The following is a 204,944-nucleotide window of genomic DNA, read 5'->3' as shown; positions in this document are numbered from 1 at the left end:
GAAATTTGGGCAGCACAACACAGAAGGGAGGGTCGGTGCCGCAGGGCTTAATGGCGCTGGGCAAACAACGGCCGGGGTTTCCACCTCTCCACGTCCTTCCTCTGCCCCGCTGCGCCTGGCCAGACCTGGGCCGAAACGGCCGATTTCCTGCATCCCGAAGGCTCGGTGCTGGCTCTGCCGAGATAAGGGGCTTTAGGAAGCTTCGCTGTGCCGAGCACTGGCGCTGGGGATGTATGTGTTGCTTTTTTTCTGAAAGTGTTTCCAGTAAATACTGATTTTTCCAGCAGTAACTGCCGTGCAAGCAAAATGGCTTCAGCGGCGATATCAGCCAGCATTCCCGGTTCCCACTGCTAGCTTCTCCCCCTGGGGAGGTGTCCCCTCCTGGGAAAAGACCCGACTCTATAAAATAAAAGGGAGGAAAGAAAGAGAAACGAGAGAGAATGGGAAAGAAAACCACAAGCCCTCTGAAAATTTCCCATCAGCTGAAATCAAACTGGGTTGAAATTCTCCAGCAGCTTTTTCAGATGGGAGCGGCTCCAGCCCCTGCTGCCTCATTTCCCACCAGACCCATCCCCGGTCGCTGCCCAGCACGTCCCTGGGGAGGGGGGAGCCCTGAGCGGGGCGGGGGGCAGAGCCCCGTCCCCATCCCTCGCTCTCCCCACAGAGGACACGGTCTTCCTCCGAGACGAGGACGAGCGCTGCGAGTACGTGCTGTCGCAGCAGGGGCTCATCTACCAGGGCGCCCGGGACTACATCACCTCCACCCCCTGGAACTTCGGCCAGGTGAGCGGGGCACGGCCCCCCGGGACCCCTGGGACCCCCAGGACCCCCGGCCCATGCAGGCCTGGCGCTGCGGGGCGCAGGGGCTGGTGCCGCATCTGTGCCCCCGAACGTGCGCCTCAAACGCAGCCAGCAGCTCGGGGGGGCCCGGCCCCGCCACGCAGCCGTGGGACAAACCCGCCGCGAGCCCCCTTCCAAGAGGGGAACGCGCTCACTTCGCAGGGCGAGGGGAGCGTTCCCGCACGGCTCCGGGGGGCCCTGGGGCCACACGTTCCTAATCGGGGTGGCCACGCTGCGCCGGGAGTTGGCGCCTGATAACACGCTCGCCGGCAGCGTGCCGGCCGCGCCGATAAGGCGGCACCCGCGCCCCGAGCTGCTCCCGAGCCACGCCGGGCCCCAGGGAGCCCCGGCCACCCGTCCCAAGCTCTGGGCTGTCCCGGAGCGGCCGCGGGGCTGGCGGGAGCGGGGGGTGCCCGTGGCCCCCGCAGGATCCGCGCCTCAGTTCGGGGAAGGGCTGTGAGTCACCCGGCGATGGGAAATAGGTGGTTTTCCCCGGAGGTCAGGTCCTCGCCTGACCCCAGAGCAGCAGCAGCTGTAGGAAGCAGGATCTGGCCCCGCCGCGAGCGCGGGAGCTCGGCCTCGGGCTTCACAGGCTGAGCCTGCACCGGCCGCAGCGCCGGCCCCTCGCCACGGCGGCACAAACTGGGGAAGGTCACTCAGCGGGGGCTGGCTCGGGGAGGGGACCCCAGGGACGCGGGACCCCCGTGTGCCCGGCAGCTCCGCTGGCAGGGCGTCGTGGTGAGCCGGGGAGGGCGGACGGGGCGGGAGAGCCCCGTGCGCCGGGGGGACCTCACACGCCTTCCCTCCCCCCTCCGTGCCAGTTCGAGGATGACATCTTGTCCATCTGCCTCAAGCTGCTGGACACAAACCCCAAATTCCTGAGGGACCAGAACCAGGATTGCTCCCGCCGCAACGACCCCGTGTACATCGGCAGGGTGGTGAGCGCCATGGTGAGTTCTGCGGGGCTCCGGCCGCCAGCGCACCCGGCAGGGTGTCCCCGGGGGGCAAACACCGGTGCTGTCCCCCCAGCAACTGCAGCGGTGACAGAGAGGTGGCCTTTGCCATTCGCCCCCAGTTACACCAGTTTCCTTCCCCAGGGTGTTTCGCATCCCCTTTACAACCTTTCTTGCTACCGCCCTTATGTCACGTAGATACATGAGATGGTTTTAAGAGCAGAGATGTACAGCGGCGGGCACACCCCCCCCGGGAGCAGCCTTGGCTCCTCGCCGGCTGCTGCAGGCGACAGTCATACCAAACCCCCGGGCGGGAGGACGTGTTTCTAAGACCCACCCCCAATTAGCGCATCCCAATTAGAGCCTCCCCACCCACCCTGTCTCCCACCCGGGCATCCCCCGCACGCCGGGATGCGCCGCGGCCGCCTGCGGCCCGGCAGGCTCTCGCACGGCTGCGGGGTGGCGGCACGCGTGAGCTGGGGGACGGGGCTTGCCCCCCCCAGCCTGCTCCTGCCCCTCCGTGCCCCGTCGCCCTCCCTCACCGCCCCTCTGGTCGTGCCACAGGTCAATTGTAACGACGAGGACCGGGGGGTGCTGGCGGGACGGTGGGACAACCATTACGAAGACGGGATGAGCCCGATGGCCTGGATCGGGAGCGTGGATATTCTCAAGAGGTGGAAGAAATTTGCGTGCCAGCCAGTCAAGTACGGCCAGTGCTGGGTCTTCGCCGCCGTGGCGTGTACCGGTGAGAGCACACGTCTCCCGTCTCCCCTTCCCACAGGACGGGGTCACCCGTGTCCCCCACCACCTCCTCCCCTGGCCCCCGGCCCTCCACCCGCTCCCCCTGAAGGGAACCGGTGGGGCTGATTACAATCAGCACACAGTGATTGCTTAGCAATTAAGCTCTCTGTTACTCTAATTTGTCAGGAAGCGGAGGGAAAAGATTATAGCAAAGGGCTCTGGCTTTTCAATTAGTGCTGCTGCCCCGGCCAGGCAGAGAGGGGAGCTGGATGCATGGCCCAGGAGAAGGAAAGTGGCTTTAGGGTCAAGTTTGCAACGGTCATGAGTCCACCGAGATCAAAATAATTTCGCTGCCACCGAGGCAGTCGAGCTGGGGTGAAAGAGAAGAAAAAAATTCCGGGCTCGTTTCCGTTGTGGGGTGCACACGCACCCTTGCACGCTCGCGCAGTTCTGCCCTGAGAAACACGCTGCGCTTGCGGGGCTGCACGAGCGCACGCGTGCATTGATATATCACAGATATACGAGATACTTTTTAGAGGAGAGAAGTATCAGAAAACTAAAGCGGATTTTCCGTGACTCTCAGAAGTTTATAGCCTTCCTTTGAAGCGTTATAACTACCTCCCTGCTCCCCGGGGAGCTCCACTCGCAGTAAAAGGCAGCTGTGAGATTAAATAAGAGGTTGCAGCGCACTGCTGCCCGTGCACTCCCCCAAAGCGCTTGCAGCCACTTTTGTGCCTTTTCTACTGCACTATCAAAACCTGACAGACTGTCAGCGCCACGTGCCCCCGTCGCGCCTGCGAGTCCCACCACAGCTGCAGGAACCGGCTCGTCCGGGGAGTCAGTCCCCAGGCCCCTCTTTGGGGGGAAGGGAAGGGCAGGAGCCGTGCACACCCGGGCTCCGTGGTGCGGGAGCCGTGCACACCCGGGGCCGTGCACACCCGGGGCCGTGCACACCCGGGGCCGTGCACACCCGGGCTCCGTGGTGCGGGAGCCGTGCACACCCGGGGCCGTGCACACCCGGGGCCGTGCACACCCGGGCTCCGTGGTGCGGGAGCCGTGCAAGCCCGGGGCCGTGCGCACCCGGGGCTCCCCAGGGCAGGCGCGGTGCAAACCCAGGACCCGCAGCGTCCCCGCCTCACCCTGCCTTGCCTCCCCGCAGTCATGCGGTGCCTGGGGATCCCCAGCCGGGTGGTGACCAACTACAACTCGGCCCATGACACCAACGGCAACCTGGTCATCGACCGCTACCTCAGCGAGACGGGGGAGGAGGACCGGCGCTCCAGGGACATGATCTGGTGAGCGGCACGGTGGGACCCCAGCCTGCCCACCCCTGGGGCCGGTTTGCCCCTTCCCCAGCTCCTCCCCGGGGGCCTGGCGGCTGCGGGGGAGGCTGAGCCCCTACATCCCGGCTTCCCTCGTAGGAACTTCCACTGCTGGGTGGAGTCCTGGATGGCCCGTCCAGACCTGGCACCTGGCTATGATGGGTGGCAGGCGCTGGACCCGACGCCCCAGGAGAAGAGCGAAGGTATGGCGCGCGCCACGCAGGCGCTCCGTCCCGCCCGCGCTCCCGGCACGGCAGGGACTCCCCTCGCTGCGACTGCGTCTTGCCCCCGCGGTGGCCAAACCCTGGGCGGTGACAGCGGCTCCGCTCCCCGCAGGGGTTTTCTGCTGCGGGCCGGCCCCCGTCCGAGCCATCAAGGAGGGTGACCTGCAGCTGAAGTACGACATCCCCTTCGTCTTCGCGGAGGTGAACGCCGACGTGGTGTACTGGGTGGTGCAGCGAGACGGGTCGCAGAAGAAGAGCACCCACTCCTCGGTCGTGGGGAAGAACATCAGCACCAAGAGTGTGGGCAGGGACAGCAGGGAGGACATCACCCACACCTACAAGTACCCGGAGGGTACGGGGCGGCAGCGGGGGCAGAGACGCCCCGGGGGGGTCGGCTGTTGGGGAACAGAGTGGGGGAACGATTCATTCACGCAGCAACTGCACCAGGAGGGCTCCGGGGACCAGGGCAAAGCAGCCCGGACCGTGCCCTCCCCACGCCCCCCTGGGAACCACGTTTTTTTTCCATGCACCGCAGGGTCGGAAAAGGAGAGAGAAGTGTTTGCGAAGGCAGAGCACGAGAAGAGCTCTCTGAGGGAGGAGGACGAGGGGCTGCACCTCAAGATCAAGCTGTCGGAGGGCGCGAACAACGGCTGCGACTTCGACGTCTTCGCCGTCGTCAACAACAACACAGACGCAGAGCGAGTCTGCCGGCTCATGCTGTGCGCTCGGACTGCCAGCTACAACGGTACCGTCGGGCCCCAGTGCGGCATGAAGGACCTGCTGAACGTCACCCTCGGCCCCCGGGCAGGTAAGAGGCCTGCTGGCCGCGAGGAGAGGATGCTGTGCTCAGGTCAGCCATTTCCCATGTTCAGCCGCATCTCGGGGGTCTGCGTTGAGGCCGTGGTGCCGGGGCAGGGGCCGGGGATGGGTCCCCCCAGCGGAGCACTGAGAGGTTTCCAGCGAGGAGACCCTGGCCAGAGCCGGCGCCGGGGCGTTTACGCATCCCGCGCCGCATCACCCCCTTCGCCAGCGCCCACCGCAGCGGGCAGAGCCCCAGGCTGGCGGGGGCTCGTGCGAGCTGCAGCTCCGTCATAAGGCTGCTCGGTAAGCGCTGCCTCCTTCAGAGCTTTGTCCTTATTTATCTGCCACTGTGGATTTTTAATCTTTGAAGAAAGGGTAAGGAACGTTGCTCAGGCAGGGGGCTGGAGACGCGTTTAGAGCGGGACGAAAGTTACTGCCGTGGCATCCGCCGTGCCGAGGGAGCGAGCTGCGCGCATCACAGGGCTCGTCCCAGCGCGCTGCGCGCGTCCGCATCCCCCTCTTGCTCGTCCGTGCGCCTCTGCTCCGCCGGCCGGCACCGGGCGAGGCTGGGCTCTCCGGCAGCATTTTCCCACAGGCAGGGAGAGCGCGACTGACCCCGGGTCAGCTCCGAAAGCGCGGTCCCAGGCTGGGGGCGGGGGGCAGACGGTGCTGGGGTTTGTTGGCCAGGCTGGTCACAGCAGCGCTGAAGCTCTCGGCATCTCCTTGGGTGGGCGTGATGCCTCACAGCATTTCGCCACAGAGCTGTCGTGGCGTGGGCCCGGTGAACCTTCGTTGGCCTTTGTGGCAAATTAGCGTTACCGCCTGGTAATTAAACAAGAGTTTCGGTTTACATCAGTTTTCCACAGACCCTTCAGGCCTTGGAAACATAATACATCTGCTGTCTTGGAACAGCCTGGTTTTTAATCTGCGTCGAGATCTGCTCTCCTTATGGGCCCGTAACAAATGCAGCACTCCGCTCTTTGTTGAGCTGCGTTAAGGGAATAACGAACGTGCGCGCTCCCGCCGGCGCGAAGGGAAGCGGGACCCTGCCTTTGCTCGTGCTAGCAACCCCTCCCTGCGGAGCCGGCACCGGCGGGGTGTCAGCCGGCTGGCCTTTAGGGTCTTTAACGTTCCCGACCACAAGTTAATCCAACATTAACATCCAAGTTCTCTGAGACTTTAATTACGAGCTCCTGAAGCGTCTCCCTGGGAATATAGACCCGGGGACCCCCCACGTTGCAGCCTTTAGGGAGCCCCTCCCCGTCCCTGTGCCCGCAGCCTCAGCCGGCGCGCCAGCACTTCGCGCCGTGCCGCCGGAGCGCCGGGCTTCCCTTCCAGCGCTCATGGCCTCTCCGGGGCTGCTCCACCGCTGGCCCCCTGCAGCCTCCTTCCCCCCGGCACAGGCAGCCCTGGCCCCGCAGGGCTTTGGGATGAAGCGCTCAGGGCCAAGCGATGCCAGGGAGCCGGGCTGCCTCCGGCTGCGAGGGGCTGGCGAAGCCCCGCCGGGCCCCGGTGCAGGCGCGTCGCGGGGTCCTGCCCCGGCACATGGCTGTTCCCCTCCCCACGCCCTGAACGTCGCTTCTGGTGCCTGGCGTCAGGTCCCTCCCCGCCACCCCGAGCGGGGCGCTCGCGGCACCGGCACCCAGCAGCCCGGCAGCACCCGAGGACCTGGCTGGGCACGCGGTGACCGGCCGCGGGTGTCTGCGGCTCGGTTGGGAAGCGCCGGTGATCTGGGGGGCAACGACAGGTAAACGTAACCTGTTTTCCTGGGGAAGCGATCAGGCTCGCGGCTGCTCCAGCCAGCAGCTCGTGGCGCTTGCCCGCCCTGCGCTGCCCCTTCGTGCAGGGGTGTCCCCAGTGCTGGGGGGACCCCAGCTCCCCCACAACTCTCCTGTCCTTGCAAGGTGCCCGGAGAAGCACCTGGGGAGCCCAGACCAGATGAGCGCCAGCATGGGGCCATGGGTGCTGGGTTGGGGAGGGGGCGAGCCCTGACCCCGCTCGACTTCCCCTTCCAGAGAAGAGCGTGCCCCTGCGCGTCCTGTACAAGAAGTACGGGGAGAGCCTGACCCAGGACAACCTCATCAAGGTGGTGGCTCTCCTGACCGAGTACCAGACCGGTGACGTTGTGGTGGCCGTCAGGGACGTCTACATCCAGAATCCAGAGATCAAGATCAGGGTAAGGGCTCAGCGCCCTGTCCTGGGTGGGGCTGGGGGGGGACATCTCCCCGTTCTCAGGGGGCTGCTGCAGTCACGCTGGGGGGTCGGTCCCAGTGACCCGAGCCCTGGCGCAACCCCACCGCGGCAGCAGGTCCTGCATCGCTGAGGGGGCATCTGCATCGCCGGGGCGCTGCGTCCCCGGCGCCCTGCCTCAGCTCCGCCAGGCTCGTGGCCAGGAGAGCACCCCGGCCCCCAGGCGGGGAGGTGCTGGGGTCCAACCCCTGCTGCTTGCAGATTTTAGGGGAGCCGATGCAGAAGCGGAAGCTGGTGGCAGAGATCAGCCTGGTGAACCCCCTTGCAGCCCCGCTGCACAACTGCGTGTTCGTGGTGGAGGGTGCCGGCCTCACCGAGGGGCAGCGGATCAAGGAGCTGTAAGAGCTTTTCCCCTTCACCCGTCCGGGCCGTTGGGAACAGGGCAGGGAGGGGGTTTTGTGCCCGGAGTCCCCCAGGGAGCCTGGCCCTGCTGTGGGCACAGCGGGAGCTGGGGCTGCGCGGGTCCCCGTGGGTGTGGGGACTCAGCTCTGCCCCACGCCTCGCTGTGGAGGGGGGGTCCCTGCTTCCTGGGGTCCCTGTGGGCAGGGGGAGGGTGACAGGGCGCCAGGAGGGAAAGGGGCCGCCCCACTGACCCCCTGCCCTCCTCAGCGAGGAGCCCGTGGAGCCGCAGGCGGAGGCCAAGTTCAGGTTGGATTTCGTGCCGCGCCAGGCGGGGCTGCGCAAGCTCATGGTGGACTTCGAGAGCGACAAGCTGACGGGGGTGAAGGGCTACCGCAACGTCATCATCGCACCCCAGCCCAAGTGAGGGGCTGCCGCAGCCCCCCCGCTGCGGAGACCCTCCTCCCCTCCCGCTCGGGGACTCGCCAGCCCCACACTTGCTTTAGCCCAAGACGGTCCCAGCAGCACGAGGGAGGGCGACTGCCAAAGCCCAGCCCGACCCCCGCGCGGCGGCTGTGGTGCCGCACTCGTGCCCGGGAGCGCTCGATGCTGCGGGGAGGGAGGCGGCAGGAGGAGGGACGGGAGAGAGGGGCCAGGGGTCTCGGGGGGGCTCCCTGCGGCAGCCACTCGCTTCACCGCCTCTCCCTGGCCCCGCGAGGTGGAACCGTCCCCGTCCTGCTGTCCCCTGGCCTGCGCGTGGCAGGGACCCCCGCACCCGGCCCCCTCCTCTTTCTGCAGCGCTGACAGCCCCGGGCCCAAAGCCGATTTCCTAAACCAAACACCAGAACATCCTTCTCCAGCACTGACTGCGCCTCAGCCGTGCTCACGCGTGCCGTTACAATTCGCTGAACGCAAGGCGTAGAGAAAAGATTTTCTACTGTGAGCACAAAGCTGTTTATACGCTATATACATATATAACATCTATTTATATAAATATATACTGCACACAACCCCTACTGCATAGGTAAAGCAGGGTATTCGCTTTAATAACCGTTCCTGGCGCTGCACACACTGTGCGGTGAGGGATGGGACATTGCCTTGACATGAATTAACTCTGCAAGCACTGAATAAAAATTCTATTTTTCACTTTTAAAAAGCCAGACCTGGCTCTTCTTGAGCATCCTCTCCAAACAGAGGCACCCAGCAGCTCCTCGCCCAGTGCTGGGCTGGGGGGGGCGACTTCACCCCCAGCCCAGCACTGAAGCTGGGGGTTTAGTGCTGCGGCCAGTGCGCTGCTGTGCTAAAGCCACGCTGCCCCGCTCCGCTTCAGCCACCTCCCTGCGCCCCGAGCTGCGGAGCCGGCACAGCCTGGCATTCTCGGGGTGCTTCCAGGAGGGGCGGTGACCCCTGTGGCTCTCCCCCTCCCACAGCACAGCCCGGACCCGCAGACAAGGCTTCCCACATCCACAGGGCAGCCCCAGGCAGAGGGGACGCACCCTACCCAGGTGCTGCCCGCCCGAACTGGGGGACAGCCTGTAACGCAAGGGGACCCCGCTCTGAGCTCACACCCAGCCGGTCCCGGTCCCACCAACACTGCCGGCGGCTGCCGGGGTCTCCCGTCGCGGCTGCGATGGGGTGCGGCTGGGACAGCCCGTCCTCCAGCTTCCCTTTCTGCGTATCTTCGAGACGAGACGAGATCTCGGCGTGCAGCGCTCCAGACGCAGCCGCGCGCGCCTGGCAGGGCGTCCAGGGCCAGCCGTCCCCGCGCCCCGGCTCCGCTCACCCCAGGGGAGGCCCGGGGCCGGCTGTGGGCGAGGGGGTCCAGCTTCGTGCATGGCAGCAGGTTATTTGGCTTCCAAAATCTTTCAAGACAACCCTCCAGGACGGCCGCACGATCCTTCTCCCCTTACCTTGTGGAGGTTTAACCACCACCTCCCTCTGTCCTGCTTTTCCCGAGCGCAACCAGAGAAGGCAGCGGGGCGGCTGGGACCACCGCGGGGACGCCGGAGGGGAGGAAGGGTCCGGCCCCCCAGAGGGCTGAGGAGCTGTCTCGAGCGGCTCTCGCAAGGGACAGAAACCGAGCGCCCACCACCCCACACAGGGCAGGAGCTCCAGCAGAGACGGGGATGCGGAGTGCCTCCTCCTGCAGCCGGGAGGGCGAGCGGGGGGACCACGCCAGCCCCCAGCTCCGGCAGAATCAGCCCCCCGAGACACGAGTCCCAAGCGCACAGAGCCCCAGAGCAGCAGCGGTGCCCGAAGGAGTTAACAGCGTGAACCCAGCGCTGCCTCCCCTTGTCAGGAACATTCCTCAGAGCCAGCGATGATGCACGGCCTTACTTTAAAGAGCATTTGTTACACGCAGCTCTGCTGAGCCAGGCTTCAAGCTGCTCAATGCCTGGTTTAAAAATAACCGGCAGCTCCTCTGGTTCGAAGCTGGGTCCTGATAAAATAAACATTAGCACAGCTATTTCTGAAGGTCACTCTCATCCATCTGAGGCTCAGCAGAGCAAGGCTGCTTTGATGAGAATCGAGCTCAGAAGAGACTCCAGACGCTGTGTTTGGCTCTGGGGTTTGGCTCTCTTTGGGGCTGGTTTCTCCCCCATTATCCAGCAACCACCACCCCCTGCCAGACTGTTTGCAGAGCCTAACGAATTACTTAAGGCACCTCGGCCAAGCCCACGGGTGTTTGCCCCACACACCTTTGCAGGCGTCCTTTAAGGACCGTGAGAAACGCCCCAGAGCTGCCGTGGGACCTCTCCTGGGGCTGAACAGGCACCGCCAGCTGCCATAGCTCGGGGTCAGCGTCCCTGCGCCCATCCCTGCATCCCCGGACGCTGCACTGTGCTACAGCCATGAGACTGGGGCACTCTTGCCATGCAAGCAATAAATTATAAATCAAATATTTACAGCATCCATGGCATGGGAGAATTGTTAATTGAGCATCAACCCCAGTGCCAGAGCAATGCGAGACCGTTTATGGTGGAGAAGTTATTAATACATCTCAGCTCGCCAGAGATGTTGACTTGCCGAGAAGTGACCGTAAACTCATTTTAGACTTGAGGACCTTTAACTTCCCTTCATTGATGGATGGAGACTAGAACAAGCTACCATAAATCAGAGCGCGCACAAGTACAATTCCGAAGGATTTTCAAATCCCACCACCTCTCCAAAGCTCTCCTTCCTCCTCCGCCAACACGAGCCTGTTTTTACACTCGCTGAACCAACGGGACGCCTGAGGCACCAGCAAACAGCGAGAGAAAAACACGTAATAAACCCCAGATGGCCAGAGCTCCCGCGGGAAGCCGCCCCCCTTTTCCGAGACCACGGGAGGCGCAGGAGACACCACAGGGAAACGCTTCTTTCGGCGCGGCCATCAAGGAGTTACAACTCCAAGAGCCTCTCTGTGCCCGCCTGAGCCCGTTACAGCGGCCGTCCCGGGAGGGAAGGGCCCACAAGTCCAGCGCCGCGGCCTCGGTCCCTGCTCCCCTCCGCCGCGCGGGGCAGGTGCCCATCCTGCCCGGGCTGGACGCACACGGGCACACTGGTAAGGAGACTGGTGAGAGCCAGCCAGGCGCTTTTGGCCAGCTGCTCGCCTCCTCCCGGAGAGGAGAGACACGATGACCCTCGCTCCGCCGACGATTTATTGTTAGCTCTCACACCGATCCGTTTTGGCAGCAGCACGAAGCTCAACCACAGCGAGCCAGCCGGGCCGCAACCCCGCGTCGGGTCCCTGCACGAAGGAGAACCCGGAGAGCGACGGGTCGTGTCTTTGCAACCGCTGCGAGGGCTCAGCGGGGCGGAACGCCTGCGGGGTGCGTGGCGGGCGCTCCCGCGCTCGGGGCGCGCCGCCGGAGCCCGCGCTGGTGCCGGGAGCCTGCCCGCCCGCTCCCCCGCCGGCTCCGGGGTGGGCGAGAAGCAGCCCCAGCAGCCTGCTGCCGGCGCGGGCGCCACGTCGGGGCGGCAGCGCTTCAGCACCGGGCTCCCCCGCACAGCCCGCGAGAGCCGCAGCGGCGCGGCCAAAGGGGAGCCGAGAGGAGATGCTGGGTTACTCCCATGGCTGCTGGCGGCGCGGCCGATCAACACAGACGACCTGTCTGAAGCTGCTCGATCTCCCAAGACAAACGCTAAGCTTCCCTTGCCCCAGAGCACCGGAAGAACTGCGAAAACATCACTGGAGCCGTTTTAGGTGAAGGAAAATGGCTCATGGTTAACTCTGTGCCAGAAAATACAGGCGGCAGGTGCAGGGAGAACACAACTGCACGCCCCGTATCAACGCACACTTTAGCTTCCTATTCCCTGGACCGCACACAAAGTATCTCCCAAGCCGTATCTGACGACTGCAGCAGAGTCGGTGATTGTCATCTGCTGTGGCAGTTCGCGTGGCAAACGTCCCGTCATCTCACTGGAACGGCTGCTGCGTTGATGCCCGCGGCAGAAGCCGGGCGGTTTAACCACGGGGACGCCAGGCACGGGGCTCAGGGCACCTTCCCAGGGCTGCCGCTCTCCTCCCGCGTGACGCGCGTCCCCCCCGGCGCTGCCGAGCACGGCGCGGCCGAGCGCGCTGACCCGCTCCGCACGGGCCCCGGGCGCTTCCGCACCGAGAGCCTCCTGCGTTCTCCGCGGCATTTAAAATCTGTCGCTAAACGGTGCCGTGTGAAGCCCTACCGAAAACACCAACACACAGGCAGCTTTCTGCCTGCTGTCGCCTTCCAGCAGGCTCTTGGCGCAATCCCTGCGCGCGGAGGAAGAGGGGAAGGGAGGAGGAGGAGGGAAAGGCTGCAGCAGCTCTCCAGAAGAGATGAAGGCATTTGCCTTGTAATTCACACCCATTTCCTTCCAATCCCCTTTCCACAAGTCCTTGCTTTTCACAACACAATCCCTCAGAAAAGCTCGTTTCTTGGACCTCCCAGAGAACCCCGAGCTGGACGCCAGCCTCCCCCGCGCCGCCGGGACCCTCTGGCAGCGAGCGCAAGGCCGCGAAAGCCAAGCCCGCGGGTACGCAAACCCTCAGACTTTTGGCTCTTCCTTTCCGGACCAGGCGCCGCCCCCCCGAGCCAGCCGCCCCCTCCACCCCAGGCCCCCGGCGCCCACCGGCGGCCCCCGCGCTGTGAAACCAGCCCTGGCATTTCCCCTCTCACGAAGCTTTTAATCCGAGAGTCTTTACTTGCCGTACTTTAACGGGAACGTTTTTATCCTTCTGCTTTACAAACCACCGGTTCAAACCTCACTTCCATTGCACGTGGCTACGGAGACAAGAATTTACTTTCCAAGATGGTACAAAAAGAATACTTTAGTGCCAATGCACAATCCTCTCTCCTCGTACTGCGGTAATACTGACCCTCCAAGGCTTCCAGAGCTTCCCAGTCCTTCCGGCTCGTTTTCCTCACTTGTTTATCCAAAAATCTCCAAAATACGACTAGCCCTAGGAAACCTGGCGGACCCCAACCTTACAAACCACCGTGAAGTTCAAACGGGGAGAAGGAGCCGACGCCTGCGGCACTTCCCTGAAAGCAAGTGAAATCACTGGCAGACGCGGGCCCGGTCTCGCTCCGCTAAGACGTCTGCAGCGACGTTTCGTGCAGGTGTTTTACAAGGTCTTTTTTTTTTTTTCCCCCAGGTGGCATGAGGTGCATTTTACACCTTTTCTAACTAATCCTAAAGATAAACATACATGAAGTTTAGAACGGACTATGGAACGTATCAACCCTCGGCCCAAGTAGATAACTGGCCCGAGCCCACGGCAATCCCGCCGTGGGGCGCGACGTCGGGCACCGCGTGGCACAACCGCTCACCGCCTCCCCAGAAAGCCACCGCTGCGCCGAGGCTATGCCAGCCTTGCTTTCTCAGCACCTTATGACCTGTGATCTTACAGTCGTACGCATTAGTCGACTAGGATCGCGTTCTCACCTTCCACGGATGCGCAAGCCAGCGTTAGTTCGCTGTACCGCGACGCCCGGTGAGTACGCGGAGCGAAGGGAACACCCCAGTGCACTGAAGTAGGTAACTGCACTGAAAGCTGCGTAACAGTCAAGTATTTTTGGAGGCATTTGTTTCCGTTCTTTAAGGGCAGGGGGGGGCGGGGAGGAAATCTCAAAGGGCAAGAAAGGACATCCAGCATCTAGCCACATTTTACGCCTTTGAAAGCCTCACCCTAGTTCCTCGAAACGCAACACAAAGGCGGCTTTTCACTGGCAGGAGTCAATCAGGCTCCCTCCGGCTCACAGAAAGCTGTGTATCCAACTTCCGCAAGCCCTTCAAGGCAGGAGTACTAAATATGTGCTCTCTGGACGATTTGTGAATTGGTATAAAAATGTAAGCAGCTTTACAGACACTCTCCAAGGCACATGAAACAATTGCTAAGTTCGCCCAAAGAGACCGTTAATCGTAGTTAATCAGAGTGGAGAACCCGTAAGTCCCCCCGCGAGCCCCTGGGAGAACTGACACCCAGTAAGAGGTGAAGACCCCCCTCCTCTAAAGCAGAAAGGTGTCGGTCACGCAGTATCACAGATCCTGCTGCAACAGCGGCTCTTGATGCTTGTACAGAAAAGCCAGTTTCCTGGCTTCCAGCTTTGGCTTTTGTTTCTTTGCCTTTTTTTTTTTTTTAAGAGTAATTATTTACATGTCCTCCATATAACCTGAATTAAGACGTTAGTCTTCTGTATCTTGTGCCCCTCAAAGCAGAGGTTAGTGCAGGGCAGCATATTTTGGTTTTGTTCGTTGCAGTAATGACCTGAGAAAGTTGCATATAAGCTGTCAGAAAGTGTGACTGTAACTTGATAAACTCAAACGATACTCTACACCTACAAACTCTGATGTAAGCCCCATTCAGCACTCACTGCCTCCGATTTTAGAGGGGAAAAAAACCCAAAAGAAAACCCACAGCGTGCCACAGCAACACCTGCATTGCGAAAAAAAAAAGTAAAACCACTACTATTCAACGACACCCTCTTTATTCAAAAATAGATATCTATGAGACATTTCAGAATATACTGCTGTCACAAATGGCAGCCTATATGTCTAAATTAATTCCTAAATCAATTCATATACAGGTTTAAGCTTTTGTTAAAAAATGACACACCTTGGGGAAATCTGTTTAATCTTGAGAGGATGTCACCCAGTTCACCAGATGCCCTTTGCCCAAAAAGTAAAACAAATAAAATTAAAAACCACAAGACTTCATTTAAATTAAGCAAAATAAAACACACACATATATTTGGAAAAAAAATAATCAAAACATTTCAATTAAAAAACAAACATACAACTCTCTCACAGAAGATCTGCCCAAAACAACAGCGTGAGATGTCAACACATTTGTCTACATATGTTTTTTATGACAGATTTTTTTGTCCTATAATGAATACACATTCAATCAATGGTCAAAATAATTATTGGTTAAAACAGCTTCAGGGTAACTCCATGAGCTGAGACAGGATAGAAACGAGTCTTTTGGTTTGGGTTTTCAAGGTTTGGTGAGGGTTTTTTGTTTTTCATTTTTGGCAAAAGCAGAGAGAATGTACAGTGCTTTATCTAAATAACGTTTGGACCATAAAAGGCTGTACAATCAAACCAATTAATGGAAAGAATAGTTCTGCCACTGGAAAATCTCCTGTAAACTAAAGAGGAAAACACATTTCTTGGGTGGGCAGCAAGGGTGCAAGGAGTTTGTTTTTTTTTTTTAAAAAAAAAAAAAAGGACAAAAGGAAGCGTCAGTAAGAAAAGGACATGAGTTTCTTAAAAACTTAATGACCAAAAAATGCTGCATTATTGACTTAACTGCATGCTGAATAGGCTACTGAATACCCTGTAAAATAAATTAATGAGAATGCAGAACAAGCTTTGCATTTATGTAGGTTTCCTCTCATGTCTTTGACAACAGCAGCTTAAGACTACAGGGAGGCACAAACACAGCACGTCACTTCAACTGATTTCAGCTTCTGTGTTACAAAACCTGTATTACCAGATCAAGTGTTTCCAGAAACTTAAAATGTTTTATAGTGAGAGGTGCTAAATTTAAACAGAATTGTTATCCAAATTGGAATGGTTTTCAGTGATCAGAGTCCAGCTTGTTAGACCTAACACACAAACTGAAATGTAACTACATCTGTGGCAGCTAAAACATTAGCTAGCAACATCATGGAATTAAGAGTATTTTAAATTTGCCCCCACCCCTCTTTTTTTTTTTTAATTTTCCCAATTATAAAAATCAACTCACAATAATCTGTGACACAAAATTAAGTTCATGCTTCTAATATCTACATGCATGGACATGGTACATGTGCATATATATGGGTCTATTTTCTATATAAATAAATATTTATACCACATTTAACTGCTGTTAATCAAATAACTTCACTAAAGTTACGGAGAGAATTTATAGAATAGTATTTCCAATGTAACCATCCTCAGATTAGATCAGACAGTGCCTGTCACTGGGATATCACCAGTTGCAATACACCATTCCAACCTCTCAGTTCATGAAAGCAAAGCTTCTGTGACCATCTCATTTTGTATAATGAAGAGGAAAAATGTGGTATAAACCTAAGGTAGCTAGAACAAAATTTACTTCCACTCTCGTTTAGGTAATACCCAGTTCTGCATTGCTCAGCAGAGTGTAAATTTTGAAACTCTCTCTAATTCACAAAGAAAAGCTGCTTATTTTTATTGCCTGTGGCGAGTTTCAAGTTATGTACATGCCAAATAGGAACTATCTTCATGTCAGTCCCACAACAGAGTGAGGAACTGTAGATTTAAGAAAAATGCTTCTCTGTACCATTGCTCAGTAGATGCCACCTTCTTACGCTGACATGGTACAGGACCTGCACACACATCCCTACGAAGCCCACTAGCCACTCTACTGCTCTCAGAGATGAGGTTCAGAAACCCAACTAAAACAGACAAGACTTATTCAGAAACAATATGATACTTTTACAGAGAAAAATGTTAGATGGTCAACGTTTCTTTGAAAACTTCCCAGGTTATGTATGTACATGATTCTCAAGACTTTTGTGGGGGTAACAAGTGCTAAGAGCAAACAGCAACTAAGGAGTATGGAAAAATATGAGAAAAGTTTGCCTATGTGGACTATCCCCACTCCCTTTAGAGCTCACAAAAATGCGCTCTTTTTCCTCCCCTCAGCGTGAGCCAGTGTACACAGGGAGAGGGTGAGCATGAGCAGCCAAGAGGTTGAAAGCAGGGTCTGCAAGTTCCTTCCTACTGTAGATCTTGGAAGACTGGATTTCCAGTCAACACCAGAGTCTTCTTACTTCTGCTGGTAATAATGGAAACTGGGGGACACCATTTGTTCTAGTCTGTTGAAAACAGGTCACCAGCAGACGGCAGAGGTGCCAGACCTCCTGTGACATTGGGCAGCAGTGACAGATCTGGAAGGCTCTGGATGTGGGATTTCAGCTCCTTGCGGACCTGGGTTACCCGAGCAAGCTTCTGTTTATATTCCTGAGGGAAAGAGACAAGAGAATGAAGATTAAGCCCAGATTAATTAACAGTGCTTTTAGTTAAGCCAGGAGTATTTTCCAGGCGAGGATTCTGGGAGAAGGTGGCAAGGCACTGGTTCTCTGAGCAACTGCTGGCATGACTGCAGAACCTGTCGTCTGCACTCAAACTCATGGCCTGGTATCAACAGAAAGTCCACAAGCTTTGGCATCCCAAAACCACTAATCCTGCCCTGTATTACTTTTAACAGAAGCTATGCAAAGTGCCCCCAAACCTGCACCTGCGGGGGCCTGGTAGAGTATTTGAAAAGTGTCATTACATAGTTGCTCTATTCTTGTATTCTTCCCCAGGTCACCGACTTCCACCCACTGCTGGAGGAGGAACACTGACAGAAGCAGCAGGCTGGGGTATGCCAGAGGTATCAGTACTACTATGCTGCTAAAATGCTCATTTTTTTCAAGCTTGATCAATTTTGAAATTTACATAATCCAATTTTCCCTTCCAAGTCATTAAATCAAAAGCAAGTTTTGGTTGTGAAAAGGTCTGTGAGTTGTCAGACAACTCATGATAGCAGCCACAGCAGCTGTAGCACTAGACTGGCATGTCAGCAAACAACACAGAAATATGCGTGTGATCACTAAATGTAAACCAGAAAAAGACACATCCACACTGGATGGAACCAAGCAAAACACAGACGCTAAAATTTTCAGAATTTTATTACAAAGGGAGAAAACAAGTCAAGTTAAAAATCCCTGAAGAGGAAACTTGCAAGTAATTCTTCCAGAAATAAGGTCTGGATTGAGTATTAAAAGTTCTGTAAGAAATATCTACCCATCTTCAGAAATCTCCACAATCTAAGAAACACCAGATAATAGTGACTAGTATTTCATAATGAAAAGACAGAGGAAAAGTTTGGACCATGAAAATGAAAGAACCATACCTTGTTAAATTATGTTTAGAGGCCATTTAAGAGCAGACCAACATATATCCAAGTTATCTAATAGAGATGCTCAATTAAAGATTGATGTTGCATTTTATGATTCTAAAGATTTGTGTGATAGTCACAGAAGACAGCTCTTTAAGCAATAAAAAAAACCCACTACAGTATCACATAATTTCTTTCAGAATGCACCAGTCTTTACCCAACTACGCATGGCATGTCTTTCATGGCATCTCCAGAATGCAGGAAACAATGAGCTTAAGAAAAACAGTACACAGAATAAGCTTCCATGCAGTCAGTTGTAATATTAACTTACTTTTCACTTCTTAATTACTTGGCAAAGAGAACAGTTTACCAGACAACAGAAGTTTATCTTTGAAGATCAAATAAAACCAGGCACATATTTAATCAAAACATATTTCTGAAGAGTTTACAACTTTAATCCAATCTTTCTAACCTTCTCAATGATGGAAATTCTCTTCACCTTCTCTAAATATCAAAGCAGAACAGTTCCTGTGGGTTTACAAGCAATGAGTTTACACTCTCTGGGTTTCATTACTTTGAATTAGAATAATGAGAGCAGCAGTCAATTGCAACAGCTCAGAACATCCCTACGCCTGGAATGGCTATATATATATATATATTTTTTCCATAAATCTCCTGCCAGCACCAAATAAGAATGTCCTTTAACAGCCTATTTCAAATGTAAATCCTTTTATGAGGCTCAGTGACTGAACATACCATCATAACCAAACACCTCTGCTAATGTACATCGGATATATACTGAAATAATCAAGTTCAAACAAAGCTCTACCAGCTTCATAAACTAAAGTGTACTGCTCTCAAGCCTAGAGGAGAACAACAACAAAAACAACCTCATGAGAAGGTGCACCCATTAATTTAGGATTGTGAGGATTTGTTTTGTTTTAATGGAAGACAAAGAATCAGGATCAAAATAAGAAGGCACCCCACATCCCTAGTTATATCGTTTTGGGAAATACTTAAATAGGGAAACTAGTCAAGAAAGTCACGTTATGAAGACAGAGAACAAAACCAGGAAAACACCTCAGATTTTTAAGCATGAATACAGAACAAAAGCAGATAAAGAGGAAAGCCATGGAAGTACTGCATTCCAACACAGGATATTTCTCCAACAGAACGTTGAAGCCAACACTGGAGAAAGAAAGAGATGGTAAACAGCATGCTCTGCTCAAAGCTGGTACGTCATGAATAATATGAGACAGGGAGACAGCAAAACACCAGCTCCTGCACATATGGGATATAGACAGCAAAAATATTTACTGTATTATTATATTCCAAATGCTCACAGATAGAAGGTGGAAGAGGCTGGCTTCAGGGACTGCTTTTTGCTGCCCCCAGAAGACTGTCTTAAAAAAAAAAAAAAAAAATCCCACACCATAATTGAGGACAGGGAGGGATGGATATCAAGCCAGGAAAGAAAGGGCAGCGCTTTCTGAAGAATGCCAAACTCTGTCAAGAGTGAGTATCGGCAGATTTTTTTTTTTTCTGTAATAATTCTTACTACAGATAAGCCAAGAAAATACCTCAAATACTGCTTGAATTTCCAAGATCCATGCACAAGAATTCTGTAAAAACAGGTACAACACCAGGTCTACCTCCACAGGAAGACTAACATCCTGCCGCATTCAGAGCGGGACTGACAAGGGGGCCAGGATACGCTACTTCTAGTGGACAATTAGGACTACGACAACGTGGTTTTTTAGCTGAAGATGATTTATATGACTATTACAATTGTATTACATCCAAACAATATTCCTTTCCTCACAGAACTATTTAGGGGAATGAGAATCTTTCCACTGCCTTGCTTGATAGTCCAGCTCTGAGAAAACATGCTGACAAATGAAAAACCACTAAGATGTATGCAAACCATAGAGATGCTACGGCAAATGTACAGGGCAATCATACAGACTGAGGAGTGCTTCCTCTACACATGAATAGCAGCAACCTGTTGCCAGATTTACAATTAACTTCAAATGTTTAGGAAAATACTGCTCTTAACACATCCCCATTTTAAAGGATACTCTACGCTGAGAGCTACATGGCATACTGAGTTATCAGAAATACCTTCTCAGTTTGAACAGAGACTTTTGTACAAATATGATGACAAAGAAAAAAAAAAATCATGTCACCTTGACAAACACATCCATTCAATTCTAAATAATTCTACCTTACTAGTAGGTTAATATAGGCATTAGTTGTCCACACAAAAGTTTTTATTAAAGCAGTTAGGCCTAAATCCTATCAGAGAGAGAGAGAGAAAGAGAGAGAAATGCTCACACAGAAAAGGCAGCAACAGCCCCCAAACCATTAAAAACTGGTTCAGGAAAACATCACTACATTCAGGAATGTAAATGATGTTCCCTTAGAACAGGAGTCATCCAGGAACCAAGATTCCTAGAAGAGATGAATACTTGCTGGACAGATTTGATACACAACACAGACTACGTTACAGAACTGTCTCCTGCACGCTTAACACTTTCCATCTGCTCTGGTACTGAAACATGCCGATTCGTGGCAGAGCCATAAAGGACTTGAGAGACTAGATGCCGAAGCTGGGTCAGGGACTGACTGCACTGAGGCACCTGGCAGGCACGCCACACCGAGAACAGCAAGGCAATGATCTACAGATGGGGTAGCAAAGACAGAGCTTGCAGGCAGCCCGTCACTTCTGGGCAGCTGCTCCTAGAAGCAAGGAATTTCTGAAGTCCTGCTACAACATGGAAGAAGCACCTACAAGGGAGACATAATACTTCGTATAAAGTACAAGGCACGTTTATTTGTATTTGCCATTTGTACTATTCAGGAATGCACCCCAGCTCCACTCAGGAATAGGCATGAGCAGAGACACGTAACCCCCTTCCAGGCTCAGGGGCTTTTCTTTTTCCACGAACCAAGCTGTGACCATATTCTGCAATGTAGAACTCTGGAAGCAGATTTTATGGGAAACTGTGTTTTTCGTGTAGCCCATGACATGCTTTGAAACTGCATCTTGCAGATTTATGCATGAGTCCCTCCATTCTATAAAACTGAAAAGAAAAAAAAGAAAAAAGGAAAAAGTGCACTTAAAAGAAACCGCTGCTTTCTGAGGTCTTAGTTTGTACTCCATGTGTCTAGCTAATTGCCTCGCTGCATAGTAGGCTTTCATTAAGATTAATAGTACTTGCATGCTATTTGCTTTTTTTAGACAAAATAATGAGATCTTTGCTGTAAGCAGGAGTTTCAGGATGATACAGAAAAAAACTGGTGCTGTGCCACATGAATGCTTTTGCTAATCAACGTTCCCTTTCAGTATGCGGTATACGACATCCACAGTGGTGAAGTAAATTAGATATTTAGTCCTTGAAACAAATACCAAATCAGAATTAAACACCACTGAACAAATCTGACAGAAGTGTTTCATTCAAAAGAAGCCTTACTTGAACATTATAAAACCGACTGTAATCGACATGACAGGAAATTCATTCTGAGGACTGCTGCATGGCTTGGTTCACTTTGTTGAATTACACAGCACAGACTTCACTGGATTTTAGCTTTGAATTTGCACTGGACACTTCCATTCCTGTGCTGGGTCAAACAGCAACATGCTGTAGGTCATCACAGCAATTGCATCTACTGAAAAACATCTAGTTAAGCATTAATGAGAATTTAGAAAGTGAACAAGAAGAGCAGCCAGTCAGTCTCAGTTTTGATATGCTGTACCTTGAGCCGGATGTATGAAAGCAAAAGGTCACAGAAGTCAGGGAAAAAACACACCAGAGGCTTGACAGAAATGTGAAAAGAGTACGTAGTGACGTGAGAGGTTTGACAGTAGTATGTTTATATGGTCATGTAAAATCTCTACTTAAAAACATTACATATACAACTAAGAGACTAAATATATATACACTAATAGAGCAGGTTGATTAGGTCTTCCTTAGCATTTGCTGCTTGCCACTTAACCTATGTAAAGTACTTTTAAAACATACCAGAGTGTCACAACGACAGCGTATTTATAAAAAATGACCAGTATGAAGGGTTTTGGGAGAAAATTACCAGAAATTAAAAGCTTTCTAAAGCAAGGAGAGTCAAGTTCCTGCTGAGTATGCGAAGAGCACATGTAAGCCCTTGTCTTGCATCCTGACAGAACATTTAGACACAGCACATCAAAATTACAGCAGTAAGGGTTCTTTTTTTTTGTCGGTTTGGGGGTTCCCCCCCTCCCCAGCTTGTTCTTTATTATCTAAGAAAGCATGGATTATTATTAATCAGTATTTCCAGTATATATACAACTAGAGGACAACCCAACAATCATTTTTTTTAACATAGATAATTTGTTAGATAACTTTTAAAAATGCCTACTGTTTGATTTCAGTTTCATGCTCAAGAACGACTCCATACAGAAGATGCCCAGTTTGCATGCTACGTATCTGGTCATTCCACCTCCTGCCAGGAGGAGGAATTCAAAGCAGTTCAAAATTCCCTTTTGCCAATGTAAAGCCTACCAAGTGCGCCAGCACTTTTCTCCTGCCTTCAAACCCACCTCCTTCCACATTCTCTCAAGTGTCACGTTTGAATGAGCCCAGTTTTAACACCGTATTCTATCCTGTATTTCATACTGTGTAAGCATAAATCAGTCTTCCCCACGTGACGGTGTAAAGCATCGGTCAGTGTGCCAAGCAGAATTACTAACAGTTCAATTGGCAGAGGTGGGGAATAGCTTTCTCCACATCACTTATAACCTGGTAGAAAGCAAATTTTAAAGAGTCTGTCTGCAAAACAGGCATGAATCTGCATCGTAAAGAAACCTACAGTCCTAGAAATAAAAGTAGTCTTGGTTAAAAGAAGGCAGCTGATGAACATACACATACACACACAAAAAACTCAAGAGAGAAAAGAACCAGAAAGAAAACATGAATTATCCATGAAGTTGCTTATTTCCATGCAAATTCAACTGAACGTAAGTGAGAGATTAGACACATTTAAGGCCTGATCCAGAACCCAAAGTCCCCTGAAACAATTTGTCTGGACACTTGCTGGACTAGGACACACACGCCACCTTGAAAAAGGCCTGCATCTGCTCTGAGCAGTTGGGCAGCTGCCCAAGCCTGGCAGCAAGGCTGCCGTGCCAGGCTAGCCAGCACAAGCCCAGCACTCCCCTGAAACGGCCTTTTGGCAAAGCGGCCACAAACCTGCAGAGTGTGGAAATGCCTGCAGCTGCACAGCACATCGTCTGTGTCCTGGAATCCTGGCTGCAGGAGTGAGTGTTTTAGTGCCAAGGGGACAGAACATTCTCCAGCACCTGGCAGAACGCAAAGCAGCAGCACAGTCAGCACGGCAAATGCCCTGAGGGGTTCTTAACAGCCACACAGTCAGTTTGCCCCTGCGAGAAGTCAGATAACAGAGGGAAACGTCTTCCATTTCACAAGTTTGGTGCAGCAGAACCCACCTCAAAAGTAAAGGGGAAACAAATGCTAGTGGTGAAGCCAGTTTTCCTTATTTTGCAGCAGCACTAAACCAACAAACCTGAGGTTTTTTATACAACACATCTGAAATACGCAGTCCAGAAAGCAGAGCTTGAAGGATATATTTCCTTACAGAGCTACAGTTCATTTTCATACCTTAAATTTGTTCAGTCTTGCTCTTTTAAATTTGACAAGGCTTCTTTCTTTTGCGGCATCATTCATTACGCTTCACCAGAGATGGTATTTCTGCTCTTGGAACAATTACATGCTCTGAAACCATAACTTGCCTCCCCGCTCTCCTCTTTGCTGAGGACAGCTTTAAGTTGTCCAATAGAAGAGTGGGCAACAGAGACCTTAGCAGAGCGCTTCCCCAGCTCTGGGCATGCCTCCTCCCCATCTACTGGCCTTTGCAACCTTTAAAAGCTCTCTCAGAATTGGCCCAGGCTGCCAGTGTACAACAGCCATGAAAACTGGCTTCATTTGCAACATATCCTTCCCGTGATAAACATTGGGAGGGCGCAAATCATGGTCACGACAAAAATTCAACATTTAGGGCACACGCAAACAGGTACTTATTAACCTCTCTTCAAGCATCCTAATGCTTTTCATTGCTAAGCAAGTGTAGTTACATACTGGTTCACTTCAGTAAAATGCATAAAAACATTATATATTAATACTGGATTTTTTTTTGTTTTTACTTTTTATATGCTTTCATTTGCAGTACTACTGTAATTATGAATGCCTACAAGTACCTACAAAGTGAAGAAATTATATCTTTTCATTGTACAAAGAAACGCAGCTGTTGCCTCGAGCCATACACCATACAAGAAAACCAGATTCACCGCAGTGTTAGTTTATTATATCGCTATGACACAGCCTTCGTTCTTGTCCCACACCCAAAGGCACGACTGGCTCACAGCTGGAAATACTGATGTACCGTTAGTCACTTCTTGCCACGTTAATCAGCAGTTCAATTTCATAGACCTGAGCATGACGCTCTTTGCCCGGGTGCTGCTGTTCAGGATCTTCTTGCCCTGCCCAGGGCGGAGAGCAGGAGACCTCCCTGCGCTGCCTGGTGCCCACAGCTATCTCCTGCTACTCGCATGCATGTAAAATATGAACATTTTTGTTTCCTGGCTGAAAAACTAAAACCCCATCTCTGGTTCCCTGCCTAAATCACTGAAATGAATATACCACAACCCAAGAATTCTTGTCTGTGAGGAAAGCAGCAGCCACAAAGGCACACCAACAGTGACATGCAACAAAACCTAAGCAGTGGAAGCAACACAGCAATAAATTGCATATTAACCCGCTGAACTAAATCGTATTTCAAGAAAATGTGTAGTGCCGGGCAGTCCAGAAAACCTCAAGTTGAGATTGTACTTCATTCTTCAGAGATGCATTATCAAAGAGTGTTTGCAAATTTATACGGCCACAGCTTTCACACCTTATTAAAGGTGCCTTGAAGCCATGAATATTAAAAACCACCAACATCTAAAAAACCCTACAGCTCTCAGCAGGATTCTCAGTCACAATTTTTCAGGTGCAGTCAACAATCAGAAAATTTCCCCTAAACTCAAATAGAGTATGTTCTTTATATTTATACACATATGCACACATACACACACACATATTTGTATGTATACACACATACCCCCACATACACACTGTACTGTATATACATACTGCATATACTATAGTATGTTCCTCACACCACCTTTTACAAATGCAGGAACAGAAGATACTTGGAGGGCATGGGGATGAACTCAGTATCACTGCAACTCAAAGCAAAAATTCTGAATGCACATTCTCATCTATTTATTTTTGCCTCTTCTCCCCATTAGATTAAAATAACCATTCCTTCACTTACTCCAAATCTTCTATTGTCAGTAGTTATTTCAGACACCCATAAAGCTTCCACATGATTTGCCATTTTCTGCCGCTACTTTCACATCTAGTGCTTCTAGTCCCATCTATTTAGTTGATTCCATTTTACAGTCACCTGGCACACCAACATGGAAATGTTCTCCCGGATATCTCCTCTCTACATTTCAGTTTTACACAAACCGATTCCTTGGATTTTTTCTACTTGCCTGCCACGCATTCAGGAAGAGTACACTGACTTCAAAAGACAATCCTTCCCCTTGAACGGGGGAGACTCAGGTGCTGAAGGACAAAACCCCTCCCCAGCCAATTGTACTCTGCAATTTTAACAGGGGCAGCAATGGCCAAAAAAAAAAAAAAAAAAAAAAAAAAAAAATCACACAAATCAGAGGACTTCCACTGGAAGTTAAATACTCATGTGAGATACGAGGACACCTTATGTCATTCTTATAGAAACACTAGTTCTTGTTTCTATGCCTGTCTGAAAATGGATTTTATTTCCTGACACCTACTCTTATGAAAGTCTAGGCTGACCTCTGATCCAGTCCAGGCCATGGAAGATTATACAGCAGCTGCAGTATCAAGCTCACAACTTCTGACTGAGATGAAGCACCATTTTAAAAAGAAATTCAGTGTTCAGGTGTTGAACAACAGAATCCACCATATCTTTCAGTAAGTTAACCTAAGGAATATCTACTCTTAAAAATGTATGCCTTGTTATACACCAGCTTTGGTCCAGCTGATTTTGCTCTGCGGCTGATTGCCAGAATCAAAGGAATTCTACCTTTTTCTCCTAAGCACTTTTAGACTACAATCAAATTATCAAAATGTCTCTCCCCCAATAAAGTAATCCTAATTATTACACTTTCCATTTTTTCAATTGCTACCCTAAAAGCAGAGTTTGTCCGTATGTTATGATCTTCAGGCTCTGTGCCAGCTTTCTCCCTGCAAATTACCAGTGCTTCTTAGCACTACGCTGCTTCAATCCTTACTCATGCCAGTCTGTATCAATGTCGAAGTGTAATTCATTGTCCAAGACCACCTTTCTCAGCATATTGTCCCTTAATTAAACAGCTTTTCTGCAATTGATAAGAGCCCTGTGTCACAGGGTTTTAACATTGCAAAGTATTTTGAGCATTAGCCCACTAGACATAAATACACTGAGATCACGTATATGTTTTGAGAATTTGCTGTTTCATGAGGGATAATATTAATAGGATTAGTAAGCAACTGTAGCTCTTTAGACTGCAAAAGCTGTTTCTCAAACGATGTACTTTCATTGCTATCATAGTGACAGACTTTGCTTTGTGAGTAAATAAAATACAAGAAATATCCAGAGTGATTTCCAAATTAAACATTTCCATATCTTAAAATAAAGCCCTGAGTCATATTACCACCTGAAACCCCTTTCCCCAACCGCAGCCTTGGCTCGATTAGGATAGTGAAGCAAATAATCCACCTTCTATCTAAAAATGCCATCTCACCTGAGAGTCAGGAACCTTACTTCACAAGAGGAGGGGAAAAAAACACAAAAAACATCGAAAAACCAACCTTACAGTCAACAGTACCAAAGATTCTGGAAAAGATACCTTAAGAGAGCAAAGCATACAACACAAAGATATGTAAAATTAAATTGGTTTGTTATTTTCTTGTTTCAGTCTTTGCTTGAGTAAATGTTTTGGTTTTTAATACATTCTTAATCGCTACAAGAATTTCAGATCCTTCTACTAAAATGCTTATTAGCACTACAAAGTAAAATCTGGGCTTATCAATAACATTACTGTGACAACATCAAAGACTCAAACAAAACTGATGAGCAGATATGGCCTGCCATATCTGTAACCAACATCTTCCGCTATTTATTAACCCTCTACAACTCAAGAACAATGGAATGCTTTAATCGGGCAATATCCCGCAGCTAAGATTTGAGATTTGATATGAATATGATTTGTGCCTTCATGTTGAGTAAGTATTAAAGAGTGGCATTTCCTGCAACTCATTTTAGAGTTCTACAGCAGTTAAGGCCCCCTTGTTTTGGCAGAATGACAAAGAGGCTAGCCTAAACAGATAGTTAATCAGATCATTCTTTAGTTTCCAATGTATTAAAGAATGTGTTTACACTTAACAGCAGGCAAGCAGCCTGTCCTGTTTGCCATCGACAGGATTACTCCTATCAACAAAGTAGCTCAGCCAGTGAACCACTTAATATTCAGGATTACATTTCTGCCTCTGCCAGAGTTACAACTTTCAAGTAACATTCCTTACCAAAAGGATATTTTCCAAAAGAAAAAAAACAACATAATTGTTACAACATTTCAGATAGTGTATTAGAAACTTTAATTTAATGTTGTCGTTGTGAATGTCTTAATTTCAGTCTCAAACTGACTCAAATTTATGGATTGTTCTGGGCTTTTTAAAGTATTGCTGTGCAGCATTTTGATACCTATTTCTTGCCTTTTTTAAAAAAGTAAACAGCCATATGTATCTTTTCTATATTTTTATGTATACATACACATATATACGTTTCTACTAGACAGGTGTCCTTCTTTCAGCAAGGGAAAAAAAAAACCAAACCCTGCCCCAAGATTTCCACTAGTATTTAGCAAATAAATTAGGTGCTAAACAGGATTTGGTTTTATGGCATCTCTCATATCCATGTCTGAAAGCACCTTTTAATGACTCAGTCGTAAGACAGATGTTATGCTTGAAGAAATTCAAGCTAAACAAGCTTACAGAATTATTAACTATCCACTCTAATTCCAAATGCAGTATCAGCACTTATCTGGCTGATCTGGAAAAAATGTGCCTCTGGAAAAGCAACATGTTCAGAGTCACAAGACATTGAGAAACTCTAGTATAAACACACATGACAAAGAAAACATTCAAAATGAAATTTACCTCGGAACAATGCTGCCTAGCTGTCAGAGGATTAGCTTTGTCATGGCAGTAAACAGAGCCCGCAACTGCTACAGCACAGTCTCCTTCCAGAAGATTTTGTCCTCTACAGCAACTCACGTCCCACCCAGCCACAGCTGTTCATAATAACCAACAGCCGACAGTGTAGAGGAAGCCCTTAATGTGCCGCCAAGGGGCAGTTTCACAGATGGCAGTGACATACAACCACAGTCATTAATTGAACTTCCACACTAGTCCCAAGATGTGGTGCTGAAAGAACTTCCACTGAGAAAGAACATTTCAGATAAATGGCTGACTGCTGCAGCCCCTGCACTTGCTCTAGGACGTGCAGCGGGTGCTCAGGTCCAGTCAGTGTAGTCTCATTTTACAGTGTCCTGCCTTCCTTGTTCAAGGGAGCTATGGCAGCAAACGCAAGTCATCATCTTTCCGTATCAGCCCAATTTATACTGCAGCACAGAAGCTGTAGGTACGAGTGGCTGTAAAAGGATGGATACCGGAAGATCTTGTTTAAACTGCATCTCCTTATCAAGTAGGGGCTGGGAAGGCAGGTGAGGAGCATCCAACCATAAGGAAGAGAGTAACAAAAACACAACCGATAAAAAAACCCCAGCTAATGGCAAAGGGAGGTTGACTGTTTGGAAATGGGGATTTCATTAAAAAACAGAGTAAGTCTGAAGAAACTTTGTTAGGTGAGCCTATTTTTCTTTAAAAAGCATTGAGTTCTGGGCTTTTCACACCCACATGTATTAAAACATACTAGACTGAACATCAGAACAGATTTCCTGACTTTTTACACTGCTGTCTTACCCCTGTTTTACTCCAAATGTAAAGATAACACCTAGAATCATCTCCCTTGAGAAAAACACACAGATTAGGAGTCAAGTGGGAGCGTTTGGTGAGACAATCAGTTTGCCGGCACTGGTGTAATCAGTACTCACTTCTAGCTTCTTCTCCTTCTCTGTCAATACATCCTTCTGATTCTGGGTGTACTCGATGAGCATGCGTGCCAGCTGGCGCCGGTCCTCCAGCTCTGCTGCCAGCCGGCCATTGTACTCTGCTAGTAACAGGCATGCTTCGTCCACGGTCTTCGAAAGACGTTCAGCTGCCTCTTTGTCTACATGCAAAAGTGTTGGGTAATTTAGAGGACAAAGTTTAAAACCTATCTTTGACAGAAGGGCTACAATTCATCAGCCACATGCACAATAACATCTCATTCATAAACAGACTTCTGGCTTGACAGGAAAGTAAGAGTTCTTATCACAGGGGATGTAAAGGAAATAGGCAGGACTAACAACCCAAGAATGGTGTTTTTTGGACACTGACATGATTGACTGCATTTTATCCCTTCAGAGATGTCAATGACTGGGGGGAAATAAATCTATGAAGTTAGCCTCTATAAACAGGTTAATTAAACTAAAACTTTAGGCTATGCTTTCAGAATTCAGTTAAGCAAATCAGGTGGTTTTCACATTTCAACATGGTGCGCACTTCTAAATTCCTCTTTTCTCTGAGTAACTCCTAATGTATCAATACAAGCAAGCATATGAATTGCACGTTAGTCTTCACAGTTCGACACTGTAAGAGTATATTAGAAAAGACTGAGTAAGCATCAGTTCATAATGGGTTCTAAATTAAAATTACTTAACAAGAATCAAATCAGTTCAACCTTTAAATGCTTCTGTTAAGATTACTTTTCAAATACAATTGCAAAAGTCTGTTTAAACAAAGACTGACAGACTAATGGGGGTAACGAGTTTCCTTTTCCGTAGCAATCAAGGAGTATGTGTGTACTCAGCACAGTTTGATAATACTCAAAAATATCTAACAGTCAAGGTGTTCACAAACACATCCATTTGAGAACTCTGGCCCCATTTACTTTACATTCTTGCAAAATGCTGTTGATGCTCTCCAAGTACAAAAGCCTTTGTCCAAGCCAAGAAAAAGGAAGAAGCTAGGTAAGTTTTGTCTTCAATTTACTTCACAGTATTGCTATCTACTAACTACCCAAGAGCTACAGAACAAGGACACAAAAGCAGGAATTCACTCCGCCATACATTGTGATTATTTAAAGGAAACACCCCTTTGATTTCTAAGTTACTCTTTGGACACACGTTCGTTCATCTTCCAGTCTCATACCTGTAATTTTCTCCAGTAATGAAACATCTTGAACTTCCTGAGGCAGGGAGGCAATTTTTTGCCGCACTGTTGCATCTCCTGATGCTGCATTTTCCAGGTCTTGTAGGGCTTTGATCAAATCCTCGGTCTATAAGACAAGTTAGCCAACATTAAAAGCAGGTAACTTTCATGCCATTTCCTGGGGATGTGGCCACTGCATCCGAGGTCACTGCCACCTTTGAAAGCAATCACTTTTAAATATTTTCTTCAAGTAATTTTTAAACTGTTGTTTCATAACACCAGGAGTATTCACTAAGTTTACAATATATTTTAGTGTTTAGGGGCTTAGGCATAATTACAGTAGGATCACCTCTTTCAAGACTGCAGTGGAAAACTTGTCATTCCAATTAAGAGAACTGATCATTTAAGACAAAGCTGAAAAGTACATGACCACACTATTTTGAGAAACAGCCATCAGCCCTTTGTGTTGCATCGAGCTGGAACTCTATCTTTTAGCTGAGCATCCCTGACACTTTCTCTTAAACTAGCAGGACTGTATGTGCACCTTTGTTCTATTCCAGAGGTGCATTCTGACATACAAAAAAAAACCCCAAAAAACCCTCCACAAACTCCAAATCAAACATGTATCAGTCCAAACAAAACTGTCAAATTTCCATCATTGTAAGACTTAGAATTTTGTAACTGGTTACCTACCATAAAATTTGATAACAATGAAAGCTGCCCCTGTCAAAGCAAACTTTATACTGTCCCAATTTTGCCAAGCTACTGCTATCCACACTTAATTCAACTGGCTCTTTGGAAGCACATTGCAAACTGCAATTAAACTGGACTCCACTGTATCCCCTCGACTTCATCTCTCAGCAGGCTTTAGTGCATTGAGGAAAAATGTGTCAGTTTAAACGAATACACTCAAAATGTATTCTAGCTTACAAAGGATGCGGATGAGGACAGCCTTAAGAAGACCTCCCCGACATACCGTATTTCCTTCCTGCTCAAAAAAGTAAAACAAAACGAGAAAGAGCAGGAACACTAGCCCTGTAAACACCACCACTGATGTTTAAACTACATTTCAATTAGTTTCAATTAGAAAACTAATAAAACCACTGAAAATTTTTAAATAAATATTTTTTAATCTGAAAGAAGTAGTCCATTTACTACTTTCTTTGCAAACTGCTAATGATTTCCAACAGTAACAAACACAATGTTTACCATCAAGAGAAACCATAAGCTGCAAGGCATCTGGAGGCAAAAGCAACAACAAAAAAAATCTCACTTATTTCCTTGGCAACTGTTATTTATTTTTATTTTTCAATGTTTACAGTGTGCCAGATGGATGGTATATTTTTTTATCCTTTTCAAATAGACGGTGGTTTAACATACGTTCATTTTGTAGCCTCAACTGGTCAGGATAATCCTCTATTTTATTCCTACTATTTTCATACCACTAATGTGTCAGCCTCAAAACAAAGTCTTCAGAACTGGTTTTACTAACCAACTCCATACAAATCTATCAAAGGTTGATCTTTTTAACAGCTCATGGAAAGAGATATCCTAAAAAAAAAAAAAAAGTTTTAACTGTTACAACTTTGGGTTTGAGAGATTACACACTTGATCTCAAAAAGAATTTAAAATATGGTCTGTTCTTCTAGCAGTCCTTTAAAATTCTTTACTGGTAGTACTACTCAGACCTTGGTTGCCGCTACCTGAAACCACTCAGAAGTGGCAGTATTTCAACATGAAAAGAGAATCTGTTCCATTTCACATGGACTTCTCAACCCTCAACTGAATCCCGCCATTAAAAGCATTTTACTTGTTGGCAGCTCCACCTTGTGGCTGTACCACACAGGAGGTGGCTTCCCAAACTTCTCCCACTTGCAACCCGTCCTACATACCAGCAGTGGCCCAGCACTAGGGTCTTGGGGTGAATAGCTCCCAGGGTAATCATCATCTTCCTCCTCTTGTATTTGTTGAAAAGTCCGCTTTAAAGACTTCTTCTCCTCTGCAACTAAAGACACATATAAGCAACTCATTTGGATGTCAGATCTGCCCACCTTAACTATCTCTACTTCAAAAAAAATTGTACCAGATGCTCTGACAGCTAGGGTCTCTAAAGAGAAGGAGGGTCACAGCTGAACTCTAACGTTGGCATCATATTCCAAACACTCAAATGCAAAACAGCAATAAAAGTTGATTTCTCCCACATGTACATCTCTGTACATGCAAGTCCAAGGATACAGTCTTCATATCAGCCGTGTGCATTGTATACATATTTGTGCCTCCTACACTGAAAGTAGGAAAGGCAAGTAAATGTCCTATTTGTCAATAAATGGCAGGTTTCAACCCTGCTCAGATTCTCTGGTTAGTACCATATATGCAAGTGAGGATTTCTACCAGTAGAAATGAAGCATGGATGCTAAGATATATATGGACAGAAGAAGTTATCTTTTGCACCAAGTATGTGCTCACTGTTGTCCCATAATCAACTAAACTGACGGTTATTCAACCTTCCAATCTTCCATCAAGATAAAGACTTCAGGACAGCTCTGTGAAACTAAACCTCTAAGACGTGACAGGAAAAACAGCAATGGGCAGAGCATGAACCAAATCTCCAAGCAGGTAACACTTCAGAGATAAGGATTTCATAAAGGAAGACAGTGTTGGTTGAATGAACCTTAGCATAACATACATTAGCTTGAAAGGGAAGAGACAGTTTACTTAATGGTCCGAAGTCTTAATGCAGCCTTTGATCCAGTTACAGAACCCTCAGAAGAAGACAGATCATTCTTCAGACTTGCCACCAATATTAATAAGAGCCAGGGTAATTTGTAAGAAAGCTTTCGACAGAGTCTCAAGAACATCTCTTCAGTGGAATCAAGTCTTACTGAGATAACCATGCAGCTCAAGGGAAAGAGTCTGTATCTACTTTGATTCACAGGAAAATCCAAGATCACTCTTGATTTATAATGAAATCAGTCTGCCCAACTCTAAGGAGAAAGCAAACTGAAAGGTCTGTCCTCAAATGCAGAATTTTGCCTGCCTTGTCAGGTGGGATATACATCTGAAAAAACTTTATTTTAATGGAGAGAAAGTCAGAGATGCCGTACATTCTGCTCTTGCGCGGAAAAAGCTGAACGACCTTCATGAGGTAGATGTGAATGCATCTCTTAGAGAACAGATTTACTCAAAGGCAAAGAAGCACAGAAAACATAGTTACCCTAAACCAAATGAATTTTTGCTGCATGCTAGAGCAAAGCTATCTAGGCTAGAAAAAGGTACTTTAAGTATTGTATATATACACTTGATGTAAGAGTGCTTGAAAATCTGACTGACAAGCAAGATACCAGATCAACAAGAAAAAATGGCTGCTGTCCATCGAGGTCTGCCAAAGACACAAGTTGAGTTGAACAGAAGTTGTGCAGATGACAAAATGGCCAAAGAGAGCATTTAAAGTTACATGGCCCAATACAATGTGCCATCAATATTTATCACTTGGGTGTACTTATCATAAAGTAATTAACCAACAAAGGATAAACACAAGATAATCAATAGAAGAATGCACGACCACAGCGCGCACACAAATGAAAACAAAAATGAGAACTGGGATTCAAATTGCTGAAGAGCTATTCCTGCTGTGTGGCCAACTGTTCTACCACAAGACACAGTATTATGCTTGCTTAATACTCTAACATAAAGGATTCAGAATTCATTGAATTTTCCAACTGAACAAGACCAAATGACTGGTTCACATCTTCTTCAAATCTTGAAGAAGATATGAACATCTGCAGTCCTAAGCACCAGTCACTAGCTGGCCTACCTGGAGAGAGGCCACTCCCCAAGCATATGAATGGCAGCTGATGGGACAAAGTGGCCAGTAGAGAAAGGAGCACAAAGCAGTCAGCTTTGAAGTAGCATTCTGAGCACGAGTAGCATGACATAAGTGTGGACTGTTGCACTTCTTCCCCTGGCACTGGTAAACAGGGGCAGCAGAAGACCTCATTGAATAATCCTAGAAACACCATCTCCCTTTCATCAAAATAGAAAACAAACCCCACACTTATTTTCAAACTCAAGAGCATATGGTGGAATAGGACCCCTGAAAGTGCAGGAAGCAAGGCATAAATTATAACACACCCTGCCTGGGTAGCTTTCAATATCTGCTAGCTAGAAGTAGTTTAGCCATTGCAGTCTACACTTCTGAAAAAGCTTGTGAAATTCAACAAAGGGGAGGAAAGAAAGCATTAAGAGTGTCTAAAACTGATCAGAATTCAACAACGGTATGTAACACACATCTCCTGAAACAATCAAGATATCGTTATAGAATATGGACAGCTTCTTCCAGGAAAATCAAGAGCCCATTCTTGACACGGATATACAGATGACAGCGAAGCCACTACACTAGGGATGAAGTCAGCTTTCCTGCTTTGTTGGCGTCGTCTTCACAGTTCAGAAATTGAACTACTCCCTAAAAGCCTTCAAAGAGTAAAGCACTTCATTTGTCCAAAATGACAGTCAATTGCTGTTGTAACAGCTTTACAGTGAAACTCCAGGTTGTCGTTATCTTGCTGTTGCACTGCCCAGAGACAGTTGTAAAGGTATTTCTGCACCAACTTTTCAGTCTTCAAACCATCTCCAGTGGCTTAAGGAAGCTTCCAAAGACCTTAGTGACAAAGTATGAGTTTTTCCTGTAAGCTGGCAACACGAGAGATTTACCCATCTTGGGCGTTCACCTTTTTGTTCTCATCTCTTGACCACTGGTTTTAGAGGTAAGCAGGCTTATTTGATTTGACTCCAGGCTCACGTGCACAGTAAAGAGAATCCAGCTGTGGAATCCGTATACACACATCCAAAAGGATAACTAGGAGTTTAAAACTTTGCTCTGTTAAAAACAGTGTTTTCTTGGAACTTTTTTTTTTTAATCGCAGGGCAATATAAAATTATTAACGTCTCTCATGAGGACTTGGTTACTTTCATCTCCTCATTCAAAAAGCAGCCACACCACATGGTAAGGAACTCCGCATGTACATAATGCCTTTCACTGGAGGTAGCTACGCAAAGGGTTCAGTTAAAAAAAAAAAAACCACAATAAACAAATAGTCCTTAATTCACATGAGGGTTTATCAGTCTTGGCACAGCTACCTCATGTGCCTTTTCTGTATACCTTAGGCATACAGTTATGAGGCAAGCTGCATGAGCAGAAACCTCTGTCTTCGGGTAAAGATGCAAGGAAATGCCATTTAATAGATACTGTAGTTGTAGAATAACAGGCAAACCTGTAAAACAGGAGTTTCTACTTCTGAAATTCTATAGGTAACTGTTTACTTGAAAGGTAGACCAGCTGAATTTAGGTGGGTTTTTATGTGTTGGTAGGGCTATCATCCTCACCCAGCATTAACAAAAAATAAGCCTCCCAAAACTATAACTAGAACTAAACTTCTGTAGGCTTTAGGTTCCAAGCACCAGGGATTTAGTAACTTGCGAAAGATCCAAGTAAACTTAAATGAAAGACACTTTTGGAAAGTGATTGGATACAACAACAAATAGACAGCTTTCCTAAAGAAAACAGAAGACCATCACAGAACACTGGAGGACACAGAAGAACAAAATAAGAGAAACCTAATGGTCCAGTGTACCCTCCAACTGTTCTAACCTTTTGTTTCTTTGGGGGTAGATTACTCATGATTAAGTACATTACAACATACATTTGTTGGTAGCCTCTCCTAGGTCAAGCATAACTGGAGTTGTTCTGCTCCAAAATTATACCTAGTGCTGTCCCCAGGTGCTTTTATTTCAGTTATTCTTAGAAACATCCCTGCCTGCTCTCCTCTCTGGCATTTTTCTCCATATTTTAATATGAGACTGACTTCCTGTGCCAGAACTGGCAATAATCACCAGTGCATATGGGTAGCAGTTCAGTTCTGTCTTATAGTGTGACACTCCTACATCAGAGCACATTCAAGGACTTCCTTCACTGCTTATTACAAAGACAATGAAAAGAAAATGTGTCAGCTATATAGGTTATATTACCTAAAGGATTTTACATCAAACTTCTACAGACCTAGTTTTCCCAGGCTTTAAGATAAATGGGTGGTCCTTCTCTTCCCTATTGCATGTAAAAAGAAACATTCTAAGCGAGAGTAATCAGAAAGCAAACGCAAGCTTAATGAATACATTTAGAGTTAAAACTATAAGATAACAATATTCAAAAGCTCATTTCCATGTATATCATATTTCCTTAAGGAACCCAAAAGACTAGAATACAATAGTAAGCTGCACCACTGAAAAAGTCAAAACCAGGGAATATACTGCTTAGAAAGGGATAGTGCTCTTTCCCCTCTGCCTCTCTGAAGGAAAAGCTTCATTATTTGTGCAATGAACTCCATTCCATGGTGGGAACTTGGCATGTGTCACCAACAGACTTGCTATAGATTTACCCAAGGCCTTGCTACTAATGAAACAAGAAATAAGCTGTACCATTGAAACGTGCACCAATAAGCTTTAAAGATGTCTTTCTTCACTGATACAGGACTCTGCTTTATTTTGGCAAGTTTCACAACTCTAAGTGTAAGTGGCGCTCTGCAAGCCAAGCAGAGCCATCCTGCTCAGAAAGCAGCACCAATCAGCCCAGGAATTTAAGACACTGCAATATGAAAAAGCCATAGAAAACTACCTGCATAGACTTGTTACTATACTTTAGTCTGAAGAAAAGAATAGTCATTATTCACAGCATCAGATACTCTTCAGAAGCTTCAAAATTTTGTTTTAACATCGCAGCCTTGCACCAATCTACAGATAGTAATATTACCTATTTCTCAGCTGTGTCTACCTTGGGTGTACACAAAACCAGGACGTCAGAATGGTTTTGGAGGAGCAGTGTACTATGGTTTGCCACATTTATGGATAAATTTTGTACCTGTAAAATGTGATACTTTATTGTCCATCTTGCTTATGTTCACCGGTTTGAAAACAGAATAGAATAGCTACAACAAAGCCTTCTGCAACATAGATAATTGCCCACCAGAAACTGGACAAACACCAATTTACCTTAGAAATCCATAAAAATCCCATGTGAAACTAGCTCTTACCATTAAGAAGCTAATTTGAAAACAAGCCAGTCAAAACAAGGAGAAAAACTCAGAAGTCTGCTGAGTTTTTAAAATTTCTTTTTCTCCAAGTTTAAAATTCTCAATTTCTTTTTTTACAATGAATTGACAAGAAGGCAGCAATATTCACACTCGTGATAAGTCCTGAACTGTTCTCTCAAATAAAAGATACTTCATTAATATCTCCAATTACCCAGACAAAAAATAAGTTTCTCGCCAAGTAAAGATGTGCACACAACAGTTCTTGAAATGTTTGTATTTCTTCATTCTGTTTCCCCCGCAGACAAAGGTCTGTTACACTTAGAAAGGCATTGATTTTGTAACCATTTTCAAGTTGAGAAGATAACAGACCAGGGTTGATTGATACCACCAGCCACAGGAAGGACCACACCAAGAAACAATTGGTTGCCAATTCCCCAGGAAATCACTGCTGTGTTTCTGCACACACAGTATCATTGTTTAGATTAAAAGTTGAACACTTGTAAAACACTTTTCTAGGTACCTTAAACTAACAGTTTCAAATCCACAGTTAATCAGCTCAACAGGGATTCAGGCATGTAAACTCTGTCCTTTCGTGACAAACAGGTGTCTTATGCATTGCACCCAGATAACAGAAAAACCCCAACACTAGCTATTTCATGTAGAGGCCGTACACCTTCCACCCTTCCCCTCTTCCATCACTCAGAGCAGAGACTCCCTCTGTCCTGATACAGAAGAGACAACCCCTTCGGTCAGGTCAGTTGGTCTCCCAGCATTTGAGGAAAAATGACAGTATCTTCTGAATGTCATACTTAAATTACAGTAAATTGGAAGATCTCTGTTGTAAGCTGCTAAAGCACCCATCCAGTAATTTTGCCTGAAGAAGCATGTGAAAAAACACAAAGCTACAGCCATAGACATTATGTCTTCACATGCGTGTCTCATATTAATGCTCATGTCTGCATATTACTTCTGTATTAATTAACAACTCCAGTAGGCATATCTTGCTTGTTTTCACCACTTCAGAATGACATAAGAGCACTCTACTAATGACTAAGCCAACTCTCTCACAAAGTAGCGCACCTTTGTGGGGAACAGAGCAACATTTGGTCAAAGCAGCAATGTGATTTTAGCTGATTTGAAGACACCGACACTTCCTGCAGCTGCTAAGTGGACAAATATTCCCCTGACTGGAACACTCTGGATTTTTAATGACCCTCATCTTCCATAGGTTAGACATCCTACTGCTCCCCTCTTTTCATTACAGTACTACCAGTATTTTCAGATGCTATAGAAGAATAGGCAGTATCGCCAAAGCAGTATAAAAGCACAGTAAACGCAGAAGCTTATGCTCAGTTTCTCACATCTGTCTCATGCAATAATAAGGTTATAACTGTGATGTTCTAACAATGTTAAATGATGCAAAGTTACTGTTTTCCCCAAATGACATCATCTGGAATAAGAAAAAAAAGAGACCAGACAAGCTTCTGGGCATATATTCCAACCTTCAATTATTAAAAATCATAATAAAATATAGTAACTATGCAAAATAAAAAAATTAATACAAGAATGAAAGCACTAACAATATTGAATAAGCCATTATAATAGCCCAGCTGATCACTCAGAGATGTAGAGTGGGATCATTTTAACTCTCAAGGTGAATGCAACAGTTCCCTGCACTCTACTGACTTGTCTTCACATCAAAAGGCAGCCCTGGAGTATTCTGTCTGCGTGAGCAGAAGCAGAAATTACCTTAAGTTTAGCTTACTGCCAGCAACGAGTCACAAGGCAACACGCTTTCAAACTGGAACTGCGAGTTTAACGAAAATCATACTTCTCTCAAGGCAATCCTGAAGAATCTCCATCACCAGCTCTGGCAACAACCCAACTACAGGAGCCCAGAGCTCAAGTCCTCACAGCACTTTCTGTGAAACATATACCAATTTAAAAAACAAAGTAAAGCACGCAACAAAAGCAATACACACTTACCTTTAGTTTGGGGGCTATTGGAGTCTTCCATAGAAAGTTTCAATTGCTGTATGAACTCACTACCATAAACACTCCTTTCTTGCCAGATGTTAAGCAGTCGTTCCAAAGGCTTTTTGCAGCCCTCATCTGCTTCTCTGTTCAAGGATTAGAAAATAATTAGAGTTCAGTGGTAAAATATTCCGTATGTTTTAAGAGAGCATCTTCCAAACTAGCAGCTGCATTCATTGCAATATTTGCATATTTAGAGAAAATCTCATTGTCCAAGACAAACTGTGCAAAACACATTTGTGGCCAATTTTCCCCTTTTATTGGGACCAAAGATTGCCTGAAAGTGCCCCACATTCCCACCCCAAAGTCAAAGCAGGAAAAGTTTTGAAGGAAGAAACTTGCTACCATTCAGAATTTGCAAGAAGAGCTATAAAATATCCCCAAAGTTGACATGTTTACAATTCAGAGTATTAACTTTAAACAGTTGTTTCAGTCAATAACATCCCAATTAAAAAGCAGGTTGTTTGGATCATTAGGCACTTAAATGTACTCATACAGCGCACTGAAAGTTAGACAGCCATCCAGAACAGCATACCACTAAACACACAGAACATTAGAGCTGCTTAGTTGAGATAACAGGAATTATGCTATTTAGAGAAAAACTTAACTAAATGATAGTCCATTTTTGATAGGATAGTAGCTGCATCACTACTTCCCTTTTATGTATAAAATTCTTTCTTCCTCTAGCAAGGAGACTAATGATCAGATAACCGTTAAAACAAGCAATGCAAAAAAGAAACCATGCTCAAACCAGAAGACTGACAAGAATCCGGTGACACAAAATATCAGCTCTTTTAAAGTCTTCTGACAATGGGGAAGAGCCATTCGTTATATGGCTTTATTAAAGCCACATAATAACCTATATAACAACACATGCAGCTATTCAATTTCACTACCTACGAACAGATCCGCAAGATCTTTTAGTAACAAATAAAATAAAGTACATAGGAGTTGCATGCAGAGATCAAATGTGTAAAGCTATAAGGGGCTGATTCACATACAAACAAGTTTCCCCGAAAAGAAATATTAACACTAAACAGTTCCTAGCCACAAAGTAGTCAGAATCCAATCTCTACTAGACAGAGGGTACAAGCATCCCTGAGACTTAAAACACCAACAAAAGAACAACAAAATCCAATCGAATTCAACTTTGTATAACAAGAATGCAAGTCTCTAGAGAGAAAAGTTGAAGAAATACGTAACACAGCAACATACCTGGCAACATGAGAAAAAGCATCCACAAGAACAGATTCGAATTCCCTAGTAAATTCAGGACCTTTCCTCTTACTGTTCTGGATGACATCGTTTGCTAAATATAGGAAAGTAAGTTTCCTACTCGATTTTGCTGGGAAAAGGGAAAAAAAAGAAGGGGAAAGAAAAAGAGAGAGAGTTTGCATTTATTTCCTCACTTCTTTCAGCTGGAATCATTAACATGGTTTTCAAAGTTGCTTATAGCTCTTTAGTCTAAAAAAACAAAGTTCAAAATATTTCCATGTTACCAAGGCAAATCAGAGGCTTTCAAGTCAAGTAGTTCTTGATACCCTTACTTCTGCATGGGTTTTTTCTAACTAATTTATAAGCCAAACATGAGCTTAATACTTCTTGTGCACAGTGACACATCAACTCTGAAGAAAGCTGCGTAAGAAATAAACTTTAAACACATGATTAAAACAGGCTGTTCTAACCTACCAGCAAGTTACTGTAACAACAGACTTATTTTTCATTAATCAACTTCAGGAAAAAAAACTTGATATAGAACCATTTAATTCAGAACAGAGAGAAACTGCAGGAGAAAGCTATTGTGGAGACTCAAATATTTTTCCAGACGGTGCTGTGCCAAAGCAACATTAAATTTCTTCCATATTCCATAACTTTTTCCCATCTTGACACCATCAGTTTCTATTTTTCTACAGAAAGAATCGGTGGGAGACGTGGTTCTCCAGAGTGCAGTGGTCATGAATACACACATGAGACAGAAAACAAAAGCACTTATTTCCTCAGAAGGCCAAACTCATATCTTCCAAAAATTCTTACTTAACATACTATAAATGGCAACAACCAGCAATCACATGAAAGATTCCAGCTGGGACTTCATCACCATCGTCTGCTCCAAGGGGCTAAGGCTGCTGGCCACCCAGGACAGCAGAGGTGACGGTGGCTGGTTCCACAGCTGCCTCTGGGGACAGGGCATCAGCGCTGACACGGGCAGTCTCCCTGGCTTCATTACGACGCAATTTGAAAAGCTACCAGAAGTTAACTTTAGTTAAGTTAACCCCCAAGGAGAAAAAGCACAAAACACTTCTGGATGATATCACCAAACAGTTTTTATAGACCTTGACAACCGCTTTTACTTTGCTTATTTCCTAATCCCTTACTGCAATTCTGTAATAGATATGAATCCAAATCCAAAAGTTAAAAGCAAAGCAGCCAACAAAGCGCTTCACAGCTAACTTGTACACCGAGAGGAAAAACGCTTAGAACATCTCTGTTTTACAACCGAGCTGCCTGGCCCGGCAAAGCAGCGTGGCTGAGCACCCTCCCCCCGAAACAAGACTTCACTGTTTTAACCAACGCGTCTCAACACCACCTGTAACAACACGCACCAGTATACATCCCCCACGAACCTGTGCGCGATTCTCCCTGCGGAGTTTAATCCACAATCACAGCAGCAGGAGAAGGGCGCCCAGGCCCCCGACGCTCCCGTTAAAGCCGAACTCGCCGCCCCTCACGGTTACAAAGTTTTCAGCGTGCCGACTCGCAGAGCTCGGAGACCGCCATGAGGAAGAACCGGCCCCTCGCCACGGTCCCCCTCACGAACGGCTCCGCGGGCGGCCCCCCGCTATCCCCCCGCGTACCTTTGCGGAGCTCCCGGTGCCAGACAGAGACGATGGGCCCTGCGTGTTTGCGGTGGTGGATGAGCCACAGCGAGAGCGTCTGCACGCTCTGCTGGGAGTTGCTGAGCTCCGACAGCTTCTTCTCCAGCGCCGACTCCGAGAAGGAGGACATGGCGGCGGGCCGGCCCGCGCCAGGCCTGCTCCGCCCGTGGGGGAGGGCGCGACGCAGCCTCACCGACAAGCCACCGCCGCCGCCACAAGATGGCCGCCCGACCTCTCACCCCGCCGCGGCGGGTCGAAGGGCAGCATCGTACGGATCGCCGGAGGGAGAAGGAGAGAACCGCTACGCCCGGCACCGACCTCGCGCGGGAGGCGGGGAGGAAGGGGGGGGAGTACAGCGCATGCGCGGCCGCATCGCCAGAGCCCGCTAAACCGCCAAGGCAGACGCATGCGTATTGCGCGCATCCGAGACTTTTCTCGCAGGACTACCTCCGCTGCTTTGTGGTGGATTCGCTTTGTCGCGCTGACAGTCCAGGGTCTCGTAACGTCACTTCCTGCACGTGGCCGCCCCGCTACGGGAGCAGGTAGGCGCGCCGGTCCTCAGGGGCCGCCCCGGGCCCGGGCCCGGGCCCGGCCGCGAGCACGGCGGGCGCAGCCCCGCGTGGGAGCCCATGTAGGCCGCACCGGGGCGCAGGCTGTGGGCCGCTGCCGCCCGGCTCTGCGCCGTGACAGCCCCCGGTGGCCCCCCAGCCGGTGCCGCCTGAGCATGGCCGTCTTCGACACCCCGCAGGAGGCCTTCGGGGCCCTGCGCCCCGTCTGCGTGCAGCTGACGAGGGCACAGACCGTGGAGAACGTGGCGCGCCTGCAGGCCCACCTGGCCGCGGTCAGCACCTCGGCCCTGCAGGAGCTGCAGGAGTACGTCCTCTTCCCCCTGCGCTTTGCCCTGAAGGTACCGGGGCCCAAGCAGGAGCGCCTGGTGCAGAGCGTGGTGCACTGCATTTCCTCCATCCTTGCAGCAACGTGTGTGAAGAAGCAGGAGCTCCTGCAGGAGCTTTTCTCTGAGCTCTGTACGTGCCTCTCCCCCCCTTCTGGCTCAAGCAAACCAGTCTCGCTGTCAGAGGAGTTAAAGCTGGCTGTAATCCAGGCACTCCACACCCTGATGCATTCAGCTTATGGGGATGTTATCTTGTCTCTCTATCAACCTTCTACCCTTCCTCTCTTAGGATTTGCTGTATCTTTGCTTCTGGGCCTAGCAGAGCAAGAAAAAGCAAAGCAAATTAAGATCTCTGCTTTGAAGTGCTTACAGGTCCTAGTTCTGCAGTGTGACTGCCAGGAGCATCGATGCCTGGGTGAAGACGAGGCACAGCGATGTGGGGATTTGTTTGCTTCTTTTCTGCCTGGGATTTCCATTACACTGTCTCGGGTTATTACTGGAGACATCAAACAAGGTCACAAACCCACTGTTTCTGCCATCAGACTCTTTTATCTGATTGTTGGCTTGGTAATGGCTGATGCACAGCTAGCCAGAATCCCAAAGAATAAAGAAAAGCTGCCAGTGGAACAAAGCAGAATATCAGAACTAATGGTCCATAGAGGACCTGACTGGAGTAAAAGTACTGCTGAAAAAATCTCTCTCCTTCTGCGTAAAATGGTTGAATTTTCTTCAGTTCACCCCCACTGGAAAGTGAGACTGGAGCTGGTGGAACTGGTCCACCACTTACTGAGGAACTGCAGTCAGTCGCTGGTGGACTCGTTCAGTCATCTTTTAAAAGCCTTGGTTGGGCTGGTGAATGATGAAAACAGCGAAGTCCAAAGCAGGTGTAACGAGGTTCTGCAAAGCATTGCAGAGCAGAGGATCGTAGCACAGAACAGGGCTCTTGCTGACGTCCTCTCTGAGAACCTCCATTCCCTTGCCACAGCTCTTCCTCGCCTGATGAACTCTCAGGATGACATGGGCAAGGTTTCCACTTTGAGTTTGTTGCTTGGCTATCTGAAGCTGCTGGGCCCCAAGATCAACATTGTTCTCAACTCCGTATCCCACCTCCACCGTCTGTCCAAAGCGCTGATGCAAGTTATGGAGCTGGACGTGACGGATGTGAAGATTGTGGAAGACAGACGCTGGGGCTGCGAGAGCACATGCGGACCTTCGGGCTTCTTGCAGCATGGTGTGCAGAAGGGCAGGTGTCAGAAGAAATACTTCCGCTTCTTCACAGAGGAGAAAGTTTTCCAACTCCTTCAGCAGGTTTGCCGTGTTCTTGGCTACTACGGGAACCTCTATTTGCTTGTGGATCATTTCATGGGGCTATACTGTGAATCTGGCATGTACCGAAAGCAGGCAGCGATGGCCCTCAATGAGCTGATTGCAGGAGCTGCTGGAATGGGAGTAGATGTCCTTCAGGAAAGGGAAGTTTCACTGAACATGGATGATCTCAAAGGGTCCATAATGTCCATTCTTGATGAATACACAGACCAGGCGAACTGGTATTTGATCACTAGCATTGATACAGAAGAAATCAGCCATCAGCACTCTGTGCAATGTTCAGGACTTGCTGCCCATCCAGGAGGCGTGTGCAGCAGCATTCTCCTTCCGTCCCCCCCAGAGCCGCAGGTAACGACCCGCACCATGAACAGCAATATCTGGCAGATCTGCATACAGCTAGAAGGCGTCGGCTGCTTCGCTGCTGTCCTTGGGAAGGAGTTCCGGTTGCTTCTGCTTTCAGCTCTCTACCCTGTGTTGGAGAAGGCTGGTGACAAGACTCTGCTCATCAGTGAAACGGCCCTGGGGACACTGGTAGACATATGCGAGGCCTGCGGTTATGACTCCTTGCGGTGTTTGATTAATGAGAATTCTGACTATCTGGTGAATGGGATTTCCCTGAATTTGCGCCAGCTGGCACATCAGCCACATGCTTCCCAGGTCCTGGACACTATGCTGAAGCATTCAGATGCCAGCTTGCTGCCACTGGTCGAAGATGTTATCCAAGATGTCCTGTCTACGCTAGATCACTCTTACAACAACCAGGCTTCCACTTTCCTCAGGGTCCTCCACTCAGTAATGACAGCTTTAGGTATCGAAATGATGTTTACTCTGCACAATTCATTCTTACTGTAACTAAGGGTACTTGTCTTTGACTTTTCAACTTGACATGGGAGATTTCAAGTAGCTGAGGTACTGCAGCGTGATGGCAACTTTGCTTTGCTTGGAGGGCCAGTTCTCAAGCAAAGATTGCCAATAGCTTTCCCTCTCTATAACCCGTTTCCGTTTGTCTGGCCTGCAGACTTGCAGGAACATGGCCTGTAGTGGGTGAGAAAGGATGAATTTACTACTCCCATAAATGTTCTGTAGAAACACATGGAGTGTGTTCCTTTTTATATCAGGGTTTTAACATTCTCATACCATCAGGGAGGTCACAGTGATGTGACAGCAGGTGCCCGATTCTGTAGTTCAGTCCCATGAGACTGGAGAGTCATATTCATCTCTCAAGGAATGTGGTACTTTGTTGACTTGGAGGAGGGGATCGTGATTGCTGGGTGACATACCAGTTCCTTTTTTGCAGTCCAGTGGTTTGGATCATCCTGTGGTGAGGAACAGCAACAAAGGCAGACTGCCAAGTGGCAGGGCAGGACTTTATCCCAGGGGCAGCAGGTGCTGACAAGGCAAGAAGTGGAGCGATTCTTTCTCGACTATATCAGACAGAAGCAGATCGCAGAGGGCAATCTTCCTGACACAGGGGATGAGGATACAGGTCAGTACTGTGCATGACTGGAGAAGAGTATGTGGCCATAGTGGTGTTGGGTTGACAGTTGGACTTGATGATCTTTAAGGTCTTTTCCAAACTAATGATTCCATGATTCTGTGAACTTGGAGAAAGACAGTGACCTCTGAGGTTTCCTTTTGTCAGGTGGGGGACTTGGGACCATGCCTAAAGCCTAGCACACTCCTGACAGTCTCAGGTCTGCTTTGAGCTGACCTTAGCTCATGTAGGGTGCTGCTGGGTGTTCTTGCTTTATTCTATGCATGGGGGCGGGGGGAAGTGAACTGTTTGCAGATCAAGGCTTGTCTAGCTCTAAGACACAAGCACACGGTGTTTCTCCTTACCTCATAACAGGCCCTTTCAGTTCAGGGCCCAAAGTTTCCTTTTTCCAGGATCCTACTGCATTTTCTTCAGCCTCCCTTGGGAATCCCTGTACCATTTTCTCCTGGCTAATGATGCCACCACTCCCTTCTCACCTGGCCTTGGCAGGCCCTGCAGACATTCATATAGGGAACTTTATAGTCTTTACTGGGCTATGCTGCAATCCTGACCTTTAAATACTTCATCTTTAAATACCCAGTCTTTTCCTTTTTAATAAAAATCAATGGGAAATAAGTCCACGGTGAGGACAGACTGCAAATGTCAGACCAACTGCATTGTCCAGTAAAGAAAGAAAACCTTCCCTAGTCCCACACTCTTAACTGATTCTGACACTTAATTCACAGAAATCAAGCATAGGCTTAACTACATCTAAATATGTTAAAAAATGCCAAAGGCCTCACTTGGGAATTTGCAGAGTAATTGTGGGTAGGTATTATGACCTCCCAGAACTCCCAAGTCATTTTCATTGCTTCAGTAATGATTTTGTCTTCCAGATGAGGTTCCCCCACTTGCTAAACTGGAGCCAAACAACTCTGACACAGAAGGAGAAACGCTGCTGCCAAGCCATGCTCAACTGGCCAAAGATGTGCTGGAGAGATGCATCCACTTGCTGTCAGACGGGAACCTCCGAGTGCGGCTGAAGGTTAGTAAACGCCAGCTTTGAGGGGACAGGTGGTGCCCATGAAGGGGGCTGGTAGTTCATCAACATGTGCACGATGCGTGTTGGGCTTCCTGCTGTAATGAGGTTAGTGCTGCCATATGCTAATTCAGAACAGACCCTCCCAGTGTTGGTGAGAGAAAGGGGCAGTTTTCTGGGAGTAGTCTGGTTTAGGAATGACAGCCAGGCTGAACAGAATCTTAAGGCTGGCTTCGTGTCAGGCACCTTCCCTTGATGCTTATGATAGCCAAGTCTTGTGCCTCAGCCTTTGGTGGAGGAAGCAGAAGCATCTTTCTCCCATCTAGGCCTCCCATCCCCCCTCCTCAGACTGTAGTTCACAGACTGATGAACATTTCTGAAGTTGCTGGAGTGACGATAAGCAGAGCTAAAAGCCTGGGTTGTTTTTTTTTAATTATGAAAATCCTTTGAAGGTGGCCTCCTTTTGAACTGAAAGCGAGACAGAAAATGCGGCAGTGAGGCGCAACCCAGATTCTCACCGCAGAGGCCCCAGCCCTACCAGGTGATCCTGCTGCCGTGCCACAGGAGCAGTAGGGTCCTAGTGCACAGCTCAGCCTGCAGGATCAGGCTGGGAATCACGCCCTGGTTCCAGCCTGGATCTGTAGCCCAGCACGAGTTAATGTCACTGTGCTACTTGTCCCTTTCCGAACAGGCCCGTGCTCCATGTTCTCTTATCCCAGTTCATGCTGAGGTAAAATTGTACCCTTTTGTATTAAAACCTTTCTTTCTGCTGGCTCCTCGTTGTGACACTGGGGATCCACCTGAATGCCTGGCGCTGCTGGCACTGCAGCACGCTGAAAGTCTGTTCCCTACCCATCCTGCCCAGGTCCTGGACGTGCTGGAGCTCTCTGTAACTGTGCTGCATCCTCACGGAAACCATCTGCTTCCCATGGCTCATCGTGTCTGGCCAGCTCTCGTCACCCGGCTGATTAGTGATGACCCTCTGGCAGTGCTCAGAGCCTTCAAGGTACAGCAGCGAATCTCTGCCAACAGCCTTCAAGCTGGTGCTTAGAAGGCAAGCGGCTCAGGCATTGCTGTGGCCTGTGAGAGAAGCATTGAGCTTGTGGAATGACTTTTAAATGTGGTTGGGAACACAGGGTCACCACCCTGCAGTGGGTAGGCTTGTACCACTCCCACTGCAGCTTGTCCACAGATAAAACCTTGACACTGTTCCTGGGGGAAACAGCAATATTAGCGGTTATTGCAGGGAAGAGGAAAACAGTTCTTTGACAGCCTAAGCAGCTGTCAGAGGCACCATATAGTGCAACTTGCCCTTGCTGGAGCCGCAGTCTCAGGACCCCCCTCTGGAAGTTTTAGACTGAAGAGAAGGGATTGTTTCACGATTGAGGCATCGGCATGGGAGGGGAGAGGTTAAGCAACGACTTAGCCTCATAATAATGCTATTAAAGAGCTCCTGACCACGTCAACTGATTGCATTCTCTTCCTGACTCACAAGCTGGACAATAAAGCATGTTTCCAGAGGTTGCCAGCCCCAGGGTTTCACAGGGCTTCCTCTGCTGTACAAAATGAGATTCATTTTAGAATCCTTCAGTGCGTCAGTGTGAATAAAAGGAGAGTTTTGATTTCTCAAATTCAAGAAGCCATACACTAGAATTTTGGAGTAGCCATACCTCACATGTGCCTACCATAAAAGAAGGGAGAGATTGCTACACAAAAACTAATTAAATCTTGAAAAGTTCAAGGGATCATTACAGTTAGCACTGAGATTGGGGTTTGTTACAAGAAATCTGCCAGGAGTGTCTTCCTTCCGAAATCTCAGAACACGAAGTGTAGTATCGGTGTAAGCCAAATACAACGTAACCATCATCTCAGTCCTGCACACTAAGACTATGAGCTTAGTGAAGTTCCAAGAGAGGACTGTGTTCTGGCCATGTGGGTTGGCGCCATGGGTCCCCGCTTCGTTTTTACACGTACTTAAGGCCATTCTCTAGGCCAGTTTGGTTTTTAGCCTGGGCACACACTGATAATGCTGGGTATCCTATGCTGTAGCCACTTGGCCTTCCTGTTCTCTGGCGTGCTTGTGAAGATGGACTGTTTCCACCACAGAGGTGATTTATACTTTAATGGCATGTTCCATCAGAGGCTTCTCCAGCAATTCTCACGAAGACTTCATAAGCTACTCCTACCTTTACTGTGCTAATGAGAGAAGGGCAGTCCCAGGATGTTAGCCGCATGAAACTGAAGAGCAGGGAGCAGGTCACCTGGCCTCTCCATCAAGCATTCGCCTTCTGCTCTTATGCGAAGCTGTGATAGGTGTGATCACGTTGCTCTCAACTGCAAAAGAAATTACCAAGGGCAAATGAATACCTTGTCCCCCGAGCCGGTGAGGATTGCTGAGCTCCTCCCAGACCTGTTTGTGCACTTATCCTCCAGTAACTGACGTTTCTCCACTAGGTGCTGTGTACTCTGGCTCAAAAATGTGGGGACTTCCTGAGGCAGAGGTTCTCCAAAGACGTCCTGCCTAAGCTGATCAGTTCCCTCCTCAGCCAAGCCCCAGCAAGTGCCAGAGCCGGGCCTGTGTACCACCACACGCTTGCCTTCAAGTTGCAGCTGGCTGTGTTGCAGGGACTGGGTTCTCTGTGCGAGAAGTTGGACATGGGTGAGTACCAGGGAAAGTACAGCTTGTATGAGATCTCTGCCAAACTTGCCTCTTCTCCTTTCATCTCAACTGACCAGGCCGACACTTGCTTCTTATCCTTCTGCTGCCCCATGGGATTGATTTCCTGATCTCCAGCCTCATTCCATTTGGGTCCTGCTGGGCCTTAATCTGTCCTCTTTGAGAGCTCTGTAAAGAGGGGCTGGTGGCTTTTTACTCCCCAAGAGACAAATGAGAGAGAAGATTCCCAGCACCTTGCAGAATCTAGCTGCTCATCTCGCTTCTGCATCAGAAGTGGGTATAAAGCAAAGTGCCTGGGTTGCTGCAGCTAGGCCTGTTGGGCCATGCTTTGTTCTTAATTAACTGAAGAACTGGAGCCTGTATAAGACTTATGCCTAAGTTGACTGGTTCCATTTTGGGGCATCTCTCTGGGAGACCCTTTAAATGCAGCACATCACATTCTCCTACTGAATGAAACTCTCGGAAATTCTCCTAGGTTAAATTTCTGGAGCTGACTTTGATGAAGGAGAAGGGTTGCTGGCTAGTTTTTCTTTTCCTCTCTTGACGCCGTTGATTGCTTTCCTAGCTTTGCAGCAAGATGCTTAAGAGGCGAGGTCAGAAGAGCTCTGGGTCAGACAGTTCAAAGGCTCAGAAGCCACTTGCTGCCAATTTAGAGCTGATTCTGTTAGGCAGCAGCCGCTGAGTGGGTTACCTCCTACCCTTCTTTTCTGTTCCATTTCTGCAGGCGAGAGTGACCTGAATAAAGTGGCAGATGCCTGCCTGATTTACCTCAGCGCCAAGCAACCCATGAAATTGCAAGAAGCTGCCCAGAGGTAATGTCTCTTAAATGCAGGTGTATCAGGTGTACAAGTAACACGGGACAGAGGGAGCACGGTAACCCCTTTCCTTTTGCACCTTTCCCATCTCTCCTCTGGCATGTTTTGAGTCCTGTACAACAGGGTCTCTCATGGAAGTTAACTGCTTTCTCTGGTAAAGTATCAGTTACTACCCAAATTGAGCTAGAGAGGTTAGCTTGCTCACAAGTTACAGTTGACTTTCATATTACCTGCCAATGCATTTGGGGACAGAGGGGGAAGATGTGCTACTTGCTTTTTTCTAACTGCCTCGTATGCTAGAACACTTGGGGCTCTTGGCCCACTGGTGGCATAAGAGTGCAGAGGGGGAGACAGCTATGCCAGACATTCCCATGTATTTTATCACATAATACCTTCTGCAGGCTGGGGGATTTACTTCTGTTATCCTTCCATTTTCCCTGGGGTCCTCTGATCACGTCAACCCAGGCTCTGCCAGGTGGAGAGACAAACAGGAGTTTGTTTGGGAAGCTGTCAGTCTTGGCACCAGTCTTGCTCTGAGAAGGCTGGGAGAGGTTAAAAGAGCACAGACAGTTTAGGTGAACACACATCAGCTCTATGAAGTGTTGACAGACATACTTTGCTGCTTGGTGTTCAAAATCCTGCTCAACATGTTCCTGCTGTCAGGATAAGAAATCACTATCATTGTATGTTGTCACGTGGAAACAAGGCCAGAGGTTTCAGCAGACAAAACAAGTCCAGTTACAGAACATGGGAAGTGAGTAAGAAAGCCATGCACCTCTGAAGGACGGGGTAAAAGCCCCGTTCTGTCTGTGTGGCCAACGCTCCCCTCCCCTGAGGGGGGAGGAAACCCGTGGTGAGCAGGTTCAAGGCACTGTGGATTTCAGAGGGCAGGCTGTGGAAAAGGGAAAAGCTGCCTGTTCCCTTTCACCTGAGCGCAGGCCTCCTGGAGGTGCAGGCTGTTGAAGGTCTTTTGTGTGGCTGGGCAGCAGTTTAGAGGGAGAGCGCTCTCAGAAGCCGTAGCTGTACCTTTGTTTGTATTCCTGCGCTGGTGAGAGTAGGTTTATTTTTACCTTCGTGGCTTTTATTGCATCGCAGCAGGCTTCAGCAGCATTTGTTCTGCAAAGGGGTTCTTTGCTCTAGGCTTGCATACCCTTAATACAATAAAACGTTCATCTGTGTAAGCAATGCTGCAATGGAAAGCAGAACACCGGGATTTATCTAGATATTTGGAATCTTGAGCTTTTAAATCATTAACAAAACAGTCTGAAAAGCTGTGCAATTTCCCCCCCCCCCAGCAGGGGTGGGGAAAATACTGAATTAACCCTATGATATGATAGGGTCATTAGAAGCTATATTGTAAGCAAGCTCACTGTTACTGGAGAAAAAAGGGCAGCAAAGTTCAGGGCAAGTAACATTTTTCTCCTTTATATTATTTTTTATTCTATTTCAAGGGGAAAATGTTGTATATTACACTGCTTCCCCTATGCCTTTGTTGCACCATACATTACACGTGGACAGCTATCTCACATACAGCTCTGTTGGCCAGACACATACATGCACCGAGGCGTGCATCATGTCCGGCCTGATAGTAACCATGTATATGGCATATGGCGGTAGTTGTAGTTTCCTTTCTTTTTTGTTCTTTTTTTCATTTAATCCCGTCTGATCCCTGGTCTTGGAACCTGGATCAGAGTTAAACATATCACCATCACTTTTAACTATAGTACACATCAGAGGTCTCAGCTTGGAAAAGTCAAAATTCGTTTGCACCATAACAGTCGGCTCCAGCACCAGGGTAAGGCTCACTTCTCAGCCGTGCTTCAGTTTCCTTTCTCCAGCTGCTTAACCACCAGATTCCTGTAAGCTCCAGTCCTTTTCTTTGCTCTCCACATTCCTGAAAGTAATCCTGCAAACTGACACAGGTTGTCACATGTAAGGCCCTTTCCATCTAGGCAAGGGCAACTTTATCAGACTGATACATGAAAAATTCTGCATTTTAAAACAGATAGGCTAGAACTAATCTTAGCCACAGCATGAATGCCAACATACCTCACATAACTCAGCTTTATCACTGCAGAAATCATACAAGGTAAAAAGATGTTTTGATATTGATTTATACTAACTGGCCTTTGCTCAGCTTTTTGGATTCATACTCAACTCATGAGCTGTGACCTGCCAAGAACAAGGTCAGGTCTTACAAAGTCAGTTGCAGCCCCAGTAACTCCCTAACTCCCTGTACCAACTAAGTGAAGATTCTGTAGGTATGCAAAGGGCTAAGCAAGAATTTTTGGCCAACTCACTGGAGCCACAAATAAAAAAAAAAATTTTGGCTGTCTTCCAAGGATGTTATCATGCCCCAAGGAGCCTGCTTAATCCCATTTATGGGACCCTGTAGTTTTATTAGATGAACCAGTGGGAGTAAGTGAATTTTGTAACTGCAGCTCTATGCAATACTCAACAGGCAAAAATAGATGCTGGGAAAAAAAGAACTCCAGCATGTCTGAAGAAGAGAAAATGGGACAATTTGCTTTATTATTAAATGACTGCTGGGAATATTCCAGGAGAGGAATATTATCCAAAGCTTGAGGAAAAAAAATACTGAAGAGGCATTCAGGAAGGCTGGGGAACACTAGATACATCTTTGCTTTCATTGAAAATAAGCCAGTGCCACTGTGGGTAAAGTGACCAGAAACAACTGAGCAGCTGAGGCATGGTGGTATGGGGCCAAGCATTGGGAACAAGGCAGGGGGTGTAAACTGAAAGTCACAATATGTAAATTGGAGCTTCTCATCAGTTTATTAGGTTGCATCATCCCTGAGAAGCTTTTCACTTTGGGGGGAAAAAAGAAAAGTTGAAGGAAAAGTGATTAAGAAATTGTCATTGGCCTGTGCAAAGTGTTGACAAATAGTTCCGCATTTTTTCAGTTTGAAGTGACTGTTTTGAAATTAACACTTAATTCCTAGTAAGTGTTTACAGCCTGTGAAGTTTACCATTTGACCTTTCGGTCAACAGTCTGGATAGGAATGGGTTTTTTTCCCAGGATGCAGCAATCATTTCCTCAGTTCTTACTGAAGTCTGTGGTGAACTGTATTTAGTTAAACATTCAGCAGAGATACCAAAGCCAGCAAGACTTGTCCTTTTGCCAGCCTGTTCATTGTGCCATGGCTTTGCTTAGAGCTTGTGAAAAGCCAAGGCAACAGAATAGCCAAACTCTGCTCTGTGCTAGTAAAATAAGTTGTGTAGCACAACTGGAACAAATACGAGCTATTTTTGGACCTTTTTAGATACCAAAGTTGATTATGCAGCATACCTTTTTTGGTTTGATTGTGTAGTTTATTGGATACTTATTGACAGCCGTCATTCCCAAGCTGGGCTAAAGTACACTAAAACAGCCACCTGCACAAGGCAAAATTCAATAAAATGATATTTAAGTTAAAAAAAAAACCACAACAACAGAAAACAAACCTGGATTAACCCCAGGATTCTTTGCCATGGAAACAGGTTGCTTAGAAACTACCCCAGAGCTAGTTTGAAAATGTAAAAGTCAAGTTGTTCTTTAAGCTGCACAGCACTCCAGGTTATCAGGAGATAATCACGGGCCTCAGGCCATTACGGCACAAGAAGCAGTGGAGTTCTGCAGAGACCAGCTCATCTCTTGAGGGTTGCTCTCTCCAGAGCAGCTGATTGGGACGAGGTTGGAGAGCAGGGTATCTTTGCTGTGAATACAAGAGGTAAAGTTGTGCGTGTGCTGGAGAAGCAGAAGCCAGCTGAGTAGCATTCCCTGTTCCCATGTTTCCTTCCCAGCAATGCATCTCTCTTGCCCAGTCCTATCCACCCCAGCTGTAAGGAGCAGGGATTATTTCTGTGCAGCTGCCCACCAGCAGCAGCCCATCATAAGCTAGGGGAAGCCACCGGGGCCCACTGATTGCTGGCAGGCAGACAGCAGCACGCTCGCTCTGTCGTGGCCAAGCGAGCGCCAGGAGGGCACTGGCAGCCGGCAGAGCTTGCAGAGCTGGTGCAGGGCCGTCAGCAGGTGCGAGCTCTAGACCCTGCCCCAGCAAGCCTGCCTGCACTTCACTCAGGCTGGCACCTGGGAGGCTGGCACTCGGCTCAGGCCAGTTCTCCCTTCGCCAGTCAGCAGAGCGGCAATAACAAAGCCAGGGAGCGGAGAGCCCCGGGAGCCCGCCTGCATCTGGCTCTCCCCTGGAAAGAAGGCCCTTTGCTGAGGCAGTTGTTGCCAAGCTCAGCTACGGCTTTGGGGCACGTTCACGCGGGGTTCCTCTGGAGCAGACAGACAGGCACTGCAAGCACATTCAGGAGGGGACACTGCCAGCAACTTGCAGGGGCAATGCCTTCCCTCATTGCTGTTCAGGGACCTGCACTGAGAGACAGGCAAGTGGTCAATGGCAGACAGGCAAAAGCAACAACTTTGGCTGCTCGGGGTACTGTGAAGAGATGAGGAAGCTTTCTAGTGCCTCCATCTCATTTCTCTGCTTTTTCAGGTTACCCATGGCACTGCACTCTGTTTCAGAGGAGAGCTTCTAAAAGGGATTTCTGCCTGCTCTACATAGGAAACAAGCTCACTTTAGGGATAAGAGTTCTTCAGGGAGAAGTTTTGATAGCAATCAGGTCTGGATTTTGTGTGGCTTTTGTAGATGATCTTCGATTTTAGAGAGGGGAGTTCTGTCCTGTGCTTCTTGGGGGAACAGAGACTGACCTACCCTCTGATTTCACATTACCTCACCCAGCTGTTGCTCTCCTCCATGACTTCAGGAGAAACTAGATACCTGAAGATGTGTGGCTAGGCATTTACTGAGGTCTTGAAAGCTGACCTGCAAGTTTGGCGAGTGCTGAGTACCCTTGGTGCTCATTGTCTCCAGGGGAGCACAGAGTACTCGGCACCATGCAGGAAGAGGCCTTGCAGTGCTGTCAGGGCACAAATTCTAGTTTAATTTTGTACATGGCACAGCCAGAGAACATAATACCAGTTAAGCCCGATACACCTTCTGTGCATTAAACCCTGACACAGACCCAGCCAAGCCCAAAGGTTACAAACAATGAGAATTGGCAGGAAGAAATGAGTAAGTGTAGGTCGTGCAGATCAGCCGTTTGCTCTTTTGCTCCTAGGAGCTTCCTGCTCTCCAGCAAGACTGTCCACAGCACCTTTGTTACAGCAGCTCACAGCTGGAGTCAAAAGTGTGAAGTGCATACTCAAAAGTCAAATCCCTCATCTTACCTAGGGTATTGAAATTCAAAGTGAAAACCATCAACACAGCAGTAAAGCATTAGAGGAAGTTGTAATTCCTCTCCTCCTCCATTCTATTGTTAATGAAGGCTTATTTTTTAAAAAGAAAATCCTACTTTTTGAAAGGTGCTGTACAGAAGGAAGAAAATGTGGAGGCAGCTAGTAAGGGCTTGGGATGAGGGTAGACCTCACATAAGCAAAAAGCCCTCCATGCAGTATTCAACTTCACTTGTGGCCCAGCCTGGACAGCTGTCCAGAAATACCTTTGTTTTTACCACCTCTGAAAAGGGACAGAAGGCAAGATGGGTTGACCTCCTCACTCCCAAAAAAAACCAGAGAGAGTGGTGAACAATATAGACAGCTCTTTAAGAGCTCTGCAAGATCAATTGTCCTAAACATGCTGGATGGATGCAATACTCTGCAGCCACCCCTCCAGCACTTGGGACAGGCTGATTTATAAAGGCTTTTGCCAGCAGCAGCCCATGGTGCCGAGACCAAAGCCTGGGTCAGTTATTCACCAGCTGCTTGTCTGATGTTGATAACTTAACTGTGTAGCATAATAACTATTTTTCTCCCACTTGCCGGTGATGTGAAACCACTGAACTGTCTTCTCTTGGGCACAGCCATTTTAATGGCTCTCTCTAATGAGCCTCCAAGTCTGTTCAACTGTCAGATGTTGCAGACAACATCAAAGCTTTCCACAGCTCCCTGTTAATGACCCTGTTGGGTGCCGATCAAAAGGCCTTCTCCTTACTCTTCTTTCCTTTCTTCCCACTGTTTTCCAAAGCGTTTTCCTCCACTTAATGCACATGGACCCTGACAGCACCTGGCTCCTCCTGAACGAGGTCTGCTGCCCTCACCAGTACAAGCCCCCCCATGTCAGCCTGCGGCCCGTGAAGCTGAGTGGGATGGGGAGGCAGCGGAACGAGTTCACCGACAACGTGCTGCTGCTACTGGAGAGGCTGCAGCAGCGGGAGAGCGCAACGCCATGGGCTGGCACCCCAGAGCCAGCTCCTTGACAGGCCTACACGGCAGCTGGGTGGGAAAGAGGAACCACCAGGATAGTGTTTACCTGGGAAAATCCTGTCATTTAGGCCCCAAATCATTCTGGGGGCAAAGGAAGGATGGCCCAGTGTGGGGTACTGGCCAAGACACCCTCCCCGTTGGGTAGAAGTCTTATTTTTTTTAAACAGTGTTTGGGGATCAGATGGGTACATTGCCCTGATTCCTCCTGGCTTCTATTTCTCTGCACATGGTGCTGGAGAGAAGTCCAAGGGTCATAGCCCACCTATTTCAGGTTCTTCAGCACAAGAGAGAGTAATTTTCCAGAAATTACTTCCCAACACTCAATCCTTGGGTGGTGCCCCTTCAGCACCCCCACACCCCTCTGACCTCCTTGCAACTGTGATATTCCCTCCTGTTCTCGGATGATTGCCAGCTCGACACAAAAGCTTTTTCTGGCCTTAACCCTTCCCAGGAAGGGAATCCTGTTTGGGGTGCCTTTAAAACCTTTTCTTTTTAAAAGTGGTTAATAGCAGAAAAAGTTAAAATGCATTTCCAATAAATTCCTCAGCAGTATTACTGGCAAGAATGACATCCTTTTGGAAGCATCAAGGCTGTTCCTTGTAGTTTGCAGTTTGCTAAGACTTGCTGCCTGAGTTCTGCTCCCCGATTCTCACCACTGAGTGCAAGAGATTCTTTAGAAAAATGGCCAGCCCTGATTTACACCTTGCAAGTGATTTAAGACTCCTCCTCATTCCCAGATTGCCTGCCATCTCGCAGGCCATTTCTTAGACCTCTCAGATTTCTAATGCCCACCCAAAAAGAATTAGATGAAGTATCTACCAGTGCCCCAGTATGGTCTCCCAGGTGGGTGCGTACGTGGTCAGGCGATGCAAGGCAGTGACATTAGGTCTGAGCACTGTGGTACCACGGCAGTGCCACGGTTTGCTTGAGTGGGTACAGTGCAATGCAGTGAGCAGAGAGGACGATGAGTCTTTGGGGCCCCTGCCAAAGCACCTCCCCTCCAGAACCGGCACAGGCTCACCGCTTGCCTGGAAGCTGTGATAGTGTACTCTGGCTCCCGGGTCCTCCAGGCTCCATCCTCAAAGACACTCTGCAGGTGCTGCTTTACTCGACTGCTCTCGGACCACGCCGTCTCCTGGATTCGTCAGCTTCAGCCAGAGCTACTTCAGGCAGCTGGTGCAAGTGTTGTGCTAGTAAAGCAAAGTGACAGATCTTGACTGTAAATTTGGAAGCAAGCTCAGCAATGCAAAAACTAAAGCAATAAACGGATTGTGAGTTGGAACAGGCTTTGTGCATCGCCATTGCGGATCCCGGGTGAGTGTCGAAAAATGTGTCTATATCTCAGCTGTTAGGACCAAAGGGACTGCCAGTGATGCCCACACTCCTCTTAGCTGACATTACCTCCCCTTGCCTCCCTGGTTTTGTTCCAGCGTTACTCCTGGTTGCTTCTCCAGGAAAAACACAAGTCAGTAGCTTTTTACCAGGTAGGACAGGGCTACAATTCAGCTTTTACCCTTTTATGCTTTTTTAAATATATATTCAGTGCTTAACATTAGGTTGGATTTTGTACAAAAGAACCCTTCAGAGTGGATCTGACAGGGGCAGACAGGAGAGACAGAAAGGTGAAATATTACCTCTGGTCTCCAAAGCACCCTTGGGGTTGGTGCAGAATTTTCTGGATTGTTGTAGCACTTGATAAAACTCATTCATCAGGTACACACACTGCATCCAACCCGTCTCTGCCTTCCCTTCAGCACCGGCTGGAGCTCACGTGATGAATCATCAGCGCCGCGATGGTGCTCCTGCCCAAACCATCTGTTCTGCTCTCTCCACCCACTGCCTCTCCCTGCCCTCGCTGCAGCCAGCAGGATGGGGCTGTCGGGGCTTGTCACAGGCTGCGCCTCTTGCCAGGGATGTACAAGTGAAACATTGCCGCGGGAAACCTGTGCCACCGTCCTGCAGCTTGGTATCAGCCCCAAACCAACCTGGCAAGAAGCTCCCCTCTTGTTACCAGCCATCACCAGCTAGGCACAGGCTGCAGACAGACAAGGGATTTATTAGCACGTGCTCTGCACTGTTTGAATCCGTCACCTCTGGGAAGCAGGAGTAGCCCAGCCTCACTGGATTCACCACAGCTGGGACAAGGCAAGTAGCCATCTGGTTTCGGGGCTGATGGAGCCGTCACCACATCACTGCATGAGACGCCGTGCTCGCCGGGACGCTGATGGGGCTCAGGCTGCTGTCACACTTCACCCCATGGCTGACGGGGCACATCACACTGGGACAGCGGGGACCAGGGTCGTAAGGTCCTTACAGCAGCAAGGCCACAGTGCTGCCATGCCCCTCGGGGACAGGGCAGGAGCCACCATGCTGTCCCTCCTGCGACACCCCTTCCCTTCCCAGCTGTGCACATGGAGGCAAACGCATCTTCCCACGCAGTTTCTCTTGCTGGGCGTCACTCACCGGGCAGGGCAGGGCGCTGCAGGCAGGGAGGCTGATGCCCGCTCCCCTGGCCACCCTCTTGCCTTGCCCATGAGCAGGTCGCTGCGTCGGTCACTGCACTGGTCCGTGCCCCGGTGCCTGGGAACCGTCTGCATTCCCCCAGCCGGGCCTCCGGCACAACCGACTGTGCCGACGCACCCGCAGAGCCCCAGCGCCAGTTTCTCCCAGTGCACTCCAGCCCTCGCAGCTCTCCCGGAGCTTCTCCCCGTGGCCGCCGTCCCCAGGCAGCGGTTCAGTGCGGGCGGCAGGGAGAGGCTGGCCTGCTCAGTCACACGGCCGCCTGTCACAGCTCTTCTCAGCTTCGTTATCACCCCTGCTTTATTACAGGCAGAGTAAATTGCTTTTGTCTGAAGCAGGATAATGGCCAGAAGAGTGACTGCGTGGAAATGGCATTTTCATGAGACCGGTTCCTCCCCAGCGGTGACTTGCATGTTAAGCTCAGCCCGTTTGCAAGCGAGCCCAGGGGCTTCTCCACTGCCCTGCACACATCCTCCTCCCCAGGCAGGCCTCAGAGCAGCCCCCAAACCCACCAGGGTCCAGGATGAAGCCGTGGGCAGCACCCCAGGGTGCGGGAGGAGTGCCCAGCTCCAGCCCACTGAGTATCCTCACCATCCCAGCGGAGGGGTCTCTCCGTGCAGCAGGGGTCAGGGGCACGGCCGCAGGGCTGCTGTGTCCTGCACGCAGATCCAGCGGTGTCCTCTCCTCCGACTCCCACTCCTAAGATTTCAGATAAACTCAGCAAAATTAATCTCTTCTAATAAAACCTGTTATTTTTAAAGCTCACCTCTAGGTTTTGCAAACTACTACAGAACACAGCAATTTGTTTACTCTCCATTTGAGGTGATTTGCAGCCTTTTACGCTCCCCAAAGCGGCTCCAGCTCTTCCTTTTCCTCCTCTGTAGACTGTTTCTTATTGCGCTGGTGGCTGATGCCTCCTGCTCCCTCTCCTTCCCTCAGCGGTACGGTTCGCTGGCAAGGAGCGCTGGTGTGCCGCACAAGCCCCCACGGCTCCGCCGGGGAGAGCTACAGCGGCGGCGCTTGTTGCTTGTGGCAAAGCAGCATTTCCAACAACAGCCCCCTTGCCCTGCAGCTGCTTAATATTTTTCTCCTGACAGAGTGCCCTGCGTGCTTAGAGGCTCCCGCGCCGTTTGCTCCCCGAGACCGCGTCTCTGCAGGTGAAACCCACAGCGGGTGGCAGAGGAGAGCATGGCTCTCGCCGCATCTGGCAGTCACCAGCCACACCGTGCCCTTCCTCTGCCAGCAGTGCTGGCTGACACCGGGCCGGCGGCTTTTGCTTTGTTACTCTAACACATGACAAATCACTTCATATCAGCGAAGCGAGAGGCGAGTGCTACAGCGCTCCGGGGATTAATAAGCTGCAAAGCAGCCGGGGCACTCCTGGCAGCTGGGGCCGAGCCGGGCGCTGCCGATGCTGGGAGCTCCGCTCCCACCGGTGGGGCAGAGCCCAGTCCCGCAGGAAAGCCAGCACCCCACTGTGGAGACCCAACCTCCTGCCTGGCTGGAGATAAGGCCTTTGCTCCAGAAGCCCAGGCAGGGGGTCAGAGCTGGCACCCACCAGCACTGAGAGGGGCCAGAGCCCCAGCAGCCCATAGTCATAGAACAGTTTGGGTGGGAAGGGACCTTTAAGGCCCGGTAGTCCAACCCCTGCCATGAGCAGGGCCACCTTCAACCAGAGCAGGTTGCCCAGAGCCCCGTCCAGCCTGACCTGGGATGTTTCCAGGGATGGGGCATCCACCACCTCTCTGGGCAACCTGGGCCAGGGTTTCACCACCCTCATTGGGAAAAAGTTCTTCCTTAGATCTAGTCTAAATCTCCCCTCTTTTAGTTTAAAACCATTGCCCCTTGTCCTATCACAACAGGCTCTGCTAAAAAGTCTGTCCCCACCTTTCTCCCCAGCCCCTCTCAGCCCTGGCAGCTGCAGGAAGGTCTCCCCGGAGCCTTCCCTGCTCCAGGCTGAGCCCCCCCAGCTCTCCCAGCCTGTCCTCCCAGCAGAGCTGTTCCAGCCCTCGGAGCATCGCTGGGGCCTCCTCTGGCCCCGCTCCAGCATGTCCAGGTCCTTCCTCTGCTGTGCCCACCCAGTGACCCACGGCCACAGTGCGGCACAGCCCCCACTCACCTGGGACCCAGCTGTACCCTGCACCCACGGGACAGCATCACCCTACTCCCGGGCAGGGCCGGGCAGACAGCCCCCCCCCCCCCACTCCCCAGCTGCAGCTTTTAAACGCTCTGAGCCCTCAGCTGTGGGCGACGATGCCCAGCCCCAGCCCCAGCCCCCAGGGGCAGCCCCAGCTGTGCCCCTTTTTAGCTGAGACAGTGCCAAAGCCACGTCCCCTCGCCGTGCCAGGAACAGAGACCACAGACCTGCAGAGGCTTCGTTTAAAGAGCTTTATTAGCTGCAGCAGGTCTGGTGGCGGCAGGCGAGGTGGCGTGGGCGAGCGGCAGCAGGGCAGCAGCGCTCGACACCCAGACGGGAAGACCCGAGACCCCCGGCCCCTTCCCCCGGCCCTGGCCCCGGTGGCGGTGATCACCCACAGGGGCACTGGGGGTGGGCTCTGCCATTTGCCCTGGGACGTGGGAGCCCGTGAGCCGGACCCTGCCCGGGGCGGCGCGGTGCTGTGGTGCGGAAGGGGAGCTCAGCTGGTAGCAGGGGGCCGAGAGCTGCACCGGCACGGGCAGCAGGGACGCAGCGAGGACAGCCGGGGCTGATGGCGGAGCCCCTCTTCCTCCATGAATTGCAAGGGGCCGGCAGGAGCAATGGGTGAAAGTGGGATGGCTCCGCCAGCACGGGTCCCGGGGCACATGCGAACTGCAGGGCAGCTGCCTGGCTGGACGGTGCCGCGGCACAGCACGCAGTGCCACCGCTGTGCTGGGGACCGTGCCAGGAGCGTGCCGCGCCGTCCCTCCTCCGCTGCGCTCAGGCCTCGACGTGCTGGGGCGGCTTTGGGGCGGGGGGGCAGGGAGAGGCGATACAGACGGTCCGGGGGATGGCTGCTGGAACTTATATACGCGCTGCGGGGTGGAACAGAGCAACTAAACGGGGCCTCCTACGGGAACGGATGGTTGGTTCTGCAAAGCACAAGGGAGGGCGGGGAGCGTCCCGGGGGCAGGGGGTCCTCCATCGGCACGCAAAGCTGGGGTGCAACACGGCCCGTGGCACCGCGGGTGGCAGGAAGCAGCAGGGTGCCTGCCTGCACGGGGCCAGTGGGGATGGGGACCACCATGCGCGGGCGTGCGCCCCGGGCACGGTCCCAGCGACGCGCCCTGGTGCGCACTCGGTCCCGCTCCCATACCGAGCCCCGGCACCGCTGGGGAAGAAATGAACCGGCGGTGGGCGGTGGGAGGAGGGGGTGGTGGGTGAGACAGGGCGGTGGGGCCAGTCTCTGGCGGGGGGCGCGGGACCCTCGCCAGTTCCGCTGAGTCCGGGGTGGCGGGGGGCTCCAGCGTCCCCCCGGCACCGCCCGCCTACAGCACGCAGGAGGCGTCCGCCGAGCGCTTCTTCAGCTCCTTCCCAGCTTTGTGGTGATGGTGGTGGTGGTGCGCGTGGGCTGAGCCCGGCGCGGCGGGGTCCGGCAGCGGGGCGCCCCGCAGCTGGGTGTCCTGGGGGTGCCCCACGCCCCCCGCTGCCTCCACCCGCAGGTAAGCCTTCACCTTGTGGTGCCGTGCCTTGCCGTCGCTGGAGTCGATCACCCGGCACTCATACGTCCCCTCGTCCGCCGGCTTCACCCGCGACAGCCGCAGCTTGTGGGAGATGTTGCTGCCGACCACCTTCACCACCTGCGGCGGAGTAGAGACGGGGTCAGGCCGCCCCCGGGGCCCCCACGGCCACAAACGCCCGGGTCGGTGCCACCCCCGACCGCATGCTGCCACGCCGCGCCCCAGCCACGTGCTGGGGAGGACGCGGCGAAGGAGGGCGAAGCCAAGCGGTTGGTGCAGGGGGACCCCGGCCCCAGCCCCGGCCCGCGGGATGATGGAGTCCCTGGCGCGCGCCCGGCCGCGCGGCGCTCAGAGATCGATGCGGAACCACGCCGGCTAATTAGCTTTTCTACCAAATTGATTCGCTCTCAGTATTTATCACCCAATGAAATTTAAGACTTACTCACTAGCCAGAGCTGCGGCTGCTGTTGGGCTGGGTCAATAAATCAGATTTATAACCCGCCCCGAGGCCCCTGGCTCTGTTCCCTATAATCACACTGGATGGCAAAGGCCATTTTTCTACTTGCCACTGCATTTGTTAGCTGAAGATTTTATGGTGTTTAGAAACGGGGCTGGGAGCCGCAACCAAAGCGCTACAACCTCCCGGCCCAAAAGGCAAAGGAGAGAGCGCGGAATCGCGGCCGGGAGCGGGGGCCCTGTCACCGGCCCCGCCGACGGGCTGAGCCGCCGCAGCCGCGGGGGCAGCCAGTGCATGCACACGCATGCACATGTGAGCACATGCAAGCACATGTGAACACACATGAGCACCCGGGAACAGCTGCGTCCAGCCGCCCCGCACACGGGCTGCTGAGGGGCGGCCGGTCCCGCACGTCGCGGCCGGGGCCACCCCAAAGGGCGGCTCCGGGGCGGCTCAGAGCCCCCGTGCAGCCGTCGGCACCGATCCTGCAGCGTCGGGGATGGGGGCCCGGGGGGGCTGGTCTCACAGCAGGGCCGTTTCCCAAGGCAGGCTCTGAGCTGCCCCCGAGGTGGGGCAGGGGGGACAGCGGGGGCGGCGCACGGGGGCTGCGGGACGGGAGGGGCGCGAGCTGCCGGCCCCGGTGCGAGCGTGCCAGGGCACCGAGGCCGTCACGGGAAAGGAGCTTCAAAAAACCCCCTTTGTGTCAGAAGAGCAAGGAGCCACTTACCGAAATTAATGGCTGGGAAATTTAGAACTAATAAAAGAAAACCCCAATTTGCCGGTGCCGCCGGTGGCTGTGGAGCCGCTGCCCAGCAGGTCGCCGAGCCTCAGCCCGCAGCTCGGTTATGAGTGGGAGGAATAATTTTATGACCAGTCGTAAGGCTTACGGCTTTGCAGGCTCGGCCGGGCAGTGACGGCCCGCGCTGCCCTGTGGGAACAGGGGCAGAGACCCCGGCACGGACCGGGACGGACAGGCAGCCGCCGCGGTGCCCGGCCCCAGCTCGGCCCTGCAATGTGGGGCGGCACAACAGCGGGTTTAAAGAAATCAGGGGGGAAAAAAAGAAATGCAGACCCACTGTGCCTGCTGCCGACACGGCAAAGGGTGGCGGCGGTTTCCCTCTCTGCATCCCCACAAAGCGCAGTGGCTCCGGGCAGAGCTGGCGCCGGCGCCTCCAGCGCCAAGTGTGTTTTGGTGGATAAAAAATGGCCAAGGGGGTGCCTGACGCGGCGGTTTCTGCGTGTGATTTACATCGTCTCGCATTGTTTGACGCTGCCGTTTGTTCTCAGTCAATTGCCGCCGTGGGCTGTAACACACATTTTATCAGAACCACTCGTGGTGGTGTCTCGCCCATGTTCATTTATCTCCTCCATTCCGTAAACACGTAATAATCAAGGACATTTGAAATAACAAAAAAAAAAGGTTTAAAACTCCAGCCCCTCCCTGCTGGCTTGATCTGGAGGAGACGGCAGAAGCATCACACCCCGAGTGCTTCAAAATAAATCCTGGTTACACAAGCACATGCATCCATTACATTCCGGAGTGCAATTAACTGCCTAATTATGCCGAAAAATGCAATGGCCAAGCTGAGCGGGAGCACTGGCCCTGAGATGGCTCCGCAGCCCCGGCCCCCGCCTCGGCCCCTCCTGCGCCCCAGCCGGGCTCCCCGAGGCTGCGCTGGCCGTGCCGCGGGACCTGCCTTCCCTTGGCTCCAACACGGTACCAGATCCCGGCCACGCGTCCCTGCCCAGTGCGGGATTTGGCCCCCAGTCCCTGGCCACAAAACCGAGCCCCCGGTCAGCATCGGGCACCGGGACCCTGACATCCCCCCCGGGGCGAGCAAGGCGCTGTGCCCCGGGAGCAGGGCTGGGGTGGGATGGGGGGACCAGCAGCGTTTTGCAAAGACTCCCGCCAGCTCCTGCTGCGCGCGGCGGGCAGCACCGTCGCCGGGGGCTGGCAGCACCCGGGCTCTGGCCGCTCCGGCAGCCGCCCCAGCGCTTCGCTCCCTGTGGGGTGGTGAGCCGCGGCACCCCGGCGAGGGATGGCTCCTGAAGGCACCTGCTGGGGTTTGGAGGTGGATTGCGGGAGCATGGCGGTGCCCATCACGGGAATGGTGTCAAACGGGGCCGAAACCTTGGGGACCCACAACGTGAATAGGTCAAAGGGGATACGGTCCCTGTGGGGGACTCATCGCCGGCAAGAGAATCTGCACGCGCTGATCCCCGCGGCGGCGGATGGGAGGTGATGCCCTCCGTCAGGTTTTCTGGCATTTTACCCCTTGTAAACGACTCCGTCATTGCCGGGGCTGAGAGTCGGGCAGAGGGACTGATCCTGGGCGCGGGGGCACCCGGCCCCGAGGAGCCGTGGGCACACGGCGAGCGCCCTTGCTCGTTCAGCGAGGGAAGAAGGGAAGAGCCAGAAGAGGCTGCAGGGGCCGTGGTGGGAAGCACTTTCCCATGTGGCTCCGTTTCTGTGCACCCCCAAACGCGGAGTCCCCCCAGGCAGGGAGGGCCTGCGGCGGGGCGGGGGGGCACGTGCCTGCCCGCGGGAGGCTGAGACCGTTTATTTTATTTAACTGATTAGTGTCTCCTCATTCTGTTCACGTGATCCTAAATGGCTTTGGGATGCTAATCCGGTGAGTAAATTAGATTATTTTCTCCTTAGCACAGACGTATGCCTCAGATGCCGACAGGAGCTGGACGGGGCCCACGGTGCAGGCTGCGACCCGCAGTGCCGGGGGGAGCGGGGGAGCCACCCCTCGCCCTGCCTGCTCCCAGCGCCGGGGCAGATCCTGCCCACCCCCCCCGGTGTCGCCAGCCTGCGGCATGGCAGCACCGGTGGGACCAGCGCACCCCCCCACCTCCCGGGACGCCTTGTCCGGGGCACCCGGCCTTGCACAGAGGCACAAAACTCAGGGGACCCTCCTGCCCCCCCAGGTCAGTACAACGCCGAGGGCTGGCACCGCAGGGAAACGTTCCGGCCGAGCCCTCGGCCGGAGCCCCTGCAGGGACCATCACCCAAACTCACGCTTATTTTTGTCGCGTCCTTCCCAGGCTCCTCCTGCGGCGAAACTTTCAGCTGTTGGGGAGAGCAGGGTGGGGAAGGAGACCGGAGAAGGAAGAGAAACTGTCAGCCCAGCTGGGAGGAGGCAGGAGCCCATCGGACCCCTGCCCACCCCGGGGACGGCTGCCCCGAGCGAGGAGGAGGAGGGAGAAGGGAGATCAGCCCCAGCAAAGCCACACGGGGCAGCCGGCAAGGGGAGGGAACGGCAGCACCGGAGCACCACGCTGGCCGGGGGGTCGGGGTGCTCGCCCGTGGGTCCCCGCCGCAGCTCGGCTCCATCAGCGGGTGCTCCCCGCGGCCCGGGGCTGGAGATGGAGCCCCCCTCACTGCGGCATCACTGCTGCGGCAGTGACCCCTGTCCCCAGCAACGCCAGCCCCTTCCCAGCCAGCACCTGCCCCGGTCGCCGTAAATACGCCGCGAGCTGGCAAGCCGGGCAGCAGCCCGGGTCCCCTCCAGCAGCCGCCGGCAGTGCCGGGGCCGCGGTGTCCGGCGTCCCCCTGTGCCACGCAGCCTGCTCCCATGCCCACTACCCGCACCGGGAATCCCTGCTGCCCCTCACCCCACGGCCCCACGGCCCCGCAGCCCCCACGGCCCCACGGCCCCCCAGCAGTGCTCCTGGGCGGCAGCACTTCCCCCATGCTTCTCTCAATTTATGGTAATACCAGTAGCAGCTCTGCCAAAGACACAATAATAAAGGCTCATTAAAATACCTAAAGCTGCCTTCCCATTATTTGGCCCTTATCTCTGTGTGAACAGAGAGAGAAATAGAGAGACAGCTGTTTGCCGAGACCGATACACACGGAAATGGGGAAAACAAGGGAGGGCCGGGGGGCGGGGGATGCGGGGACGGATGCAAGGGGACGAGTTCGTGATGAGTGGGGAGAAGGCACAAGCGCAAAGACAAAGCCTCTGCCTGGGATCAGTCCCAGGGGACGGGCCACGTGGCCCCTCGGCTAATTGGGAAGGTTGGCCAGGACAGCCCGGCCTCGCCAGCCCTGCACTCAGAGCACCCTCGGTGCAGCCAGACGCCGTGCACCCCACGCATGGGCCCGTGCCGTGGGAACCCCAGGGTTCTCTCTGCCCGGAGCAGAGAGGGGTGAGACCCTGCTGCCTGCAGGTCCGGTCAGCGCTGGGGATGCTGCAGCGGGACGGGGTCCCCCTGAGCCCCGACAGCTGCTGCAAGCGAAGCTCCCGGGCGGGTGTGAGGAAGGGCTCTGCCTCCCGATGCTGCTGCCGGCGGGGGAGGACGAGGGGCATTACCTGGTTGGAAGCCCATGTCTGTTTGTCCGTCCAGTCCTTGTGGTTGCGGACGTACCACCACTGTATCTCAAGGGAGTAGGAGGGGGAGCCGCTGCCTCGGAAGGAGCACGCCATCTCCACGTCCTCGCCCGCCTGGGCCGTCATGTCGTGGGGGGTCTCGGTGAAGAGGGCTGCAGGAGACAGAGCGAGGGCTGTGGGCGCTTGCGGGGACGCGCCACTGCCCCGGCGAGGCACGATGCTGCCGGCCACGCGAGCGGGGTCACTATTCCTGGACCCTTCCCCAGCCAAACAGACCCGGCACCCTGGGTAGAGGGAACAGGTCCCCGCTGTGCAGGAGGGTCCCCCCATCCCTGGCTGCCCCTTGCTCACCCCAGTGCCCCCTCCCCAGCCCAGTAGAGCTGCCCGGCCCCCAGCACTTTGCAAGGAGCAGTAGGAGGAAAGGGAGGGAGCAGGAGCCTCTGGGCTCCCCAGCTCCCACGCCACCCCCGGGACCCCAGCCCCAGAGCAGGCACGGAACCCCTGTGTGCCTCCGAGATGTAATAAATAAATAAAGCATGATCGCATCTCTGCTTGGATCAGCGCACAAACAAAAAACAAATCCTTGTTTAATGCGGCCCCCAAACAGTCTCCCACATGCCATATGGTTTGCTTTCCTCGCTCAAAACAAATATTGTTCAGAGATGTAATTAGAATTCTTTTCATCTCCTCTGGAGAGATTATGGTTCCCCTGTAAAGACGGCCCCGGTGTGCAGGTCACCAGCAAATGTTATTGTCACAATCTGCAGCAGCTTCTCCCCAGCATGGCACGGCTCGGGGACGGGGGCCGAGCCCCCAGTGCCGGCACGGCACAGCCGGGCCCAGGGCTGCCAGCCTCCCCACACTCCCCTGGCTGCTGTTTCGGCCACGCAGGCAGACAGGGGCTGCAGGCAGGGCTGCAGGCAGGGCTGCAGGCAGGGGCCGGGGCTGTGGGGCACGGGGGCCACCTGCCCTGTCCCCACCACCCAAGGAGCGTCGCTTCGGGGCTGGCGGCAGCACTGGGACCAGCTGGAGTCTGCTCAGCGTGGGGCCAGCCATCCCTGCCCGTCCCGGCCCCGCCAGGAGCTGCAGCACATGCTGCCCAGCCCGGGCAGGACACAGGGGCCGGGTCAGGGTCCCGCCGGGCGGCCTGTGCCTTCCCGTCTTCACCAGCCACCTCGTGCCACCGGCGCTGCGGGCTCGCGGCCACCGTGCAGGTCCCTGCGGTGCCACCAGAGCCCCTGGGACACGCACCCCGTTGGGAGCAGCACGCAGCTCCCCAGGGCTTCTCACCAAACCCTGATCCCCTCTGAAAACAAATTATCAGCCCAGACAGAAAAGTTAATACCTTTAATATCTCCCCGTCCCTCTGGACGCGTGGAAATCCCATATACTTAGCGCTTTGCTTTAATCCATCTTAGCAGGGGAACTGAGGGGAGTACCCGGATAAGGGTTTAACAAGCCCGGGTCCCCCAGCGGGTTCCCAGCACGGCTCCTGCCCCCCCGGTTCACCCGGGACCCCAGCGCCGAGAGCCGCACGGGCTCTGTGCCGGAGCGCAGGGGGAATCCTGGGCCCGGGAATGGCGCCGGGGTCAGGAGTTGTGGGGTCGGGCGCTGCCCCTCAGCACGTGGCAAAGGGCTCATCCATGTTCCTGCCACCGTGGTGCCGGGGCCGCTGTGTCCAGCCATTAACCTACACTCGCCCACCCATTCCCTGGCCATGGGCCGGAATCAGGCTTTTGCTCCACAGGATTCCTGACGGCAGGAGCGACGGCCGAAACCAGAGGGTCCTGGCAGAGCCTTTGCCACCCCCTGGGACCCCTCGGTCCTGGCCGGGCATGAGGAGCAGAGGTGAGGGCGACGGCCTGAGGGCTCCAGCGATGTCCAAATTATTGTGAACACAATTAAAATCCACTCCCACAGACGGGAATTTGGCAGATGAGCGGAGAAAAAGCTTGATTGGATCAAGCGCCTTCTTTCTTTCAGATTTTAATTGGGAAGCGTATGTATTAATTAACCCCAGGGCTCGGCCGCCTCAAAGTGCGTCCGAAGGAGGACAGGTCCCACTGATGGACCTGCCGGCCCCGTGGCAGCCCCTGTCCCCGAGCCCCTTCCACAGCATCCCTGGGGACCACAGACCCCACTGCTCTCTCCAGGGCCCCGACCTCCTCCCCACCGCCCCAGCACAGCGGCTGTGAGTGCAGGCTGGAACCTCCTAACAGACAGCACATAAACCCTCCTGTGGAAGAGGCGTGGGTGGACGGACGTAAGGTCTGACAGCAGGAGGGAAGGGGAGGCCGGTCCCTCCTCCTCTGCACATCCTGGCTCTTCCTCCCCTTCTTCTGCCTCACTGCCCATCCCCTCCATCCCCGCTTCCCACCCCATGGTCCCTCTGCAGGGAGGGGGCTCCAGGACCCCAGTGCAAGGGATGCCCACGCAGTTCATGTCGGCGGGGTGCTGTGCTGTGCTGGCTCCCCCGGCCCCAGCAGTCACCCCGGGCCACCACCAGCGCGGTCCCCATGGCACCACGAGAGCAGAATGTGGTTGATGGCCCAGGAGAGCGGGCTGAGCCCTCAGCAGCCAGAAACACCAGCAGGGACAGGGACGGCACCGCAGAGTGGATGCGAGACGAGAGATGGCCGGATGGTTAGAGAGGCACTCGGGGTGACGGGTCAGTGAGAGAAGGGAGATACCGTGGGCACGGTTCATCCACAGAGTCATTAAAGTTGGAAAAGATCATCAAGTCCAATCGTCAACCCAACACCCACACACCCACTAAACCACGTCCCAAAGTGCCATGTCTACACGTTTTTTGAACACTTCCAGTGACTCCACCACCTCCCTGGGCAGCCTGTTCCAATGCCTGACCACCCTCTCAGTGAAGAAATTTTTCCTAATATCCAATCTAAACCTCCCCTGGCGCAACTTGAGGCCATTTCCTCTTGTTCTATTGCTGGTTCCTTGGGAGAAGAGACCAACCCCCACCTCACCACAACCCCCTTTCAGGTAGTTGTAGAGAGCCATGAGGGCTCCCCTCAGCCTCCTCTTCTCCAGACTGAACACTGGAGTGTTTCCTCATCAGACTTGTGCTCCAGACCCCTCCCCAGCTCCATTGCCCTTCTCTGGACATGCTCCAGCAACTCCATGGCCCTCCTGCCCCTGCCAAAAAATTAGGGGGGGTGCGATGGAGGGGGAAGGCAGCTCCCAGAGGCCACCGAAGCCCTTTGTCCAGGAGAGCTGCCCCGGAGAGCCGAGGCTGGGCCACCGGGGACGGGGTGCCTTGGTGAGGCGGGGAGGAGGCAGAGGCACCCCAGGGCTCGGTGTCTGCAGGCGGGAGCAGCGACCAGCGTCAGGCCACCCCTTCGCCGGGGGCAGACGCCTCTTGGTCTGCGCGGTCCGCGCTCGTCTGCGCGGTCCGCGCTCACCTGCGCGGCCTTTGCACAGGATGGGGCGCGCGGGCGGTACCGGGTGGGCCGCGGAGCCAGACCCCACGCGGGAACCCAAGAGCTCAGGTGTTTGCAGACCTGCTGAACTCCAGCACGAGCCTTTAGCTGTGCTTTTGCGGGGCGTGCTAAAGCCCCCTCGCGCTGGGCTGACACGCGGCTCCTCGGCCGGCTCAGCCCCACGCAGGCTGCAGCCGGGGCCCCGGCACAGCCACGGCTGCCGGGCACGCTCCCCCCGCGCACCGGCCCGTGACCGGGCGCCCGAGCGGCAGCCGGACCACCCTCCCCGCCCCGAGCGGACACCGACGCGAGGGGCACGAGCGCCGGACCCGCAGCCGCTGGCAAAGGTAACACAGCGACTTGCTTTAGCCAGGGCTGTGGCCTCTGGAAGCGACGGGCAGCTTGGGGACGCTCCGGAGGCGCGCTGGAAGGGGCCCGTGGCGGCGGCGGGTGGAAGAGCCCCCTCAGCCCCCAGCCCGCGGCCACCGCGGGGCCACCGGGAGCGGCCGCCTGCGGGGAGGGAGAGAGGGGCCGGTCCCCGTCCCTCCAGCGGCACCGCGCGCCCTCCCCGATGGACGCCGCGGCCCCCGGAGGCGACGCGGCGGGGACGGGCCTCGCTGCACGCCCCAGCCCCAGCCCCGCCCTCCGCAGGGACCCCGGCAGAGGAGATCCGGCCCCCCCGGGCAGCCCCAGCCACGAGCAGCCCCACGGCCGGGCGCGGACCCTGCAGCGGGGCGGCCAGGCTGCCCGGACCCCGCTCCCACCGGCACCGCCGGCGGGGACAGGGGAGAGCCGCGCGCCACAGCCCACCGGCGCCGCCGGCCCCGGCCCACCGCGGCCCCGCCGCCGCACAGCCCCGGCCGCTGACATTGGAGCCGCGTCCTCGCGGCGGAAGGGAGGGGGCTGGCGACGGGCTGGCTGCTCCGCGTGCTTTATGGCCTGCTACCTGTCATAAACTGGGAAAATCAGGATCAATAAATCTTCCAGGAAACAAAAATCAGGGGAAATAAAATGAACTCAATGGGGAAACACAGATAAACGGAATTGAAAACGCCTGCTGGGACAGCTTGGTGCTCTCATAAAGCGGAGAAATACGCTGCCGCGCTCCCTCCCCACGGCGGGCAGGATTCATCACCGCGGCCGCCGCTGGCGCGGGCAGGAGGGCTGCCGGCAGCTTGCGGGCAGCGGGAAGGGGGTGCCCCCCCCCCCCCGCGCCGGAGGCAAGGCCGGGTTGTGCATCGCCCCGTGCCCGGAAATGACCCGCCAGACCCCTGCCCCGTCCCCCCGCAGCCCCCGCCCCACGGAGCACGCGAGACCGCAGGACCCTGCGCGCTGCCCGCAGTTTTGGTGGAGCCCTGCAAGGAGCCGTGCTGGCTTTCCCGGCCCCCCGCCACGGGCCACGCAAGGCACCGGCCGCCAGCTGCTGGGTCGGCCACGGCCTGACAGCGACGCGGGCACGCGCTCCGGTTAACGTTTGTGTACACGTGCCCTGGGGGGCGATTCTGCACGTGTCGGACACTTGCAAGTGCGCGTTAATCACCTGGTCAGCGCTCGCCCGTGCTCTGCGAGTGAGTTACCCCGCTGAACCACTACGGCACGCGTCAGTCAGACGCTTCTTTCTCTGCCCAAGCGAGCAGGAGCCCCGTGGCTGTGGCGGCGGGGGGTGGCTCCGGCGGGGACGGGGGCGGCTGGGAAGCCCCCAGCCCCTGGGGAGCGGGAGGCCCTGGGACAGGCGGTGCTGGAGCAGCTTCTGCCGCCCCTCGTCGCTCCCTCCGGCCGCTGCTGTTGTGCTGTGGGTTGCGATCGAGTGCGGCTTATTCTTCCCTTCACAAAGCTCCCAGTCATACTTCATGGTTTACTATGGTTCGGTGAGTCAAGACAGTCGAGGACTAATTGCCGGCTCAGCCTCACGCTCCCGTCACCCGCTCCCTCGGCTGCCCCCTCCCCGCGCCCCAGCAGCAGGAGTGTGCCAGGAGACACGGTGGGGAGGCAACTGGCTCCAGCTGTGGCCAGCATGGCCCTGGGTCCCTGGCACCCCAACCCCGGCGAGGGTATGCCGCCAGCAGCTCCAACGGAGCCTGGCCCCAAGCGGTGTCAGCAGCCGCATCCCACCGACAGCTCGGCCCCCCAGGCTGCATCCAGGCACGCTGGTCCCCACCAGCACCCAGACCTGCCAAGGGTACCGGCCGGTCGGTGCTGCCATCACCGCCGGCTTGCCCCAGGGGCTGCACTGCTCTCGGCGGGAGCCGACAGGCAAAGCCGCCCATCCCGGCTCCCTGCTGCCGGCAGCTCCCAGCACAGACGCCGCCAGGGCCCTCCCCCCACCACGGGGCAAAACGAGAGGCAGGAGAACGCAGCCGGCGCTGCCAGGAGAGCCGAGCCGCTCCCTCCGCACCGGCTGCTGAGCACGTGCAAGGAGACCCCCGGAGAGGACCCTGCGGAGCTGCCGAGACAGCCGTCGTCGTCACCCGTCCCCACGCTCTCCTGCTCAGCACCAGGGCTGTCGGCAGCGCTCAGCCCTCCCCGGGGACGGCTGCCGAGGGCCTGGGCCTGCTGCTGCCTGCGAGCGAGTCTGCGCAAACCCTGCCCTGCGTCCCGGCGCCGGGCTGGCTCCCCGACCTGCTGGGTCTGCGCCGCCCCGCACGCCTGCACCGCTGAAAAGCAAATGCGTCTGACAGCCAACCGCAGCCGAAGGCACCTTCCCCTCCCCAGGCACCCGCTGACGGAGAGGGATGGTCTCGGCTGCAGAGGCACCGATGTCCCGCCGGCAGCAAAGGTGCCTGCAGTGCATCCCGGCATGTGCACCGGGCAGTAACCCGAGGAGGGATGGACCCTCTTCGGTGCCGCAGGGCCCCTCCATCCCTTGGCGCGGGCTGCCCGTGCAAGAGTCGCCCCGGGAGGGGAGAAGGCGCAGGAGGCATCCGCCTGGGAGGGCCCGGGAGCAGGAGCCCGGGTACTGCTCCGGCGTGCTGGCTGAGCCGGCCCCACGCTGGCCCCGCAGCGGGGACACGAGGGTTGCTGGCAAGCGCTATGCAGGTTGGGCTAAAACCTCCCTCCCTCTTCCCATCTGCCTGTTAACATCTGCGAATGAATCTCCTCCTGACAAGCCTGCGAGCAGGGATGCTGACCCCGGGTCACCAAAACCACAGTCACAAACCGGTACGTAAATACAGCGTCGCGACAGCCGGCATCACTGGCAAGAGCAGGGCAGGCAGCTCCGAGTCTGGCAGCTGTGCCAGGGCAAAGGGCTTCGCTGGCAAGTGTCCGGCAGGGACGGGCTGAGGGCCAGGGCTGGAGCCCGGGACGGACCCAGCCACAGACCTGCTCAGGCAGTTCCCGGCTCTGCTGGCTGGTGCCAGCCCGGTGAGCACCTGGCCAGCACCGAGCCGCTGGCAGCCTGGCGCCGGTGCCGCGGGAGCGCTGCTCTCTCCACAGCAATCTCGCAATGCCCTTCCCAAGGGAAGCCCCAGGCTGGAGCACCACGAACGCCGGACGGGGACGGAAGGGCTCCTGCCGGCACGCTGGGGATGGGAGCTCCACTTCTCTGCCCCTGTTTACTGTCATATTAGCAGCAGAATTAGCTCAAATTTGCAGCATAAATTAAAAAAAAAAAAAAATCCAGCTAATTTGGTGACTGTGATCAGGCCAGAGCTCACCTTGCCAAGGAGTTGGAATTAACCTTGAACCCCGTGAGTATTTCGAACACTGAGCCCTCCCCGCCGGGCTGCCCCCCAGCTCCTGTCCTCCCAGCAGCCTCCCTGCTGCCCAGGATTTGCCGCCGCAGCAGAAGAGATGCCAGCAGCGAAAATCCTCCCCCAGCTCGGCCCCGGCTATGAGGAGCTTTCCACAGGCAGGAGGACTCGCTGCTCCCAGCTGGCTCCCGGGGCGTCGCGGCTCTCAGACAATTCCCTGCCGAGGAGAACGAGGAGGAGCACTTATTTGATAGTGTAAGTAGCAAAAACCTAAAACGGCCTGTTACAACGGCTCCCGGCGGGACCCTCGGCAGCGCTGTGCAGCCGTCCTTCAGCCGCCACGCGCTTTGGTGCTGGTGTCTGCCAGGGGACGATTCCCAGCAGGCAGGGCAGCTGGCAGTGGGCAGGAACTGGGATGAGGCAGACGGGAGCTCTGCCCCACTGGAGATCAGCCGCTCCGGTCTCACACCCAGCACTCAAAACACGAGCGATTGGCACCGGCAGCTGCTGCAGAGAGCGCTGCCCACGCCGCGCACAGTGCCGGTGTCTGTCCCGCAGGGCCGCCAGCGCCGGTGCTCACAGGCACAGCGCTGTCCTGCCTGGCTCTGCCTGCCCCGCGACCGCCGGGCTCGTCCCCGAGCTGCTCCGTGCGGAGCATGTGGCGCGAGGCACCAACGCATCCGGCAGGGCCCAAACCAGCTGATGGCCCCGGTGCCCAGCCGCGTGCCGAGGGCACAGCCGGGCGGGAGATAAACCCGCAGCCAGGGGAAACGGCCACGGAGAAAAGGAGCCTGGACGCAGGCAGAGCCGTCAGCGGATGCGGCCAGGAAGCGCTGTCCGTCCCGAGGCGCACGCGTCCTTCTCGCGCCATGAACCAAAATCCCAGAGCATCCGCGACAGGGAAAGCACCCGACCAGGTCCCTGCCTGGGCGCCCGCCCGGCCCCAGCAGCAGCACCCACTGAAGCGGGGAGCGAAGCGGAGCCGCCAGCTCCCCGGCCCCCTCTGGGTCCCCGCTCCGCACCCTGGCACCGCCGCGCTGCCCACGGCTCCCGGACCACGCGCAGCCGCACTGGCTGTTCGTTTGATTTGCTGCCTCGTTCACGGGGAACGTTATGATTAAAATTAGCTGTCACTGTCCTAACGTAATAATTCCCAGTGTCTGGCCCATTGTCTGTCAGCTTCTTCAAGGGAACAGAAAGCGCAGACATCTGATGAGGAGAGGTGTCAGAAGTAATTGCGTTGAATGACTGCACGAACAGCAGCAGGAAAAACACATCGGGCGGAGAATTCCCATCAGGAAGCATGAAAAAATCCAGCAGAATGCAAAGTGTTTATGAAAGTAATTGATAGAATAATCATCAGGGTGTGCGAGCAAGGAGAAGGGCAGCACCCCAGGGAGCTGGGGCACGGCTCCCTCCAGCCTTCAGCCCTTCAACAGCCGCTTTATTGACGGTGAGGCACTAACGCTTGCAAACGATGCAAGCAAGGAGCCAGGCTGCTCCTCCTCGGGAAGGCAAGCTGCTCACCGAACGGCTGTCCCTGCCCCGCTCCGGGAGCCGGCAGGCTGGGGAGGCGGCTGGAGCTTCCCAGCTAGCGCCGGTTTGAAAGCCGATGGCACCAGCACAGCGTGCACAGGCTGTCTGCAATGGGGGGCATGAATAATTGAAGGCGCCAGCCTGAGGAGAGGAGAGGAGGGGAGAGCGGCAGCGCTGTGGGCAGGGATGGCAAGGAGGGATCCTGCGGCTCAGGCGCTCTCCTGGGGGCAGCGGGGCAGACAGAGCCGACCCTCGCTCCATCCCTCGCTCCATCCCTCGCCTTTGCTGTGGGGGCAGGGAAAGGACTTTCTTGGACTGAGACTTTTTCCCTCCCCGGCAGCCCTGGCTGCCGTGTGAGCGGAGGCACACTGCTCACGCCTGCAGGGGGGCAGGGTGGGGAGCCACCCCAGAGGTGGTCACAGCCGCCCGCCGACGCCTGCGGCGCGCTGCTCCCGTTCAATTCCCTCGCGGCATCCGCTGCAGACAAGTTAAAGACAACCGCGAACGCGCTCCACGGCTGTGCCAGACCCTCGCTGCGCAGCAGAGGCTCCTCCAGGCCGCCTACGCCGGGCAGAGATGGCGGCGAGCTCTGGACGCTGCCTGCAGCGGTCAGAGCCTGGCAGGACCTCCGCGTCCCCGCTGGCCACGACCGAACCCATCCCGTCGGCCCTGGCCCCTCTCCTCCTCCACGCCCCCGACCCGCTCGTGGTGTGGAGGGAAAGCTGTACCAGCGAGTAATGAAATGATCAATCTCCGATCTGCTAAACAGCAATTTATACAGGTTTTCAGCACACACGGCTTTTATCAAATTGGTATTCACCTACTGAACACAAATGGCTTATTATACATGACCCACTTATTCACTGCTTTTCAGTATTGTTAATAAAGGTTTCTGTTGTGATTAAGTGAGTTGCTGCAGAACTGCTCGTAGTAGCAAGCTGTAATGTGGCTCCGAAGTGCACTCGCCCTCCCAGAATATTTCTTCTCCTTCGCTCCCTGCTCCCTCACAGCGACCATTTCACTATTTATTTGCCTATCGCTGGATTTCTGAGGGGAGCGGCGGCGGCTAATGGAGGCTCTTCGCCCACATCTCCTTCCAGCACGCCAGGCTGGCGGGTCTGGAAACCCTCCTGCCTTTGTCCCCCACAGCGCAAAGGCAGATCGTCTCTTCCCCGTGAGGGCAGGTACCTGCCGGCCCACGCGCCGCATCGCCGCGGGACGCCGCAGCCCTCCGCGGCACGGCCCCGAGGCTCCCCGTGCCTGGAGGCTCCTCGGGGCAGAGAGCAGCTCCCCTCGGCCTGCGGCAGCTGCGGCACCACGCGAGGGGGGCGGCTGTGGTCCGGGCCCCGGGCCCCCAGCACGCGCCCCGCGGTCCCTCCTCGGGCTCAGCTTCAAACCCTCCCGTGTCACCCCGCAGCGAGCAAGGAGGGTGTCGGCGCTCTCCCCCGAGGGGGCTCTGTCGCCCGTCACCTACTCGGCACCCCACGGGTGAGAACTGCCCCCACGCCAGCACAGACGTTTTGGCAGGGGCTTGCGGAGGAGGTTCCCCGTCCGCAGCCCCCGGCGGGACCCCGGCCGGGCTTGGCAGCGCCACCGGCCGCCCCGCAGCAGGGCCGGGCCACGGGGGGCGGGAGAGGAGCCTCGCCGCGCCCACCGGCGCCCGTGGGGGGCACACGGGGGTGCACACGGGGACGCACCGTGCACGGGCCCCCGGCCGCGCCGCCCCCCCGCTCCCGGCTCCCCGGAGCCGCCGGCGCGACGCGGTGCTGCCCCCGCCGCGGAGCCGAGCGCCGCCACCGGCACCGGGACCGCCCCCCCCAGCCACCCGTCCCGCTCGCCCGGGCAGGGGCCGCCCCGCCGCCAGCCCCGCGCCGCCGAGACCGCCGGGGGACCGGCACCCGCGGGGGGACCGGCACCCGCGGAGGGACCGGCACCCGCGGAGGGACCGACAGCGCCGTCAGCCGGCACCCGCGGGGGCACCCGAGCCCCGGGAGCGCTCGGAGCGCGGCCGGCCCCCGCCCCGGGGCAGCCGCCGCCGGAGCCCCGGCCGACGCCCCGGCACCGCCCGCTGCCCGCCCCGCTGCCCGCGCTCACCGCTGCCCGCCGCCGGGGCGTCCCACGGGGGGTGCCGGGAGGCGGCGCCGAGCTGCAGGTAGAGCCCCAGGTAGTGGAAAATCCCCAGGGCCAGGGCCAGGCCGCCCATCTTGCCGCGGGCGCGCCGGTCCCGGGGGCGGCGGCGCCGCCGGGCCGAGCCCTGTCCCCGGGGCTGCGCCGCGGTCCCGGCGCCGCCGCGCTGCGGAGCTCTTCCCTCGCGCGGAGGGCGCCGCGCGCCGAGGCGGTGCCGCGGCTCGCCCGGAGCCTCCCCCGCCCGGCGGAGGGATCCCGGCCCCGCGCACACCCCCAAAGTTTTTCCCACGGTTCATTCTTAAACTGCGCGGGGCGGGGCCGGGCCCGCCGCGCCCACGCGGGGCCCCACGCGCCGCCCTGCCCGCGCCCGCGCGGCCCACGCGAGGAAGGGGCTCCGCGCCGGCACCTCGGCCCCCGCGCGCCGCCGGGGCCGGCGGAGGCGGCTTCAGCACCCGGGACAGCGCCCGCCGCCGCGCGCGGCCCGGAACGGCCCGGTACAGACCAGTACGGCCCAGTACCGCTCGGTACAGACCAGTATGGCTCGGTACGGCCCTGCACGGCCCGGCCCGGTACAGACCAGTACGGCCCGGTACAGCTTGGTACGGCTCAGTACAGAGTGGTACGGCCCGGTACAGACCGGTCCCACCTGGTCCGGGCGCCTGCGGGGAGCGGCGCCCGCGGGGGAAGCGGGGCGGTGGGGGCAGCCCGCCCTCCCCGCCGGGAAAGGGAAGGCGTGGCGGGGAGGGCGGAGGACGGGACACGGGGGAGCAGTGCCGGACTCCAGCACCCTCGGCTGCGCCCCGCTCCTGCTGCGGCCCTGGCAGGGGAGACAGGAGTGGGACCCCCACGCGGGCGAGGGACGTGGCGTGTCCGGGGGTGCTTTGCTCCCTTTCTTTTAAACGTTAAGGGAAGAGCAAGGGCGCAGTCCCACGTCTGCATCAGGCACTGCCGCCCCGGACCGTGCAAGATTTCATCTCAACGTGAAAAAGCTGGAGCCTGGGTTGGGGGCCTCAAACATGCGCTCGGGGCCCAGCCGGCGCGTGGCCACGGGCCGCATGGCGCGTGGCAGACAGGCTGTTCCAAAGGACCAGGCCACCAGGCCGGGAACAGGGGACCTGCTACTGCCCCAAAATGCATTTAATGTAACAGGCGAGATCCCCATCTCCCTCCAGCTGTACAAATACACCGACAGCACCGGCGTTGCCCCAGGCGTGGGCCTTGCCGCCGACCAGAACCATGGCACCATGACCTATACAATTTATACCGCGATTTCTAAAAGTCTAAAAATGTAAAAAGGAGCCCAAAGGCAGCATAGCTCCACCCTAGAGAGCAAGCTGCTTCACTGAAGGGAAGGCACAGATGCAGACGTCACACACACGGTATCATCTCTGCGCTACACAGCAATCTGAAGGATATTTGCTCTCTAGATAAACAGTAAAAATCAGATTATTTCAGGTGTTTTCTGCCATGAGATGACAGATGCTTGCTACAAAGAGATGCTTTAAATTTGGCTTGAAAACACAAACTGTATTTCCTCGCCCTCCCCTCAGCAGGGCTCCTCCAGCAGAAAGAGCGGCAGCATTTTTCCCATTACTGCCCTGCGAGACAGGGTCCCCTGGCTCAGCCGGGAAGAGCCCCGCACACGACTGCTCACCCCGGCGCTACAAATCAATAGTTTTAAAGAAGTTCCACCTGCTGCGGTGTTTTCCACGTGTCAGAGTACAGCCCGTGGCAGAGCAGAGAGCATCGATCTCTGCCCAAGTTCATTACTCCCTCTAGAGTCAAGAGCTGGGGCAAAGAGGAAGCAGCAGTAATGGACGAGCCAGGCGCCCAGCAGCCGCGGCTGGCTGGGTTCAGAGGGTCCCGCTTTGGGATATCGGAAGAGCAGCAGCAGCGAAGGGCTCCAGGCCTCCCGACGGAAAGCTCCCGGGAGCTGGCGGCAGCCGCGCGGTGCTGGGAAGGAGTGCGGGAGTCACCGGCCGCCCGGGTCTGGGCAGCTCCTCGCTGCGCCCACGGGGCAACAGCCCCCGTGTTCAACCATGGCAGTGGGGTCCCAGAGGGACCCTTTCCTCGGGCCACATCGGGCTCCAGCCACCGCCCCCGTTATGGTGGAGCGCAGCCACCCCGGCCAGGAGCCGGCAGGCAACTACGGCTGCCGCTGGGGCGCGGCGCCGGGCTGGATCCTGAGCAAAGCAAAAGCACCAGATCGCCCAGAGCCACGCGGGGGAGGCAAGACGTCCACACGCTAAAATACAGGGTTCACGCGCAGGGTCAAGTGCAACAGGCGAAAGCAGCAAAGGCCAAGCACGGGCGAGCCCCACGGTCGGGCAGTCAGTCTCGTGGCTGCTGCGTGGCCCCGGTCTCTACCCTGCCACCGGCCGGTGAAGGGACCTGAAAGAACCCACCCTGAAACAGCATCTACAAACTGCCCCCCCCAGACCTGACGCCCCCACTCTGTGGAGCACCCACCCATGGGAGCAGCCGGAGCCGGGGACATCACCCAGCAGAGACCGCGTCGCACGGGCTGGGGTCCCCGCGCGGCCCTCAGCAGCCGGCCGGAGGTGTGACCGCAGCTCAGCGGCTGAAACCTGCCAGGATCTTCCAGCGTATCATCAGAGGTATTTAAATCATGCCACAAGGAGGCAAGGAGAGCATAAATCCCCTCGGAGCTGGGCACACCTCCAGGTGCAGAGCCTGAATTGAGTCCCATTTGCAGCTGATTTTCTGCCACCGCAGCAGGATGACAAACGGCCACCGGGGCTGTGGAGAGGAACGGGATGGGTGCGCTTGGGAGGTTTCACTTTCCTCCTCAATTTTGACTCTCCGGTGAAAAGGCCCCGAGCAGACGCCGTCTGCTGTGCAGCGCACAGCCTGATGAACCCCCGTGTGCCTGACGGGGGTGGGAGGGAAGGTTGCTCGCACACAAGCGGGGCAGAGCCAGCGCTCCCGGACCAGACAGGTGCCAGCGCTGGCTGCGTGACGAGGTCCGTTCTCTGCGCGCGCGCTATTGCTCTGCCGCAGCTGGCGGCTCCCTTGCAGGGCTCCTGTTCCGGCCGAACGTGCCCAGGGACTCGCTCTCAAGGATGAAACGTTCCTTATCTCCGTTAGCGCCAGGTTTTCTGCCTACCGGTTATTTTGCATGCGCTGTTGGTTCTGCTCGGGAATCCAGGGGCCGCTTCCATGTGGCAACACCACGAAGACCCCAGCGGCACCGTGTCCGCCGCCATCACAGCTCGTGTGGCCATGAGGTTTGCGTGCGCGTTTCCCCGGGATGCCCATCCGTTGGGCAGCAAAGGCGAGCCTGCGGAGCCAGAGGATGCAGCGAAGCTCTGAAGAGCTGGATGAGAGGTTGGAAGGGGTGGGGGACACCCAGACCCATCAGTGGCACCTCCGGGGGATCGCCCGACCGGGGCCCCAGGAGGACCCAGACCCCGTGGGGCAGCCGTGAGGGTTCTCCCAGCGGGATCCGCTCGCTGGGGCATGGGCCATCCCCCCGTGACAGGGCCCAGCCTGGCACTCCCCAAGGACACCCAGAACCAAATTGAGACGGGTCGGTCCTTCCTGCCGGCACCCGAGCGCCGCTCACGTTCGTTCTGACGCAATCCGAACCCCGTGTCTTTCCGTAGCAGAGCTACCCAGCAACTGCAACTCCAGCTTAAGGCATCCACAGAAGAAAAAACCCACACAAACAAAAAAACCCGGCAGCCACTGACGCGCTGAGGGTTGCCTCAGGCATTACTTTGAAATTCACCTTTTTCAGGGTTCGCCGGGGGCACCCCGGGGCTCAGCACTCCCTGCTCTGGGGCACGGCGGGACGTTTGCTCTCTGGTCCCCGTTGCTTGCCGGCCCTGCCAGCCCTCGCCCCGAGGGCAGCCGGTCCCTCGTCCCCTGAGCCTGCAGCGCGGGCACGGAGCTCTCCCGAGGTCCATGAGCCAACGCTCGAATCCGCGGCTGCCTGGGAGAGTGGATTGGGTTGTTCATCTCTCTGACGGGCAGAATAAACACCCTGCACATTGATACGAGCTCATTTCTGATACTTGTTTAGAGACTTGACAATCCCTGTATAAAAGGATTTCCTTCCACAGCTGAAGTTTGACATTCCTGCATTATTAGATTATTTGCAAAGGTCTGTGTGCGCTGCAGGAAAACAATGCTACTGACAGCCAACGCTACAACCTTCTCCTCCACAAATCATCCCGGGCGCAATAAGCCACAGAGACAGCACCCATTTGCAACCCCCCGAGGTGAAGCAACCAGGGGAGGCGGCAGGGTGGAGATCAGGTGAGTGAACAAAACCAATCGCACCGTAACAATAAAAAAAAAAGAAAAAAAATAGGGCGTAGTAGTATGTAGTAGAAGGGCGTGCACAGTCCTTCCCAGTGGCACGACCCGGCTGAGAGAGCACTGGGGTCCCGCGGACGGGGAGAGCATCCTGGGGCACAGAAACACGGAGGCTCCGTCCCCCTCGCTGGCTCGGGGACGGCCGCAGCCCTGTGCCCCCGCCCTGGGGAGCCCCGGGGGTCTCCGCGTGAGGACAGCGGTGGGAACCTCCACCCAGCGCATAAGTCACAGGTCTCTGCCCAGAGCAGCCCCCATGCAGGGCAAGGTTATCCAAAGCATAAAATTCAGGAGAAAATCACTTGAAAAGAATTATTCCTTCAGAGAACAATTCATGCCCATTTCCACACCATTAACTCCTTCCCCCTCTGCAGAGCCTACCACCAGGTTCCCGATGGAGAGAAGGGCTGTCACAGGCGTCAATCATTTTGGCAACAGTTACCTCTTTCTAAACTATTATTTTAAGGACAAAAAAATCAAATGTAAAAAAACAAACAAAAAACCCCAAAAAACCCCAAACCAACCACCTCGTCCCTCCGAATTATCTAGTGCTATATGAGAAAAGTCTTCTCTGAAACCCAGGTCTTAAAAGGGAAAAATTATTTTTTAAAAAATAATCAATAGTTCCAGTGACCTATTGTGCTGCTGAAGGTTTGCTTCCCGATTTTGACAGTGTCTCTTTGTGTTCAGTGCGGCCTGGGTGTCTCTGCTGGGATGTCAAGAGAGATTCCTCAGTCACGATTTGCACTCGTGTCTCCCCGTTTGGAGAGGCTCAGCCGGGAGCGGAGCTCAAGGTGGATTCAGACGCGCGGCGGGGACAGTGCTGGTCTCCCGCGGCCGCAGGGAAGCTCCTGCTGCTCCCGGCGGGAGGAAACCTGCGCTTCTGCAGCCGGGACCCGATGCCTTCCCCGGTGCCACCAGCCGCCCGCACCGGGGCTCCCACCCCATGGCCCACCGCAGGGCTGGTGTAGCCATCCCTCTGCCTCCTCCTTCCCGCACCGGCTTCCCCAGGACTCGGCCCAGCTGAGCCCAGACCAGCCCCAGCCTGGAGAAGACCTGGCCCGGGCAAACCCTGCTGGGAGAGTGCCCACGCGGAGCGCGGAGGAAGCCGAGGGCCCTGCGAAGCGGGGACAGCAGCTCCCCTGTCCCGTGCCGCTCTCCTGCTTTCCAAATCCTCTGCTGGTGCTCAACAGCCTCATGCACCCGGTACCTCACCCAGGTGGGTGCCCGCACAGAGGGACCCCCCGGGACCGGCACGTGGCTCTGGAGTCAGCCCAGATGCCCAGGTGATGGGCTGCTCCCCACTGCTGCTGCTGGCCGAGGCCTGGGGCTTCCTGGGGGAGCAGAGCCCCCGACACCGCGCCCCCGCGCCCCGCTGCAGAGGGAGGGGGAGCGCGGGGGCGAAGGGCGACGCTCCTGCTGCAGGACACCCTCCCCTCTCCTTTCTCTTAGAGCGCAAGTGTCCTACCTCCCCATCACCAGAGTGCCTCATCAATCATGTTCCCTCTAATTAACTTCTAATTTACCTCTTTAGTCAAATCTGTTTACAATCAGAGACAAGAAAACACGACCCAACGAGAGGTGCGACGAAGATCAGCCTCTCCCCGCACGCTCCGCTGCCTGCGCGCCGCAGCCCGGCGCAGCGCTCAGAGCACGGGCGGCGCCGCCCGCCCCCGCGGAGCCGGCGGAGCGCAGGCAGCAGCGGCTGCACCGGCCCCGCGTCCTGCCCAAAACCCACCCCGGGGCTCGCCCAGCCGCGCGCCGGCCTCCGCTCCTGCTCCCCGGCGTGACGCCGCCCCGGCCATCCCGGCCTCGGGGAGGTTGGAGCATCTCCCCGAACGCGAGACCTCCCACCGCCTCCGAGCCCTCGGGGCCGCCCCGTGTCCCGCCGGGCGCCGCTGGCACACGGCCAGGCGTGGCGTGACTTGCCGAGGGCTCACAGACGAGCCAGAGGAAGCCACCGGCCTCTGTCACCTTGCGAGACGCCGTCGCCTCCAGCAGCTCGGAGCCCGACGGGTGCTGCCGGGGGTCTGCGCCGCTCCCTCGCCCCACTCCCAAAAACCATCGTGCCCAAAAACCAACAGTGATGCTGCTGCCCCTTAACTTTAACCCACGGTCAAAAAAATCAGGATGGGTTAAGCCAGGGAGCAAACCCCACTGTCCACAGCCTACAAATGCTTCGCTAGGAAAACCTGTTGCTATTAGCTCAACCCTTTAATCCCCCCAGTTACAAGCAGGACATTCTGCCCGGCCGCTGCGCCTCGCGGCGCCTGTCCTCAGAGCTCCACAGCTTTTCTGTGCTGCGCAACCTTACAGCACTGCGCAACCTTACAGCAAAAACGAGCTGGCCTGCAGTAGCACATTAAGCTGAATAATTATCTTAATTAATAAGAGCGGGCCCAGGTGGGCATCCAGCCCATCCCAGGGACCAAGCAGCGGATCCGGCGCCTCGCAGCAGCGGGGCGCGCGGTCGGGGCGCGGCGCCGGGTGCCAAAGGCTCCCCCGACCGCAGGAGAGGCGCAAAGTGACCTCCCCGGCCCAGGCGCCCCGCGCATGGAATCTGCTTTTCAGAGCGCAGCCCGGCTGCCACAGGCCAAACCACGACCACCATTTATTGGCCATCACCCTCCTTCGGCGCCTCTCGCTCCCCTCGCCGCATTTCGTCATTTATCTGCCGGCAGCGCCGACGGGGCGGGGGCTTCTCCAGGCCCGAGCATTGGGAGTGGCAATGCCAGCCCCGAGCACGAGCCGCGGGCAGGGAAGGAGCAGGGGCGGTGCAGGCAGGAGCGGGGGGCTCCGATCTCCTGTCCGTGCCGGGGCGGTGCCGAGGTGCTGGAGGGCCAGACCCCGGTGCAGCACCCCGGCTCACCAGCACCCATCGGGCCCCGGGACGCTAAGGGTTTTTTTTTTGTGCTTCGCCAGGGTTTTGTATAAGATAACGGGCTTTGTACAAGTTTCCCTGGGGAGGCTGCGGCACGGCGCGGCGCGGCACCACGGCAGGGCCCCGCCGGCCATGGGAACCACCAGGGGCAGGGCAGGGGGTGGCATCGCGTCCCCGGCCCTGCGGCCCCCGGGGGAAAGCTGCGCTCTCTCGCTGCTGCCATTGACTCGCGCCGTGGCACAGGCACCGGTCCTCCTGCGGCTGCCCGGGCTAGAGAGCAGGCGGCGGCTCCGGCGGCGGCTCCCCCGCACCCCAGATGCCCCTTCGCCGCCCGTGCTGCCAGGCACAGAGAACACCAGCTGGCAGGACGACGCTGAGCCCCCGTCCCCATCTCCCGTTGTCCCCATTCCAGGTGGGAAAGTCGTGTCCCTTCTCCCCATCCAGGACAGCACTGACCTCCAGTACCGGAGCAACACCAGGGCCCTTCCCCGCTGCCCCGGGAGTCCAGCGAACCCACACGCCACGGCCCGGCCACGGCATCGCGCCTTTGGTTCCTTCACCCACCTTCCCTTGACACGAATGCTCACAGCAAGCGTTCGCTGGCACAAGCGCTGTGGCAGCCACTGACATCGAGCAAATGGAAAAACCCCGAGGAAAACGACCCTGCACCAACCCGGTGAGAGTCGTGACAGCTCGGGCACGTTTCTAGCGCGAACACCCGCCCCAAGAGCGACTCTCGTCCCAGCAGAAGCAGCAATACCCCACGTAATCGCCGGGCACACACCATGTTAAATCACCCCTGCTTCAATACCAATTCTTCCCATGAACTATCCAGAGACTTAAGGGATTTTGTGAAGCGCTTTGAAGAGCTAACAAATTACAAAAGGGGGAAAAAAAATTCAAAGAAAAGCTGTCTTATAGAAGAGGCACATTCACTACGAGCAGCCCCAGCTCCCTCCAGCAGCAGCACTCCCGGAGAGCAAGCCGGCCAGCCATCCGAGCAGGGAGCGATTTTCAGCCCAGAGTTTCCACATTCAGTAATCCAGCTAACGCATCTAGAATGGAAATGGTAAAGGAGGAGAGATTTACTGCCTGACAGCAAAACTCCAGCCGAAGCAGCAACACAGGAGAGGGGTTTCCACTCCTGCCAGACGCCGCTGGAGCTTCTCCCCGTCCGGGAGGAGCCGACTCGGAGCAGCGATCGGGCACCGCACGCCCACACCAGCTCACTAACCGTGCACCAAAATGATCTCGCACTCGTACACCTGCAGCAGACCGAGTGAAATCAGATTAAAGATGGTACGTTTAGATTTAAAAAAACTTGCCTTGCCTCGAGCAGTTTATAGCACTATCTTCAAGATGCTCCCTGCCCTTTCCCCCCCCGAGATGTGGCCCCTACGTTTCAGTCGAAGCTGTTTCATATTCTGTTCTGCCTCAAACCTCCTTCCTCACACCCTCTCCCTTTCTCCTCAGCTTCTCAAACGCACAGGTTTGCGAGGCAGGGAACAACAGAGCATCTTCCAGGAGAAAAACCAGAGACCGGCTTTGGCCACAAATCCACTGTCTGTGGTGTGAAAAGGGAACAATTCCCAGACTCAAGTAAAGTAAAAAACTAAACACATCTGAAAGATTAAGGAAAAAACACCTTTAAGGAAGCGGGTTGAAAACAGAAGAAAGGAATGAGGAATTCAAACAAGTTCTACACCAAAAATGTATTTTTGCAGCTTTTTGTGGCTGCTGAAACCATGACTTCCATGTTGATCCCCTGAATAACAGCGTTTGATAGCACCCGGGCCAGCAGTGCCTAGAGATGATTGAAGGAAGCCTTTAAGCTTCCCTGACAATGCATTTTTCTTGGAGATAAATAATGAATGCTGCCAGCATGCAAATCTCTCTAAATTAGGCAAGGCCCAGCTTGCTGGAGCTGCGATGTTTTGTGATGACAGTCATTAACTTCAGCAGAAGAAAAGAGGATGTGGGAAAACATTTCTCAGCTACTTCTTGTCCCAGTTGGGAGTCACTGCTCAGGGAAGCGGTGGGGTTTGGCACGCCGACATCTGAAATTACGCTGCAAGTGCAGAAGGGTAACAGAAAAATGAGCTGCGGTCTGTTCCACTGCAATCAGTAAGTCGGTCAGAGGCAAATCACTTGGTCTTTCTGCAGCTCCCACAGCGCACCTGCAAAAGGCTGCAGGAGTGGGGTTTTCCCTCTTCGATTGGTGAACTTGCTGCTGCTATAAAAAGCCAGGCTCCCAGTTCAAGAATCCGAATACTGATTTTCTACAGGACAAGCACAGCCAAGACCTAGAGCCGACTGCGAAAGGAAGTCAATGGAATTTGGGCATTTTATTGATTACTTACCTTCCTTCTTAGTTTTGAGTCTCACCTGGACAGACTCACTCCAACATCCCCTTCAGGAGGGGTGACGGCTGACCGGCCTGTGCCAAAACCTGCCTTTGATTCTGACTCACCTTTGGGAAGATTTCCCAGGACTGGCTAATGTGGTTGATCCCTGGTTTCCATCTGCCACTGAAGAACAGTTGAACTGGACACATACCAACACCTCAGCCTCCCTAGTTTACGTTAGTACAGCGGGTTGTACATTTTCATTAACTTATCAGGCTGGAATAACTTGCTAACAACCCTTGAGCTGCCTGGGCTTCCTCTTCACCCTCCCTCTAATGCCTGTATTGTTGTATTGTTTCACACTATCACTGCAGTTCCACTTGGGGGGGGTGGAGAAGGAGGAAAAATCTTGAGCTGCCCTACTGCAAGGTTTGTGGCTGCAATCCCACTCACAGCAGACTACTTAAATCTTAAATAACAAACAAGGAATTAAAAAAAGCAGCAAACTATCTTTAATATCTCCAAACTCCCATATAGAAGCAGTTTCACAGAAACATCACTTTTATCGTGCAATCAAGGCTGGAGAAGGGCGGTAGAAAGAGGGAGAACCAGATGCTGTGTCCTCGTGGGCAGACATGGAATTTGGCCCCTGAGTCCTCAGAAATTCTCTAGCAGATCCAGGATGCGCTTCTGCTCGCTCTCCCGAAACTCCTGGTTCTTCCCATCCCCGATGTTCTCCGCGTACTCTGCAGGGGAGAAAGCAGACAGACGATAGGCTTTGAACGAGATAGTAATGAACGATGGGCAACCTCTCCTGCAGATACCACAGCAGAATCTAAATCTGTCCCCGCTGCAAACAACCGAATGGGAATTTATGCAAGGAGCATTGATGGTTTTTCTCCCCATCCCCAGGGTTAAAGCTTTGCATAATAAACATCTACTGACCCCTCATTAAAAGCTTTTGTAGCAAACAGAGACCGTAGGAGGAACGTCCTGCTCTCATCACGAAGCAGCAGAACAAGCCCAAGCAGACACTAACTCTCAGAGGCAGTACTAGTTTCCGGGCACCTAACCATTTGGAAGGATGACCACCCGGGTGTTCCTCCCAACTCCTCTGTTATCCCAGACGGAGCAGCCCACTGGCAGCTGTCTGAACTGGACAGTCGTATCGCTGGCCCCTCTCAGGCCAAGAAATTCAAACCAGTCCTGGACAACACCGGCTTTCCAGGTCCCTTTTAACACTGAGTATCATCAGGGAAGGTCAGGCAGGGGCTGCTACACAACTGTTAACCATTCCTAACCCTGGGTTTAACCTGTCTGTTGTTCAAGCATCCTGAATGAGGACTTTTGTCAAGTGGAGACCAATTCCCTAATCCACAAGTGCTTTTAACGCATAAGGAAGAAAAGACACCAGTTCAGATCCCCTGCACCCGCTCCCTCCTTCCTGCCACCAGAACCTGCATATTCAAAGATGGTTTACAAAGAAAAAAATGAAAGGCAGGTTTTGAGCTGCAAAAGCAGGGAGCTGAACAAATCTTGGTAAATCAGGAGCAGACTGCCTGGTTAGACAGTGTTTTCCAGCCTCCGCCTTCTTGCATTCTTTCCCTTCTTCCTAAACAAACAGAACAGCTTGTATTCAGCATCTGAATGGTACGTTGCTGCAGAAAGTTTGCTTTAATATTTATACGTTCAGCACTGCTACATGCTTCTGAGCTCCATCAAAGCCTTTATTATAAGAGCACTGAAAAGAGTGAGGACAGGGAGAAGTTAGCTGATGTGGGAGCCTTCCCTCCTGCGTGCACTCTCTTTCTCTCCAAGTACAAGAAACAGCGTTCTTTGCCAGGGCCTCTGGGAGAAATCCTTTTAATATTTATAAGCTGCTACAGTACCTGTAACAAGAGCAGGTGGGTAACGCTGGGGTTTGCTGCAAGTGAACCTGACCTCCTCGCTGTCCTGGAGAAGGGGACGCAGCACAGGGAACTCTTCCCTCAGAGGGAGCGGTACCTCTCCATCGCACTCGACGAAGGCAGCAGCAAGCGAATAGATTTGTTGCGGCTACCTGTGTATTGGCTAATTGCATAAGGGCAAGGCCCCAGCAGCCTGGCGTCAGCCCCGCGGCGGTTTGCACGCTTTAGCAAAGGGCTGCACCACAGCGTCTGGGGACCAAAACCAGCCCGTGCCGCGCTCTGTCAGAGTAAGTGCCTCTGAAACAGATGCAGCAGCTGCAATTGCCTGTGCTTATTGCAGTCCAAGGGCAACGCTCCCCTGCCTGCCGCTGCCTCTCGACAGCTCAGGACACTCTTGTGGGGATCACGGTCGCTGAGCCTGGCACAGCGCCGCGGCAGCCTGGGTCGGCCCTGGCTGCAGGCAGAACTCTGCGCTCGAAGCACCTGCACCGCCGGCGGCAGGCTTGCGGCCCAGCTCCGGCGTTAGCTTGAAGGACTGCTCGAGTACTTGAGCATACAACTCAACCAGGGAAACTGCGAGTGCCACTAATGACGCAGCCCTCCTATTGTCCCAGTGAGAGCACTCAGACAAAAGCAAGGCACAAATTCCTCTAATCTTGTCCAAAAGCTCAGCATTTTTCCTCCTAGATATTTAGGCTTTGTAAGATTAAAATCCCAGTGACTCCCAAGGCAAACTGTTTACTGGGTTACCAAGAAGTTGCTAATGTTAATTTGAAGAGACCAGATAAAACCCCCAGAACCAGGCAAAAATATATATATCTCTCTATCTCCCACTGAGGTTTTATGTATTTACTTTTTTGTTTAGAATTCCACCACTTCAGTGAGGCAGCAAAAAAATCAAATGTAAGCTCCACCTGCTAACAGTTAAACAGAGCTTACACATTGCTGTAGCTACACAAAGGGAAAGGACCTAAGATTGGTTTCTGCTTCATTAGACAAAATACAATGGTTACAGAACAGTAAAAATCAATAGGGAAATATTGAAGCTTGTAATGGATATTGGAAGCTATGAAGCCTGCACATACTGAGGGACCACAGACCAAATTTAGCACAGTCCTCATAACACACCTACCTTTTCTTTTTGATTACCCATGCTTAACAGGTTTGGTTGATAACACTTAATAGGCACTCCACCTTCCCGGCTCCCTGATGTTCCCGTTACCGGTCCTGAAGCCAGATGTCTAACCAGGCATCACCACCTCTGCACCTCAGCTCCCGCAGGGCTCCTCTGACAGCAGCTCCCCAGAGGGAGCAGGTACCAAAGGCTGGTCTCTCTGGATCAGTAAGGAACGCCGTGCTTTCCCATGCCAGGGCCAAGTACCGCTACTGAGAGAGGTCTGTGCCTCCCTCCGTTCCCGATGAGAGATGGAGACCAAGAATTGCCCCAAGATACAGACACCGCTTGCTGTCATGAAGACCAGTCTCCATCCCAAAAACATCCCCTCAGCCAAGGCACACACCGTTCAGTCGTTTCCTTCCAAAGGATAAGCTACCTGTCCCGTTGCAAGTAATGCTTGATCTTCAAGAAAAGGGAACTGTGGGAGGACTGGTCAGCCTGCAGAAATGCATTTAATGAGCCTTTAGCTATTCCCTGCCCACTCCTCCCCCTTGAAAGCCCTACCGTAAGAAAACCAGTCTTGCTTCCTCACTTGCATCGTAAGTAATTCTGAGCAACCCCAAGGGATACATCAGCTGTCAGGTTGCCAGAGAAACATGGAGAATATGTAGGCCATAAAATCAAACTAAAACCCAAGCACCTAATTAGTATGCAAAAATAGAAAATAAAAACTGAACAAAAGCAAAACACTGAACAAAAAGTAAAAATAAACCAGCACTCATCTGTCCTGAAAGCAAGTTGGAAAGTGGCCTGGAAACATTTCAGCCAAGGCTCAAGGCTCCCAACCTCTCAGTCATTTGAGAGAGTGTCCTACAGTTCAGACAGCAATTAAATTTCAGAAATCCCTCGCTGGCCCCCCAGCCCCTACCCCAACAGGCAAGCTGTGTTCAGCAAACCAGCTCCTCTGGAGAGGCAGGTGCTTGTCCACGGTGTCACTTACTTCTGTTAAAAGTGGGTGAATCTACACAGATAACGTATTTGGATATAGGTATGTAACTACTGAAAAACTTAAAACTTTACCAGCACAGACTGCAGATAAGCTCAGTGCTGCTCCTACCTGGCAGAAATCTTTCGGGCCCTGTTCCAGTGTTTCACAAGGGCTCACCAACAAATTAAAGGTCACTGAAAATCGTGATGGCACAAGTTTGTAAAACTGACAGCCATGAGGGTTGGGGAGAGCTGAAGAGAGCGCCCCAAATACTGTATCCATCACCCATATTATTAACATGCCATGTGTGGCCTGAAGTCTTCAGGAAAAGAATGTGTTACTGCTGAGAGTACCGAACCTGCTGTACAACCTGCAGTTTGCAAGACGTGATAAAACCACTGAGGAAGTTTCACCATGCAAGTCACTGTCTGTGAAAGAAAGAATCAGATGAAATTCTAATGCAGCTGCCCTCCAATTCAGCTTAGTGTGTAAATCAACAAACCAAAGACATGACCGTGAGGTGGGCAAATACAGTGAGGTGTGCAGAAAAATCCCTCTGGCATCTGTGGCCCAGGTCAAGCATGGAAATCTGAAAGCAGATGTGAGCCATGCCCTAAGCTGGAAAGGGACAGTTTGGAGGCAGGAATTGTGAGGTGTCACAATTAAAAGCAGAAAACACATCCTATCCAGTCCCCTCTGCTCGTCAGCAGGCATTAACTTGCATTTGCTGGCAAAACACAAGGGCCAAAGAGATTGCCTATAGCTGCAGGTAATCTCACACTGTCAGAAAATCACTCTTAATTTCGTCACACCAGCCACCCTTCTGATCCCCTTCTCTCCTGCATATGGGAAGGGAGAAAACCGACAGAATCTGCAAGAAAAAAACTGCCTGTACCTGCCAGTGTGTGCTGGGCGAGGGGCACAGAGAAAAGAACAGGAGAACATCATTGTTATTCCCGAAGAAAGCAGAGACATCAAAACAACACAACCTACAGCGCAGAACCCTCAGAGATGCTGCCAACCTCCCTTTCTCTCCAGAAGAGAGGGAGACACTCCTCACCCCTCACCGAAAACAACACAGCCCCTCAGGAGCAGACACATCCCGCACAAGCCTCTGCTAAATAAGGAGGCACCTCCTGTGGGCAGCAGATTACCAGCTCTCTAGCTAAGCCTCGCAGCTCACAGGGGGAGAGTCCAAGTCCTGTCCTCTCCTTCCCCTGTTCAACTGCTGCTCCTGATGAAGGACAGCAGGCTACAGATGAGAGCCACAGCTCAAATAAGCATTGCTCTAATTCAACATAAGCATTAAAAATAACAAGCAGTACTTTAAAACTGGTATTGCAAATCACAACAGCTACATTTTAAAGCTACAGAGGATACTTTAATGCTATAATCCATATTAATCTGACACTAAGAACAAGACAAATACACCACGGATACTAATATGGTGCAGATGGTAAAGTGCAGGGCCATGTTAATGAAAGATGAGACTCCACTCTTCTTCCCTCCAGCATGCACATACACTTCCCTTAAATATTTACTCTAGCATTAATGTCAGCAGTGAGTTCCAGCCAGTCTGTAGCTGATGGCAGCATGAAGTGAGGTGCTGTTCCATGGCAGCAGACAGCAGTGAGTGTCCCAACTCCAAGGTAAACATGCCTCTTATCAGGGTGATTCCAGTCCTGCCCAGATCTCAGAACACTACTCAGCTGCTGCTTGACGATGCTCATGAAGTCAAGGAGAATTACACATGAAGGCTCATCCTAGAACATGAGGACCAAGCTGTCCCTGCTGGAGATGAGACACATACATAGGAATATCCCAACTCACCCTTTAGGATGTGTCGAACAATTTTAATGGAGCTGCCTCTCATGTTCAGAATCTGATGGACTCTCTGACGAATCTGATTGGGGACAGGCAAGAGAAGAAAGTAACATCCAATACAACACAAAACCATGCACAATCCCTTTTCCTCCACTTTCTTTACGGGAAGAGCAGGAAACGCTGAGCACCACAAAACTCAACTCAGCCTTGCTAGTCCACAGTCTCGGAGCACGTACTCAGAAACACTCAGGAAGGCAGACAGCACAGGCACAAGTAACCACGTAGCATATTCACTAACCCCAAAGTATTCATGCCAGCAGAGATGCAGTATTCTGCACAGATGAAGAGAAGTCACCTCCTGTAGTCTGTGCCTTTGTGAGACCTCCTGAGAGAATGTCCCCTTCCCCTACTCTCTCAGTAGGGGCATAAATAGGGCCTTTCCATTTCAAACTGTGGCCTCACCCATGGCAGGTTGTATGAATTCAGTGACAACAATCGGCTTCTGTACCCACTAATGCCCTCCTAATTGCTGTAACTTGAAACTGTATGGACACGAGAGCAATAAGCAGGAGGCTCCCCCCCCCCCGCCCTCCCCCCCCAAAAGGAAATAAAGAGGACATTATTCAATGAGGCAGTATTTGCAAGGATTTAAGAGTCTTGTTTGTATCATGGATGGAAATGCAGGTGACCTGCCAACCTTGTGTATAGCTTTACCTGGGGAACGTTGGCATTACAGATCTCTGCCATGATGTAACAGATGAGCTGTAGAACAAAGAGACCGGCATCCAGGCGACGAAGATAGAATTCATCTTCCATATCATCGTCTATTATCTCTCCCCGACGCACCATGTCCTGTAAAGCAACACAAAGAAAACGTGTGATGACTGTCTCTCAAAGTACTTCCCATTAGTAGTGGAAAAATGTTGGTGGTATTTGCAGTTTCTTAGGAAACGCTTTGTTCCCCAAAATGTTAAGAGCCATACATTTCTCACCAAAGAAGTACTACTTTTAATAATTCATTTAAATTCACAAAACATTTCACTCAATTTTGAACAAGGTTCAGCCTTTGCTGGTTGTGAAGTGTGTCCATCTGCAAATTAAAATCTTAAATTAAATTTATAAATTACATTCCTAAATTGAGCGATTAGAGACTGTGAACATGGAACAAACCAGTGTAGCTATTATTTAGAAGTTCTTTCTCAAAATGGAATAAAAAACCTGCTCTTTTACTGGCCATTTGAGGGTGCTGTTAAGCAGTGCAGAACATGACTCCATCAGACTCAAAGCCCTATCAGACTTCCAATATTATCATCAATTGATGAATGAGAAAACAGGTCCAAAAATTCTGCACAAGTACAGCTTTACCATGCCCAGCGTTGCTCTTCCAGCTTTATTTGTTGGGGATACTGATGGGGACAAACCCCATCTGGGGTCTGTTAGCAGACCACTGGCTTCTGCGGGAATGCCAACGGTTCGTTCTTCCTCTGCACATACAGTGTTTCGCCAGCAACACCTGCCCAAAAGGAGGCCAAAGGCAGAAGGCAAGAGGCCATTCCATTTGCCTTGTTCAGGCAGAGCATCTTCTTCAAAACACTGCCAAAAGCAGCCCAGCAATAAGCTGAGAAAGGCTGGCCACGGCCACCAGCTGAACCTGCCATCCATTTTCATGGAGACTGACAGGCCAAAATAACTGATGTCATGTGTGACCTTTTGCATTTTGGGGTTTGTTTTTTGGTTTTGTTCTTAAATAAAGGAAGCAGCTTGTCAGACCTGCTAGCTTGCTGCAGCTTGTGTGATTTATTATGCAGCCGGCTGGCAGGTGGGCACACACCAGCGGAGCAATATTTTCTCATTAGAGCCATCACCAGCGAGAGCACCGTACCTGTAATGCTCAATGAGAAGTGCTTTCTCGGCATGCACACGCTCCAGGCAAACACACACAAGGTCACCAGCACCAAAGATGATGTAGACTACCGAATTTTCCTGTTTTGTCAAGCCAAGTCCTCACATCTAATTGCATATAGAGTTCTTTTAGGCACTAGAAGGAAAATCAACCCTGTGCACTTCTGACTAGAGAGAGTGCAATAGATGCTCGCCATACAGAAATCTGATTAAGTGGCTTAGAAGTATAACCGTTTGCCACTGCATCCCAAAGTGAGAGAGGAAAGCACAGGTAACGAAATACTTTTCCTTTCCTCCTAGAAATCAACTTGTTCTTTCACTGGCAAGCAAAAAACAATGCCTAGTTACCAATGCCATGAAGTCAACTGCTTTGGCTACACTCCAGGACGCTTTGGCATCAGATCCTGTAGACTCCAGCATTTGCACAACTGTAATTTTCTCCAGATTCTCAAAATCATGGGCACAGGCATGACTGGGCAAAACTTGCATACAAGCTCTCACCAGTGGAAAGAAAAATCCAATTTTGTGCAAGGAGTGACTTTCCTCACCCTACATCCGTGCCAAATTGCATGAATCTGATCAAATCAGGTCTCTAAAGCTAAGCAGTGTTGAGTCTGGCTATCAAGAGATCAGAATATTGACCGTAATAACCCCAAAACCCCATTCCAGAAAGACAAGGCACTCATTCCCAAAGCTACCGCTTACCCTCCTCACTGCACACAGGCTTACTGGCCACTCTTCTCAACAGTGCTAAATTCCCGAACAGAAAAACATCAACAGGCCAGGATTTTGAATCTCCAGAGCAGGAAACAAAGACCATGTCTGTTCTGTATTCTGATCCAAGCACAGTGATCACAGAAGCCGAATCCAGGCAACTGCTGTCATGATTACACAGAGAAGGTAGCAGTTATAAAAGCCCCTCTTGACAGAGAAGCAAGATTATTTTGTGCCAGTAAATTAAGCACACATGAATTAGAAGACAAGTACAGTTTTAAGGTGCCTTTTCACAGTCTTAAAAAAAAAAAAAACCAAAACCAAACCCACAACCACCCTTTAAATGCTAACCTGCCTCCCAGTACAGTACCAAATAGCCACCTTTCCACTTTGTCTTTCTTTCAAAGCTGTCAAGTCACTAACCTCCAAATGAGCACTCCGATGCCATTTCTAATCTGCCAACAATATGTACTGAGATGCCCCTTGCTGATGGGAGAAGACAGCAATAAGATGGGCTTTTGTGAAGCTAAAATGAGCTTCTCTCACACTAATGAGGCAGGACTGACAGGCCTCGAGGTGTCAAGTAGAGACTCGAAATCTAAAGATACAACGGATCTGCCAATGCTGTACAAAAGATCACATCTGCTCCACATAGTCACTGGAGTAGGGCCCAAAAGACTGTCTGCATCCTCCTCCTCCCTCACCTACCATTCACCTCCCCCTGCACAGACAGCAAGGCTGGGCTGAGCAGAAGGGATGGGCGCTGAAGAAAGAACACCCCCAGGATCCTGCTTTTACCTCCTCCCCGGGTGGGATAGCAAGGCCACTCCCGGTCATCAGAGATGAGAAGGCTCTGAATGGCCATGCACAAAACCAACTACCATACTTGTCTCCTACACCAAGTACCTATTCTCTCCCCTTTCTACTTTCTGTCTGTATTACTGGGGAGGGGCAAGTGATGCAAGCCACGCTCAGGAGGTGCTTTCAGACCACAGGCTAACAGCTAAACTCAAGGTCATGGCTAAGCCCTTGGTCAAAAAGGACGTGCAGGGGCTGACACTTGCAACAGGAGAGGAGCACGCAGGAGCCTCAGGTGAAGTCAGACCATCATAACAAGGACTGCCCAGGACCATCTGCTTTCAGCTCACAGCTGTGACAACGATTTCCTCAGGAGCCTCTTTCACATGCAGAGGCAGCAGGCAACGTGGTCTCTTCAGCAGACTGACCACCGCTTTCCCTGGAACATGGGACGGTTAGGAGGGAGCCCTAGGCAGGCATGGACTCTGCTGCAGCCGGGAGAGCAGGCAGGCACCCAGGTCACACCAAGGTGACCAAGCTCTCAGAACCACGCAAGAAACCATCGGAGCCCTCTGCTTGTGGGAAGGACTTTGTTCATTTCTGCCTTACAAGCAGAAACATGCTTGAATTTCTGTAAATTGAGCCACCAATCTGCAAGAGCTGAAAAGCACACTGCAATTGCTACAAAGCATACCATTGCTTCTGAGTCAGGGGAAACAGAGCAGCAGGTCCTGCAAAAGCATGAGCTCAGCTTCAGCAGCAAGAAACAGGAACCGTGTTAGGGCAGCCACAACATCTAAAGACCCACCAGTCTCAGCAAGAAAGTTCAAAGCTTACCTCAGCTTACTGGCCGTTTGCTGGAAAAGCTCGCAGTAGAGACAGCGCGCATTCCGCCACGCTCCAGAACGTGCATGCCCTCCCGTGAACACAGTCGCGTTCTTTTCACTTGCAGTAACACAGCCCCTGGCAGGACGCTATGTCCTGCCCTCGGTACAATTTGGTCTTTCTAAACCGAACTGAAATGTTGGGCTAATACAAATTCCTATTTCAGTTATCCCAATCTATGGACATTGCTCTCACACTAGGAGTTCCACCTCTCCCTTTCAAGGATGGAATGACTTAACTCTAGCACAATTAGCATGTAATTTGTAAGTCATTATAGTACGAAGTGTCTGGTGAGAATATTTTATCGAATAAACCTGCTGAGCATAATTTTCTGTGGAACTATAAAAATATTAAACTATCTCCTGTCTTTTTCTACCATCTTTAGAGATCACTGAGGCTATTGCTGCCACCTGTAATTATACCTCATTTTAGAGGGAGTTAAAAGCCATAAGATTTTGCACCATTTCCTACAGAAAGAATTAAGGAATTTGAGAGGGTGACAAGATATTTTCTAGTTTTCATTAACTAAAAACTCTGAAAAAAGGGCTAAGACAGCTATCAGGTGCTGGAGTCAAATGCTCACGTGGACTTTGCTCCTGGGTTTCACATGGCAATGAGGGTAACTACTAAGTGATCACATCTGATCACTTCTGAATAGATTCCACAGAAGCAAACAAGTGGGTAACACTGAGAAAGGACTCAGTGGACCTCATCGGTTTCATTGTGCAGATTAAGGGTGCAGTTTCATTATACTGTTCTTCCTCAAAACAGCTGGCTTCAGAAATTCCTCTCCTCTCTTCTACCCTCAACTATTCTCACATCTTCAATGCCACAGGCAGAGAGCCGGCCTATAAACCACATCACTAAAATAAGCCAAGCTAAAAGAAAGATAAAGGAAGAGAACTGCAAGAGCAGGAGCTGCTTATGCCAGCTGCACTGCTAAAGATAAAAGATCAGGTATGATACACTCAGTCATTCCTTGTACAATCAGGTTTTCATTTCTTGTAATGCAAGACTTACACCAGGATACCCTGCCCATCAGACTTGGATCTTGCTCTCATCAGTATAGGCTGAACCTGTAAAATCTCATCAGGTATCATTTTTCTTCGGGGCAGGAAGAAAGGTGAGGATCTGTATTCCAGATTTTTGGGATACTGTGTCCTCTACTGTAAGAGGAAGCTCAAAAGCCCTCAAGTGACATAGCACAGTTTCTGAAAGACCAAGTGTTCATACCATTCACTTCAATGATTCATGTGCCACAACTAGAAACATTGAAGTGCTCCATAAATCCTGTCACAAACAGACAATGCCAGTTTTGATGGGCAGAATGATGGCTTTTGCCTGCTTCTGCATTGGGAAACTGCTTGAGCTACTTCAGATCTCAGGAGATGGTTTCCCACTGACCATTTGTGGACGCTACAAAACAAAGCAAATGATAACTCCAAGAGTCTTCCAAGCCAGGAATGAATCTCAACATCTTATTTCATACACATTGTTCCCAATATATTGCACATATGAGGTGCTTCTGCCAGATCCTATTATTAGCTCTAATAGGAATGAAGAATTGAGATCCATTTATTCTAGCTGTTCCAGCCTACAGAGCCTTGCAGTGGGGCAAAAGCACAGTGGCCTTCTGGATACAGGAGGAAAACCTGAAGTTCTTTGGTTTCTCTTCTCTTGTGCATCAGTAGACATGAATGAGTTAATATTATTCATTAAAGAGCTTCTACACAAGCTTCTTTACACTCAAATTCCCTTCACTCCTGCTTTGTGCTGGCTGTTTGCTACAGGTGTTAACATTTGCAGACTGCTTCAGGATCTTTTTGGATAAAGAGCACATACACTAGCTCTGCGTGTTGCATTTAAGGGCTCTATATAGCAGCTGCCGATACACCGCAAGACTTCAGCCAGAAAAAGCCATTCTGTTTTTTTGAGTTCTAAAACCCACACACCAATACCGAAATGTAAAGAATAAATAATTTCTTGCTCTGTTCCAAGGAGGATGAATGGAGCGTGGAGGGATAGCAGGAAAGGTTAAAGGCTGTTTTTCTTCAGGCCACCGTTCATTTGTGAAGCTGCAGCTGCCCATATGGAGCCTGAATGCTGGCAGCAAAAGCAATTCCATTCATCACTCACCCCCGTGCCTTTCTGAGCAGCAGCAGCACTGCTGAGCTCCGATGCCCTCGGAATGTTTGCCAGTGCCCAAAGGAGCGGCCTTGGCCGTGGGCAGACAGCTGTTTGTCAGAGCCTGGTGGGAGGCTGCAGCCCATGGCACGCTGAGCTCGCCCGCGTGCAGGGACAGCGGCTGCAGTGATTACTCTCCGTCAGTGCTAATCAATCTTACACCCTCTTCAGTGCTGATACAGATAATCTTGTGGGAAGCTGGCCAAGCTCGCTAACAGCTCTGCAAGCTGCTTCCTGACTCCAACAGCTCGTTCTCTTTCAAAAAGTCTGTTCTGGCTTCAGTTCCAAGAAAGTACTGTGTGGGTACCAAGGCTTGTGTCGTTCAAAACGATTCACTGCTGGTGTGCAGAACACACTAGACTTTGGCTGCTGCATCATCTAACTAATCAAAATAGGCGCTTTCTCGCAGCGGATCAGAACTCTAAAGACGAGGGTAGGAGGCCACACACATTATCATGTAATTGTCTCTCTGCATTTCACTTACTCTCCATCTGCCAAACCAAGCAAGACTGCAGCCAAGTAAAAGTGAAGGCAAATTGAAACACAGACTTAGGTCCTCCTAGTAAAATTCACTCTAAGAAAAGGCCAGAAGCACTTGCTGTACAGCAGCTCTCAGCCCATTTTATCTGAGGTTAACTGGAAGCTGGAGAGCAGGGCAACAAGAATTAAGAGGTAACAGCACAGGCGTGAGGGCACGGCTCAGAAGAGTAACCTGGCTGAGCCAGAAGTTATGCGCAGATGACATGTGTGTGCAGAGGTATTGTAGATATGAACTGGCAAAATTTAAGCAATACATACATGTTTCTCTCCATCGATCTTCTTATCAGCTGCCTGCATTGCATCCAGGTACTTAAAATACAATTCCATCAGCCTATCAACCTACAAGGGCAGAAGAGAGAGACCTAAGCAAGAAAAAAGAACAATGCAATCACCTTTAATCCTTCATGCTATGTTGTTTTCTTCCCAGCTGCAGTCTTCACAAAGTAACAGGCAATTCTGTCACTCACAGGAAGGAATACATTACAGAAGGATGGTACAAGTGTTGGTCGGATGAGCATGCTGAGTCTGCAGGCATTTGAACGTAATCCCATATCACAATATGGTCTCATCAGCTCCAGATAAAAGGCAGCAAATAGACACGTGTCCCTAGCTCGCTCGCTCTCCTGTGCTGTGGTTCTCCAGTTCTCCTGGTTTCTTCAACAGACCTTTCTGCCTATGCTCTATGCAGCCAAGCTTATTTTACATGTACCAGACCATGTTATGGCTCTCCTGCTCTCCTCTGAACTGTATTAGGCAACTGAAAGTCTATCTAGTAATGGGAAATTTCCTGCAATTGGTAGAACAGGTTATGAAAAACACCCTTTAAGACACAGTAATGAGGAGTATTAAGGAACCAGTATTTCCCCAGTGGCAGAATTTACAAATTCCTTGGGAATTACTGGTTTGCAAAAGCTCCTGTTTCTGTTCCGCAGCTGTTTGATCTATCCACCACCATGTAAATATTTTGGAAAGAATTTCCCAGAGTAAACACCACTAAAGTGACACATTCTAAGAGAGGAATGGGGGATGTTAAATGTGTATTATAGCAGTTCCTAAACTGTCTGCAAAAGAGCTCCACTAGAAAAACTGGCACCGTACCACACTGCCCTGGTCTCACAGGGCCAGCACAATGTAACACCACACAACATGTGTTATGTGATCAGGCTTCAGCAGAGACACGCAGGACTGAGAATCGCTACTACCCTGTGCAAGAGCACTGGAAAACAAGAGCACATATGATGTGGGAGGCCAAGCACTACGGGCATTTCCAGCTCTCCAGTTTGTAGATAACAACATGAATGAGAGAACGATGGCCTGTGAGAGTACAAGTCTACAGGCAGGTACAACAACAGCTATTCAGTACCTCAGTGAGGTACACAGGCACCCTGCCGTTGCAAGTATCCTCCCAGCCTGGTAGCCCAGAGACTGCAGACACATATTCAGCACCCACCTTCTCACTGTCATTCTCTGTGAATTTATTCAGTAACCGTGTCCTCTGCTGCCCTCTCAGGTTTCGCAGAAGGGAGGCCAGGATGGAACAGACATGTTCTGGAGATACAAAATGAAAATTGTATGCTGAAACCAGGAACAGAAGCTTATTTTCTCTGTAACATGCCATTAAATTTACTACTAGCACTCCCACGTGTAGCCACTCATAAGCGGAACCCTGGTTCCTTCCCATCACCGGTGAGGGGAGGCAGAGCGGCGGCGAGAGCAGCAAGCCATGTTTGCAGGGAGCACAGGCAGCTCCTCACGCCTCACAGCCCAGCTGGTGAGGTCTCCTCTGGCTCTGCTGCGCTACTCCTGCTACACCGATCCTGCTTTTCCTCGGTGACCTGAAAAAAGCGCCTTACATAAAGCACACATTCTGCTGCAGCTTACCTGCCCAGCCTGGCGTGCCTGCCTAGCAGCAACGCGCTCTTTTTGGCACCCTCCATCACAGCTAAAGGTGCAGCACGCTGCCTTCTCCCTCAGGGCTAAAAGGAATCCTGGCCAAAGCAGACAGTGTCACTCAAATGACCCTTAGGTTACCAAAGAGGAGACAGTTATTGAAACAGGAGAGCTTGAGAAAGGAGTAACCATGCCAGCATGCAGCTCCTGCAGAGACTTAACTGGTATTAGCTAGAAGAAAAAAATCCTCAGACAAACCACTTTTACTTACAGAAAATGCCATGGACTGAATATGAATGTGCCACGACAAACCAGAAATGACCAAATAAACGCGCTCTGCGGTCTCCTGAGTTGCGCTTGGGGGTCATATTTTAGAGCATAAACCTTGGAGCCCAGTAAAAAGTCAACCCTGCTAGCACCCAGAAGACAACATCTGTGTTCATATCCAACCACAGCTTCACTCTGGAAGGTGTCTGAACCAAGTGCCTCGAACCCACAACAGCACTGCACTCCTCCTGAGGAGCAGGATCGAGCTCTGAGGAGTTCTGCCAGAACACGGACATCCCTCAGCAGGGGACCACGCGGCATCACTGCTTCTGTGCCTCACACCCCTTTGAGAAGCTCCTCGCGAGCACCAGCGCGGCACACTGCCTCACCGCAGCCAGCTGCTGCAAAGCACCGGGTTCAAGTGGCATTCAGAAACAGCGTTCCAGAACGGGGCCTTGAGCTCTTTGCGCCTCTGAGGGACAGAAAGCAACGTGACCTCCTCCAAAAGCACACTTTCTTCGGGTGCTTTATGCTTCTTTAATCACTAATATTTGGCTGTACCAGACTTCAGTGAAGTACCAAAGCAAGTGCTTCTCTGTATCCTTGTTTCTTCAGAAGGATTCACCGGTTTTTATGTGCAATTTATATACAATACACAAACAAAAATCGTACTAGGTTTGAAACATTTTGAGTCAAGCTCGCATTACAAGTCTCATGCTCCGGCTCTTTCTCATTTTGCCCATGAACACTCTCCAGGGTGGAGGAACCGCCTCACCCTTGGGATCCAGTGCGAGGCAAGGGAGGGAGCCCAGGGCAGGCATCCGCCTTCCTTTTCTTGTGAAAGGGAAGCAGAGCGGCCACGCACCGCACTTCTGTGCCCCCGGTATCACAGGAGATGCAGAGATGCAAATCATTTGCAAAATGTATGCCAACACCAGAAATTACGTTGGCAATATCAAAGGGTATATGGTTTTAATATGGGGAAATAAAACCCAGCACAAAGGCGCAAAGCAAACGAGAGAGGCACAAGCTTCCCTCCCTTGCCAAATCATTTGGTATTGCTTCCTGCCTACAGGTCTGCATTAAGCACAGACCTCATGTTTTAGATATCTCCGTATAGTCAAAACTGTAACTTCTCCAAGATGTCCTCACTTTAATCTTGCTAATTAAGACTGATGGACAATAATGGCCATAAACATTTCCTCTCCCACAGTGGTGGGGAGAGGAGAAGGGGTGTCAAGATTTGTTCTTTTCAGAGAGGAAAATGCAACGTGCCGAGAAAAGGGATCATCATCTCGTTGCCGTCAAACCATTTTAACATGCATTTCCACAGCGCTGCCTAGCCGGGAGCCACGAGAAGCCTTGATCGATTGCACCAGCGTACAAAGAACAAGCGACACCGACGTGTTTGCAGGGAGCTTCTGCACTAGCTGCCAGTTCACGCTTCCGTGGCACGGCGAAGTCACGCAGGCTGCTTGTCCACGCTGTGCCTGCCCTCTGCAGCGCAGATTATCTGCATACAACGTAAGGGCAGCAAACAGAAGAGGCTGTGCACACGCAGGCACGCACCCCGTTTCATTAGCTACTTATAAATGTAGCTTCCTTAGAAACAGATTTCTGCCTGAGGTGGTGTCAATTTTTCACGTACCAAAGAGACTGGGAGAGCTGCTGGCAGGAGGAGCAGGGGAGATAACAGGTTTATCGGGTGGCCGGCACCGTGCGGCTGCTCTGTCATTCCGACAGGATAACACGGGGGTGAAGGATGGCTCTGGGTACATCGGTGCACGCTCTCACTTCAAAGAAACAGTTATTCCACAAAAAGCGACACCAAATTAAGTGTCTACACTAAAAATACTGTAAAAGCCTCCAAAGTCCTTGCAAGATCCTATTTTCCTAAGGTGAAAAAAAATACAACAAAATGAAGACTTTTTTTTTTTTAAATACATCCCAACAGATGCTCTGCTGTATTAGAAAGAAGCCAGCGTTCTGTATTTCACACTATTTTTTCCCAAACCTTCTTTTTTTGGAAGGGTTTAGAAGTGTTGACACCGTATTTTAGTAGTAATATTCTCACCAATGATATATCTTCATTGCTTTTTTTCAATACCCCTTTACTAGGAAATGTATTTTAGCCATCATTTTTGCTTTGGTGCTCATATGTAGGTATTTATCCATTTTATCAGTAAAAGTCTTTAAAAATTCTGAGAAGTCTAAAGAAGCTGACACAGTTTTTTTTTAAGAATGAGATTATTCTTTAAATTTATCACTCCAGAAAATCCAGCAAATATTTAGTTGCCTGGTCAAGATGTTAAAAAAAAAATATCATATGGAAATATTTCTGAACTATCTAAATCTTTTATTTTTAAATCAATTTCCTGAAAAAAGTGCACTAGTGTGTTTCATATTCCCCCCCCAAAAGTCACAGTTATGCCGTAATGCCACTCCTGGCCTAATAAACATCAACACCCATGTGCAAAGACACCAGCCAAAATCAGGACAAACCTTGGGGTAAGTGGCTGAATCCATTACTCAGTGGATTAAAGCACTTACACAAGCAATCAGAAGCGAGAGGTGCGAACCTGGGAGGGAACGTTTCTGTGGACATGAGGGTCTCACCATTTGCCCCTGAACTGCACCAATATCTCTCTCTCGTGCGCAAAAATTTTAAAGTCCGTAATCACAATATTTGCTCTGGGTTGGATCTTTTTTGGACATTTATAAGTAGCTGGTGCTGTCCTGAGTCCTCAGAAAGCAAAACCTGCAGCTGCTCAGCTTTGATCTCGGCTGACAGACAGAGGCCACAAGCTGCACATCGCCCTCGGGCGATGCCTCGGGCAGCCTGCCTGCCTCCGAATATTTTGGGAACTTCTCAACAATCGTGCCAACGCTCAGCCGAAGTCCACATCACCTGCACAAAAAGCATCGCTTTCAGGGAGGGCAACAGACAAGGACAGAGGCAGAAGTTGCTGCCTAGCCCCCGTTTCTAAGAACAATTAAATATGTTTCCTTTGAAAAGCAAACACCAAAACGAGCAACGCTCAGCACCACCAAAGATTCCTTTAAAGGAACAGTGGTTATCAGCTGGCAGCTAGAACAACCTTTTTCATATAAACATCCCAATATCTCACAAATTCATGGATATGGGAGGACAGAGGCTTCTTTCTTGCGAGCAGGTAACGCTGTTTTCCGCCCCGTCGGCCGGTTCACCTGCCCGTACCACTACTCTCCAGGACACCGATGCTGCGGTGCACCGCGCCTGCCACATCCCCGGTTCTAGGCAGGGCACGTCGCACGTGCTCACCCAGCTGCACCAGAGTCCTGCTTCGGTCAGGATCACCTCTTCCCTCTCCAGACAGGCACAAAGGCTTCAGAATGCAAGCAGTGTTTAAAACACCCTAATTAGATCGATCTTGACTTCAGCTGCAGCGTGTTGGAATACCGATTAATCCATTCCATGGCTGGCACTGGCAGCTGCAACAGCAGGAGGTCCTGTCAAATCAAGCCGTAACATTACGCTCCTCTGCCTTTATTATACACCCCCCCCTTTTTTTTAACATTTCATTATAACGGACATCTGCCTCGCAGAGGAGGAAGCTCAAGCATGCTCCCCTGCAATACTGACGCAGAGGAGGCAAGCATTCTCCGGGAGGAAGGGGAAGGTGTGTGCTTTTGGGTGCAGGGGCCAGCAGCATTAGGTGGTCGGGCAGGGGATTCTGGGGAACCCAGAGAACGCATTGAAGAGCTTTCCGTCTTGTGAGAACTCCTAAGATACAGTGTGGTTTCTAACTAGGAGCAGGAAAGTACCAAGAAAAAAAACAAACCAGGCACCTCTTTCAGAAACTTCCTCCCTTCCTACAGACGGAACTCTGTGGCTTCATGGCCGTTTGTTGGGAAACCTGGACGAAGCCCTGGCACATCCTAAGGACCAGCAGCTCCCCAGCTCCAGGAGGGAGGACGCTCACACCGAGGCCACACTGCCAAAACACTCGGGGACCAGGCGTGCGGCCGACCCAGCCTGAATCCACAGCAGAAGAGGAGTGCCGAGAGGCGACTTCTGGAGTTTTCCTCTGCACAGCTTTCAGATGCACGTGAAATGCGTTCGGATGCAGGTTTTGCAATGCAGTTTGTAAAGGCACAGAAGACTGACGGCTCCTGCACTCCGCGAGTGGTTTGGTTCATTACAGGATTACAGGTGGAACCAGGGACAAGCTATTATATTATTATTATTAGATGCTGTGGCATCCAATAACCTGACCTGTTTTCACCTGCATTAACACTGCCTTTTAAAAGAGTAATCCACTCAAGCATCACAGTGTTTTGCCAAGAAAAATCTTACCTTAAAATACTGACAACAGTAAGAAATACTAATTTTAGTGATGGCTAAAGCGGGGCCTGGAAAGGCCAAAAAAGCTCCACACACAATGTCGCTGGTGAACTGAAATCCAACTATCGTGCTGAATATAAAACAAAATCCTTTCTATCAACTAAGAAAGTTTATTTTTGTGATGTTCTTGTAACAGAGAATGATAACTTTAATTGAGATAAATTTAACTCTGTACTCAGCATCATGGCTCATTCAAGTAACAGATTCCTGTCGCATTCTAGCGGGTTGATGGTAAAATAACAAATTGGCATAATAAAGTTCTGTTTAAACAGACTGATGCCTTCCCTAGGTATTCACTTCAGAAGACCACTGAATGAAAAATCTTTTCTGATGGCTGGCAGAGGGTGTTCAGATAATAAAGATAACTCTTTATCAGGCCTTTTTCTGTTGCTGCCTTTTCACTTTTCCATGCCCAGGGAACTTAGTTCTGTAGCAGGTATTCATTCCAAGGGCCTTGCTGCCTTTCAGGGTATGTTACAAAGGAGTAAGAGCGTATTTACTAAGAAACGGGTCTTGCTGTTGTTTTTTAAAGGAAGCATATAGCTGAGTATCTCCAAAAGAGGCTTCCTTACTGTTATGCAGCAAACAGGCGAAAAACCACAGCGACAGGAATTCGCATTTGGAAATTGGCTGAATTATTCTCAGGTTATCAAATTAAGCGTTCCTAAATAAAACTGACATCTAAGTCAAGAAAAGGCATTTAAATGAAGACAAATTGAACAAACATCCTTTTATAGTTCATTAGACTCTCCAAGTCAGCAAAATTAGTCTGCAAATAACTGTCCTGAGAAAGAGCAGGAGAATATACAGCCTATCAAGCAAGTTATGAATGCTTCACTACAGACTCTCCAATTCAGAAGGAATTTCTGTTTTCTCCATTTCTAGGTGACTGATATTTACAGTTATCACCCAACGCTTCGATTCAACTGTTGCTGTGCGAAGTCCAATACCAAGAGACCTTGCACCCTTACGGACAGCAAAGATAAGCTGACCTTGGGCTCTGTGGCAGAGGAGTTTCCAGAACGCAGACACTCATGCAGCATCCCCCGCATTTCAAAATTCGCAACGCAGAAGCATTATTTCAAACCGTACCCTGTATTTATGCCAAGAACCACCCAGAGCCAAACTGCGGTTCATTCCCTGCAATCACACACACTAGACACTTGCATCGCTGCCCTTCCAGCTCAGTTCCACCGAAGCCACGAGGCAGCCGGCTCCCCTCAGGGTGCCCCATCAGAACGCAGAACCCCTATAACATGGCAGATCTCACCATTTTATATGTATAAGGTAGCCCCCAGTCTCAGACTGACCAAGAGCACATTTTCCCCACAACTTGGCCCTTAGCTTTCTATCAATGCCCACTATGGGTGGGCTATATCACACTACCACGTGTTACTTACTTACCATATAGGTAAGAGACAACAAAAGGCTACAGCCAAGCTGTGCTGTATCGTACCTTGCACATGGTGCTCAGTCACTGACCTGACGCCCGTTCTGGATGACAGTCCTAGAAGGATCACAATCCTTAATCGAGAAGGTTACAGGGAGCAGTCAGTCACAAAAACAAATACCCAGCAGGAGTTAAATGCATTTCTGCAGTAATACGTGTCATTAATTCTCCATTCAACAAACTCACAACAAAACCCTATCCAAGACACAGTACTTTCCGCAAGGATGGGCTATTTCTCTTTACGGCTGGGCAACCCGGCTGGATACTCACAAGTATCTTGAGCCCACAGACACAGGAAACCTCTAAGCCATTTCTGTCTTCAACTGCAAAATATTTCTGGTTTGAGTTGCTTCACTGCCTCAGAAGAAGGGAAATTGCTTCAAATGAGATTTTTCTCACAAACTTAATACTCTCAGAAGTATATCATGATCTGTACAGATCAGAGTCAGGCAAAATTCAAGTGTAGATAACGTGTAGTCAGTTAGATACCACCAGCCAAATCTTCAGGCTCAGATCATCCATAAAGATGGCTAAGAAATTTTGCCTTTCTGTTTTCCTAATTACACAGTGTATGTAAAGCATAAATATGTGCAGTTTGGATTTAAATTGTTCACAGACTCCCTAGAGTAAAATAATTTTTAAACACTGACTGTTTAAAAGGTAGATAACCAGCACTGGTACCTTTATGCTAGCTTTTAAAAAAAGGAGAAATACATTACAGAAAAGTTATTTTTATCAAATTTGATTTGGATTATAAATTTCTGTAATAAATAAATGCTCTCCAAGTCAGTCACAGTAAGATTTTTTTTTTCCACCAGGGTATTTATTATTTTGTCACGTTCAAACATCACCTTCAAGACAATAAAATAAACAGTATTTTATAGACTATCTCTTATGTAAAAAGCAACACTACTATAAAATAAAGACAAGGGGAGTATTTTCCTACCACCACCCGACATGTACGGAAGATTTTGTGCTCTAAAGATGGAGCATCGGATGCCCAAGAAGGGTATCTCCGCAGCGAACTACAGCTAAAGCACCCCCGAGCCCCAGCGGCCGCTGGCACCCGCAGCCATGCTGGTCCCTGTGGCCACGCTGGCACCTGCAGCCGCAGACAAAGGTGCCCAGGACAGGCGCAGGCGGCAGAGTCCCAGCGGACAAACGCTTCTGGCAGAGCTGTTTGGTGCCTCACCCAGTGCTGAAGCATTTTAACAGGGTTGTCCTCTAAGCAGTTGTAATTAGGCTCCAGGGTTAATAGCCCATTAAGAATTTCCTATTTCGCAGCATAACCACAAGTGTCTGTCCCGACGCAGTATCAGTGGCATTACAGTGAATGCATTCACAGCGCAGTTCCTTAGAACTGCTTTTAATACATACTGATGCCTCTGCTACAAAGCCATTCTAGTTAATCCTTTAAAGGACTGTGTTCCCCCATTTGACATATACATGAACGTTCTCCTAGCAGAAGAGGATCATTCTAATTAATTTTTTTTTTAATAGTTTGAACACAGGATAAAGTTTTTACAAGAAAAGATGACAAAAGAAGACCGAATACTAGCATCCTTTTCGATACATAAACAGAGAGATGTGCAGAAAGAAGCCTGTTCCTAGGATCAATGCAGCACAGAGGGCATCGATTCTCACTCACGAGAGACCAGCACCGTCTCCTTTAAAACCAGCAGGCACCAAGGAGCCTTTGCAGTATTCCTGTGCAGCCCGGGGCTCACAGGAGCCGACCATCAAGCAGCAGTGCCCCCGAGCACCGAGTAATTACTGTATTGCTGGTGCAACATTTGGCGAAGTAAAAACATATACTATGCTGCTTTATACACGTGTCAGGACAATGGCTGTGACAAGCTCCAAGGGAACCCTGTTAAACATCTCAATTAACTCCCATCGTTAGAAATTCAGTAACTCACCTGCCCAGTGATGCAAAACGAAGAAAATTGGACTTACTACCACAACGTTTTAGGAGAGTTTATTTTAATAAGACCAATTTCTGGACTCATCTTAATGTCCTCCATTTCTTGTGACTATTAATGAGATGGAGGTATGATACGAAGACTTTCTGCACGGATCGCTCCATTTTCCTAGGGGCAGATTTGCTTTTTTCCCCATCACAAAAATAGTTAGGAACTGACCCCTTTAGGGCTTTCCAGACTGCTACTTAATCCTCACAGTAGCCAAGAGTGCACACAGATGTCATCTGCAGTCTCAAGACGAAGCAGATGAGACAGAGATTAACTCACTTTTCCAGACTGAAAAATTAAGTCAATGACATGAGCCACAGACCCAGACACCTCTACTCAAAAGCTCATATTCTAACTTGAGCTTTCTCTCAGTAAGAAGAATTAAACCGCCTTATTTTCATACCGCAAATGAAGATTTCAAAACATCCCCTAAATCCATCACCTAAGCACAACTCCACTCTCTGCAATTTTATTACATAGACCCCAGAACACATGACAGCATTTCTTGCTCACCATTATCTACCCAAGACAAGCAACACAATACAAGACAGATAAGGCTGCCAGAACTGGTGGCCTGTGTGTGAATCGCTCCTATGGCTGGTGCTGGGCTGCAGGTATGCCCCTTCTCTCCACCCATACTAGGAAAGCAGCCACCGCGACACGTGCACGCGCAGCCCACGGCGCTGCCAATTCCGGCTTCGACCCGCCATGCCGCCTCGGCCCCATCGTCTCCAGGGTGCAGGGTCCACCTCCGCGGCTACCGCAGCCTAAGCGTGCCTCACCAAGCCGCTACCTTCGTTAGCAGAGTGCTATCATCTTTTAATGTTGGTGAACAAATGTACTGTCACCAGCTCACCACTGGCACTTTTTTCAAGAAAACGTCCGCTTGCTGAGTCTGCTTCTCCTCTTCCTCACCACCCTGTCCTCAGGAAGGACGAGCACAAGCAGACGCCCACCGACCTGCCCCCAGCTCTGCAGCTCTTCAGAGGAAGGGGCTGCTCAGCCCCAGGCAACGCCGCAGCCCAGCGCCCGGCGAGGTCTGCAGGAGGCAGCACCTCCCTGCCTTTGCTTGGGAGAACCTCGGGACATCTGGTTACACCCGAGTTCCAAGGACAGCACCAAAGCAGGGTGTGCGGGTTTGCAGCTCCCATTTTGTTGCCATTTCCTTCCATGTGCCCTTGGTTTGCTGCAAGAGCTAAGGGTGGATACTCAGGCCTGAGACCCACTCACACGTCTTCAGGTTTTGACAATATTCACCCTTTACAGAACTGAGTAATGAACTGGCATAAAACCTCAAGCATCACTGGCAGTATTTAAAGTTTCTTCCAAGACATAGTCAATTATTAAAATGGAAAAGGTAACGTTACCAGAAGCAGGAGGGACTGACCCTAGATTCAGTTCAGCACAAGGTCCTGCAAGCAATAATCCACAGCAGACTTCCGTTAAAGAAGAGTTTTCCAGGGGAGAGAGGAAAAAAATAGAAAAAGGAAAAAAAAGCAACTTCAAAAGCATGCAGTTTATTTCTGCAATGCCTGATGTTCATCGAGTCACACTTCAGTGCTCAGAGCCATGAAAACACTGCTTTTGAGGTGACATTTGTAGTCGCCTCATTACTCTTTTCAAAAGAGTTTTGCATCAAAGAGTCAGAGCTTCAAACAACAGACCCTACAGGAGTAAAATAACTTATTAACAGCACATGAAATGGAATCGCCAGGAACTACTGATACCAAAACAAGCAGGGCAAGCATGTCATCAACAGCTCGCCTGCGACAGGGAACGGGCAGGCTGCCTGGGAGGAGCTGTGACAAGACAAGATGTGCCACTCCTCCACATACCATTCCCTCCTCCTTGCAGGTACTTTTCAGACACTTGCCTTCCATTCACCTCCTCCATGACAATAAGGATCTGCAAGCAGGCCTACCTTCGTGTTCTTTTTCAGTTGTCCCAACTTTCTTTATCTTTTTGGGTGATTTCATGAAGAGAGGAAAGATGGTCCTCAGGCCAAGAATGTCAACAAACTTGTGACAGTTGTCTGTGCCCTCAGGTCCGATCATGGCATGGTCCAGTACCTTCAGGGCACTGCTGCGGGAAATCTTCTTCTCTCTGTGAAAAGAGAGAGGCAACTTAAACTTTTCAGGGACACGAGGAGCTTTGGACCACACTACTTTGAAGAGACAGCTTGAAAAGGGCAATGAGTACCACGAGGAAAGTATGAAGAGTCTGAGCACAAGCTCTAAGCAAGATTTTCTTCAAGAAGCCAAAACATTATATCGACAAGTACTCTTTTCAAAACTGTGGTTGAGAATATTCTTTTGGTTATTTCTTTTTTAATGTCTTCTATTTATTTTCTATTTTCTTTTTATTTAATTTTATATATTTTATTGTGATGTTTTTACTTATTTTTTATTTCTTGGCTATCAAAGAAGTTATTTCTTCACCACCTTACAAACACCAGGACAAAACAGCAGGGGAGACTGGGTTTGGTACGAGGCAAATACTGTCATACCAAAAAGATCAGGATTCAGATCTAGCAATAATTCAATTTAATAAAAGAGTACAGTTGGTAATCATAGCTTGGTGGTCAGCTATAATGAAGAAAACCAGAAATCCAGAAATCATGTTTGGAAGGATGTAGACAGATTCTGGGCTATTCTGTTCTAATGCGAGTTCAGAATGCTGATGCTGGTAACTCACACTGACAACACACAGATGATCTGAAAATGAGTCCTGTACCTCTCAAACCAGAAACAGAGGAATGTATAATTCATCCATAGGAAATTTAAAATATCTTGTGAAATGTGAACTAAAAAGTGGTTGCTAATACAGTCCATAAAACCAACAGACCGGGTAAACATCAGCAGGGGCTAGTGTGAGCTGAAGAACGAGAGCCCCCAGCATCACCAGAGGCCAGGCCAGCCCAGGAGGACATTCCCACCAGGGCAGGACTGTCGTAAGCCCCACCACCTTCTACTCCAAGTGCATGGCAATCTCCTCTGACTGTCTCTTCTCTAAGACAATTTATTCACTACATAGCTACACGCACATATAAAAGCAAATCCCCCCAGAAACAAGCTGTGCTCTTCCCCTGGAGAGACGATGCGAGAACAATTCTCGGACACACACCAGTTGCTCCGCACCACCATACGGTGCTCAGGCATTACTGTGGACTTGGAATAAGGACCTATAAAGAGCAAACCACCGACGCAGTTCAGCCCCCTCCTTTCCCCCCGTGGAGGCGGCAGCACCCACGCTGCCCCTGCACCCACCTGCCAAACCCAGCAGTGCAAACAGCGCACGCTGAGCCGCCCTGCAGTGGGCCACCCGGACCTCATGGCCATCGGCAGGGTCTTCTCATCCAGGGCCTCCTGAAGTCCAAGCTCCAGAGAGCTGCGGAAAACGCCTTCCCTTCAGAGATCAACCTTTGAGAACCCCTAACAACATGCAAACTAAAAAACCATGTACTAATACCCTAGCCTAAAAGAAAGTTACTTTGCCCAGCGCAGCCGCGGGTGCTTCCGGTGGGCACGAAGCCGTTGCCGAAAGCACCACGTGCAGCTGGTGGGATCTGGTGCAGCAGTGAGTTCTACCCACTAGTGAAAAGCAGTGCAGGAGGGTGGCTCAACACCCCCACCTCCCCTCTACAGAGAGCTAAAAATAAAGTACTTCTAGGCCAGACAATATAAGAAATGTTTTCAGGGGAAGTAATTGCATATTGATCAGCATTTAGGAAGGTTGCACAGAGCTGATCTCTGGAATATTCATTGGGTTTAAGTTCAGGCTTTTAGAGATCAATAGCTGCTTGACTGGACTGTCTAGAGTTGATTTTATTTGAAATATTTATTCTGCCAGAGGGCAAGCAGTTTATCTTAGTCTCATCTGTGCTTATTGAGGTAACTTTTAGCTGAACACTAATTCAAAGACATGCATACGTGAGTATCACCAAATAGGGAGTGACCTCAGTCTTCATAGGGAACTCTGAATTACAACTTTATTTGCTAACAATTGTTTTCCTCCTTTTAATACCTTTATATTTGAGAGAAGTCTTTTAGTACATTTATTATTTCAAAAAGAAGAGGTGCTAACATTATTTGGATTTTCCACATTAGCTTAACACAATCTCTTACTTTCCAAAATACTAGCAAAAGCACAATACTGCATTTCCTGGAAAAGTGCTGCATAAAATGGTTCCATTTAATTAACCAGGAGATTTAGTAAAGAGACAGTCTAAGTTTCCATGGGGTCATTAGGAACAGCAGGACAGGAAAACATAAAAGGATTTTAATAATCATAAAAAGTATAACCTGAAACAGCTATACTCAAGCTTTGGGGAGTCATACAGAGCTGTCCATCTTCACCTTGTTTTTGCTGTACTGGAGCAAATGCTTTCGTGAGGGTCAAGAAAAGCCACTGAATAGCTGCAGAATAGAAAATTGTGTTGCCCAAGTGATGCGCATTTCCGTGAGCTCCCTTTGCTGCATTTGTCTATGTGCATACACACGCGCCCTCGGTTAATAACTGGGAAAGCCACACGTCATTTTTCCTATGCAACAGAGAATCTTCTTGACACATCCCCTGGGAATCGAGTGGCTGCATCTCCTCCAAGCCTTAACACAATTTTACAGCAAAAGCAATAAGCTTCCTGTCAGTGTGTGCAAGGGAACTGACATTACAAGCCTGTTTTTCTCTCTTTTAGCTTTGTAAGGTAAACTGCATTTAGGTTACCAAGGCAAGGCTGTGGGACTGTGTACTAAAAAGTGCTTCCTGACCTGAAAAACAAAATTGAATTGAATTCTATGTGACATTTATAAACTTTCCATTGGTGGCTACCACCTTGATAAACCATCTTATTTTTGATAAAGACACTCCATAAAATAAACGAGCCTCTGTTGCTGCAGAGATGCAAATCAAGTAATTGTATACACCCGTGCTCTCATCCTACTTTGAAACTTCCTACCTCATTTCTGCTGTCACTGGCTCCGTCTTCTCTCAGACCCCTCTGCTCACCTCCCACGTACCTGCTCGGTGAAGCTCTCCAAGCTCCAAGAACCTGCAAGTCCCCTCAAACTTGCAAGTCTGAGACCATACCAAGTCCAGGACACAGCTTGCTATGGACATGCACATAAAGCACATTAGCCACAACGTGCTCATTTTCAGGTGTTACCACCATCTCCCCATAAACTAGTAGAAGTTCACACAAAATGACAACATCTTTCGCTGTTGGCCATACAGTTTAAGGCTCAGTGTAACAGAAACCAGTCCTGTTTTCATTACTGTCTATAGGGATCCCTCAAGCATGTTAAATGTTCAGCTGAAAGATGCTATACTTCCCGCAGGTCTGTGTGCATGACCATTATTAACAGAACAACTTGGCTAGATGCATTGGGTAGCACTAGATACAGAATGCTATGTTCACTAAGACAGTAGTGGAGATTCAAGCCTGATATCTCTATTCTCACACAGCTATCTATCTCACATCACATCAATAAACTTTCAACTTTGCTTATTTGTGCTTTCATCCACACAGACTATGGTACAATGATTAACCGCCTTCAAAGTAAAACCAAAAAAATAACAGGTCTCTCCCCCAGTCTTCAGAGGACACCGACAGGAGAGAAAAATATTCTGCTGTTTGTGGGCGAGGTGGTCAATCACAACCAAATGGCATTTCTATTCCTTCTTGTTTATCATGGAGGTATCAGGAAGATACAGAAGTGTAATACTCGCGTGCAGCTCTCTAGATCACAACTACCAAGGTTCACTCCCTATTTACAATGCTAGCCCGCAGTTACCAAAGCAGTGCTGTCCAAGAAAAACTGAGCACCTGTAAGAGCTTTTAAGCATACATCAAGAGAACTCCCAATGATAACAGAAGTTAACAGAATTAATAGCCATTTAATATCTCCCGTAAAAAAATCAAAAGCAAACAAACACCAAAATCTTGCAGTGTCAGTCCTCAGATGCTTTGCTTTGTTTGGTGGCTTGAAAGCTATAGAAACGTGCTCTCTTTTCCTCACCAAAGCACTAAGTCCAGCAGAGCTTTCTGCCTTCAATGACACCATGACCCACAAAAGAAGTAGCCCCCCATGGCAGCAGCTGAGCATGCCCAAAGCTTCTCCTCCTAATGTAGCCGCTGCTCCCAGCACCCACTCCCATCACCACAAACCAGTGCTTCTACCTTAATCATCCCCTATGCTCTCCATAGAGCACTGGACTCTTAACTTCATTTATTCTCTTACGGCTGTCAAAGCACCAAAACTTAGAACCCAAAATGCTCGTTACCAAGAAATGCCAAAAGACAGCAGAGCTAAGCACCGCATTCCGGTGGTTCTGAAGATCTGAGTTAACTATTTCAACAACACATACGCAGTCACGACTGTGTCGTGACTGCTGGAAGCAAGCTTATAACACCGATAAGAAAAATCACACTCACCAGAAGTAAAAGCTTCAGGACAGCATTGCGGCTCTGACGCAGCCAGCCAGTCTGAAGTATGGAAATAGCTTTATGCATGTGCTGAGTATCACCGATTTCACATGTTTTAGGTTACATGCATGATTACATGTGTCAGAATCCTGACGTTTCCTCCATTAGGAGTATTAAAACAGAAAAAGATGACTGTGTATAGGAATGAACTGACACGTCAACAGCACGGATAGGGTGAAATACTGAGAAAAGTGGTTGGTAGCTCTTCAAAAGAGGAAAAACCTGAATCAGCAATAAAAGTACCAGCTTAACGCTTTCAACTGTAGTCTGAAGACTCATTAGAACCAAGAATTTTACCCTCTCCATCCAAGTAGATGCTGCTCTCTCTAAATGAGATGTGCAGTGTAGGACAAGTCAGGGCCAGAAGGGAGCTGGTTTGGGGATAAAACTCAATCAACTATTAACTCACATTATTTGCTCAAACAGCCAGGTAAGGAGAACTTCAACTTTTCTACTTATCTGAACTAGATTAGAAGAGTTAAAAAAAAAAAAAGTCTTCAAGTGTCAGCATAGCCCATGCTTATGGACAGTAGTGATATAAGCTTCTAGAAAATATTCCATGAATTGTTACTTTTTTTCCATTGCCACTTTACCAATCCTATTTAGACTGCAGAATAAGTTAGGTTCCTAAGAATCAAAAGATTGAGGTCTTGGAAACTCCATCCATTAGACATTGCTGCTGCTGGTAGTTAAGTCATGCTTTATCCCTCCTAACCCCTTCACAACTACTGGGAGTGGGAGGAATTGCATCCACAGAGAAATGTTCCTCTTGTCATAATTTTCCAGCTGGGGTCCTGGTACAGAGAATAGTAGAGTCCAACAATGAGGAAAAAGCTATTAAAAATCCAAACACCGAGTCCCACCCACATGGCACAAGAACTCCAAGTAATTAGTTCCGCAAGGCTAGTTTAGCAGCTTAGTACTCGAGGCAGAGGGAGGCTTCCTTCTCCTCCTTAGTTTCGGAGCTTTTCTTTAATTAGCCTCAAGAAAACCCAGTGTTCCCATTTGAATAATCCACATTTGGTTATTTATTCAGTTCCCTGCTGCTGCACATTACCCAGCCATGCGCTGCAGGAATACATCACTTCTTGTTGGCGTTTGCTAACCAGCCACTCCATGCAGCCTAGCACACCAGGGAAAGCCTGACAGCCCCGCTGCACCCAGTCCTGAGGTCTGGAGGAAGCCAGTCAGCTCAGAAGACACAATTCAGTATCAGGCTAGGAAGTAGAAGTGAAGAGAGAGCAGAGAAGCCCTGGAGATTCACGGTGTGACAAAACATGTCACAAGAAAAAATGCATACTTATGCCCATTTCACAAAAGCAACTTTTGTATCAATGTCCACAAAAATTCACCAAAGGACATACAACACAGTGAAGCTTGAACTGCAGAACAAAAGGAAAAACGTTTTCCCTAGACACAACCAAAGGGTTGCTCTTACCCTCATAGGGCTCCTTTAAATCCTCAGAGAATTAGCAGCCTGACCTACAGCGTCTCTCATCTGGGTGTCTGCCACACAGATCTGTACTGTTACTTTCCAGTAGTAACCCCATTTCTTAGGAAACAAAGCTAAAGACAAAGAGTGCAGCTTACATGTTTGAGAAAGTTTGACTTACAGGCTGCAAAAAAAGAAACAGAAACAGACAAATACACTAACACAAAAATTTTATAGACAAAAATAGACAAATTTTATAGACAAATATCTAGCCAGAATGTGTGTTGGTACATCAAAAGCAGGCAAGAAAATCACAAAGTTATCTGGGTACCTAAGCATCAGGTTCATCAGCTGTAGACCCTCGCCTTTCAGGAAGCGATCGCGATTGGAACTGAGCATTAGACAGGAGCAGAGGGAGTCAAACAGGTTCTCCATCATTTCCTGTTCTTCTGCTGTACTAGGGTTGTGTCGTTTAAACACCTGCATGACAAAGAAAACAGAATTACCCCAAAACAGAAGGCTCAATTTGGTCCACACTGTTGTAGAGTATACATGAATGTTTTACATCACAGGACTTCAACATCTGATATGCATAAGCCTGCAGTCATCAGAGCAGCAGTCATACACATCACTGATGCGTTCTCTCTTGTAACTCTGCTGCCCTTTTTACTGTCCTGACTGTAAGACCAACAGACATGCAGCTGGAAGACAATACAGGGCCTCCACAGGGGAGGGTGAATTCACCGACTGCACAATTCACAAAAGTATGTGAATAAGCCTGTTACCAGAGAATTCCTGAGCACAACACATACCTGAGGGGTCTGCTCTGCAGCACCCTAACCTACTGACACCACTGCCTCAAGAAATGTAAGTGAACTAAGAACACATTACTTTCAGCTAGCTCAAATGTAGGCACACTGCAGCCCAGCGCCTGCAGTGGAGAATGCTGAAGGACAAATTCTACCCCTGCCTATCTCCAACTTGCCATGTAATTATAACAAAATAATTTAATTTCTGTGTACTTCTACATTAACATCTGTAAAACAGGGATTAGCCTCACTTAACATGGATGATACACTTGCGTGGAAGTTATTCAGGGACTGTGCCACCACTAAATATAATGCACTACTGTGCTTCAGTATCTACAGATTGCTAGGACAGCACTACACCCAGAATCTGTTCCACCTCCTCACACCCAGCCTACGAGCCTCCTGACAGCAGAGAAGGCGTATGTGAATTACTCACAGATAACTGCTGAAGCAGCACATCGATCCCATCCAGCTCCCCAAGCAATTCTCTGTTGTCTAGACGGAGGTGGGGGGAAAGGGGAAAAGAGAGAGAAAAATGAAGCTAACTGTCACATTTTACAGCCATCTAACACTGATACATCAGTGAACAAAATCAATACGGCTTGACAGAGTACAAAAGCTGCAGAGAAGGAGGGCGCATGCGTATGTGAGAGAGTACACGCGCGGGAGGGAGAGCACAAGCAAAGGAAAGCCAAAGGCGTAAGAGTGCTGTTGTGATCTGAAAGAAGCTTGGATCATACCCCAACAGAATATCGATACCAGAGGCATGTCTCACCATCGTTATTCTGGAGCAAAATGGCCAGCACCTCACTGCAGTACAGCTTGTTGGCATCAAAAGGCATCTTAGCCTGTTGGTGAAGAAAGAACAAGAGACTCACCAGGGCACGGCTCTCTGTTTCATTGATTTGAAGAACACATTAATCAAATCACCAAACATATGACCAAAACTTAAACCAAAATGCAACAGCAGTGATTTTGCAATATGCCGGAGTGACAAAATAGCAATAATTCTCTCTGATTCAGGGGTGATGGGAGGGGAGGGTGCTCGTGCACACATGTGCAGAAACTCAACTCTGATCCTTCACATTGTCCTACATAAGTAGGTTTGTCCAAGTTGGCTAAAAACCCCTGAGAGAAGTCTCCAGTTGTTTGCAGCACAGAATCTCTTTCCTGTGATAAATTTTCCATAGCGTTATAGAAGTGTGTGGGGCTTATTCCTATTCTGAAAGTCTGCACCTGTCACCAAAACCAGACTTGCAGAAAATACATCACAGTAACATTAAATAGTAACTGCCGGAGTTTTGTATGAGGATCACAACATCACAATCAGAAGAACATGAGATGGGTTTAGCCTGCACTGTCACATAACTTTTCAGGACATGGTTTAGGGGACATGGTGGCGCTGGATTAATGGTTGGACTTGATGATCTTAAAGGTCCTTTCCAACCTAGTGATTCTGTGATTCTGTAACTAACTTTCACTTCATACATTCCCTCCATATTCAAATATATTTAAAATTTAAAAAAAACCACAAACAACCAAACAAACAAAAACGACACTGAATTTGAAGAAAAAAAAAAATCCCTGAAGTGGGATTCTGAACTCAATCCAAAGTTTTTGCGTGCTGCCAAAGCTGCTTCATCTAAAGAAACAGACCAAACACTAACCGATAAAATTGTTTACTGAAGGAATTTGTAATATAAACAAAACAAAAAAAAAAATCAGTTACCAGCTATTTGTATTCCACTGTTTGAGAGGGGGGAAAAAAGGCAAGCAGTAAGTACTAGGTTTAAAATATACCATTTGCCACCCACCATTTTTTTCCCCAAATGCACGACTACCTGCAGCTTGACTGAGCGAACCTGCCTGTGCGAGGCTACCGTGGGCCAATTATCCCGACCGGCTACCAAAGAAAAGGTCACAGTACACGAGCACCACGCAACACAAAAGCATGAAAAGCAGGAAGATCCCACATGCCACAAAGTATTGACTTTAAATAAAGCTTTTCATGCCAAACAGTCCCCAGCCACTCTGTAGATGATGGTATTTACAGGAGGCACGTAACACTCCCAAGCAATCAGTGTCACGAGAGGGGGAAGGTGGCAGGCGCTTGGTGCGTACCAACCGCTGTCCTACGGCAAGCGTTAGGAGGCAACGCTCCGTTCTCTTGAGGCTGCACACATCATCACCAAACCCTGCTTATGTTTGGAGAAGTGAGCTATTAAGCTCTCCACCGAGCTTTCCGAGGCAGTTCTGACAGTCAGAATACAACTGTGCAACCTGAAACGTAGTCGGAAAACAGAAATTCACACGTGCTGTGCGCCAGATGTCCTTAGCGATGCCTAGGCAGAACCCCGATTTTAAAACTCATCCCATAGACATTCTTCAGCAGCACAACACTCTTCCCAGATGCTGAGACCTTGGTTTAATTCTGAACACATCTGTCAGGGCAAGAGATTCAAGACCAAGTGCTGCCAATAGCGAAGGCTCCTGGGCGAGGGTTTCATTAGCGTGCGGCTTCCCACAACAGCGTGTAAGCAAGAAAAAGCACTGCCTGATCACACAGCCCCAAACCCAGACAAAGTTAACACATACCAGGGCAAAGGAAAGACACATTCAGCACTGAGTTTCAAGGGCTTTTAATATTCATTTTCTGTGGCACCAGGCAGGCGAATCCAAGTTCCGATTATTTTGCTTTCCCAAGATTCTAAGTCTTTCAGCTGCCAGAGTAATTACAAGGCAGGCAGCAGTACATACCTGCCTGGAATAGAATTAACTTCACATTTTGTTTTTAAGCAAAAGGAATATAATTATGTTACTACCTGTAGTGAGAAATTATAGGTTACTTCTGCTAACAAGTATATGGGTGCACAGAGGGGTATCTGCACACTTAAAAAGCTGATAGAGTATTTCTGTGATTCAGAGGCCTTCTAACCATAAAGACACTTAAGTATGGAAGTGCTAATGCCTTCCTAACAGGGTTAGGAAAAACCCACAACCTGTTTGCTAAATTTCCATCGCTACCTCTGTCAGAGAGCTGGACTATCAATTCCTTTCCTACAATATTTTCCAGGGAATGTTCAGGCACCTTTTCACACAAGACAGACTTAAACTGTGTAACTCACAACTCACTGCCACAGGATGCTAAGAATATCAAAAAGTAATTCTTAATTCCAAAAGCAATTAGATGAGTTCAAAGAAAAAGCCACCACCAGCAGCAGTTAAACCAAGGCATCACCTGAAACTCAAAAAAGTGTTGGAAACATAAGGAAGCGAAGGCACAAAATGGTCTTTATTAGTTTCCCCACTCACTGGTCAGCTTTTATATTCCTAGAGGTCTCAGCCATGGACCAGAAATCCATACAGGAATCATACAAACAGAAAAAAATACACTTTCTACTCTAAGATTTTTATAATATAAAGACAAGACAGAAGTACGTCCATTTAAACTAAAACTGCAGAGGACAAACCCTGAATTCTAACTTTTTGTCCTTAACTTGGCTTCTCCAACACACACACAACGTGCGCACAAAACTGGCTTATTTTAAGCAGTGTTTTAAGTTCATACTAACTGGTCTATAGAAGGGAGGCGCACGCTGGTAGAGCTCTACAGATGCTTGAGCGAGGAACGTGGTGGAATTGCAGCTACTGGGGACGACCACACTGGTGGCTGTAGCCCGAGTGCTGTCTTGTAGCGCTGTGAAGGGTCCAACTCCAGGAAAGACCACAGCTCCCACGGCAGAATCAGGGACACATTACCAAAAAGAACTCCCACAGAAACAAGTAAAACCCAAAGACTTTCAAGAAGAGTCAGTCAACATTACAGATATTATTCCAGGCAAACACTATGCAAATGAGAGTACTTCTACTGACAGACTTGCATCCCATTGTGCAGAGCTTCTTATACATAAAGCCAACTCCTTCAGTTTTGCTAGTTTACAATAAGTTAAAAAGCACATACTTCCCAGTTTGAGGTGAGTTTTGAATTCACTGTATTCACAAATGTTAGAACTTATCACAAAGATAACCTATACAAATAGAAAGAGCCAGTAATAAATAGCCTTGGGCCTTTAATATTGCGCCAAACACCACCTCAAGCACACCAGCTTCCAGACCAGTGGCCTGTCAGTTTTTCTTGTGATATCTCCCAAATGACAACAGGAAAAAAAGCTCACCTTCAGCCTCTTGAGCAACCACTGCATGAGGCCCTGCTGCGCAGCTTCTGTGCACATCTCTGGTCGGAACTCTGCCATGTTCTCAACGATGGCTGAGAAGACAGACAGAAAACAGGCGTTTTTCCCCACCTGCAGTTCAGCTCAGGCCCGTATCAACACCTCTGCCAGGTCCTTCCGAGGGCTGCAATGCTCTTCTCAAAGTTACATCTGATTTGCAAAATGACCATTTTTTTTTGAGACTTAAGCTCAGGTGTGTGATACCCTCTCAGATTTTACATTGCCTGCACAGTCCATCATCAGTGTGACACCAGCTCCTGCTGGGAGAAGCCTAAAATACTTCCCTTTAGTTTTGTGCAGTAAGAATTGCTGCTGGAGTAAACTAACAACAACAGCAGCAGTAAACATTCCAAAACTCATGTTTCCAGCCCCTCTCATTCTTCCAGTCCTCGGGAGAGTACAATCCCAAATGACTGAAAGGAGTGGATGATGGTCTAAATGCTAATAACAGCAACACATGGCAAAGCAGATACTGTGCTGTGCAAAGACTGGGGAACAGAGCGGTAATGATGCACTTACATGAAATGCAAATGTTTTACTACCTGAAAGTTAAATACATTGCTAAGACATAAACAGCCCTCATAATGGAGCAAGTGGAGCTCACAGGTAAGTACACAGTAAATACACCGGCAGGGGAGCACTCCTCTTGGCGCGGTGCAGTTACAGCCGTGTATCAGCACCTCCCTACATAACTGCCTTGGGAGGACGCACCTTACCAGCAGTCATGCGGCAAACGCTGGCTCAAGGGGCTGGGCTTTGCTGCGAGTTAAAGTCGGGCTCAAACAAAAGCTGCGCTAGGTCCTCTACCCTAGTGTTGGCAGTTCAAGGGGAATGGACGTAGGGAGGAAAGGAAGGGGCGGGAAAACCCACCGCCCCTTTGTACAGAGTACAGAAAGAAGCAAGAGGCTGTGCAACAGCCACTTACCCAGCGTGTTGTGGACACCATCAGCTTCCTCTTTCACGCTTTCATCCAGGCGCTCTAAATTCTGGACCAACAAGGCCACGACCTGGCCCTCCACCTAAATCACCAGGGTCATGGACAAGATAAAAAGATAAGAAAGCAGATTGAAAAAATGAAGATGAAGGAAAAAGAATGGGAGGTTTTAATAAATAATAAAAATCAGTAAGCCCTACTGAAACATCCTGCCAGACATGACCAGAAGACATTAACAATCTTGCTCTAAAATCTCAGAGGAAGCAAAGGAATCACCAAGTAAGTCTGCCACTCTGTTTGTCCTAATTAATTAAACAACTTTTGTGTTTCAGATTAAACAGAAAAACATCTGGAGGAAAACATGCACCTTGTCACAGTCTTATTTCCTGAACCAGCCTGATTGATTTATAAACCCTCTGAATTCTGAACTGCGAGGCACCACAAACCACCACGGATGGGCTAGCTGTCAGCTGTGCAAGCAGCTCCTTTCAACTGTTTACTGCTGCTCTGCCTACATTTCTGTTATATCTTCCACCCTAATAGGTACAAATGCTGAAGGAACAATGCTCCCACACAGATTCAAATCCAAAAGCTGAACAATCACTACTTGAAGCCCCACATTTAAATCCTAGCAAGATGAATGTACAAAGTTGACTTCAGCAAGCTAACGAAACCCAGACAAATCAACAGCAGGAGCAGGAACCTACATCTGCACGTGGAGCCTCCTAATCAAAAAACTAACACAAGAAGCATGCTTTTACAGCTGCAACTGGATGGAGTCCAGCTCGACTTTGGCTAACTTTCCAGTGCGGACATGAGCTTTGAAAAGTTAAACAAAATAACATTTCCAATTCAAACACTCTTAATTAGCTTTGAGTTCAGTGAACACGTGGAAAAAATACAAGTATCAGCTGCAGTGGAAGGTAGTGCAATAATCTTCACAGATACACTACAATGTTATACCTATTTTCTTTAAATTAAAAAAAAAAAGCAATCTAAAAGGCAGATACCTAAACATTTCTCCCAGGATATGCCTGACCTGTTTCTTTGAAAGAGCACAATAAAACCTCTAAACTTTGGCTATTATAAGTGGGTTGGTGATTAGGAAAGTAGAGAAAGAACTTCACTTGCTTTACTGCCTCTCCACACGTTTTACAGAAAACATCTTCTCTAGCAGTTCCTCCCTACCATTTCATTCATCCAGCAATCTTTTCACAAAGGCAGAGTAATTAAGAGCAGCCCAGAGGCCAGCTGGAGGAACTCGGCTCTGGGCCACTGTCATTAACCTTTGGAAGGTAAAGTTACGGTGACTGGACAAGAAGGATTGTAGGAGAAAACAGAGCAGCCAGGCAAAGCAAACAAAAGAAAACTCGTAATTCCCATCTTTCAATTTCAACATAACAATTACAGAACAAGACACAGCCACAGTGATTCACAAACGCAGCAATTCACTAGCAGAAACTGCCCGAAGGTAGGACAGACATGTAAATCTCAAGTTTTGCTGGGCATCGCCTCTCTGGAGGACTTCTGCTCGGGTTGGCATCCTCCTCCTGCAGCCGAGGAGCAGGAGGCATCCAGCACAAATGCCAGGAAAAGGGGAAGTCCGCCACCACGGAGGCCGAGAGGCATTCAAGAGAGTTAACCAGGCAGGGAGCACTTAACACTGAGCAATGCATCTTCTACTGCACATAGATAATTTTCTGGGGTTGTTTAATCTCTGTGCCAAAAAGGATCATTACCTCTGAACTCTCCTTCACCCTTAAAATGCATTAGCTCTGTTACATGAAAACTTCCAAGCTTTTACTTCTTGTTAAGAAAAATGCATACCCTCACTGTAACAACAGACGTCGAGGTTCAAGCGCAGATTTTTGAGTTTGAAACAAGAGTTACTGGATAGAAGACTACCGGCCTCCTGTGCAAGAAGTTAGACTGCAAGATCACAATGGCCCCACTGTCCTTCAGATAACAATCTGAGCCCCACCAGAAACTTCAATTTTTCACGGGTGAACAGAGGTCACCCTTTTCCGCAAGAAGCAAGAAAAATGCAAATTAAGCTCCCATTTTCAACAGGAAAGGCAGACATTGTTCAGGCATTGAAATAATCTGGAGTTTACTACTTACTAGAGCGTCTATCAGGACTTCAGCTCCTTCTTCACTCTCATGGAGAGTATCTATATCAGTCAGTTCTTGAAGCAAGTCTACCACAGCTATGGAAACATGTGCTAGGTGTTAAGGACAACCACCACAAAGGCAGACACATTTAGTATCAAAAGCAGATTGCTCTTAGACCAGCAAGCTCATGACATGATGCAAAACAACTGGTAATACATTACAGCAGTGGGGCACAGGAACACCAGAGACAAGAGCAAAGAGTCTACTTCAGCAGACAGTCCTCATAAGCACCAAGATCAGGGAATCCTAACAATTAGGAATGATAAAAACAAATGTGATTATGTGCTTACTGCATCAGACAACTTTACTGTTTCTTGATGATACTTATTTTTTTATTTTTTTCAAATCAAAATTGCTGGAGTTGGTATAACTAGGCACCACCTTGCATTGTCAGGACTGAATACAAGCAAAGAGAAAGGAGTTACAATAACCGGATTTGGGTATTCTGCTCTCAGTGATACCCCTGCTAACCTGATAGAGCAGGCACCTAACAAGGCCACTGCAGGAAGCAGGAGCGTTCACTCCCCTCTGCCTGGCCCAATTAGGACAGCATGCTCCTCTAACCACAGACCTCGCAGGAACAGCATAGCTTCTGCCAGCCTAATTTTCACTCATTAACTCCGGGCTGCATAACACATGGTTCCCCTGACTGCTGCACGGCTCTCTTGTACGATGAGACGTATTCCACCTCATTAGACCCACTTTCCTATTCTCTCAGACACGCTGATCAATCTTGCCCAAGTCCCACCGGGGTAGAACAGGATATGCAGTTTTCGGCATGTCCTATATAACAACTTTGTGATGAATCTCTTTAAAATGCACAGGCTAACAACCCAGTCTCCCAGTTCTCCTATTTGTGCATTTGCTCAGACACACAAGCAGCAGCAGGAAATTTATTTTCATGTATCTTTTCTTCGCAAGGTTTCAGCTGTGACTTATCTAGTCTCAAGAAAGACTGTAAGAGAGCTCCCTGTCCCAGTCCCAAGTTAATCTATGTTAGGCACTGCAGAAGATATTTATCAGTAAGACTACTGCTTGCTTTACGCTCTACAGCAATCCTTAACCAAGCCAAAGCTATGTGTACATGTTCTTGATGGGTAGATGTCACTTCCAGTTGCAACTGCCATCAGGAACCAAACAGAAGAGTGGTTGTTCCTCCCTGGGCAGCCAGTCACTCGTGCCGATACCAAAACATGGCCAGAAGTGCCAGGGTACAATTTTTAAAAGCAAGTTGGAGCACAACTCAATAAGCAAGTTAAGAGAAAATAATCTGCCTTACATTTATTCTGCAAGGAATTGACTACTAATTAACAAAAGCTGGAGGAACAGGCCAATAGGAACCTCGTGAAACTCAACAAATGCAAAGTCCTGTACCTGTGAGGGAACAAGCCCGGGTGCTGGGGCTGACTGGAGAGCTAAGCTCTGCAGAACAGAATCTGGAATTTCTGGTGGACAAGTTGATGGCGAGTCAGCAGCGTGCCACTGCAGTGACGAAGGCTAAGCACAGACTGCACTGCATGAGCCAGAGCAAAACCAACAGATCAAGAGAAGGAATTCTTATTGCTGCTTGGCACTCATGAGGCAACATGTAGAATATTTTGCGCAGTTGCAGGCTTTGCCAATAAAAGGGAAAACTTGACATACTGGACTCGGGAAAGTGGAAGACACCGAGATGGTCAGGGGACTAGCACATGATATATACGGAAAGACTGAGAGGATGGGGTTTGAAGAACCCACAGAAGAGAAGGCTAAGGGAGGAACTAACTGAAGACTACTGCTACCTACTGGGTGCTACAAAAGACAACTGAGCCAGATTTTTCTGAGAGTCCACAGCAAAGAACTGCAGCAGTCAGAGGAGTTCATCTTGCAGGGCATTTCTGTCTAGGGAGCTTCTGTTGGGGATTCCAGTGAGAGTATCAGTTGTCCTAAAAAATTTAGGAGATAGAAAAGCAAGACCTCACTTGAAGCTTTCCTGACTTGCATTAATAAAATCTTGTCGGTCATCATCTTTCATTCACATGTTTTGTGTAAAACTGCATGAATCATTCAGCAGATTATTTGCTCCCCCTGGACATTGCTTTTGTCTCCTTGCATTAGTCCCTCAAGACACTACATTTAAATCACATCTGAAGAGCCATTTGTTTAGTTCTCTCCTTGAAGAACTCATTTTTAAAACCTTTTTCCATTTGTTTTAACAAAAAGTCATTAGAGAACTTGAGCTGTATCAATTTAGTTTTATGTTTAGATGCTTCACTTCAATAGTGTTTCTATTCTGTACATGAGCAGCAGCACCACAGTGAAGAGGCATTACTACAGCCTGTGTCCTGCCTCCAACAGATCTGAAAACACTTCAGCAGTTTTAGAACAAGAAATATATTTTTCCCAAAATTGCAATTCACAGGCCAAATTTGTTCCCGTAAACTAACTGACAGGCAAGTAGCAAACCAATTAAAAAGAGTTCACAGTGGAAATACTGACAAGTCCTTGACAGCAGCAGTGGCCCTAGGACATAGCTTTTCATGGCTGAAAGGACAAAGCAAGCTGTATTCCTGTGCGCTCCAGCTACAAATCAGCTCTGCTCTCCGACTCAAAATCCCCACAGTTTCTATTTTCCTTGTGAATGAGAAATTCAGTATAAGCTTTTAATGCCATGCACAGAGTACACAAAAAGCCTGCGGTGTCTGACAAAAAAAAAAAGTAATGAAACTATGGTAGCCACAAAACTGGTTATGCATGGTAGGTGTTTCCCACTGTACAACAGTAAATTGTTAACAAACATTTACTGAGAGTAATTTCCATTACAGATCACAGATAAGGAAAGCTGTGGTGTGTGCTGTTTTGCAGGGACCAGCATTCACCACATCAAGGTTCAGCTAGATACAAGTCAAACTACTCAAAGACATAAACAGTGCTTTCTAATATAAACTGGTATGCAATAAAGTATCTATGTTTTGTTTTTATCTTCTCATCACTGCACCCACTTGGAAAGAATGAATTAAGAATTCTTAATACATAGTTCTATAAGGAAAAATGCTAAAAAAGAAAACCAAGATCTTCACATTGGACCACAACATTTAGCACTAACAATCCTTTTAACATTGCATATTTCAAAACACCTCAGAAAAGCTGGTAAGTTTTATCTACTTCTTTACATATAAAGAAAAGAAGTAAAGAATAAATTACTTTCCTACGGTCATGAATCAATAAAAAGGAAAAAAGAAAAACCTGCTGTAGTCCCAAAGCTAAGTCCAGTGCCCCTTCCACTGGGCTTCACTGCTCCTTCCATTTGCTAATGTTTGTCAGGACACAGACACACCATCTCTCAAATCATGTCACAATTTTTCAGCTTAATCTACTGCAGAATATTTTACAAGCAATGCAGGTTGAGCTCTACTTTTAAAGACTGCACAATGATAAGCCAGACATAGGTCTATTTGTCAGCTAATGGCTAAGCATCAAGGCACCAGGATATTAAAAAAATGACATTGTTTTTGTTCAAAACTACCAAAATCTTTAACAGTATAGACAGAAAACTCCCCCCAAGATGTCCTCAGATCTCCAGAGGAACAAGAAGCAGGTGCACATAAGGATCAGATTACTACAAGTAACTGAGCATGGAAATGTCTCTAGATATTTATGTAACCAGAAGGGCTGCCCACAACCTCAAGCCTTGAGCACACCAAATTAAAGGTATGGACATATGAAGAACTTACCACATTTACAAACTGAAGTGTAGCACTGTGGTGAGCTAGTCCATGGCAAATAGCTGACAGCGTGACAGCTCAGCTCTCAACAAAAAAGGGTAAATTGGTTTCATTTTTACTGGGGACTATTCCAGACAAAGTTTGCACACAGGTCAAGGCTATATGCTGCTAAGCCCCTACCTTAGCTTTTCCCGTATTGTTCGTCTGTTCACACTCTAACGCAGCCACTCAAACCAGATGAAAGGGTCATAAAACAAGAAAGAATAACAGCAGCACTGAAAAAATTCAGAATCAATATTACTTGAACAAAGACGACTTTCACTTGGAAAAAAAAAAAGACATAAATTCAGCATGGTGGGAAAGAAGAGAAAAACATACACAGGAGCCTGTGAAAGCAGGGTGTAAGAGATTACAGAAAAGTCTGTAGAAAGCCTCTCACATGAGAGCTGCTTTAACAACTAAAGGATATCTGTGTTGTCATGTCCCAGCAGTCCAAGGAGAGACTGCACAGCATTCAGCTCCACCAGCAGGTGATACAGGTCTGGCATCGTTGCGATCACATGCATTTCCTGAATGATGTCATTTAAATCCAGTTCGGATTCCATGAACCTGAGGCAAGACAAAAAATGTTTAATAAAAAGGCAAAAGTACATCAACTGTGCTCAATGGAAACGGGCCTTTTCAAAAAAAGGGAACACCACTTTCCAGGAGATACCAGGTAAGACTTGTCACCCCAGCTGCTCATGGCACTGGTATTCCTCATACTCTGGGGTGACATCAACGTCACGGAGTCCGGAACTCCCAGAGGCAGTCTGTGCCTCCTCCTGTCCTATGCCTGCCCTTCAAAGTTTAATCACGTAGTAGGATAAGCCTTCCTATTATATCTTTTGCATAGAGTAACCGAGTAGATTTGCTCCAATTCTGTAAATCAGTTAAAGAATTTTTTTAAAAAAATATGAAAAGGTTGTAGCTACACATGAAAAAAAACCAATCTGCATATAAAATAAATTCTCCAGAGTGATGCACCTTTCCTAGCCTACCACATATTAGTGTGGTTTGCATTAGTCTGAAGTAAAGCCCATAAACAGAATTTGGGTAAGAGAAAAACCAGTAAACTGGACTAAAAATAATGGCACTCAAGTGTAGGAAGAAATTCATTGGACATGAATAACAAAACTCCATGAAAGGAGGAAGAAGCCTACTAGAACCACAGGTGTGGAAACACACACGCACAAAGTCTGGCTTTCAGAGCCCATCCAGCCGTTTTTCTCACCACAGCATCTGAAAACTCCGTAGTACAAAACAATTTTCTTCCCACACGGACCTCTGACTGCATATGCAAGCACAACACCTTCACACAAAATGATGGCGTAAAATCTTTAATTATTTGGAAAGCAAAACTCACCAATCCAGGATCTCAGTCTTTCAGCCCACATCCCAAACACCTACTACCTGCCTACCAGTGAGGAAGAGACCACTGCTCGGCAACAGTGCAGAGAAGGAGCTCCCTGAAAAAAGGCAAACTGCAGCGTGGCTGATGACCCTCCGATGCCAACTGCCAGGAGGTCGGATGTTGGGAGAGCTCATTAGTGCTCACTTTTGAAAGCCAAGCCACTTAGACACCTAAACTGCAACTAACCAAACCTTACTGAATTTGCGCACTCCCAAATTAAAACCAACAGAAACTCAAATTTTAGTCCTGAAGTTTCACAATCTATCATATTAGCAACAGCAAGAATTTCATAAACTAGAACTTTTCTCTTCATTGCTAATTATTCTCTTCATGCTGACGGCCATATACCGGCTACCACTAGAGTCTCAATAATGCCATTTTTAATTAACAAAATTAGTTTCAAATACAATTTAGAACTACATGGCAATAACTGCTGTTACATAAGCCTTACGCAACTGAAAACATCTGTATATTCAAGAAATTGTTTTAGGGCTGAAACCTAAAATCAAAGGAAAAATGGGTAATAGAGAGGGGCAGGGCATAATCTTACTTCTCTGGATTGTCAGGAAACTTGATCCGCAGCTCCTGGTTTTTGTAAGACCTCTTCTCAAAGGTGAGAATCATCTTCTTCACTGAACTTTCATCCAAAGGTTCCTCCTAACCAAATTGGAAAGGGCAGAAAACAGAGCGTCGCATTTGGATGGTTGGAACAATTACCCAGCAAAAAGTAAAAGCAAAAGAACAGCGATGCAGTGAGACTGCAGTCGGGCCCAGACCCTTCAAGAACAAAGGGCAACCCCTGGAAGTCTCACTGCAGAAAGCTGCCAAAACTCATATGCCCCTGCTCTTCGTTTATTGATTTACTCCAACTCTGACCTGAGCAAGCTCCCCAGAGCAAAGCCTTGTACGTCAGGTTTTTATAAACCAGGGCTTTACCAATGGAAGGTTCTTTGGAAAAGAACCAGAAGAGCTTCCCTACACTTTCCGAAACCAAGTATCAATCAAAAAAATCCCAACATTTTTTCAACGGCTCATCTTCCTTGAGCTGTTCTTTTCAGCGCGTACTGAGGCTTTTTGCTTCTGACATATTAGAGTAAATTTGCATTAGCAGTTTACACTCATGGGTAGTTTCTTTTCAGAAGTCCATTGTGCTGTTTCTTTTCGTAGGTCTACATTTAACTGCCCTGAGTTTATGTTCTTTTGTGTTTTTCTCAGTTGGATAAGCTTTCACTTCTATTTTAAAGTCTTCTTCTAAAGAAAAAAAAAAAAAATCACTATTTTACTCCAGTACTTTCTTTTATTTTTTAAATTCTTCTAAAGTGTTTCTCAGTTGGCATTATACATTTCCTGTACATCAGTAGTACAACTTTTGCTACCTCCCTGACACCTATAAACACAACTCTATTATTTTCCTTGTTTCACGATTTTAACGCACTTCTTTTATTAAAACACTAATGATAGAGACTTTCTTGCATAACCTCTTCCCTCTCCTCTATTTGACTATGTTACAATCATTATTAAAGAGAATTTCTCAAAACAAAAAACAAACCAGACCCCTTCACATCTTAAGCCAAGTTTTGTATCCCATCTCCTGTTAGGGATTAAAAGAAAAGCTGCTTCTGGTGTTGAAGATTCTTTGGTTAGCGTCTCTAAGCATCAATCTTGTACAAGATAGAAAATTTCCGTTTCTTCAAAGTGCGTTACAATAATAACACCAGTCCAAGTCTTCCCTTACTACTGGATTTCCTACGTTCTCAAGCCCAAGCTGTCTTAGCACCATCCCACTCGTGCAGGTTGTGGGATGTCAATCAATACTACAGTGCCCAAACCATATTCTTCCTGCAATGGGATTTCAATCCACAAAGATCCTGTCACACATGCTGACATTGCTTCCCTCTATTCTGTTTGATACATCACTATTCTCTCCATTAGGATCTGCTTTGTATCTTGTATTTACTTTGCATCCAGTATTACAGCATCCTAAAGATTAGCTTCCTTCCATCAAATTTACTGGCACAAAGTGCATTTTGATGGCACTTACATTAACTACATTCCAAGATAATAAACAAGAGATTTTGATTCTAAAGAAACCTTGGACTTCCAGCCCTGAAAATGCCCAGATGGGAGAACTCCACTTGACAAAGACAAGGGACTTGTACACTGCAGGAATCCACAACACTCTAGCCAGTCAAGGGGACTTTCAGCTACATCCATTCACCCTCACTGGAGCTCAAATGCTAAAGAAATCCTGCATTATCTTTCTCCACTACCAGCAACAACTGTAATGGCAATAGCTCAACATCAAAAAAACAAGGGAGATTTTAAGAGACGAATGCTAGCAATGCTGTACACGAAGAACAATGATATTTTACAAATCTACAGGATTCTGCAGTGGTGAACATCACTTGTTTTTTTTTATCAAACAGGACACAGGCAGCAGGAAGCAAATATCTTCTAGATTTATACCAATCCATGTGTCACATTTATAAAGTGATCGTTTCCCTGGCCCTTGGCAGAAAGGCCAATGCTGCATTGGATTTCTGTCTCCAAGGCTTGAAATCATTTACCCTTGACAGTTGCTATCCCCCTCCTCTGACCCAAGACCTTTCTTGTATAGAAGAATGTTTGCTTATTTGCTGCTGCACAGCTACAAAGAGCGGGAGAGTGGGAGAAGCTGCATGGCTGGGGGAACTGATGAGCATAATAGAGTTAGAAAACTGGTTAGAATACAGAAACTATTTCCTAAAAATATATTTTAGGAGGTGATTTGGGTATTCTCAGCCTAAAACAGGGATTAGGCTTGAAAGCTTTCCCTTCTCCTCCCTTTTGCATCCACCACCTCCCCCCTTAAACCTTCAAAGGCTATCTTCAAGAAGCCCATTTGAGATTAATGAATACCCTGCAGGGCAGGAAAGTACAACCATAACCTTAAGCTGTATGAAGCATGTGAAAATCACCAGTTAGTCTCATCATCTACATGGTAAGAAATGGAAATCACAGAGAAGTGATTTAGTGTTTGCTTATTTCCCACTGTCTCTCCTTTCCCACAAGATACTAGTGATTTACCTCCTCCTCTTCCTCTTCTCCATCCCTCTCAATTATCTGAAGAAGTTTCTTCTTCTCATCATCAGTTTCTTCCAGCGCAACAGACTCCTCTTCCCTGTGACGACTGTGCTCTCGTGCACTAGCTTGTTTCCGACGTGCTTTGATTTCTTCTTCCTCTTCATCACGAGGTCTTTTTGTCCCTCTGTTAGGCTAAAGCCAGAGAAATACAGTGAATGAATACCAGTCTTTTGTGACCCCTGCAAACCAGAATACCAATATCACAAGACATACTGAGGAACTTACAAGTTGTTTAAAACATTTGCTTATACAAAGCTTAACAACTCTGAAAACTGGAAATTAATTTAGTGAAGTGGAACACAAGTAGATGAATGGCTCTGCCAAGAGCTATGTCAACATCCTACCTTGTTTGATCTATGAACACAATCCATGGGAAAATCTCTTCAGAGACAGCAAAGATTAGTTTTTCAAAGACAAGAAGTGGCCAAACTGAACTGCTCAGTGGCTGTACAGCTGACCATCTCAAGGATCTATAATCAGCTAAGTCAGCTGAGACAACTACACGTTTTACAGACAGAAGACCAATATGTTCAAGCAGATAGCAGTGAAAGATAATTTTTTACCCACCTAGTATATGAGATTATATTGAATCCTTGGGTGCATCCTAATTCACCTTGACCTCCCCCATCCTTCTGTCTAAAATTTGCTGATGCTTGAACGCAGAATCAGAGCCTAAATTAGAGTACACAGGACAGGAGTATTGCTGCTTGCTGCAGTTCTGCAGGGCTCAGCACCAGATTAAGTGGTGCCCGTACCTTTATGGTTTGCTTGGAACAACCTATTATTTTATTCCACAATTTCTATTTAGTCATCAAAATTAAAGGTAATTTTCCAGGGACAAGAAAAAGTCCATTAACCCTAATCCCATTTAGGATTTAAATCCCATAATTTAGGCAAAAAGGGATGAAGCATTTGCAATAGAAGGAGAAACTCTCTTGCTTCAAAAACTACCGGGATATTAAATTTGGTCTCTCACACTTTTTGAAGGACAACTAAGCTGGAACAGGAGTACTTCATGCCCCATAACTACAGGAAAACAAAGCTTAATTCTTTACTATTTAAAAGGAGCCTGTGTGTTAAGAACAATTAAAACAATAAGAAAAATATTTTTACTTTCTATCACTGCTCAAGTTGCCTGGTAGATTATTTTGTAACCCCACGAGGTCTAACATGTACAGCCTATTTCAGAAAATACTATCTGGCAGGAAGACCCCTCTCTTCTGCTTTGTGCAACCCTTTGTCTAAAATCATAAAAGTCACATCATGCTTTCATGAATATAAGGCCTGCTTGTTAACTGAGATTCGGAGTCTTCTCAATTTTGATTCAAGGAAAGATGCAGAGGGAATAGGTGACAGTGTCATTCTCCTGCCAGGTCCAGCACGAGTGCGGATGCCAAGGTGGGAATTTCCAGCTCCCCGGCAGGTTGGGAGGACAATAAACCCTTCAGGCTCGTAAGGCAGTCCCACTGCGATTCCGATGTGCATGCTGCAGACCAGCTGCGACTGCTTCTCTGCACAGCCCAGACAGCATTTACGTATTTATTTATTTCAATATAAATTAAAAGCTAGCAAATGAAAGCTCTGCTCTCAAGAAAACTCTACTCTCAGGAGAGATTAAAAAAAAAAAAAAAGACCACCCCAAAAGCACTTGAAGTGTTAGTTATATTGAGAAGCAAACTGGACAGCAGACTGACCAAGAGCACGTTGTTTTCAGGGTTACCACCTTGTCACCACTTTGAGGAAGATGCACAATCAAGTTTCCCAGACAACATATTAGCACAAATCAAAGCTGCAGATGCTCGCTCCCAGCTAGACCTATTCAAACTCTGTAATCTATCTCCTTTCTCCCTACATCATCTCTGCTCTTTCCATTACAGACGGTACGTTCCTGACTTAAAACACTTCTAAAGTGCTCATGCACTTTTAAAGCAGTTACTCAGCTCATAATTCAATAACCATGAAGCAGAAGCTTACCCAGAGATTCTCTGAAATGAAAAATTTATTTGCTTGGATGGTTTTATGGGTTGGGGTTTTTTTTGGTTGTTGGGGTTTTTTTAAAAGCAGATTCCTATTACTTATCTTCAAGGTACATTAAAATATGATTTCACGCTGATCCATTTGGAAACAAATGTGTCATTGTCAGCAACCAGTAATTCAAACTCACCCCAAGGAATCAGCAACCCAGTAAAGAAAAGAAAAAGAAAAAAGGTGCTTTTCTAAATGACATCATCTAAGGAAAAAGCTTCGGTAAATACATATTCCTTAGTCGGTACCCTTAAAGGCAGGAAGGTCTCTGTCCTTCCTGTGTCCTTCCACTCACTCCTCGATAATATCCAATTCATCCTAAACCACCTTTGACAGATCAATATTACAAACACAGATATAGAAATCAGTGACATAAGAAGTCCCAAAATTTACAGCACAAAGCCCTATAAGATTTGCCTTGGATGTTCCTAATTTAGGGAGTCAGAATCTCATTCCTCACTCTCATTTCTAAACATTAAAAAAGGAACAAAAACCTCAACGAGCCTGCAGCTGTAATGAGGGACCAAGGGAGCTGGTGGATCATAAGATGCAAAGTAATGTACCATGGGAAGGGACTGTATCACCAGAACAAAATCTAAATTAAAACTCCATCATGAAACCAACACCATTTCGTCTGAGCACACAATTCTTAGTATCCAAATTTACACCCTGTTTCGATCTCAATTATTTTATCCTTTTTTGTATTTATGCATTGTTGGGGGGGAGGAATCTTCTACAATACATAACAGAAATCATTATGATAAATTATGGAAGTGCGCCACGTGCAATTATTAATGCTGCCAACATATTGGCAATAGACAGTAATTGAATTCCTAGGCAAACGCTATTAAGCAGGCATTAAGGTTTTTCCTTCTGTTATTGATGTTATGCAAAACCTTCTAAGAATATTGCCGTCTTCCAACGAGCACTATTAAAACTAAGAAATCAAGGCATAAGTGAAACACCTGAGTTTCTGCTCATTTCACAAGAGATGCACAGTCCTGAACAACTGATTTAAGGCAAGCATTAGCTTCTGTTCATTGATTTTCATCTTTGGTTTGCATTTGTATTTTCTAAAGGACTGCTACCACCAACAAGAATTAAGCACGTACACTGTTGCACTGAGACTGGTACATTTGCCAAGCAAATGCATATATTGTGTCTAAACACATTTATTTAAATAATTTCACAGCTTCACACACATCTATACAAATTTTGCCTTCCTGGTAGAAAAGGGAAAGTTAATCATTTGATAAATAAAATGTGGGGATTTTTACTCAGTTGTGCTAAGGTGCATTTGGCAACAAGATGGAATTCATTAGAAAATGCACAAGAAAAGCATTTTTAAATTGTTTTCTTAGTTAAGCTTAATTTTGTTCCTGTTGAATGCAGTGCATTTGCAGTAATTTATTCAGAAGACATTTTCATTTAAATCTAACACTGATATCACCACACACACACACAAAAAAAAAACCCAAATACAAAAGGGTTTAAAAAAAGCTGACATTTATAAAACGCAATAAAGCAAACGAAATCTGGCGGTTGGTAAAGGGACAATTATCTTTCTGTTTCTCTTCTAGTCTTCAGCTGCACTTGCTTTGGATGTTAACTGCCATATCCTAACCTGTTAGCGCCTGGGTCCGAGGCTCCGGGTGGCAGACCTCCGCCAGAAAGACAGACCGGACACAGGGCCCCATCTGTGCACGGACACGGACACGGACACATCACGCAGAGCCTGCCCCTTGGCCGGGGCAGCAGAAACAGCGCCCGCCTTGCGTGCGGTGAGGGCGGGAGAAGCGACGTCCTACACCACAGAACAATGATCCGCCCAGGTCCCGACCTGGCCTCCCCCACAGCAGCAACTGGACATTCCCATCAGGATTAAGTATCCCGTAGAATCTGAAAACATTGTTTAGGCTCCTGATGGCTTCCAGCCTTCTCCAAACATCAGGAAGGTTTAGAGAAGTCTCAGTAATGGAGTTGCGTATTACTAAGACATCTGCTTTGTAAGTAACCTTGTTACCGTGAAGCTCAGAAATTATTTGTTAATGAAATCTGAAATAAATCTTCACAAGTGATGCAGCTTCTTTTGTGACTGCATCTCAGCCAGCTGCAGCGTGCTCAGAAGAGCCACTGTAGAAAGCTACACGTTAGCTGTCAATTTAGGACTCCTGAAAGCAAGCCCCAAATCTCCAGAGGTATCTTCACTAACTTCTTAATTTTGTTTCCAACATTTGTGATAAACCAGGCTACTATCAATCTTACTTTTCACTGGTTTTAAGTCCTGAAGCACAGAAACTTCTAGGTGGTGCAGGATCTGAGCGTTAAAAACTGAAAGAACGGCTACCATGAAAATCCAGAAATCTCAGGAAGCCCCCGAGAGCTCCAAAAATCACACAAACTGAGGCAAATGAAGTAAAAGATGTGCACTGCACCTACATGGATACAGATTATTACTTTCAGAGCGAAAGAACCCCTTTCCCCTTCACCTTTCCACTCTGTGGGGCACACAAGTCCTCAAGGCAGCTTGCCACTGTGAAAAGCACGTAGAGGGGGAAAAGACATAAAAACAGAATCTGAAGTTTCATCTGCCCATCCTAAATCAGAACTACCATATAAGACAGAAAATATATATATTTTATATTTATATAGAGATGGATGTTTGTATGGAGGGTACAAAGACTGGTTATCTCGTACCTGTTCCTGCAGTTGCTTACTTTACTTCATTCTGAATCAATGCAAAAATACATGAGGAGAGAGATGACAGCCTTTAAAAGGAATGAGTCTTTTGTGAAGATACCTCGAGAAGGAGCGCAGCGTCTTCAGCAGAGACAGCAAGCTGTGTGTGTTCCTGTAGTGCAGAGAGCCCAAGGCTATGCCCTCGGCACCTGGGCTAAGAGCAGTCCCCAAAGCCAAGTCCTATGGCCCCGGCTGCTCCCATGGCCCCCCCCTGCCCCCCTCCCATCTCTACAGAGGTGACTGCATCCATTGGCGCCCCTCAAAAACAAGCAGGAAATTTGTCTCCTGCTACCTTATCCAGAAAAACAACTATTAGACCTAACAATTCTGAACCTGCAGCCGCCCACCCGAAACCTCTGCAAGCTCAGCAGAAGCTGGTCGCATGCCCCCATCCTGGCTTCAGCGGCTCCGCTGCAGCTGGGACAAGAGCAACTGAAACGCAGCCTGAGGTACCAGCCTTGCCCACGAGGCTCCACACTGCCCAAGGAGCACGGCCATCGGCACCCTGCAGGGATCTGCCTTGACAGACCTTCACACACGCTCCGGCTTGGTGGCCAAAGAGAACACATTGAAAAGTAAACTAAAGATTCACTGGCAACCCCGTTAGCTGGTGACAGCTCCTTGTCTTAACCCGCAGGCAGGACAAGAGCTACCAGGGTAATAAGGCTGTAAGTAGTCAACAACATGCTCGGCCGAGCTGCCTCTGCCATCAGATGCATCCACTGCATTGCAAATTTACAGTAAGTTATCTATACCAGCAGCAGGAATTATTACGTGTCTCCACTGATACACAGAGATCCATCAACTACAAACTGCCCATCAATTACAAACTGCACTCAACCCATTCAAATGAGGAGATCACCCAGCTCGGTGAAGTCAGACCTTATCCCATTATTTACTACTTCTTTTGTTATTTGATTTTATTAATATTCCACTAAAAAATTAGCAATGTGTAATGATCACTTACAGTGGTGAAATCTGCATTTAATGAGAATTAAAATAATCTCCCTTATTCCCTCCCAAGACAATTGAGAAAAATCTCGGAAAAGAACTAGGGTTGGCTTTGTCCCCTTAATTACCCTCTGTAATCGGAGACCAGACACAGAGGATCTGGGCATAGTCTTTCTGGGCAAAACAGCAGCAATATTTAATCATCAGTTTACACCATCTGCAACTGTTTTGCAGCAACACATAAAGTTTATGGACTCCTGAGCTTTGTATAAACTGCCAGGTGCTGTTTAATTGTATTTTTTGTTGCAAGAGGTTCCTTTTCCCGCTCTGACAGACTCTTCGTGCCGAATTGGTGGCACAGCGCCTGAAATCTTCCATGCCAAGTTTGGCACTGAGGGTGAATATCATCTTGATTTAGCAGGGCACAGATTAGGCACGTAGAGGAGACATTCAAAACAATGTAAGAGAAGAGCAATTATTTTGGGTTTGCTGAGGGAAGCTGAGAAGACTGACTCATTTGCAGCAAGAGATTAAAATCAGACCGCGGAGGTGCACACCACCCATCATCCAGCCCACTCGTCTGACAGCCAGTGCCACCCCCGCGCCAAGGATGAATGAGGAGATCTCGAGCCAACCTGCTCCTCAGCCCAGTGCAGGAAAGCACCCAGACATGCGCTCAAGTTAACGACACCAGACAGAAAACTGGAGCAGGTCAGGAGCTGCTCTATGAGCCACCAAGCCATCCTCCTCTCAGAAGCAACAACCCACCAGCTGGGCACAGCAGGCAGCTGGGAGCAGCGCTCACTTCATTTATCTGCCACGCACAATTCCACATCCTCTCTGTGGCATAGGCACAACAAAATTCTGATTATTCTGAATTTTACACGTTCAGTGAACAAGAATGTACATTCCTAAAAATGATACAGGAGGGCACCTGCTTCTCCCGTCTCACAGAGCTGTGGCAGACGCCTGACCCGTGCAGGATGGGAGCCAGAGAAACCTGTTGCTTCCGACTTTTATTTCTATCTTTCATCCAGAAGCACCCGCACAGAAGGGAATCTCATTTTCTCAGAACCAGAGGTATTTATCTGCCTTCTGCTTCTCCACCCCTTTCACCTGTATTTACCATTTCACCTAATTCTGGAGGTCTGAATCCACTAACACTGAAATCCAACAGCTACTCCGAAGCGTTATCTCATCTACTGACATGGGAACCATCTGTGTTCAGGTGAGAGACCAGAAGAGCACAGAGACAGGACAACACCTTCAGGAACAATTTCAGTAGTTGGCTGAAAGCTGCAGAATGTTTTGTCCCGCAGCTAAGAATAATTTCAACAGCAAGAAAAGAAACTAAAATTGTAACACCCAGCAGCTAAGCAGCATTTCTTTACCTCTAGCCTCATTGCAGTATAGAAAGCTCATCCAACAGAAAGCTGTGCAGAAATCAAAGTGACCAAAGCAAAGTCGATGCGCACTTCCCTCCAGAGCAGAAGGGAATCCTGCGGACTTTTCAGAGCAAGAGAAAAAACAACAAATGAAACCCCAAAGTAGAGCCTAGTTAAAAAATTACAACAAACAGAACTTCAACACAGATTTACCTTTCCACACCTTAGGTGTAAATTGCATCACAGAACGAGTAAAGGACAGCACCATTAATCACAGCTGAGGCAGAGAAAACCAAAGAATTAAAGGAACATGAAAATGATCATTCTAATTTGATATTAGAAAATCACTAGAAAAAATGGTAGGTAGAGAAATACAGAAGTGGAGTAGATCTTAGAACGGCAGGACCACGCTGTCAGCACCACACAAACTGATGAAGCAGGATGTCAGAGACAGAGAAGAAAACATCCTGGAGCTGAATCAAGGGGGAGTCTAGTGGAGTTCTCAAAGACAGAGTATTCCTACAGCCACACTCCAGAGTATTTTGATACCAATTTCTCAAACCCAAAGGTAACTTCCGCTCTTTCCCCACGCATCTCAAAACGACACATTCTGAGGGTACAGAGGCGTCCTGAATGCCTTCTGAAGGCGCTTCTCGCCTCTGAGCACGTGCAGTGCCTCCACAGGCTGACACATACCAGGATGGCATGCACGAAGAAGTTCCATAAAGAATCCTGTATTCTGAATTAAGAATTAAATCTAGTCAAGTAATTCTCATACTCAATTACCTACAAGGTAGATAATGTCTTGGAGTGCTTTTCTTACCCACTGATTCAGCAGGGGAAAGCCACTGTTGCAGTTTATCTAAGAATTTACACATAAGCCAACACTATCGTGTGCACAAACTGCAGCAAAGTATCAAAACATTATTGCAAATCAGTGCTCTCATTCCCCAGTCCACAGGAGAACACGTTAAATCCACTCTCGTGGCAAGAAATACATGATTTACCAAGTCTGCTTACAAAATGACATCCAAACAACAAATAAGCAATGATCACATGCTGAGAGAAGAGAAACACTCATGAGATAAAAGGAAACTTTTATAGGAAGGTAAACTTTTTCAAAATACTTTCATAAAAATGAACTTATATGGGTTTTCTCATAAAACAGGTAGGGGAAAAAAAGGAGAAGGCAAGCCACAGAACAAGCACAGGCCCTGCTGCAGGAACCGGCGCACACCAGCAGACATCCAGCCCGTCTGTGGAAGAAACGGCATCAGCAGAGTCACGTTCCTGAGGAGCCCCCGGTAACCGGGTCCCACCGGGGCACCGAATGGGGGGAGAGACTCCAAAAGTTAGCGACACCGTAACCGGGTCCCGCGGGAGCGCACCGAGAGCGAGCGGGCGGGCGGGCGAGGCCTGCAGGGTGGCCTGGCCTGGCCCGGCCCGGCCCGCGGCCTCACCCGGCGCCGGAGCGGGGCTACGGACGCGGGCACCTCCGCGCTCCCGGCCCTCCCCAGCGGGGCGACAGGAACGGCCGGGGCTGGCCCGCGGCTGTTCCCCGGGCACCGGGCGCTCCCACCGGGGCGGGGGGCCGGCCCAGGCCTCGCGGGAGCAGCTGGCCCCGCCGCCCTGACGGGCCCCGCCACCGCCGGCCCCGCTCGGCGCCCCACAGGGTCCCGGAGCCGCTCACCTGGTAGCTGAGCAGCTCCCCCACGTCCATGGCACCCGCCGGGCCCCGCCACCGGGAAACCGCCGCCAACGACGGGGGCCGCGCGACACCGTGCCGTAAGGTAGAGAGCGCAGGCGAGCCAGGAGGGCGCCACTCTACCGGAAAGCGAGAGGCGGGAGGCGCCACACTGCCGGAAAACGAGAGGCGGGAAGTGCCACACTGCCGCAAAGCAGCCCCGGGATGAGTGTGGGTGGGCGAGGGCAGGGGGCAGAGGGCAAAGGGCAGAGGGCAAGGGGCAGAGGGCAAAGGGCAGAGGGCCAGGCAGACCCGGTGCGGCGTGGATGAGCAGCGGGCGGCAGCCGCGTCCCACGGGCCGTGGTGACCTCAAGGTCCACCCCACAGCCTCACGGCTGGGGCAGTGGCCCAGGGGTTCCAGGGGCTGGTCCGCCCCTGGCCCGGCCACCGTGGCCCTCGGTCGCTCCCGGGACTTCCCACCCGTCCCACGGCGCGCTCGGCCTGCTGCAGCGGCCTGTCGGGAGCTGCCAGTCCAGAGCAAAACTGGGCTGATACCAAGGGAGACGCGGGGTGACAAACGGTGCCGCTGCTAAGAACAGAGAGAGGCCAGGTCCCCTCGCGGGCGACGGGGGCCCCTCCAGCCCTCGCAGACCCTCCCTGCCCTGACCACTGCCTGCGGGGCCGCTGCGCCCTGGAGGGAACCGGGCGAGCGCCTGGTGCCGCCGGTGGGGCGGGGGCCTCGGGTCCCGCCTGCAGCTGTGCCCGTGGAGCCAGGCGCTGCGTGGGGCCGGGGCTGCCGCCACCCGAGGCGAGGGCGTGCGGAGCACCCCGGGAGCCCACCCTCGCCACCGCAAAGCGGAGGCACCGAAAGTCAGTGGTTTCTTTTGACGCGTTTTCCGTAACCTTCTGCGAATCCTTCCTGGGGCTGAGGCAGGCTTGGAAATGCAGAAGGCTGTTGCCAACATTTATTGACAACACACTTCTATTTATATACAGCATCATTAACCGCTGTCACCTTGAGAACAGGCCAATAACTGAGCACTGAATGCAGCAGGAGGGGACGTGACAATCCCTCTGTTTGCTGAGGTCGTGACAAATAGCTCTGTAATTCAACAAGATGCGGAACCACGGACAGATAGAGGCATTTTTCAATTTAACAAATATGAATAATTAGAAGGGAGTCAACTTGGCCAAAATCGTACCCAATTTATTTCAACTATGCAGTAAAAAACAGCTTTGAGCTAAAATAATTTTTCATAACATAATGATTGTAGCCATTACACAGTTATCTCAGTAGGAGTCTGGTTTGAGAATATTCATGAAATTAAAAATATATATAATGTTTTCCAAGAAGTCCCTAGCATCCCCTGTTGTTTCAATAAAATATAGAAGTTATCAGTCATGACAAAATCAACCCAACAAATCTGCGTGTTAAAGACGAGATAAATAGAAGCTACTTACTGGATCATCTGGCTTTCCTTTACTGAGTGTTCAGATAATTCACCGGCTGTGAAACCAGAACATTCGCCGTCACTCGAGGAGTATTGACACATGCTTGTGAACATGATGCAGCTATTGGGAAGCCTGACAAGCCATGGCCGTAAACACACCAAGCAGCTGTAAAACCCATGACGTGCAGCGGGAGGTGAGAACCAACCCTCCATCTACAGATGGGAACACCAGCCATGGCGATCTTCGCCTGCTCCGGGGTTTCTCCTCCCCGTTCCCTCATGTTGTTCCCACTGAACAACACTATCTCCCTACAACCGTGTATTTCCTTTCCCTCCGTAATAGCACCTTCAATACATATTTTACCCACGTCTGAAGGCAGTTGAATGAATGAAACGAGGGGACAGGCTGCACAGCCGCAAACCCTGACAGCTCGGGTGTAAACAGGACCTGCAGTGCGGGGCCGGCGGACGCAGTAGCTGGCATGCAGCGCTGGCATGGGGGGCGAGGCACGGCACAGCACGCCGCCAGCTCGCAAGCTGCCTGCACCCCTTTATCCCTTGGTTTGGGTGGGGCTGCTGGCCTCGGCGTGTGTCGGGCAGCGCTACAGCAGCCCAGGGATGCCGAGGGTCTGCTGACAGCATCAGCCCGTAAACACAGGCGGGGAAACGCGCTCAGCGCTGATGGGGGGACTTGGGGGAGGGAAAAGGGAATAATCTTCATATTGGAGAAAAGAAACCTGAACACAGCTAGCGAGGCCGGCACCTCCCACCTGAGGCTTGTCCTTGTTAGACAAAGGGACAGAAAATGGTCGACTTGCTTCCCTGGGAGGACTGTGAGGCCAGGAGGGATGTTGAGAAAAACAAAGTCAGGAATTTGAGAAGTGGCTGCTGCATTAACCGACTTAAAACTTGATAGCCAAGAATCCATAGCCTCGTGTGAAAGGCATAAAAGCTCAGGTGCCGTTCCTCACCCCAACGGCTGGAAATCCAGCAGAGGCACAGACCATTGCCCCCTGCAGCGAATTAATGGTGAAAACACCAGCAATGAAAGGAATGGTGCAAACCAGACACTGGGCACCAGCACCTCCCGTCCCTTCTGCCGCGCGGGAAGGACAGTCGAAGCCCCCGGGACGCGGCTGGGGACGTAGCCGGAGCACCAGCTGTGGCTGTGGCCCCCAGGCCATCTTTAAAGCCCCTCTCTACCTGCAAACAGCATCTAGAAGTAACCCGCAAAGGCTTTCCTTTGGCTGTGATGGCTTTGCCCAGCGCTGTGAGCCCCCAGGGTGCTGGGTAAGGGGAAGGCAGCGTGGGGAACCGCAGAGCCCAGCACAGCACAGTTGTCTTTGAAACAGCCACTAGCTCTGCCGGCTCCTCCCCTCCCCGCTCCCGTCCCCATGCTCTGCCGGCCTCATCGCGCTCCGGAACAGCCGTGTTGCTGCCCGGGAAACCCAGTTCTCACCAAGCTGCTGCAGGGCAGGATTCAATAACAGAGGTTTTATCCAATAAGGGGAGTTGGAGCACAGGGAGAAAATATTGAATTAAAAAGCAAAACCAGGAGCAAAATCAAAATATAAAAAAAGCCCTCAAGGAAATGAAAGCATGGGGACGAGCCAGCCGCCCTGGGTGGTGGGCTCTGCATGAGTGGTGGGCATGGTGTGGGGGCAGCACCAGCCTCTCCTGGGGAGCGGCAGAGCAAGCGGCAGAGCTGCAGGAAGGGGCTGGAGGCTCTGGACAGGCTGGAGCAAACCCTGTGACTTAGCTTGGTCAGGGGAGCGAGGACCCCTGCTGAGGCCTGGCTCCATGTCCCCAGGCACCCACCCTCCGCAAAGGCCAGGGCATCGCCGGTGCCCTCGGGCTGACCGCGTCCCCGCAGCCCCAGGACTGCCCGGCCAGAGGCGATGGGACCTATAGCCCCTCCTCTCACACCCTCGGGGACACCGCTGGGGCTCTGGGGTGTCCCGGGACAGCCCAAGCCGGGCCTTTCCTGACCCCTTTCCCCTAACCACAGTGGCACAGACGGGCAGCGACGTGCTGCTGGCGGCGCGGTGCTGCCAGCTGGCGCCACGGCCTCCCCGGCTGCGGCTCCAGCCCTGGGGACCGGCGCAGAGGAGCCGGGACCCGACGGCCCCCAGTGATGGGGAGAAGCCCCAGCTGCTGCGACGTCCCGGGAGCACGGCACGAGTGCCGTTACGGAAACAACGGTTCCTCACTCGGCGCGGCAGGGCTGCGGGGGCATGCTCAGCACCGCAGCCGGGAGCGGCGGCGGGAGGAGGAGGCGAGGAGGAGAATCCCAGTTTAATTTTATTCCGAGTTCAGGTTTCAATCCAGATGCCTCGAGATCTAATTCCGAATAAATAATTGTACTGAGTAACCCAGGTCCCCCGGTGATTAACTAAACACACTGAGGCTCGCTGAAATTGAATTAGTGGTGTGCACTCAGCCGTTATTACCCTCCCCACGTCATGAATATTAATGAGGGGTTATTAAGAAATGTAAATGATGCCTCAGGGGGTTGGGAGCACGGGGGGGTGTGCAGGGCGGTGTGGGCTGATATGACAAACCATTAGGAAAACAGCCTGATTGAAGCCACTTTTTAATTATGTCAGATCTCGCTCTTTCTTGGGTGCAGCAGTGTTTCCGGATGCTTTCGTTTTTATTAAAATGAGAAAAAGGGAACAAGTTATAGCTGGAATGTAAAATGAGTGTTTGCAAAGCGGAAAATCTGCAGCCCCTGAGCATCCTGGCAGCGGAGGGTGGCTGCAGGGCCCTGCACCCCCCCGCGGGCTCCCCACCGCCACCAGCCCGGGCCAGCTCCCAGCCGGGCTCCCCGGCACTGCCTGCGTAGAGAGGGAGACGCCGGCACCCCCGTGGCGCCCGCACCCCAGCCTCGGGGCCCCCCCAGCCCCCGGCACCCGCGCCGGAGCTCACAGCTCCCGGCAGCCCCTTCCCTCCCCGTTCAGCATCGCTGGCCAGGAGAGAGCGGCTGTGATAAAACTCATGCATTTTAACAGGTTCTTGCAGGCGCAGCCCGCGCCGCCGAATAAAAGCTGACAGGTGCAGCTGAGTTAATCAGAGTGGATAATGGAGGGAAAGAAAGAAATCTCAGACCAAATTGCTGCAGAAATCATGAGCCGGGGCTCAAAACTATCCAATTAAACCGGGATGAAGCTTAAAGGGGAAGATGGCCATTCTCCCAGCCCGGCGTCCCACCGAGCCGGGAGAAAGGGAACGGCCCCGGGGCGTCCGCAGAGCCCCCGTCCCCCGGCAGAGGGCCGGGGGCCGCCGAGCGCCGAGGAGCCCCGTCCCGTGGGAGGGATGTGCCGCCGGGGATGAGCCGGACGTCTCGGTCTGGCCGGTGCTGCCGCATCAGTGGTTTGCTTGTAGAAGAGGCAAAGCGGGCCTGGGGCTCTTCTTCCGGAGGGCACCGTCGGTTTGTCGCTTTGTTGGAGCGACGGGCACGGCACCCACCCGGCCCTGGTTGTGCCGTGGCCACCCTCCTGCCACGCCAACGCTTGCTCCCCTCCGCGGCCGCCTGTGCCCAGCCCGCAGCGAGCGCCGGACCCAACACCTTGCGGAAGGCTGGGCGACCAGACAAGTTAAAAAATGTGCGGTTAATGTAGACGAGGCCCATTACTGCAGCCGGTGGAAATCCACCGGCATTACTGCGGCATTACCACGGGCAGATCGGACGGCCCGGGATGGGAACACGCACGGGAGTTTGTTAGTATTCAGGTCTCTCCATGCTGATAGCTTCCTAATGCCAGGCTTGCCTCTTAATTGCACCCGTAAGTGTTGAAATTACTGAAGGGTAAAATGCAAATGGGCTGTAACCTTTCCAGAGCTCACCCCGGCACCGCCGCGCCGGCTCTGCACCGAAAGGGGGGGGGGGGCACCCGCATTTCTGCCTCCTTTCTTAATTGCTAATGGAGCTGCCAGGCGATTCCTTCCCAAGGCCCCATTAGGGAGAGGGGAGGCCCCTCTCGGGGGTCACATGCCGGTTCCACCAAGCCGGAGGCAGCGGCGGCGCCGGAGCTGCTCTCCGCCCCGGGCTGGCCACACCTGCTCTGGCCCCACGGCACCGTGGCCAGCCGAGGGGCTGCGGGGGCTGGACACCCCAGTGACGGACCAGAGCACGGAGCAAAACACACAGGCTTTGCCTCCCCTCTCCGGCGCTGCCTTCCCAGCGCGAAGCGGTTTGGTGTAACGCCGGTCATGGCTCCTGGCCAGGGTCCCGGGGCGCCGGGTCCCGGGGTGCCGGGTCCCGGGGCGCCGGGTCCCGGGGTGCCGAGGTGCCAGGGCAGAGAGCTGACGGAGCCGGGAGGTGCCAGCGGGGGAAGCCAGATGTGGCACGAGGTTAATGAGATCTTCCCCAACCTGCTGATTCGTTCGGCAGGCGGGGGGGCAGGGACGGGACCGGCTAATTAAGGGGAGCTGACCTGGGAAATCAGGCGGTGAGGGGCCGGGCAAGCGGCGGGGAGGGGGCACGGGGAGAAGTGCAAGGGGAGAGGGTGGCCGGCGCCCATGAGCCCCGGCGGGGTGGCCGTGGCCGTGGCCGTGGCCGGGCTGCTCCCCCCTTTGCACCCGCACCGGTGCCGCTCACTGTCCCAGCACAGCTGGAGCCGTAGTGCCGGAGCGGCACCTTATTTATGGCTCTGCTTCCCCGAGTTAAACTCCACAAAGTGTGACAATCAAAATTAAAGATTTCTCCAGAAAGGCAGCCTGGGGGGAAATCACTGCTGAGGCCGACAGAGATTTCCCAATGGTGACTTTTAAATTAAAGGGGAAAAAAATTTCTTTAATTTGGCGGCGTGCTTGGGATGCAGCTCACTGGGCGCGTTATTATCCAGCTCAGCAAATGCTCCCAGAATTCGCTCGCACTCCAAATTACCAATCTCTCTGCGAGGTAGCACATCCCCGCCTGCAGTGGGGGCCCGCGGCACAGCCCCACAGGCGGCGAGCGCGGCCGGGGCAGGTGGGTGCCCCCTCCCCACGCCCCGTCCCGGCTCCTGGCCGGTGCAGGGTGGCTGGATCCTGCCCCTGCACGCGACGAGCCCAGCGCCAGCCAGCGCAGCCATGCTCCAGGACCCCCACGCCGGCACAGCCGGTTCCCAGCCCTGCCCCAGGTTGATCAGGGCTGGGCGTATCGGCACCGCCAGGCTCTGCCGGCCTGCGGCGCACCCACTAAATACCCGCCAGCACCGTTGGCCCCTAAGAAGGAGCCGGGGCGATCGGGGCGAGACTTTAAGACTTTCTTTCCAAGCGGAGCGTGAGCTCTTCGATGCTGCCGAAAGCGAGACCCTGCCTGCAGTCCTGGCCCAGACCGGCTCTGCCGGGGCCTCCGGCACCATGTGGCGAGGATGGCGGCTGCTCCAGCATCCCCATGACGCTGCCACGCACAATGCACCCAATCACCGAGGTGGCTGGCACGGTCCTTTCTCAGATGTAGGGCTGACTCAAGTGCTTGCCCTCCCCCAGGAGCCTCCGCAGACCCACCGTATCGGCACGTCTGTGGGGCCGCGCATGCGCAGCTTTGCCGGCTGGATTACACGCCAAACCCAAAGCACCAGCCGAGATCGTCACCGTCAAAGCCTCCTCGCTGGGATCAGAGGCACCTGCACACCCGAGACGCGCCTCGCCCTGCTCCGCCATGCCACACCGCAGCACCGCGAGCGCCGGGGCACAGCGAAGCACCGGGGCATGGCGAGCGCTGCGGCACAGCAAAGCACCGTGGCACAGCAAAGCACCAGGGCACGGTGAGCACCGGGGCACAGCGAAGCACTGCGGCACGCCGAAGCGCTGGAGTACGGCGAGCACCGTGGCACAGCGAAGCACCGCAGCTCCGCACCACCTCTGTGCTACTCCAGGGTGCTGCAGGGACATGACACTGTCCTTGTGTCCCCACCGGGATGCCCCGAGGCCTTTCCCCCCCTGTGCCCCACGGGGGGGGACGCAGCTCCAGCCGCCCACCTCGCCCCCGGGCACATGCCAGTGGCTCCCACCAGGCTTGGGCGTGGGGCAAAGCAACAAGAGTTTTACTGCCCAAGGCAGAGGAGCTGCCGCCTGTGCCCGGCGTAGGAGCTGCCCAAGGCGACGGCGGCTGGTGGCACTGAGCCGGCCGTGCCCGGCCGGGGCGCGGGCAGCCCCGGACCTGCCTGCCCTGGCACAGCTCTTCCCCTTCCTCTCCCCCCGCCCCTTCGAGATGAAGCAATGAAATTATTTTTCTACTTGAGTAGTTTTCAATTTAGATTAAGAAAAATCTGTGCTCCGTTAGCGACGTCGCAGTAAATCACGAGCGAGCGGCACTCCGCAGCTGACAGCCCGATTGCTTATCGGCTGCAAACCTTTTTTCAAGTTGACAGGCTCCAAGTGTGACATTGAGCGAGGGCGGCGGCAGCCCGGCGGGGACCCCGCGCAGGGAGGCAGCCCCCCGCCTGGCACGCACCCCGGGGCACCCCAGCTCAGCTGCGGCTGCCGGCAGCGCCCGAAGCAGGCGGGCAGTCCCAGGCAGGATCAGGCCCCGGGCATCGCAAGCTGGGACAGACCTGGCGGCGCAGACGGCAGCACCGGCCCCTGCCCGGCTGCAGCGCTGCCTCTGCCAGCCCGCGGCTCCGCTCCCGGGGCTGCCTGCGGGAGCCAGAGCCGGGGATAGTGCTGGCTTGCTGCCATCCCACACAATCCCCACCGGGCCCGGCACACCTCAGCAGCCTGCCGCAGCTACACCGAGCGCCTGCCATCAGGGCCGCTTGGTGCTCCGGCATGTCGCCGAGCCCTCGCTCTCCCCCGTCCATTGCCGCTGGCGGCACGGTGGCACCCAACGCAGCTGCCATGGTGCCCATCGCCGGCTGCCCCATCCAGTGCCCCCGTGCCAGAAGCAGAGCCCCATCCCCGTGCCCGTCCTCGTGCCAGCACCATCAAAAGCAGCATCTGACAGAAAACAAACCCTTTTTTTCCCTCTGGTTCTTCCAGCTCGTTTATTGCCTGCACGGGGCAGGCAGAGCTGTCAGTGCCTGAACCTCACTCATCCGTTTAACCTTGGGGGAAGAAACACATTTGTGCCGGATAACGTGCATCAGATGGTGGCACGGGGAGCGCCTGTAGCTGCTGCGCCTGATGGATGGGCTACACGGGCCGCGCCTGACCTGTGCTTGTATGTTATCTGCATTGCCGCGGGAGGCTTTTCATCACGCCGACAGCTCCAGCATCACCTGTCTGGCAGGAGCTCCTCGCCAGGGACAGCTGCCGGCGGCCACACGGCTCCGGCGGCACCGCGGCACGGCGGGAGGCGGCGAGCCACCGTGCCACGGGAGGAGAGAGGCCGCCGTGCCCAGGGGAGGGTTTGCAGGCTGTGCCCGCGCCACGTGCCCGGTGGCGGCAGGGCTGGAGGGACAGGGACAGCCCCGCCAGGAGCCGAGCCGGTGCCTGCCGTGCCCGAGGGGATGGAGGACACCCTCACTGCCGGCGGTGCCACCGGCCCAGGCGGAAGGGAGAGGCCAAGCTGTCGCACTTGTCCTTTGGGTGACATTTTGCCAATGAGGGGTCTGTGACAGTGACGGAGAGGGTACGGAGCTGGGCAGCCCAGAGCCCCGGTGACGGATGAGCCCTGCCAAGTGCCGACACAAAAGCCATTTGGTGTGGGGAAATGATAGATGCTAACACTAATTTTAAGCACAGGCAGCCGAATTCCTCCAGACAGTCGCGGCGCTCAGGATTTAGGGCACAGCTGCTGGGTTCAGATAAGGTGTGAAATCAGGCCGGCGTGCAGGGTGTTACTTAATAATGAACGTCTCGTGATGGATGGGGCGGCTCAGCGACATAACCTCCACATTCCGAGCCTTTCAAATCTCTTGCCATCAATCCCGGTCCCCGCCAGGCGGCGGGAGGGGGAGCTGGGAGCTGGCAGCGGGCACAGACCCCGCCGGGCGGGCACCACGGTTTGGACTGCGCGACTGCCCCCGGCACCGCCAGCACCTTCACCGGCTGGCGGCAGCGCCGGAGGGGCTCAGGGGCCGGATCCTGCCCGCGCCGGGGCGGCCGCGGCTGCTCTCTCCGGTGCCGCCACCGCCGCTCCTCCCTCCACGCCCGAGGAGCGTCGCTGGCCGCTCCCGCGGGCCGGCGGCGAGCCGGGCTGCCCGCGTGAGCACGGGGACGGCGGGACGCCAGGCCCTCCCCGGGGACGCCCCTGCGCGCTCAGCGCCGCACCGCGCCTGCAGCGGCTCTCGCCCCGCTGGGGCAAGGGGGCTCTGACCCACGTGGGCAGCGCAGGGACACGGCGCCAGCCCAAAACGTTTATGGTAAAAGCGATGCTGGAATTGGCGAGTGCTGTGCTTGTCTGTAGCGTTTAATCTTTCTTCTGACCTTATAAAAAAATCTATTTGTGTTGAGATTTTAAAATTCACTTCTTAAATCACCCACTACAGGCTTCACACCGTATTAATTTCTCCTCAAGCAAACGAGTTTGGTATTTGCTCTTTTCCAGCACCGCCAACGCCAGGCAGCCGCGTCCCCCCCGCTCAGACCTGCAGCCTGCGCCCGCTCCCCCCGTGCACGCCCCCCCCGTGCGCACACACGAGCACCTTTGAAGGGATCCTCGCTCCTCCAGCTCCAGGGGGGAGGTCTGAGCAGGACGGCCACCGCTGCCACCTCCCAGGAGGAAGAGGAGGACTCAGAGCTGGGATGAAGGCCGGAGGAGGCTGGCACGAGGCCGGAGCACCCAGCCGAGCTCCACGGAGGTGGCAGTGGGCTCCCCTGGGCACGCGGCTCCTGCGCGCACTGGCCCCCGGCCGCCCCCAGCACACCCCGGCGGGTCCCCGAAGGCGCCCTGCGGCACCAGGGCTGCAGGCGCGCCGTGGCAGAGCAGCGCCGGCGGCGCACGGCACCGATGCAGCTGGAGCAAACGAGCTTCCACATGAGCTCGCCGGCACGGTGCCATCGATTTGGAGGCGATCGCTGCCGGGGTGAGGCTCGGTCAGCTCGCCTCATTATTGTGCAAATTGCTGGGAATGCAAATCTGGGTGCACCCGGGGAAAAACGTATTAACAATATTACTCCTGATTAAGGTCACAGGGCACTTTCTGCTTGTTCAGTGAAGCCTGGGCTCCCTTTCCTCTTCTGAATCTAACGGTTGGGTTATTTTTATATCTGTGACCGTGGGGTTCTTTGGAGATGTTTTATCAGGCGCTTTCAAACCGCGCTCTTGCAGTCTCTTGAAAAGATCCCACCGGCAGCCGGCCACCCTCCTCAGGGCACAGGACCAGAGACGACGCTGGAGCCGCAGGCTTTACCCTGAAAACCGCCCGGCCGTGCTGTGCTGCAGGAGGAGCCACGGGGACAACCTTGCCACCACTGCCGCCGGCTCTGTGGGTTCCCCACAGGAGGGGACGGGGCTCGGCCCTCCAGCTGTGCTGTCACGGGACGACGGGGCTGCTGGAGCCGAGGACCAACGTCGCACGGCAGCTCCTGGCGCGGGCTGAGCCAGCCCTCGTGCTCGGCGGCGAATGACCATGGCAGGCAGTGGCACCCCTCCCGGCGTGGGACAGCTCGCGGCTCCTCTAGCCCCAAAACCCACCTGCCTTTCCCCATCCCGGAGCTTGAAACTGCCGAGCGGGAGCACCACCAGCCCTCGCTTCGGCACGGCACCGCCCCAGGCTGCCGGGGGTCCCGTCCCCCGGCTGGGACTGGCCGTGGGGCAGGCGGGGAGAGCTCATGATCTGCTTAATGAGCGTGAGCCGGGTGCCAAACCACCGCTGAGTTATTGCCGAGGAAATACTTAATTTAGGCAACGTATTTAAAGGAACTAATTAGAATTGTATTAATATTTATGGGCCTTATGGAGAAGCTGATAGTTGCTATTCGAAGGTATTAGCTGTTATCTCATACTGGGCAGGACCGTGGTGTTTGGAGGCAACTTTAATTGTGGTGAAGGCAGTCGAGATCTCGCCAGAAGCCGGGGACAGCAGCCTGCCCAACGCTGCACATCCAGCGTTCGCCACGCTGATGAATATCTGCTGGAATTAACAACCCTGCCCACGTGGTACACCCCCCCGAGTGGCCGAACATCCCTCCGATGAGGGACGGGCGCAGCCACCTGCTCGGGGCCATGCTGCGGGCGATGGGGGCCGGGGAGGCTGGAGCCCCCCCCAGCCCCCCCATGCAGCAGCACGATCCCCAGGCCGGACGCAATGCTCTCAGTCCTGCCGCTGCCGGTGCTCCCACCCATCCGGCCCGGAGAAGGGGGCTGGGAGGGGCCCGGGGGCAGGCGGCTCCAGCAGCCCCCGGCTCATCCATAACCGGCTCCCTGCCCGCGCCCGACCTCTTGCTATAGCAAAGTTCACATCAATTTTCCTTCCCCTCATTTGTCTGTAAACCATGAAGAAAAATCACTGCCGTCTGCCCGCATCAGGCCGCCGCGGTGATGTATGGCTGTAATAAAAACCCCATTTTGGGAGGCCACCTTCCCCATGCCGCCAGCCGCTGCGCCATGCATGGCCGTGCCACGAGGCACAGGGCTGGGGCTGCCGCCTGCCCGCAGGCAGCCGTCGCCGTCCCAGCCCCGGCCCCGCCGTGCCTCCATCTCCGTCTCGCCGCAGCCGACGCGGGCGGTTATGGATCAGAGCTATTGGAGCTGGTATGGAGCAGCAGCCTCTGCGCCGCGTTCAGGCGGCCGGTGCCGTTAACTCCTGAGAGCCGGATGCTGGCGGACGGCCCGATGTGGGGCTGAGCGGGGGCTGGAGCGGGCAGCACCCTGCCTGGGCTGGGCACCCTCCCCACCCCACGGCCACGCACTGTAGCCCTGCCCAGGCTCCCTGCAGGGTGGTCACAGCCCCCACCAGCTGCAGGGATGGGGTGCTGGGGATGGGGTGCAGGGGACGGGGTGTTGGGGACGGGGTGCCGCCCCCCCATCCCTGCCCCACGCAGGGGCTCTCATCTCAGCAGCTGACAGCAGCCGCGGCACCGGCTCGGGACCAAGCGGGAGCAGGTGTGGAGGGAGCTAAATAATAAATTGGCACTTTCAGGAGGTTTTCATCTTCTCTGTTTCAAGTTCCTCACTGTCTCTGCCTGCAGAGATCGCCAGCAGCCGCGGCCGGCAGCGCGTGGGGAGGGAGCGTGCACAGCCCCGTCTGGCTGCCGCCGGTTCGGCACAAAACCCTGCTCCTCCAGAGCAAACGCCGCCTCTGAGGCACTCCTGCCCCCAGCCCCAGCTCCCCAGACCTGTCCCTGGGGCCGGGGGCACTGAGGCACTGCCAGAGTGGGTGGGCATCACCCAGCAGTTCAGCACCAGCTCCCTGGTGATGCCCGGAGCGAGGGCTACCCTGTGCCCGCTCTGTGATTCACCGCCCTCGCACCCAGCGGCGGCCGCACCCGACGCAGAGCCAGGAGGCAGTGCCAAGCTCGGATCCGTCCACCCCAAGCCCAGCCCGCGGGTCCCCACGGCAGCAGGCAGAGGCCGGGGCGTCACCGCTGCGGGACGGCTGTGGAGGTGCCGCGGTCCCGGAGCACACCAGGGCACTCTGTGCCCTTGCTCAGCCTTCCCGGGAACATCCCCAGCATCTGCAGGCAGCGCACTCATCCGCAGCCCACTCCCCTCTCTGGGCTCTCATTAATTAGCAAATTAATAAGACAGTATCAGCGCTGACAGGAGGTGTTTCTGGGGAAGACCTGCGGGTCCCTGGCTTGCAGGCAGTGGTAGCTGGCAGGGATGGTGCCGAGAGCCAGGAGCGAGGGGCCAGCCGGGGCTGCCTGCCACCATGGGCAAGCCCATGGCCATGTGCCAGGTACGGGGTCCCCGAGCTCGGCCAGGGCCTGGGCTCGCAGCCCCAGCGCAGGCGGCCATGGCCGGGCAGGGGAGCAGGGAAGCTCTGGGGAGCATGCAGAGTCGTGGTGGCGCGGGTCAGGCGAGACAGTGGAGACTGTGCTACTGCAATCCAGGCGTCCTGGCGGCTTTATTGCGTGGGGCAGAGCGCAGCGGCCAGCACCGCTGCAAACCCTGGCCCCTGGGCTGCCAGCCCCACAGCGGGGCTCAGGCTCCACTGCTGCCTCCTCCTCGCGGTCACTCCTTGCCTCTCCCTGGGGGGCAAAAGGGGACGGTGAGGAGGGGGGTACAGGCAGGCTGGGGGGAGGCAGTGGGGTGCCAGTGCTGGGGAGCAGAGCTGGCCCCCGACCAGCTGCTGCACTCACCCCCGGTGCATTCACCCCTCCAGCCCTGGGCATGGGCTGCCCCCCCGGCCCGCACCCCCAGAGACGTGGCACAGCTGGGAGCAGCTCTCGTGGTTCCGGTATTGCATGGAGGTACAACCGCCGTGCCAGGGAAGCCGAGCAGCTGCGGTGGCTGTTCAACCACCAACGGCTCCAACTGCCCACAGCTCCACTTGGAAACGAGTGTCACAACTAGGCGAGTGCCCACACGGTACTGGCCCCCCCTCCACGGGGGCCACCACAGCTCCGCCAGCCCCCTGCTCTCCCAAACCCATGTTTGGCAGAGACGTGGGAAGGCAAATGGCAAGAGGAGGCTTTCTCCCCGTCCCGTGCAGGCTGAGCGCGTCACTGGTCAGGTTTCCTACTTTGATAATCAGGCTGCAAAATTATGATTACTAACACTATTGCCTGGTTCTGACCAAAGACGACGCCAGCTCCTGGGACAGAGCTGCGAGCTGGTTGAAATCTCCCAGCATAAACGCCCAGAGGCCCCTGTGCCACGTGCCGGGGCCCAGGCACACGGCATGCCGGGGTGATGTGGGATGCTGCTGCTCTCCCTGCCGCCGGCAGGCTGCCCTGGCTCCGTGGGGAGGCCAGCAGACCCTCTGGGTCCAGTTGCCTGGCTGCAGGCAGCGCCGCTCTGCAAGCCCACTCCCTGCCTGGCCCCTGCCTCTTCCTGGGCAGGGGCAGCCCAGTCTGGCCCAGGCCAGCCCCTCCTCTCACCCGGTTGCTGGCAGACCTGCTGGCACTCCTCCACGGTCCCGAAGTTGTTGGGGTTCCCCCCACAGCCGCTGTAGGTGAATGGCTGGCAGGCCCCCATGGCAGGGTTGTAGGCATAGACACGGAAGCGTCCCCTGCACGGGCCAGGCACAGGTGGGAGGTGACAGATGTCACGCACAGACGGGAGCGGGACCACGGTACCTCTGTCCGGAGGCAGGCAGCCACGGCCACAGCCCGTGAAGCAGCACTTCTTGTGGCGGGGACAGTCGGTGTCGTCACTGCAGGAGCTGTTGCAGGGGGCGAAGGTCTGCAACACCTTTCTTTTGGGGCAGACACCCGGGTTGGCTACAGGTGGGAAAGGGGAGAGCGGCTCACAGGCGGGCTCAGTCCTAGCTGCGGCCCCTCTCCCACTGAGACCCCCAGCCATGCTTACCTGGCACCGGCGGCATGCAGTGGACGTGGCAGCCCAGGCTGCAGCACTTCTCACTGCCTCGGCAGTCAATGTCGCCGCCGCACTCCACCAGGCAGATGGTCACCACGTCAGGGTCCGGCCGCGGGCAAAAGCCCCTCTTGGCTGGAGGTGCCCAGCAGGGTCAGAGCCCTGCCAGCCCCTGCCCACCCCACCAGCCCCTGCCCACCCCCAGGGTGCCCACCCCTGGGTCCTGCGAGCAGGGAGCAACAGGCACCCCTGTTCCCCTGCACCAGAGGGGCTGGGGGGGGTGCAGGGGCCACCCACGCCAGCCCTTGCGGGTGAAGCACCCCACAAGCGCTCACAAGAGCCCTGCCCCAGCGCACCCCGTCCGCATGCTGGGCCTGGGGGCTGGCGGGGCGGCGGGACCCGCTCCCCGCGGTGGCTGCAGTCACCCCCGTGGAGGGCAGAGCATGGGCCCGTTCGGGGCTGCTGGGGAAGGGACCCCCTCACCTCCCAGGGGGAGCCGGCACTCCCGCCCGCAGCCGGTGCTGCAGCAGCGCTCGCTGCCCGGGCAGTCCTCGTCCGAGGAGCAGAAGTTGTCGCAGCGCTTCAGGGGGATCCTGCTGGGCCGGGGGCACCCGCCGTACTTCCCTGGGAGGGCGGGCAGGGGGTTACGATGCGCAGGCAGGGCCCCTCAGCCCGGGCAGGCCCCCCTTGGCGGGGGGGCGCGGCCGCGACCCGCTCTGCCGCGGGGCAGAGCACGAGTGGAGTGGAAGCCGCCGGCGGGTGCGGCGGGCCGGGGGACACCGCGGAGGACCCAGCCCAGCCCAGCCGGGCGCGGGGGCTGCAGCGGGCGCTCCCGGCCCGGGGGACCGCGGGGCTGCGCGGAGGGGTCCCGGCGGGCTGCCCCAGCCCGGAGGCCGTGGCCCCCGCAGCGGGGCGGTGGCGAGGAGCGGGGCCGAGCCCCGAGCACGCCCCGGGCCGGGGCTCACCTGGCAGGCGGTGCGCCGAGGCCGCCCGGCAGCGGCCGGGGGGGCCCGGGGGCGGCTGCACCACCAGCAGCAGCAGCAACAGGAGCAGCCCCGGCTTCATCGCGCTGCCCCCGCACCGCCCGCGGCCGCTTAAGTACCGCCCGGGAACCCCGGCCCCGGCGCTGCCGCCGCGCCGGTCTCCGCCTCCGGCGACGGCGCTGCCCGAGCCCGGCGGAGCCCGGCCCCGCGTCCCAGCCCGCTCTGGCGGAGGCAACAGCCTCCTCTGCCGGCCGCCGCCCAGCGTGCTGCGCCGGGATCGGGCCCGCCGTGCTGGCGGGCACGGCCCCCGCAGCCCACGGAGCCCACGGAGCCGCGAGACACCGCAGGCGGGGGCGCAGGGGGAGCCGCGCAGCCCCAGCCCCCGCACCAGCGCAGCACAGCAGGGAGGGGGCTGCAGGCAGGGAGGGGGCTGCACAGGCCAGGGTGACCGTTCTCCATGGCTGGGGCACAGCGGCAGGAGGACAGGCCAGGCTTCATGCCGACGTGTGCCGGCAGGATTCACGCGCGCCGTCGTTAACGGCACACAGCTACACGCCATAACACGCTACAGGCGCATGACAGCCGGGGGAGGAAGGGCGCGAGGCCGAAGGCCCGCAGAGCGAGGAGCCACCAGTGCCAGCCGAAGGACCAGGCGCTGCTTGGGAGAGGCTGGTGACTCCTCACATCACCACGGTGGCAAAGGTGTCACTCAGAGGGACCCAGTGCACATAAACTGGGGACGGGACTGCTTTCACAGCCCCTGGTTCTCTTGCTGATGGTTCCCTTTGTTTCAGACCCAGAGTTTCTGTAGCAACAAATGCATTTGGCCGCTTGGAGCCGGGCTGACGCAAACAGGAATTTCCAAGTGGGGAAATACGATCGTTGAGCTGTAAAACCCCGTATGAGACCGCAGAGGTCACGTTGGCTGCAGCAGGAAGATGCCTGTTTCCAGCCCGGCTGGCCTTGCAACAAACCCCCAGGCAAGGAGTGTCCCCAGTGTGTCCCCCCCACACACCGGGACCCTGACAGAGGCCTTTCTCCACCAACTCCAGCTCTGGCAGACGACAAGCTGCTTCCACCAGCCCCTCAAACACCCAGATCCTGCCCCTCTCCACCCACCATGGGCATGGGCTTGCCCCCTATGCCTTGCTGCAGCCCTGCCAGCCCCCACCTGTGCCCAGCAAGCCAGGCTGCCTCTGCCTGACCTGCTGGCAGCACCTGCCTGTGCCCCTTGCCATTCGGCAAGGCACCGCAAGCTGTGCTGGCATGGCCACAATTCAGCAGTGAGAGGTGCCACAGTGCAGACCCTGAGCAGGGACGCGCGCAGCCCGGCCGTGCCGCTGCACCGCGTGCGATGGTCAGCAGGGAGCAAAGGTCCCATGTGGCGGAGTCAAGGCGTGGCAGCAGCAGCGCCACAGGATCCCCGTGGGCACGGAGCACACCTCACCCCCGGCACAGTCACCCTTCGCACGCTTGGCTGCACCAGGCTTTCTGCGACCTCCCCACGCCATTAACCTTGGCTTCCCCACCCCATCCAGGGCCGCCTCCCGCCGGTCCCAGTGCGCGGCGGTGTGAAAGGCAGCTCCAGCGCTGACCCTGCTGTAGCACCCGTCTGCTGGGACACGCCTGCAGCCGGCCAGCATGACAGCACCCAGCCACCCGCCTGTCCCCGCAGAGGAATGGTGCTCGGCGCACGGCGCGGGACAGCGGGTGTGCCCAGCCTGGCACGTCGTGCAGGCTTCCCACGCCCCGCTCCCCCTGAGGCCACGCTTGCCCGCAGGGACCCAGACAGCTGTCACCTGTGGCTCTGCGGGAGGACGCAGCAGGACCCGGGACCTGGCCGGGGCCAGGGCAGGCAGGCAGTATGTCTCTGGGGCAGGCACAGCTGGGGACAGACCCCCAAGCTGCTCTGTCCCAGGACGCCTCCGTGCCGTGCCGTCGGGCTGGCCACCACCGCAGGGGAGCATCCTCCTTAGTCCCCCCCTGGGTTCCTGTCCCACAAATGCAGCTAATTGCTTGTCACATCTGGGCAGTGCTTGGTGTCTGCAGTGATGAGTCCCACAGCTCGGTGAGGAGACCACTCGCCCTCTGCCCCTTGTCTGTGGGTCTCCCCTGGCACCCCCAGCTCCTGCAGCTGCGGGAAGAAAGTCCCACCCACACCCTCCAGGCCACTCTGATGTACCAGCCTTCCCCCGGCCTCTCTGTCCTCTCTTCTCCAAGCAGGAGTGCTCCAGCCCCTTCCTCTGGGCGCCCCATGGCCACTGGGGTGGCCTGGCCCATGGCCTGCATCTCCCGTTCCCCAGGGAGGGTGCTGTTGGGTGCTGACGTCCCCGCCCTGGCTGAAGCCTGGCTGCTGGGGCTTGGACGGGGCTGTGGTAAATGATTTCTCAGGCAATAACATGTCGTGGGGCTGTTGCTGCCTCGGGCACAACTGTGAAATGCAGCAAGAGTTTTGGCACCTGAAGGTTGTGTGCACAGTGGCCCCTCCCCGACCCTGCGCGGATATAAACCCCCGCCGATCCGCGCTGGCCATCCGGCACCCATGGGGAGCACCATGAAGACTGCCAGCATTTTGCTCGTGGGCATCCTCGCCCTGTGTGCCCAGCTGCAGCCAGCCGCTGCGGCTGCCGGCGGCACGGGTGAGTGCTTGGGGGCATGGGGCATCCGTGTCCCACCAGCTCGCGGGGTGCTGTGGGGCTGGCTTGGGCTGGGGGTCCCACGTGGGATGAGCAGGTAAGACCGATCACACCGGCACAGAGCCGGGTGCGTCCCCGGCTCTGGGGCACCCCATGACGGGCTGGGCTGGCCCGGGACACACACCACCACTGAGCCGTGAGGCTCCAGCTCTGCAGCACGGAGAGGGGCCGCTGAGGTATGCACCGTGCGGGCAGCGTGGGCAGGGGGGGATTTGGCGGCGGCAGCAGGACGCGGCAGCATGGCAGAAGCTCTCCTGCCCACGGGGTGCACCGGCCTTCGGCTGCCAGCTGGTTGCACGACTGCGCCACAAAGGGGTCAGGTAACTCCCCGTGCCCACGCACGCAGCGCCAGGGCCCGGAGCTGCCGCTGCCGGGGCCTGACGTCTCCCAGAGGAACAGGGGTCCCTCCCTATCGCTGTCCCCTGCTTTCAGTGCCGCGGGAGGCCAGCTCGCCGCCCAGGGGCACCTCGTCGGGCCCAGAAATGCTCCCTTTTAATCATTGACCGCCCGCCCTCGGCAGGCAGGGAGCCGTGACTCCAGCACCTTCCCTGCTGCCGCGAAGGAGCCGCAGGCGCCCACGGGGCTTGGGCACAGCCAGCGTGACCAGGCTCAGCGGCAGCGGGCACTGCCACCCAGGGGTGCTGCAGGGGAGAGCCTTTGGGGTTGGGCTCAGGGCTGCTGATCCCGCATCGTCAGTCACGATCCTCCCCTGGGATGTGCCTTGGCACGGGGAGGGCTGCCCGCGGCCGTGCCGGCAGACCCCCATGCTCCCCACAGCTGTCCTTGGCCTCTGTCGAGGAAGCGCCTGGCAGATCCAGGGTGGGGACGACAGCATCCCAAATGCTGTGCACTGGGGATGCAAGCCAAAGCATTTCTGTCTCCCGGAAAGCAATGCCAACTGCGTGGGCTGGAGCCCGGCACAGCCGCTGGCCCTGCCGCCAGCACGTTCAGTCCCTCTCCAGCTGCTCCGGCTGGCTGGGGGCAGCTCCAGCTGGATCGGTCGCTCCGCAGCCAGCTGGGCACGCCGGGGCCAAGGCACAACCTTGGGCAAACCCGCCAACGCCCACGCTGCTCCCTGCAGCTCTCGCCTTCCTCCGTGGCTTCCTCCTTGTCTCCTGACACGAGCCTGTTTCTGGGCTCCCGTCCGCTCCTGTCCAGCTGTGCCGGCGCAGCCCAGCTGCTGGCACCCACGCTTGCAGCCTCCCAGCTCCGGCTGCTCACCGCCGGCACCAAAGACACCCCACACGCTGGGGCAGAGCAATTACAGGCTTGGACCAGGGAAACAACTCTCAAAGGCAAGCACCGCCGGCAGCACCAGCACAGGAGCAGCTGCTCCATCATGGTGGGACACCGGGGCAGCCCCTGCCCTGGCAGCAGAGACGGCGCCACTGGGTGGGCAGCGTCAGATCGGCAGCAGGTGCTGCTGCTCCAGGAAAGCCACCGCTGGGTCCGCATGGGCCCTGTCCCTGTGCGGCACAGGGACAGCGTGGGTCCCTTGCCACCATCCTGGAGGGCAGCGCCACATTACCACTCCCATCCCGCCCTGCCCACCGGAGCAGCATGCCCCAGACCTGGCACCAGGGGCCACCGGCCTGCAACATGGCTGCCTTTATTCAGGGAGTCCCGGCACTGGCCCTGGACTCAAAACACCAGCCCAGCCCCGTTGCCCCAGGCGCTGTCCCCAGCAGGGCCCAGCCGCACAGGCAAAGCAGGAGCATCCTGGCCAGCCTCCCCGGCAGCTCCCTGGCACCCAGCCACCGAGCACGCTAGCTCGGAGGGTGCAGGAACGAGGACCGCCCTGCCACTCTCCCCGCCACTGCCCTGCCGCTCTCCCCAGCGCCCCAGGCCTGTCCCCCATCCCCACGTGTCGGCTCCCGCTGCTGACGGCGGCGAAGCGTGAAGCGGCGGCTGGGCCATCCGCGCCAGCTCCTGTTCCTGCATAAACACCCACGGCGGGGAGGGGACCACAGGCAAAGGCAAACAGTTGCTGATTAACTGCCGCTGCGCTCCCTGCCGCATTGTTGACTGTGGGGTTAAATTACCTGGAGACGGACCCCGGCAGAGCGGACACCGGCCGGTGACTCGGAGCAGGGGCTGCGCTCCCCCCATGCACCCCGGTCCTCACAGCTCTGCGGGATGCTCCAGCCCTGGAGCCTCTGCCGGCAACAAGGGCGCATCACCGGAGACGGGGCAGGTCTCCCCCTCCTCCCCGCGCAGGAGAAGCTCAGCCTGCGACCGTGCCCAGGATGGGGCCCAGGGAGCCAGGACCCTCTGGGTTTCCCCCCAGCAGAGGGGTCCAGCCTGTGACCCCAGCCAGGCAGCACCGGCACGCCGCAGAGGGACCTGCGTTGTGACCGCAGCCAAACGACCCGACGCGTTGAGCTGAAACCAGGAGCCTCCTGCAAAGGGGCCGGGGTCCTTGAGGACCCCCAGCGTAGTGCTGGGTGGCTCCCCCTCCGTCAGCAGTCCCAGGGGAATTGAAGCCACTGCCGACAGCCCCCGCGGAGGAGATGGGAACTGGCGGAATGGCAAACACTGATGGCAGCAGGGCAGCCGCTCTGGGTGATCTAGGCCGCTTGGCTAGCTGGGCCTGACCAAACAAACCCCAGCTCGATGCTGCCATGTGCCGCGAAGCATCCCGGCCCACCGGAGGGCGGCGCGCGTGCCATGGGTGGGGTGTCCCAGACAGCCGCCAGGCCCAGGGGTCTGGGGTCGTATGGCCCCCGGCACTGCCGTGCCCCGCAGCACCAGCCGCACAGCCGGAACATGCCTGCCAGCCACTCGCCCGACCGGCGCTGCTGGATGGTCCGGGACGCGTCCCCGGGGCTGTTGGAGGCTGCGAGGACGGCGGGGGCCATGGGACGAGGCTGCGGCCAGGCAGAAGGAGGCCGTGGCTGCCAGGAGGTGCGGGGGAGCCCCGGGCGGGCGCCTGCCTGGGGCGCAGGCAGTCTGGAGGGCCCTTCAGCCGAGATGTGAAAGCTGGAGGAGAACAAGTGGCTGGAGCAGGAGCCAGCTGAGCGGCAGCTGCGGCCGAGCCGCAGCCCCCAGCCATGCTGCCAGCTCATCCTGGCCTCTGGGCATCAGCAGCCCAGGCCAGGGGCTGCGGTGGCTGCAGCCGGGGCGGTGGCAGGGATGGATCGTGCCCCATCCCTGGCACACCCATGCCTGCCGCACTCCCCGCTGGCGATACCAGCTGCGCCTCCATGGCCTCTGGTGGCTGAGCCCTGTGCGGGCCCATGACAGCCCTGTGCCCTGGCTGGCTCGGGGGCCAGGGCTGGCCGGGGGCCGGCGTGCGACGCACAGGGGCCATGGCCGGCGGCACTTGGCTGCTGTTCCTGCCGGGCAAGTTTTCGGCATGGCCGCCCGGTCTCCTCGAGGCTCCCCCTTCCTGGTCGGCAGCCAGCAGCGGCAGATACCTGATACTCGGGTTGTGCAAGCGCGAAGGGGGAGCCTGGCCCTGCCCGGCCCTTGGGAGCCACCCGGAAGGCCGAGCCCTCCCACCCGCCGGCCCCACCTGGAGAGGAGCTTAAAGGCCGGCCGGGCGGCCCCGCAGGCGCAGCGCCGGCTCCCGCACCATGCCCAAGGCTCGCAGCGTGCTCGTCCTGGCGGGGCTCCTGGCTCTCTGGGCAGAGCTGCCTCCAGCATCCGCCCAGAACGTCACCAGTGAGTATGAGCGCACGGCTCGCCACGGCACGGCTCGCCACGGCTCGCCACGGCAAGGCTCAGCATGGCACACCCCGGGCGAGCCGCCAGCGTCGCTCCCAGCCCCAGGGACTGCTGGGGCCAGGGCCAAGCACCAGCCGGCGCCTGGCGCGGTTGGGCTCAGCAGCATCCCTGGACCCAGCCCTGGGGCTGGCGGCAGCATCTCCCGCCTCGGGACGGCAGACCTCACCCTGCCGCAGGGACGGCGGCCCCAGCGCCCGCCCATGCCCTCCGCTTTTGCCTTGCAGCGAAAGCCGGTGTGTGCCCGGACCTGGCGACGGAAGCGGTGAACTGCACGGTGGGGTGCCAGTCCGATGGCGACTGCGAGAGCACCCTCAAGTGCTGCCCAGCGGCCTGTGGCAAGGCCTGCCAGAAGCCCGACGGTAACGCTCCCTCCTGCTCCTGGCCCCACTGCCCGGAGCCAGCCCTGCTGCCCTGAGCCGATTGCCCATCTCAGCCGGCAGCACCAGTGCTCCGGGGCGCGGTAGTGGCCGTGGGCCTGGGTGCCTGTTACGCATCCGGCGGCAGCGCGGTTATTGGGGCCTGTGTGGGGAGCCCGGCAGGGTCGGGGTGTGCTCCTGCAGGGCGGCCTCCCGGCATAGTGCACCGTCCACGCGGGCTCGCTGGGGCTGCGCTCACCCCTTCCTCCTCCCAGCGACGCAGGGGTTGAGCAGATGCCTCTGAACGATGCTGGGGCCGGTGCGGAGGGCAGGGGCCTGTGCCGCTCCCCCTCACAGCCCTCGCTGCCCGCTCAGCCCCGTGAGTGGTCACCAGCCCGGGATGTGGGCACTATCCTGCCTCCCAACCCTGCACCTGGGAAGAATCTCCCAACGGCGTCATCCCCGTCAACCCATGGCCACTCGCCGAGTATGCTCACTGCGCCAGTCCTGCCGGAGAGCAGCCTTCGTAGACGGGCGCAGGAGTTGGGACCTCCAGCTGCAAACACATGGATGTGAACTTGAGGCTCTGGTATCTCCATCGCTGCCAGCAAGGACAGAGCTGGCCCGGCTGTGCGGCAGAGGAAGACGGCATTGCTGCAGAGTCAGCAGCCCAGCACCGGTGGCAGGCAGCAGCAGGCAGTGGGATGGCAGGGCAGGGGCCCTGCACAGCCAGGGCACAGGCTGTCTGGGGGGCATGTGCCCCCCTCTGAGGCCCAGGCTGAGCCCACACACCAAAAGCGCACAGCCGGGTCTGCCCATGGCAGCTGCGGGGAAAAGCGGGGCCAAGGCTGCCGTCAGGGCTGCGTGCCGTGGCTGCACATCCTGTGCCGGCCACCCCTGAGTGGGAGGCTGAGCACGGGTACTGCGGGGGACCGCCACACCAGTTGACCTCCTGGACCTGTCCCCATCGGGTCAGGCTGGCAGGAGCACCAACAGGCAGAGCCATAGGGTGGGGGAGCCGCCGGCCAGCATGGGGGTCCTTCCCCCGTGGCAGCCAGGGGCCAGGGCCATGCCTGTGGCTCTGGGAGCTGCAGGACCGGCCCTGCCCCTCGTGCCGGGGCCGGCAGGTCTCAGGCCATGTCCCTTCGCCTTTGCAGAGAAGCCCGGCACCTGCCCGCCCGTCAGTCCAGGGATCCCCATGCTGGGCGTCTGCACGAACCAGTGCAAGACGGACTCCAACTGCTCCGGGAGCCAGAAGTGCTGCAGGAACGGCTGCGGCAAGGTCTCCTGCGTGACGCCCCTCCACTGAGGTCAGTCGGGCGCCTGCCAACCCCGGGGATCCTGCAGCACCTGCGGCACGGCACCCGCGGCACGGCACCCGCACCCCTGTCCAGCTCATGGCCCTCTGCTCCCTTTGCAGGAGCAGCCGCCTCCTGCCAGCCCGGCCACAGGGAAGCTGCTGCCCAACACGAGTCCCGCGCGCCCAGGCCCCGGCACCGCACCGTCCCGCCCAGCCCAGCTGCGCTCCTAGCTTGGAGCCTTCAGCCTCAGCTTCCTCTCCAGGGTCCCCTGCTTGGGGTGCACTGCAGTCCCCCACACTCTCACCAATAAAGCAGTCTCTCCCTGCCGTGCTCGTGGCCGCCTCTCCATCCTGCCGTACTCCCTGCCGGGCAGCCGTTCTGCCCACTCCCGGCCGCGTCCTGCCCACCGCAGCTGCGGCTGAGCACTGGTGCCGTTGCTGGGGCCGCCTGGAAGGGATGCACACGACAAGCACCAGCACTGACAGGCTGCACCGTGTCTTCAAGGGTCCCCAGCCTCTGCCCCTGCCCAGGGCTGCCCCATGGCTCCACGTCCCGGCCTGCCGGGGCACGCGGACTCCTCCACCATTGCCCTGACACGCTCAGAGCGGGGCCGTCGCAGCACAGTGGCTTCCATGTCCCATCGGAGCAGAGTTGCTCTCTGCCCTGCAATGCTGGGGGACGGGGAGGCTGCCGGCTTGTGCTGTTGCACAGGCATTGCCCAAACCCACTCCTGCCCCACATGCTCCCAGCCTGGCAGCGGCACGTCACCCGTGGCAGGAGCTCGAAGGAGCCATGGGCAGTGATGCCCCGAAGCCCCTGTCCCATGGCTGTCCCTGTCCCCTCCCTCTGCTGCCTGCTCAGAGCTGAGCCCCACTCTTGCTCCTGCTACTCTCTCCCCGGCACGTCCTGCTCCGCAGGGCTCCTGGTGCCTTGGCCCTCCCGCACCCGCCCCACTCCCACTCCCAGCCCTCAGGACCAGAGCAAGCGGTCCCACGCGCCTTCGAGGGTCCGGCACCCCCAGGGCCCTGCCTTTGGCAGGGGACGGAGCACGGCTGTCTCCCAGGGCGCAGTGAGCCCTGCGCCCCGCCTGGCACAGCCCGGCGCCCGGGGCTGGTTCCCCCTCTCCCTGCAGTGCAGGTGCAGGCCGGTGCACCCCGGCTCAGCGCCGCAGCTCTCTGCAGCACCGCTTGCCACTCTGTGTCTGTGCCGGGAGGTGACCAGCAACGTTCCCCAGACAGGACTGGGTGGAAGCTGAGGACCGGGGACAGGACACCGCTTCCACGTGTCCCACTCCTGCTCAGTGTCAGGGAGCGCAGGCAGTGGGGCTCCCGGGGCGCTGCCTGTCCCCCCAGCCTGGCTGCTCGCGGGTCACCGGTGACCTGGAAAGGGTGCACTGTGGAGGATGCGTCAGCTGCGGGCGGTGAGCCCAGTGCTGCCCCAGGAGTCTCCCTTGAGCCGGATTGTTCATGCCCGGCACTCCCACGGTCTCGATACGGTGCTGCCGTGGGAAGGAGCAGCTCGGCTCGGCCGGCCCCCGCCCCAGCAGGGTTTAAATCCCAGCCAGCGGGCCCAGCAGCACGGCCTCCCGTCAGCAGCACGATGCTGGGCGAGCGCACCCTCCTGCTGGTTCTCCTGGCGCTGTTCGCGGAGCTGCCTCCCACCACAGCCCACCAGCACCGCACCGGGGACGAAGGCACTGCCACCGCAGTCACCTCGGCACCGCGCCGGGCCCTGCGGGGACGCTGGCTGCCTGCTGCCCTGCCTGCCCCCGGCAAAGCGGGCAAGTGCCCGGTGGCAGGGAGCAGAGCCCAAGGCACCCCCAGGCTGTACTGCCTCTCCGACCACGGCTGCCCCGGCACCGAGAAGTGCTGCTGGAGTGGGCAGGTCAGGACCTGCCTCCTCCCCATCACAGGTATCGCCAGCTCCCCCTCAAGAGATGCCAGCGTGGGGACCGGACATCGGGTGGGACGTGGGCAGGGGCCGGTGCCCGTGTTCGGGTGCCCCTGGTGCGAGCCCCGCTCCCTGGGCAGGCGGCTGCATGGAGCATCTCCCTCCGCAGAGAGCCCGGGCTACTGCCCCCGCACCGGCCGCGCCAGCCCAGCGAGCTGCGGGACGAGCTGCCACAACGACACAGTGTGCAGCCCCGGGGAGAAGTGCTGCACCCGCGGCTGCTGCGCCCGCTGCATGCGCGCTGAGCCAGGTAGGGCGGCCTGGGTGTCCCCATGCCACGCTGGGGATGCCATGGGACAGCCCCATGGGTCCGCAGCCTCCCATCGCTCTGTGGGGGGGCCGTGGGCGCTGTGGGGCCAGGCTGGATGCACGCCGAGCCCCGAGCCGCCCCTCCCCTCCAGCCAAACCTGGCCGCTGCCCACGGAAGCGTGCCCAGAAGAGCACTGCTGCCTGCCCCAACCGCTGCGCCGACGACCGGGACTGCCCCAGGGACCGCAAGTGCTGCTTTTCTGGCTGCGGGCTGGCCTGCGCCCCCCCGGACACAGGTACAGCCCCGCCATCCCTCCTCCCGGCGCTGGGCACCCACAGGCTCCGCTCCCCCTGGGGCCGGGGCTCACCAGACCCGCATCTCCCACCCGGCACTGCCCGTGGCTGACTCCACTCGGCCGCTGCGCCAGCGGTAGCACGGCTCCTCCCACATGAAGCCCGGCGTGCGCCCGGCCGCGCCGCCAGACGAGCCCCGCAGCCGTGCCCAGCCGAGTGTGCAGCCGGTGGCAGCCATCCAAGCCCTGGGGAGCGTGTGCCACCGGCTGTTGCTCCTGGTGCCGCACACCCACCCCGGGCACAGCGCCGGCCCTTGTGAGCCCCTGGGCAGGAGCCGGCACGTGGCGCAGTGCGGGAAGGGATCCCTGTGCCCAGCCCCTCCATGACGGATGGGCAATGGCGCCGAGCGGGTGAGGGGCTGCACCCCCTCCTGTACCCACAGCCAGGGCTGTCCCTCACGGCTCCAGCTGCCGGTAGCATCCCATATTGAGCTGTGACTGGTCTCACTGGGTCAGACTGGTGTGGGTGTGAGGTGGGTGGCTGAGGGCAGCGTGAGGGCTCTGGGAGGGAGGATGGGGGTGAGGATGGGGGCAGGACGGGGGGCAGGATGGAGACGGAGGCTGTGCCAGGCGCAGGGCTGGGGGAAGCAGGATCCCGGCACAGCCGCGATCCCCATTGTCACCAGGGAGCCACCGTGCTGCAGCGAAGCCCGGCACATGCCCCGTGGTGCTGCGGGGCTCCCTGGGACCCTGCCTGGAGCTGTGTGACACCGACGGCGACTGCCCCGGGGCTGCCAAGTGCTGCACCACCGGCTGCGGCCACGTCTGCAAACCATCCGCCGAGGGTAAAGCCACCGGTGCCCTGTGGAGCCGAGACCCCTCATGTCCTCTCCCTGCCCTGTCCCAGGCTGAGCCCCCACGGCCAGGGCCAGCACCCCCTTGGCTGTACCCACCCTCCCCAGGGGCTGCCCCTCCAGGGGGGCAATGGGAGCATGGGGACCCAGCTGCTGTCCCCATGGAGCAGGAGCCGGGTGAGGGGCTCACCCCTCCCTCTCTCCACATGTGCCAGCGCGGCCCGGGCTCTGTCCCCCCCCGGCTGATGGCGACCGGGTGGCCGAGTGCCTCCTCCTGTGCCTGCAGGACAACGATTGTGCCCCCGGCCAGAAGTGCTGCCTGCGGGGCTGCGGCCGGGCATGCGTCCCCCCGCTGTCGGGTAAGGACCCCCCCAGCTTGCCACCTCCTGCATCCCCGCAGCCCGGGGCACCGTGCAGGTTTTGCCCCTGCAGAGGGTCCAGCCTGGAGGGGACTGAGGGGGGAGCCAGGGTGGGGGCACCCCAAGGCCCCCCATCCCTCGGGGCGGGAGCACCCGTCCTGCACTGACCGCCTCATCCATCTCTTGCAGGCACAGCCTAGCGCTGCCCAGGAAGGGCTGCACCAGGAGCTGCTGTTTCGGGGCCACTCCCCACCCCGCTGCCATCGCACCCTTACGGATGAGCAAAGAGGTGCTGCTGCCGGCAGCACCCACCACCCCCTGCGCCTGTCCCTGCCTCGGACCCTCTGCACCGCCAGCAAGATGGCTCCGGCATGGCTCTGATGGGTCCCGGCTGGGGTCCCCTGCACCCCCAGCCCCACCAGCCATGCCGTCAAGGGCTGCACAACACCCACACCGCCCCACGCCAGGCCAAGGCTCCCGGCAGCCCCGGCACGGAGGCAAACCCCCGCACCCCCGTCGGCCCCAGCCGCTTCACAGCACTGCAACAGAATAAACCGGCACATGGCTGCCTCCCGCTCTGGGTCGCCACCCCCGTGCTCTGCTGCGGGTTCCCAGGAGGCGCAGGCAGCCCGGGGCTGCGCACAGGCAGGGAGGTGCAGGCAGGCACCCAGCAGCCGTCCCTGCAGGCAGGCGCTGCCCGGGGGCAGGGAGAGGTCTCTGTTTCCATGCGGGTGCCCTCCAGCCACCATCGCCCGTGGTGACCATCCCGCCGGGTCCGGGGGCCGCACTGATGTCCCCTCAGCAGCCATGGGCCGGAGCGCAGAAACCAGTTCCCTCGGATTCCTTGCACCAAGGAAGGGCTCATTTGCATCCCAAAGTGTGAAAATCTGGTTGGAAATGCAGTCACGGGTCGGGTAGATAAAGCACCCGGACAGGGAAGGGGGCAGGGAGCAGCACTCACGTGCCAGGGCCCACGGCAGGACCCACTCACTCCCCAGTCCCAGCCCAGTCCCGTCACCATGCTGGGACACCGAGCTGGATCCCCAGCGGTCCCGCGCACAGTGGCTGCGCCCGGCTGAGCCGAGCCATGGCTGCGGGGCAGCACCGTGACAGCAGAGCCAGCAGAGCCCCTCTGGCTGCTCCCGCTGCCACGTCGGGGCCAAGCCACGGGTCTGTCCGCAGCCCCCACCCTGGGGAGGCGAGGGGCGAGCGGGGCTGGAGGGAAACCCAGGCAGGGGCTCGCAGCCAGCTGCGGCAGGGACGGGGCTGTGCGCCGCAGGGGACAGCAGCCGCCTCACTCCAGCTGCCCTCCGGCCCCGCGGGTCGCCCTGACCCGAAAGCACGGCTTGGCCGGAGATAAGCGGGATGGCTGGCAGGGCACCGGCGGGTTCTGGGAACTGCCCCTCCTCCTGCCCCTCCTGCCCCCCCTGCCCGCGGCACGGCCAGCCTGCCACAGCGGGCAGCCCAGCTTCGGCTGCCCTGTCACCCTGGGCACCCCTGCCAGAGTCTTTAAACCCGGCCCTGGCTCAGCTCCGGACGTGCACGACATCCCCGGCAGCACCATGAGGCCGGGGGTTTTCATCCTCCTGGGGCTCCTCGTCCTCCGGGCAGAGCCAGGCACCGCACCGGAGGAGAAAGGTGGTGAGTACCGGCAGGCAAAGCCAGCAGCTGCCGGGCACAGGCATCCTGGGGCCAGCGCCTTGCACCCTGCCCCCCCGTGCCCCTGCCACGTCCCCTCTGTCCCTGCCCGGCACACGCTGGTGGGGGCCGCGTCCCGGCCAGCTGCAGCGCCCGCGGCGCCGCCCCACTGCCTCGGGGAGCCCACTCCCACCCCGGGGCTGCATACCCTGCACCCCCACCCGCACCCCCACGTGCACCCCCTGCACCCTGAGCGCACGGCAGCTGCCAGCACCCCGGGGTGCTGCGCGCGGCACGGGCCCTCCCGGCCTCCCTGGGCACCCCCGCGCTGACGCTGGCAGACCTGGATTTGGGCGTCTGTGCCCACAGAGCCCAGCGCCTGGCCTGGCGCTGAGGAGGGGTCTCTGGGCAGAGCGGGGGCTGCGCGGCGGAGGCGGGAGCAAGGAGGGTGCTGGCGGGCGCAGGCAGGGGCCGGGCAGGGGGTCGGGGCTGCGCGGACCCCCGCACCTGTGGCCCTGCGGTGTCCGGGCTCTGCTCCTCACGCCTCCCGCCCCTTCCCTCCCCCGCACACGGCCCCCGACCCCCGGGACGGACCCAAACCCCGGCAGAGGGGCCCGGGCTGCGGGTGCCGCTTCCTGGGCACAGACCCCCGCTGCCAGGGCCCCCCACCGTGGCGGCGATGCCGAGGGAGGTGTGCCCAGCTGCGTGCCGCTCTGCCCACCCCGCGGCAACGGCCGGGTCCCTTCCTTGTTTTAACCAAACAGCTGCTGTTTGGAGTGAAACCTGCCGCAGCGCCTCTGTTTGCAGCCCAAACAGCCCAAACTCCGCCAGGAGCCGGCAAGGGCTGTTTGCAGAAACCGCTGCTCCCGCGGCATCTCCCGGCTGGCGGGCAGGAGCCGGGCACGGGCGCCAGCGGCAGCTCGCCCGCGCCTGTGCCGAAGGCAGGGCTGTCTTGGTTTTCCCAGCGAGGCCAAGATGAGCACAGGGCGGCAGGAGGAGGAGGAAGAAGAGGAGGAGGCAGCAGCGAGGAGCATGCCGCTTGCAGTGAGGATGCACGAGGCGGCAGAATGCTTGGGGATGGATCCTGACCTCCAGCCGGCGCTGGCTCCGGGCGGGCCAGCAGCAGCTCCTTGTGTCGCTCACTGCCTTGCGAGGGCACACACAGCCCCGTGCCGTGCCGTGCCATGCCGTGCCGCGCCGCGCCGTGCCATGCCGTGCCGTGCAGGCCTCGGTGTGGGGTACGGCAGCCCTGGGGCCGTGCTGCAGCAGAGCCTCCGGCCCCACTCCAACCAGTCCCTCTCCTGCCACGGCAGCAGGGCTGCCGGCACCCCAGGCTCTGCCCGGTAGCCCCGGGTGTTGCCACCGGCAACCCGTGCCAGTGAGGGAGGGTCAGTGTGAGCTGGGGCCCCAAGGGGCTGAGCTCCTGCCAGGATCCTGGGGCTGTGCCCCCCACTCGGGTCCCCTGTCCCCTGCAGTGAGGAGCCACACACTGCTCCCCGGGGACGGAGGGCGAGGAGCTCTGCTGTCTGGCGCTGCCCTGATGCCGCCGTCCCACTGCAGGGGAGCCCCAAAAGCCGGGGAGGTGCCCGCGGGACTTCATGCGCTGCCTGCGCCTGGATCCCCCTCTCTGCGCCAACGACTCCACCTGCCCCGGCCGGCACAAGTGCTGCCCCCAGGAGTGCCGGCTCCGCTGCACCCCCCCGGCGGAAGGTACGGCACCACAGCAGCGGCACCGGCACCACCTCTGTCCCAGGCAGCCGGCACCCTTCTCCCCATCCCTGTCCTCATCCCTGTGCTCTCCCCATTGCCACGGAGCAGCTCCCCATGTGCTGCTGGCAGCCTCCCCCCCACAGCTCCCGAGGCCGGAACGGGGCACGTGGTGGGGTCCAGCCAGGGTCAGGCAAAGGGGTCCGGCAGGGGCAGGTTTCCCGGCGCTGCCCTGGGATGCCGCTGGTGCAGCCTCAGCTCTCGGCCCCATGCCACTTGGCTTTGCAGAGAAACCCGGCGCCTGCCCGGCGGTGGCCCCCGAGGGGCTCTTTTACCCCTGCTCCTTCCCCTGCCTGGAGGACAAGGACTGCCTGGGAGCACAGAAGTGCTGCCCGCTGGGCTGCGGCCCTGCCTGCCTGGAGCCGGCGCAGGGTAAGGGCGCCGTGGGGGCCGGCTGGGAACGCAGCAGCGAGAAAGCTCCGGCTCGCCACGGGGCCCCTCCGTGCTGGAGACATCTGCCACCTCCCTGCTGCCATGGGCGCCTGGGGTGGCCGCACGCCGCTTCCCCTGCACTGGCAGCTCCTGGCAGCTGCCATGAAAACCCAGTGCCAGGCCACGGCTGCCGGGCACCGGGCACGTGTGGACCATGGCAGGGGGCCGGGGAGCACAGGACGGGTAGGGCATCTGGCTGGGGATGGTGGAGCCTCACACCCACTCTGCCCTGCCAGACCAGCCCACACCCGGGGAGTGCCCTGTGGCACAGCCGGGGCTGGCGGGGCCATGCCGGGAGCAGTGCCGAGGCGACAGCGACTGCCCCGATGCGCAGAAATGCTGCAACAGCAGCTGTGGCCACCAGTGCCTGCCAGCAGCCCCAGCCGGTGAGACAGGACAGGACGGGCAGCGCGGGCAGGGCCGTGGCTCGGGGCCCAGGGGAGATGCCGTGAGGCTGCAGCTGCCCCAAGGCACAGAGCTGTGGCACAAGGTGCCATTCTTGCTGGCATGGGCTCTGCCGGGGCTGGCAAGAGAGCTGCTGCCTGTCCCCAACCTCTCGCTGCTGTCCCCAGTGAAACCCGGTGCCTGCCCTGCCAGCCCCCCGCTGGGCACCAAGCCGCCGTGCCAGGACCCCTGCGCCCAGGACGCCGACTGCCCCGGCAGCGCCAAGTGCTGCCCCCTTGCCTGTGGGCTCGCCTGCCTGGCCCCGCTGCACGGTGAGCCTGGCTGTGCCAGGGGCCAGCGCCGCCCCGCCCCGTGGCCTCCCCATGCCGGGGCCTCCTGCCGACCTGGTGCCGCGGGAGGCAAGTGCTGCCAGATGGGATGCAGCTTCGGCCGAGCACCGGCACCGCCCAGACACCTGCTCAGGGGGACGCAGTGCTCAGGGCCGCGGTGCTGCCGGGGCGTTACCCATGACAGGCAGAGAGGGGCTGGGGTGGGGACCCACCGCAAGGCTCCCAGGTGGGCGCTGGGGTGGAGAAGGGAGGGGACGGTGAGGGCAGCCTCTGGTGAGGCCATCATCGCGCTCTCACCTCCTCCCTGCCGGCACCGCCGGCCGGACCCTGCTCCGTGGCGCAGAGGACGCCAGCCCTGCCCCAGCCACTCCGCAGGCGCAGCACCAGCAGAGGTGCCGCCAGGACCAGGACTGTGCCCCGTCTGAGGTGTGCTGCCACCGACGGTGCAGCCGGGAGTGCCACGCACACAGCCGAGGTGAGGGGGCGGGAGCCGCCCCGGAGCTTCGACAGCTCTGCGCGCCGTGGTCCCCACGGCTGCGCCTCTGAGCAGCGCCAGGCGCCCAGGGGACGGGGACCCCAGCGGAGCCGAAGCAAAGGGCTGCGGGGACCTGTCTGGGCTGGGAGCCCAGGGGACCTGCACTCCCACCACTTTGGGGTCCCTGGTGCCGAGCTGCCCCGCGCTGCGGTTGGGACCCCTCGGCACATGCAGGCCAGACGCTGCCCCAGCCCCACTGCTGCCTGTGTTGCAGAGCGGCACCAGGGGAAGAGCTGCCGCAGGGACGGCGACTGCCAGCGCCCAGAGATGTGCTGCCGGCACCGGTGCAGCCCAGAGTGCCATGCTGAGGCAGCAGGTCAGTGCCGCGGCTGGGTTAGGTGCCAAGCAGTGCCACGCCACGCCACACTGCCTCCTCGTCTGCTCTCCTGGTGCGGGCTGGGGCGGGAGGGTGCAGACTGGGGCTGGGTGGGAGCCCGGGACTGGCGGAGGAGACAGACATGTCCCGGTCCCTGCTGGCATCCCTGGCCCCATGTGCAGCGATGAGCCGTCTGCCTCGTAGCGGCCCCCACGGCCCCACCAGCCCGGCAGGAGGGGATGAGGTGCCGGAGTGACAAGGACTGCAGTGATGGGGAGACATGCTGCGGCGGCCGGTGCGCAGGGCTGTGCAGCGCCAGGCACCAAGGTGGGACGTGGGGGCGGCTGAGTCCAGCGAGCCGCCGGGGCAAGCACAACTCCTCTCCACAGCCCTTCTGCCCCTCGGTAGAGGGGTCTGGTGCCAGCCCGGTGGTCTCCGTGGGAGGAGATGCCGCAGTGCTGACGGGGGCAGAGTCATGCTGCAGTGCCTGGTGCAACCCAGGGCTGTGGTCCTGAGGGGGCTGTGGTGCCGAGGGGGCTGCGGTGCCGAGGGGGTGGCGTAAACCGCGGGGGCAGCCGGGCTGCGGTGCGGGTCCGTGCAGCCATCCCGGGGGCACCGCAGCCACCTCGCGCCACGCCCTGCAGGGAAAGCCGGCTTCTGCCCAGCCCGTGCTGGGCTGTTCCCCAGCTACGACTGCAGAGCCTGGTGCCAGCGCGATGCCGAGTGCCCCGGCGAGGAGAAGTGCTGCCTGCGTGGCTGCGACTATGTCTGCCTGCCCGCGTCCCGAGGTGCGAGCTGCTCGGCCCCACAGCGGGCAGGGCAGGGAAACAGTGGGCAGGGGTGCCCCCACACTCTGGGGGCTGCAGGTCTGGGCAGGAGAGACCCGCCGTTGCCCCCCACGCCCCCAGCCCCACTGCCTCCTGCCCCCCAGAGAAACCAGGCATCTGCGCCCTGGCCGAGGAGGCGCCGACCGCCGTGGCCCCGTGCGGCACCGCCTGCGCTGGGGACTGGCAGTGCCCGGGCGCTGAGAAGTGCTGCAGCAGCAGCAGATGTGGCCGCGTGTGCTCGGCCCCTGAACGAGGTGAGGGCACAGTCACCAGCACGGCAGTGTCACCGGCACTCTGGCAAACCTCAGGCGGGGCTGGGTGTGGGCCGGTGCTGCTGCGGGGCAGGCGCGCAGCCCCCTGGGGTGCAGTCGTCAGGGTGCCCCCGCAGCCAGGGGGTTGCTTGCCCCTGCCCCTGCTGCCCGTTCCTGCCCCTCTCAGACAAACCCGGCGAGTGCCCGAAGGTGAGGCCGTGGCAGCCGCTGGAGCCGTGCACAGAGGATGACTCCTGCGCCCACGACAGGGACTGTCCCCGGCAGGAGAAGTGCTGCTTCTCCGGCTGCGCCATGCACTGCACCCACCCTGCCCGAGGTGAGCGCAGGCAGCCCGGCCACCGGCACGGGGCAGTGGCACTCGAGCAGGGCTGGGACCCCGCGCTCTCTCCCGGGTCCCCTCTTCCCACAGAGCACCCTGGGGAATGCCCCTGGGCAGAGCCATGCCGGGACCCCCGGCGCAGGAGCCAGTGCCTGGATGACAGCGTCTGCCAGCGAGAGGAGAAGTGCTGCGACACCGGCTGCGGCTGGGAGTGCGTGGCCGTGCCCAGAGGTAGGCGGGAGCAGCCTCGGGGGGGAGCTGGCCACCAGCCCCCCAGGGCGGCCGGGTGACTGGGGGTCGCTGTGCCCCCGCAGAGAGCCGGGACAGGGCCGGCGGCTGGTGTGTGGAGGAGTGCGAGGCCGACGCGCAGTGTCCCCGGGGACAGAGGTGCACCAGCACTGGCTGCGGCCGTGTCTGCATGGACATCCCTGGAGGTGAGAGCCAGCCAGGCCCGCCAGGAGCCGTGCAGGGCTGCCCGGGGTGCCCCACGGTGGGGTGCCCCCAGCCGAGTGCCCCATGGTGGGGTGCTTGCCTTGCAGGCAGAGTGGGAGTGTGCCCCATTCCCAGGGAGGGAGGGACGTGCCTGGACCTGTGCAGCCTCGACGAAGAGTGTCCTTGGGGCCACAAGTGCTGCAGCAACGGCTGCGGCCACGTCTGCATGCCAGCCTCTCTGCGAGGTCAGCCCCTCGCGGCAGGGCGCGGGTCCCCCCTCCCGGCTGAGCCCAGCGGGGACAGAGCCCGGGGTGCCCCTGGCACCGATCCTGGGGCCTCCTGGCCCTCCCTCCCCAACGAGGACCCCGCACCACCACCACGCTGGAGCACCGTGCCGGGGGCTACCGAGGTGGCTGTGCCTGTGGGGTCCTGCCCCTCCCGGCTCCAGGGTCGTCCTTCTTTCCATGCCTCCCCCTGTTTCCGTACAAGTGATGAGCATGGACGGCCTCAGCTCAAAGCCGCTGCGTGACTGTCCTCTCCTGCCCACAGAGCGTGACACCATGGTTATGCCTCGGCACGGTGCCAAGCAGTGCACAGAGGAGTGCGAGGCCGACTCGCAGTGTCCCTGGGGACAGAGGTGCACCCGCACCAGCTGCGGACGTGTTTGCATGGACATCCCGGGAGGTGAGATGCAGCTCAGCCAGCCAGGACCCGGGCATTAGCCTGGGAGCCACGGGGTGCCCCCCAGTTGGGTGCCCCACGGCGGGGTGCTCTGCCTTGCAGGCAGAGAGGGAGTGTGTCCCATCCCCAGGGGCCGTGGGACGTGCCTGGACCTGTGCAGCCTCGACGAGGAATGTCCCTGGGGCCACAAGTGCTGCAGCAACGGCTGCGGCCACGTCTGCACACGGATGCCTGGTGGTAAGGGGGCCCAGAGCCACCGAGCCGGGGCCGGCACTGGGACTGGCACCAGGGTGTGCGTTGTGCCAGCCAGACCTGCGTGAACGGCACAGCCCTCAGCGTGCTCCCAGCTTGGCATCGCGGCAGGGCTGGCTCCTGCTGCTGCCCCGTCCCTCTGCTCCCAGCACAGATGTGCCTTCGGGGCAAGGGGACCCGAAGGGACATGGAGCGGGATGAAGATCTCGCCAGAGCGGCTGTACTTGGCTACAACTGTGGCCACCGGTCCCTCGCCCCCACAGACTTGGGGGTCCCTAAAAAGCATGTCCTCCTTTTCAGATGCTGTGTGACGGGAGACCAGCAGCTCCATGGCAGGAAGACGCCCTCGTTAGGGCACGTGGAGTGGTCACGGGCCCCAGCTGGCCTGTCCATTCCCCACCACCTCCAGCAATAAAGCACCCATGTGGCCGCCTCCAGCCGCCCCCGAGTCTCAGCAGCACCGGGCTGGCCCCACCAGGCCCTGTGACGGCCCTTTGTGCTCCTGGAGCAGCCCCAGCATCGCCCATGGCTCACTGGGGAAGGGGTGGTCCCACCAGGGCTGGGGCCAGGAGGCTCAGCCCCCGCCGGGGCTGGTGCCACAGGGCCACCGAAGCAGTGCAGACACAGACCCACAGGGCCAGGGGCAGGCTGTGGGACGGGCACCACCCTGGACGTCCATCAAGGCAGGGGCCATTCCTCCTCCATTAGGTCACTTTAGCTCCCCGCCAAGTCACGCCGGCAGCTTGAGAGCAGAGCCGGGGCTGGGACCCCATCCAGGGGCAGCGGGAGCTGCAGGGCGGTGGCCGGTGCAAGCCCTGGGGCTGCTGTGCGGTGCTGCTGAAGGCACCCGCCACCCGGTGCCAGCCAGGGGGGTCAGCCCCAAGGGATGGGCACCGTCTGCTCCTGCCCGCTCGGGCAGGAAGGACAAGACCCAGACGAGCTCATCCAAGGACCTGTCCTTGTATTGAAGTGTCACAGCCCCAGGGGACAGCTGGGCTCCTCTGGCTGGGCACCATGGCGCAGGAGGGGGCAGCCAGGCCGCCCCGGGCGCACGTCCCTGCCCTGGGGCTGGCAAGCATCCCCGGGCGAGCCACAGTCCCCTGCACGGCCACCCCAGGCAGCAGCACGCGTCGCCGCCAGCCCCTGCAGGGACGGGCACGGGGACATGGCTGGGGATGTGACTGCCGGCAGCAGCTTCCCCCGGGCCGGGGCTATCGGGGACCTGGAACTGAGAGACGGGGGTCAGGTGCGGGGCCGGGCCAGGCATCGCCGGGGGCAGGAGCAGCCGCTGGCTGCGGCACACAGTGCACGGCTAGTTACCGATGTGGGAGCAGGCCTGGAAGCACTCGCCCTCGGTCTTGAAGTTGTTCCTGTTGCCGCCGCAGCCGCCGTAGATGAACTCCTCGCACTGCTGGCTGGAGGCGTTGAAGAAGAAGCGGCGGAAGAGCGCCTTGCAGCTCCCGCAGACGGAGGGCAGGTAGCAGAAATCTGCACGGTCCAAGGGGGACAGGGTGAGCCGGGGATGGGATGGAGACGCTGCCGGGCTTGGCGCTCCCAGGGCCCTCGGAGAAGCCCGCGCAGCTCCGGTCCCCTCTCGCCACTGCACCCTTCCCGCTGGCAGCCGGCTCTGCACCCACCTGGCCCGCGGACCCACGCTCCATCAGCCCCGGTGCTCCCCGACTGCACAGCGTGGTGGCCCCCCGGATCTGCAGCACCCAGCAAGTGTTCGGGGGCACCCCAGGGAACCCCCTTCCCAGTTCGCTTGGCTGACTCCTCCCGTCACCTGCCCCTGCACTTGCCACGCCACCTCTCCAGAGCCCCGCTGCCGCGGCACCAAGCCCTCACCCAGCACTGGCTCCTGGCACGTGTAGCCGCACTTGCTGGGGCAGCACTTGGTGGCACCGGGGCAGCCAGCATCGCCGGTGCAGCGGGAGCAGGCGGCATCCCTGTGGCAGGCGATGCAGTCCTCGTCCAGCAGGTCCTCCACCTCTGGGATGTGGTAGCAGTACCCGGGCTTCGCTGCGGGACACAGAGGTCAGGACGCTGGGGAGGGCCGCAGGGCCGGGGGCTGATCCGCCCCGCAGTGCCCCGGGGCTGCACCCTGATCTCCCGCAGCCCCGTGCCCCCGCGGCCCCCCGGCACCACGCCAAGCGGCAGGGAGCACCGGGCAGCAGCGGCACCCGGAGCATCCCTGTCCCCGGGACGTGCCCGGGCGCACTCACCTGTCCCCAGCTGCTCTCTTCCAGCCGTGTGCAGGGCCGGGCCAGACCGTGCGGCGAGGGGGAGCAGGGCTGCGAGGAGGAGAAGGCAGCCGGGCGGCAGCTCCATGGTGCCCTGGGCAGCCGGGTCTGGGCCCCGGGTGCGGCGGGCTGGGATTTAAGGTGCGCCGGTGGGGCGGAGGGAGCGGTGCTGGCGCCCGAGCCCGGCTAATTCCTGCCATGCGGGTAACGAGCCGCACCCAGGCAGGGCCCGGCCTCCCCAGCGGCATCCCGGCCACAGCCCTCGAGCTGGGGGGACCGGTAGGACGGGACGGCTGCTCCGGCGCAGCCCGCGGGCAGCAGCAGTGTGCCCAGGCTGGGCTGGGGGCACTGCCGGCGCCCGCCCGTAGCCCCTGGGGACGAGCTGGCAACGGGCACAGGCAGGGGGAGGTCGGCGCCAGCCTCTCCGCTGCCAGTGAGTTTGGTGGTGCCGTGCCAGGGCGTGGAAAGCCGCCAGCTCTGGCGCAGCCGTCGGCCAGGGAAGGGTCTGGGGCACCGCACACTGCAGCACTGCTCTCCCTGCGGTGCGGGTCCTGGGGAAAAGGCTGCGCAAGAGTCATGCAGGGCACGTGCCCCTTATCCCCTTCTCCTCCCCGGTTTGACAGAGGGCATCCCGGGCGGGACAGCGAGCCCATGGGTACCACCTCGCCTGCTGACCACGGCTGCTGCGGAGGGGAGGTCCCGTGGGACGGTGATGCTCCTGTCGCCTTCCCACCCTGCGGGCACCATCGGCCCTTTGCCACCCATCCTCTCCCGTTGCGGGGCCATCCCCTTCACCGGCTCCCCCGCCGGGGGACAGCCATGCCCTGTCCCCCCAGCAGTGGGTCAGGGTCCAGCAGCTGCGTCATGCCGGTGTGAGGGGCTTCGCCTCGGGACGGGACATGGCTCGCAGCCTGGCCTGCTCCCAGATGGGGATCGGACCCAGAGCGGCACAGGGCTCCTGGCGCTGGGCTGGGTGGCAGGCGGGTCCCTGGCATCCTGTGGGCGGGCGTGGGGTGAAACCTGCCAAAAGGCGGGAGAAACAGATTAAGCTGTTCCCATTCAGCAGGAATAATTGTCCTCCTAATTATTGCTGTAATTACTGTCCCAAGGGGGAAGCTGAGGACGAGGAAAGCTCCGTGGGGAGATGCCAGGAAAGTCGGACCCGGGGTGGGGTTTGGAAGGAGGTGCCGTGACCTGCCTGTGCCCACCGCAGCTTTTCCCTGCCTCTCCTCCGAAGCCCCAGGACGGACACCCTCGCGGTGTCCCTGGCACGGGACACAGTGACGCAGCAAAGCCTGAGCGGGGCGGGAGCAAAGCCAGTGGCAATTGGGGGGCACAGGGTCAGGGCAGGAGGTGGGAAGAAGGGGATCCCCGCACAGGGACCACGGTGGTCCCAGGGCCGTGGCTTGGCAGCCACCCTTGGCACATCTCCCACAGCCTTGAGCTCTCGAGGACATTCCTGGTGGCACTGAAACTCCCAGCCCTGCACCCCGCAGGAGGCCAGGGCCACGGTGCCAAAATCCACTGCGGCTACATTTTTCCCCGCTATCTCCCCACGGTATCTCGGCCGCTCAGGTGATCACTGCAACGACTGACATCGTCTCCCAGAGTTTCCCTGCGATCCCTGCACCGGCGGATCCAGGGGGGACGCCGCAGTGGACGCAGGAGCTGGTCCCAGGAGTGCTGGGCTTCAGGGCACCACAGGGGACAGGGCGGCTGCTTCCAGGCAAACACCAGGGTTGCACGAAACAGAAAACTGCACCCCCGGGGGACCCGTGTTGGTGACCCCTGCCCTGCCCTCCCGCCGTCTCCAGCTCACAGGGCTGGGGACGCGCAGCGTGAGTAATGGGCGCAGCCGCAAGAGGCAGAACTGCCGGCCAGACCTCCACTGCGGCGGAAATAGCGACCGGGGCAGCCCGGCCCAGGGAGCACCCAGGAATGTGGCACCTCCCAGGGCGGGCACCGAGTGGGGACAGGGATGGGGCTGTGCCACCGGGATGATGCTCCTGCCTGGCCCGGGTGTGCAGCGGGAATGGGGCTGGGGGAGCCGCGGGGCAGAGCAGGTTCCCCCGGCCGCAGCACGTCCTGGCTGGCCCCATGCGGAGCCTGCAGGCCTGTCAGGACAGATGCTCCCCGGGGCTGACACAAGCCGGGCACTGTCCCCGCTGCCCACCCAGGGACAGGGACAGCCCTTGTGGGGAGTGGGGGCACCCCGGTACAGTGGAGCGAGCGCTCCTCACTGCTCCTCTTCTCGCGGCTCCGTGTGCCCCGGGGACAGGCCGTCCCGCCTGCGTGCCACCTCCATCCCGCACACGGGACACACCATCGGGAGAGGCTCCCCACGTAGCCGGCTGCTGGCAAGCGCCTGGTGCCACCCAGCCAGCGTGGCCGGCGGAGGGGCACACACGGGCACGCACGGTTCAGACGGCACGTGCGCACGCAGCGTGGACTGTACACACCCACGCATGCACATACAGACGGAGCGTGGACTGCACACACACGTACACGTGTCCACACCTGGCCGGCTTGGATTGGACGGGCACACGCACACACACACGCACGTGCAGGCAGCCTGCCCGGCCGAGCGTGCCAGAGCCCTCCTGCCTCTCCCAGGGACGGGCGCTCCCGGAAGGGAGCCGGCAGGGAAAGCCCCGGCAGCCCCGGTGCCTCCATCCTTGCGACACGCCGCGCCGGCAGACCTGTCTGCGGCCCTGCAAGGTGCTGGCACGGTGCAGCGCCCGGGACAGCCCCTGCCGCCAGTGCGGCCTGTGGCACGCCTGCCGATACCCCCACTCAGCACAGTCTTGGAGGCGGCTTTGGGGCTCCCCGGGAGAGCGGGGCCTGAGTGATTGCCATGGGGCTCCGAGCACGGGCAGAGCCACGGGTGGGAAGCACAGCCAGACTCCGGGAAGGGCTGTGTCCCTCCAGGCGATGGTGCTGGTGCAGATCTGGCCGCTCCCACCAGCCCCGTGGAAGGGAGCGGGAGGTGAGAGGCAGCTCCGGCACCAGGTGACGGGGACCCAGGCACCCACCCCCAGTTCTGGCAAGGATGTGGGACCCAGTGCTATGGCCCCACAGTCCCGGCACCTGCGCGCAGCCTCTGGCTCCCTGCCCTCCACTCCGGGGCCCCGCGCCCCTGCCAGTCCTGGCCCCCAGCTGCCACCCCAAGGCGTGGGGCCGGGTGGGCACCTCCCAGGCTGAGGGGCCGGTGGCAGCGTGGGGCTGTGGACCGTGTCCAGTCACAGGATGTCCCTCGGGAGCCAGCAATTGTTCCCGGAGGCAGAACAATGCCCGGAGAGCTGCCAGGGCACCACGGGCCGCTCCACAGCGCCCGGCCAGGGAGCCACCGCCGCTGCCTCGGCAGGGCCAGCCCCACGCCGGGGTCCCCCAACCCCTCGCTGCCACCTGGCCTGTACCTGTCCCCCCCGTGGGGGTGCATGAAAACCCAATGCACCAGCTGCCCTTGTCTAGTGGCACAGCGCGGCACGGCACAGCGCGGCACGGCACAGCGCGGCTCTCTCAGGGCTGCACGGAGCCCCGTGCCGAGCAGCAGCACCTTCGTGCCGCCCCACACAGCTTGTCCAGAAGCAGCATGCGGGAGGGAGGGGACGGGGGTTCACGCTCGGACGGAGCGTGCCAGGCACTGGGGCACAGACAGGGTCACTGGGACCAGCCTCCAGCCTCAGGAGGATTTAAACCCCTGCCTGCGCCCGGGCAGGCAGCCCCCACGCTGCCCACCCCACACCATGCGGCTGCTGTCGCTGCTCCTGCTCCTGGGGCTCTGCTGTCTCTGGGCCCGGCTGGTGTCCGCAGGTGAGCACGGGGCGGGCGCGAGGGGGGCGCGGGGAGCCAGCAGGACCGGGCTGCGGGAAGAGGCACGGCCGCATGCGCGGGGACAAGCGTGGCCACAGGCAGGGTGCAGGATCCCGCACAGCAGTGCCATCTCCCCGCACATCCTTGCACGGGGCAGAAGGGACCGGCAAACCCCCCGATGGCTCTCTCGGGAGGGGTGACCAGGGTTTTGAGCCCGCTTGCCCCCAGGGCCCCTCGGCAGGGCCGACAGCTGCGCCCCGGCATACTCCGAGGCGAGGGCTTGGGACATGGATGCTCCCATCTCTCCCCAGGATTCACCTAGCCCCTACCTGGACCTGGACCAAGGACCCAGTGTGTGCAGTGACCCCGCACCAGACAGCTGGACAGCCGGACAGCCGGACAGCCAGCCATGGAGGGATCCATCGGCCACTGGACAAGCACCCATCTCCCCACCCCTCCTCCGCCCCCTCGCCCTCAGCTCAGCACTGAGTGCGGGGTCTCTGTGCCCCCCCGCCCTGAGTAAACCTAGCCTGAGACGAGCACTGGCTGGCTCCCACTGTGTCAGTCTCCTGCCGAGCCCCCACCAGCCTCCATGGGACACCCTCGGCCCCTGTGGGAGGGATGGGGTCCTAGGCAGGGGCTGTGCCACCACAGGCACAGGTCCCTGGGACCTGCACACAAGTCCTGCCTGCACAAACTCCACAGGTCTGGCCAGCCCTGCTGGGACCAGGCTCGTTCCTATTCCTGGAGACCCTCCGGGGAGTAGGTGCCTGGCGAGACCCCACTGTGCCCCCCCGGGGAGGACCCAGGCTCGCCCCAGGGCTGCAGCGGCACAGCCAGCCCCGACACGCCTTGGAGCAGCTCCGCAGGGGCAGCGGGTCAGGGCTGCCCTGAGCTCTTGGGGGTCAGCTGGGGGGTGCCCCTTGCATCTGGCACGGGCAGTGGTCCCACAGCTGCTGACCCCACTGCCGGCACGGCAAGGCACTGTGGGCACAGGTGACGCTCCAAGGGGCACACAAGCTCCTGGCACCCCAGCACACCGCCTGTGCGAAACCGCTGGACCCAGGAGCCGTGGGCGTCCGTGCCCACACGGCTCCTGAGCAAGCCTGGCCGCAGCAGCTGCTTTCGGCAGATGCTGGGGGCTCTCAGACATGGAGCCGCTCGCCCCAGGGAGCCCCAGGGAGCTGGTGGGACACAGACCCCATGAGGAGGTTTCTCCTGGCCCAGAGATGCTCTGCTGGTCCTGGGCGTGTGCCTGTCTGGGGCCATCCCTGTGGCTTTCCATGGGGGACAGAGTCACGCCACTGTGCAAAGGGCCCTGCCGAGCCCCTGCCAGGCAGGAGCAGCCGCGGGAGCTCCCTGTGCCCAGGGCAGGGCTGGGCAGCCCCAACAGCCTGGCCGTGCCAGGCACCGTGACCAGAGACAGGTTGTCACGCCAAGCCAGTGGCCCAATGTGGGGTTTATTAGGAAAGAGAAGGTCCTGCCCAAAACGCCGTTGGTGCCCGGGACCGGCCCTGGCAGAGTGAGGCAGAGGCAGAGGATTGGGGTGGCCTCCTCCATGCCCACCTGCTGTGGGCTCTCCTTGCCCTACACGCTCCTCGCACACCCTGTGGCATTGGTCACCAAGCGTCATCACCGTAACCACCACCATCATCATCACTGTCATCATCATCTCCGTAGTTGTCATCATAGTCATCATCGTCATCACCGTCATCATCGTCGTCATCATCATCGCCATCATCATCACCATCGTCATCACCATCATCATCACCATTGTCGTTGCCATCACCATGCTCATTTTTATCATCATCATCATCTTCATCCTCATCACCATCATCATCACCATTGTCGTTGCCATCACCATGCTCATTTTTATCATCATCATCGTCATCATCATCATCGTCACTGTCATCATCCTCCCCACTGTCTCCCTGGTCAGACTCAGGCTTCTCCCCTGTCTCGGGCTTCCCCTCACTCTCCGGCTTCCCCCCAGTTTCCGGCTTCTCCCCCAGCACAGGTTTCTCCCCAGTCTCTGGCTTCCCCCCAGTGTCTGGCCTCCCCCCAGTCTCTGGTTTCCCTCCTGTCTCCGGCTTTGCTATGACCTCTGGCTCTTCCTTAGTCTCAGTCTTTCCCCCACATGCTGGTTTTTTCCCTGAACTGGGTTCCTTCCCAGTGTTCGGCTTCCCGGCCAGTGTGGGCTTGTTTCCTGCCGCAGGCTCCCCCCCAGTCACCGGCTTCTTCCCTGACACGGGCGTTGCAGCAGCCACTGGCTCAGACCCAGGCAAGCGCTGGTCCTTGCCCACCCGCTCTGCACCCGACTCCCACTTCCCATCCGGGGCGACCCTGCCGGGCTTCGGACCAGGCACCACGCTGGGCTCTTCCCCAGGCAAAGGGCTCTTCCCTGGCGGAGCACATCCGGGCTGCCCTGGCTGCGGCCGCCTGGCAGGCGCTGCTCCGGGGAGCCCTGGAAGGGAGCAGAAAGCAGCAGCGTCAGCCCCGGTGTGCAAGCCCTGCGCTGCCCTCCCAGCCGCGGCACCCAGCCACGGCTCCCACCCGCCAGCTCCCGCATGGGCAAAGCCACCAGGGATCTGCCCCTTGATGGCTCCGGCTCTCAGACTTGGCACTTCGATGCCAAGCCGGGGCATCGAGGGCAGGACGCTCCCCGTGCTCGCAGCAGCCAGGTTTGCCGCGGCGCCGCATGGCTGCCTTCTCCCCTGCAGCTTTTCCTGGTGGGTTTTCTGGGCTCTGCCTGACTGCTGCTGCCCACGTGGCCGGGGCAACAAAGCCCCCGGGGCCATGCCGGTGTCTCCTGGCGCATGGCAGTGTTGCGGTGGGACCGGCGCCCGAGGGGCCCTTGCCACTGGCGGCAGCAGGGCTGCGGAGGAGCCGCCGCAGGAGCCGCAGCACGCCTGCCCGCCTGGGCCCTCCTGGGTGTGCCTGCACCGGGGCCAGCACCCACCCGTGGCTCCGGCTGCACCAGGGCGCCAGGGAGAGACGGCACCGTGCCGCAGTCCACCCCAACACCCGCGGCGAGCCGTGCATCGTCCAGGCTCATCCCCACCCCGCTCCCCCCACAGCTTCCCCAACCCTTGCAGGCAGCAACACCAGCAGCTGCCAGCACCCCCAAAGCACTGGCCTCCCGCCGGCTGCTCCTGCGGCACCCCGAATCCCGCCCGCCAGCAGACAGCCGCTGGGCTGGTTGTGCGTGCAGAGCTTGAAGACCTAGGCCAGAACTTGGAGAGGAAAAGCAAGAAAATGTGTGTGTGTCATTGCAGCAACTTCTTAGCACAACAAACACAAATGCAGCATGTGCTACTTAGCCAGGGCACAAATACATTGCTAAGCCTATTTAGGAACACGCTCTCCTGTTGAGAGCAGTGAACGATCCTGCTCGGCAGCACAAGGCTCCCCACGGGCAGCGCTGGCCCCTGGACATCGCTCTGAGGTGGGGAGGGGGACCAGCACGTTAGCAACGGAGGCACCAGCACCGCTGCCTTGCTGGCAAAAGGTGGGTTACATCGTAAGGCTTAAATCCAGCCTGTAAACTGAGAGCAAAAGAAACTCAAGTTTCTAGAACAGAGCATTTGGAAAGCGATGACATTTCTGCTGACACATTTTCATCAGTGTGCGATGGCCCCAGCATCTTGTTACAGAGCAACAGCAAACCTGGCTCCTGCTGCGCAGGAGCTGTTGCTGCCTCGGAGTTCGAGCTTTAGAATAAAACAGCTCAGCTGGCTACACGTGCAGAAGCATTCAGAAAGAAGGGGTTCCATAAAATTGTAAACACTGCTCTCAAAATCACAGCTCATGCAAAAGAAATGCCATTTCCACTTTGAAATCTGGTCATTTTTTCCAAGAAAAAAAAAAAAGAGAATGAAAAAGATCCTTCTCTGAGAATTTCCGTTCTCCCAGAGCAGCAAGTCCCCGGCGGGGCTGTGCTTTCGGGGGGCTCACGGCGGGGAGATGCCCCGAACCTGCCGCGCAGCAAAGCGCAGGGGCAGCCGCCAGCCCAGGCGAGGAATGCGCACGCTCTGGCCCGAGGCAGGCTCGGGCGGGTGGGCTGCACAGCTCAGCCGGCTGGAGCTCGGCTCTGACAACCTGCACGATCCCACTGTGGCTCTGGCTGGGCTGACGTTTCCACCGGTCGCTGCCCCGGTCATTGGTTCAAATGACAAACCTCCTCCTGAGCGTCCCTACGCCTGCGTGCTGGTACCAGCGCCATCGCCGTCCCTGCCAGTGGATGGAGTTTTGCAGAACTCGAAGGTTATAAAATTTAAAGCAAGAGCTAAACCTCACAAGGGTTACAACTCTTCACAGAAAGCTTTCATAAATGCAAGGATGGAAACAGACATTTAAACACACATCACCGAACACCGTCATCGACACTGATCTAGTTGAAGATGTCCCTGCTCATTGCAGACGGGTTGGACTAGCCGACCTTTAAAGGTCCCTTCCAATCCAAACCATTCAATGATTCTATAAAAATATGGAAAATATTCTTAAAATCTAGAGAGGCCGGGTGTTTCCAGCACGCCCGTACTTGCCTGCGGTGGGTGCTGCCTGCAGCTCTGCCCACAGGGCGAGGAGCCCCAGCAGGAAGATGCCTCTCGCCGTCATGCTGCCGGAGCCAGTGGCCAGGGCTGAGCCGGGTGGCAGTTTAAAGTTCCTCCGAGGCAGCCCGGGTCCGGGAATGGGAGGAAGCAGCTTGCAGGTGACTTGTAGGAACCTCCCACATTTTACTGTAATTCTGTTTTCTAAAGAGCCACTCCAGCTGCCTTTCTCCACCCACAACCAAGGCAGGAGCCGGATCCAGCGCAGGCAGCTCGCCACGGGGAGGGCAGCACTGGGATGGGCAGAAGGGAACGGGCAAGCCTGGCTGCAGGGAGGCAGATTCTTCACTGCTGCTCTTGACGGGAAATCCCACCACCTCGCTGAAGGCTGTGACCGACCCCTCCACCACTGCCGCCCCGCAGCGCCCAGCGACAAACCATCCTTCCTGAGCCCCAACGCACAGGACGCTGCCGGTGCCTCCCTGCGATGCCGGGCGGGAAACGGCAGGGCTGCCCGCGCCCGCTCCCCATCGGCTCTGCTCCTGCCAGTCCCTTTGGTCAGGTCCCCACCCCGGGGTCTGGGATCCTTCAGAAGGCTGGTCCTGCCACCAGCCCTGCCTCTGCCGGGGCATCTCCCACTTCCCGAGAGCGTGCTGGGAGGTGCGTGACGGAGCGGGCCTCCAGCGCCTCCGCTTTATTAAACGGGATTTGCAAAGATGGTCCAAGGTAGCGGCGGGGAAGGAAAGCACCAGCCCAGAGGCAGCCCCATCCAGAACGGCACCGTCTGCCACCATCCTGCGGGAGCACAGTGCTCGCGGCACAGGTCTTGTACCGTCACTTTGGTGAACTGCTGTATTTATAAACCAGCAGCAATAAATGTCTCCTGGCAGACAGACCACTCCTCGTACCGCAGCATCACCAGTTCCTTTTCTTCATGTCACTGCTGTGTTAAAACTATGAGGGAGAGAATTGTGGGAATCGCTTATGCACAAAACCTGGTGCAGTTTTAGAGACAAGAGCTCTTGACCGAGACAGGGCATCGTCTGGCACGCAGCAGCAGCCGCACCGCTGCCCAGGAGGAAGATGTTCGGGGAGCTGAGCGTGAGCTTTATCCAGAGCAGTGGCCACCTGCGGTCCCAGCTGAAGCAGGGCGCAGGGGATGAGCACCTGCCCGGGCAGCAGCGCTGCGGAGCGCGTGCAAATGTCCCTTGTTCCCAAGGCTGCTGTTTTGCATAGAAGCCACTGTTTGCAGATTTTTGCAGGCCCAATATTCAGGCTTCTTTTGAATATCTGGCTCTAAATCCAGTATTTGGTTTGTTTGTTCCGTTCATGAATGGTGTGCTCCAGCTCTAAATTGCCAGGGTTTGGCATCCAAATGAGTGAGGCTCCTCAAAGTCTCCTCAGCAATCAACGCTGTCCTCCGGCCCCACGGGGTCCCTCTCCTTTGTGCCCTCCCTGCGGCACGCAGCGGGAGCAGACGGTGCTCGGTGCCATCCGTCATCCAGCCCAACCGGACACTCCGTCAAGGCACCCTCAGAGCAGCTTTCTGGGGACTTTTGAGCATAAATTGCAGGGCTTAGTGTCCACGCCTGAGTGCCCAATTAATTTACACATGAGCATTCAATAATTGCATGCATGAGCACCAAATGAGTTCACGCAGGAGCATGCAGTTATCACACGCACGAACGCCAAACTATTTCCCATAGGAGCACCCAAGCAGCACGGCACAGGGAGCCGGGGCAGCACGCAGCGTCCCTAGGCAGGATCGGTGCCCAGCCAGCGCACGCACAAGCACCGAATCTGTTCGTGCCCGAGGGCTGTTTTGGGCCTGAATTGCTCGGTTTAGGCAGCGGTGCCTGTGCGGGAGGAGGCCACAGGCTGCCCCAAGCCACAGCCAGTGGGCACATCTGTTACCTCTAATCAGCGAGTAGAAGTTTGTGTTAACTGGCAATAGATTAAATTAACTAAAAATTCTCCTGAGTCGAGAGTATTTTGCCCACGACTGAGACTCCGCAGCCTAAGGATGAAGCTGAGCAGCTCCTTAGTGGGTCGAGTGTCCACAGTCCTGGGAGAACTATACGCAGAGGAACTGTTTCCCCTTTGCAGCCAGGGACCAGAGCTCAGGCTGCTCCCCGCTGCCGCAAATCCAGCAGAAGGGTTTGCTCCGATGAAACAGTGTTCCAGTGAAACAGAGCTCTCTGGAGGGAAGTGTCTCAGGATTTCAAGGACAAGAGCTCACCCAAGCCGAGGAAAGCACGGGAATCTGCCTTCAAACCCCAGGTCCAAAGTGCCAGCCTTCACTGGAGACTCACATTAAGAGTAAATGAAATGTACTGTCACATTTACATCCCTTTTCTCTGCATCTGATTTCAGGATAAAGACTTACTTAATATGTTTGAGATAACAAATTAAGTAGTAACTTCAATAATATGAGTGTCAACCCATTTAAATTAAGTTATTCTCAAGTCACATGGGAATGCTAGTTAAAATCTGATTTTGCAATTTTTTCTTCCCTACTTAATTATTTCTTCTTGAATTGCACACAAACCAAAGTGCAATCAATATTATAGGAGAATTTAAGGACTGGTCTGGCCAGGACACACCAAGCACCAGGCAAGAATGGGTCGGACTCGCTGGATCAAAAGACAGAGTTTAAATGTGCAACTGTGGAGTGAGTGAAATGAATTGGTTTGAGCTCAACATTATTTCTACAATTCTAAGCAAGTGCATGCCATGAAAACTGCAAAGGCAAAATTCCTGCTCAAAGAGCTTTCCATCAAAGTCACATCGAAGCAATGCAAGGGCAGTGCAAGGGATGCGACTCAGGAGCGGGAAGGTGCACGGCTCTGTGCTGCCAAACTTGTGTGGGAAGAGGGCTCATTGCAAGAAATATGCTTTAAGTACAGGTTTAGTCTTCTCCTCGTGGCCATGACTCAATTCAGATGCAATTTCTACGCGAACCACCCGTGTCTGTTGAAGATCCAGCGTTCCACACCTCGCAGCTCCACGGCTTAACCTGCCGGCCCGGTGCTTATCACGCATTGCTGTCGCTGTTAATCACTGTCGAGCAGGACATCCCGCGGAGTAACCTGTGCCGTCCTGCTGGTGTTGGCAGCGTTGACTCCCTTCCACGCACCCAGCAAACCATCTGGAACAACTCGCAGGACTGTGGGGCTCCTTCCAACTCCGGGACGGCCGCAGCCGAGAGCTCTGCCCCGCCTTTGCCCCCACGCAAATTTGCTCCATTGGGAACAAGGCTGTAATTTTGGCACATTAACGTTTTAGTAGACCATAATCTTGGTTAAAATTTAAGGAACTCATGAAGGAGAATGTCTTACAAGCACATTTCTGTACTGAAATAAATGCCTCAGAGAGATGAACCCTGCAGGTCCTGTTCCAGCGATACAACTCGGATCCCATAGAGCAGGATCGTATCTGCACCCATCGCACACAGCAGTGCAGGTCCATGGAGAGCAGGGATGTGCACCAGAGCCCTCTGTCTCACTCTTGGCAGTGACTAGAGATTATTGTGTCCCCACCAGGAACATTCTTTGGGTCTCCAAATGCTTTTTGGTCATGTTTCCCCACTCCTCATCAGCCATTTCCTGACTCTCATGGATTACCTGCAGTGCAGCACCAGTCCCATGAGAGGTCAGAGGGTGAATGGAGAAAAAGAAACCAAAACATCACGTCTTCTGCTGCAGCAGGACATGGCAGGTGTGTGCAGCCGCTCACCAGGATCTTGCAGAAACTGGTGCCGCAGTTGTTTGCAAAAGAAGCAGCCAGAATAGTAAATGCCCACAGTGACGACTAGCACTGCTTCTGCACCCAGATCCTCCCGGGGACGGCTGGGCTGTGGCCAGGGCACCTCATTGCTAAACTGATGCAGAACTCACAGCATCCACAAAAATATCGCTTCCACGGGATGGCAGGAGCTCAACTCAGAAACCCCACGCACCCACCTGGCTCGGCAGACATGGAATGTCCCTGCTACTTCCTGAGGCTGACACGGATCGCTGGGAAAGGGGCTCTCAGCATTCAAACCACTCGGCTTCTCTCCCTCTCCTGTTCCCTTTCCTACCCACCTCAGCCCACTGAAACACGGACTCCCCTCTGATGTCCCGCCAGCTGTCTTTCTCTGAAGGCTGGTATAATTTTACAGCATTCGATGCTAATAAGTAATGTTATGCGGTTAAAGTTTACCGGCTACAATCCCATTCCTCCTTCCTGACCCCCTGTGCTGCTTGTCCTCCCACACCGCAGCCCTGCAGTGACCTGCAAGGGCAGACCCAACACCATCCTGAGGATCCAGTGGGATAACGACGCTTTGCCTGCAAGAGTCTTGCTGCCAAACCAGGTTGTGGGATTGGGTTCAACAGGTTTTCTGCTGCCGCTAAAAGCCTGCCTGCCCTGCAGGCCTGCCCGCACTGAGGACGCTGGGGACAAAAAAGACTTGTCCAAAGTCTCTCTGTGAATCAAAGAAGAACTCAGGTACCCTCAGCTGTGAAACAGCTGTTGATGTCTGGCAGACATTTGCAGGCTGACGTGTTTTGTCATGTGCAACTACCGCACAAATCCACAGAAAAATTACCATTAAAAACTGGGGACTGGAGGAGGTCCAAACAAGTCACCTCATCAGTTACATTTAGGTGATCCCTGACAGTCACTGTTCTGACTTGCTCTTAAAAAGACACCCCTATCCCTCCAAAGACAGGGACTCCTTTATTGAGAGTATAAATATGGACAATGTCCAATTTTTGTCGCTAACAATTTCAAACAACCATAAGAAGCACATAAAAAGCCTGGTGCTGATGATAAAGAAGTTATGGCAACACTGATGATGACGACTCGATTGGTCCCACATCCGCAGGTCAGGTTTGTGTAACAGTCTGATCTCATCCCGGGCTGATGCAGCCCCGGCCAAAGCATCAGGAAGGGGACAACAAGGGTAGAAGCCTCTTGCAGTGCGTGAGCCCATGAGTCACCCAGCCTCTCCTCCCGCAGCCGGCTCCAGTCTCCCATGGGTGCTGAGCGTGGTTACTGCTAGACTGACAGCTACAATGAAGAATCACACTGGTCATGCTGGGGTAACACAGCCCCAGGCTGCAGCAGCAAATGCTGAGAGACACCAACGGACCGTCCCCTGGAGCCCCACCACCATGGACGCACCGCAGCCGCTGGTCTGGAGCGGCCGGCAAACATGGCAGAGAAGGAGAATTCGCTTTCTCTCTCTGCAGCACTGTCAAGTGCTTCCCCGCTCGCACACAGAGCACATGAGGACCGGAGACTGGAAACAACTGCTTGAGCACATGCCTGCACTCATCGTCGGGCTCCGCCGTCCTCCACATTGGCCGCTCTGAACCCGAGACACCGAGTGGCCTCAACATTGTGTGCTTTGGGAAATCCCATTTGTTTGGTTTATCTTAGAATCATCTTAGAAGTAACAAAGAAAAACATTACAGCAAAACAGTAAATGTTTTGCTGTCAAAGAAAATGTTATTCTCCATCTGAGCCAACAGAAAATCTTCTTGTTGACCACACCACAGGGCAAGATGATCTAGAAAACGATGGACAAGTCGTTTCGACTACTCTGCACACATTAGACAAGATGAGGAAATGCTGTTTTCGAGGGTTTCCTCAGATAAACAGTGAGATTCCAGAAAGATGAGAGACTTGCAGGAAAAAGTCGATTGGAACTGCGTCGGTTTGCTTTTCTCTTTGAGATGTAGAAAATGCTACAACAAAGAACGCACAGATGACGGAAGGACAAACATTCACGCTTCTGCAGCTGCAATTGCTCCGGTCTCACGGGCAGGGCCAACGCAGCACCAGCGTCATCTGAGAGAGGTGGAACGGCGTGATTTTTTTCAGGCTTTGGGGCTTGATTTGAGAGCTGACCGTCCCTTTGCTGCCGCGTGTTCTCACACCACCTCGCCCCGCCCGTGTGCCAGAGGGACTGGGCAAACCATGGCGTGAGGCTTGAGCTCAGCCGCCACGAAAGGCCGAAGCGGAGGCGCGGCGGGAAGCAAACGTGGGTGCGTTAGGTGCGCTGCCCCCGCCCCCGCCCGCTCCGCCGGGACTCCCCGTTCTCCCTCCCCGCTCCCTCCCCGGGACCCCCGGCGCCGTTGCCATGGCAGCTCATCACTTCCGGCGCGCGGCCGAAGCGTCGCGGACCGATGACGCGTGCGGGGCCCGGCGCTTCCGGTCGCGCGGGCCGGGAGCGGGGCCGGGGCTGGGGCCATGGGCGCCGCCCGCGATGCGGAGCAGCAGCCGGGACCGCCGGGCGAGGAGGGCCCGGGCGGCGCCGAAGAGCAGCTGGTCAGCACGGTGAGGCGGGGGGCCGGGGCTGGGGCCGGGGCCGGCCGGGCCGCGCCGCGCCTGACGCATGTGTCCCGGTCCCGCAGAGCCCCTGGAACATCATGATCAAGCACCGGCAGGTGCAGCGGCGCGGCCGGCGCTCACAAATGACCACCAGGTACGGGCGGGCCGCGGCCTCCGCCGGAGGGACCGGGCCGGCCGGCGGGGAGCCCGGGCCGGAGGGACCCGAGGGGCAAGGCTGAACGGGGGCACTGGGCTGGACCGGGCACCAGACCGGAGGGGAGGATCCGGGTGAGACTAGCCTGGCGCCGGGAGGGTCCCGCGCCCCCCACCTCACTCCTCCTCCTTCAGCTTCACGGACCCGGCTGTGTCCATGGACCTGCTGCGGGCAGTCCTGCAGCCCAGCATCAACGAGGAAATCCGGGGCGTCTTCAACAAGTACATGAAGGTGAGAGATTCAGGGACCGATGGGCCCTGCTGCCCCATCCCACCGCGGGCTCTGTGGAGAGAGCTCCGCTCCCAGGTGCCACGCGAGGCTGCTGGTGTGTGGGCGCAGCTGGGCCGCCTGCCTGCCCTTGTGTGCTCAGGTGCTCACCTCTTCTGCTGCCTCCCCTCCAGTTTTTCCAGAAGGCAGCAATCAACGTGCGTGATAATGTTGGGGATGAGGTGGACCCGGAGCAGCTCATCCAAGAGACGTGTCGGAGCTGCCTTGAGCAGGTGGGCGCTAGCGAGGGGCTCCGCTCCCTCAGCAGAGCCTGGCGCCTGGCTGAGCAGAGCTGCCCATCTAGGACATAGCCCTCATAATAGCTTGGCCATTAGCCGGGGAGGACATCCACAGCCCTTCTGTGGTTGCTGTGATCAGTTTCATTGTCATCGGAAGAGGAGAGCAGTCAGGGCCGGGCAGCTCGTGCTGGTGCTTTTCACTGCTGCTGTTGGCACGTGTCGCACGGCTGGAGCTTCCACAGAGACCGGCCCCCTGGCACCCGTCAGAGAGTCCTGGGCGGGGTGGAACTTTCACGTCTTGCTTTTTTCCCAGTGGCTCAGACTTTATTACACTGAGATTGTGCTTTTGCAGCTCGTCATCTGTGAAAGCACTGCATGGCAGCACTCTGAAAGCAGAGCTGTTACAGGGCCTTCGAGCAGATACATGAAAGTGGGCGTTGCTGGCAGGCCCGTCTCTGGGCCCAGAATTGGGTAACCCTTCTTTCTCTACCTGCAGGCCAAACTGCTGTTCTCTGATGGCAAAAAGGTTGTTCCCAGGTTGCCCCACGAGCAGGCAGTACCAAAGGTAAAAGTTGTTATTATTCCCAGAGGCTTAAATGACTTGGAAGAGCTGGAAGAAGGAGGACAAGAGTTGGAATTGCTTTGTTCTCTGCCTCTTCTTGTCTGTCAGTGCACTAGTGAGGAGGCAGGGCTGGGGGATGTCAGGCTAGGAGGAAGCAGTACCTGCAGGGCAAGGAAAATCCCAGGCGCAGTCACTGCTTGTTGCGGTTCGGTGCTTCTCACTGAGACGGGGTGGGGTCAGCATTTCCCCGCAAAGGAGAGCGGCCAGCTGGATGCGTGGGGCCCCGCACAACTATGCAGGGAGGAGGGCCCTGCTCATCCCACTGCCGTTCCTCTTCCAGCGTGCCCGACAGATGGATGAGGAGCTGAATCGTCGAGGGAGCCCTATTCCTAAAAAGGTAGGAGGGTTTTCCGCACAAAGGATTTTATGTTTCGGGAAGCCTGTTCCTTGTTCCTGGCCATTCCCACAGTATGAGCGCGTGCAGGTGCACAGGCGGCTTTTGTGGTGCCTTGGAGGTGCTCACACTTGTGCAAGCCAGCATTTCTGCTCGTGACAAAAAGAGCAGTTTCCCTCAGAGGGGGAGGGTAACTGAGAGGGTTCTCAGCCAGCACAGCTGAGTCACTGAGGGATTTCTTTCATGCAGAGAAAGGGGCGGCCTCCAGGACAGAGCCTGTCAAACGATCGCGGGGTCTCAGGCATGACTGCGTGAGTATGGGTCCTGAGCTAGAGCCCCTGTTTTGGGAGGGCAGGGGGTAGATGAGGCTGCCTGAGTTGGGGAGTGCAGAAACCCTGTGGCCGCCTCCCCCTCCTGCAGAAGGGAGAGGTGCAGGGAGAGTGCCAGGGGAAGGGCAGGAGGGGTTTAGATTGAGCTGTTCCCCCCAGGAGGCAAAGACCTTCAAAGAAGCAGTTTTAAACAGGCCCAAAGGGGTGCAAAGGTCCAGATGCACCATTCAGAGTGAGCAGTGTGATGATGGTGGGATCGTGGCAGCCAGGAAGAGGAGAATGTGCAGCAAAGATGAGGCTCTGGAGCTTGGCACTGTGGGGGAATGGAGGGTGTGAACAGAGGCAGACCTGGAAGGGCTGGGGCTTGATCCCTGCTGCTGGTGCTGTGATGGTGACCACGCTGGTCCCTCAGGGACATGTTCTTACTGCATTTTTCCTTCCCCTCAGGTGGAAGCTCAAAGTCTCTGAGCCCGTGAGAAGGGATGGACCAAAGGTACTGGCTGGCCAACACTGCTGGGCTCACCCTCTCCTCCCCTTTGCTTCTGCCAGCAGAGCCCTACTGCTGCAGGAGTGGAGGATAGCACAGAGCTGTGCTCTGCCCCGACAGGCCCCTGTAGCGCAGGGGAGAAGCAAGAAGAGGAGCGAAGTGCCTGGAGGCCTTTGCTTGTCTCCTCCAGGCACTGTAGTCTGTAGCTCTACGGTGTGGTGCCGCTGTTAGGAGACCTGGGGAGAGCGGTAGTAGCCAGGAGGATCCCGCAAGCATTTCCCATTGAGGGAAACTGCCTAGATCTGCCCAGGGGGATGTAACTTCCCTCCTCTGCAGAAGTCTGGAGGTCTGTGGCCAGCTCTCTCCCTCCCAGGCTGGGGGCGGTCCCGAGGTTCTCCATCAGAGAGCTGAGGCTCGTGGAGCATGGGCTGGCACCAGCTTAATTTCTAATGTTGCCCCTTTTCCAATTGCTCTGTAGTGGGATCCATCCCGACTGACTGAAACCACAACCTTTGTGCTGGGATCTCGAGCAAACAAGTAAGGAATGGCCCTGTCAATGGAGGGTGGTGTCTCCAAGGCAGGAGCCCATAAGACTCCTCCCGTCACTTCGCTTCTCTGCCTTGAAAGCAGTAGGAAGGGCTTGGGGAGGAGAGGAGGTGTCCCCATACCGCCGCAGCCGCCTGCCGCAGAGGTGTAACACCCCCTCGTGTTCCTCTTTCAGAGCTCTCGGGATGGGAGGAACAAGAGGGCGACTCTACATCAAGCATCCCCACCTCTTTAAGGTCAGATGCCGCAGCAGGACACGTCCTCCTTCGGGGTTTGCTCAGAAACGGTTTCTGATGGGAATCGGGAGCGTGTGCTTCAGCTCGCTTGTCTTCTTCCTTCCCCACACCCTTGTTTGTTGTCTTAGAGCACGTACACACACAGTCTGGCTAGCACACTGGAATATACATTAATGGCTTAGCCCAGCCTCCAAGGTGGTGGGTTTGCTCGGAGCCAGGGCTTGAGGTTGGAGAGACAGTAGGCAGAGCTGAGCCCTCCTGCCAGCAGCTCCCAGCGGGCAGCACTGCGGGGGGCAGCGCGCTGGCAGGACCGCTGGAGCGGGGCGCAGCGTCCCAGCAGGAGGGTGGTCAGAGTGGAAGGTCTGTCGCCTGTGTTCAGCTAGGTCCTTGCTGCTTTATTGCAGTACGCAGCCGACCCGCAAGATAAGCACTGGCTGGCAGAGCAGCAGCACATGAGGGCCACTGGGGGCAAGATGGTGAGTACGCCCGGGCTCGCGGCTCCTGCAGCCGCCGGGAACCGCTCAGAAACCCATCGCAGGGCTAGGACGGGCGGAGCAGCAGCGAGTGGCATGCTGCGGGAACAGCGGCTTTGGCAGGAGGCTAGGCAGGGCGCACAGAGGCAGAGGTGCTCCCGGGGCACCACAGAGGTCTCTCCACTGCCCCTCGGGATTCGAGTGAGGGCGAGCAGCACAGGCCAGGAGGCACAGCCGGCTCCCACGGGGAGCAGCGGCTCTGCGTGGGACGGGGGATGCGGCGCTGCCCTCGCCGCCCCTCGTGGGCACGCGGCAGCCCTGAGGTGTGCCCCCTTGTGCCGCAGGCCTATCTCCTCATCGAAGAGGACATTCGGGATTTGGCTGCCAGTGACGATTACAGGTAAGGACCAAAGCAGAAGTGCCGTGTGTGCCGCCTCGGTGGGGGCTGCAACCCTGGGGGCCTCCATGGCAGCCGCTCTTGCAGCTCCCCCACGGTGGGGCCCCGTGCGGAGGGGGCCTGCTCAGTGCTGGTTGGGGGGCTCGGTGGCTGTGGGGAGCGGGTGCTGGGGATTTGGACTCGGTGCTAGTTGGGTGGCTGTGCCGGGGGCGTGTGGTGGGTGCCAGTTGGGGGGCTGGGTGCCGGGTCCCTCCGTCTCATCCCCCCTCTCCTCAGGGACTCCGTCGACCTGCGGCTGGAGGAGCTGAAGCCCTTCATCCCGCCGCTGTGGATGACAGAGAAGATGCAGAAGCACATGGAGACGCTTCGCCGGGGGGGGGACGCGCCGCCCCCCGAGGGCCCCCCCGAGCCCTGAGGCCCCGCCGCCGAGGGCCCCCGGGCCCCCAATAAAGCCGCTTCGCACTCGCCTCCGCCGCCTCCTGGGGAAGGGGGGGGGGGGGGGGCGTGTCTGGCGCTTCCGCCGGGACCCGCGGCACCGCCTCGCGGGGCAGCGGCCAATGGCGACGCTCCCGCGGCGGCGCCGGGAGGCCAATCCGCGGCCGTCAGCCGTTACCGTGGCTGCCGCGTCCTCGGCCAGCGGCGATTGGCCAGCTCGAACGGGCCTGCGCGCTGATTGGCGGGAGGGTCGCACGTTGGAAACATTCAAACGAGGCGCGGGAGTGGGGCGGGAGGAGCGGAGGCAGCCGCGGGCACCGGCACCGGTACCGGTACGGGCACCGCACCGGGAGAGCTGCAGCGGGGCCCGCGTCCTGTGCTGAGCGCAGCGGCGGCAGGGAGGGACCGGAGCCCGGAACGGTGCCGCCCGGGAGCGGGAGCCGCGTCCAGTGCCTGCGCACCGCCGGGCAGCGGCGGCTGGAGGCGGGTGTGCTGCCGGGAGCCGCCATGGCCTCGCAGAATGCCGACCCCGCCGCCGTGCCCAGCGCGGCCGCCCGCAAAGCGGCTGAGGCGGGGGCCACGGCCGCCCGCGGCTCGGTGGGGAAGAGGTGAGCTGGGGCCGGGCCGGGGCCGGGGGCTGCCCCGCCGGAGCGGCCCGGTAACGCGTGCTTCCCCCGCAGGCTGCAGCAGGAGCTGATGGCGCTCATGGTGAGTGGCGTCCCGGGGGGGGTCCGGGGCCGAGCCGGGGGGCCCCGGGCCGCCCTGACGCGCTGCCCCCGCAGATGTCCGGTGACAAAGGCATCTCCGCCTTCCCCGAGTCCGACAATCTCTTCAAGTGGATCGGGACCATCGACGGCGCAGCCGGCACGGTGAGCGGCAGGGCGGGAGCCTGGGCTTGGGGGCCCGGGACCACCCTGCCCCCCGGCTGAGGGTGGTCTCGGTCCTCCCCGCGCACCCCCTGACTGCTGCCCCCAGGCCTACGAGGAGCTGCGGTACAAGCTGTCCCTGGAGTTCCCCAGCGGGTACCCCTACACGGCACCCACGGTGCGCTTCCTGACGCCCTGCTACCACCCCAACGTCGACACCCAGGGCAACATCTGCCTCGACATCCTTAAGGACAAGTGGTCGGCCCTCTACGACGTCCGCACCATCCTGCTCTCCATCCAGAGCCTGCTGGCAGGTGAGTCCCGCAGCCGCACTGCAGTGGGGGGCGGGGGGGCTGCCCCCCGCAGCACAGGGCTGGGTGGTGGGGCTTGGGGGCGCAGGCCACCCCACTCGCTGACCCAGGCCCTGTCCCCAGAGCCGAACGTCGAGAGTCCCCTGAACACGCACGCCGCCGAGCTCTGGAAGAACCAAGTCGGTGAGTGCCCAGCGCGGGCACCCACCCCTGCCCTGGGGCAGGCAGCAGCGCAGCCCCCCCGACCCTGCTGCGTCCCGCTGCCTCCCCAGTCTCCCCCAGGGACCCTCAGTCCCACACCCTCCCTCTCTTTTCAGCCTACAAGAAGTACGTGCGGGAGACGTACACCAAGCAGGCCAAGAGCCAGGAAACCTGACCCACACCATCTCTGATCACTCCCTGTCCAGCCGCTTCCCCCGGCTTTCTGTATCATAGGCTGTTTTTAAATTAATTTTGCAGTCCGAGCCACGGTTAATGTATAAATAAATGCATGTTTATAACTTTTCTTCTGGGGGTTCTGCTGCAGCCTGGCACCCCGTAAGTGCTCAGAGGCACCTTCTCGCAGTCAGCCTGGCCCTGGGATCCCACCGACCCCTCTGTAGGCATGGGCAGGAAGAGAGGGACACAGACCACCGTGGGGTAATAGGCTTTACGGGTAACAAGGGTTTTATTAATACTTGGTATGCCCAGAGCTGGTCCCGTTCCTTCTGTGCAGGGTGGGGGCAGCCCCCCAGCATTGCTTGCCTGGGCTGGGCCCATGGGGGTACACACAGGGCCCCGACTCCTGCTCCATGATGCCTGAGTGGGCGCAGGGGCTGCCAGCCCTGCCACCTCCTCTCCTGCCCCCCGGTCAGAGCACCCTGCAGCAGTGCCCAGTGCAAGGCCCACCCCAGGCCACCCCAGCCATGGGTGCTGCGGTGCCACGTGTCCCCGGCAGCTGCATGGCCTCCACTGACCACAGCGGGATGTTGGCTCTGTTCTCCATCTCCACCAGCATGGCCCTCACCTGCTCGATCTCCTCCTCCAGGTGTGGAGCGGCTGGGGGCTGCACGGGACCCCCCCTTCGCCGGCTCCCCTTGTGGCGGGGTGGTCCTTGGCCCCCCAGCCCAGTGCACAGCAGGGCCATGCCGCCCCCCTGTGCAGAGAAGACCTGGCAGAGGTGGTGGCTTGGTGCAGGTCTTGCAGGAAGAGCTCCAGGGTGGAGAGGAAGAGCACCCACAGCCGCTCCAGCTCCCGATGCTCCTCGGGGCTCACTGGCGTCTGCCGCAGCCCCGCCAGCAGCGCATGCTGCAGCCCTGCAGGACGGGGGCACTGAGCTGGCGTGGTCCTGGAGCCCCTCCACCAGCCCCAGTGCGGGTGCAGGGGGGCACCACAGCAGCAGCTCCCTCCTTACCGGTGCTGAGCTCGCGGGCCTCTGTGCTCCTCCTGCGCCGCTCCTCCCGCAGCCGGGGGCCATCAGCGCTGCCCCCGAGCTGCAGCACCAGCAGCCGGTGCCCAGCTGTGGCCTTGCAGAGGGCAGCCTGGGTGGCCGTGCACGTCTCCGCCATCCCCGTGTGCCGCAAGCGTCCCGTCTCCCTGGTGCCATCGTGCCCCGTGAGGACAAGGCAGGGCCGGGCCCCTCTGCTGTGGCCCCTGGCTCTCTGGGGGGCTCGGCTCCCCTGTGCCACAGCGCTGTGCCACAGGGATGTGACAGGCTCTGAGCGCTGTCTCTGCCCTGCAAGCTGCACAGTTCCGGTCTCGTGGTCCCCATGTGTGGCGGGTGCTCTCTGGCCCCCACCCGCCCTGGTCTGGGAAGTGTGACCCCCTTGTCCCCCTGCTGCACCCCTCCCTGGATGGAGAGGCTGTGTGAAGCTGCCGTAAGTGCCCGGGTGGGAGCAGGTGCCCAGGGAGCAGTGAAGCACTGTGGGCTGGCACAGGCTGCCTGGGCATGGTGGCCCCAGCATCACCTTGACCCCGCAGGGAGTGGGGCCGTTGCTGCCCCCCCACCTTATAGGCAGGTCCTCTGCACCCTTCTGGGCGAGACACAGGGGTCCTGGTGTGGGGCAGGCGGCAGTGGCTCCCTGGGTCCCCCACGGTCCCACAGCCCTGCCTTGGGCCAGGCAGGAGCATCCCCTGAGGGCCCCCGGTTCCCACAGCTTTGCTGCCTGCTGGGCCGCCGCGGGGCCGGGGCCGGGGCCGCGCTCCCTCACCCGCGGGCGTGTGAACTGGCCGCTCCGCATGGAAACTCTGAGCTCAGCGCTGGCACCCGCCCAGCAGCCCGTGGGAACCGCGGCCTTGCGCCACCCCCGCGCCGCACCGGCACAGCCCCACGGGCTGAGCCCGACTGGCATGGGGTGCAGGGCACCCACCTGGACTCGTCCCCCTCCCTGGGGAGCGGTGCAGGGGGCACAGTGCCACCGCCCCCTCCCCACGTAAACCCAGTGAAGTTCCACAGCGGCAGCACCAGCC

General features: G+C 54.8%; 12 protein-coding genes across 13 annotated transcripts in view; 5 read left to right on the top strand and 7 right to left on the bottom strand.

Moving 5' to 3' along the window:
• Positions 1-8,312, top strand: part of TGM2 (transglutaminase 2) — a 13,820-nt gene extending 5,508 nt beyond the window's left edge. The window contains exons 4-13 of the mRNA XM_082007016.1: positions 665-783; positions 1,662-1,790; positions 2,358-2,538; positions 3,694-3,829; positions 3,956-4,059; positions 4,193-4,432; positions 4,616-4,888; positions 6,897-7,057; positions 7,333-7,469; positions 7,741-8,312. Of these exons, the coding sequence (XP_081863142.1) occupies positions 665-783; positions 1,662-1,790; positions 2,358-2,538; positions 3,694-3,829; positions 3,956-4,059; positions 4,193-4,432; positions 4,616-4,888; positions 6,897-7,057; positions 7,333-7,469; positions 7,741-7,897 (1,637 nt within the window). The 3' untranslated portion in view covers positions 7,898-8,312. The remainder of the gene's footprint in view (positions 1-664; positions 784-1,661; positions 1,791-2,357; positions 2,539-3,693; positions 3,830-3,955; positions 4,060-4,192; positions 4,433-4,615; positions 4,889-6,896; positions 7,058-7,332; positions 7,470-7,740) is intronic.
• Positions 8,313-16,773: 8,461 nt separating this feature from the next.
• Positions 16,774-42,401, bottom strand: RPRD1B (regulation of nuclear pre-mRNA domain containing 1B; the record flags this gene model as incomplete). The annotated part of the gene is made up of 7 exons (XM_082007101.1): positions 16,774-16,923; positions 29,082-29,257; positions 30,280-30,406; positions 32,172-32,284; positions 39,348-39,481; positions 40,611-40,740; positions 42,251-42,401. The coding sequence occupies 7 exons, from the start codon at positions 42,399-42,401 to the stop codon at positions 16,774-16,776; spliced, it is 981 nt and encodes a 326-aa protein (XP_081863227.1).
• Positions 42,402-42,995: 594 nt separating this feature from the next.
• On the top strand, positions 42,996-56,758 carry TTI1 (TELO2 interacting protein 1; the record flags this gene model as incomplete). The annotated part of the gene is made up of 7 exons (XM_082007127.1): positions 42,996-45,297; positions 45,787-45,975; positions 46,860-47,008; positions 47,868-48,008; positions 49,457-49,661; positions 50,404-50,491; positions 56,527-56,758. 7 exons carry the CDS (start codon positions 42,996-42,998, stop codon positions 56,756-56,758), a joined length of 3,306 nt encoding a protein of 1,101 aa, XP_081863253.1.
• Positions 56,759-62,750: 5,992 nt separating this feature from the next.
• VSTM2L (V-set and transmembrane domain containing 2 like) lies at positions 62,751-78,610 on the bottom strand (the record flags this gene model as incomplete). The annotated part of the gene is made up of 4 exons (XM_082007349.1): positions 62,751-63,062; positions 66,425-66,475; positions 67,722-67,891; positions 78,502-78,610. The coding sequence occupies 4 exons, from the start codon at positions 78,608-78,610 to the stop codon at positions 62,751-62,753; spliced, it is 642 nt and encodes a 213-aa protein (XP_081863475.1).
• A 9,791-nt stretch (positions 78,611-88,401) lies between these two features.
• CTNNBL1 (catenin beta like 1) lies at positions 88,402-144,093 on the bottom strand. The gene is made up of 16 exons (XM_082007319.1): positions 144,049-144,093; positions 135,202-135,390; positions 132,686-132,792; positions 131,152-131,291; positions 126,928-127,028; positions 124,798-124,891; positions 123,816-123,907; positions 120,416-120,488; positions 120,077-120,135; positions 119,163-119,311; positions 112,840-113,021; positions 102,408-102,505; positions 101,216-101,296; positions 94,649-94,786; positions 93,941-94,013; positions 88,402-88,844 (listed from the first exon to the last, which is right to left on the bottom strand). Exons 1-16 carry the CDS (start codon positions 144,076-144,078, stop codon positions 88,756-88,758), a joined length of 1,695 nt encoding a protein of 564 aa, XP_081863445.1. The 5' UTR covers positions 144,079-144,093; the 3' UTR covers positions 88,402-88,755.
• A 13,446-nt stretch (positions 144,094-157,539) lies between these two features.
• LOC309410681 (uncharacterized protein) lies at positions 157,540-165,381 on the bottom strand (the record flags this gene model as incomplete). The annotated part of the gene is made up of 4 exons (XM_082007126.1): positions 157,540-157,556; positions 158,409-158,920; positions 159,270-159,510; positions 165,171-165,381. The coding sequence occupies 4 exons, from the start codon at positions 165,379-165,381 to the stop codon at positions 157,540-157,542; spliced, it is 981 nt and encodes a 326-aa protein (XP_081863252.1).
• Positions 165,382-165,878: 497 nt separating this feature from the next.
• LOC309410573 (WAP four-disulfide core domain protein 2-like) lies at positions 165,879-168,248 on the top strand (the record flags this gene model as incomplete). Its single annotated transcript, XM_082006996.1, is given in 5 exon segments — positions 165,879-166,022; positions 166,025-166,081; positions 166,084-166,186; positions 166,474-166,608; positions 167,763-168,248. Coding segments are annotated over 5 exon segments (591 nt in total). The 3' UTR covers positions 167,915-168,248.
• Positions 168,249-181,128: 12,880 nt separating this feature from the next.
• Positions 181,129-182,144, bottom strand: SPINT4 (serine peptidase inhibitor, Kunitz type 4; the record flags this gene model as incomplete). Its single annotated transcript, XM_082007125.1, has 4 exons — positions 181,129-181,304; positions 181,471-181,522; positions 181,600-181,835; positions 182,039-182,144. 4 exons carry the CDS (start codon positions 182,142-182,144, stop codon positions 181,129-181,131), a joined length of 570 nt encoding a protein of 189 aa, XP_081863251.1.
• A 14,515-nt stretch (positions 182,145-196,659) lies between these two features.
• Positions 196,660-201,299, top strand: DNTTIP1 (deoxynucleotidyltransferase terminal interacting protein 1; the record flags this gene model as incomplete). 2 transcript variants are annotated; one of them, XM_082007063.1, is made up of 13 exons in its annotated part: positions 196,660-196,737; positions 196,824-196,894; positions 197,089-197,185; positions 197,356-197,454; positions 197,957-198,025; positions 198,363-198,419; positions 198,666-198,727; positions 199,193-199,238; positions 199,711-199,769; positions 199,954-200,014; positions 200,419-200,490; positions 200,832-200,887; positions 201,161-201,299. In XM_082007063.1, the coding sequence occupies 13 exons, from the start codon at positions 196,660-196,662 to the stop codon at positions 201,297-201,299; spliced, it is 966 nt and encodes a 321-aa protein (XP_081863189.1). The 2 variants fall into 2 exon arrangements, with proteins under 2 accessions (XP_081863189.1, XP_081863188.1); XM_082007062.1 differs by having other exon boundaries at positions 196,660-196,746.
• Positions 201,300-201,585: 286 nt separating this feature from the next.
• On the top strand, positions 201,586-202,872 carry UBE2C (ubiquitin conjugating enzyme E2 C; the record flags this gene model as incomplete). Its single annotated transcript, XM_082007040.1, has 6 exons — positions 201,586-201,927; positions 202,000-202,027; positions 202,102-202,188; positions 202,295-202,499; positions 202,620-202,679; positions 202,814-202,872. The coding sequence occupies exons 1-6, from the start codon at positions 201,827-201,829 to the stop codon at positions 202,870-202,872; spliced, it is 540 nt and encodes a 179-aa protein (XP_081863166.1). The 5' UTR covers positions 201,586-201,826.
• Positions 202,873-203,346: 474 nt separating this feature from the next.
• LOC309410591 (regulator of G-protein signaling 9-binding protein-like) lies at positions 203,347-204,081 on the bottom strand (the record flags this gene model as incomplete). Its single annotated transcript, XM_082007015.1, is given in 4 exon segments — positions 203,347-203,666; positions 203,669-203,791; positions 203,890-204,042; positions 204,045-204,081. Coding segments are annotated over 4 exon segments (633 nt in total).
• Positions 204,082-204,483: 402 nt separating this feature from the next.
• The window catches only part of ACOT8 (acyl-CoA thioesterase 8), a gene marked incomplete at both ends in the record, with an annotated part of 1,506 nt that continues 1,045 nt past the window's right edge, over positions 204,484-204,944 (bottom strand). Inside the window, one exon of the mRNA XM_082007124.1 lies at positions 204,484-204,528. Coding sequence (XP_081863250.1) covers positions 204,484-204,528 — 45 coding nt within the window. The remainder of the gene's footprint in view (positions 204,529-204,944) is intronic.

The sequence above is a fragment of the Phaethon aethereus genome (genome assembly GCF_964289735.1).
Source record: "Phaethon aethereus genome assembly, chromosome: 16".
Lineage (NCBI taxonomy): Eukaryota > Metazoa > Chordata > Aves > Phaethontiformes > Phaethontidae > Phaethon > Phaethon aethereus.
The sequence above is the reverse complement of the archived record's forward strand: the minus strand, read 5'-3'. Positions and strand labels throughout refer to the sequence as shown.

Bases quoted from the DNA above. Each gene is read 5' to 3' on its own strand.
- CTNNBL1 (XM_082007319.1), bottom strand. From the start codon at position 144,078: ATGGACGTGGGGGAGCTGCTCAGCTACCAG. The intron at 135,391-144,048 runs GTGAGCGGCTCC...CTCTGGCTTTAG, and splicing joins GGGAGCTGCTCAGCTACCAG to CCTAACAGAGGGACAAAAAG. The intron at 132,793-135,201 runs GTAAATCACTAG...CAATTTGGTTAG, and splicing joins GAGAAGAGGAAGAGGAGGAG to GAGGAACCTTTGGATGAAAG.